The sequence below is a fragment of the Rhinopithecus roxellana genome, chromosome 12 (assembly GCF_007565055.1).
Source record: "Rhinopithecus roxellana isolate Shanxi Qingling chromosome 12, ASM756505v1, whole genome shotgun sequence".
Classification (NCBI taxonomy): Eukaryota; Metazoa; Chordata; class Mammalia; order Primates; family Cercopithecidae; genus Rhinopithecus; species Rhinopithecus roxellana.
Window position 1 is genome coordinate 23,626,582 of NC_044560.1, and position 279,636 is coordinate 23,906,217.

The 279,636-nt window shown below is 52.5% G+C and overlaps 8 protein-coding genes, 1 long non-coding RNA gene and 1 pseudogene across 51 annotated transcripts; 3 read left to right on the plus strand and 7 right to left on the minus strand.

Moving 5' to 3' along the window:
* Positions 1 to 1,465: 1,465 nt before the first annotated feature.
* Positions 1,466 to 3,605, minus strand: FNDC10 (fibronectin type III domain containing 10). The gene has a single exon (XM_030941652.1). It carries the CDS (start codon positions 3,474 to 3,476, stop codon positions 2,796 to 2,798), a length of 681 nt encoding a protein of 226 aa, XP_030797512.1. The 5' UTR covers positions 3,477 to 3,605; the 3' UTR covers positions 1,466 to 2,795.
* A 17,186-nt stretch (positions 3,606 to 20,791) lies between these two features.
* Positions 20,792 to 35,359, plus strand: MIB2 (mindbomb E3 ubiquitin protein ligase 2). Of its 19 annotated transcripts, none has more exons than XM_010352560.2 (20): positions 20,795 to 20,933; positions 21,805 to 21,911; positions 28,433 to 28,526; positions 28,816 to 28,987; positions 29,768 to 29,874; positions 29,986 to 30,180; positions 30,277 to 30,419; positions 30,537 to 30,644; positions 31,651 to 31,755; positions 31,838 to 32,000; positions 32,076 to 32,209; positions 32,298 to 32,446; positions 32,548 to 32,704; positions 32,887 to 33,047; positions 33,142 to 33,268; positions 33,358 to 33,591; positions 33,922 to 34,100; positions 34,174 to 34,355; positions 34,424 to 34,489; positions 35,050 to 35,359. In XM_010352560.2, exons 4-20 carry the CDS (start codon positions 28,872 to 28,874, stop codon positions 35,286 to 35,288), a joined length of 2,565 nt encoding a protein of 854 aa, XP_010350862.2. In that variant the 5' UTR covers positions 20,795 to 20,933; positions 21,805 to 21,911; positions 28,433 to 28,526; positions 28,816 to 28,871; the 3' UTR covers positions 35,289 to 35,359. The 19 variants fall into 19 exon arrangements, with proteins under 19 accessions (XP_030798615.1, XP_010350862.2, XP_030798608.1 ...); XM_030942748.1 differs by adding an exon at positions 22,862 to 23,013 and having other exon boundaries at positions 20,797 to 20,933; positions 28,433 to 28,743; positions 31,838 to 32,209; XM_030942759.1 differs by adding an exon at positions 22,862 to 23,013 and having other exon boundaries at positions 20,797 to 20,933; positions 31,838 to 32,209.
* On the minus strand, positions 29,198 to 35,160 carry LOC115900800. 3 transcript variants are annotated; one of them, XR_004060450.1, is made up of 5 exons: positions 32,279 to 32,399; positions 31,491 to 31,720; positions 30,641 to 31,204; positions 29,671 to 30,368; positions 29,198 to 29,384 (listed from the first exon to the last, which is right to left on the minus strand). It is a non-coding gene; the product is annotated as an uncharacterized LOC115900800 (long non-coding RNA). The 3 variants fall into 3 exon arrangements; XR_004060453.1 differs by lacking the exon at positions 29,198 to 29,384 and adding an exon at positions 35,043 to 35,160 and having other exon boundaries at positions 29,730 to 30,368; XR_004060451.1 differs by lacking the exon at positions 29,198 to 29,384 and adding an exon at positions 34,247 to 34,382 and having other exon boundaries at positions 29,730 to 30,368.
* Positions 35,360 to 36,376: 1,017 nt separating the features above from the next.
* MMP23B (matrix metallopeptidase 23B) lies at positions 36,377 to 39,355 on the plus strand. Of its 4 annotated transcripts, XM_010352562.2 has the most exons (8): positions 36,382 to 37,089; positions 37,500 to 37,630; positions 37,697 to 37,836; positions 37,903 to 38,070; positions 38,457 to 38,621; positions 38,698 to 38,808; positions 38,909 to 39,035; positions 39,152 to 39,355. In XM_010352562.2, exons 1-8 carry the CDS (start codon positions 36,934 to 36,936, stop codon positions 39,324 to 39,326), a joined length of 1,173 nt encoding a protein of 390 aa, XP_010350864.1. In that variant the 5' UTR covers positions 36,382 to 36,933; the 3' UTR covers positions 39,327 to 39,355. The 4 variants fall into 4 exon arrangements, with proteins under 4 accessions (XP_030797621.1, XP_030797622.1, XP_030797623.1 ...); XM_030941761.1 differs by having other exon boundaries at positions 36,377 to 37,089; positions 37,428 to 37,630; positions 37,697 to 38,070; XM_030941762.1 differs by having other exon boundaries at positions 36,377 to 37,089; positions 37,428 to 37,630; positions 37,697 to 38,070; positions 38,909 to 39,032; positions 39,152 to 39,342.
* Positions 39,356 to 39,910: 555 nt separating this feature from the next.
* Positions 39,911 to 66,672, minus strand: LOC104653547 (cyclin-dependent kinase 11B). 4 transcript variants are annotated; one of them, XM_010352566.2, is made up of 21 exons: positions 66,403 to 66,597; positions 64,862 to 64,985; positions 64,747 to 64,789; positions 61,835 to 61,950; positions 60,481 to 60,608; positions 58,143 to 58,281; positions 50,682 to 50,818; positions 47,031 to 47,153; positions 46,548 to 46,643; positions 46,308 to 46,463; positions 45,698 to 45,763; positions 44,931 to 45,106; positions 43,180 to 43,270; positions 42,439 to 42,560; positions 42,082 to 42,187; positions 41,754 to 41,875; positions 41,568 to 41,675; positions 41,353 to 41,469; positions 41,002 to 41,150; positions 40,615 to 40,804; positions 39,911 to 40,534 (listed from the first exon to the last, which is right to left on the minus strand). In XM_010352566.2, exons 3-21 carry the CDS (start codon positions 64,753 to 64,755, stop codon positions 40,442 to 40,444), a joined length of 2,244 nt encoding a protein of 747 aa, XP_010350868.1. In that variant the 5' UTR covers positions 64,756 to 64,789; positions 64,862 to 64,985; positions 66,403 to 66,597; the 3' UTR covers positions 39,911 to 40,441. The 4 variants fall into 4 exon arrangements, with proteins under 4 accessions (XP_010350868.1, XP_010350867.1, XP_010350865.1 ...); XM_010352565.2 differs by lacking the exon at positions 64,747 to 64,789 and having other exon boundaries at positions 60,511 to 60,608; positions 66,403 to 66,672; XM_010352563.2 differs by lacking the exon at positions 64,747 to 64,789 and having other exon boundaries at positions 66,403 to 66,672.
* Positions 66,673 to 69,290: 2,618 nt separating this feature from the next.
* On the minus strand, positions 69,291 to 70,801 carry LOC104653550 (annotated as a pseudogene). Its single transcript, XR_746702.2, has one exon. The product of XR_746702.2 is annotated as an uncharacterized LOC104653550 (transcript).
* LOC104653549 (solute carrier family 35 member E2B) lies at positions 69,291 to 104,159 on the minus strand. Of its 5 annotated transcripts, XM_030941642.1 has the most exons (10): positions 103,708 to 104,159; positions 102,290 to 102,699; positions 88,967 to 89,435; positions 88,653 to 88,788; positions 88,050 to 88,177; positions 83,806 to 83,926; positions 83,025 to 83,078; positions 82,589 to 82,661; positions 78,050 to 78,195; positions 69,291 to 72,794 (listed from the first exon to the last, which is right to left on the minus strand). In XM_030941642.1, the coding sequence occupies exons 3-10, from the start codon at positions 89,286 to 89,288 to the stop codon at positions 72,557 to 72,559; spliced, it is 1,218 nt and encodes a 405-aa protein (XP_030797502.1). In that variant the 5' UTR covers positions 89,289 to 89,435; positions 102,290 to 102,699; positions 103,708 to 104,159; the 3' UTR covers positions 69,291 to 72,556. The 5 variants fall into 5 exon arrangements, with proteins under 5 accessions (XP_030797502.1, XP_030797501.1, XP_030797503.1 ...); XM_030941641.1 differs by lacking the exon at positions 102,290 to 102,699; XM_030941643.1 differs by lacking the exons at positions 102,290 to 102,699; positions 103,708 to 104,159 and adding an exon at positions 103,654 to 103,684.
* A 7,375-nt stretch (positions 104,160 to 111,534) lies between these two features.
* Positions 111,535 to 141,729, minus strand: NADK (NAD kinase). Of its 6 annotated transcripts, none has more exons than XM_010352572.2 (12): positions 141,492 to 141,729; positions 125,272 to 125,490; positions 122,888 to 122,971; positions 118,088 to 118,217; positions 117,399 to 117,507; positions 117,155 to 117,240; positions 116,243 to 116,345; positions 114,854 to 115,008; positions 114,594 to 114,693; positions 114,361 to 114,518; positions 113,882 to 113,964; positions 111,535 to 113,373 (listed from the first exon to the last, which is right to left on the minus strand). In XM_010352572.2, the coding sequence occupies exons 2-12, from the start codon at positions 125,448 to 125,450 to the stop codon at positions 113,223 to 113,225; spliced, it is 1,338 nt and encodes a 445-aa protein (XP_010350874.1). In that variant the 5' UTR covers positions 125,451 to 125,490; positions 141,492 to 141,729; the 3' UTR covers positions 111,535 to 113,222. The 6 variants fall into 6 exon arrangements, with proteins under 6 accessions (XP_010350874.1, XP_010350878.1, XP_030798061.1 ...); XM_010352576.2 differs by having other exon boundaries at positions 125,272 to 125,466; positions 141,492 to 141,632; XM_010352573.2 differs by lacking the exon at positions 141,492 to 141,729 and adding an exon at positions 140,348 to 140,487 and having other exon boundaries at positions 111,540 to 113,373.
* A 5,889-nt stretch (positions 141,730 to 147,618) lies between these two features.
* Positions 147,619 to 259,933, minus strand: GNB1 (G protein subunit beta 1). Of its 3 annotated transcripts, none has more exons than XM_030913800.1 (12): positions 259,630 to 259,895; positions 205,111 to 205,159; positions 190,602 to 190,704; positions 182,756 to 182,794; positions 179,742 to 179,848; positions 170,069 to 170,132; positions 167,717 to 167,879; positions 155,586 to 155,652; positions 152,751 to 152,952; positions 151,395 to 151,611; positions 149,650 to 149,761; positions 147,619 to 149,377 (listed from the first exon to the last, which is right to left on the minus strand). In XM_030913800.1, exons 3-11 carry the CDS (start codon positions 190,656 to 190,658, stop codon positions 149,655 to 149,657), a joined length of 1,023 nt encoding a protein of 340 aa, XP_030769660.1. In that variant the 5' UTR covers positions 190,659 to 190,704; positions 205,111 to 205,159; positions 259,630 to 259,895; the 3' UTR covers positions 147,619 to 149,377; positions 149,650 to 149,654. The 3 variants fall into 3 exon arrangements, with proteins under 3 accessions (XP_030769660.1, XP_030769658.1, XP_030769659.1); XM_030913798.1 differs by having other exon boundaries at positions 147,623 to 149,377; positions 149,646 to 149,761; positions 259,630 to 259,928; XM_030913799.1 differs by lacking the exon at positions 205,111 to 205,159 and having other exon boundaries at positions 147,623 to 149,377; positions 149,646 to 149,761; positions 259,630 to 259,933.
* An 89-nt stretch (positions 259,934 to 260,022) lies between these two features.
* Positions 260,023 to 262,402, plus strand: LOC115892399. 5 transcript variants are annotated; one of them, XM_030913802.1, is made up of 3 exons: positions 260,023 to 260,202; positions 260,563 to 260,643; positions 262,027 to 262,402. In XM_030913802.1, the coding sequence occupies exons 1-3, from the start codon at positions 260,126 to 260,128 to the stop codon at positions 262,121 to 262,123; spliced, it is 255 nt and encodes an 84-aa protein (XP_030769662.1). In that variant the 5' UTR covers positions 260,023 to 260,125; the 3' UTR covers positions 262,124 to 262,402. The 5 variants fall into 5 exon arrangements, 2 of the variants coding, with proteins under 2 accessions (XP_030769662.1, XP_030769661.1); XR_004052290.1 differs by lacking the exon at positions 262,027 to 262,402 and having other exon boundaries at positions 260,023 to 260,207; positions 260,563 to 261,504; XR_004052292.1 differs by lacking the exons at positions 260,563 to 260,643; positions 262,027 to 262,402 and adding an exon at positions 260,707 to 261,504 and having other exon boundaries at positions 260,023 to 260,207.
* Positions 262,403 to 279,636: the final 17,234 nt, after the last annotated feature.

Genomic DNA, 279,636 nt, shown 5'->3' on the forward strand with positions numbered 1-279,636 from the left:
GAGAGAGAGATGGAGAGAGGCAGAGAGGGACAGAGAGAGATGGAGAGAGACAAGAGACACAGAGAGAGGCAGAGAGAAAGAGAGAGAGATGGAGAAGAAAGGCAGAGAGAGACAAAGACAGAGAGAGATGGAGGGAGATGGAGACAGAGACACAGAAATAGGGACAGAGAGAGATGGAGAGAGACAGAGAGCCAGAGACAGAGAAACAGAGAGAGAGCCAGAGATAGAGAGATACACAGGAAGGAGAGGGAGAGGAAGGAGAGAGAGAAAGAGAGAGAGAGAATGGAAAGAGAGAGAGAGGGAGGAGAGGCTCCTCCAGGTGGAGCAGAAGGAAAGAACCTTCTGGGTGGGACTGGAAGGTGCGCCACAGATCTTTCAGGTGCATCAGGTCAGAGGGAGGGGTTGGGGGGTCCCCATGCCTCTGGGAGGATAATGGGGCCAGCTGGAAAGGTGGCCAGCTAGGGAACGAGCAGTCAGTGCAAGTGACCACGAGCTCAGATGCAGATACCCCCCCACCTCAGCAGGAACACCTGCTCCCAGGCCAAGGCTTGTCCCCTGGGGCCCACAGGCTGCTCAAGCCCACCTCTGCAAACCCTCAGCTGGACTCCAGGCCTCTGAGAAACTCCCAGAACTGACAGGACAGGCCTGTGGCTGTAGCCGGTGTGAGCCTAAGCTCACAAACAAGCCGGAATCCTGCCGCAGGCCAGGGAGCCTCCGAAACTTCCCGATCGATCCCCAAGGAGCCACGCTGCCCCACCTCCCTGGACTCTGCCTTTGCTGGTAGAAGACATGGCAACACCCTTGCCAGTGGCCAGGGCAGAAGGTGGCTGGAACGGGAAGCCCCCACTCCCGCCAGACTGTCCAGACACATCGCTGCACACCCCCTCTGGGGATGAGTCACTCCTCAGAGCTGGGCTCCCCCCCGTCCCCGCCTGTTTTTGCTCCCTCAGGGTCACCGCTGGCTGCAGGTGCCTCAAGGACAGCCTGGAAGAGGCTGTGGGGGAGGGAGGGTGGCATTCAGCACAGGATACACACAGGAGCCCCAGACTGTCCTGTCCACCGTTCCCACCCCAGCTCTAGCTCTGCACAGGGAGGTCCAGACAGGGTGGGGAGCCCCTCCGGAGCAGCCTAACTGTGGCCGTCACAGCTCAAGTGGGTAGCTGTGGGAATGGTTTATTTCTAAGCGCGGCAGGTACTGCCTCCCCCATCCCCCACCAACACAGCTGGCCCACGACAAGAAGGCGCAGAGACAAGCACTGGGCACCCTGCCTGTCCTGGCAGGAAATGTAAGGCAGTGTGCCGCACACGCTGCCAGTGCCAACACCACCCGGGGCCAATGCCACCCAGGCCAGGAGAGGGTTCGGGGCCAGCCACCGGCCAATACCCAAGGGTCCTAGGGCAGCTGGGGAGAAGGGGAATCCACCTTTTTCTTCCCTCCCACCTCCCAAATAACACACAGACAGCACTGTTGATCTGAGGATGGACATTTAGACATTGGCACCAGGTTTGCGCCTGACCAGCGCCACGCAGGGGTGGGTGGAGCAAAGACACAGAGGTGGGCTGCAGGTGTCATGGGGCACCAGCCAGGGCCTGGGGTGGCTGGGGTGAAGGTGGGTGTTTGGCCAGTGACCAGGAGTCAGGTCAATTCCAGGAGGTCAGTGCCAGGGGCTCCAGGAGGGGAGAGCAGTGCCATACCCCTCCTAGTGTCCAATGTCACCAGGCAGCCATCACAGAAAGCAACCTTAGCCCGGGGCCCAGGTCTGCAGCAGGTGGGCAGGGTCAGCTTTTCTTCCATGGCGGGTGGCACTGCCGGGCCAGATCCTGGCTCTGGACCCCTGGGCATGCAAACGCTAGGGGTGGTGCTGTCAGTCACACCGTCGCTGTTGAGGTCCCCTGGGTTGGCTGAGGCTTGGGATTCAGGCCACAGTGGAAAGTCGGACTGCTCAAGGCTGGTATCTAAGCTTCTGCCCTGGGAGCCAGCAGTGATGGCCACCATCTGCCCCCATTTCCACAGGAAGTCCTAGTCAGAGGCCGCACACACAAAAGGGGTACCTGGCCCTGGAGAACCACCAGCCGCCCCGGGTCTGAGAACACTCACCCTGGCCGCTCGGCCAGGCCTGCCATGTTATGGCTCCCAGCTGGTCCAACACCCTAAACGGTACAGAGCACTGCAGGCCCTCACCTCATGCTTCTGCAGCTCTTGAAGGTGGGGGTGTCTCCAAGGGGACGCTGGCCAGATACATGGAGGGGCCGGCCAATCTTAGGGCCACAGACCCCCCTGGACAGCAGGGGGTGTTGGCTCCTGCAGTGGGCCCGAGATACTAAGGCACGAAGCTAACCTAAGCCCAGTGGGGTGGGGCGGGGGAGGACAGGCTTGGAGAGCTGCGTCCCAGGCCTGCAAAGCACAGTGACCTAGCAAGGGCGACGGTCTATCTGGGACAATTTGGCACAGGATGGAGGTGCGGGGTGATCCGGAGTGCCCATGGCTCTTACTGGAAGGGGCTCCATGCCCTGGCCGCCTCTATGAAGGCCTGTGGTGAGCGGGGAGAGCCCTAGATGCTGCCAGCACAGCAGCGCAGGCCCAGGGGTCAATCCGGAGCCAGAGTCTGGGAGTCTGACGCCCGGCTGGGAAGGGCGTGTGACGATGCCAAGGTACCGGAGCCGTCGCCGGCAGGTCCTCCTCTGCGGGGATCTTAAGGAAGCAGCAGGAATGAGGAGAGGAGAGCGGGCGGAGGACCTGGGAGCTCAGGCGCCCTCGGGCAGGCGGCGCCCAGGTGGGCGGGCGGCCTCGCGCTTCAGGGGTGTCTGCGCAGGCCGGGGCGCGCGAGGGCTGGGCGCATGAGGTTCTCGGTGATGTAGGCCACCAGCAGGCAGATGACCACCAGCATGACGCAGATGGAGCCGCCCACCGCCGTCATGGCCACCACGATGTCCTGCATGCCGGCCGGCTCGGCGGTGAACTCCACGCACTCGGCGGGCTCGGGGGGCTCTGGCGCGGCGGCGGCGGGCCCAGCGCGCAGCGGCAGCGGCTGCAGGCACAGGCGGTAGAGGACGCCGTCGTGCACGTCGGGCAGCAGGTAGTCGCGGCAGGAGGCCCCGAGGAGCACGCGCTCGCACGGGAAGCGCGTGTAGGCGCCGCGCCACGAGCAGTTGAGCGCGAAGGCGCGCACGCGGCGCGCGGCGGCCGGGGCCAGGCGCCACTGCAGGAGGACGCTGCGGTTGCGCAGGACGCTGGCGCGCAGGGAGCGGCCGGCCGGGGCGTGCAGCGCGCAGCCCGGAGCCTGGCAGCGGAAGCCGCGCGCGGGGCTGCGGAAGCACAGGCGCCCGCCGCCCGCCTCGGGGCCCTCGGGCAGCACCTTGTAGGGGCACCAAGGCGCGTCGGGGGCCGGCTCCCAGCCCGGCGGCGTCGGGGCGGCCGCGGCGCAGGGCGGCGGCGCGCAGGCGGCCAGCAGCAGCAGCAGCGGCGGGGCGCGCATCCTGCGGCTGGGCCGGGCGCGGCGGGGCCACGGGGCGCGGCGCTGGGTCACGCGGGCCGCGCCGCCGCCGTCCCCGCTGCCCGCTCCCCGCGATCCCCGGCGCGCCGCGCCCTCCGCCGCCGCCCGCTCCGACCCGCCCCCGCGCCCCGTGCGCGCTCGGACCCGGCGCGGCGGCGGAGGCGGGGCCGCCCCTCGCCCCGCCCCACTTAACCCTCGCCGGGCCGCGGCCTGCGGGTGCGGGGGATCCGGGGCGGGCGCGGGGAGTAGGGGGGCGCAGTAAGGCGGCCGAAGTGCAGGTGGGGCTGGGGTGCGGACAGGGGCGCGGGGTGCAGGCAGGGGCCGGGATGCGGGCAGGGGCCGGGATGCGGGCAGGGGCCGGGATGCGGGCAGGGCCGCCGCTCCCCCGGCTTCCCGCCTAATGAGCGCACCTTGGACCCCTGCGGCTTTTCCGAGCCGAAACTCACGGGCTGTGGCCGGCTTCGTTTCGTGTCCTGCAGCTCCGCGACCGCCCGTGGCCACACCATTCGGGGACTTCGTGCTTTACGATGGGGGCGCAGTGGCCTGGCACACGCAGGACCCCGGGCCTCGCACCCTCGCACTGGCCGTCCTGGACCCGCGGCGGGGACCCGCACAGTCAGGGTACCTGCCCATACCGATGGGGTGAGGACCAGCATGGAGCCTTTCCTTGGCCCCGTGGCTTCTGTTCCTTATGGACGGACAGCGCCCACCCGGAGGAAAGCCTGACAGAGGAGACTTCGCAAGGTGAGAACTCCCTTCGCTCCGCACGCAGCTGGGGCAGCTGCAGGGCGCCGACCTTCTCAGCCTCATCGCCCCCCCTCTTCCGCAGATGCGCTCTGGGGGGCCCTCCCGATGGTTGCAGGGAGGTCAGGGCTGGACAAAGGGAATTCAGAAAGCCCACCCAGTGCAGTGGGTAGGTGGCACTGACGGGGAGGGGAAGGCGAGACGCACCCCAACACCCCGGCCCCTTAATCCCGTCCCTGCATAGATCACCCAGCAACCAGGACACCCCTCCAGGGTCAGGGCTATAGCCGGGGACTATATGCAGACATGGCTGGGTCTGGCCGGCCTGCCCTAACTGGAAAGGAGGCCAAGCCGTGCACCTAAGGCTGGGCTGGCACCTCCGCTGAGCCAGCTCTGGGTCTGCAGGGGTGGGGAGGAGTCTCTGGCAACTGGACCCTGAGCTCCTGCAACCCCTTTCTGTGCTCCCCTTGCCTGGGGGGAGAGCGAGGAGAGACTGGCTATTCTGCTCCCGACCTCTGGATGGCCATGTCCCTGCCCCCCACGGAGTCCCCACCCAGCCTCACGAACTCCTGGTCATCTTGAAAAACCCAGGGTAGTGGTCAGGCCCCCACAGGATCTCAGAGGCTCAGCCAGAGCCCAGGCCCAGCGGTCAGGCCTCCACCAACTGCGGTCACGGTGCACCTCTGTCCCTGGCATGGAGGGCCCTGACCGCCTACGCCACTTCTCCAACCTGTTGGCCCCCTGGCAGGATCTGCTGAGGCCTCTGCACCTGGCACAGAGAGGTTGGGGGCAGAAACCTTGGGAGAGGCGCTTCCTGCCCCCTGCCCCCAGCTCCCACCTCTGCTTAGGAAGGGCAGACCCTAGGCTCTGACTCTTGCCCCAGCATTGTGAGGCGACTCAGGGGCTGCGCCAGCAAAGCAGAGAGTGATGGTGACTCAGGGGACCCCCATGTCCTTGCCCAGAACTCCTCAGGGGTTCAGCCGGCCTACTGCACCAGTTTTCAGTGGAAGCCCCTTGTGAGGGCATGGGCAGTGGGGCAGGGCAGGAGCCTGGATGACGGTGTATGGGGTGGGGGGCCCGTAACTACCTTGGTATGTTGGCCTGAGGACAGCTGGGGCCTTCACCCTGTGCTGTGACCATTCCAGCTTCGTGTTGCAGCACCTCCATTTCCCTCTGGGCAGCCCTCTTTATCCATCCTCAGGTCATGGGGAGCTTGGGTGGGGCTGACACTCCCCTGCCTAGGAGTTGGCAGGTGACCTGGGCCCGGCCAGCCAGACTGGATCCCTTAGCCTCAAGGCCTTTGCTGAAGCTCTTGTGAAAGGGGTGACTGCCCCTGACAGGTGTTGGATTCCAGCTGCTGTGGCCCTGAAGGTGGGTGGTGGGAAGAACGGGAGAATGAAGCCAGCCTTGGGAGAGGCAGGACGCCAGCCTGGCCCAGCTGCTTCCAGCATCTGGATCCAGCCTCACCTGAAGCCAGCCACCTCCTGGACTGCAAAGTCATTGTCAACACCAAAACACAGGGTTTCTGACCATTGCAACCGAGGGTTCCAGGATGTCGTGGCTGCAGACCCTGCAGACCCCTATGAAGCTAGTCCTGCCCGCCTTGCATCAGACCTCTAGCCAGGGACTATGGTTGCAGACTTAGTCCTGGGACTGAGCTCCTAGTGAGAGGCCAGCAGCGAGGGAAGAGGGACCATCAGAGAAAAGGGTGGAGCCTCGGGTGGCCAGCAGAGCAGCAGAAACCGAGTCTGTGAGAGGAAAACATTGCTTCCCGCAGCCTCCTGCTGAGCTATGGGGACCTGGGTATTGCGAAGTCCAGCTGGGGCCAACCCTAAGGAAGGAAGGAGGGAAGGGGACAGGGAGGGGCGAGGAGGAGGGAGAGGGAGTGGCCTCTGCTTAGCGCCTGCACTGGGGCAGCGGTGGTCTTTCACACGCACAGGCTTCCCTGCCTGCAGCACCGTCTCCAATGCTGTTTGTATACACACTAGCATCCTGACAGTCACTAAATGTTTTCTTTAAGTGAGTTCACTTTTTCACCTAGAGTGCTTTCTGAAAGCAGATCATGATCGCGAATAGTAAGTATCACTTCCATAAATAGAAGGTGTCAGAAAAATAACTATCAGACGTTCTTGGTTTCTTGTCGTGCGTGGAAGCATCAGACGGTCTCTGAAAGGCTGTCCCTCTGCTCCCCAGGTTGGCCCATCCTCTGCCGCAGCTTGAGCCCCACCCAGGGGGTCCCTGCTTGAGGAAGTGCTTCCCCTGTTCTCTCAGACCCTACTTCTGCCCCCAGAGGGGTGTCTGTCCAGGGGACCCCTCAGAGGTCCCACCCAGCCACTCCTGATCTCCTCCCCACACAGGTGACTGGGCCACGGGGGCTTGTGGGCAGCCCTGGCCAGGGCTCAGTGCTCACTGTAGCAGGGAAGCCGCTGGCCCTCTCGGCAGGCCGCCCTCTGGGAACCCCTCTTCTTTCCAACGGCCCCAGCTCCAGGATGGGCTGAACATGCTTTTGCCTGGCAGGGGAAGGCTGGACCAGTAACAGTGGAAGTCTCCAGCAACAGTGGAGACATGGGGGCAGGGGAGCTTCCGGACGAGGTGTCCTCCTGGCCATGGCCTTGAGGGAGCCTTGTGGCTGGCACGGGGCCAGCTGGGACTTGAGCATGTGGGTCCCTGGGGACCTGGGGAATGGCTCCGATGCTTAGGAGCTGTGAGAACGAGAGCTCCAGGGCAGCAGCCACCCGCTTCTCATGGCCCCCATGACCCTCAGCCCCTTTACGCTGGGAGCTAAGTGCCATTTTCAGCATCCTGGCACACACTTCTCCTTTAAGGCTCCCGGGAGCCACGCTTTTCTGCCCCTGTGGGTCTCCTGTTTCTCCAGCAGCAGTGACTGCTTTCTCTTCCAGAAACGTGTGCTCCTGTGAGCCCTTCACAACCTCTGGTCATGCCTCCAAAATTCCAGGGAGGGGACAGAGCCCCTGGTGGAGAGGCGGGTGCCCCCCAGGGAGGGGACAGAGCCCCTGGTGGAGAGGCGGGTGCCCCCCCAGGGAGCGGACAGAGCCCCTGGTGGAGAGGTGGGTGACCCCCCAGGGAGGGGACAGAGCCCCTGGTGGAGAGGCGGGTGCCCCCCCCAACACTGCTCTGCTGCTGCCAGGGAGGAGTGACCTTTAGTGGATGCCCCATTCTCACCAGATCCTGGGCTCGGAGCCTGGGCCAAATGCTGACCTCAGTGGGATCCAAACCTGAGAGTCCCTCTCTGGGGTGACTTTCTCAAATGCTGTCCTCAGTCTCCCTGGGCTCTCGCAGGATGGCGGGCCCAGTCCCTGCAGGTGCCTCAGCCCAACCACTGAAGCAGATGGCACCGTGGCCCGGGCATCTCTGTGGCCTGAGCTGGGGGAGGAGGTGGCCTCTTGGGTCCCATCCCAAGAGCATCCACAGTGGCGTTGCCAGTGAAGGGGTGGAGCTGAGGGACCCCACAGACCCCAGGGCTCGGTGGCTGCAAGAGCTGGGAGGAGCCTCATCCTCCAGGGGCTTCAGGGAGGGTGGACAGGACTCTGTCCCAGCAGCTGTCCGTTTCCTGCAGTGCTGGCTGCTTGTTGCAGTGAGACTGACAGGTAACCCACAGCTGAGCTTGTGCTTGCCAGAGCCTTCGTCCAAGTAACCCCCCATCCTTTGGGCCTTTTTTTTTTTTTTTTTTTTTTTTTTGGAGAGACAGAGTCTCCTGTATTGCCCAGGCTGGTCGCACACTCCTGGCCTCAAGTGATTTTCCTGCCTTGGCATTCCAAAGTGCTGGGATTACAGGCATGAACCTGGCCTGCAGCATTTTGAAGCATGTCTCTAGGGCAGGTGGTCAGCAGACCGGAAGCCACGGCCCCACCACCCGGGCCTCTGTTTTCTCCCTGGTAGAGCAGAGATGGAGCAGCCCCGGCTTCCAGGGTCCCCCTGAGGAGGCCCAGCCCACTCAGTTCTGAGCAATGGGGGTTGGGCAGTTTCTCCAGGTCCAATGGTTCCATTAGACCCAAGTGGGCTGGAGCACAGTGGACCCTCGGGACTCACAGCAGACCCTCAGCACTCATGGTGGACCCTTGGGGCTCACGGCGGACCCTCAGGCTCAGATGCTTTCCTCTTAGGAAAGGAGCTATGCCTTGTGGCGACCAGGTCACATAGGAAGGTGAGCCTAACCGGAACCCGCCCCTTGACTCCCTGACCCCTAGTACAGATGGGCGACGAGTCAGCAGGTAAGGGGCAGCAGCCAAGCCCAAAGGGCCACTGACCACTGGCTGTCCTCTGGTACAGAGAGGACAACTGAGGCTTAGAGGGCCCATGAGGCCAGGAAGTAGAGTCAGGTCCCTCCAAGGGGCTTCTGCTGCCCCAAGACCCTGTGGAGGGCACCTGGAAGTGGAGGGACCTGCAGGTGCCCCGTATCCCCCAAGGGGCTTGCCATCTTCCAGCCCTCCCATCGCCCAGGAGGCTGAGCCTTGGCAAGATGGCAGCTTTTGCCTACAGTGCATCAAACTGAGCAGAAAGAGTGGTGAAGAGAGTAGAATCTGCTTGTTTCCAAGGATCAGTGAGAAGGCACACGTGAAGCTCACCCAGGTTCTGTCTGTTTCTGCTCTTCGTACACAGACCCCATATGGAGCCAGTGACAACGAGGCCCATGGGGAAGGCAGGGTGAGGATTGGGCCACGCTGCTCAGCACAGGGTCAGCTGGTGACCTAGATAGGGCTGGCCAGGTGCAGGGTGGGCTGGTCAGGCGCGGGGGTGGGCTGGCCAGGGGTGGGGTGGGCTGGTCATGTGTGGGCTGGGCTGGTCAGGTGTGGGGTGGCTGGTCAGGTATGGAGTGGGCTGGTCAGGTGAGGGGTCGGCTGGTCAGTGTGGGGGTCGGCTGGTCAGTGTGGGAGTCGGCTGGTCAGGTGAGGGCTGGGCTGGTCAGGTGTAGAGTGGACTGGTCAGGTGTGGGCTGGGCTGGTGGGGGGGGGTGGGCTGGTCAGGTGAGGGGTGGGCTGGTCAGGTGTGGAGTGGGCTGGTCAGGTGTGGGGTGGGCTGGTCAGGAGTGGGCTGGGCTGGTCAGGTGCAGGGTCGGCTGGTCAGGTGTGGAGTGGGCTGGTCAGGTGTGGGCTGGGCTGGGCTGGTCAGGAGTGGGCTGGGCTGGTCAGGTGCAGGGTCGGCTGGTCAGGTGTGGAGTGGGCTGGTCAGGTGTGGGCTGGGCTGGGCTGGTCAGGAGTGGGCTGGGCTGGTCAGGTGCAGGGTCGGCTGGTCAGGTGTGGAGTGGGCTGGTCAGGTGTGGGCTGGGCTGGGCTGGGCTGGTCAGGAGTGGGCTGGGCTGGTCAGGTGCAGGGTCAGCTGGTCAGGTGTGGAGTGGGCTGGTCAGGTGCGGGGTCGGCTGGTCAGGTGTGGAGTGGGCTGGTCAGGTGTGGGGTGGGCTGGTCAGGCGTGGAGTGGGCTGGTCAGGTGTGGGTTCGGCTGGTCAGGTGTGGAGTGGGCTGGTCAGGTGCGGGGTCAGCTGGTCAGGTGCGGGGTCAGCTGGTCAGGTGTGGAATGGGCTGGTCAGGTGTGGGGTGGGCTGGTCAGGTGTGGGGTCGGCTGGTCAGGTGTGGAATGGGCTGGTCAGGTGTGGGGTGGGCTGGTCAGGTGTGGGTTCGGCTGGTCAGGTGTGGAGTGGGCTGGGCTGCTCAGGCGCAGGGTCGGCTGATCAGGTGTGGGGTCAGAACATCCGTGGTGCTCCTGTTCCCGTTCCCGCTGTACGTGTCATTACGTCCTCTTTTCCGCCACAGGTACCATATCCTGTTCCCCTTTGGAAAAGCTCTATTCCACCTGTTACCTAATCTTTGGTGTGCTTGAGCTCTGTAGGCCCATCTATTTTTATTTTCTTTTTCTTAAAACATTTTCTTGGCCAGGCGCGGTGGCTCAAGCCTGTAATCCCAGCACTTTGGGAGGCCGAGATGGGCGGATCACGAGGTCAGGAGATCGAGACCATCCTGGCTAACATGGTGAAACCCCGTCTCTACTAAAAAATACAAAAAACTAGCCGGGCGAGGTGGCGGGCGCCTGTAGTCCCAGCTACTCGGGAGGCTGAGGCAGGAGAATGGCGTAAACCCAGGAGGCGGAGCTTGGAGTGAGCTGAGATCCGGCCACTGCACTCCAGCCCGGGCAACAGAGCAAGACTCCGTCTCAAAAAAAAAAAAAAAAAAAATTTTCTTTTCAGGAACCTGCCAGTTCAGGGAGGCCCATCTTTCTAGAAGGTTAACAGGAACTTCCAGCCTCCAGCCTACTTAGTGACCAGCTGCTGGAGGACGGTGAGCGGCCCCTGCTGTCCACGTCTCCACGGGGGTCACCAAGCACACTCACAGGGTCCCCCTCTCCACCCGGAGCAGAGAATTCGGAGGAGCCTGTCTTGCTGTCTTTTCTGATGTTGTTAAACTGTGCTTGGGCCTGCCCTTTGCTCAGAGGAGCTTTCTACACAGCTGGACTTCTGAGGTGGGACCTGCCACGTGCTAACTCCAGCACTCGGAACAGTCTCTGCCACTGGCAACGTCCTGTCCTGAACATCTCCAATGTGACCTCTCTCCTGAAAGGCCTGTGTGCGACTTATCTGTGAAGCCTGAAGAAAGTTCTGGAACTTCCCCTTCTCCTTTGGTGCAAAGTTACGCTGACTGTCATGATGTTGTTGATTTCCTTTTTTGTTGTTGTTGTTGAGACGGAGTCTCACTCTGTTGCCCGGGCTGGAGTGCAGTGGCGCGATCTTGGCTCACTACAGCCTCTGCCTCCTGGGTTCAAGTGATTCTCCTGCCTCAGCCTCCCAAGTAGCTGGGATTACAGGCACCTGCCACCACACCTGGCTAATTTTGTATTTGTAGTAGAGACGGGGTTTCACCATGTTGGCCAGGCTGGTCTTAAATTCCTGACCTCAGGTGATCTGCCCACCTCAGCCTCCCAAAGTGCTGGGATTACAGGCGTGAGCCACCGCGCCCGGCCAATTTCCTTCTTAAGCAGAGTTGAGTCTCTGTCCACACCTGTGCCACCTGGGCCTTCCTGAGCACGTGTGGCTGGCATCCCTTCCCATCTCTCCTCCCTGTGGCAGGCAGCAGTCTTGCTCTGTCCCCGGTACCTCTGCAAAGCTGCCTTCAGAGCTGCATTCGGGAAGCCACTGCATAGCCACAATGCATGCTGAATGCATCACTATGCAGAATTCACTCACATGTCATACAGTTAGTCAAAAATGTCGAGGCCCTGCCAGGTGGAGAGATGGGAGAGAATCCGGATCCCTCCATGAGTCCAAGCCTGGCGTGCGCTCCCCTCGGGCCCCTCCTCCTCCTGTGCTCCAAGTTTTCTATTTCAAGGCTGCGATTTACTTCCTTACTGTGTGTCAGCTCAGTCACGGATTTTAAACGATACATATATATATATATATATTTTTTTTTTGAGATGGAATCTTGCTGTGTCACCCAGGGTGGAGTGCAGTGGTGCGATCTCAGCTCACTGCAGCCTCTGTCTCCTGGGTTCAAGCAGTTCTCCTGCCTCAGCCTCCCGTGCTTTCGATATTTTATACAGATTGTTTGCCAGGCACAGTGGCTCACACTTGTAGTCCCAACTACTTGGGAGGCTGAGGGGGGAGGATCCCTTAAGCCTAGGAGTTTGAGGCTGCAGTTAGCTATGATCACACCACTGCACTCCAGCCTGGGGAACAGAGCAAGACCCCCATCTCTTAAAAATAATTAAAAAATAGGCCAGGTTGCTGGGCGCGGTGGCTCACGTCTGTAATCCCAGCACTTTGGGAGGCCGAGGCAGGCGGATCACGAGGTCAGGAGATCGAGACCATCCTGGCGAACACGGTGAAACCCCGTCTCTACTAAAAATACAAAAAAATTAGCTGGGCATGGTGGCGGGCGCCTGTAGTCCCAGCTACTCGGGAGGCTGAGGCAGGAGAATGGCGTGAACCCAGGAGGCGGCGGAGCTTGCAGTGAGCAGAGATCGCGCCACTGCACTCCAGCCTGGGCGACAGAGCGAGACTCCGTCTCAAAAAAAAAAAAAAAAAAAAAAAAAAAAAAAAAAAAAAGGCGGGTGCGGCAGCTTATGCCTGTAATTCCTGCACTTTGGGAGGCTGAGACAGGCAGATCACTTGAGGTCAGAAGTTGGAGACTAGTCTGGGCAGCACAGTGAGACCCCTGTCTCTACAAAATGTACCAAAAAAAAAAAATTAGCTGGGTGTGGTGGCACGAGCCTGTAATCCCAGCTACTCAGGAGGCTGAGAAAGGAGAATCACTTGAGCCCAGGAGGCCAAGGTTGCAGTGAGCCGTGATTGCGCCACTGTACTCCAGCCTGGGCGACAGAGTGAGACCCTGTCTCAAAAATAATAATAATAATACCAATGAAACATGTTATACAGATCTTTTATTATTTCATTGAGAGGATCTTTCAGGTGACCTGATTTACCATATTGCTGAAAATAGTCATTGATTTACTTAATTATTTGATTTTCATGCAGGGGCCAAACCTGGTCCACAAATATGTTACAAAAGTAGGTAACTGCGGCCGGGCGTGGTGGCTCACGCCTGTAATCCCAGCACTTTGGGCAGCCGAGGTGGGTGGATCACGAGGTCAGGAGATCAAGACCAGCCTGGCTAACATGGTGAAGCACCATCTCTAAAAAAAATACAAAAAAGGGCCGGGCGCAGTGGCTCAAGCCTGTAATCCCAGCACTTTGGGAGGCCGAGACGGGCGGATCACGAGGTCAGGAGATCGAGACCATCCTGGCGAACACGGTGAAACCCCGTCTCTACTGAAAAAATACAAAAAACTAGATGGGCGAGGTGGCGGGCGCCTGTAGTTCCAGCTACTCGGGAGGCTGAGGCAGGAGAATGGCGTAAACCCGGGAGGCGGAGCTTGCAGTGAGCTGAGATCCGGCCACTGCACTCCAGCCCGGGCAACAGAGCAAGACTCCATCTCCAAAAAAAAAAAAAAAAAAAAATACACACACAAAAAAATTAGCCGAGCATGGTGGCAGGCACCTGTAGTCCCAGCTACTTGGGAGGCTAAGGCAGGAGAATGGCATGAACCTGGGAGGCGGAACTTGCAGCAAGCCGAGATCGTGCCCCTGCATTCCAGCCTGGGCAACAGAGCAAGACTCTGTCTCAAAAAAAAAAAAGAAAAAAGAAAAAAGAAAGTAGGTACTGGCCGGACACAGTGGCTCACACCTGTAATCCCAGCACGTTGGAAGGCTGAGGCAGGTGGATCAGTTGAGGTAAGGAGTTCAATACCAGCCTGGCCAACATGGTGAAACCCCGTCTCTACTACAAAAATACAAAAAATTAGCCAGGCGTGCTGGCACACATCTGTAGTCCCAGCTACTCTGGAGGCCGAAGCAGAAGAATCGCTTGAACCTGGGAGGTGGAGGTTGCAGTGAGCTGAGATTGTGCCATTGCACTCCAGCCTGGGCGACAGAGCAAGACTGTCTCAAAAAAAAAAAAAAAAAAAAAAAAGGAAAGGAAAGAAAAAAGTAGGTACTGGCCAGGCACAGTGGCTCACGTCTGTAATCCCAGCACTTAGGGAGGCCGAGGTAGGTGGCTCACTTGAGGTCAGGAGTTCAAGACCAGCCTGACCAATATAGTGAAACCCCCATCTCTACTAAAATTAAAAAATTAGCTGGTTGTGGTGGTGCACACCTGTAGTCCCAGCTACTTGGGAGGCTGAGGCAGGAGAATCGCTGAAACCCAGGAGGTGGAGGTTGTAGTGAGCCAAGATTATGCTACTGCAATCCAGCCTGGGCAACAAGAAGGAAACTCTGTCTCAAAAGAAAAAAGAAAAGAGAAAATTAGCTGGATGTGGTGGCACATGCCTATAATCCCAGCTACTAGGAAGGTGAAGGCAGGAGAATTGTTTGAACCCAGGAGGCAGAGATTGCAGTGAGCTGAGATCTCTCTACTGCACTGCAGCCTGGGTGACAGAACGTGACCATTGTCAGCCGAGTGCGGTGCCTCAAGCCTGTAATCCCAGCACTTTGAGAGGCCAAGGCAGGCAGATCACTTGAGCCAGGAGTTCAAGACCAGCCTCAGCAACGGGGCAAAACCCCATCACTATTAAAAAAATACAAAAATTAACTGGGTGTGGTGGCACACAGCTGTAGTCCCAGCTACTCAGGAAGCAGAGGTAGGAGGATGGCTTGGGCCCAGGAGGTCGCAACTGCAGTGAGCTGTGATCACTGTACCGCACTCCAACCTGGGCAACAGAGACCCTGTCTCAAAAAAGAAAGGAGGGCCGGGCATGGTGGCTCAAGCCTGTAATCCCAGCACTTTGGGAGGCCGAGGCGGGTGGATCACGAGGTCAGGAGATCGAGACCCTCCTGGCTAACACGGTGAAACCCCGTCTCTACTAAAAATACAAAAAACTAGCCGGGCGAGGTGGCGGGCGCCTGTAGTCCCAGCTACTCGGAGGCTGAGGCGGGAGAATGGCGGGAACCCGGGAGGCGGAGCTTGCAGTGAGCCGAGATCCTGCCACTGCACTCTAGCCTGGGTGACACAGCGAGACTCCGTCTCAAAAAAAAAAAAAAAAAAAAAAAAAAAGAAAGGAGGATGGGTGTGGTGACTCATGCCTGTAATTCCATCACTTTGGGGGGCCGAGGTAGGTGGATCACCTGAAGTCAGGAGTTTGAGACCAGCCTGGCCAACCTGTCTCTACTAAAAAAATATAAAAATTAGCCGGGCGTGGTGGTCCGTGCCTGTAATCTCAGCTCCTCAGGAGGCTGAGGCAGGAGAATCGCTTGAACCCAGGAGACGGAGCTTGCAGTGAGCTGAGATCGCGCCATAGTACCCCAGCCCGGGCGACAGAATGAGACTCTGTCTCAAAAAAAAAAAAAAAAAGAGAAAAAAACATGTTGTCCCGGCTGCCAAGGGGCCTAAGGCCACACAGGTGGCAGTTAGCTCAGCCTTGCACATGCAGGGGTGACAGACCTGAGCCTGGAAGACATTATCTGTGGATATCCAGTGCGAACGTGGCCAGTACCAAAATGGAGTCACTTATGTCAAACCCTGAAAAATGGAGCCAGGAGGCCACGAAGGAAGGGCTCTCCCAGGTGTTCCAGGAAAGAAACTAAGGAATTTCTCAAAACCACAGTACTGCAGCTAAACTGCTTGCATAAGGACGCTTGCCTAACAAGGGCCGTCTTCACCTCCAAACGAATGCCAACTCCTGCAGCAAGCCTGATATGGTTTGGCTGTGTCCCCACCCAAATCTCCTCTTGCAGTTCCCATAATCCCCATGTGTTGTGGGCGGGACCTGGTGGGAGGTAATTGAATCATGGGGGCAGTTACCCCCACGCTGTTCTCGTGACAGTGAGTTCTCAGGACATCTGGTAGTTGTATAAGGGGCTTTTCTCCTTTGCTCAGCACATCTCTCTCCTACAGCCATGTGAAGGACGTGTTTACTAACCCTTCTGCCGTGATTGTTTCTTGAGGCCTCCCCAGCCATGTGGAACTGTGGGTCAGTTAAACCTCTTTCCTTTATAAATTACCCAGTCTCAGGCAGTTCTTCGTAACACCGTGAGAATGGACTAACACAAAGTCCGTGTCACCTGTGCTCTTTGTTTCAAAGCAGCTTAGGTGGGCTTCTCCTTTCTGTGTTTTAGAAGCTTCCCGTCCCAGCCTCTCTGGATGTGCCTGTGGTCTGCCGTAGCATGCATATCCCAAACTGCAATTCCCCATCATTCCTGGTGAAACCCTTTGGAGAGTCATCTCTCTGTTGTGGCCATAGCGGGTCCGTTTCCTGATGCATGGAACATCACTACACCGACACCACAGGTTGCAGCAGAAAAAGAGTTTTAATCCTCAGGCTGCTGTACAAGGAGACAGTGTGAAGCAAGCAGGCTACAGGGATCCTGTGGCCATCCGGGGGTCTCCCCATTGCTTCTGGTTCCCCCAGCCCATTTCTTTGGAATCCTGCCGACTCTGCTATTTCATCCCTCCAGCCCATGGCTAAAGTCACTCCAAAAGTGGTAGCAGGCAAATTCCAGCAAGGGACTGCCCCAAACCATCCCGAGGTGGGGCTGGTTGGTCCCAAAGAAGCAAAGCACCAAATGCCAGGGTGATAAGCCCAAAGCATTTGTTGGGGGAACTTATGTACAGAGGGAGGAAGCACATCCTCGGGCCGACAGCAAGAGATGGAGAGGCTCCACCTAAGAACGCCTGCACCCAGGGGCTAGAGTGGAGAGTTTTACAAGAGGATTTAATTCGTGTGGCTCTCGTTTCCACATATTTAGCAACATGTTTGATTTTTCAGTGTCTCAGGCAACAACCTAGTTCATCAGTAACTGAGAATACTCAAGGTCCTGGCCGAGCTTCAAGCCTGCAGGGAAAATATGCAGTGGCCCAGGCTCTGTGCTTCTCAGGCAGGACACAGAGAGGAAGCAGGGGTTCTGGGGAACCTTCCAGTAGAACAGGCAACTGTCTAGACATGGGTCCTTCCCAGGAAGTTACTAAGGAGTCTTACTGCAGCAAAGAAAGGGAGTAAAGCCAGAAGGAGGAGGATGCAGATTCCAGGAAACAGCTGTTAACAGAAAAGCCAAACTCTGAAGAAGACATTTTTTCCTTCTTCTTCTTCTTCTTTTTTTTTTTTTGAGACAGTCTTGCTCTGTTGCCCAGGCTGGAGTGCAATGGCACGATCTCAGCTCACTGCAACCTCCGCCTCCCGGATTCAAGTGATTCTCCTGCCTCAGCCTCCTGAATAGCTGGGATTATAGGCATGTACCACCATGCCCGGCTAATTTTTGTGTTTTTAGTAAGAGATGGTTTCACCATGTTGGTCAGGCTGATCTCAAACCCCTGACCTCATGATCTGCCCACCTCGGCCTCCCAAAGTGCTGGGATTACAGGCATGAGCCACCGTGCCCGGGCTCTTCTTTTTTTAAAGAGGGCTTCATTCTGTTGCTCAGTTTAAGAGTGCAGTGGTGCGATCTCAGCTCACTGCAGCCTCTGCCTCCCAGGCTCAAGCGATCCTTGCAGAGTAGCTGGAACCGCAGGCGTGTGTCACCACACCCAGTTAATTTTTGTGTATTTTGTAGAGATGGGATTTCAACATGTGGCCCAGGATGGTCTCTAAGTCCTGGGCTCAAGTTATCCAATCACCTCAGCCTCCCGGAGGGCTGGGATTACAGGCGTAAGCCACCATGCCCAGCTTCACAAAATACTTTCAAGAGGTTTACTTTGAGCCAATATGAATGACTGTGGTCCCCAGGAAAACACACATCCAAGAAGCCTTGAGTAAGTGGTTCTGAAGTGGTCGGTTTACAGTTTGGTTTTGTACACTTTAGAAAGGCAGGAGTTTTTTTTTTTTTTTTTTTTTTTTTGAGACGGAGTCTTGCTTTGTCGCCTGGGCTGGAGTGCAGTGGCCGGATCTCAGCTCACTGCAAGCTCCGCCTCCCAGGTTCACGCCATTCTCCTGCCTCAGCCTCCCGAGTAGCTGGGACCACAGGGGCCCGCCACCTCGCCCGGCTAATTTTTTGTATTTTTAGTAGAGATGGGGTTTCAACGTGTTAGCCAGGATGGTCTCGATCTCCTGACCTCGTGATCCGCCCGTCTCGGCCTCCCAAAGTGCTGGGATTACAGGCTTGAGCCACCGTGCCCGGCCAGGCAGGAGTTTTTAAGCAAAGACATAAATACATACATGGAGGGTATATGTTGGTTTGACCTAAAAAGGTGGGATATCTTGAAGTGGGGGCTTATAGGTTATAGGCGGATCCACCCGGCCGGAAACTGTTGTAAAAATTTCTCTGGGGTCCCCTTGGCCAAGAGGGAATCTGTTCAATTGGTGGAGGGCTGGCTGGGCGCAGTGGCTCACACCTGTCATCCCAGCACTTTGCTTTTACTTTTCTTTTTTTTTTGTTTTTTGTTTTTGAGACAGAGTCTCACTCTGTCACCCAGGCTGGAGTGCAGTGGCCAGATCTTGGCTCACTGTAGCATTCGCCTCCCGGGTTCAACCGATTCCCCCGCCTCAGCCTCCCAAGTAGCTGGGACTACAGGCGAGTACCACCACACCCGGCTAATTTTTGTATTTTTAGTAGAGATGGGGTTTCGCCATGCTGGCCAGGCTGGTCTCCAGCTCCTGGTCTCAGGTGATCCTCCCGCCTCGGCCTCACAAAGTGCTGGGATTCCAGGTGTGGGCCACTGTACCTAGCCGGCTTTTCCTTTTTTTTCTCTTTTTTGAGGCAGATTCTTGCTCTGTTCCCCAGGCTGGAGTGCAGTGTCACGATCTCAGCTCACTGCAACCTCCACCTCCTGGGTTCAAGCAATTCTCCTGGCTCAGCCTCCCAAGTAGCTGGGAGTACAGGCGTGCACCACCATGCCTAGCTAATATATATATATATATATATATATATATATATATACACACACACACACACGTATATATAGACACACACACAGACACACACACACACTGTATTTTTGTATTTTTAGTAGAGATGGAGTTTCACCATGTTGGTCAGACTGGTCATGAACTCCTGACCTCAAGTGATCCGCCCTCCTCAGCCTCCCAAAGTGCTGAAATTACAGGTGTGAGCCACTATGCCCAGCCAATTCCGGCACTTCAGAAGGCAGAGGTGAGCAAATAGCTTCGCCCAGGAGTTTGAGACCAGCCTGGGCAACATGGTGACACCCTGTCTCTACTAAAAATTTAAAAATAACCAGCATGGTGGTGCATGCCTGTGGTCCTAGCTACTCAAGAGGCTGAGATGGGAGGATCACTTGAATCCAGGAAGCAGAGGCTGCAGTGAACCAAGACACTGCCACTGCACTCCAGTCTGGGCAACAGAGCAAGACCCTGTCTCAAATACAAAACAAAACATAAAACAGTTGGTAGAGGGCTCAGGACTTTATTTTTCGTTTACATAGGGAATCCAAGAAAGGAGACGGGCAAAGTGAGTCTCAAGGATGAGAGCAGAGAAAAGCTCGAGATAAGAGCTGTGCAGCACGGTCAGGAGGCGATCGGTCTAGGTCCGAACAGGAGGATCAGACACAGCGGATGTGTTTGAGCCTTTGGAAAATGTTATTATTAGGCATGTGGCAAAAACGCTGGGGCACTTGAAAAAAAAAACTGGCCATGGGTTAGTAAAAAGCTAGGTATGTGAAAATATTAGGTAACTATTAAAAGAAAAAAAAGATTGTACAGGAATTGTGGCATGGTTTTATACAGTAGCAGTGAACAGCAGGTACTCAATCGTGAAGAGATAAGCCTGGTTTCATTATGACAGCTGTGACAGTTGCAGCTACCAAAATGGAAACTACTTCTACCAGTCCCTAAACAAATGGAGTGGAGAGGCCACGAAGGGGGAGCTGTCATGCAGGGATACCTGCAGCAGGCCTCCTCAGAAGACGCTCCCGCACGTCCTGCACATTTGCCTGTAACCAGACTTACTGCAGGGAAATTCCTCGGGACTGCGGTATTCCAGATAAGCAGCTTGCACAAGGACTTGGGCCTGGTAAGGCTCTCTCTCCAACAACGAGCTAACACCCACTCCTGCAGCAAGCGCCCACGGCCAGTGGTTTTTGTTACAAAACGACTTTTGTGAGTTCATCTATATTTTCCTCTTCTCCCGGCCCCCTCGGATAGGCCTATGATGTGTCATGGCACTAACACCCTAGGCTGCAACCCCCTGCGATTCCCTAATTAACTCACTTGTCCTGGAGAGCCTGCCTCTGGGTTTCCTTTCAGGTTGACAGTTTGGGAGCTAACAGGACCACGTGAGGGGTGCAGCGGGGAAGATCAGCCAGGTTCTCAGGGACCTTCTCCGGAAATACGCAATGTCTACAATTAAGAAATGAGAGGCCGGGCGCTGTGGCTCACGTCTATAATCCCAGCACGTTGGGAGCCCTAGGCGGGCAGATCACGAGGTCAGAAGTTCGAGACCAGCCTGGCCAACATGGTGAAACCCCGTCTCGACTAAAAATACAAAAATTAGGTGTGCGTGGTGGCGCAAGCCTGTAGTCCCTGCTGCTCGGGAGGCTAAAGCAGAAGAATCATTTAAACCCGGGAGGCGGACGTTGCAGTGAGCCGAGATCGCGACATTGCACTCCAGCCTGGGAGATAGGCCGAGGTTCCGCCTCAAAAAAAAAAAAAAAAAAAGAAATGAGAAAGTAGCAGTGCATTGTTTGGAAAGGCGGAGACTTCTCTGAGGAGAAAGCGAGAAACAAGCGTCCGCCTCTAGGGTGCTGAACCGGGGCGGGAGGACGGGCCCGGACTGCCGTTTTTCGCTGTGTGCAGGTCTGCGTGACTCAAAAGCCCGGACCTGGTCCACTCTGGTGGAGTCAGAAAGAGGTGGCTGCTGCACGGCAAGTCCCGCCAGTGCCCGCGAGCGCGATGTCGGTCCCGAGCCCCCGTCTCTATGGCAACCGAGTGCGTCTCCGGGACGGCCACTGCGCAGGCGCCCAGAGGCTAAGCCGTTCGGCCCCCAGCTGCGCCACGCGCAGGCGAAGCCAACCGTCCCGCGCTGACGCACTTCCGATGCCTGCCCCGCCCATCCCTGCGGCGGGGGCGTGGCCGTGGCCGCGGCGCTCCGGCGGGGGCGGGCCCTGGGCTCCCGCCGTCGGGGTCCCACAGTTTCTAGCCGCCCCTCTCCTCAGTGCCCGGAGGCCCGGGGAGGGCCTGGGAGCCCAAGGCCGTCCCCGAGTCGGTCCTGGGTCACTGGCACGATGCAGGCCGTTCTCTCGGCTGATGGTGCGTGCGGGCGCGTATCTCCTCCCCTGGCCCTCCGCACCGTCCCCGAGTCGTGCTCCGCTCTGGCAGAACGCGAGCGCCGTCCAGGTCCCGCTTCCGCTGGCCCAGCCACACCGGGCCGGCAGGGTCCGCAAGCGATGGGCTGGGGCTGCGCGCGCAGCGCCGCCGCGGGGCCTTCTGGGAGTTGTGGTCTGGCCGCCCGCGCGGGACTCCAGCTCCCGGCAGGCCTCGCGCGGCCCGGGGCCCACGGCGCTGGGGTCGGCGCTGGGGTCGTCGTCTGGGCCGGGTGGGGTGCGGCGCGCGGCGGGCGCTCTGGCCTGGCCTGGCCGCCTCTGAGCAGTCGGGGCCGGTAGGCGACCTCGCACGCCGGGACAGACTGACAGACGGAGTGGCCGGCAGCCCCGCGCCCCCGAGCGGAGCAGGCGGGACGGAAACGTCCGGGCAAGTTGGGGTCGGCGGGTACTGCGCGGCCCTGGCAAGGTCTGGCAGCGGACGGGGCCGGGCGGCCTCCGCGAGCCATCGGCCCGAATGACAGGGGGCGGGGCGCGCTCCGGGGTGGGGTGCCCGCCGTGCCCGCCCCCGGCCCGCCCGTTCCCCTGCGCCGGCGCCCGTGCGCGTCCCTCCCGGAGCCTCCTGACGTCTGCGAGCCGCGGCCGCCAGACCCGGAGCGCACGGAATTACGGGCCCGGCGCTGGCGGCTCCTGCGCGCCCCAGACCCCAGGGAGCCCATCCGGGCAGGCGGCGGCCCTGGGTGTCGCGGCCGTGGGCCCGAGTGGACCTGGAGCCGGCGGGCAGCCCCGGGGGCAGAAAGGCGACCGAGCCACAGGCCGAAGTGCTAACTGTGCATGTTGGCATCTCCCCTCGGCCACAGGGTTGGAAGCCCAGCGAGGCTAGAGGCCAGTCCCAAAGTCTCCAGGCATCAGGGCTGCAGCCCAAGAGCCTCAAGGCGGCCGGACGGGCAACTGGACGGCCGGACAGGTGAGCTCTTGACCGTCCGCAGCCTGGTAGTTTGCACTTGGCGCTCCCACCTTGGGGCTCCGTGGAAGCCACGTCAGAGGGGCTGTGTTTGTGTCTGAACATGCATGCGAGTGGAGGGAAGTGGTGAGTAATCCCGCGTCTCCGCTCTAGGTTCGGAACCCATGGAGGAAATAAGCAGAGGTGCCAGACAGGCCCCTGATAGGCACCTACAGGATTGGGGCAGAGTGGCCGTAGCGCCGGAGCGCCGGCAAGCCTAGCCCTTTCCGGAAGGCCCCCTCTGTCCGGTTCCACCCTGGCCTGTTGCTTCACATGCAACAAGTGTCTGAATGTGGCTCTCTCCTGGCCGAGGGCAGCCCTGGGCAGTGAGTGGGATGACACCCCAGCCTGCAGGGTGCCTGTGGGTCTCCACCCAGATGGGCAGGATTGGAGGTGGCCACAGCGCTCGTGGGCTTTCCCCTAGCAGGTGTCTCCGCGCTGGCCCGGCTCAGGGCTTCATCGCACTCAGTGGGCCTGATCTCCCTGGGGCACCTGGGATGTCCATCTGCATTAGCTGGAGCTACTCCATGACCTGTGGCGTGCCACACACAGCGGCATTTCAGTGTCATTAGGCACAGCTGGAGGTGCAAGGAGGAGGGCAGCCTCATGTCCAGTCCCAGTTCTATGTAACTTGCTTCTTCTGAATAAAGGCAATTTGCTAACTTCCTCGCTAAATAGGATTTGGTTTCTATGGCTTTCAAAGCTTCCCCAATAAAATACTTGCAATAAGGGAAATCTCTCCCCCTGCACTCTCCTGATTGATGGTTCGGAAATCCTCCTGCCCTCTGAGAGCTGGCAGTTTCTTGTGAAAAAGAGAAACTAAGAAGCAGTAGAACAGACCCGGTGGCTGCTTGCGTGGTTAAGATGGTAAATGCTAAATGTGTGAAACTGCCTTTATAAACCGTTTTCTCCAGCCTGGCTTGCTGGCTGCCCGTCTGGTTTGCTGTGTTGTGTCTCCAGTGGCTTTAGCTTCCAACAGGAAAGCCTGGTAGCCGAGCGAACCTGTGGCCCAGGAAGTAGCACTTAAACGCCTGGATGCTGCCTCGAGGCTGCTGTGTGCTCTGAGGTAAGTTCCGATTTGCCAAAGCACATCTGTCGCCCGGGTCTTCACGCCCTGACTGCCTCCATCATTTTAAACGTCGGGAGCAGTTGCCTGCGGTGAGGTTCAGATGCCAGCCAGGGTCACAGCCTGTGAACTCTGGGTAGATGGGAAAGTCTAGCATTTCTAGCAAAGAAAAAACATTTGGTAACTCTCTGGGTAAATTTCTGACTGAGATGAAGATACCCATTGTGAGGCAGCATCCTGAAGCAGAAGCCTGGGCTGTATGTTTACAAGAGGAGGAGCAGGAGTGGCCACAGCCATGGACACCGGGGCTGCATGGCCGCAGCTCTGGTCTGCTCCCTGGAGCCCCCACCAGTGCTGGGCTGTGGCTATGGCTGTCTCTGGTTTGTCTTTCTGGGAAACCTTGGCCAGGGTGGCATGAGGGCAGGGCCGGCCTTGGACATTTGCACTTTCCATAGCAGCCTCTGGCCCAGAGCCCACCCGCTGTGGGCAGGTGATCAGGGTGATCAGGGCTCATTGGTCCCTCCTCTGCACCTGGAGCCTTGTGGGTTCAGAACAGAAAAATAGGAGGGGGCAACCCAGAGGCCTCCTGCTCTCCAGGAAGGGATGGGTGCTGGGCAGGTCCAGGGTGGAGGCAGAGGGAGTGAGGGGCCCTTGGGGGAATATCTGTCCTAGAGGGCTTGATCTCCAGGACTGCCCACCCAACTCCTACCCTAATCTGGCGTTCCTCACCCGCACGACTCCGGGAAGTCCTCACCTGCGGTCTGCAGCGGGTGTGCCAAGCGCCGGCCCCACATCACCTGCTCCCACCCCTGCCCGTGGGGCCTGCAGCTAGTGCCCTTGGGGTCGGCTTGACCCAGCCCCAGCCCAGAGCCTGTCCCATGGCCTCAGGAGGACAGGATGGTCAGGGAAGCCCAGGGGATGAGGCCTTTTGTCCACAAGCTTCCCGCTGAGATGGCCAGGCTGTTTGTGCGACCCCACAGCCCCCAACTCTCATGAACAGTGGGGATGGGGCAGGCTCCTCGCTGGTGGCCCCTAAGCAGGTACACTCTGTCCCCTTTGAGGAGAGACCTCCCAGATGGAGGGATACAAGTGCTGGGTCCTGGCTGGGGTGCTCCTCCTCCCTGCCTGTGGGGGTCTCACTCTTGCCTCCTGCCCCCACCACAAACACCCCCTAGAGAGGCCTTCGGAGGCAGGTACTGAGCCCTGGGGCCGGGGGCCGGAAGGCCAGTGGCAGGTGGTCTTGGGTGACTGCTGGCCCTGGGCAATGGTGAGGAAGACAGGCAGGCGGCTGCAGGAAGGAGCTGAGGAGAAAGGCGGCAGAGCCTAAAAAGCTGCTGGCCCTTTCAGAGGGTCCCGGATGTTGAGCTCCTGAGCCTGGGAGCCGCCTGCATGTGGTGTGTCTGCACACTGGCGCCACAGAAGGGTCGGCGGGAGGCAGGCATGGCTGGAGACCCCGCTCAGATGAGGCGGCCATGCCGGGGCAGTGCCACGCTGGACAGAAGGGACTGCCTTGGCAGCGGGACAGACCCCAGACCCTTGGGGTGGGGGCCCTGCAGGGGAGGCCATGAGGAGGTGCCAGGGCTATAGGCCCCTGTATGCTCACATCCCAGCGCCTGGGGAGAGGCATGGAGTGGGCGGGTGCACCCAACTACCCTGTCTGGACTCCTCTCCCTTGTTGGGGCAACCCTCAGCAAGTGGGAGGCTGGTTCCAGGCACAAGAAGTGAGGCCGGGGAGGAAGCCCTGCCCGTGTTCAGCCCAATTGTGCCCCAACTCTGGTGGGCTTCCATGAGGGACAGCCTCTGGGAGGGTGGGGGTTTGTGGGCCAGAGCTGGAGAACTGCCTGGCTGTGCTAAAAATACCGGGCATGCTGCAGACAGGTGCCAGTCTGGGGCACAGGCTACCCTGTCTCAGGCTGATGGCCTTGGCACCCCACCCTGCTGCCCCTGTGAGGCGGGGGCCACTGAGGCTTGGTCTTGATTCCCAGAGGCCCTGCTGGTGACCTCCCTGACATCTCTGCCCTTTGCCCATCCCCCCAAGGGCAAAGCTGGGCACAGGACACTCTGGTTCACGCATGGGGCACCCTGCCCCTGTCTTGTTGGAAGGGTCCAATGGCATATGGCTGGGGTCCATGCCCACGGGTTGGGCAGGTGTGGCCGCTGGCCTGGGCTAAGCTGGCTCTGACTGAGTCTGGGCGCAGAGACAGGGCATCTCTGCTGCAGAAGGATCACTGTGGTCTAGGCTGGCTCTGGCTGAGAGTCTGGGTGCAGAGACAGAGGGTACCCCCCATGCTGCAGAAGGATCACAGTGTGGGCTCATGGCATTGACTTTTTCGCGGTCCCAAGTCTTTCATCTCGGTTGCCAGGCCCATCTCAGGGCTCAGCAGATGTGTGTCTCCTGCTAGCAAAGACCTCCAGTCGGTTCTGCGGCTGCCTGTGATGAGTCCCGCTCGGGCTCAGTGACGGTGTCTGGCAGGGAGGAGGCCCCGGCTTAGCGTGACGCCAGCTGTGGCCAATTCTGGGGGGATCCTGGCAAGGAGGAGGTTGCATGTGGATCTGGTGGAGGTGGATGGCCTGGCAGGGGTGGGGCCCACACTCCTAAGGAGCCGTGCCCCCTCACTCATCCCCCCACCAACAGACTGCTGCGTCGGCCTCCCCGGCCTGTGCCATTCTGCGAGGAAGGTCCCTGTATAGAGGAGGCTGGAGTGGGGGAGCTCAGCCCAGGCCAGGCCTCACCCTTCTTGGGCGCTCCATGGGCAAAAGCTGAGGACAGTGTGTGGATCCTGGGAGCGGGAAGCCTGCAGAGCCTGCCCCTAGCTGGTGGCAGAGCAGGCAGTGGGGAGCTGCTGGGGCAGGAGGGGTGACCTCCCTCCAAGACAGCCCTCAGTGGGGATGGCAGGGTCTGCAGAGATCTGGAGAGTCAAGGGTCATGACCAGGGTGGGGCCGTGGAGCTGGGCTGGCCGGTGGAACTGTGTCCCCCTGGACATGCTCTGGGTGAGGCGTAGTCAGTGCTGGGATGGCTGGGAGTGGCCTCTGCTGGGCGGGTCCTCGGGATACGGGGGCTGCCGCTATCACAGAAGCCTGGCACACATTCTCTCTGGTTCTTACATTTCGTTCACTCACACAGCCATTCAGTCAAAGCTGCAGCTGGTGGGGTCCTGGCCAAACATAGGCCGCGGCAGTGCACCACCTGGGGGCTGCCCTCAGAGGCCCCGCCCAGGGGAACAGTGCCACAGAGGCCCATGGGGAGGGCCTGTGGGTCACCCTGGGTGGTGGCTGGGCTCCTGGCTCCGCGGGGCCTCTGAGGGCAAGTTGGGGCCGCTCCAGCTGCCACCTGTGGAAGCTGACCGTGCAGAGGCCCAGCCAGGAGGCTGCAGAAGGCCGTGGGGAGGGCAGAGCCAGCCGCCTTCCCTGATGGCTGTGGAGCTGCCCACGGGACCCCTCTCCTTGTCTGGGGCTCACTGGTGCCACAGGAAAAAGAAGCCCCTGGTGCTGGAGCCTGCCCTGGCCCAGGCCTTGGTGTACATCTTGGCAGGATCTTGCCCCAGGTGAGGGGGGCAGTGTCACCCAACAGGTGAGGCCTCTGGACAGATGAGGCCATGTGGGGTTTCCCTGAAGAAGCAGAGCCTGGCTGCTGGGTGGGGGCTCCTCTTCATCACTGACAGGGAGAGCTGTGCTTTTAAAACATCCCCCTGTCCTGTGGAAGCCCTGGCGGTTCTGGGCAGGTTGAGGAGGGAGAACTGGAGAGGCCAAGCTGGCCAGGTTTGTGCTCCTGAGAATTAGAGGGTGTCCTGTGCTCACACTCGCAGCTGGGGCACGAGTTGGGAGCCCAGCCCTGCAGGCGAGCCCTTGCGTTGGACTCAGTCTCTGGAGTGGGGCTGGGCTCCTCACCAGGCCTTGCTCAGGGGACAACCTGTGGGGCTCAGGCCCCTGAGCCAGAGCAGGAGTCGGGGGCTTTGCTGTGGCCCCTCCTCACTGCCCACCTGCAGCCTCCCCTGGCCCAGGGTGTCTCCTGAACTGGCCTGAGATGCAAAGTGCTGGGCTGCGGTGCAGCCCAGGTGGAAGGCTGGCATGTGAGGCCCAGGCTGGCCTGTGTCCTGGAGTTGGCAGGGCCCCCTCCCATCCTCCGCCACATCCACCCAGCCTCAGGGGTCCCTCCAGCCTCCTGGGACTGCCGTGTCCCCCACCTCTGCTTCAGGCAGTGCTCCTGGGCTGCCTCCTTCCCCGGCCATGGGGTCCTAGTGGTTTAATGAGAAATGACCAGTGGCCCTCCCTTTCCCCAGACAGGGTCTTGCTTTGCCCGCCAGGCTGGAGTGCAGCGATGCGATCACAGCCAGCTGTAGCCTCTACCTTCTGATTTGCCCTCTTAACGTTCACATCCATTCTTCTTGTTAACGAGACTGTGCTGAAGCCCAGCATGGTGGAGAGGGCAGCCCACGGTGACTCATGTCTGCAGAGTGAGCTCTCGGGGGTCAGCACCCAGATTCGGGATTAGCAGTCCTGGGCCTCGAGCCCTGTGGCTGGCTCCATCCCTGCTTCCAGCAGCCTGGAATTTGCACCTCTGTGTAAACGGAGCCGCCTGGCATGGCGTTTGCACTTGGCTACTTCCCTCCATCTGCTGGTGACCTCTGGCCTGTGCTCCTTGTGGTGAGTGGGTCCCTGCTTGGTTGGGACTCAACCCCGCTTCAGGACCCCGTGGCCACTGAGGACCCAGGGACCTGCCTGTGCTCAAGTGTCTAGCCCCTGTTGTGAGTGCGTGGCGTGGCCAGGGCCACTTTTCCAGAGAAGGCTCCGTGGTGCTGTCTGGCCTCGCTGCTCTGTCCCTGACGTACAGGGTCCAAAGCTGGCATCCTCCAGAAGCAGTGTCTGGGGACAGAGATGCCTCCTAGTCCTCGCTGGCCGATGCCTGCTGGTCTTGTATGGCGCCTGCATCGTGTTCGCCATTTTTCTGTTGCGTTGTCTGACGTTTTCATGTGGATCGCAGGAGTTCCCTGCCCTGTGTGTGTGTGGACACAAGTCCTCTGAGGGATGCGTGTCACGGTGTCTGCTCACACGCTGCCGCCTGTCCAACCATGTGAGTGTCTCAGGGGACGGCAGCTCCTTCTCTAGTGAAGTCCAGCGTCCAGCTCATTAATTGGCTGCCGGAGGAGATGGCAGTTTTCTTCCTAGAACTTTATTTGTGAACCTTTCACAAAGCCCCCTGGACCCAGACCACCCTGCCGGTACCGCGCCAGGCTGGCATGGCACCCACCTTCCCCACCAGCCTCGCTGGTGCCAGACTCTGGGCCTCCTTGCTGCCTCCTCGGGCCCTAGGGCTTGAACCAGCCCACCTGCCCCTTTGGGCCTCTCCTCTGCTCTCCCGTGGAGCCTGCTCTGACCGGGAGTGTCCTGTGGTGGCCTGAGAATACCCTCTGCCCACAGGTCCCGAGCAGCCCGGCCCACCATGGACCCCTCTGCCCACAGGTCCTGAGCAGCCCCGCCCAACATGGACCCAGACCCCCAGGCGGGCGTGCAGGTGGGCATGCGGGTGGTGCGCGGCGTGGACTGGAAGTGGGGCCAGCAGGACGGCGGCGAGGGCGGCGTGGGCACGGTGGTGGAGCTTGGCCGCCACGGCAGCCCCTCGACACCCGACCGCACGGTGGTTGTGCAGTGGGACCAGGGCACACGCACCAACTACCGCGCCGGCTACCAGGGCGCGCACGACCTGCTGCTCTACGACAACGCCCAGATCGGTGCGCCAAGGGCAGGCGGGACGGGCAGGACCCGGGGGCGGGAACGCCCCTCTGACCCCACCCCACCCCTAGGCGTCCGGCACCCCAACATCATCTGTGACTGCTGCAAGAAGCACGGGCTGCGGGGGATGCGCTGGAAGTGCCGCGTGTGCCTGGACTACGACCTCTGCACGCAGTGCTACATGCACAACAAGCACGAGCTTGCCCACGCCTTCGACCGCTACGAGACGGCCCACTCACGCCCGTGAGTCCCGGGCCGCACCAGCTTCTGTGCGGCGGACCCCCAGGCCTTGCCATGGGGGCCTCGGCCTTCGGGGAGGGCTCCTAACCACTCCCAGGGAGATGGAGCAAGCCTCTCCAGGGCAATGGCCTTAAGCAGTGTTGCCGTGGGCGGGGCACAGCAGGTGGCCTCTGGGTGGCTCTACAGGCAGCAGTGGCCATCAGGCAGCCAGCATCCCCCAGGGAGGCATGAGACCTCCGGGAGGACTGTCCATACCTGGAGCCAGCCCCTGGGCTGCCGTGGAGGCTGCTGCGCTCTGGTCCGAGGGCATCAGCTGGGGGAGAATCTAGCCTGCTTGGGGCAAAGGCAGCCAGAGATGCCACTGCGTCTCCTGCATTGTCACCCTTGTCTCTGGCCCTCCCTGCATGTGGAGGGAGGTGTGGTCGACTGGGGAGTGCTGTTGGCCAGGCCTGCTTTCCTCATTCCTCCCTTACCACATGCTGAGCCCACCTCTGGACCTGGCTGTGCCCCAGCTCACTGGGAGGCAGCAGGCATAAAGCGACCGCACCCAGAGGTCTTGCCAAGGGTGGGCCCGGGTGCCTTCCCAGCCTGGCATCAGGGAAGTCCCTGGAGGAACGTGGTCCACAGGTTCGCTCCAGGCCCCTGAGCCCAGGGGCATTTCCTCGCAGTGTGTGGAGGGTGCTGACCTGCTGGGCCGGCCATTCCCAGGCTCTCCCGAGTGGCTCAGGATGGGAAGAGACGGCAGTTTTCTTCCGAGAGCTTTATTTGTGAACCCTCTTGCAGTGTCACGCTGAGTCCCCGCCAGGGCCTCCTGAGGATCCCACTAAGGGGCATCTTCCAGGGAGCAAAGGTGGTGCGAGGCCCCGACTGGGAGTGGGGCTCACAGGATGGTGAGTGGAGGCAGAGGGGCAGAGGGGCAGAGGGCAGGGCCTGGCTGTGGCTGGCTCATGGCTCAGCCTCAAGGCACAGCCTTAGCCTGCTGGTGGGGACTCTTTCCCCAGGAGGGGAAGGGAAACCAGGCCGTGTGGTGGACATCCGTGGCTGGGATGTGGAGACAGGCCGGAGTGTGGCCAGCGTGACGTGGGCTGATGGTACCACGAACGTGTACCGTGTGGGCCACAAGGGCAAGGTGGACCTCAAGTGTGTGGGCGAGGCAGCGGGCGGCTTCTACTACAAGGACCACCTCCCAAGGCTTGGTATGAGGCTGTCCTACTGACCCCATCAGCCCTCCTACTCTGGCTGAAGTCCCAGAGGGGAGGGACTGCTGCCTGAGGCCTGCCACCCTCCCCCAGGCAAGCCGGCCGAGCTGCAGCGCAGGGTGAGTGCTGACGGTCAGCCCTTCCAGCACGGGGACAAGGTCAAATGTCTACTGGACACTGACGTCCTGCGGGAGATGCAGGAAGGTCACGGCGGCTGGAACCCCAGGATGGCGGAGGTGAGCCGCCCCACCATGGAGCCCTGTGTGCCCTGCCCTCCCAGCCCTGCAGACCCCCAGCCCCTTCCTCCCCAAGCGTCCAGCCCGACCCAGCCACAGCTCCATGACCCGCCACAGTTTATCGGACAGACGGGCACCGTGCATCGCATCACGGACCGCGGGGACGTGCGCGTGCAGTTCAACCACGAGACACGCTGGACCTTCCACCCCGGGGCGCTCACCAAGGTGCCTGGGGGGCTGGGCTGCACCCCATCTGTTTGCTTCTGTAACCCCTTCCATGTATCCACTCGGCCTCGGGGGGTCAGGCAGGACTAGGGTGCCAGCTGTACCCACGAGTCCCCAGCCCTGAAGGAAGGGTAGGGACTGGTGGGTGGGGTCAAGGAGAAGAGGGGGTTGGATGTGAAGGAACCCAGAGGAGGGTATGTCTCTGGGAGCTGGCGTGGCTGGTATGGGCAGGTTAGGGCCTCTCTCGGTTCCAGGACACCAGGAAGGCAGGACAGCTTCGTGGGCGGGAGGGAGGCAGCTGGGCTAAGATGCTCCTGGTTAGTGCTGTATGGGGGCCGATGGGGGTGGCTGGTTAGGACTGGGAGGTGCACGTTTGGCCTAGGGTGGCGGTCCCTACCACCCTAGTGGTATGGGAGGTAGTGAGGGCTGCCTGGGAAGCAGGATGGCAGGGAAGGGGCGGGAGGCGGTGGCGGTGGCAGCTTGGATGGCCCTGGGAGGGGCAGGTCCAGGGCAAAGCGTCAGAGCTCAAATCTGGATCTGGGGTCCTGGATACCAGGCACCTGTGAGGACGCGCCAAGGGGAGTCATGAGATGGGCTTGTAGAGTGAGTTCCCTGCATAGGAGGGCTCAGGTGGGACAGAGTGGGCCCGCCCTGCACCCCAATGTCCTGGGGCCCCACCCCCACACTGGCTCATGGGGCCCTGGCCATGCTGCCTGCTGCCGGTCAGCGTACAGCTCCCCACGGCCGGCCACCTCGGCCTCACACATGCCCAGCGCTGGCTTCTATCTGCCTGGACACTCCTCCCACGGCTCTGGGGCTGGGGACACCCAGGGCTGCCTCGGACACCTGGGGCTCTCGTCCAGCCAGAGCCTCTGGCAGTGCTTGGGGCCGGGGCCGGGTCAGGCCTGCCTGTCTTGTGGAGCTCAGCGGGTTCCCTCCTGTGCTCCATGAGCCTGGGCAGCCACACACAGCTGGGGGGCCCCTCACGCCCCTCTCTGTCGCTCAGCACCACTCCTTCTGGGTGGGCGATGTGGTCCGGGTCATCGGCGACCTTGACACGGTGAAGCGGCTGCAGGCTGGGCATGGCGAGTGGACGGACGACATGGCCCCTGTGAGTCCCCTTGCCGCCCCCACTGCTAGGGCCGCTGCCCCCTACACCTGCAGCCTGCTGTGACCCCCTCCCCTCCCCGCAGGCCCTGGGCCGCGTCGGGAAAGTGGTGAAAGTGTTTGGAGACGGGAACCTGCGTGTAGCAGTCGCTGGTCAGCGGTGGACCTTCAGCCCCTCCTGCCTGGTGGCCTACCGGCCCGAGGAGGATGCCAACCTGGACATGGCTGAGCGCGCCCGGGAGAACAAAAGTGCAGCACAGCTCAGGCGGCCGTGGGCGGTGGGGCTGCCCCTGGCCACTGCTAACCTCAGCCCTGCCCCCCCAGGCTCTCTGAGCGTGGCCCTGGACAAGCTTCGGGCCCAGAAGAGTGACCCGGAGCACCCGGGAAGGCTGGTGGTGGAGGTGGCGCTGGGTAACGCGGCCCGGGCTCTGGACCTGCTGCGGAGGCGTCCAGAGCAGGCGAGCTCCTGCCCCCGTCCTCCCACACCGGCCAGTCTGAGGGTGAGGGGCAGAAAGCCAGGGACTCACCTGCTGGCTCTCCTGGCAGGTGGACATCAAGAACCAAGGCAGGACCGCTCTGCAAGTGGCTGCCTACCTGGGTCAGGTGGAGTTGGTACGGCTGCTGCTACAAGCCAGGGCGGGCGTGGACCTGCCAGACGATGAGGGCAACACAGCGCTGCACTACGCGGCCCTGGGGTGAGGTCTGGGAGGGGCCCGGGAGGGGTCTGGCAGGGCTGAGCCTGTGTGTCCAGCCAGTGGGCACGGCGCCCTCCCTCTCCCACATCCTCTCCCGTCAGGAACCAGCCTGAGGTCGCCAGGGTGCTCCTGAATGCTGGGTGCCGGGCAGATGCCATCAACAGCACCCAGAGTACAGCACTGCACGTGGCCGTGCAGAGGGGCTTCCTGGAGGTGGTGCGGGCCCTGTGTGAGCATGGCTGTGACGTCAACCTGCCTGTGAGTTCTGCTTCCACCTGGCTTGGGTGCCGCCTGCCCGTGAGCGCTGCTCCCTGGGTGCCGCCTGCCCGTGAGCGCTGCTCCCTGGGTACCCCCTGCCCATGAGTGCTGCTCCCTGGATGCCCTGGCTCTTGACCTAAGCAGAAGTCACCCCCAAGTGACCACTGACTCTGCCCCAGCAGGATGCCCACTCGGACACGCCCCTGCACTCCGCCATCTCAGCGGGCACTGGCGCCAGTGGCATCGTCGAGGTCCTCACGGAGGTGCCAAACATCGATGTCACCGCCACCAACAGCCAGGGTTTCACCTTGCTGCACCATGCCTCCCTCAAAGGCCACGCGCTGTGAGTGTGGAGTGGGCACACAGCTGCAGCCAGCCTCTTGCTGTGCTGCCCAGGGACAGTCCCAGGTCCCAGACCAACCTCCCTCCTCCCACAGAGCTGTGAGAAAGATTCTGGCTCGGGCAAGGCAGCTGGTGGACGCTAAGAAGGAGGACGGCTTCACGGCACTCCACCTGGCCGCCCTCAACAACCACCGCGAGGTGGCCCAGATCCTCATCCGGGAGGTGAGGGCGCGGCCCAGGCCTGCCCAAGGACCACGGAGCGGGAGGCCCACTGGGGTCCCTGGTCTGAGCCCCTGCCCACCCCTCCCCAGGGCCGCTGTGACGTGAATGTGCGCAACCGGAAGCTGCAGTCCCCGCTGCATCTAGCCGTGCAGCAGGCCCACGTGGGGCTGGTGCCACTGCTGGTGGACGCTGGGTGCAGTGTCAACGCCGAGGACGAGGAGGGGGACACGGCCCTGCACGTGGCGCTGCAGCGTCATCAGCTGCTGCCCCTGGTGGCTGATGGGGCCGGGGGGGACCCAGGGCCCTTGCAGCTGATGTCCAGGGTGAGGAAGTGTCCAGTGATGGCCCCGGGAGCCAGGCGTTCTGGGGGTGGAGCAGACGGAACCAAGTTCTATGTGATCCTTCAGCCTGCACCCCTAGGCAGCCTGGGAGAGGGGTGGTGCCCATGGGGTGGGGAGAGGTGGGGCTTAGGGTCTCAGAGTTCACCCAGCAGGGTGCCCCTCCTGCCTGTCCCACCTGGGTTCCGGAAGAGGTGCCCCTGCCTTCTATTTTAGACCTGGGGCGCCGGCTGCTGGGGCTGCCGGGTGCCAGGACACGCCTCCTTCGGGCCTGCCCCGGCGCCCGCCCTCACCGGCGTCTGTCCTGCCGCCCAGCTACAGGCCTCGGGCCTCCCCGGCAGCGCGGAGCTGACGGTGGGCGCGGCGGTCGCCTGCTTCCTGGCGCTGGAGGGCGCCGACGTGAGCTACACCAACCACCGCGGCCGGAGCCCGCTGGACCTGGCCGCCGAGGGCCGCGTGCTCAAGGCCCTTCAGGGCTGCGCCCAGCGCTTCCGGTGAGCCCGCGGGCGGCGGGGAGGGGGTCCTGCGGCCTCCAGGCCCCTCTCAAGCCGCCTCCTCCCCCTGCAGGGAGCGGCAGGCGGGCGGGGGCGCGGCCCCAGGCCCCAGGCACGCGCTCGGGACCCCCAACACCGTGACGAACCTGCACGTGGGCGCCGCGCCGGGGCCCGAGGCCGCTGAGTGCCTGGTGTGCTCCGACCTGGCGCTGCTGGTGCTGTTCTCGCCGTGCCAGCACCGCACTGTGTGCGAGGGTGAGTGGGGGGCCCCGGGGGGTGCGCCCGGGTAGTCCGGCCCCAGCCAACCGCGCTCCTCTCTGCAGAGTGCGCGCGCAGGATGAAGAAGTGCATCAGGTGCCAGGTGGCCGTCAGCAAGAAGCTACGCGCAGGTGGGTGAGGCTCGGCGCCCCCGACACGCCTCCTGCTCAGCTGGTGGCCCGCGGGTCCCCGTCCCCCACCCCCGCCCCTCCCACACTTCCGCCCATGGCCCTTCCCCGGGTCGCGCCCCGCCCTCCCAAGGCTCACACCCTGGCCCCAGCCCCGCCAGAGGTCACGGCCTGCTGCAGACCACACCCTCCTCTCCAGGTCACACCCTAGTCCCGCTGGATTTCACGGTCCCTTTCAGGTCACACTCCCTCCATAGCCCCAGCCCAGATCGCAGCCCACCCAGAGCACCGCCTCCCCATCACACCCCGCCCCAGGTCACACCCCCCCCCACCTGCGGCCCTGACTCCAGTCCCCACACCACCTTAAGCCTGATCTCCACGGTTCACATCCTGCCCGCAGCCGGGCCCCAGCTCTGCCTCCAAGTCACACCCACTCCACCAACTCCCCTTCCAGGTCACAACCCGCCCCCAGCCTCGCCCCCGCCCCGTGGCCCGCCTGCAGCTCCCCGCTCCCCCATTCCCCCACTCGGCCTCCCAGCTCACACCCGTCCCTCACCCCGCAGACGGCTCTGAGGTGGCGAGCGCCGCCCCCGCCCCCGGCCCGCCGCGCCAGCTGGTGGAGGAGCTGCAGAGCCGCTACCGGCAGATGGAGGAACGTATCACCTGCCCCATCTGCATCGACAGCCACATCCGCCTCGTGTTCCAGTGCGGCCACGGCGCATGCGCCCCCTGCGGCTCCGCGCTCAGCGCCTGCCCGATCTGCCGCCAGCCCATCCGCGACCGCATCCAGATCTTCGTGTGAGCCGCGCCGCCCGCCACGCCCGAGCTGCCTTCGCGAGCCCCCGCCCTGTGTTTTATAAAAAGATTCTCGGACGTTGCCTCCGCTGTCTGCCTGGGGGACCGGGCGCCTCTGGGGTCCGCCCCTCGGGACAAGCCGGCGAGCCTGGGGGACCCCTCCTTCCCTGGGGTGCGCCCCGCCCGCCCCAGGCTCTTGCGTCTAGACTCCCGCCCAGACTGCGGCCTCCGGGCCGGGACACCCTCCCGGCGTGAGCACGGCCGCCTCCCGCCACGCAGGCCCGGGTCCGACGGGGCGGGGGCGCCTGTGTTCGCCCCCGGGCCCCCCTCGCTCCTCCGTCCTAGGGGCGGCCGTGGGGGCTCGCGCTCTGACCCAAGGGGCCCGACGCTCCCCAGGGCTGTGGGGTCCCGTCCCAGCAGGGAGTTGGGGGGCGTGCAAGGCAGGGTCTGGGACCTGGGGAAGGGACCGGGCGCACGCAGGTGGGGGAGGTGTCGAAGCAAATAGGCGGGCGGGTCCAGCGGCTCGCGCTTTCCAAGAACCGCCCGCGGCCGCCGCCAGCTGCTTGGCGCTGACCCCGTTGGCCGGGCTGCCGTCACCCTGGGCCCGAGGCCGGCGCGGAAAACGGGGAGGGACGGGACACAGGCCGGTCTGGCTCGAATCTCCTGCTCCTCTGCCCAATCCCCCACCCCCGCCCCACAGGACGCCGGTGCTGGGTCTCGGTCCCAGCCGCGAGCTGGACGCAGGCCGCCCCGTCGGGCCTTTGGGCCTCCGAGCTCCCCGCCCCTGCCCCCAATCAGGACCGGTCCAGACCTCTCTGCCCGGCGCCTGGCTCCGCTTCCCGTTCCCCCTCCCGTTTCCCTCTCGCCTTTGCTGGGGCCTAGCCGGGGATTCAGGAGCCACACACCCTCCACCGCCCGCGTCGCCGCCCACGGGGTTCCCCCGAGCCAGGGCCCGCCCCTTCCCGGCTCCCTGGGAGACCCCGACAAGTTCCCTCCCTCCGCCCCGCAACCTGGCACCCTCCGTGGCCCTTCCCTACCCACGCACCCCCTCCCCGCCTCCCCCTCCGCCGCCCCGTACTCACTGCCACGTCCCCATCCTGCCGTCCCGTCCCCTCCCAGCTCTCGGGGACACTGTCAGGCGGGCGGCGCGTCCCCTGCGGCCCAGCTCAGCCGCCTGGGCCAGGATGGAGACTCCGCTCCTGTGGGGCTCAGGGATTGTTGGGGATTCCATGTGGGAAAAAAGCCACCAGGTCATTCACTGCCCAGCCGGCTCGGGGACCCCACTGGCTGCCCTTTCCTAAGCGGGAGCCCTGGCGCTGCCCTGCCCGGTTTCCCTGGGGCCCTCTTCGCTCCCCCCTTCCGAGGACCCCGCCCAGCAGGCCATGCCCAGGCCTCTGCCCCTGGCCCACAGGACGCGGGTCCCCATGCCCCCGGCTGGAGGCAGCAGGCAGCTCGGCCAACAGTCGGGCCAGCTGGTTCCCTTCAGGGGCAGCTTTGCCCCCTCTCCCGCCCCGTCTCCCCCCCCACCCACGGGGCTGTAACCCGAGCCGCCCAGCCACTGCCTCCCCTCCAGATCCTCCCCGGCGGCTCTGCGGCCCGGGTCCCCGCGCCGTGCTGCCCCATGCGGCCCTGAGCCCCACAGCAAGTCCGCCATGGGCCGCGGGGCCCGTGTCCCCTCGGAGGCCCCGGGGGCCGGCGTCGAGCGCCGCTGGCTTGGAGCCGCGCTGGTCGCCCTGTGCCTCCTCCCCGTGCTGGTGCTGCTGGCCCGGCTGGGGGCCCCGGCGGTGCCGGCCTGGAGCGCAGCGCAGGTGAGCGGCGGGCGGGGAGGCCAGGTGTCGGGGTGGGTGGGGGTTCTCACGTCTGTGGGTCTGGTCTGTCTGGGGGCCCGCAGGACGTGTGCGGGGTGTGTGGGGTGTTTGAGGGTCCGGATGTGCGTCCCGAGGTCGGAGGGTCCGAGGCCCCTGTGTCCAGTTGCTGGGAGGGGTGGGAGGCCGCGCCCTGCTGTTCAGCCCCTTCGCCTCCACTGCGCCGCGTTCCCAGGGACGTGCAACGGGACGCTCAGGTTAGGAGACCCGACACCGCAGACAGGCAGGACCCGCCACGCCCGCTCCCAGCCCTGGGCACCCCCACCCCCGTTTCCTTCCAGTCCATTTTCCGCGGCAGTTTTTGGCCTGGGGACCGTCACCGATGCCTCCCACGCACGCTTTCTTCCCTGAAGGGAGACGCCGCTGCGCTGGGCCTCTCAGGGGTCCCCCCAACCCGGGTCCCGGGCCCACTGGCCCCCCGCAGACGCCGCTACACGCTGACTCCAGCCAGGCTGCGCTGGGACCACTTCAACCTCACCTACAGGTGCGCCCCGGCTTGGCCCTGGGGAGGGGGCGCGGCCGGCCCCCGCTGAGCTCACACTCCCTGCAGGATCCTCTCCTTCCCTCGGAACCTGCTGAGCCCGCGGGAGACGCGGCGGGCCCTGGCTGCCGCCTTCCGCATGTGGAGCGACGTGTCCCCCTTCAGCTTCCGCGAGGTGGCCCCCGAGCAGCCCAGCGACCTCCGGATAGGTGGGCGCCCGCCCCCGCCCCGGCCCGGCGTGCGCGCCTGGCCTCTCAGCCCTGTGCTCCCCTCAGGCTTCTACCCGATCAACCACACGGACTGCCTGGTCTCCGCGCTGCACCACTGCTTCGACGGCCCCACGGGGGAGCTGGCCCACGCCTTCTTCCCCCCGCACGGCGGCATCCACTTCGACGACAGCGAGTACTGGGTGCTGGGCCCCACGCGCTACAGCTGGAAGAAAGGTGACCGTCCAGGCTGGCCTCCTGGAGGCCTCCGCAGCGCAGTGGGCTGCCGCGGTCGGGCTTTGGGGCAGACGCAGGAGGGACCTTCCGGGGTGGTGGCTGCTACTGGAGTTGAGCAGGCGAGGAGGGGAGCCCGTGGGAGCCCCCAGTCCCGGCAGCCCTGAACTCCCTTTCCCATCCCCCTGCGACTCTGGAGCGGGAGCAGGAGCTGCATTCCTGGGGGCCGAGCTCACCGCCTGGGCCCAGAACGTTCTTATCTTTCCGTGGCTGCGGCGGAGGGCGGCTCCGCGGCTGCGCTCCAGCAGATGTGCCGGGCCTCGGGGAGCTGGCCCACGGGCGGCGGGGCTGGGACGGGGCTCCCAGGCGCTGACCCCCAGGGCCCGCAGGCGTGTGGCTCACGGACCTGGTGCACGTGGCGGCCCACGAGATCGGCCACGCGCTGGGCCTGATGCACTCACAGCACGGCCGGGCGCTCATGCACCTGAACGCCACGCTGCGCGGCTGGAAGGCGTTGTCCCAGGACGAGCTGTGGGGGCTGCACCGGCTCTACGGTGAGTCCCTTTGTCGGGCGGGAGGGCGGCGATCGGGCGGTCCTGAGCCAGGCCGTGCTCCCCACGCTCCCGGCAGGATGCCTGGACAGGCTTTTCGTGTGCGCGTCCTGGGCACGGAGGGGCTTCTGCGACGCTCGCCGGCGCCTCATGAAGAGGCTCTGCCCCAGCAGCTGCGACTTCTGCTACGGTGATGCCCACGGGCCGGGACGGGGCTGCGTGGGGGCTGGGTCTTGGCTATGGTCTGGGCTGAGGGGACGCTGATGGGGCTCTTCCCCCACCCGGAGCAGAATTCCCCTTCCCGACGGTGGCCACCACCCCACCGCCCCCCAGGACCAAAACCAGGCTGGTGCCTGAGGGCAGGAACGTGACCTTCCGGTGCGGCCAGAAGATTCTCCACAAGAAAGGAAAAGTGTAGTAAGTGGGCGCCCTGGCGGGTCTTCAGGGTGGGCAGCCTGGGGCCCTGGGGCAGGGGTGCAGGGCAGACAGTGGGTGGGGGCTGTGCCTGCAGGAGACACCCCGCCCCCCTGCAGCTGGTACAAGGACCAGGAGCCCCTGGAGTTCTCCTACCCCGGCTACCTGGCCCTGGGTGAGGCACACCTGAGCATCATTGCCAACGCCGTCAATGAAGGCACCTACACCTGCGTGGTGCGCCGCCAGCAGCGCGTGCTGACCACCTACTCCTGGCGAGTCCGTGTGCGGGGCTGAGCCCGGCTGATAAAGCACTTTCTCTCTGATGTCTTCTCGTTCATTCCTGGGAGGGCAGCAGGCAGTCTGGGAAGGTGGACACCCCAGCCCCTGGTCCACCAAGAGGTGGGCGTCCTTGGGGCCAGGCAACCCCTGCTTTCCTGCACAGCAGACGACAGATACAGCACAGGACAGGACAGGCTATGCCAAGGTGGCCCCTGGAAAAGGGGGATAGTGGAGGCCCCAGTGCCGGGGACAGCACGTGGGGTAGCCCCGGAAGCCTGGGTTCTGTCTAGGGCTTGCTCAGAGATGGGGGAGGGAGGCGAGGGGAGCTTCCCGAAGGAGGTGGCTGGGATGGGTCTCCAGTATCTTCTGCAAGGGGATGTGGGTGGGGGCTGGGAGGATTGGCACAGGGTGGGGGACCACCTTGCCAGAGTGGAGGCCCCCCCGGAGATAGGAGCACCCCTCCTGCCTGGGGAAGAGACTGGCCCACGTGGGGTCAGAGGCCACAGCCACCCACCCCACCCTCTTCCCCTAGAGCCTGGTGGTCTGCGACTCTCCTCCCACACATGGTCCCGGGCTACTGAAAGGAGGACACAGGGAGCTTTCCTCCAAGAATATTTTAATACATTTTAAAACTCATAACAACCTTGTATAAAAACCGGCTGAGGCTGCCAGAATACCTGGGGTTGGGGGCCGGGGGCCTGTATGGACAGCGCTGGTCTGGACGAGCGAGTTGGGGCAGGAAAGCATCACTCATCCCAACACAGAAACAGGTCTCCAGCTCCAAAGATCATATCGACCCGACCCCCACCCGCTCCTTTCCAAATCACGGCCCAGCCAGCCCGGTGTGTCGAGTGGGAGAGGGTGTGTGGGGGTTTGTGCTGCCCCAAGTAGGTGCCCGCAGATGCCCACCCTCTTCTCCCTGGGCAAGTCAGGGAGACCTGAAAACACAGCTCTTTCCTCCACAACAAGGAAAATGATTTAATTCTACAAATTTACAAACCAAAATACAAAAACAAAACATGGAACACGAAATAAGATGAGGAGTTCTGAGTCTCATGGCAGCTCCAACCGCAGGAGCCGCGCCTGCGGTCCCGGCTGAGTTCTCCCCATGACGGGGTCCACTATGACCTTCAGAACTTGAGGCTGAAGCCGGGGCCCGCAGCTGAGGCCCCCTGGTTCGTGGTGGTAAGGTGGAAGCCCGTCTCCTTCAGGTCGTCGTCGCCCTAGGACGAGTCGGCTACCGTGAGGACCCTGCCCGAGCCAGCCCCACCTGTGGGCATGCCCCACCAGCCAGGCCCCTCACCAGCTGGCTGTAGCCCAGGCCTCCCTCAGGGGGCCTGGGGCTGGTGCCCCGCTTCACACGCTGCTGCTCACTCTTGGCGGGCCACGTGGGGAACATGGAAGGATCGATGGGGAGGGGAGTCTCGCGGAAATACTCGTGCTTGAGGCCATCCTCAGCGCTGATCCTCCTCCCGGGAAAGTAGGTCAGGAACCTGGGGGGAGAGGCCCAGAGGCGCTTGAGTGCTCCACTGGGTCCCCCAGAGATGGGCTGTGTTGGGGCAGGGCTCAGGGCATGGGGCACCAGGCACCAGAACAGTTCTGGAAAGTGGTGAGCTAGCAGGTGGGCCTGGGACCGGGAAGCCACCACTATGGCTCGGGACCTCCCGCCACCCGGCTGCACTGGGCTCACTTGTTCATAAGGTCGAAGCCCTGGTCTGAGAGCAGGGCCCCGAAGCGCTTGCGGAGGTTGTTGTAGGGGTACTCGCTGAAGGTCATCTTCTTCACTGCTGGGAGCTCGTTGTAGCCGGGCCAGATTTTTTCACTGGGGGTCCCCAGGTCCTGAAAGACAGAGGTGTTTCAACAGCCACGCCACGTGGCCCATGGTGTTGGCACCTGTGTCCCAGCAGAAAGGACAAGCCACCGCCAGGAGGGCTCTCGGTGGCCCCGGTCCCCATCAACCCGGCACCTGTGTGCTCCCCAGCCCAATTCCTGCAGCTCCTGCACAACCCCACAGCACACCTGCAGCGGGGCCCAGACCCACCTTGAACACTTTGTTGATCTGATCAATGTCCGACTTCCCGGGGAACAGAGGCTTCTGAGTCAGCAGCTCCCCGAAGATGCAGCCCACCGACCACATGTCGACGGCCGTGGAGTATTCCTAAGAGGACAGGAGAGGCGCTCAGGAGGGCCAGGGCCCACGGAGCTGTGGGAGACTGCGTGGGGGGCAGGGGAGGCTCTCAGATGCCCAGGACTCACCTTGGCACCAAGCAGCAGCTCTGGGGCGCGGTACCACAGGGTCACCACAACCGGGGTGTAGGCCTTCAGAGGAGACCCGTACTCCCGCGCCAGCCCGAAGTCACCCACCTGCAAGCACAGACGGACGCTGTGGGCGGCCCGGGCAGGTCTCCCTGGGATGGGCCGCTCAGTGGGGGGGGGGCTCACCTTGAGGATGCCAGCGTGGCTCAGCAGCAAGTTGGACGTCTTGAGGTCACGGTGCAGGATCCAGTTGTCGTGCAGGTGCTTCACCCCCCGTAGCAGCTGGATCATCAGGGTCTTCACCTCCCCTGGGAGGGAGGGAGACAGGCTCCCATGTGGACCCGACCGCCCTCTGCCCAGGGCATCTAGGGTGGCCCACTCGCCTCAGCAGCAGCACAGGCTTCTCAGGGCTTTCCCTGTGGATGCAGCTGGCCCTCCCTGCAGCAGTGTCACCGTGGGGGCGACCAGGACACTGCTCCCGCTTGTGTGCTAAGAGGCCTGGGGTGCGCTGTACCTGGCAGGAAGGGCTGCTTCATGGTCTCCATCAGGCTCTTGAGGTCGTGCTCCACGTAGTTCATCACGATGTAGATCTTGTCCATGTTGCTGCCCACCACGATCTCCTGCAGGGCATGGCTCTGTGGGTGCTGGGCACCTCAGGGCCCCCCAACCCCTGCCACCCCCCGAACCCGGGTGCAGATGCGGAGGGACAGTAAGGGCCTCCAGTGCCACCCGGGGGACGAATGCTTGCTTCTGTGTGGTCTGTGAAGGGCTTCGCTAAGCACGGGGACTGTAGGAAGCACCTGCCCCAGGACCACAGGGGGCCGTCAGAAAAGCCTTCCACCCAGGCTGTGCACGGTGGGGCCAGGCTCACTCTGACGGTGACGATGTTGGGATGCTGGGCCTTGAGGATGGTGTTGATCTCCCTCAGCGACGTGATCGGGAAGCCCTCCTTCTCCTTCTCCATCTTCAGCCGCTTCAGAGCCACAATTTCATCTGTGAAGAAAACAGACGGCACTGAGAGGCATTCTCAAAATCACGGCACCGACAGTGGACTTGCTCAGGGAGGATCACAGGCAGTGCCCAAAGTGCATTTCACGGAGGGGGATCTCGTTCTAGGTGGAGGCACGTGGGCACCAGGAGAACGGCCCAGCCGAGGTCATGGCAACACCCACGGACCAACGGCTTCCCCACTCTCAATGCACCACGGACACCCACAGCCACCTATAGCCACATACAGCCACCTGGGATCCCAGCGGCCACGCTGACTCCATGTCAACTTCCCCAACAGAGCTGGTCTTACCTGGGATCCCAGTGGCTGACTCCCCAACAGAGTCCCTGGCTCACACGCCCGCTGGGCGGGACGCTGGGAATGCAAACCTGCAGACCAGCCCTGGCGCAGACCACTCCACGTGCTGGGTCTTGGCCCTGCGGGGCAGGCCGCCTGCTACTGCAAGGGAGTGGCAAAGCCCCAGGGCCAGGCTGACCTCTGGCTTCTAGAGACGCTGAGAGGTCCAACCTCCAGTAGCTGCTCAGGTGAGGCAGGACCTCTCGGGCGGCCAGGCCCTGCCCCACTTCCCCTTGTCTTTGTGGGGTGAGCTGGGACTCCACCCACCTGTTTTCTTATCTTTTGCTCTGTAGACCACTCCATAGGTGCCCTCCTCAATCCTGTTCAGGCACTGGAACTCCTCGACGCTCCGGCAGCCCTGGGGAGGGAGCGGCTATGTGAGGTCTCAGTGGCCATGCCAGCTGGAAGGAGGGCGGCTGCGTCCACGGGCACGGTGCAGGGCGGGTGCAGGGCAGAGCTGTGGGACTGGCAGGGGGTAGGGCCGGGAGCAGCTCAGTTCTCAAAGTCTGTTTCCTTGCAAGACCATGTGACACTTTATTATGAAACAAAACCAGTGTGAACAAAAGGCCATCCCAGCCGGGTGTGAGGGCTCAGGCCTGTAACTCTAGCAGTTCGGGAGGGCAAGGCAGGAGGACTGCTTGAGCCCTGGAGTTCAAGACCAGCCTCGCCAACACAGCAAGACTCTGTTTTCTTTTTTTTTTTTTTCTTTTTTGAGATGGAGTCTCACTCTGTCACCCAGGCTGGAGTACAATGGCGAGATCTCGGCTCACTGCAACCTCCACCTCCTGGGTTCAAGCGATTCTCCTGCCTCAGCCTCCTGAGTAGGTGGGATTACAGGCATGCACCACCACGCCCAGCTAATTTTTGTATTTTTAGTAGAGATGGGGGTTTCACCATGTTGGTCAGGCTGGTCTCAAACTCCTGACCTCGTGATCCACCCACCACCTCGGCCTCCCAAAGTGTTGGGATTATAGGCGTGAGCCACTGTGCCCGGCCAAAACTGTTTTCTACAAAATTAAAAATTTAGCCAGGCATGGTGGCTTGCGCCTGTAGTTCTAGCTACTCAGGAGGCTGAGATGGGAGGACTGTCTGAGCCTGGGAGGTGTAGGCTGCAGTGAGCTATGATTAAGCCACTCCACTCCAGCCTGGGCGACACAGCCAGACCCAGTCTCAAAAAAAAAGGCCATCCAGACAGTGTCCCTGTCAAACTGGGTGTGCCCCCTGCTTGTACAAGGATGACACTGAGGACGGGCACTACCTGCCAGGTGCAGCATGGCGCCCCATGCCAGGGCACCTCCCCCGGGTGTACCTTGGGGCTGGTGCCCAGGCTGGATGTCACGTACTCGGGGTGGCCTGTGGCCCAACGCCTATGCTCAGGAACACTAAGGGGCAGAGGCGCTCACAATGCATAGAGCAGTCGACAGAGGCCTGCCGCATGTGCCAGAGAGAACGTCTCCACCCACAGGCACCAAGGAGGGGGCCCAGTGCCGGTCTCCCAGGCCCCCGAGGCCACTGGCACCTTCTCAGGCCTGTCCCTTCCAAACCGCTCCAAGCAATATCCTGCCTCATTGATAGCTGCCTGAACAAAAGGATTCTGGACACACACATCTACACTGACTCCCGCAGCTACCATCCAAGCCCTGCACAGATGCTGGTAACAAGGCCTTGGTGCCTACATAACCCACCCACGCAGGGGTCAACTGGAGGGCACTGTTCTCCAGTGCGGAGGAGGACACAGCTCAGGTGGCAGTGACAGCAGGGCAGCCGCACGCCCAGGCTGCCTGCCTTCTAAGCTGTGGGCACCTCCCTGTCCACCCAGTTCCGTCCAGCACGAGAAAGAGGCAGGACCCAGAAGCATGAGGGGCCAGCGGCTGTGCCTGCCCCTCACTGCCCCTGTGGGCCCAGCAGCCCTATGAGGAGACAGACTTGGCCAACATGGGGGCCAGGCTTCGCTCAGCCCCTGTGGTAACTCCAACTGCCAATGCAGACAGCGGCCTGGGGCGAGGGGAGGGCCTGACCTGCAGGGCCGGCAGGTACTTGGGCAGCTCCTGCTTGAGCTCGATGGGTGACAGGGCGGGGGAGTCGGGCACGTAGTCACCCTCTGTCAGGGCGCTGCTCTGCGGCGTCCCCTCACCCACTTCTTCCTCTGCTTCTTCACTTTCCCCGGAATCTCGGTCAAACCGTGACTCTGGAACTGGAAAAGTTGAACCTAATTATGAAGCTAGGACAAGCAAGGATCACGAACCTCCTCCTGCCCCGGGGACATGAAGCGCATGGCGGGGCTGCCCTGTGTCCTGCTGGGAGGTGCTGGTGCTGGGCTCTCGCCCCCTGGACCCAGGGCACTGAGGCCTAGGAGCGCTGGCAGGCTCGGCTGAGAAAGAGCCCAGATGCTGAGCTGGGAGGAGGTACGTGGTGTCCTGCAGGGGACACGCCTGGATCCATGTCCCCCAGGCGGAAGACACAGCCTCACTGCCGGCCGGAGGCCAGGCCAGGCCTCCACTCTGCAGGGACAGGCCGAGCCACCATCTGACTGGCCTCCCCTGTGGGGAACTGGGCCTGGGCTTCCCAGCTCCTCGGCCCTGCTAGGTACACAGGACGTCCTTGGTTAGCACTGTGCCTCACTGAGGAACGCGGGCCCCACCGGCACAGACTGGAGCGGCCAATGAATCAGGCAGCCTCCCAGCCCCTGGCGTGCCCCATGCCTCGCAGGACCGGCTGTCTTAAGAGAGGGCCGCTGCACTTGGAGACAGACAAGGAGGGTGCTGTCTCCAAGGAGGCCTCTTACCAACCAAGAGGTGATTTTCGTTTTCTCGTTCTTCATCTTCACTCATTTCTTCCTCACTTACTTCTTCTGCAAGAGAAAGGAGGCATCTGCTCAGACCGGCACTGGGGTGAGTGCTGCCACAGGCAGGATGCGGGCTCCGCTTCAGCTAAGCAACAAGTGTTCCCAAGAATCGACACGGAGGCCAGGTGCGGTGGCTCACGCCTGTAATCCCAGCACTTTGGGAGGCTGAGGCGGGTGGATCACCTGAGGTCAGGAGTTCGAGACCAGCCTGGCCAACATGGTGAAACCCTGACTCGACTAAAAATACAAAAATTAGCCGGGTGTGGTGGCCCACGCCTGTAGTCCCAGCTACTTGGGAGGCTGAGGCAGAAGGATCACTCGAACCCGAGAGGCGGAGGTTGCAGTGAGCCGAGATCATGCCATTGCGCTCCAGCCTGGGCAACAGAGCAAGATTCCGTCTCAAAAAACAAACAAAAGAATAGATGTGGAGGTGTCCTGAGAAAGTCCTAGATAGAAGGGAGTTTCAACTCCCCCGCCCACCAGCTATTTCTCTGCAGTTTCTAACACTACAGTGAAGTCACAACACCTCACAGTCATCGCAGTGACTCACCAGCAGACTGCTCTGACGCCTCCTCAGAGTTGCTGCCGGTCTCCTCCTCCTCCTCTTCCTCCTCCTCCTCCTCCTCTGATTCTTCACTGGTGCTTCCTTCCTCCTCCTCCTCTTCCTCCTCCTCCTCTTCCTCCTCAGAACCTGAGCCTGATTCCGCTGTAGAAAGACAGCAGAGCGGAGGGTGAACTTGGGCCTTCCTGGCAGCAGTGGTCAAGGCCTTGGCCAGGCGGTTTCAGGTACCTGATGAGGACTCGGCTGAGCTGGTCTTCCTCTCGCTGTCGCTGATGTCCTGTAAGTCGGACAGCAGGTCTCTTTCTTCCATTTTCTCTTCTTTTACTTATGAAATAAACCATTAAAGGTGAATTTGGGGAAATGCTTTTTAAACAAACAAGGTACCACCACCCCAAAACTAGTGCCTTTCGCATGATTAACTCCGCTTGGTAAGAAACCAGCTTATCCACAGACGCTGGAAGCCACTTCTCTAATGGGGCCAGTGGCAAAGGTCCCAGCGGATAAACACACGTCGTGTGTCCTGGCCGCACACAGACACCCACGGTCTCTCTCACAACACGAGAGGACTTCAGCCAGCACATCTAGCATTTTCTTCTGAAAACATTACTTAGCTGGGCTTTCATTACGTGAATCTTACAAATTCATGCCAAACATTCCCCAGAAAAGACTCTCACTGTGCTGGCTTCTGCGCAGGTGCCGGCCTGGCCTCACCTGGCTTCCGGCTGTCTCCCAGCTCGAACCGCTCCCGTGGCGGCCGCGGCGGGCTTCGACTCCAGTGGCTGGCTTTCACTTTGTCGCTGTAGTCCTCTCTCATCGTTCGGTGATGTGCGGACACTGGCGTGCAGGGCAGAGAGGGAGATAGCACTAGCAACACTGCCTTCCTCAAAAGGCCCCACCTGGGCACAGCTGCCTCGTCTCCCACACCCACACCTGGCAGACACACCCACAGTGCACACACGGAGCTGACGGCATCGGGGTCAGAGGCTAAGAAGCCCAGGGAGAAAAAGCTCCAACCTGGAGGCAGCAGCCTGCATGCAGTTCGCCAGATCCAGGAGGGCAGACGGACACACGCACCCGAGGTCAGTGTGATGACTGCGCGTCCCACCCCAGAGGCATGAAGAGGCAGCAGCCACGGCTGCCCCCCAGGCTGAAGGTACTTCCAGGGCATGAGCGCCACGTCCCCCTTTGCCCCCTTCATTTCTCTCTTTTCCCCCTTTAGGAGGCAGACACATCAGGACAAGAACATGAGAAATAGCTGTATTGGCGGGAACGTTAAAGAGCATCTGCACATGGCCAGGGAGAGGCACAGGCTTGGAAAAGACCCCCGAAGAGCCCGAGTTTCCACAACAGGCCGACCCCAGACACAGCCCAGCACGACCAAACCAGCACGTGCACACCCTTGAGTGGCGACCAGGAAGAAACGCATCATGAGATTCAAATGTCCATTTTTTTGACTAAGAAAAACACAAGAGAAACAAAGAAACAGGAGAGTATGTCCCATTCAGAGGGAAAAAAATAAGCCAACAGACACCGTTCCTGAAAATCACCTGGTGGTCGATGTCCCCGACAAAGACTTAAGGAACTGTCTTAACCTTCAGTTCCTCAGAGAACAAAAGGAAGATGTGGAGAAAGTCAAGAAAATGACACGTGAACACGCCGGAAATATCAACAGAGACAGAAGATCCAATGAGAAACCAGAGAGAAATTCCAGAGCTAATAAGTACATATTCACAATAAACACTAAAAAGTAAATATTCACATAGAAACTCACAGGCAGATGGAGCAGGCAGAGGAAATAATCGGTGGGCCTGAAGACACAACAATAAAATCACGTCGTCTGAGGAAAAAGCAAAAGAGACTGAAGAAAAGTGAGCAGTGCTCAGGGGCCTCGGGGACCCCAAGAGATCCGTGGGAGTCTAGGAAGGAGGAGAGGAACAGAGAGGGTATCTGAAGAATTACTTAACCCCCCCCCATTTGATGAAAAACATGAATATAAACATTAGAGAGGCTCAGTGAACTCCAGGTAGAATGAAATCAAGAGACCCACACGAAAACCCAAAGCCAAAGAGAATCTTAAAAGCATCCAAGGGATCCTCAATAAGATCATCAGAGTTCTCACCAGAAACTCTGGAGGCCAGAAGACAATGGGCTGAAATATTGTAAGTGAAAAGGAAAAACTGTCCGCTAGGCATGAGGGTTCCTTGAGCCCAGGAATTCAAGAGCAGCCTGGGCAATACAGGCAGACCTTGTTTCTACTGAAAAATGAGCCGAGTGTGGTGCCACACGCCTGTCGTCCCAGCCACGTGGGAGGCTGAGGTGGGAAGATTACTTGTGCCCAGGAGTTCGAGGTTGCAGTGAGCTATGATTGCTCTACTGCACTCCATCCTGGACAACAGAACAAGACTCTGTCCCAAAACAACAAAAAAATTATCAACCAAGAACCACGTATCCAGCAACTTTCCTTCAAAGGTGAGACAGAAATGAGGATATTCCCAGATAAACAAAAGCAGAGGGAGTTCATTACTGCTAGACCTAGACCTGCCCTGAAGAATAAGCTAAAGGGAGTTGTGTGGGGTGTAATGAAAGGATGCGAGACAGAAACCGGAAGCTGGGTGAAGAAATAAAGATCTCCATTAAGGTGAGGACGTGGGGTAACTATAAAAGCTCGTATTACTGTAACAGTGTTTTAGAACTCTACTTTTTATCTTCTATATAACTTAAAAGATTAACACATTTAAAAAGCACCAATTATTAGTCAAAAAGCATTGTTGTGACAATGATTTTTAACTCCACTTTTTGTTTTCTACATAGTTTAACAGGCTAATGCATTTAAAAAGTGATTATTAAGTTTATGGACAATGCATAAAGATGTCATCATTTATGGACAATGTATAAATGTGATCTAGTGATGTCGACAGCAAGTGGGAGTGGAACTGCTAAAGAAGCAGTTTGTTTTTTGTTTTCTTCATTGTGTTTTTATTTCAAAGGGCTGCAGCCTGGGAGCATAGATTTAAGTTGCCCTGAATATACACTCCCCGAGTCAAGTTTTTGTATTTTACTGCAGTTAACTTGGCATTCAATTCAAACTAGTGCATTATAACTGCAGGATGTTCAGTGTAATCGTCACTGTAATCAGAAAGTCGAGAAATATAAAACATAAATGAGAGAGGAATTTAAACATTTCTCTACCAAAAACTCAACTGAACACAAGACAATTACGTGGAAAATGAGGGGGAGGCAGTAAGGCCAAGAGGTAACAAAGCCCGGTGGGTGAGGCGGTTGGCCGCCGCCTCCTCCTCCTCCAACGGCTGCAGAAGGAAGGGCCCTCCGACCCCCACCACAGCACGACGCCCCCGAGGACTTTGCTGAGTGAGTAAGCCGGTCACAAAAGGACAATGACTGCGATTCCACTCACAAGCGGCATCCTGAGCAGCCAAATTGAAAGAAAGTGGGATGGTGTGTGCCAGGGCTGGGGACAGGAAGTTGCTGTTTTGATGGGGATGGTGTTAATTCTACAAGAAGAGAGTTCTGTGGATGGATGGTTGCACAACACTGTGAATGCATTAATACCACTGAATTCTACACTTGAAATAGTGAAGATGGTACATTTTACAATATACATGTTTTATCACAGTTTCTAAAAACTGGGGAAATAAAAAAGGAAGGGGTGGCCAGGTGCAGTGGCTCATGCCTGTAATCCTAGCACTTGGAGAGGTAGAGGCAGGCGGATCACTTGATGTCAGGAGTCTGCGACCAGCCTGGCCAATATGGTGAAACCCTGTCTCCACTAAAAATACAAAAATTAGCTGGGCGTGCTGGCGGGCATCTGTAAACCCAGCTACTCCAAAGGCTGAGGCAGGAGAATTGCTTGAACCCAGGAGGCGGAGGTTGCAGTGAGCTGAGATAGCACCACTGCGCTCCAGCCTGGGTGGCAGAGCGAGACTCCGTCTTAAAAAAAAATAAAAAGGCAGGGGCAGGCCTGTAATCCCAACACTTTGGGCGGCCGAGGCAGGTGGATCACTTGAGGTCAAGAGTTCGAGACAGGCCTGGTCAACATGGTGAAACCCTGTCTCTACTAAAAATACAAAAAGTTAGCTGAACATGGTGGCGGGTGCCTGTCATCCCTGCTACTCGGGAGGCTGAGGCAGGAGAATCACTTGAACCCGGGAGGGAAAGGTTGCAGGGAGCCGAGATCACGCCACTGCACTTCCATTTGGGTGACAACAGCAAAACTCTCTCCAAAACAAAAGCAGGGGCAAAACCCAGCACAGGAACCAAGCACCCGCCTGTGACAGCAAGTGCCCGACACCAGGGGGCAGCAGACACGCGTCCGCCGAGCACAGCCGCCGCCGCGCCGCCTACCTTCCCTGCGGGCCTCCCGCTCCTTGCGCCGCTCCTCCGCCCGCCGCTCGCGCTCCTTCTGCTCCCGCTGCTCCTTCTGCTGCTCCCGCATCTTGCGCTCCCGCTCCCGCTTCCTTTCTAACTGCTCCAGGCGGTCCCTGGAAGAGGCACACGCCATCATCCCCCCTAAACAGAAAGCTTGCTATCGCGTTTTGGCCCAAATTTGTAAACTGGCTTTCTATGTAGTTCGATACATGCAGAGTTTTTCTTTTACTTTCCTTTTTTTGGGACGGAGTCTCGCTCTGTCCCCCAGGCTGGAGTGCAGTGGCGCAATCTCGGCAACCTCCGCCTTCCGGGTTCAAGCGATTCTCCTGCCTCAGCCTCCGGAGTAGCTGGGACTACAGGTGCCACCACTCCCAGCTAATTTTTGTCTTTTTAGTAGAGACGGGGTTTTACCATGTTGGCCAGGATGGTCGCCATCTCCTGACCACGTGATCCACCCGCCTCAGCCTTTCAAAGCGCTGGGATTACAGGCGTGAGCCACCCGCCCGGCCGCTTTTCTTTTTTGAGACAGCGTCTTGCTCAGTTGCCCAGGCTGGAGTGCGGTGGCACGATCTCGGCTCACTGCAGCCTCCGCCTCCTGGGTTCAAGCGATTCTCCTGTCTCATCCACCCGAGTTGCTGGAATTATAGGCGTGTGTTACCACACAAGGCTAATTTTTGCATTTTTAGTAGAGACAGGGTCTTGAACTCCTGGCCTCAAGTGATCCTCCTGCCTCTGCTTCCCACAGTGCTGCGATTACGGGCATGAGCCACTTTGCCGGCCAGTATACACATTCTGAGAGCTCTGTCCCCAGTGAGTCACACGAGTAGTCTGGGAGACGTAGTGAAACCCCGTCTCTACAAAAATCAGAAAACTAGCTGGGCATGGTGGTGTGCACCGCTGATCCCAACTACTCAGGAGGCAGAGGTGAGAGGACTGCTTGACCGGGAGTGAGACCTTGTCTCGAGAAACAAACAAAAAGGCACCCCACTGGTTCTAGCATATTTCTGTTTAGTAGCTCTAAACACGAGAATTTCCTTACGTATGTATGACAACCAAATTTAAACCCAAATTAACTATGAGATAAATCTGCACGGGCTTTAAAAGAAAAAAAAAAAAAAAAAAAAAAAAAAACAGGCAGAAAAGCCTGTTAGGAAAAGTGGAGATGAGGCCACAGACTCAGGCCGAGGCCCCAGTGCTAACTGTGATTCAATGGATTGTCTGGGCACATGGACCCCAGACCAATTCCCACCTACATGGGCACGAACGTGATAAGGGAAGGGCAGGGGAAGCTCCCTAAAAAGGTGTCATTGGGAATGTAGGAGCTATGAGTGACCGAATATCTGCAGTTGGCTGCATCATAAAGCAGCCAAATAACTAACATTGATCCATGAGAGTCAATTTTTCGTGTTCCTCTAGAGTTAAGCCCAGATACAATATGAAAAATATGCTTTAAAAAAAAAGTATCACTATACACACAGAGAAACGAACACACCTAAGAAATGGGAACAATGGAAAAAGGCCTACAGTCTAGCAGTGCACAGTACTGTGGCCTACAGTCTAGCAGTGCACAGTACTGTGGCCTACAGTCTAGCAGTGCACAGTACTGTGGCCTACAGTCTAGCAGTGCACAGTACTGTGGCCTACAGTCTAGCAGTGCACAGTACTGTGGCCTACAGTCTAGCAGTGCACAGTACTGTGGCCTACAGTCTAGCAGTGCACAGTACTGTGGCCTACAGTCTAGCAGTGCACAGTACTGTGGCCTACAGTCTAGCAGTGCACAGTACTGTGCCAATGCTGGTCTACATCGGATGTCACCGCTGGAGGAGGCTGGATAGAGGCTTTCAGGATTCCAGGTGCTACTTTCAAATTCTCGCGAATCCTAAACTACTTCAAAATAAAAGCTGACACATAAAATTCAACCACTGAATCCAATGATTTCTAGCAAATTGATGAAGTTCTGCAACCATCAGTCACCACGAGCCAGTTTTCAGCATTTCCATCACCAACCCCGTTCCTCATGGGCACCTGTAGTCAAGGACCCAGCACTCCGGGCGACTGTTCTGCCGTCTCCACAGCTTCTGCACGGCAGGGTCTGCTGCTTTCCTGCCTTCTCATCTCTTCAGGTGAAGAAAGCCTTGGTTAATGACCTAACAACCTCATAAGTGCCTTCTCTAAGCATTGCTGTAGCTGCATCTGTAAATTTTGACACTTTCTTTTCTTTTTTTTCTTGACGGAGTCTTGCTCTGTCACCCAGGCTGGAGTGCAGTGGCCTGATCTCCACTCACTGCAAGCTCCGCCTCCTGGGTTCCTGCCTCAGCCTCCCGAGTGGCTGGGACTACAGGTGCCCGCCACCACACCCAGCTAATTTTTTGTATTTTTAGTAGAGACGGAGTTTCACTGTGCTAGCCAGGATGGTCTCGATCTGACCTCATGATCTGCCCACCTCAGCCTCCCTAAGTGTTGGGATTACAGGCGTGAGCCACCGCGCCAGGCCACATTGTTTTCATTTTTATTTACTCCAAAATATTTTCTGTTTTCCTTATAATTATTTCTATGAGCCATGGGTTATTCAGAATTGTGTTGTTAGATTTCCTAACGTTTGAAGATTTCCCCAGGTTTCTTCCTGTTGTTAATTTCTAATTTAATTCTTTTGTAGTGCAATGGCACAATCTCGGCTCACTGCAACCTCCCCCTCCCAGGTTCAAGCAATTCTCCTGCCTCAGCCTCCCCAGTAGCTGGTGTTACAGGCGCCCACCAGCACGCTTGGCTAATTTTTGCACTTTTAGTAGAGACAGGGTTTTACCATGTTGGCCAGGCTGGTCTCGAACTCCTGACCTCAGATGATCTGCCCACCTTGGCCTCCCAAAGTGCTGGGTTTGCAGGCACAAGCCACCGTGCCCGGCTGACATTTCCAACTCTAATTAATAAATGATGGATTTCTTTCCATTCGATCAGCGTTTGCTTCACGGATTTTGGGCTCTGTGGTTAGATGCATTCACATGTGTCACTGCTGTTTCTTCCTGCTGCATTGGCCTTTTTGTGGCTGTGAAGTCCTTGCTCCTTGTTGTTTCTATAGCCTTTTTTTTTTTTTTTTTTTTTTTTTTTTTGAGACGGAGTCTCGCTCTGTCGCCCAGGCTGGAGTGCAGTGGCTGGATCTCAGCTCACTGCAAGCTCCGCCTCCCGGGTTTACGCCATTCTCCTGCCTCGGCCTCCCGAGTAGCTGGGACTACAGGCGCCTGCCACCTCGCCCAGCTAGTTTTTTGTATTTTTTAGTAGAGACGGGGTTTCACCGTGTTCGCCAGAATGGTCTCGATCTCTTGACCTCGTGATCCGCCCGTCTCGGCCTCCCAAAGTGCTGGGATTACAGGCTTGAGCCACCACGCCCCGCCTACAGCCTTTTTTTTTTTGAGACAGGGTCTTGCTCTGTCGCCCAGACTGGAGTGCAGTGGCGCAATCTCAGCTCACTGCAACCTCCATCTCACTAGTTCAAGTGATTCTCCTAACTGAGCCTCCCAAGGAGCTGGGACTACAGGCGCCCGCCACCACACCCCGTTGATTTTTGTATTTTTAGTAGAGACGGGGTTTCACCATGTTGGCCAGGCTGGTTTCTAATATTTCTTAACATATGTTTTATCTGATATGAGTACAGCCATTCAAGCTCTCCTAGGAGCGCTGATGTTTGTACGCCGCACCTTTTCCCGTTCTCTAGCAGACAGCAGACAGTTAGATCTTGCTTTTCCATCTGATAATCGGCCCCGTCTGTTTGGGGCACAGACCTTTCACATGTCATATAATTACACACACGCTTGGATTTACTTTTTTTGCTTTGCTCCGTGTCTCTTTTATTCTTCCCTTTTTGATTTTAAATTACATATGTTTAGCATACCATACCATTTTAATTTGTTATTTGTACTTTTTAAAAAGTTGTTTTCTTAGTGGCTGCTCTAGGGATCCCAGTATGCCTCACAATACTAGCTGAATTCCAGTAAAACATAAAGCTGTTGTAACACAGCTTCATTCCCTCTTCTTTGTGCAGTCCATTTGTGTTATATACCATGACAACACCGTGTCACTATTCTTTTTTTTTTTTTTTTTTTTTTTTTTTTTTTTGAGACGGAGTCTCGCTCTGTCGCCCAGGCTGGAGTGCAGTGGCGCGATCTCGGCTCACTGCAAGCTCCGCCTCTCGGACTCCCGCCATTCTCCTGCCTCAGCCTCCCGAGTAGCTGGGACTACAGGCGCCCGCCATCTTGCCCGGCTAGTTTTTTGTATTTTTTTTAGTAGAGACGGGGTTTTACCATGTAGACCAGGATGGTCTCGATCTCCTGACCTCGTGATCCACCCGTCTCGGCCTCCCAAAGTGCTGGGATTACAGGCTTGAGCCACCGCGCCCGGCCCCGTGTCATTATTCTATACAACCGTAGTTCCAGTAAAACCTAAGATATGAGGAGAGATATTTATAGGATATTGATGTCAAGCTACACTTGCTATCTGCAGTGCCTGTCCTTCCTTCCTGAGGATTCAGGTTACCGCCTGGTCTCATTTCCATTCAACTTGAAGGTCTTCCTTTAGTGTTTCCTTTAAGGCAGGTCTCGCCAACAATGAACCTCACCAGTCTTTGCTTCTCAGGGAATGCTGTCTTTCATTCCCTTTCACTTGGGTAGAACCGTTTTGACTCCTGGCTGACGGTTCTTCTCTTTGAGTAGTTTGAGTGCGCCACTCCACTGCCTTCTGGCCTCCACTGTTTCTAAGTAGTCAGCGGCAGGCGGTATTGAAGCTCCGCTTTCATGGGATTGGTCATTCTTCTCTGAGGCCTTTCAACATTTTGTCTTTGGCTTTCGCCAGTTTGACTATGATGTGACTTTGTATTTATTCTAGTTCAAACTTCCTGCGCTCTTCAATGTGCAGATTTTTTTTTTAATTCAAATTTGGGAAGCTTTTAACCATTATTGTAAAAAATATATTTCCTCTCTCCTGGAACCCCCATGGGACGTGTTTTGGTACCGCAGATGTTGTACCATAGGTTTCTGAGGCTCTTCATTTTTCTTGTTTTTTCTCTCTGTTCTTCAGAATGGATTTCTTTTTTTTTTTTTTTTTTTTTTGAGACGGAGTCTCGCTGTGTCGCCCAGGCTGGAGTGCAGTGGCGCGATCTCGGCTCACTGCAAGCTCCGCCTCCTGGGTTCCCGCCATTCTCCCGACTCAGCCTCCGAGTAGCTGGGACTACAGGCGCCAGCCACCGCGCCCGGCTAGTTTTTTTTCGTATTTTTAGTAGAGACGGGGGTTTCACCGTGTTAGCCAGGAGGGTCTCGATCTCCTGACCTCGTGATCCACCTGCCTCGGCCTCCCAAAGTGCTGGGATTACAGGCTTGAGCCACCGCGCCCGGCCAAGAATGGATAATTTCTACTGCTCCATCGACAAGTTGTTTCCAAGCCTTTACTAAATTCAACATCTGGACACTCAGACAGTTTCTACTGCTGATGTTCTTCCTCAATACGGGTCACACTGTCATACTTCTTTGTATTTTAGATAATACATTTGTAGCAATTCCGGATTCTAAGTTTTCCCTTTAGTTGTTACCATTGAGGCCTGTCTGGTTGTCTGTGAAATCCATCTCCCTCATGGCTCATGGCCACCCCTATTCTTTCCCATAAGCCTATTTTAATTTTCAGCCTTGGCTTCCTAGGGGTCACCACCGTGTCTGCACAGCTTAGCAATTAGCCAGCACTGGAAAGAAGCTGGGCTGAAATACCTCAAGCCACAGTAAGGCTTCCTTGGTCCACGGATGTGTGTGGACAGGAAGCACACTGAAAGTTCAGGCTTGATTCGCATCTGCGGCGGCTTCTATTTTCTGCGAGGCCCTTTCACACAGCTGCATGCTCAGGGCTGGTCAGAACTGGGAGGGTCAGAACTGGGCGGCGGCTGGAGCGCTCTCCAGTCTCTGCCGCACGTCTTTGGCTAGATCACAGTTGCTCCCGACCTGTGCTTCATTCTAGCCAACCTCTTGGCCTTTTTCCTTCCCTCCACTGAGGATGCTGGTGGGCAAGGCCACTGCCCACCGCTCTAAATGGAGTAACCCCTTCCAAGGCAGCAAGGAAACTGCAGGTCCTGCGGCTGCCCTGTCCCAGTGGAACCCCGTGCTTCCCAAGTGCAGAGTGGAGGCAGTAAAGGGAGCAGCTCTCAGGCCAGAAGGTCAGATTCTTACTGCTTTCACCCACAGCTCAGCAGTTTTTCAAGCATCAGTGCTTCTCAGATTATCCTTATCAGTTTGTTTTTTGTCAGAGACAAGGTTTCCCTACGTTGCCCAGGGTGGCCTCATGCAGTCCTCTGGCCTTGGCCTCCCAAGTAGCATATGCTACCACACCCAGTTCTGGATTGGCTGATCTCAATTGGCCCTACCCACAAGTCTGCCCCCAACACTTTTCACTCCTTCACTCTCCTGTCTATCCCTTCTGGGAAATCAATGACAGCCCAAATTTCATCTACCAACCTCCACACTTCTATCCCAAGCTCCACTCTCATGGGACAAGGCACACTTGGTGTCTGGCACAGGGCTTGGCATACATGAATGTTTCATACACTAACAGGAACTTGGCCAACTGAAACCTTGCCCACCCCCAAGTGGTCCTGGACCTTGACCTCTGGGCCTCAGTGTCTCCCACACTCTTTGGCATCAACAAGAACCAGTGCCCTTTCATCATCTTTACATGCTGTGCACCCTGCCCTGGCTGCTGGCAACCAGTCTGAAGTGGAAGGGCCACCCACGCCCTTCCACTTCAGACTCCTCCCTTCCTGAAGCAGCCTGCAAGCTTTCTCTGGACTCACTCTCAAGGCAGAGATGGGCCTGCTTGCACCTGGCCTGTAGCCTTTTTCCTGGTTCATAAAACAGATGTGGGGCTACCCCGATGTTCTTTCTTATGAATCTGAGCTTATAAAGGGGAACGAACAGACAGACTAATGCCCAGGAGTCCTAGGAGTCCAGTGTCCCGACTTCCAGACTGTTTCAAGGTTTTTGGGATCCCCCTTCTTCTTTCTTTTTGAGACAGAGTCTCACTCTGTCAACCAGGCTGGAGTGCAGTAGCGCAATCACGGCTTACTGCAGCCTTGACCATCTAGGCTCGAGGGATCCTCCCACCTCAGCCTCCTAAAGTGCTGGGATTACAGGCGTGAGCCACCGCACCCGGCCGTACGTGCAGATTTCTGATCCCTTCATTGTCTTCCCTCAGTCAAATTACCCCCGCTCTTGACTTCCAGATGCAGTAAAAACTCACTCCCTCAGGACAGTTCTCTTGGTCAGCCTCGTCCAGTGTTCACTGTGCTGTTTCTATCTACCACTTCTGCACCAAATGTGACTTCTATTGCCAAATTCTTCTTCATTGCTGTGATGGGACACACGACCACAACCCTTTCATTAAAGTCCTCAACTGACCCAGCCCGCTCACCTCTCTCTCCTGGAATGCTCCCTTGCCATTTCCCTTCTCTTCTGTCTTTCCCATTCCCGGCGAGCTTTATCCTGTTCTTCTCGATGGCGTTTCCGACGTTCGTGCTCTCTTTCTTTTTCTTTCACTCTAGCGTGCTTCCCTAATGAGAAATAATGAGTCATGCAAAGAAACCTCACTTCAAAAATTTCACGAGGCCGGGCATGGTGGCTCATGCGTGTAATCCCAGCCCTTTGGGAGGCTGAGGCGGGTGGATCACCGGAGGTCAGGAGTTCAAGACCAGCCTGGGGCCAGGCGCGGTGGCTCAAGTCTGTAATCCCAGCACTTTGGGAGGCTGAGACGGGCGGATCACGAGGTCAGGAGATCGAGACCATCCTGGCTAACCCGGTGAAACCCCGTCTCTACTAAAAAATACAAAAAACTAGCTGGGCGAGGTGGCGGGCGCCTGTAGTCCCAGCTACTCGGGAGGCCGAGGCAGGAGAATGGCGTAAACCTGGGAGGCGGAGCTTGCAGTGAGCTGAGATCCGGCCACTGCACTCCAGCCTGGGCGACAGGGCGAAACTCCGTCTCAAAAAAAAAAAAAAAAAAAAAAAAAAAGACCAGCCTGACCAACATGGTGAAACCCTGTCTGTATTAAAAATACAAAAATTAGCCAGGCGTGGTGGTGGGCGCCTATAATCCCAGCTACTAAAGGAGGCTGAGGCAGGAGAATCGCTTGAATCTGGGAGGCGGAGGTTGCGGTGAGCCAAAATCACACCACTGCACTGCAGCCTGGAGGAAAGAGTGAGACTCCGTCTCAAAAACAACAACAACAAAAAACATGACGATGAAATTGAATCAAGAATATTAAATATTTAAATGATGATGCTAACGTTAAGTAACTATCATCTTTTTTTTTTTAAAAAAAAGACAGGGTCTCACTGTATCAGCCAGGCTGGTCTTGAACTCCTGGGCTCAAATGATCCTCCGTCCTTGTCCTCCCAAAGTGCTGGGATTACAGGCCTGGGCCACTGCACCCAGCCGAATAATCATGATTTTATGTTAAATAAAAAACTTTGAAAATAGAAAACTATCTGCAACAAGCATGTAATTACAAAGAAAGAATAAAAACGAAAAACAATTCTGCTATCACAGAAGAGCAGAATTGTAATATTCATCTTTTTTTTTTTTTTTTTTGAGAAGGAGTCTTGCTCTGTCGCCCAGGCTGGAGTGCATTGGTGTAATATCTGCTCACTGCAAGCTCCGCCTCCCAGGTTCACGCCATTCTCCTGCCTCACCTCCCAAGTAGCTGGGACTACAAGCGCCCGCCACCACACCTAGCTAATTTTTTGTATTTTTTAGTAGAGACGAGGTTTCACCGTGTTCGCCAGGATGGTCTCAATCTCCTGACCTCTTGATCTGCCCGCCTCGGCCTCCCAAAGTGCTGGGATTACAGGCGGGAGCCACCGCGCGTGGTCGTGTTATTCATCTTTTCAAAATTTTCTATGCTGAATAAACTATAATTATTAGTTTTATAATAAAAAAAATCACTAGGCCGGGGGCGGTGGCTCAAGCCTGTAATCCCAGCACTTTGGGAGGCCGAGATGGGCGGATCACGAGGTCAGGAGATCGAGACCATCCTGGCTAACACGGTGAAACCCCGTCTCTACTAAAAAATACAAAAAAAAACTAGCCGGGCGAGGTGGCGGCGCCTGTAGTCCCAGCTACTCAGGAGGCTGAGACAGGAGAATGGCGGGAACCCGGGAGGCGGAGCTTGCAGTGAGCTGAGATCCGGCCACTGCACTCCAGCCTGGGCGGCAGAGCAAGACTCCGTCTCAAAAAAAAAAAAAAAAAAAAAAAAAAAAAAAAAAATCAAAAAATCACTACTCATAAAGACTACAGAAAAAAGCTTTGCTATCAGCAGGCTTCTATACCATGCAATGAAGCCACATTAATTTATCAAGTATATTTATAATAATGAGATTTAAATCAGGCTCCAGGTCCAATTTTCCTAACACCTGTAAGAACCTCCTGATGTTGGTATGAGGTCAAACAACTGCTCAAGCCAAACCCATTCTCTGGACTTGACCAAATACCCATTTTGGGGGGTGTTGTTCTCCTACACTTGTTGAATTAAGGGCATTTTAAATGTAAACAAACTGCTCCCGAACAATCTAATGGGGGAGAGAAAACCCCAGAGGAAAAGGACTAGCCCTCCCGAATGTTCTGTGACACACGCGTGCTGTCAGCTAGAGGCTGCTCTCTCTAGGTTTTCAGTGGTGCTCTGGGGAAGGCAGAAGAGTAAGAACAGGAAAGAAACCGCACTTGAACATGATGTCATAGAAAGTAAATGCTTCTGTACCCCCTTCTGCTGAATGGCTACGATGCCTACGTTTCTCTTTTCTCTTTTCATCTTTTCTGTGATGAGCTTTTTCTTTCCGCGACATTTGCTGGGGTGGTTTGATGGCCAAAGAATCATCTTCTTCTCCTCTGAAATAAAACACAACAGCACTGTGTCACGCTTGAGAAAGTGCAAAGAAACATGAGGCTATTATGAGATTTCTTCAACCCAGAAAAATGCAGGATTCAGATAGGAACGAAGCTGAAACATCATTTAAAAAATTACAGTATCTCTCCAACTTTAGGCGTCTTTTTTTTTTTGAGATGGAGTCTCGCTCTGTCGCCCAGGCTGGAGTGCAGTAGCGCCATCTCGGCTCACTGCAAGCTCCGCCTCCTGGGATCACGCCATTCTCCTGCCTCAGCCTCCAGAGTAGCTACAGGACTACAGGCACCGCCACCACACTCGGCTAATTTTTTGTATTTTTAGTAGAGACAGGGCTTCACTGTGTTAGCCAGGATGGTCTCGATCTCCTGACCTCCAGATCTGCCTTCCTCGGCCTCCCAAAGTGATGGGATTATAGGCATGAGCCACCGTGTCCGGCCTTTTTTTCCTTTTAAGACGGGGTTTCACCATGTTGGTCAGACTGGTCTTGAACTCCTGACCTCAGGTGATCAGCCCGCCTTGGCCTCCAAAGGTGCTGAGATTACAGGCATGAGCCACCGCACCTGGCCTGCGCAAAATCCTATATAGTAAATTTTATTCATCATTGTAACACATGGCAAAGTTCTTTACAGGAAGAAGGGGCAAGGGTGTGGAGGGCCACAGTCAACACATGAGAATCAGTCACAACTGTGACATAGAAATCTCACTAGTTACGCTGTGTCACAGTAACCCTAGGAAAGAGCAAACCTCAACAGTTACAACAGCATGCCCATCACAGTAACTCTAGAAAAGAGTACACCTCAGCCGGGCTCGGTGGCTCAAGCCTGGAATCCCAGCATTTTGGGAGGTTGAGTCTGGTGATCACAAGGTCAGGAGATTGAGACCATCCTGCCTAACACGGTGAAACCCCGTCTCTACTAAAAATACAGAAAATTAGCCGGGTGTGGTGATGGTCACCTGTAGTCCCAGCTACTCGGGAGGGTGAGGCGGGAGAATGGTGTGAACCCAGAAGGCGGAGCTTGCAGTGAGGGGAGATCGCACCACTGCCTCCAGCCCAGGCGGGCGACACAGTGAGACTCCGAGACTCTGTCTCAAAAAAACAAGAGTACCCCTCAGTAGTTACAACAGCAGGCAGTTGTCACAGTAACCCTAGGAAGGACCTGCAAGGCCATGCTGTGTACAGCTTGCTCTTGCACCTCGTACATCCACTCACCTGTCTTCCATAGAGTCTTCTCTTCTGTATGGGGAGTTCCTTATTGTGATCTCCATGCGGTGATCTCTCAGCTCCCCCTCCTCAAGGGAATCCCGCTTGGAATCCCGGTCATCAGACTAAGAAGCAAAGATAAAGCTAATCATTTTCTTTATACCTTTTTTTTCTTCATAGATAGAATTATTTTTAATAATAATCAAACCTGGACAACATCCAAAACCAAACTTTCACATATACTCTGAATGAGCCAGTGTTATAAAATATAAACAACTGGCCGGGCGCGGTGGCTCAAGCCTGTAATCCCAGCACTTTGGGAGGCCGAGACGGGCGGATCACGACGTCAGGAGATCAAGACCATCCTGGCGAACATGGTGAAACCTCGTCTCTACTAAAAAATACAAAAAACTAGCCAGGCGAGGTGGCGGGTGCCTGTAGTCTCAGCTACTCGGGAGGCTGAGGCGGGAGAATGGCATAAACCCGGGAGGCGGAGCTTGCAGTGAGGTGAGATCCGGCCACTGCACTCCAGCCTGGGCGACAGAGCGAGACTCCGTCCCAAAAAAAAAAAAAAAAAAAAAAAAAAAAATATATATATATATATATATATATATAAACAACTTGTGGCCAGGCACGGTGGCTCACACTTGTAATCTGAGCACTTTGGGAGGCCGAGGCAGGCGGATCACGAGGTCAGGAGCTCGAGACCAGCCTGGATAACACAGTGAAACCTTGTCTCTACTAAAAATACAAAAATTAGCTGGGCGTGGTGGTGGCGCCAGTAAGTCCAGCTACTCGGAGGCTGAGGCAGGAGAATGGCTTCAACCCGGGAGGCGAACGTTGCAGTGAGCCGAGATCACACCACTGCACTCCAGCCTGGGAGACAGAGCTAGACTCTGTCTCGGGAAAAAACAAACAAACAAACTTTCACTCAAATCGCATCACATTAAAATTACAACTCTCGGCCAGGCACGGTGGCTCACGCCTATAATCCCAGCACTTTGGGAGGCCGAGACGGGCGGATCACGAGGTCAGGAGATTGAGACCATCCTGGCTAACACGGTGAAACCCCGTCTCTACTAAAAAATACAAAAAACTAGCTGGGCGTGGTGGTGGGCGTCTGTAGTCCCAGCTACTTGGGAGGCTGAGGCAGGAGAATGGCATAAACCCGGGAGGCGGAGCTTGCAGTGAGCTGAGATCCCGCCACTGCACTCCAGCCTGGGCGACAGAGTGAGACTCCGTCTCAAAAAACAAAACAAAACAAACAAACAAAAAAAATTACAACTCTCTGTACTCTGAAACTTGAGAAATTAAAAAATAGCATATATGACAAGAGACATTAGACTCTATGCCAAGTATGTTAGTTGCTTATATGAGCCAAAAATGAGTCTTAAGACGTATCCTACAAACCAAATACTTTGTGATACCTCATATAGTACAGGCATACCTTGGAGATATGCTGGGTTTGGCTCCAGAACACCACAATAAAGTGAGTCACACAAATTTTTGGTTTCCTAATGCATATAAAAGTTTGGTTTAGGCCGGGCATAGTGGCTCACGCCTGTAATCCCAGCACTTTGGGACGCTGAGGCAGGAGGATCACCTGAGGTCAGGAGTTCAAGACCAGCCTGATCAACAAGGTAAAAGCCCAACTCTACTAAAAACACAAAAATTAGCCGAGCATGGTGGCAGGTGCCTGTAGTCCCAACTACATGGGAGGCTGAGACAGGAGAATCGTTTGAACCCAGGAGGCGGAGGTGGCAATGAGCCAAGATCACGCCACTGCACTCCAGCCTGCGCAGTGGAGCAAGACTCTTGTCTCAAAACAAAAAAAAAAAGGCTGGGCGTGATGGCTCATGTCTGTAATCCTAGCACTTTGGGAGGCCGAGGCAGGTGGATCACAAGGTCAGGAGATTGAGACCATCCTGGCTAACACGGTGAGACCCCATCTCTAGTAAAAAATACAAAAAATCAGCTAGGTATATTGGTGGGCGCCTGTAGTCCCAGCTACTTAGGAGGCTGAGGCAGAAGAATGGCATGAACCCGGGAGGCGGAGCTTACAGTGAGCCGAGATTGCGCCACTGCACTCCAGCCTGGGCAACAGAGCGAGACTCCGTCTCAAAATAAATAAATAAATAAAAAAACTTGGCTGGGCATAGTGGCTCATGCCTGTAATCCCAGCACTTTGGGAGGCCGAGGCAGGCGGGTCACAAGGTCAGGAGATTGAGACCATGGAGAAACCCCATATCTACTAAAAATACAAAAAATTTGGCGGGTGCCTGTAGTCCCAGCTACTCAGGAGGCTGAGGCAGGAGAATGGCGTGAACCCGGGAGGTGGAGCTTGCAGCGAGCCGAGATTGTGCCACCGCACTTCAGCCAGGGCAACAGCCTGGGCGTCTCCAAAAAAAAAAAAAAAATTAAAAACTCTAACAAAGTGAGCACATGCTATTGCAAAAACGCGCAATGCAGAGTTTGCTACAAACCTTTAATCTGGAAAAATTACAAAATCTGTGAAGCACAATAAAGTGAAGTCTAACACAACAAGGTATGCCTGTACTCACAAACATCTCAAATGATGCTACAAATCTTGGCAAAAGAGGTACTTTGCCAGCGCCTCTAACCAAATTCCTGAAAAGGTTTCCTGAGTACAGTACTATGCAAACCAAGAAAGATGTAAAGTATTTCTATTAATTTCAAGGCAAGTTCCCACTATATTAAAAATACTCAGAGATAGTATTATGAATGTACTAATGATGAAATGAGAAAAATTAGTCCAGTTTTGCTAATGACTTAACATTCAAAGTATTTTATTCTCCATGTATGCTCAATCTAGATACAGCTTTAGTGTGTTAAATCCGCCTTTAATGCCAACTGAATATTTAAATGTTTTTGTTAATTTTTGTAATAGATTTTGGGCTCACCTGTGACATTTGGACAAAAGAACTTCACGGAAGAAGCGTTGCTCTAATGGAAAAATGAGGGCAAAGAAATTAAATTTCCTTTCAGAAAACCACTTACTTAAAAAATATGGCTTACATTTTTTAAGCGTTTTATCTCTGCTTTCTCCTCTTGTTCCTTCCTTCGTTTCTTTTCCTGAAGAATTTCATCTAAAGTTTTCACTTTCCAAGAGTCCTTTTCATCACCCATTTGAGTTAAAACACTGCAAAAAGAAAAATAATTCAGCCTCCATCAGGACACAGCAAGCTATGGTGCTCTGTTGTTTCTGAACACTTGAACCTGGTCACTTTTGAGGCATTCAGAATAAATCCTCATTAAGAATAAGAAGTTGTGGCCCAGCGCAGTGGCTCAAGACAGTAACCCTAGCACTTTGGGAGGCCAAGGCAGATGGATCACTTGAGCTCAGCAGTTCAAGACCAGCCTGGGCAACATGGCAAAACCTCATCTCTACAGAAAACACAAAAATTAGTCGAGTGTGGTGGCGCGTGCCTGTATTCTTAGCTACTTAGGGAGCAGAAGCAGGAGGATCACTTGAATCAGAGAGGTCAAGGCTGCGGTGAGCCAACACTGCGCCACTGCACTCCAGCCTGGATGACAAAGTAAGACTTGGTTAAAAAAAAAAAAAAGTAGGCTGAGGCAGGTGGATCACAAAGTCAGGAGTTCAAGACCAGCCTGGCCAACACGGCGAAACCCCTGTCTCTACTAAAAACACAAAACTTAGCTGGGCGTGGTGGCAGATGCCTGTAATCCCAGCTACTCGGGAGGCTGAGGCAGAAGAATCGCTTGAATCCGAAAGGCGGAGGTCCCAGTGAGCCAAGGCCCCGTCACTGCACAAGACCCTGTCTAAAAAAAAAAAAAAAAAAAAAAAGAGGAAGAAAAAAGAAGGATAAGTTGTGAGCCAGGGGCAAGGTGGCGCGGGCCCGAGGGCCTGTAGTTCTAGGTACTCTGCAAGCTTGAGATAGGAGGACCAATTGAGCCCAGGAGTTCCAGGCTGAAGTGCGCTTGTGAACAGTCACTATAGCATGGGCAACAAAAAAGAGTGATGAGTTCTGAAAAATGACCGCTTGAAATCAAATCTCGTTTCTGTCATTCTTGTACGGTCTTAGGTAACGTAATTCACCTCAGTTTAGTCTTCTGTACAACCAGAATAACACGACCTACGTGACAGTATCGATCGCGGATTAAAGATCGTCCACTGAAAGGCTCTTAACTCATGACCTGCCACTCATCAAACACTGCTTTTACTGTCAGAATCTGCTAGAAGGACCACATGGACTACGTGAGGCCACGAGCACACTGGACAGCTGCACCTTGAGACCGGGGAGACGCTCCGAGATGTGCTCGCGAACAAGGCCACCTGACCCGGGCAGTGGGCTATCTCCTTGGGTGCAGTCACGCACACTTGAGGTTCAGCCTGGCAGACGCTGGCTCCAGAGAGCGTTTGGGCCCGCCGCCTCCACCACCCGAAGTTCGGTGCGGGATGAGACTGTCCGCGGAAGCGAGGGTATCGCTCGCCCCTGGGCCCAGGTCCGCCCCGCTCCGAGGCCTGCTCGGAAGAAAGACCTCGGTGCGCAGTTCTCGCCGCGCTCCCACACCTGGTCCGCCCAATCGGAACTCACCCCTACGCCGCCGCCGCCGCCGCCGCCGCCGCCGGTCCCGGAGCCAGAGAAGAAACAGCTACCGGCGCGCGCCAGGAGTATCGTCACTTTCTGTGTTGGCGCGTAATCATGACACAATAGCCGGCCTCCGGCCCAGAATTCGAGACAACGACAGCGGTTCCCTCTGTGTGGCACTTCCTGTGCCTGCGCGGGATGATGACGCATAAGACAGCGCTTGCTCAGATCCAGGACTCCGGAAGAAACAGCGCCGTGAGCTGCACCTCCGATTTCGGCGCGGGCTGATGACGCAACATTGGGGCGACGAGCGGACGCTTACTTTGGGAGCAGTTTGCGCCTGCGCGGAACGCGTAGCCGGCTTCCGGGATCCGACCCGGACTTCCCCGGTAGCGAAGCCCGCGCCTGTGGCAAGGCTTGCAATCGGAGTGCCTTCGCGTTGGACGCCCGTATTCCATCCCCTTGACCGCTGGGACCGCTAGTGGCGGGTGGGTGGAGCGCGCTCCATTTACCTGCTAGTTACCTCCTGAGGCGCCTCAGGTCTGTGCGTCTTGTAAAGGCTCATCTCGGAGTTTAACTCTGAACCTTACCCAAAAACAGGGCAGGGAGAGCTCTTACGATGTGATTTTATTTATTTATGTATTTGCTTGTGAGTCGAAGTCTCGCTCTGCCACGCAGGCTGGGGTGCAGTGGCGTAGACTTGGCTCACTGCAGCCCCCTCCCGGCTTCAAGGGATTCTCCCGAGTAGCTGGAACCACAGGCGCCCGCCACCACGCCTGGCTAATTTTTGGTATTTTTAGTTGAGACAGGTTTTCACCATGTTAGCCAGGATGGTCTCGGTCTCGTGACCTCGTCATCTGCCCGCCTTGGCCTCCCAAAATGCTGGGATTACAGGCGTGAGCTACTGCACCTGGGTTTTTATTTTTGTTTGTTTTGTTTCTTTTTTTTTTTTTTTGAGAAGTCCTCTTGCTCTGTCACCCAGGCTGGAGGGCAGTGGCACAATTTTGGGTAACTAGCCTCCGCCTCCCGGGTTCAAGTGATTCTCCTGCCTCAGCCTCCCAAGTAGCTGGGATTACAGGTGTGCACCACCACACCTGGCAGACTTTTGTATTTTTAGTAGTGACAGGGTTTTGCCATGTTGGCCAGGCTGCTCTTGAACTCCTGACCTAAAGTAATCTACCCACCAGCCTCCCAAAGTGCTGGAATTATAGGCATGAGCCACCACACCTGGCCAAAAATCTCCATTTTACCCTTCATGAAATCTGTGAGTACCCAAATGCTGCCACTTATGTCAAACCCGAATAAAATCGACACCGGAGGCAATGAGGAGGAAGCGGCCTCGCACTTGTGTTTGTAGTAGGACCTGCCACAAAGGCCTTTCCCAACTAGAAGTTGGGGTTAAGCCACTTCTGTGAAGACCCTCTGCTAGCAACAGCCAGCCCCATCAGTGAACAAAGGCCACCACCGCAACAAGCTCCTGTAGCCACTGACCTTTGTGTCAGAATAGCTTACATGGACTTCTTTCCACCTGCAGAAGCTCGCCCTTGCCCCAGCCTCTCAGATGAGCCTGTGGACGGACCCTGGATTGCAATCCTTGGCCGTATGCAAATAGCCTCTTGTTTTGGAGAATTGGTTTCTCTTGCTCATTTTAGGTTGCTAGAAACTGGTGTAGGCAGTAAGATGCCAACCTTGATCATTTCAGCAGCATAAACATCAGAGCTACACAAGGAAGAAAACAAAGTAGTCCATATTTAACATTTATTTTACTTGCTGAGCAAGAATCATAGCTGCTACCATGGCTGCTTAGTTTAGTCAAAAATAAGCAGGAAGTGTCCACAGGATTAGTTACACAGTATCAGCTTATTTCGGTGGCAGAATTAACAGCGACTGGTTACATTATTTAACAGAATAGAAAGCACTGATCTAGTAATATAAATACTGAAATAGGTCACATACAAAACACTAGAAACATTTTGTACAATGTACTTTTAGTTCTCATAGTTTTGTTTGGTATAAAGGAAATGTAATTTGGCTCTGACATCCATTGTTGATGTAATTTTCAAGTTTTCACATGTGGGAAAGTCTGTGGCCCTCTTACAAGATGGAGCCTCCAATACCACGTTGGCAGTTCAGACTCTGTGAACAGTTTAAATGAGCAAGTCAGCTGAATGCCGCTTTCAGCTGTAAGTGAAATGAAATGGAAAACAACAAAAAAGGACTGCAAGTTGGAAGTTTCCAACTGAGTTTTCCTTAAGGATCTAGCAGCCATCACACTCAAACATCAGAGGCCCACAGGGAAACTGGAAGAATTACTTGAGACAGCCAAGCTGAAGGTTTCTGTGCCCTGAGGGATCTGAGGGTGGATGTCCCACTCCTGGATCCTCAGCCGGGACAGAGAACTAGTCAGATTCATTAGGGGAGCTAGGACACTCTCAGTCTATCAAGTAAGGCCCCCAGCAGGGCACGCACATACGTTGGGAAAGAAGAAACCGCTTAGTACTGTGTTGGTTGAAGGCGAGAGAGAGAGAGAGAAGTCCGTTTCTATCGATCGAGGGCAAGAGAGAGAAGTCCGTTTCTATCTGGAATGACATTCTTGTTTCCTTCTTCCAGCAATGAAATACTTCCAGGCCTTAGGAGGACATCATTTGGACAGATGTCAAGAACTGTCTTGTTCGCCTGTTATTCCCACTGACCCATCTAAGTGATCATCCAGGAGCGTGGCAGCAGCAAGCAGAGCTCACTGGTTTTGTGGACAGGAGTTTAAAGGCACCCTACAAAGCAATGCTCTATTTGGCTGATGATATTCTTTGCTCAGCTCTTTAAAATGACTGTTTGACTCACCATGTTAATTTTTCACAAATTAAAGACACATTTTGGGTTGTGCAAGAGTGTTTTCATCTTTCCACGCAGACAGATTATTTTAACACTGTTACAGAAGGAATTGGGACTCTTGGATTTTATTTAAACCTTTTCATGCCATTTAGTGGGGAAGTTTCCTTGAAAGTTAGAGATGCACATCTCTTAAGTGTCAATTTCAGGAAGCAGATGACCCAATTCGGGAGGTGGTTCAAGTGTTCTGTTTACAAAGGCACAGACCACGACCATGGACACACTCAATGGAAGTAACAACACCCGGTACGTTTCTAGAAGCACATCTGTGACAGTTAACAAGAACTTACTATTCTAGAAAAGTATTACATAAAAGTTATTTAAAAATATATGTCTATACAATCGTTAACATGGCCAAGCCAGGCGTTGGGTATTGCCTCTTGGTGCCTGGCTGTACTGGGAATGCCGTAAAGACCATCGGCTGGAAACCGACTTGGGCGTGGAGAGGAGACTGAGGGAGAAGGAAGGGACGGCACACCTGAGCAAGGGCACAGTGTCGGCCGCCGCATGGTATCCAGGCTGCTTCTGCCAGGATGAGGAAGAGGCCCCAGGGCAGCATTACAAAGGACATCACTCTATTTGCTCATCATTTGGAAAAATGTGTTTCTGGTCCACAAACAGGAAATCAAAACAGGCTGGAAGCTCCTTGTCGGGTGGAAGGGAGGGCACCAAAGGATGTGCAGCCAGAAATTCCAAGGTGCTCAGAACCAGGCACCTGCACTTCTCCTTACACCAGACCGTCATCTTCAGAGGCTAGTGGGAAGCCTGGCAGCCATTCTCAATGGAGAGGTGGACAGGGCCACCCTGGGGGTTGGCCTCACATATCTACAACCCTCTGCCACCTCCAGGGCATTTTCTAATAGTGTTTTTGAGATAGAGTCTTGCCATTGCCCACGCTGGAGTGCAATGGCACGATCTCGGCTCACCGCAACCTCAACCTCCAGCGTTCAAACAATTCTCCTGCCTGTCTCTTGAGTAGCTGGGATTACAGGCACCCACCATCACACCCAGCTAATTTTTGTATTTTTAGTGGAGACGGGGTTTCATCATGTTGGCCAGGCTGGTCTCAAACTCCTGACCTTGTGATCCGCCAGCTGCAGCCTCCCAAAGTGCTGGGATTACAGGTGTGAGCCACCGCACCCAGTCTTCTATTGGTTTTTGAGAAAAGCAGAAAAAGAGAAATGGAAAATGGGAAAGTCACATGATGACATATCTTCCCAGTGCAGTGAGCACACACCTGGCCTGTCCTCCACACACAGGTCAGTGGTTTTATACAAGTGGCTGGAGCAGGTGCAGTGGTGCACGCCTGTTATTCCCAAAACTACGGGAGGCTGAGTGGGAAGGATTGCTTGAGCTGAGGAGTTCAAGACCAGCCTGGGCAACAAAGTGAGAGCCCAGCTCAACAAAAAAATAGCCAGGCATGGTGGTACATACCTGTGGTTAGACTGACACAGGAGGCTGAGATGGGAGGATCACTTGAGCCCAAGAAGTCGAGGCTGCAGTGAGCCAAGATCATGCCACTGTACTCCAACCTGGGTGACAGACAGGGCAAGACAGTCTCAAAAAAAATAAAAAGGTTGCTTGTGGGTTAAAAAGCCTCATTTCAGTCCACCATCAAGGCAGACTTTTTTGAGTAAGTAGCTAATGAGTCATAATTATTGCTGTTTCTGAATGATTTTATCTTCAGGAGGGGCTTTTTTTGTATTTCCCAGGTGAGAAGCCAAATGGAAAACCAGTGAAGTGATCTGAGACGCCAATGGCCTAAAGAGCATGCAGGGAAAATGAGACTCGGGATGGAGCAGGCAGGGACATGAGACTCGGGGCCACTGGAGCCCCATGCTGCCTCTGACAAGCCCTGGAGCTCTGGGTCTCAAAGGCTCGCCGGCAACAGACTGCACCAGGCACAGGAATTCGCTGGCTGCGAGATGGGGGGTGAAGAGCTCAGGCATGGTCAGAAGCCTGTACCTAACACACAGCTCCAGCAGCCACTCCTCAGGCCTCCTGTACCTTCGGAGATGCGTGATGCTGAGGAGGATGAGTTGAGCTGACCCTTGGCCCCACCGTGCACGACGGCTGTCCCTCAGGGAGAGTGGGACGGGGTGGGCGCCTGACACACACCACGCACCTCAGAACATTCAGTGTGGGTGCTTCCTTTTTCAGCAAGGATGGCACCCAAGTAAACACCATGTAACCCAAGCCATCGCCATCAACACTGCAATGTCCTGCTCAAGGCTCAGGTGGGGAATCCGGACAGGTGCTGGATGATGAGATTAGGAACAGTGGGCTCCAAGGGAGAACAGATAGGGTCACCCCACAGGGACCTCAGAGTAGCGTGCCTGATACTCGGAGTCCAAAAAAGAAAAGGAATGTACACATCTCCTTCCAAGTTAAACACAAGAGCTTTGTCCTCAACCTCATGGCTAGAAACCACCACAGGTAGGAGGGCAGGGTGCCCTGGGGTGGGGGGGCTCATGCAGCCCAGGGTGTGGAAGTGACAGGCATGACGCCCCAGAGCGGGCACTCACGCATTCCAGGGTGTGGAAGGTGATGGACAGGGCACCCTGGAGTGGGGGGCTCATGCAGCCCAGGATGTGGAAGGGGTACGGGGGCCTTCCTCTTCACAGAAGGGACGGAATGGCCTCCGTGGTCATAGCCCTTAATTTCCATGCAATGCTGTAGCTTGAGGCTCGCGATGACTCTGGGATAATCTGAGGATGCCCACAGCCCTGGTGGGTCAGGTGAGGAGAAGTTCTGATTGCCCACTGTGGCAGCAGGAGACCCTTCCTTCCAGGGCCCTCTGTCCCTGCCTGTCGGCCCTGCTCTGTGGCCTCATGCCCAGGGCCAATCTGCAGCCAGTCCAGGGCCTCAGGGCCTTCGATGGCTGGTGTGGGAAGCTGAGTGCTCTCTTGGCTGTAGCAGGGAGCAGCTCTCGTTGGCACTGGACCCAGCTCTGGCTCCCCGTGGACCCTGGGGTGCTGCCCAGAGAGGAAGTGGGCACCCCCAGCATGGGAGCCGCAGAGGCTGTTTTCACATTACACGGGGATGGGCTCAGCTGACATGGGGCTCTGGTCTCCACTCTAGGAAGCTGATACCTGGAGTCCTCAGTTTGAGTTTCCACTGGTCTTCATCGGCAAACCAAGAAAACCTCAGGGAATGGCCGCCTTAGCTCCCCGTGTCCTGCACCCCAGCAGGGCCATGGAGGAGGGCGTCCCTGTCCGTTTCCAGGAGATGCAGTGTCACGAGAACATCAGCAGCTGGCAGCTTCCTGCTCTCAGGGATGCTGCCTGGGGTCCTGTGGAAGCAGCGGCTCCACCGTGTCCTCTGGGGCCCGGCCGGTGGCTACAGCCAGGCTCTGCAGCGCCTCCTGCTGGTGCTGCCTGGCCTTGTTGTAGAGCAGGACCCCAACTGTCACTAGGGCTGTGCCGACTGCCGACAAGCTGGTGATCTTGTTGCCAAAAACGATTACGCTGAGCCAGATGGACAAGGCATGCTTCACGGTGCTGGCGACACTGCAGAGACAAGGGAGGGAGCAGGGGCGCTCAGGGTCATGGTCACCTCGGCCCGTGGCCAGCAGCTTGGCTGAGCCTGGGTCTGGAGGCTGGGGTGGGGTGGAGGCACTCAGGGTCACGGTGACATCAAGCCTGCAGCCAGCAGCTCGGCTGACCCCGGGTCTGGAGACCAGGATGGGGCGGGGGTGCTCGACGGGACCGGGTGGTGAGCTCAGCCCAGGGGTTTGGGAGCTTTGAGTGGGGCTTGCCTGCTCCCTCGTCCCTTCTTTTTTAAGGGGTACTTTTCATTATTACAAAAGGCAGAGAAGGAGAAACCTAAGGAATGGCCACATCCTGTGATCTAGACGCAGGAATTCATGACATCGCCTCATCAGCTTCAACCCATTGAGGTGGGTCTCACTGTGTAGCCCAGGCTGGTCTTTTTTTTTTTTTTTTTTTTTTTTTTTGAGATGGAGTCTCGCTTTGTCGCCCGGGCTGGAGTGCAGTGGCCGGCGGATCTCAGCTCACTGCAAGCTCCGCCTCTCGGGTTCACGCCATTCTCCTGGCTCAGCCTCCCGAGTAGCTGGGACTACAGGCGCCCGCCACCTCACCCGGCTAGATTTTTGTATTTTTTAGTAGAGACAGGGTTTCACTGGGTTAGCCAGGATGGTCTTGATCTCCTGACCTCATGATCCGCCCGTCTCGGCCTCCCAAAGTGCTGGGATTACAGGGTTGAGCCACCGCGCCTGGCCTCCAGGCTGGTCTTTAAATCCTGGGCTCAAGTGATCTTCCCACCTGGGTCTCCCACACCGCTGGGATCACAGGCGTGAGCTACCACACCCGGATGGAATATTTTAAGTAAATTACAGATATTGAGGACGGGCGCGGTGGCTCACGCATATAATCCCAGCACTTTGGGATGCCGAGGCAGGCGGATCACGAGGTCAGGAGATAGAGACCATCCTGGCTAACACGGTGAAACCCTGTCTCTACTAAAAATATGAAAAATTAGCCGGGCATGGTGGCGGGTGCCTGTAGTCCCAGCTGCTCAGGAAGCTGAGGCAGGAGAATGGTGTGAACCCGGGAGGCGGAGCTTGCAGTGAGCTGAGATTGTGCCACTGCCCTCCAGCCTGGGCAAGAGACTCTGTCTCAAAAAAACAAACAAAAAAAAATTACAGAAATCGTGACATTTCACCCCTTGAGTACTTCAGCCTGCTCTCTAAAGAACAAAAACATCAGCCCAGGCGCGGCAGCTCACACCTATAATCCCAGCCTTTTGGGAGGCTGAGGCGGGCGGATCACGAGGTCAGATCAAGATCATCTTAGCTAACACGGTGAAACTCCGTCTCTACTAAAAATACAAAAAATTAGCTGGATGTGGTGGCGGACTGGGTAGTAGCCTGTAATCCTAGCTACTCAGGAAGCTGAGGCAGGAGAATAGCTTGAACCTGGGAGGAGGAGGCTGCAGTGAGCTGAGATTGTGCACTCCAGCCTGGGCGACAGAGCAAGACTGTCTCAAAAAAAAAGAAGAACATTACCCACACACTCGCAGCGCCTCTGCAGCCCCAGGGGAAACAATCCCTTGAGGTCGTTTGTTGGGTGCAAAAGGACGCCAAATACACAACGCTAGGACTGTGCAAAAAAAGGGTGACGGGAAATACCCTGTGCAAACTTTTCATAATGAGTACTTAATTCACTGCTCTTGCAACATGAAAATGAAACAAGAAAATACTATTGAAAAATAATCAGGCAGGCCGGGCGCGGTGGCTCACGAATGTAATCCCAGCACTTTGGGAGGCCAAGGCAGGCGGATCACAAGGTCAGGAGATCGAGATCATTCTGGCTAACACAGTGAAACTCCGTCTCTACTAAACATACAAAAAAATTAGCCAGGTGTGGTGGCGGCGCCTGTGGTCCCAGCTACTCGGGAGGCTGAGGCAGGAGAATTGTTTGAACCCAGGAGGCAGAGCTTGCAGTGAGCCGAGATGGCGCCACCGCACTCCAGCCTGGGCGACAGAGCAAGACTCCATCTCAAAAATAAAGAAAGAAAGAAAGAGAAAAATAATTGGGTAACACGTGGTGGCTTACGCCTGTAATCCCAGCACTTTGCAAGGCCGAGGCAGGCGGATCACCTGAGGTCAGAAGCTCAAGACCAGCCTGGCCAAGATGATGAAACCCTGTCTCCACTAAAAATATAAAAATTAGCTGGGTGTGGTGGCGGGCGCCTGTAATCCCAGCTACTCGGGAGGCTGAGGCAGGAGAATTTCCTGAACCTGGGAGGAGGGGTCGCAGTGAGCTAAGATCGCGTCACTGCACTCCAGCCTGGGCGACAGAGCGAGACTCTGGTTAAAAAAACACAAATTAGCCCAGCGTGGTGGTGGACACCTATAGTCCCAGCCACTCAGGAGGCTGAGGCGGGAGGATCACTTGAGTCAGGGAGGCAGAGGTTGTAGTGAGCTGAGACGGCACAACCACACTCCAGCCTGGGTCACAGAGCAAGACTCTGTCTCAAAAAAAAAAAAAAAAAAGTTGGCCGGGTGCGGTGGCTCAAGCCTGTAATCCCAGCACTTTGGGAGGCTGAGACGGGCGGATCACAAGGTCAGGAGATCGAGACCATCCTGGCTAACACGGTGAAACCCCGTCTCTACTAAAAATACAAAAAAACTAGCCGGGTGAGGTGGCGAACGCCTGCAGTCCCAGCTACTCGGGAGGCTGAGGCAGGAGAATGGCGTGAACCCGGGAGGTGGAGCTTGCAGTGAGCTGAGATCCGGCCACTGCACTCCAGCCCGGGTGACAGAGCAAGACTCCGTCTCAAAAAAAAAAAAAAAAAAAAAAAAAAAGCTTTATTTTTTTTTTAAACCACTGCTAACAATCACTAATGTTCACTAAAACACTAGGCTTCAGGAGCATTTGGAAATAATTCCTGACCCCAGAAAGAAACATGCTGGTGAGAGACAGTGACCAAGCCCAGGAGACCACTGTGAACTCCAGAAAAACTCAGAAAGCGCAGCCATTTTTCCTGTCTCGGAGACACCTCCTGCTCAGGATGCAGGAAGCGTGGGGCAGGGCAGCACCATGGAAGAGGCGGCTCTGTGTGGGGCCTGCGGGGCCTGCTGGTGAGAGGAGGCGCGAGCTCCAGTTTCTCAGCTGGGGAACGCTGCGTGCGCGGTGCGCGGCTACCAGCTCCGACGGGTATTTGAGAATTTACCGCACTGACTTGGACCAGATGGAAAGCAGAGAAGAGGGAGAGCTACACTTGACTGTCCCCCACCCCCGCCAGCCCCAACATCTGCTTTTCACTTCATGTTTGGGGACCATTCTGCCTCCTCATGACAGATTAGAAGGTTCAGAAAAAAGGGCCGCTGACTTCCACAACAGGATATGAGGCGGCCACAGCTGCTGCTGCCAGTCGTGGGGACTATGAGGCGGCTGCCGATGCCAATTGCGGGGACTTCTACCCCTGCTGGTGACATAACCTCGTTCTTTGTATTTGCCACTAAAAAGTCTCCAGTCTTTTTTTTTTTTTGAGACGGAGTCTCACTCTGTAGCCCAAGCTGGAGTGCAGTGGCGCGATCTCGGTTCACTCCACATCCGCCTCCTTGGCTGAAGTGATTCTGATGCCTCAGCCTCCCAAGTAGCTGGGACTACAGGTGCATTTCACCAGGCCTGGCTAATTTTTTGTGTTTTAGTAAAGATGGGGTTTCACCACGTTGCCCAGGGTGGTCTTGAACTCCTGTGCTCAGGCGATCCGCCCGCCTCGACCTCCAGTCCTCCCGGCTAGTTTCCAGTCTTCAAATTGCACCTTTGGCTGGGTGTGGTGGCTCCTGCCTATAATCCCAGCACTATGGGAGGCCGACAGAGGTCAGGAGTTTGAGAACAGCCTGGCTAACATGGTGAAACCCTGTCTCTACTAAAAATACAAAAACCAGCTGGGCATAGTGGCATTGGCCTGTAATCCCAGCTACTCAGGAGGCTGAGGCAGAAGAATCGCTTGAACCTGGAGGCGGAGTTTGCAGTGAGCCGAGATCACACCACGGCACTCAAGCTCTGGGTGACAGAGCAAGATTCCGTTTTGGGGGAAATAAAATAAATAAATAAATAAATTGCAACTTCAATCTGTTCAGTTACAGAAGTGGAAAGAAGCTGAAGGAGCCTCACCCCCGTTTCTAGAGCTGCACTGCGTGGCACAGGAACCAGTGACCACCGGTGTCTGTTCAAGTTCAAACTGACGACAATCAGCTTGAATTTAGAATCTGGTCCTTGTTATATTCTCCACATTTCAAGTGCTCAGAAGCTGTATGTGGCCAGTGGCTGCTGCACTGGACAGCCCAGAATCTCGAGACCATTCCATTCCTGCAGACAAGACTAGTTGAGGCACCGTTATTCTAGATGGAAAAGCACTCAATTTCAAAAACCTTCAAATGCAAAGACTTCTAGTGGACATTTCCCTAAAAACCTATTTCACACAGTTTACAGTTTATTTTACGGTTTATCATTTCTTTTTTTTTTTTTTTTTTTGAGACGGAGTCTCGCTCTGCCGCCCAGGCTGGAGTGCAGTGGCCGGATCTCAGCTCACTGCAAGCTCCGCCTCCTGGGTTTACGCCATTCTCCTGCCTCGGCCTCCCGAGTAGCTGGGACTACAGGCACCCGCCACCTCACCCGGCTAGTTTTTTGTATTTTTTTTAGTAGAGACGGGGTTTCACCGTGTTAGCCAGGATGGCCTCGATCTCCTGACCTCGTGATCCACCCGTCTCGGCCTCCCAAAGTGCTGGGATTACAGGCTTGCGCCGCCGCGCCCAGCCTCTTCGCTTTTTTTTTTTTGAGATGGAGTCTCGCTCTCATCACGCAGGCTGGGGCGCAGTGGCATGCCCTCACCTCACTGTAACCTCCGGCTCCCTGGTTCAAGTGATTCTCTTGCCTCAGCCTCCTGAGCAGCTGGGATTACAGGCGCACCACCACACCTGGCTAATTTTTTGTATTTTTAGTAGAGACAGGGTTTCACCATGTTGACCAGGCTGGTCTGAACTCCCGACCTCAAATGATCCACTTGCCTTGTCCTCCCAAGTGCTGGGATTACAGGCGTGAGCCCCTGGGCCCAGCCTATCATTTGCATTTCAAACGTCATGGGTATAAAATGGCCTAGTAATTACAGTGCATAGCCACAGTCATCCCCGTGGAAGAGAATCACATGTGTCTCTTATAACAATACCTAGATTTTTAGTCTCCTCTTGAAACAACGTGGACACCCTCAGCTCCTGGAAAGTTCCTCCACTCACCTGAATGTCACAGGGGAGATCTTCCCCATGAGGGCGTAGGCCGTGACGCTCTGAAGGTGGAACAGGACTCCATCTGTCAGAAGCAGCAACACCACGTCCTGGTTGTAGCTGAAGCTCTTCCCGCTCCTCCCGATCACTGGGACGTCCTATGTGGCAGAAACAAAACGATACTCTATTGGTTTGCATTTTCCATTTACTAACCATCCACCAAAAATGCCCAGCGCCACTCCTGCCCAGACACGGGGTAAAACTGCTGACATTGAGGACAGCTATGACAATGCCTCTAGGGCGGAGAGCTGAACTGTGCACTCATCCATTTTATTTTTTTCCCATTATTTTTTGCACTAATTAGTTTTCACCATGCAGATGCAAACGGACAACAAGCACGTGAAAGCAGCCGAACATCACCATCAGCAGGAAAATGCAACAGACACCCCAAGGAGGGGCCGGGCATGGCCAGTCTGGCCAACACGGTGAAACCCCGTCTCTACTAAAAATCAAAAATTAGCCAGGCGTGGTGGTGCGTGCCTGTAATCCCAGCTACTCAGGAGGGAGGCAGGACAATCACTTAAACCCGGGAGGCGGAGGCTGCAGTGAGATGAGATTGCACCACTGCACCCCAGCCTGGGCAACAGAGTGAGATTCCATCTCCAAAAAAAAAAATTAAACACAGAATTATTATATAATCCAGCAGTTCCACTGCTGAGTATACACCGACAAGAACTGATGGCCCCGGCCGGCAACCACAACTTCCTCACAGGGAGAACGGCCAAGCCAGCCAGCCTTGACAGCTAATGGGTTAAAATCCAGAAAACTACAGTAAGATAAGAACTCGAAACTGCACCTCGCACAGAGAACCCTCTGTGTGGTGGACTCTAGGGAAGTCTACAAATTGCATTTAGAAGGTCCATGAACTCAACTGGGAAAAAACTGCATCTTTATCTTTTTTTTTTTTTTGAGACGGAGTCTGGCTCTGTCGCCCAGGGTGGAGTGCAGTGGCCGGATCTCAGCTCACTGCAAGCTCCGCCTCCCAGGTTTACGCCATTCTCCTGCCTCCGCCTCCCAAGTAGCTGGGACTACAGGCGCCTGCCTCGTCGCCCGGCTAGGTTTTGGATTTTTAGTAGAGACGGGGTTTCACCATATTAGCCAGGATGGTCTCGATCTCCTGACCTCGTGATCCACCCGTCTCGGCCTCCCAAAGTGCTGGGATTACAGGCTTGCGCCGCCGCGCCCGGCAGCATCTTTATCTTTACTAACCTTTACTTGAAGCTCAGCATTTCATTCAATTATGAATGTTGGGAATAAACTATAATACTACAGATAGGCCAGGCGCAGCGGCTCACGCCTGTGATGCCAGTACTTTGGGAGGCCGAGACAGGTGAATCACCTGAGGTCAGGAGTTTGAGACCAGCCTGACCAACATGGTGAAACCCCATCTCTACTAAAAATACAAAAATTAGCCAGGTGTGGTGGTGCATGCCTATAATCCCAGCTACTCAGGAGACTGAGGCAGGAGAATCGCTTGAACCCGGGAGGTGGAGGTTTGCAGTGAGCTGAGATTGCGCCACTGCACTCCAGCCTGGGTAATGAAGAGTGAAACTCTGTCTCAAAAAAAAAAAAAAACTACAGATACTTTCATATCCTGTTAGCAGTTGTTGCTGATACCCTGAAATACTGTTTACCCTCATCACTACATCAAACTACCATAGATAATATGCTTACTGCTAGATCTTGTTATTTAATGAGTTAATAAAGAGGTACCTATTATTAAAAATGATACTAAAAAACAGAATTGAAAGCAGGGTCTCTAAGGGATATTTGCATCCCCACATTCACTACAGAATTATTTGCAACAGCCAAAGGCAGAAATAACCCACAATGGATGGATGAATAAACAGAATGTGGTCTTACCCACACAGTGGAGTATTATTCAACCTTAAAAAAGAAAAAAGGGGCCGGACGCGGTGGCTCACGCCTGTAATCCCAGTACTTTGGGAGGCTGATGCGGGCAGACCACAAGGTCAGGAGATCGAGACCATCCTGGCTAACATGGTGAAACCCCATCTCTACTAAAAACACAAAAAGTTAGCCAGGCGAGGTGGCGGGTGCCTGTAGCCCCAGCTACTCAGGAGGCTGAGGCAGGAGAATGGTTTGAACCCAGGAGGAGGAGCTTGCAGTGAGCCGAGATTGTGCCACTGCACTCCAGCCTGGGTGGGGCGACACAGCAAGACAACATCTCATAAAAAAAAAAAAAAAAAAAGGCGGAGCGCTGGGGCTCACGCCTGTCATCCCAGGTGGGAGCCACCTTTGAGAAGCTGAGGTTTGAGCCCAGGAGTCAGACCAGTCTGGGCAGTACAGTAGGACCCTGTTAATACAAAAAATAAAAAACTGGCTGCACACGGTGACTCACACCTGTAATCCCAGCACTTTGTGAGGCCGAGATGGGCAGATAACTTGAGGTCAGGAGTTCAAGACCAGCCCGCAGTGAGCACAGATTGTGCCACTGCAACATGGGCAACATGGTGAAACCCCATCTCTACTAAAAATACAAAAATTAGCCAGAGTGGTGGCGCACACCTGTAATCCCAACTACTCGGGAGGCTGAGGCAGGAGAATCACTTGAATCCAGGAGGTGGAGGCTGTAGTGAGCCAAGATCGCCCCACTGCACTCCAGCCTGGGTGACAGAGCAAGACTCCATTTCAAAAAATCAAAATAAATAAATAAATTAGCCAGGTGTGGCACATGCCTGCCATCCCAGCTGTTTGGGAGGCTGAGGCAGGAGAATCGCTTGAGCCTGGGAGGCCGTGGCTGCAGTGAGCTATGAGGCTGCAGTGCTTTGCAGCCTGGGTGACACAGCAAGACCCAGTCTCAAAAAATACGAAGGGAAGAAACTGATTCATGCAACAACACATGTAAACCTCGAAACACCAAAACACCATGCTACATGAGCTAAGCCAGACACAGAAGGACAGACTGATATCGTTCCACTTGTATGAGGTCTTTAGGGGCACCAAATTCAGAGACAGAAAGTGGAATGGGGGTGCCAGGGTTGGGGGATGAGAATGGGGAGTACTGAGTGAGGGCAAAGGTTTAGTTTCGCAAAACGAAGAGAGTTCTGGAGATGGGTGATGGTGATGGTCACTCAGCTTTACACTGAAAAACAGTTAACACGGGCCGGGCACGGTGGTTCACGCCTGTAATCCCAGCACTTTGGGAGGTTGAGGCAGATGGATCACGAGGTCAGGAGATCAAGACCATCCTGGCTAACATCATGAAACCCCATCTCTACTAAAAATACAAAAAAATTAGCCAGGTGTTGTGGCGGGTGCCTGTAGTCCCAGCTACTCAGGAGGCTGAGGCAGGAGAATGGTGTGAACCTGGGAGGCGGAGCTTGCAGTGAGCCGAGATGGTGCCACTGCACTCCAGCCTGGGCGACAGAGCGAGACTCTGTCTAAAAAAAAAAGAAAAAGATATTTAGGCCAGATGCAGTGGCTCACGCCTGTCCAGCACTGGGAGGCCGAGGCGGGTGGATTATTTAAGATCAAGAGTTGGAGACCAGCCTGGTCAACACGGTGAAACTCCCTCTCTACTAAATATACAAAAATTAGCCAGGCGTTGTGGTGTGCACCTGTAATCCCAGCTACTCGGGAGGCTGAGGCAGGAGAATCGCTTGAACCCGGAGGCGGAGGTTGCAGTGAACCCAGATTGTGCCACTGCACTCCAGCCTGGGCAACGAGACTTCATCTCAAAAAAAAAAAAAAAAAAAAAAAAAAAAAAAAATTGCCTGGGCGTGGTGGCATGTAACTGTAGTCCCAGCTACTTGGGAGGCTGAGGCAGGAGAACGGCGTGAACCCAGGAAGCAGACTTTGCAGTGAGCAGAGATCACGCCATTGCACTCCAGCCTGGGATATAGAGCGAGTCTCCGTCTCAAAAAAAAAAAAAAAAAAAGGTTTTGTGATTAAAAAAAAGAAATTAGGCCGGGCGCGGTGGCTCAAGCCTGTAATCCCAGCACTTTGGGAGGCCGAGGCGGGCGGATCATGAGGTCAGGAGATCGAGACCATCCTGGCTAACACGGTGAAACCCCGTCTCTACTAAAAAATAAAAAAACTAGCCGGGCGAGGTGGCGGGCGCCTGTAGTCCCAGCTACTCGGGAGGCTGAGGCAGGAGAATGGCGTAAACCCGGGAGGCGGAGCTTGCAGTGAGCCGAGATCCGGCCACTGCACTCCAGCCCGGGCGACAGAGCGAGACTCTGTCTCAAAAAAAAAAAAAAAAGAAATTAAGCTAGCCTAAAAGCCCCGTCAAGTTGAATGATGAAGAATCAAAACAGAACAAACAATAAACAGAATAAAAGTCTTCACACAAAAATCTGAGCTGCAAACCCCGAGTGGCTCCCAGAGCAACTCAGCTGAGCAGGGCCCGTGGCGGAGCTGGGCACGAACAGCCAGCACACGGCCTGGAAAGGGAAGTCATTCTGCCCCTGAATCACCAGATAAGGCAGCCGGGCGAGTAAGGACGGGACACCTGTGTCTGAAACCCACCGTGAAGAAGACCCGGGCCGGGACGAGCATGGCCACCGCGGCGGCACTGGTGTAGAACTGCAGCTCCGGGGCCCTGTGGGCAACAGAACATGCTGGGCCCCCGCGTGTCGGGAGAGGCCGGGTCCACACGCAGCTCCTCACAGCACGGACACCCAGGCACCCCAGCCCACAAGACGTTCATTCTCTCTAGGCAGGACGAGGGCTGCTGCAGCTTCCCAGAAATGAAAACGCAAACGCACACCAGGCTGGCTGAGGGGCTCAAGGGAGCGGCTGAGAAACAGGCGGGTCCCTCCCGAGCTTAGACAAGGTACTTGTAAAGACCACCCAAGCCAGACAGGAAGGGAGTCAGGTCTGTGGGGGTGTTCTGACTCTTAAAGCGGGCAGGAAGTCCTCTTCGTCTTATGACCTGGAGATTTCACTGACGAGTAATACTTACGAGAACCTGTATTTGTCCCCGCTGAGAAGCTTTTTCGAAAAAACATTTTGCAAACTAGAATAAAGAAAAGAAGAGGTTATGCATCAATACTAGTCCTCAGCACGGAACATCGGGGGACAAGATGTCTGCGCTCACACGGAGCGACGGCGACAATGACCAGACCTCAGTGGTGCCACCATCATGCCTGGCTGATTTTTGTATTTTTAGTAGAGATGGGGTTTCACTATGTTGACCAGGCTGGTCTCCAACTCCAACTTGGTGGACCTCAAGTGATCCACTGGCCCCAGCCTCTCAAAGTGCTGGGATTACAGTTGTGAGCCACCACGCCCAACAGATTTTGTTTGTTTTTTGAGACAGAGTCTTGCTCTGTTACCCAGGCTGGAGTGGGGTGGCGAGATCTCGGCTCACTGCAAGCTCCACCTCCTGGGTTCATGCCATTCTCCTGCCTCAGCCTCCCAAGCAGCTGGGACTACAGGCGCCGCCACCACGCCCGGCTAGTTTTTTGCATTTTTTAGTAGAGACGGGGTTTCACCGTGTTCGCCAGGATGGTCTTGATCTCCTGACCTCATGATCCGCCCACCTCGGCCTCCCAAAGTGCTGGGATTACAGGCGTGAGCCACCGCGCCCGGCCTGTTTTGCTTTTTAGGAAAGCGCAGCATAGGACGCACCTGCTTTGGCTCACAGGAGGAATTCTCAGCTCATCTGAGAATCCACACACCCAGATGCAGGCAAGGGAGCACCAGGTCTCGTCCCCCTCACACCCACCTTCTCTGTGACTCACCAGTCCATGATGTTGGTGGACAGTGCGGCCGAGAACCCCAGGACGTTGAAGCTGATCTCAGTGGCTGTGCACAGCGCCAGCCCACCCATGACTGGGATGAGGGAGAGGTTGACCAGCAGCCCTGGCGAGAGGACAGCCCCTGTGAGTGGTTGACCCGCCGGGCGGAAGCTCCCTCCCGAGGGCCAGGCTGTTTCCATTCCCTCTTATGAAAGGAACGGACGCTTCCTTCAATTCAAAAACAATACTTGTCAGTTCCTTCACATTGTAAGACACATCAAAGTCCATGTCTGCGAACAAGTCCCGTCCCCACGGCAAAAGTGGCGCCTTTCACTCTGCATGAGATGCGCCTCCCAGAGGCTGAGCCCCAGCCACGGGCGGGCGAGCTCCAGAAACCTTCCTGGTTCTGTGAATGCGCATGTGAAACCGTGAGTGTGAAGATGGTCCCCTGGGAACTGCAGAGAAAGAGAGTCTGGGGGCCGGGAGGGGTGCGCCCACATTGAGCTGATGCTTTTCTGCTCCTTTTGAAACATAACAAAACACTTTTACGTGAAGGATTTTTAAAAAATCCACGGAGGCCGGGCGCGGTGGCTCAAGCCTGTAATCCCAGCACTTTGGGAGGCCGAGATGGGCGGATCACGAGGTCAGGAGATCGAGACCATCCTGGCTAACACGGTGAAACCCCGTCTCTACTAAAAAATACAAAAAACTAGCCGGGCGAGGTGGCGGGCGCCTGTAGTCCCAGCTACTTGGGAGGCTGAGGCAGGAGAATGGCGTAAACCCGGGAGGCGGAGCTTGCAGTGAGCTGAGATCCGGCCACTGCACTCCAGCCCGGGCGACAGAGCGAGACTCCGTCTCAAAAAAAAAAAAAAAAAAAAAAAAAATCCACGGAACACGGCTCACACCTGTAATCCTAGCACTTTGGTAAGCCGAGGCAGGAGGATCATTTGAGCCCAGGGCTGAGCAACAAGGAGACCCCACCTCTACAAACAATACAAAAATTAGCTGGGTGTGGTGGCACACGCCTGTGGTCCCAGCTACTGGGGAGGCTGCAGTGGGAGGATCACCTGCGCGGGGGAGGCCGAGGCTGCAGTGAGCTGTGATCACGCCACTGCACTCCAGCCTGGGTGACAGAATGAGACCTTGTCTCAAAAGAAGAAAAAGAAATGAGTCAAGTTAATGTGGGAAACCCGCAGATGTGGCCTGGCTGAGACCCTGGCATAGCAGAGGGACCTGAGTCCGTGTTGGCAGGCTCCAGCCACAGGGGCGTCCTCTCATTTGCCATCACCTGGTCTCGTCTTCTGCTGGAAACTGGTTGAATCACAGACAACATTTATGAAATTTGTCGAGAAAACTGGCGACTGAATGGCGTTTCACCCTTCAGGGAGGACTTGCTGCTGCTGGTGACATGCAGCTGGGGCGTCATAGGCGCCTTTATCCAGCACCTGATTCCCATCCCAGCTGAAGGTCTGAAGTCTGGGGGTCCCCAAGGTGGGGCGCCCATTCCAGCTTGTGCCCCTTCAGCCCCAGGAGACTGCTCTGCTCAGAAACCATTAGCAAATGCACTGGGCAGGGTGGTGCCTTAAGACAGGGCCACCTCTCTGGGCTGCCCAAGGCTCCGGAAGCTGGGTGCCTCAGGCCCTTGCACCTCCGTCACTCTCCAGCGCCTCCCCCACAGACTTCTTTTTGCTAAATGGTATCAAGATTTTCTCACTGTTGTCAGCAAGAGAGTTGGTTTTCTAATATCTACCATGGCTGGAGGTAAAATCGACGTTTTAAATTTGCTGGAAATAAACAGGTCCTTTCCGCATGGCTTGATGGGCAACAAGGTTGCTCTGTGTCATTTCGTTGATGATTTTCAGGATTGCTTTTTAAAGTCGGACAGCAGCAGCTGATGCCTATAATCCCAGCACTTTAGGAGGCCGAGGCAGGAGGATCACGTGGGGCAAGGAGTTCAAGACCAGCTTGGGCAACATAGCGAGACCCCATCTCTATAAAACACGCATATGAGGCCGGGGGTGCTCAGACATGCACTGAGGGTTGGCCCTGCTGTTCTCGGCTTCTCAGGTTCTTCTGGAGCTGGAGATAAACTCGGACGTCAAGGCTCAGCTCAGGGAGCTGATTATCACAGCAACGAGGGAAACGGAGGTCGCTGGTGGTCAGAAAGTTATCATAGGCCAGGCGCAGCGGCTGATGCCTGGAATCCCAGCACTGTGGGAGATCAGATCACGAGGTCAGGAGTTCGAGACCAGCGTGGCCAACATGGTGAAACATGGTGAAACCCCGTATCTATTAAATATACGAAAATTAGCTGGGTGTGGTGGCAGTCTCCTGAATCCCAGCTACTCAGGAGGCTGAAGCAGGAGAATCGCTTGAACCCAGGAGGCAGAGGGTGCAGTGAGCTGAGATCGTGCCACTGAACTCCAGCCTGGATGACAGAGCAAGCCTCCATCTCAAAAAAAGAAAAAAAAAAAAGGGCCGGGCACAGTGGCTAACATCTGTAATCCCAGCACTTTGGGAGGCCGAGGCGGGCGGATCACGGGGTCAGGAGATGGAGACCATCCTGGCTAACACAGTGAAACCCCGTCTCTACTAAAAATACAAAAAATTAGCCAGGCGTGGCGGCGGCGCCTGTAGTCCCAGCTACTCAGGAGGCTGAGGCAGGAGAATGGCGAGAACCTGGGAGGCGGAGTTTGCAGTGAGCCGAGATCGTGCCACTACACTCCAGCCTGGGCGGCAGAGCCAGACTCCGTCTCAAAAAAAAAAAAAAAAAAAAAAAAGGAAGTTATCATAGTTTTTGTTTCTGTTCTGCCACTGAAATCATTCCAGAAAATCCAGGTCTGGCTAGTACATGAATTGAAGAAAAAGTTCACTGGGAAATATGCTGTCTATTGCTTAGAGGAGAATTCTGCCTAAACCAACTCAAAAAAGGTGTACAAAAAATAAGCAAAAGTGTCCCAGGATCCACGGTCTGATAGCCACGTACGTCACAATCCTTGAGGACTTAGTCTTCCCAGGTGAAATTGTGGACAGGAGAATCCACATGAAAATGACAGCAGCAGCTCACAAGGGTTCATTCGGACAAAGCCCAGCAGAACAATGTGAAACCCAAGGTCGGAACTTTTTCTGGTGTCGGTAAGAAGCTCACAGGCAAGCCTGTTAATTCTGAATCCCCAGAGTTTCAAGTTTCAATTGTAAGAAAAATGACTAACGTATATTCACAGTTTAAAAAACACACACACACAAAATACAGAACTTAGCTGGGCATGGTGGCACACGTGTGAGGTCCCAGCTACCCAACAGGCTGAGGTGGGAGGATCGCCTAAGCGGGAGGCAGAGGTTGCAGTGAGTCATGATCTCATCACTGCACTCCAGCTTGGCGACAGAGCAAGACCGTGCCTCAAAACAACAACAACAAAAAAACAAAAACAAAAAAGGGGTTGACTTTTAAGCTTTGATTTTGTTATAATCACCTAAACGTGTGTGCGGGTCTCAAGTGCACGTGGGGCAAGCCCAACCCCGCCTTGGACCCTCGGCCGCGGTCCTCCCGTCCCCCAAGGCAGGCAGACATTTGCCTTGGTCTTAAGATCTCGTCGTTTCTTAAACAGGCGAACACGTGTGCACACACCACCCCCCACTCCGTGCAAGACGCCATGCTCTGTGGGTGCCTCTGTCCCTCGCTTGTCTTCATGCAGCCACACTGGGTATGCGACGTGGAGCCTACATGTCGCTGGAAATCACCTGTGAGTCATTAAGAGGTGCGAGAGGCAAGAGCCTGGGTTGCAGCTGAGGTCAGGGGCTGGGGCCCAGGAGAGGCCTATGGTGGCAGGTGCTGGGGAGGCTGTGAGGTGCTGGAACAGGCTCGCCCATACACCAGGAGCCACAGCCACCTGTGTGATGCTGGCCGAAGGCGGCCCCGCCCATCCTCTTCCGGTCAGTGATTGGCACCTGCGGTCATCTTGCTTGCCAGGAATCTGCCCAGTCCCCAACTGTCTCCCCATCCAGTTGGGGCCATGAGGTACAACTCTGCCCTGACCTCCGCATGCCAGTGTGAGAAGACCTGGCAGACACCAGGCTCCAAGACACCCCCGCACATGTGACCGTGGGGAAAATGTTTCCGGAGAGAAGTGAAGGCACTGCCAGTGTGGGCCCCGCTCTGAGTGGTCCTCTCGGCAGAGCCCCATGGGAGGTGGCAAAGCCGGACACCGCGGATGGAGGCCTGGGATGGCGGGGCCCAGGAGTCTCACCTGTGTACTCCCCTAGAATCATCCGAGACATGATCACTGTGAAGATGGGGGCGGAGCTCTTCACCGTCTCAGCAAACGAAACCGCCACATTTTTCAGGCTGACCAAACCCAAAACCACAGTTGCAAACCTAAAAATTAGCAAAAAGTACCATTACCTTAGAACAAGTCTGTCTACCTGCAACCACTGGGCACGCTCTCTCTCCAAGGGGCTTGCTCGGTCAATGGGCACGTCGGCCCCTCTCCGCCCACCTCCTCACCACCAACGTGGTGCCTGGACCCACCTCTGCGACGCTTTACGTCGAGCCCCCAGGAAATGGCACTGCGCCCAACGTGAAGTGACAACCGCCACCCTGTGAAAATGCCCCAGAGACAAGGAGGCACCCTGTCCCGCGACCACCAGCCTGGAAAGAAGCTGACTGCGCAAGAGGCAGTGAGAGCCACGAATTCACATTCACCTGGTGTCCTGAAATCTGGACAGCCCTGACGCTTCTAAAAATCTGCACTGAAAACTCACCAGCCAGCAGAGTCTCTGCTCTAGGAACAAGACAGGGACTTTACATTTAAAGAAAAAGAGATACTCAACCAAAGCGTGAGATTCTTTACCTCATCAGACCCACAAACAGCATCGTCATAAGGAAGTTGGGTGGGTAGGAAAGCCGGGCCTTGTGCTGATATAAACAGCAAGGAACGAGGGTTTTCACACACCCGATAACCGTGGTGGACAGCATCTGCACCGCGCCTGCGGGAGGGAGGGGGCCAAAGCCAAGAGGGAGAATCACCCCTCTCGCACCTGCAGCGGGCTCCACCCCCGGGTTCCCATCCTGACCTGGGCTCCCCACGCCCTCCCAGGGCATTGCTGGCTGCTCCCTGTGGGGTCGCAGGCAGCTGGTTTCCACCCTGCGCAAGCCACCGCCTACCTAGCATGCTGGGCTCGCCTCCCAGCAGGGACAGGATGTACTTGTTGAGGAAGAGTGTGCAGAAGCTGAAGAAGAACCACAGCGTGAGGTAGAGCAGTGCCCGTGAGCTCCACACACCCAAGTCTGACTCGATGACCGTGGTCTCCGTGATGGTGACAGTCAGTACGCTCTCATCCACGCCGCTGTCGCTCTTGGCAAAAACAATCTTCTCGCTTCGGTGACCAAATAGAGAGCCCCAGCTGAGAGGAGACTTGCCTTTAGGCTTCTCCTCAGAGCCAGGAACGAGCTCTTCCAGCACCGGGGTTTTTACCGAGGACGACATGCTGAAGCCACCGCCAGGAGCGATTTTACCTCCAGGCTGGGCAGCATGGGCCACCGGGACCGCCTGGGGGTGGGGCCGCAGCAGGGACTCCGGGCGCCAGGAATGAGGCCACCAGGGCCTCTCCCAGGCAAAGCGCAGAAGCAGACACTAAAACGGTAAGAAAGGGAAACATATTACCCGTTTTGAACATTCAATGTCCTCAAAGGTTTCAACCACCAATTTAAAATTACTCTGAAAATGCAACTGGGCCAGGCGCGGTGGCTCACACCTGTAATCCCAGCTCTTTGGGAGGCCGAAGCAGGTGGATCACCTGAGGTCAGGAGTTCGAGACCAGCCTGGCCAACACAGCGAAACCCCATCTCTACTAAAAATATAAAAACTAGCCAGGCGGGGCCGGGTGCGGTGGCTCACCCCTGTAATCCCAGCACTTTGGGAGGCCGAGGCGGGCAGATCACAAGGTCAGGAGATCATAGCCATCCTGGCTAACATAGTGAAACCCCGTCTCTACTAAAAATACAAAAAGAAATTAGCCAGGCATGGTAGCGAGTACCTGTAGTCCCAGCTACTTGAGAGGCTGAGGCAGGAGACTAGCTTGGACCCCGGAAGTAGAGGTTTCAGTGAGCTGAGATGGCACCATTATACTCCAGCCTGGGTGACAAGAGCAAGACTGTCTCAAAAAAAAAAAAAAATTAGCCGGGCGTGGTGGCGGGCGCCTGTAATCCCAGCCACTCGGGAGGCTGAGGCAGGAGAACTGCTTGAACCCAGGAGACAGAGGTTGCAGTGAGCCGACATGGTGCCACTGCATGCCAGCCTCAGCAACAGAGTGAGACTGTCTTAAGAAAAAAAAAGAAAATGCAATCGTTCACTGTCCAGAGAGTTTTAGCAATTGAATCTCATTTTTCTCTGTACATGTTGGCAGGTCCTTGCTCTTGGGAGACAGTTTCCAGGCACATTTGACCTTCCTGGCAGACCTGGGGCTGTGGGTCCTTCACACGCTGGCTGGCAGCTGCACCTTCTTGATGGGCTTTGTGGCTGCCGCTGCCAGGTGCCCCAGGACTAATTCCATGCCACTCTCTAGACAGACCCCGTGGTACAAAACCACACTTACACCCACCTCACGCTCAGGTGACTGTGGCTTTTCAGGCGAGACACCCCCTCCCTTCCCACAAGCTCCGGGAAGGTCAGAACAGCCTGTTTCCTTCCAAGGGCCGGTGGGAATCCTCTCCCCAGCTCGGGCTTTGCGCAGGTGCCACAGTGACTCCGCAGCACCGAGACCCCACCTCCCTCAGGTCTCAACCCCAGCGCTCAGGCAGCCCTGATTTCCTGTTTCTCACACCTGGGTTTCTCTTCCTACTTCGGGGGTGGCTGTGCATCTGAAGGGGCACCCATCCTGTCTCACCAACGCAGCGCTCTGGGAGCATGTGGTGCCGGCCATGCTGCCCGACCCAGGATCCCTCCTCCTCTCACTTCTCCCCCTGGGAAACTGGGGTTCCCGCCTCACCACGATCTCCTTCTAGGTTTATGTTTACGCACTTGCGTGCGTGCTATCTGTATATATATTCTGTGTTCACACTGAGGGATGTACTCCGCCCCCTCCCCCACCGAGACTTCCCCCAGGTGCTCAGGCCGGCCTTTCCCCAGCTCACCTGCCCAGCAGTGCTCAGAGGTGCCTGAAACTCGGCCTCTCCACACCCGGGAACAGGTGCTCCTGCCCTCTCCCCAGTGGGGGCAACGCCAGGGCCTCTGCCGCCGTCCCCTCTCTCCTCCCCTCCCCCTGGTCTGTGTGTCTGTGCACCCAGGGCTCCCCATCTGCCCACCACACCGCTAGCTCAGTGCCACCTGGATGCTCCCAGGCCACCCATGTGTGCCCTGACCCCTCGGTGCACCAGGACAGCTGCCTCCAAGGGCACCCCAGGCCTCAGTGGGGACGAGGCCAGCCCCTCCACCAGTTCCCACAGCCTCAGAATAACAGAAGGCGACTGCATCCACTCCTCAGGCCACTGACAGTGCCAGATCTCCACAGAGACACCATTCCCTTATTCCTGTTCAGCAGCACGGTCCCACGGCTCAGCTTGGGGTGACAATGAGCTGGGAGCTAAATCTCCGTGGGCTGCAGCCTCCGTGGAGCTAGCACTGGCTGGACCCTGAGCCAGGGAGCTAGGAGACTTTGTGCCCTTTACCCGGACGGATGGGCCGTGGCTGGGGGTGGAGCAGCTACCTGGCTTTCCAACAACAAAGGGTGCGGCAGAAACACAAGGACAGAGCAGCGGGGACAGGGCTCTGCACCGCAGGCCGGGATCTCACTCCCCACCTCACTGGGCCTCATGGCTCCTGCCCTGTCCCTCCCACCTTGACTGGTCTGCTATGCAGACTCTGCGACCAGCAGCGAGTTTCTAAAACCAAATTCATTTACATGGCAAGGAGGCAACGCTCAAGAACCCACCCCAGGAGCCACGAACAGGACACCGGGCTCCGGGCGGGGGCAGACGATGCCAGTCACGTCCCACCTGACATCGAGGCAAACCTGGAATTCCAAAGGCACGCGTTTCCCGCATGCGGCCGCGCACCTCGCTCCCGCCAGAACAGTCTGTCCGCCTAGTTTCCATCTGAGAAACTCAGCGTTCCAGGCAAAACTGCTCCCCACAATGAGGCCCGACCCCCTCTCTGCTCCCCACAATGAGGCCTGTCCCCCTCTCTGCTCCCCACAATGAGGCCCGTCCCCCTCTCTGCTCCCCATAATGAGGCCCGTCCCCCTCTCTGCTGACACTGTGCTCCCAAGAAGCCCGTGGGACCGGCACAAGCACCCCAGTCCCCACCCTAATGTTTGCTCACAATTAGTGGAGACAAAAAAACAGAAATCATACTTCCATGATGCTGCTGTTCTCTGTACATCAAGAACTTAAGGTTCTGGGCCAGAAGCAGTGGCTCATACCTGGAACCCCAGCACTTTGGGCAGCCAAGGCGGGCGGATCGCCTGAGCTCAGGAGTTCGTGACCAGCCTGGCCAACACAGCAAAACCCTGTCTCTACTAAAAATACAAAAAAAATTAGCCAGATCTGGTGGCTGGCACCTGTAATCCCAGCTACTCGGGAGGCTGGGACAGGAGAATTGCTTGAACCTGGGAGGCAGAGCTTGCAGTGAGCCGAGATTCCACCATTGCACTCCAGTCTGGGTGACAGAGCGAGACTCCATCTCCAAAAAAAAAAAAAAAAAAAATGCTGGGTACAGGGGCTCATGAGTGTAATCCCAGCACTTTGGGAGGCCGCAGCGGATCACAAGGTCAGGAGTTCAAGACCACCTTGACCAATGTGGAGAAACCCCGTTTCTACTAAAAATACAAAATTAGCCGGGCATGGTGGCAGGCGCCTGTAATCCCAGCTACTCGGGAGGCTGAGGCAGGAGAATCACTTGAACTCGGGAGGCAGAGGTTGGCGGTGAGCCGAGATCACGCCATTGCACTCCAGCCTGGGCAACAAGAGCAAAATTCCATCTCAAAAAAATAAAAAGAATTTTTTTTAATGTAGCCGGGCATGGTGGTGCCTTCAGTCCTAACTACTTGGGAGGCTGGGGTGGGAGGACTGTTTGAGCAGGAGAAGTCAAGGCTGCAGTGATTGTGCCGCTGAACTCCAGGCTGGGCAACAGAGCAAGACCCTGCCTCTAACTAAAAAAAAGTTTAAAAAAATTAAAAGAGCTTAAAGAAGAAGCCGACTGCAAACAAAGGCCTCTCTGTGCAGCCGCGCCAGGACGAGGTTCTGCGTCTCATCACTGCACAGCAGCCCACTGGACAAACGGACCCATTCTGGCAAGAAGCACTTGGGTAGGGCTACTAGGAGCATCCTTGTCTGTGTCTACGTGCCCGAGTGGAAGTGCCCAGCCCTGGGTCACGCATGCTGAGCCCCAGCCAACATCACACTGACCTGTGCTCCCACAGCCCTGCTCGGTCTGGGTGACTGTCCCGTCCCTGCTGTTGCACCCACATGGTCCTGGGGCCTCCATTCCCCTCCCACTCTCACAGGACTTTACTACCATGAACCGTCCTCACCCCCAGCGCCCCTGTCTCCATAGCTCCAAGGCCGCAGGAAGAGGCGATATCTAATATCTAATCTTCCTCCCACATAAACACCTGTTCCTGCGTAAACGGCTGAGGCTGGTTGCCTTTTTTTTCTGTTTTTTTGAGACGGAATCTCGATCTGTTGCCCCGGCTGGAGTGCAGTGGCACAATCTTGGCTCACTGCACCTCCACCTCCCAGGTTCAAGCGATTCTCCTGCCTCAGCCTCCCGAGTAGCTGGGATTACAGACGCCTGCCACCAAGCCTGGCTAATTTTTGTACTTTTAGTAGAGACAGGGTTTCGCCATGTTGCCAGGCTGGTCTTGAACTCGTGACCTCAAGTGATCCACCTGCCTCGGCCTCCCAAAGTGCTGGGATTACAGGCGTGAGCCACCGCGCCCAGCCACTTCTTATTCAAACACGGGGAGCTCCACGTCAGACCAGTGAAGTCAGAGATCTTGAAGTCCAAGTTCTCAGCTCCTCAGCCAACTCAGGGCACCAGGCGGGAGCTGCTGGGAGCCACCCTCTGCTTAGGGAGCCACCCCCGCAGAGGCACCCACGGTTCGTTCCTGTCACTGACTATTCCCAAGCTGGAAATACCTGATGGTACAAATGCAAACAGATTCCAGCCTGAAACTGTCTAGTAAGACCTTTCTTTTCTTTTCTTTTTTTTTTTTTTGAGAGAGTCTTACTCTGTCACCCAGGCTGGAGTGCAGTGGCACAGTCTCAGCTCACTGCAGTCACCACCTCTTGGATTCAAGGGATTCTCATGCCTCAGCCTCTCGAGCAGCTGGAATTACAGGCACGGGCCACCAAGCCTGGCTAATTGTTGTACTTTTAGAAGAGACAGGGTTTCACCACGTTGCCCAGGCTGGTCTCAAACTCCTGACCTCACGTGATCCGCCCGCCTCAGCCTCCCATAGAACTGGGATTACAGGCATGAGCCACCGTGCCTGGCTGGGTGCAACCTTTCAAAGGTCATGCAGGTGAGAGGGAGCAACGAAAAACGAGAAAATTAATAAAGCACTTCACCGACGCTGACTTGGGTCACAGAGGGCCAAGCGGTCCCGGGAAAATGGGTGGGCTCTTCACACTTTCTTACAGAAGTCTTGGAGGTGGGTGTTTAATGCAACATTTTTTGTTAGCAGCAAAACAAGACAGAGCAAACACCAAAAGAATTCCAACCTAAGCGCCCGTCAGCAGTAGAAACAAACACCACATTGACGGAGCTGAAGCTACGATGGAAATGAGGGGCTCGGCCGGGCGCGGTGGCTCACGCCTGTAATCCCAGCACTTTGGGAGGCCGAGACGGGCGGATCGCGAGGTCAGGAGATTGAGACCATCCTGGCTAACACGGTGAAACCCCGTCTCTACTAAAAAAAAATACAAAAAACTAGCCGGGCGAGGTGGCGGGCGCCTGCAGTCCCAGCTATTCGGGAGGCTGAGGCAGGAGAATGGCGTAAACCCGGGAGGCGGAGCTTGCAGTGAGCTGAGATCCGGCCACTGCACTCCAGCCTGGGCGACAGAGCGAGACTCCGTCTCAAAAAAAAAAAAAAAAAAAAAAAAAAAGGAAATGAGGGGCTCAGTCCCAGCGTCAAAGGGGCGGACCCCAAACCCAAACCCACCGGAGCAGCGGGGAGCCTGAGGGACAAATCACAGACAGAAACGCACGACTCAGCTCCACCACACACTGCCGGCTGTGCAGGAAGCACCACGTGTCGAAGTAAAAACATGAAAGTGCCTGAGAGTGAAAGACACTTGGTTCTCTCATCTTGGGGATGGGCCCCAGGGGAAAGCAACAGTATCTTCGGGTACTGGAACCCAGCTGAGCAGCCACGGGTCCGGGGTCCTTCTTAAGTAGTTGTGAGAGTTCACAGCCCAGGGTCCTTCCTAAGCAGTTCTGAGTTCAAGGTTTACACGGGGAAGGCCGGGCCGGTGGCTTTTCACCTATAATCCCAGCACTTTGGGAGGCCAAGGCAGGCAAATCATGATGCCAGGAGTTCGAGACCAGTCTGGCCAACAGTGAAAGCCCATCTCTACTAAAATTACAACAATTAGCTAGGCGTGGTGGCAGGCACCTGTAATCCTAGTTACTTAGGAGGCTGAGGCAGGAGAATCGTGTGAACCTGGGAGGCGGAGGTTGCAGTGAGCTCGGATTGCGCCACTGCACTCTAGCCTGGGTGACAGAGCTAGACTCCGTCTCAAAAAAAAAAAAAAAAAAAAAGATTTACATGGAGGAAAAGAATTCCGTTTAAACTGCTGTGAATGGCCGACCGCAGTGGCTCACGCCTGTCACCCCGGCACTTTGGAGGCAGGTGATCACTTGAGGTCAGGAGTTTGAGACCAGCCTGGCCAACATGGTGAAACCCTGTCTCTACTAAAAATACAGAAATTAGCCGGGTGTGGTTGTGGGTGCCCGTAATCCCAGCTACTCAAGAGGTTGAGGCAGGAGAATTGCGTGAACCCGGGAGGCGGAGATTGCAGTGAGCACACATCGAGACACTGCACTCCAGCCTGGGGGACAGAGTGAGACTCTGTGTCCAAAAACAAACAAATAAACAAACAAATAAATAAAGTCCTGTGAGGCACGCGGTTTCTCTGCACTCCCACAGGAGATGTGGGATTTTCCCACACTGAACAATTCTCCAGACACCAGCTGTGTGTCCTCTGGTTCAATTCCTTCCCGAAGCCGTCCACCTGGAGGGAGCGCCAGGTCCCCCGCGGCGAGGGCGGGATCCCACAAGACTGCCCCCTCCTCAGATGCCAGTCAGGCTGTGGGCCGTGCTTCTGACCCACGGCTATAAATCAGGGTTCCCTGGCCGGGCGCGGTGGCTCATGCCTGTAATCCCAGCACTTTGGGAGGCCGAGGTGGGCGGATCACGAGGTCAGGAGATCGAGACCATCCTGGCTAACACAGTGAAACCCCGTCTCTACTAGAAATATAAAAAATTAGCCGGGCGTGGTGGCGGGTGCCTGTAGTCCCAGCTACTTGGAGCCTGAGGCAGGAGAATGGTGTGAACCCAGGAGGCGTAGCTTGCAGTGAGCCGAGATTGCGCCACTGCACTCCAGCCTGGGCGACAAAGCGAGACTCCGTCTCAAAAAAATAATAAATCAATCAATAAATCAGGGTTCCCAGGACACCCTCCTCGAGATCAATTAGTTTGACAGGACTGCCCATAACTCCAGAAAGCACTTATGTTACTGCAAAGAAAACAGAGGAGCAGCTGGATGCAGAGACACGAAGGCAAGGCCTGGGCAGGCGCTGGGTTTCAGGCCCTCTCTGGGCACCACCCGCTTCCCCCAGGGCCGCCTTGCATACTGCAATCCAAAGACAATCCCACTCTTTCATCTCTCATTCACGGGTTTTTACAGCGTTTCACCCTCACTCGCTGCGTCCCTGAGGTTGGCAGGTGGGGCTGAAAGCTCCCAGCCTCCAATCCTGGGGTCACTTGGTCTTCTGGCGACCAGTCCCCCCAAACCCCGTTCTCTCAGGGCCAACCCCCGCCTCATCAGCATAAGCTCAGGTGTGATCTGAAACACTCCTGTCACTCAGGAAATTCCGAGGCTTCAAGGAGCTTCTCTGCCAGGAACCAGGAACAAAGACCAAACACATTTCGTATCAGAGCACAAGTGCAAAACATCGTGGTCGGAAACCGGGTCTCGGAGTCCTCCAGGTGCAGGTGCCTGTTCAGACCAGAGACCACAAAGTTTTAAGTCAAACCTTCACGTTTGGCCAGGGGCGGTGGCCCACACCTAGAATCCCAGCACTTTGGGAGGGTGAGGAGGGAGGATTGCTTGCTGTCCACTCACGTCATGGAGCACAGTCCAGGAGACCCATGGCCGCAGGGCACACACTCGGCTGTCGTGACACGCCTGCCCCGCCGCACCATCTTTTCAAGGCCACTGACGTCTCCACACACAGACCCCAGCCCGTCCTTTGGCACTGAACGTGCCTCACTCACCTCCGTGTGCTGACACCCACATCAGTGACACCTGGGCAAAGCCGCCTAACGCGGAGTCTGGCTATAAGCGTGCTGAGCAGCTGATGAAATTCAGACAACCCCACCGGAAGTGAGAGAGAGGATGGCTGTGAGCTCAGGGCAGCGTTTCTGCTGAAGGCATTTGGCTTTTCCACTGTCACAAAGTCAGAAACTCACAACTCAGACCACAGTAAGTGGGGACTGGCTGCAACCCAAGTGGGCCTTGTAAATTAAGAACAGGATGGCCAGCCGGGTGCAGTGGCTTCCGCCTGTAATCCCAGCACTTTGGGAGCCCAATGCAGGGGGATCACCTGAGGTCAGGAGTTCGAGACCAGCCTGACCAACATGAAGAAACCCTGTCTCTACTAAAAAAATACAAAATTAGCCTGTAATCCCAGCTACTCGGGAGACTGAGGCAAGAAGAGAATTGCTTAAACCCGGGAGGCAGAGGTTGCAGTGAACAGAGATCACACCACTGCACTCCAGCCTGGGTGACAAGAGCAAAACTCCATCTCAAAAAAAAAAAAAAAAACAGAAAAACAGGACAGCGGAAGCGAAACCTCACCAGGGCCTCCTGCCTCACGGAGGGGGGCAGGCGAGCGGCTCCACAGAAGCCCCAACTCAACAACTGGACCCTGGACGGCAGCGGCTGCAAAGGGGTCTTGGCACTCTTGAGACGGAGGGGGGCTCCCAGGACCACCCCCACAACAGGAAGAGAGGGGAGCCTGGGGTGGCCAGGCTGATCTGGGGGCCTGCAGGGGACCCAGCTGTGGGCAGAGAAACAAGTCCTCTCTGGACAAAAACTTCTACAAGTCAGGCCTGAGAATGTTTACAGATGAAGATCAATGATGAAGGTCGAAGGTCAAAGGTCGCCATGCTGAGGTGGCAGTGGGTCAAAGGTCGCCAGGCTGAGGTGGCAGTGGGTCAGAGGTCGCCAGGCTGAGGTGGCAGTGGGTCAGAGGTCGCCAGGCTGAGGTGGCAGTGGGTCAGAGGTCGCCAGGCTGAGGTGGCCGTGGGTCAGAGGTCGCCAGGCTGAGGTGGCAGTGGGTCAGAGGTCGCCAGGCTGAGGTGGCAGTGGGTCAGAGGTCGCCAGGCTGAGGTGGCAGTGGCAGAGGGCAGTGGCCTGGAAGCTCCCAGGAGGCCACCAGCCCCAGGCCAGAGGCTCTCAGACAGAAGGAACACATCAGGTAGACAAGTCCCAAAACGGGCAGGAAGAGCCCCGCAGGCACGGATGAGACCAAACAGGATCAGCCCTGGGGTATGGATGAAACCAAAGGATGTCGAAAGAGGAAACAGGACCTGCCAGGACACTCAGGGAGGGACACGTGTCCTCTCCAGTGATTTCCCCACAAGACGTTTGCTGATTACAAAGGGGGAAGGCATAACTTCACTCTGGAGAAACTGGACGCTGCCTTCGCCAAGGGGCCAGAGTCACCAAGTCACCAGACAGGAGACACAGCAACTTCCTGTCCTCCCTGACCTGACGCCGGGAGAAGGCTCCGTCACCACCAAGGTCTTCTTGCTCCAAATATGTAACCGCACATCTAACCGTGAGAAGACGTCAAGCAAACCCAAAAATCTGCAAGCCACGAAAGACAAGGACTTGTGGAGCCCAAGGCCCAGGACAGCAGGATGCCACGTGGGATCCTGGGCGGCTCATGCCACAGAGAGGCGACGGGTGCAGGAGATTGGCCCAAACTGAACACACAGCCCGTGGATGAGTCGCCAGGGCCATGTGACGCCAGCGAGTGGAACTGAGGTTCCCGAGGGTCTTACCGTCAGGGCAAGCGGACAGAAGGACACATGGGTGAACTTCTGCAGCTCTTCCGTAAGTCTAAAAAGTTTCTCAAAATAAAAAGTTGGAAAATTTTGGCCGGGCACTGTGGCTCATGCCTGTAATCCCAGCACTTTGGGAGGCCGAGGAGGGCAGATCACCTGAGGTCATGAGTTCAAGACCAGCCTGACCAACATGGCGAAGCCCATCTCCTACTAAAAATACAAAATTAGCCAGGCGTGGAGGCGCATGCCTGTAGTCCCAGTTACTCAGGAGGCTGAGGCAGGAGAATCGCTTGAACCTGGGAGGTGGAGGTTGCAGTGAGCCGAGATCGCGCCAGTTGCACTCCAGCCTGGGCAACAAGAGCAAAAACTCCACATCTCAAAAAAAAACAAGTTGGAACATTTTTTGTCCGGGTGTGTTGTTTCATGACTGTAATCCCAGCACTTTGGGAGACTGAGGGGGGAGGATCGCTTGAGCCCAGGAGTTCAATACCAGCCTGGGTAATATGACGAAACCTCATCTCTACCACAAAAGTACAAAAATTAGGCCTGGGCCTGGTGTGCACCTATGGTCCCAGCTGAGGTGGGGGGACCACTTGAGTCTGGGAGGATGAGCCTGCAGTGACGGTGATCTCACCACTGCACTCCAGCATGGGCAACACAGCGAGACCTGGTCTCAGGAAAAAAAAAAAAAAGAAAAAATACAGGACAGATACACCCAAGAATAAGGAGACTCTTCAGTGACGGGGCAGGCGGGAGTGGAGTGGAGTGAGGCGGGCGGCTCCAGGTCTGACTTCTGGAACCATGAAAATATGTCGCTTGCATAAAAAGCAAACATCATTAAATCAACAAGGGTAGGGGGAAAGGGTCTCTGAAATGGAATACGAACTCCAACGCATGAACCACACCACAGATCAAATGAACGACACAAGCACCGAGGGGAGAAGCAGAACAAACCACAGGAACGCGGGTGCACATACGCTGGATGCGGGTGCACAGGTGACGGACACAAGCGCTCCAGACACACACTGAGATCCAGACACACACTGAGATCCAGACACACACGGAGCTCCAGACACACAAAGAGCTCCAGACACACAAGGAGCTCCAGACACACACTGAGATCCAGACACACACTGAGATCCAGACACACAAGGAGCTCCAGACACACACTGAGATCCAGACACACAAGGAGCTCCAGACACACACTGAGATCCAGACACACAAGGAGCTCCAGACACACACTGAGATCCAGACACACAAGGAGCTCCAGACACACAAGGAGCTCCAAACAAATACTAAGCTTTAAGCATGATTTTCCCTTTTCTTTTTTTTGAGATGGAGTCTTGCTCTGTCGCCCAGGCTGGAGTGCAGCGGCACCATCTCAGCTCACTGCAACCTCCACCTCCCGGGTTCAAGCGATTCTCCTGCCTCAGCCTCCTGAGTAGCTGGGATTATAGGCACGCGCCACTACACCCAGCTAATTATTGTATTTTTATTTTACCTTTTAGATGGAGTTTCACTCTTGTTGCCCAGGCTGGAATGCAATGGCACGATCTTGGCTCACCACAACCTTCGCCTGCCAGGTTCAAGCGATTCTCTTGCCTCAGCCTCCCGGGTAGCTGGGATTACAGGCGTGGGCACATACCCCACTGATTTTGTATTTTTAGTAGAGACGGGTTTTCTCAATGTTGGCCAGGGTGGTCTCAAACTCCCAACCTCAGGTGATCCGCCCGCCTTGGTCTCCCCAAGTGCTGGGATTATAGGTGTGAGCCACCATGCCCAGCTAATTTTTGTATTTTTTTTTTTTTTTTTTTTTTTTTTGAGGCGGAGTCTCGCTCTGTCGCCCGGACTGGAGTGCAGTGGCCAGATCTCAGCTCACTGCAAGCTCCGCCTCCCGAGTTTACGCCATTCTCCTGCCTCAGCCTCCCGAGTAGCTGGGACTACAGGCGCCCGCCACTTCGCCCGGCTAGTTTTTGTATTTTTAGTAGAGACGGGGTTTCACCGTGTTAGCCAGGATGGTCTCGATCTCCTGACCTGGTGATCCGCCCGTCTCGGCCTCCCAAAGTGCTGGGATTACAGGCTTGAGCCACCGCGCCCGGCCTAATTTTTGTATTTTTAGTAGAGATGTGGGTTTCACCATATTGGTCAGGCTGGTCTCGAACTCCTGACCTCGTGATCTGCCCGCCTCAGCCTCCCAAAGTGCTGGGATTTACAGGCGTGAGCCACCGCGCCCAGCCTCCCTTTTCCTTTCTTTTTTTTTGCTGAGTCATGGTTAGAATTCTGGATTGGGCAAACACATAAATATTTTGTAGATGACGGAAGACAGACTTCATACTGTAAGTGAAGAGAGATGCAAATAGGAAAGAAAGTCCCTCTTGTAGTGAAAAAATTAAAATAAAAATGAAAAGAAGAGGCTGGGCACAGTGACTCATGCCTGTAATCCCAGCACTTTGGGAGGCCAAGGCGGGTGGATCACCTGAGGTCAGGAGTTCGTGGCAAAACCCCATCGCTACTAAAAATATAAAAATTAGCTGGGTGCAGTGGCATGCACCTGTATTCCCAGCTACTCGGGAGGCTGAGGCAAAAGAATCACTTGAACCCAGGAGATGGAGGTTGCAGTGAGCCGAGATAATGCTACCACACTGCAACCTGGGCAACAAGAGACTGTGTCTCAAAAAAATAAAAAGGCCAGGCACTCACGCCTGTAATCCCAGCACTTTGGGAGGCCGAGACGGGCGGATCACGAGGTCAGGAGATGGAGACCATCCTGGCTAAAACGGTGAAACCCCGTCTCTACTAAAAATAAAAAAAATTAGCCGGGCGAGGTGGCGGCGCCTGTAGTCCCAGCTACTCGGGAGGCTGAGGCAGGAGGATGGTGTGAACCCGGGAGGCGGAGCTTGCAGTGAGCCGAGATCGCGTCCCTGCACTCCAGCCTGGGGGCAGAGCGAGACTCTGTCTCAAAAAAAAAAAAAGAAAAAAAACATATTTCACAGATAATTTATTTTTTTTTTGAGAATGAGTTTCGCTCTTGTTGCCCAGGCTGGAGTGCAGTGGCGCCATCTCAGCTCACTGCAAGCTCCATCTCCCAAGTTCAAGCGATTCACAGAGAACAACAACGTCTAAAAGGCCAACAAAAAGGACAAAGGGCGCGTGTTCCTTCTCTACTGCCCTGTAACAGCCACTCCACACTTACCAGCTCAAAACAACAAATGCTTTTGATGTCGGCTCCTGCGGTGCAGGAGTCTGTGGGAAGCTTAGCCAGGTGCCTCTAGCTTAAGGCCCCTCCTGAAACTGCAATCAACCAGGGCTGTGGCCTCATCCGAAGGCTCAGCTGGGGCTGGGGTCCACCTCTGAGCTCACTGACGTGGATGCTGGCTGGGTTCAGTTCCTTGCTGGCTATAGGTGGAAAGGTCCCAGACCAGTTTCTGGCCAGTTTCTCCACAGGACACCCCACAGCCTGACAGGAGCTTTCGTCCAGTAAGCTCGTCAGGGAGGGGGAGAGAGCAGCCAGGACAGGAGCCCTGGCCTTTCTGAACCTCATCTCAGAAGTGACATCCTTCCCTTCCGCTGTCTGGGCGCAAGTCCCCGGGTGGAGCCCGAGGACTAGAAGGAAAAGAAAACCTGGATTTAAAATGGGATAAAGCCGGAGGAGCTGCTCGTCCCACCACAGGAATCTGAGCACCGGATTACTGACAAAGCGTCACTTTGCACCCTGTCCAACTGTGCAGACCTCTCCTAGCCAGGCCCCTGCCCCAGAGGTTAACGATCCGTGCCCCTGGTCAGGAAGTCCAGGTGGGTTCAAACAGCCAGAAGCGCATTTCAGGCAAAACGTGAACCAAATCTTCAAACCATGCCCCGGAACTCAGACCTCCCCCGGGGAGTTCCTCCCAAGGAACCATCTGGCAGAGGCTCAGGCTGCAGGAGGACACTCCCTTCCAACACCCGGAAACTGGAGACCACACAAGTGCCCAACGCCAAAGGCACCCCGAGGAGGGTGCCCTGTGCCCCCACCCGCCCCGGTGACCCGCTGCGCCCTACACATCTTCACCAGGAAACATCTGTTACAGATGTGGGCGAACCGCAGCCTGGACTCCCAGATCCGCTCATTTTCGTTCTGCCCTCCGTTTTCTGATTCGCCTACACTGAAAATGCGTGAGTGGAGTGGAAAACCTTCCTACTCCTGCCTCAGCGACCCTTCTTAAAACACGGGCTCGTTTGGCCTGAAAATGTGGCGTGCAGGCTTCCTGAGTAAAGTAGGTTGCACTCCATTAAAAAAACAAACAACTAAAAAGCCACCGAACGGGAGCTCGGCTGTCGGGAGATGTTTGCTTTTTTTTTTGCGGCCGCGCACACCGCGTTCCCGGGTTTCAGGGTGTGGGGGTCTCCGTGGACTCCCGAAGGAGAAAACACTTAAAGCCAGCTCGCAAAACGCCAGCAGCGTTTTCCGCGCACAGCGCCCGCCGTAGGAAAGGACCCCCCAGGAGCCAATCCGGACAGGGGAACCCCGGGCGCCCGCGCACTCAGCATCAGTACCAGCACCCAGCACCCAGCACCGACCTCGCAGCACCCAGCACCCAGCACCGAGCACAGCACCCAGCACGCAGAACCCACCAACAGCCTGATGCAGTCTCCGCCGCAGGCATAGCGCTAGGCCCCGGCGCCTTCACAACAAAAGGACGCCGGCGGGCGGGGCCTGAGAGGCGCGCGCCGGAGGGGCCGGATGCGAGGCCGCGGAGGGAGCTCGGAGCTCGGCTATGGGGAGTGTCACAGGGCTGGCGGACCCGGGTGGGCTTCACGGGGCGCCCGCGGGGCCGAAAATGACGCGCAGAACCCGGCATCGGGCTCCTGGCTGCCCCGCGGGCACCGCTCCTCAGTGTCCCGGAGCCGGGCAGCGGGGAATCGCGCCGCGGCCCACAACGCCCCCGCGGCTGCCCGTTGGTTCCTCCCGGGCCGTTCTACTCCAGGCAGACGGGGGGTAAAACACGGCGCGCTCAGCGCCCCTCCCCGTTGGTTCCGCTCGGGCCGTTCCACTGCAGGCAGATGGGGGGAATGGAAACACGGGAGTTTTCAGTGCCCTTCCGCGGCCGCCCGTTGGTTCCGCCCGGGCCGTTCCACTGCAGGCACACGGTGGGGACACGGCGCGCTTACTCCCCGAGGCCGCCCGTTGGTTCCACTGTAGGCGCAAGGGGGGGGGACACGGCGCGCTGAGTTCTCCCTGCGGCCGTCCGTTGGTTCTGCCCGGGCCGTTCCACTGCAGGCAGACGGAGGGGGAAGACGGCGAGCTCAGCACACTCCCCGCGGCCCGTTGGTTCCTCCCGGGCCGTTCCACTGCAGGCACACGGGAGGGGGAAACAGCGGCCCCACCTCCGCGGCCGCCCGTTGGTTCTGCCCGGGCTGTTCCACCGCCGGCACTTCAGGGCGGGATCGGCCAGTCTGTGGAGGCCGCGGCCTCTAAACCCCAGAGGGTTTACCGCCCAGGTTTGGGTTCAAGGAATAAGAAATCCACTGAATACGCTTAACTTAGAAAACACAAAGGCGCCTCTTGGCGGAAGTGGCTCCGCCCAGCCTGACGGAAAGCTGCTGGGGCAGCTGGGCCCGGAGCTGGGGGGCGGGGCCGCCGCGCGGGGTGAGGACTCGCCTCAGGGCGCTGATTGGCCTGTGGCGCGCTCCGGGGCGGGGCCTCCGCATGAGGCTGGTGCCGCGCTGCTGGGGATGTCCGGGGCAGACACACCTGCGGGCGCAGCCCGCGGCCCCGCGCACTCCCGGCTCTGGAACTTTGTGGAGCGTTTTCCTAGCGTTACTTTCTCAAATAATTTTCGGGAATGAAGTTGCGGCTAAAGGGCTCTTTAGAGATTACTCTTGGGCCGGGCACGGTGGCTCACGCCTGTAATCCCAACCCTTTGGGAGGCCGAGGCGGGCGCATCACAAGGTGAAACCTCGTCTCTACTAAAAATACAAAAAAAAAAATTAGCCGGGCGCTGGTGGGGGCGCCTGTAGTCCCGGCTCTGGAGGCTGAGGAAGGAGGATCGCCTGAACCCGGAGGCGGAGGTTGCCGTGAGCCGAGATCGCGCCCCTGCACTCCAGCCTGGGCGACAGAGCGAGCCTCCCTCTCAAAAGAAAAAAGAAAAGTTTACTTTTGGCCGGGCGAGGTGGCTCACGCCGGTAATCCTGGCATTTTGAGAGGCTGAGGCAGGCGGATCGCCTGAGGTCAGGAGTTCGAGACCAGCCTGGCCAACATGGTAAAACCGCTCCCATCTGTACTAAAAATACAAAAAGAATTACCCGGGCCTCGTGGCGCGCGCCTGTAGCCCCAGCTACTCCAGAGGCTGAGGCAGGAGATCGCTTGAACCCAGGAGGCGGAGGCTGCAGTGAGCCGAGATCGCGCCCCTGCACTCCAGCCTGGGGGACAGAGCGAGACTCCATCTCATAAATAAATAAATACTACTTTTACGTTTTGTTAAACTTTCTTTCTTTTTTTTTTTTTTTTTGAGGCCGAATCTCGCTCTGTTGCCGGGACTGGAGCGCAGTGGCCGGATCTCAGCTCACTGCAAGCTCCGCCTCCCGGGTTCACGCCATTCTCCTGCCTCAGCCTCTGAGTAGCTGGGACCACAGGCGCCCGCCACCTCGCCCGGCTAGTTTTTGTATTTTTTAGTAGAGACGGGGTTTCACCGTGTTAGCCAGGATGGTCTCGATCTCCTGACCTCGTGATCCGCCCGTCTCGGCCTCCCAAAGTGCTGGGATTACAGGCTTGAGCCACCGCGCCCGGCCGTTAAACTTTCACTTCTTGTTTACGTTGTACGGACCTTCGTAAAGCTTCAGATCCTGGCCAGGGCGTCCGCTGATGGCAGCCTCCTTCCGCAGGCTTCCCCGTGGGGCCCGCAACACGGTTGAGCCAGAGACTGGGACTGTTTCCTCCCGCGGGGTCTTTGGTGGGGATGTCCCAGAGGAGTGGGGCAGGAGGAGGGGCGCGGAGCGCCCCCGGGAGCCGGTCAGGGCGCCGTGATGGTGCCTGTGGTCCCAGCTACTCGGGAGGCTGAGGTGGGAGGGTGGCTTGAACCTGGGAGGTCGAGGCTGCAGTGAGCTAGGATCACACTCCAGCCTGGGCGACAGAGTGAGAACCTTGTCTTAAAAAAAAAAGACCGGGCGCGGTGTCTCACACCTGTAATCCCAGCACTTTAGGAGGCCGAGGCCGGCGGCTCACGAGGTGAGAACATCTGGAGGTCCTGGGTAACACGGTGAAACCTCGTCTTTACAAAAAATTACGAAAAAAAAAAAAAATAGCTGGGCATGGTGGCAGCTGCCTGTGATCCCAGCTACTTGGGAGGCTGAGGCAGGAAAATCGCTTGAACTCAGGAGGTGGAGGTTGCAGTGAGCCGAGATTGCGCCACTGCACTCCAGCCTGGCGACAGAGTGAGACTCCGTCTCAAAAAAAAAAAAGAAATAAAATAAATTATAAAAGACTCAGAAGTGAAATTAACGCAGTGGGGTGCAATCTGCCTGGTGCCTGAGTTCACTATCCACACGGAGTTCATAAATTTGAGAGCAGTTTACAAAGTAGATTTTCCTACTTTGCAGGAAACCCAGAAATGTCTGGTGATTTGCCCACTAGTCTCGGCTGTTGTGGTCAGCAGGGTCGCTGTAGTATCCAAATGATTTCAAAAGCAGATTTATAAAAAGTACTCTCTTTTTTTGGTATGGAGGTTCATCGCCCAGGCTGGAGTGCAGTGGCGTGATCTCGGCTCACTGCAACATCTGCCTCCCAGGTTCAAGTGATTCTCCTGCCTCAGCCTCCCGAGTAGCTGGGACTACAGGCGCCGCCACCTCGCCCGGCTAGTTTTTTGTATTTTTTAGTAGAGCCAGGGTTTCACCGTGTTAGCCAGGATGGTCTCGATCTCCTGACCTCGTGATCCACGGGTCTCGGCCTCCCAAAGTGATGGGATTACAGGCTTGAGCCACCGTGCCCGGCCTTTTATTTTTTATTTTTGAGACGGAATCTCACTCTGTCGCCCAGGCTGGAGTGCAGTGGTGTGATCTGAGCTCACCGCAAGCTCCAGCTCCTGAGTTCAAGCGATTCTCTGCCTTAGCCTCCCGAGTAGTTGGGATTACACGTGCCCGCCACCACACCCGGCTAATTGTTTTGTATTTTTAGTAGAGATGGAGTTTCACCTGGTTAGCCAGGATGGTCTCGATCTCCTGACCTCGTGATCCACCTACCTTGGCCTCCCAAAGTGTTGGGATTACAGGTGTGAGCCACTGCACCTGGCCTCTCAAAATTTTTATAGCAAATCCTTACATTTCATGAGGGACCTTGGATTTTATTTTATTTTTGAGATGGCGGATCTCACTACTTTGCCCAGGCTAGGCTCAAACTCAGGACTCTCTGGTCTCAGCCTCTGGAGGAGCTGGGTCTGCAGGTGGCCGTCACTGTGCTGGGCTTGGGATGTGCATTTTAATGATTTTGGAATAGTGTCTGGGAAGCCTGGGTGCCTTCCTCTCTTCCTCTCCCCAGAAGGACCTCCCACCTGGGTTTCCCAAAGTGTTGGGATTACAGGCGTGAGCCACCATGCCCCACTTCTCTTTGCTATATTGCCTGGGAAGGGTGTATTAATAATTTTTGTTTTAAATTTCTTTTTTTTTTTTTTTTTTTGAGACAGAGTCTTGCTCTGTCGCCCAGGCTGGAGTGCAGTGGCGGGATCTCGGCTCACTGCAAGCTCCGCCTGCCGGGGTCACACCATTCTCCTGCCTCAGCCTCCCGAGTAGCTGGGACTACAGGCACCCGCCACCACGCCCAGCTAATTTTTTTTTTTTTTTTGTATTTTTGGTAGAGATGGAGTTTCACCGTGTTAGCCAGGATGGTCTCAATCTCCTGACCTCGTGATCCACCCACCTTGGCTTCCCAAAGTGCTGGGATTACAGGTGTGAGCCACCGCGCCCGGCACTTCTTAGCTATTTATATTCTTCCTTGAGTCATCGGTTTCTGCCCTTTGACAATTTTTCTATTAGTGTTTTGTGTCAATTATATGAGCTTTGTATTGAGAACATCGAGCTGTTGTGTTACTGCAAATGTTTTCCCGCCTGCATGCCGTGGTCTGTCATGTATTTCAGTGAATTTCTATCCACACGATGTGGAGTCAGTTAGGAATCAGGAAGCCCTCGCTGTGCTGTGTGGGAGACTGATGGGTCCAGGCGCTATTCAAACCCTACCTCCAAAGTGCATCCCTGGCTCCCGGGGACCTTCTGGGTTGTGCTGCCCTGCGACATGGCTGGGTAGAGTCCTCCACACAGCCTCCCTGGCCTCCCCACTACCTGCTGACCTCAGGGCAGGGTCTACCCAGGCTGAGGGGCCCATGGGCTGTGGGATTCCTCTCCTCTGCCTTCAGGGCCTGGATGATCTTCTAGAAGGCAGGAAGGAAAGTGGTCATGGCTAGCTCTGTTCTGCCCGCTTCTGGGTCCCCCCGGCCCACAGGCTCCTCCATGTCCCCCAGCCAGCCTCAGTCTGGGTCTGGGCTCCCACTCAGCAGGGAGGGTGAGACCTGCCAGCCCAGAGGAGCTGAAGTTTCCCAAGGGGCGTTGAGGACAGCAGGGAGGTGTGGGGTGTGAACAGAGGCCCCAGAGAATGGGGTCTGTGCCAAGGCCCCACGGATGGGGAGGAAGAGGGGAGGGTCCCCACCTGGAGACCCAGCCTGCAGGCCACTCGGCCACCTGTCCAGCGGTGGGGGAGCAGGCAGCCGCTCATGCCCCTGCAATTTGTCCTCATCAGCAGGTGGGGAAAGAGGCCGGGGAGTTCTCCAGGCCAAGGTCACTCATGGGCAAGTTCCTGCAGCCTTCAGATCCTCCATACTCAGGGCCACTCATGCTTTCCTGGGCCCTTTGCTGGTTTGGAGGAACCGTCCTGTTTCCCAGAGTGCACTGCGTGTCTCTGAGTGTGTGAGTGTGTGCGCCTCAGTGTGAGTGCACTGCGTGTCTCTGAGTGTGTGAGTGTGTGGCCTCAGTGTGTGAGTGCACTGCGTGTCTCTGAGTGTGTGAGTGTGTGCGCCTCAGTGTGTGAGTGCACTGCGTGTCTCTGAGTGTGTGAGTGTGTGCGCCTCAGTGTGTGAGTGCACTGCGTGTCTCTGAGTGAGTGTGTGAGTGTGTGCGTCTCAGTGTCTGAGTGTGTGTGTGCGTGTGTGCGTCTCAGTGTCTGAGTGTGTGAGTGCACTGCGTGTCTCTGAGTGTGTGCGTCTCAGTGTCTGTGTGTGTGCGTGTGTGCGTCTCAGTGTCTGAGTGTGTGAGTGCACTGCGTGTCTCTGAGTGTGTGAGTGTGTGCGTCTGTGTCTGAGTGTGTGTGTGCGTGTGTGCGTCTCAGTGTCTGAGTGTGTGAGTGTGTGCGTCTCAGTGTCTGAGTGTGTGAGTGTGTGCGTCTCAGTGTCTGAGTGTGTGTGTGCGTCTCAGTGTCTGAGTGTGTGAGTGTGTGCGTCTCAGTGTCTGAGTGTGTGTGTGCGTCTCAGTGTCTGAGTGTGTGAGTGTGTGCGTCTCAGTGTCTGTGTGTGTGCGTCTCAGTGTCTGAGTGTGTGAGTGTGTGCGTCTCAGTGGTGTCCATGTGTATTTTTCTTTGTGTGTGAGTCTGTGTGTAGTATGTTTGTGTCTGAGTGTGTGTGTCTCAGTGTCTGAGTGTGTGCGTCTCAGTCTCTGAGTGTCTGAGTGCGTCTCAGTGACTCAGTCTCTGAGTGTGTGCGTCTCAGTGGCGTCCATGTGTATTTTTCTGTGTGTGTCTGTGTGTGGTGTGTTGGTGTCTGTGTGTGGTGCCCGTGTGTCTCAGTGGTGTTCACGCATGTTTTTCTGTGTGGTGTGTGTGTGTGTCAGTCTGTGTGTGTGAGTGTGTGTCCATCTTTTTGTCTGGCCTCCTGTCCCCTCTGCACGGAGCAGCTGGGTGGGGATCCTGGTCCTGGGGCTTATCAGCAGGATATGGGCATGGGGCAGCCCTGAGTGAGGCCCGAGCACAGGCCCCAAGTGCCTCCTGCACAGGGTGGCTGAGCCAGCTCCTCTGTGGCTCCCAGGTCCCCACCACCCCTGATTGGGTACTGCCTGTCCTGGCCACCCACTCCTGCCCACCCTGCTCTCTGCAGGGGCCTCCTTCCTCTTTCCTGTGCGAGTCCTGGTGGTGGAGGCTCCTAAGGAGGTTGTGGCCTCAGTTTACTGCCTGCCTGGGCTCCTTGGTGTTACCAGACCCTGAAGGCAGCCTATGCCCTGGTCAAGATCCTTCTGGGGCGGGATGTGCTGGAAACGGCTGAACCATGCGGTGACGTACCAGCTCCTGCCGTCCCTGACATCCCCAGCACTGCCAACCTTCCCTGGGCTCCTCCGGCCAGCTCCTCTACCATACCCTCCCCACCTTGCTCTCCCCCAACCGGAATTCCAGCTCCAGGGTCGCAGCCTCCTGGGCTCCCAGCAGAACAGGCCTCACCCAGACCCCGCAGGAGCTGCAGGAATTGGGCTGGGTCTTTGGGCCTGGCTGCAGCCCCTTCTGACCTGACCTGAGGAGACACCATGGCTGTGGGAGGCAGGGTGAGGGTGCCAGGCCCAGCACAGAGGTGCCCAGGGCGCAGGCTGGCACTGGCCTGGCAGAGACCCTGGATGCCGCCGCTTCAGGATCGAAAAGGTTTCCAAGCCCCAGAGCCTGAGCTCGGCAGCCCCCGAAGATGTCTTGGGGCCTTGTGCTCCCCAAAGCTGGGAAGCTTAAGGCTTGATCCACAGCCTCTTCCAGGCCGGGGAGGCAGAGGTGCTCCAGGTCAGTAGGAAGGGGCCCACAGCCCAGGCTTTCACGTCCCCAAAACGGTGCAGGGTGCTGGTGGTGCAGGTGCCCATGGGGTGGTCATTTTGGTCTCTCCTGGCCTTGCACACATGTAGCACAGATTGGCTCCGGGCAAAGCCTTGAACCACATTCATCTGGGCCTTGTTAGGACAACAGGGATGGTGTGGGGTCGCGGGGGTGGGGGGTTGGGGGGAGGACCACATCGCTGGAGGGAGGGAGGCCGATGTCGGTGCCCAGGCTGGGCCCAGGGGACAGCGGGTCCTCACCTGGCTTGTGGCTGCCCGAGTTAGGCAGCCCGGATGGAGGGGCCCTTCCAGCCCTGCTGGCCCCGGGGATGCAGGGACTCAACGCCCCCTGGTCTCAGTGGCTCTTCCAGGAGAAACACAGCCTGCCCGAGGCAACATCACCCCACGATTTTGAGTCCCTCTGTCTACCCCTCCCCCCGCCAGGGCAGTGCCCCCTTGCCCAGAAGAGGCAGCAGCACTCCCAGCCCCTGGGGCACCACACAGCCCCTTGGGGAGGACGCCCTGCCGGCCCTACACTCAGGGATGGGCATTTCGGGGCCAGGATTTAATGGGGGTGACCCTGCCCGACCCCTCTATGTTGGTTACAAGGCGTCAGAAGAAAGGTGTTATTAACCCAGCTTCTTTTTTACAAGTCTTGTTTATTGAAAGGATCTGAAAATCGTAATAAGGCTTTCAATGACATTTAATAAATTTTCAAGAAATTAATATGAAACATTAAAATTTACGTCAAAAATCCAAAGTTTTCTAGATCATTTCCGTCTCGTGCTGCTTTAGAGCTCAGTTCATACGTTTTTTCTTCAGATGAGCGGCTGGAATTCTGAACACTGCTGTCTTCCGGCCCTGACGCTGGGTGCTGGTCCCTCTCTCCTCCTAAGCCCACGGCTGGGCCTCCCCTGTGCCCAGGGTCACAGCGGACTTAATGCCAGGCCCGCTGCCCAGAATCACACTCGGGGTTTTTGGACGCTCAAGTCTGCTGATGTTGAGGTGCCCAGAAGAGGGTGAGCAGGGAGACACATGCCTCGGAGAACGTGCCCAGGCTGGGCCGCGTGGCTGCGGGAAGCTCACCGGCGGCGGCGAATGTTTTGTGCCTTCTTTTTCTTATCAGTCTCCAGCAGATGAGGACAACTTCATGTGCAAAACTCAGAGCAGTTACTCAAAAAACAGACGCCCGGGCAGCAGTAACCAGGACACCAGGCTCTGACCACGGCCTCCACACACTTGTGCCCATGGAAGAGGCGTGTGCCAGGGTAGCAGCACCCATAGGCACCACAGCTGCCGGTGCTTTGCAGGCTGGAGACTCATGGCAGAGGCAGGAGGAGAATTAGTGTGTTGAGTCCCTCGCTATGTTCATGTCAAAAATTCTCATTACAGTTGCAAGATAAAAGGGATCACGATCACTAGCCCCGGAAATCCCCATCTCCTGGACCATCAGGATCGCACTGAACAGAATGGTCCCCGAATGGTCCCTGAAGACAGCATGGTGCAGAACACAAATGTAAACACTTAATGGCAGACAACTCCCTGCCCTGGAAATCTTCACAAAAGCGTGTACAAGAAAAGATGCACATAAGCACTTCAGAAACTCTAAAAGAATCTCTAAAAAGTATATACAGGATTTAAACCCCTTCCTGGGAGCGGAAGCTACGTGAGGAATGTGTGGGTCGCCAGTGATGCCAGCCCCATTCCCACTGAGGGTCCCAGACTCAGTGCTGGCCTCGAGCGGGGAGGGCCGGACAGCAGGGGACGCATCCAACCCTCCCCAGAAACTGAGCAGAACAAAACAACCTTGCCAGCCACCAGCAAGACCAGACTTTTCAACAGCGTCTCCGCCGGGGGTTTCCCTGCAGAAGTTTTAAGGAGAGGTGCAGGCCAAGGGGAAAAGCATCGCAGCTCAAGGAAGGTTTTTGGCTGAGACATTTATTTTTAACGTTGAAGGACAGGCCGAGTCATTCCGACCCCTCTGAATTCCAATCGACTGATTTGTGGAAAAATATCCTGGCATGGAATTACGGCAGCTGGAGGCTGTGCTCCAGGGACCCCCCATGGGGTCAGTGGGACAGAAGCACTCCCAGCCCATTGCTCACTGCTGCTTTAGAAAAGCAAAAAAAGTCAGATTTAAAATATTAAAAAAAACAGCTGATCTGGACAGAAGGGCAGACCCAGGCTCTGACCCAGGCTACAGGAAGGAAGTGGCCGTGCCATTGAGACAGAGGCGGTCACAGACACACACAGATTGGTCTGTCCCCAGAGGGCGCTTGGAGGGCAGAGAAGAAGACAGCGGAAGGATTCCGGCCTGGACAGGGCTCGACCTAGCCCTCCTCCTCCTCCTCCTCCTCGAAGTGGGTTTGCTTCTTCCGGACGTTCCAGTGCAGGCACTGCGCGAGGCTCTCAAACCAGTCGCTCACGGGGTCCCGCACGCAGATGGAGGGGAGCGGGTAGCATGAGGTAGTGATGCTGATGCTGGGGCGGGAGAGCAGCCGCCTGAGCCAGGGCTTCCAGAAAGGCCCGCCCCAGCCAAGAACCCTCCCTCCCTCCCCGGGAATGGCTGGGACTCTTTTCCTGAGGGGCCAGGCAGCCCCTCCCTGAGGCAGGCTTGAGGGGTGCCCCATGGGTGCTGGGACAGAGCCGCCCCAGGTCCTGGAGGGAACGGTGCAGGGAACTGACAAGCTCTGCCCGGGGGCCCTCAGGGGTGAGGTCCCAGGGGATGGGGGAGGGCAGCCCTCATGCAAGGGTGGGCAGCTGTGCGGGGGGGGCACCCTCAGGCCTCTGCTGGGGTCACACTTGCATGTGCCACCGTATGTGACCTGCTGCCGCCGGCACGCGTGCCCTGTGACACTCTAAGACCCAGGGACTCAGGCCCTGTGGTGCTCTAGGGGACAAGCTGTGTCTACAGACCAACCCCAAGAGCGCAGGCACCGCCCAGGGAGGAGGTTGGCAGGCAGTGCCCAGCCCGGCCTGCAGCCCACACCTGTCTCCGTGGCGGATCTCTTGTCTCTTCCGTCCGTCGAAGGACACCCATGCTGTGTTCCTTGCTTCAGGTGACAGCATGATCTGAGGGTCAAGCAGGGAGAGGGGTGGGCCCCCCGCTGTGGGGAGGACACTTCTAGGCACCCACCCCCGAGTGCTCGCCAGAGGCCAAAGGTTGGGCAGCTCTGACCCTGCCTTGCGGACGGTGGAGTGTGCATCTTACAGGCACTGGCCCAGCTCAGCACCGCCAGAGACCAACAATGGCGGGAAGCCCCTCAGACCCGGGCCCCGGGCACCTGGTGGACAGATCTCGGGCACCAGCAAGGCAGGCTTGCATCTGAGGGCACGGACGGCCCTAGGATGGTGAGGCCATGTCTGAGGCTGAAGCCAGCACGGCAGAGCCGAGCGCTAGGTCCGGGCTTTGTGCTGCATGGGGTCAAATGACTCACAAACCGGAAAAGGAGCGTCGTTGGCTCTGACCTTCAGCTCGACCCCTGCGGGGACCACGATGGGCCGGAAGGACAGCGAGTGGGGGCAGATGGGCGTGATCATGATGGCCGGCACGTTGGGGTGGATCATGGAGGCCCCGGCCGCGGCCGCATACGCCGTGCTGCCCGTCGGGGTGGACACGATCACTCCTGACAGGGACAGGCGCAGGCGTCACTCCCGCCCGAGGGACGCTCAGGGCCCCAGGACAGCGCTGCGGGCCTTACCGTCGCCCTGCACCGTGGTGATGAGGTGTCCATCCAGGTAGACGTCCACGTTGGACAGGTAGGAGGAGGGGCCTCTGTCAATCACCACCTCATTCAGGACCTGGAGGGGATGACAGCATTGCACACTCAGGGTGGGTGGGGCCGCACAGCTCACAGACACCGCTGTCCCACCCAGCTGGGCTCTGCGGAAGGCCCTCACCCCTGGGACCCAAGTCCCCCCACCCCGGGCCCCTCACCGAGGCCGAGGTGCCTCCACTCACCTGGTACTGCATGGCCTGCTTCCCAACATCCATGTCCAGGCCTGCAGCCCGTGAGCCATTCTCACCCAGCCCGTTGTGCACCGTGGTCTTCTTCCCCCGGAGCTCCTTCACCACCCTGACCTTCAGCCGGCTCCGAAGAACAACAGCTGCGTTCCCTGAGGTCCGGCAGGAGTCAGAGGGCATCAGAGGGCACGTGTCAGAGGGTGTCAGCGGGCATCAGTGGGAGTCGGAGGGTGTCAGAGGGCGTCAGTGGGAGTCAGAGGGCGTCGGAGGGAGACCGAGGGCGTCGGAGGGCGTCAAAGGGCATCGGAGGGTGTCAGAGGGCGTCAGAGGATGTCAGAGGGCGTCAGCGGGAGTCGGAGGGCATCAGAGGGCGTCGGAGGGAGACAGAGGGCAGCGGAGGGCGTCAGAGGATGTCAGAAGGTATCAGCGGGAGTCAGAGGGAGTCGGAGGGCGCACGTCAGCAAGGCCGGCAGGGTCGGAGCCCAGCCCAGGGAGGCCGGAGGGGTCAGGGTCCCTTTCTGCTCCCAAGTTGACACTTCTGTGCCTTTTTTTTTTTTTTTTTTTTTTGAGACGGAGTCTCGCTCTGTCGCCCAGGCTAGAGTGCAGTGGCGCGATCTCGGCTCACTGCAAGCTCCGCCACCCGGGTTCCCGCCATTCTCCTGCCTCAGCCTCCTGAGTAGCTGGGACTACAGGCGCCCGCCACCGCGCCCGGCTAATTTTTTGTATTTTTAGTAGAGACGGGGTTTCACCATGGTCTCGATCTCCTGACCTTGTGATCCGCCCGTCTCGGCCTCCCAAAGTGCTGGGATTACAGGCGTGAGCCACCGCGCCCGGCCTTTTTTTTTTTTTTGAGACAGAGTCTCACTCCAGTCACCCGGACTAGAGTGCAGTGGTGCGATTTCGGCTCACTGCAACCTCTGCCTCCTGGGTTCAAGTGATTCTCCCACCTCAGCCTCCCAAGTAGCTGGAACTACAGGCGCGCATCACCACGCCCGGCTAATTTTTGTATTTTTAGTACAGATCGGGTTTCACCGTGTTGGCCAGGATGGTCTCATCTCTTGACCTCGTGATCTGCCCGCCTCGGCCACCCACAGGGCTGGGATTACAGGTGTGAGCCACCATGCCCGGCCGACACTTCTGTGCCTTCTGAGTGAGAATCAGCTCACTTCTGCCCAACAGGCAGGGCAGCTTCAACCTGTGATCTGCTGAAGCTTCTCAGTATTAGTAAAAAAGGTTTGAACCACTCAAGATTTAGAAATCCCTGAATCTAGAAACCTTTCAATGTTTGCTCCATGCATCATTAAATAAAACAAACCCTCCACAACCAAGCGAGATGACAGCCCCAGGATCAGAGCTGCTTGTGGGCTCCAGAACGTTCCAACTCACCCTCTATCACCTGAGTAACTTGGGACTGAAAGTTCTCAAAGCTGAACGGGGTCAGGAAGCCCAGGGAGCCCAGGTGGAAGGCCATGACCGGAGGGACGCTGCCCTGTGAGCCGACGGAGAGGTCATTCAGCGCCCAGGCCGTGCACTCCCGCACCACCCAGCTTTCCACCGGACCTCAGGAGGGACCCAGCTCTGTGGGGACAGCACCTCTGACCCTCTGCAAGAGGGACTGGCCATGTGGACGAGCAGAGGGGGACGTCCCAGGCCAGGGTGGGCTGGGCCACCAGGGCCAAGGTTGGTGTGGGGAGCTGGTGAGAAACAAAGGCAGCAGAGCTGACCAGCCCCCTGGGCATGGAGGGCAGGGGAGCCAGCGGGGGCGGGTGGGAGGCAGCCTCAGGGTCAGAGCTCTACTGGGCATGGAGGGCAGGGGAGCCGGCAGGGCTGGGTGGGAGGCAGCCTTGGGGTCAGAGCCTCGCGCCCCACAGGTGCTAATGGGGAGATGAGGAGGAGAGCAGGGTGGGCTGCGGGCATTTCCGGGTGTCACCAACATGCAGCAGGCCAAGGGCAGAGCCAGGGTCCCCCACACAGTGTGGCCCTACAGCCCAGGGGGAGAGCCATGCTGCCGAGAAACCAGGAAGAAGAGCTCAAGGGAGGCCCGGAGGGGATGGGCCAGTAGGCAAGGTCGTTTCCCAGGACCTGCTGCCCTGCACCACTCTCTCCTGTCCCAGGCGGGCTCTGGCCACCCCCAGCTGTAGCACTGTGTCCACATGGGACTCGGTGCTGGCCCCTCTAGATGACTGCTCTCACATACAGCTATAGGGTGAAAAGTAACGGAAGCCGTGGTCGCGAGCCCCTCGTCACGCGGCACCTAGACTAGAACCTGGTGCGCGTCCGGAAACGTCAGCGCTTCACCTGGAAGAGCGAGGAAGCGTACAGCAGCGTCCCGTCTCCCCCCAGGCAGATGATGAAGTCTATCTGATTGGAAATGTCATCATAATCTAGGAAACACAAAGCAAAACCAAGAAGAGGCTGTCACACGGTGGCCCCTCCGTAGTCCAGTGCGCAGACACCAATGGTGAGGGCAACAGTGCCAGAAGCTTCTGCTGGGGCAGGGAACTGTGCTGGAGAACCAAGGACAGAGCTGCCAACAGCCCACCTTCTCGAAAGGTACAGAATTTCTTCTTCACGGCCCCAAAGCTTTCATCGCTGGCGATGGCCGGGTCTTCCAGCACTTTCTTTTCCACATACACGATCATGTTGTTCTCCTGGAAGCAAAGTGCCAACCTGCTCATTCCACCTGCAGACCCCACCCTCCTGCAGGGAGGTTCCTGACTCATGGGTGTTGGAATCAGAGACCTGGCGCCGTGGCCTGCATGCCCACCCCTCCCAAGCTGACGCTGAAGCTTCATCACCGATGCACCAGGATTAAGCAGCAGCACCTTTAAGAGATGATTGGGCGGAGGGGCTCCCTTCTCAGGAACTAAGGCTGTTGTTATTTCGGTTTCCCAGCTCTTTCGTGCCACGCCCCCCACGCCTGCTCTTCTGCAGAAGAAGACATGGCAGGAAGGCCCACGCCAGATGCAGCCCCTTGATCTTGGACTTCCCGGCCTCCAGGGCCATGAGCCCATCCGGCTCACTGTTGATCACCCAGTCTGGTGCTTGTCATGGCAGCACACACAAACCCAGACACGTGGGCAGATTCCTGCTCGGTCCCCAGTTCCAGACAAGTAGTCGTTTCCCAGCACTTGAGGTGGTTCCCGTGGTCTCACGGGGCAGCGATACGGACGGAGGCCCCCCCACAACTGCATGTGCACCCCAGGCCCTGTTCCCCCCCGCCCCACGTGCCTCCATGAGGTGCGTGCAGAGCTCCTTGAATGGCTGCAGTAGGCTGGCATCTCTCATCTTCTTGATGACAAGGACACTCTTCGGAGACTTGTTCCACGTCAGCCGCTGGCTTGCAGGGTCCTGAATGTGCCTTTAGGGGAGGAGAAAAGAGTTCACACCAGCAGTGATCTCCACCTTGTGGAAAAGGTGTATGACTTAGAAAATAAAAAAAAACTTTAAAAAGGTGTTTTCACCTCCCAGGGAAATGCGCTCAGTGGCCACGGGCAGGGCTGAGGGTCGCACCGGTACCCCCAGCCACCTGGTGCCAGGGGCCTGGCCACAGAGACAGGGTCAGGGGTCAGTAGGGTCCTGAATGACCACCTCACAGCTTCTTGGCCCATCACACGCAGGCTCAGGCCCACACTCCCCACCCGGGCACCGCACTGACCCAAGCGCACGCACCGCTGCCCTTCAGAGCCCCCAGCCGCTTGCCTGCCTGGCTCCTCAGTGATGCTGGCGGGGCAGAAATGACCACGGAAGCCCATGGCCGGGCCACTCTTTGCTTGGTGCCCTCCTCAGGCCCCCACAAAAACCCAAACCAGCTGATGTGGGGATTCCGTCCCTAGGATCCCCTGCACACGGTTTCTGGCCCCACGTGAGTCCAGGACCCCTCAAGGACCCGCTTCCTGCCCTGCACACAGCTCACTGCATCCCGCATGAACGGACTTGAACCTCACTCACTCTCACAGTAAAAATCACAGGTTTAAAAGTCCGTGGCGGCCCTGACACAGCTGCCTGTGCTTTGCTGGCTCCGACCCTGACGCTGTGCCCGGTGTTTCTCCATAGGCAGGGCCCGCCCCGGTGGGATTCCCATTACCACGTCAGTCACAGAAAGCATCCCAGCCCAGAACCAGGAACACCCACCACGGAGCCTGCTCCTGTTTCCAGAAGCCAAGGGAGGGCGCAGTGGGGCTAGACACCATGGTCAGCGCTTACCACCTGTCCTCAGCCCCACGGGGCGAGTTCTTAAACCACCACGCTGGCCAGCTAGTTCCAAGTTGCCCAATCGAGAAAGCTGCTGCCTGCCATGCCTCTTCCCAGCAGTGACCTCCCCGGGAGTGTGACCGTCCCACGAACAACCCCCAGAACCACAACACAGACGCCAATGGCAGCCACAGGGCCACGGACCTCAGCCCATCGCTCGTCAGCACTCACCCTGCACAGGCATTACTGGGAGGCGTGGGGTCACTCATACCATCCCCTATAAGTTCAGCACCTGTCCCGGGTCACACATGTGGCTTGCGAGGCGGCCCCTGCCTGCTGGGAGCCAGCCGGCGTGTCCACAGTATCCAGGCCATGCTTGGCGAACACACGGCTGCCGCATCGGCATGGTCCTGACTGTGCGCCCACACTAGAAGCCTAAGCTCTGTATACTCAAAACTCAAAGCAAAACGCAATTATGATGCGACTTGGTAAAGCTGTTGTAAAAGCACCTAAGTCAAGAGCTTCCTACACTTACAAAAATCAAACAAAACCAAACCCAGTTTCCTCATTGGTCACATGGTCTTCCTGCTTAATCCCTACTGAAAAAAAGTCCTCAGTTCAGCAGCAAAGAGGCCACACTTCAGCTCCCTGCTCCTACCTGAGCCGGGCAGGACCAAGCCCTCTGTTCCCATGGCCTCAGACCTGGCCAAGTACCCAGCCTCCAGCCTTGCCCAGCGCTGCGCCAGCCACTCAGGCCTGCAGAACCTGCTGGGCCAAAGGGAAGGTGCCCTCAGGTCACAGTCAGGTGGAAGGGCGTTCCCTCCCAGCCCCCTCCCAGCCCGCTGCATCACTCTGCTTGGCTCTGGCCCAAGGGCGTGCAGGTGGCTCACAGTCCTCTGGCCTAGTCAGCCAGCAAAGCCCATGCCCTGCACATGACTCCCCTGCTCTCCTTCCCATGGTCACCACTGACCCAGTGGCCCGGCCTACACCCCTTCCAGCCCTGAGGCTCAGCTGAGCCCAGTCAGAGCCACTGGCAGCAGCGTCGTGCACGGGCCTAGGCACCCACCGCTCTGCGTGACCACAAACCAGCGCCTCGACCTCTTCCTGGATCACCTGCAAAGCAGGACACCAGCCCTTGCAGGCACACAGGGCTGTGGGTGTTGCAGAGGGCAGGGGGTGGCGTGAAGCCAGCACGGCCACAGCCTGGCCCACCTGGCCAGTTCTGAGTGTCTCACACATGGGTGGCTACACACACTGTGACACATGGACACTCACGCACCTCCACAACACATGCCAACCAGTTCCCTGGACAACAGAACAGGAAGCGGGTGCCCTCCTCACCAGCCCCCCACAGGGTCTTGCTCTGGGCTATCAGGGAAGACGTGAGGTCAGATGCATGGGAAGCCCCGCCCTCCACAGCGGGGATGGGAAGCAGGGAGGTTAGGATTCCAGAGACACAGAGGCGTGCTCCCATGGGGGGACCGAGAAAGCTGCGTGCCCCTCAAGGCTGCCCCACAGCCCCACTGCCTCCTCCTCCTGCTGGGCTGTCTGACCTCGGGCAGCTCGGGGACCACCAAGCGCACCCTGGTCTGAGGGCTAAGGCAGAACACGCACCCTTCCAGTGACCCCGGCCCGGCCCCAGTGACTGATGGCTGCTGAAGGCAGTGGCTGAGATGCGAGTGATGAAGGAGCGGCTCTCCCAGGACCAGGAAGTGCAGGGAGGGCACCAGGCAGCTGGGGGGGGAGGGGTAGAGGCCCAGGGGGGGGTGCCAGGGACAGCAACCACAGGACGGCAGGACGGGGCTACGGTGGGGCCGGGAGGGCAGTGGAGCACTCTGGGTCACACACGTGGCTGCTGTGCAGGGAAGGGATGGTGAGGCCGTGGCGAGCGGTCAGCAGTCCACACAGCGGAGGGCAGCTGGGCAATAGTGCAGGGGAGCTGTTTGTATATTTTGGGGTCAAAGTGACAGAATCAGAAGATGGACTGGATGGGGGAATGCAAACAGGGGTCAGGTCCCCTGCCTCAGGCATTTGGCAGCAGTGACAGGTCACAGACACTCCAGGAACCAGCGGCACTGAGAGGGCTGGGCCTCAAAAGCACGAGTGCGAGTACTTCCATCCTAAGGGGCTGCCCTCAGCGTCTGGAGGTGGCAAGGCCGACCCCCATCCTGCCTGGGACGCGTGCTGCCACGGTGCCCCCAGTTTGCAGAGCAGCTCCTCGGATGGCCCCCCCATGGCTCGCCTGGACCTGACCTTCAGTGACAGCCCAGGGCTGGCTGGGGCCTCTGTCCCTACTGTACGCCCCCAGCCTCCACTGCACTGGTGCCTGTCAGCAAAGGGCCGTGCAGCGGCCGCCGCCAGTAGCCCAGAAAGTGCAATGACATGGCCGTGTTGCGCTTTCTGGTCATCAGTCCCCCAGCAGCCCTCGCACCGGAGCACTAGGCCCTCCCGCATGGTTCTCCCTTGGAGAAAGTGAAGTGTGCACGACTCCGTGGAGGAGGAGGCCCTGAAGAGAGCTCGTTCTGCACAGAGGCCGGAGAGCTGAGGCACCAGTCCCAGAAGCAAAGGGTTCTCTGGGGAAGAGGCGATGATGACATCTACCAGGTGCAGAATACAACTCTCAGAGCTGGCTGGGTGCTCACTTTTTTTCTTTGGAGACGGTCTTGCTCTGTTGTCCAGGCTGGAACGCACTTTGCATAATCCCTGCAACCTCAACCTCCCAGGCTCAGGTGATCCTCCCACCCCAGCCTCCTCAGCAACTGGACTACAGGTGTGTGCAACCATGCCTGCTACTTTTTGTATTTTTCTTTTTTGAGTCTGAGTCTTGCTCTGTTGCCCAGGCTGGAGTGCAACGGTGCGATCTTCAGCTCACTGCAACCTCTGCCTCCCAGGTTCAAGCAGTTATCTGTCTCAGCCTCCCAAGTAGCTGGAATTATAGGCGCCCACCACCACGCTTGGCTAATTTTTGTATTTTTAGTAGAGACAGGGTTTCACCATATTGGTCAGGCTGGTCTTGAACTCCTGACCTCGTGATCCGCCCGCCTTGGGCCCCCAAAGTGCTGGGATTACAGGTGTGAGCCGCCGCGCCCGGCCGAGTTTTGTATTTTTTGTAGGGATGAGCTTTCACCATGTTGCCCGGGCTGGTCTCAAACTCCTGGGCCCAAGATCTGCCTGCTTTGGGCTCCCACAGTACTGGAACTGCAGATGTGAGCCACCGCGCCCAGCCCGGATTATAATTCTTTACACATAAAGCCCAGATATCAGATCTATCACTGTTGCATGTTTCCCATAAGACACTGTGATGGGCCTCCAGGCAGAATATGTTGACAGACTGAACCATCAAACAGCAAACGCAACCCACCCCAGAACTCTCACTCTTAGAAACAAAAAAAGCAGCCCTGAGGATCTCACACGGACGCCGCACCCACGGGCTGTGACCCGGTCTCCAGGCTGCCCTGAGGATCTCACACGGACGCCGCACCCACGGGCTGTGACCCGGTCTCCAGGCTGCCCTGAGGATCTCACACGGACGCCGCACCCACGGGCTGTGACCCGGTCTCCAGGCTGCCTGGTGTCTGCCGCCCATGACCCCGGCTTGCTTGCCATCCACCTTCTCAAAGCCACTGGAGAAGCCACAGCTGGGGAGCCCCTGCTCGGATGCCTGCACTCAGGGGGTTCAGGCAAGACATCCATGTGGCTTTTTTCTTTTTGTTTAAATGACCTAAACTAAAACATGTATTTCTCACGTGAAGTGCTAGAATCTTCCTCCACACAGCGATCCCACAACTCCACCCACATCCCAAGGACTCCCCCCGACCCATGGCCCCCGGCACTCACATGATGGTCTGAGGGTTCTGCAGCACGCAAGCCTTTGGTCCAAAAGTGGTCACCGGGCATGGCCCATGGAGAGAGCGTGTCCTCCTGCGGGGAGAGGGCAGTGTCAGAGCCACCAGAGCCTGAAACCAGACACGCAGTGACAGACACAGATACAGAGGAGGTTACACGCTAAGGCATACATGCAATTTGAAAGATGTCACCTCCATCTGCCCAGCAGCCACGCAACAGCCCTTGGAAGGTTCTGCCCAAGTCCATGGCTGCACTGGAGCGGCACCTGTGAGGAGCACGCATGGCCACGCATCCCTCAGATCATGACCCAAGCCAGGGAGAGCTGCAGCCCAAACAAGGAAAATGCCAGGGCCAGGGCCAGCCTGAGATCAGAATTCTTCAGTGCCTCCCTAGGACCCCTCTCTAGATCTGCATTTGGGACTCAAAACCTTAGACAACATCTCTAAATCGTCTAGATTAAAATTCTAGCAAAAATGTTCATTCTGGATTCATGTCAACAGCCAGGCACGGTGGCTCACACCTGTAATCTTAGCACTTTGGGAGGCCAAGGCGGGCGGATCGCGAGGTCAGGAGATCGAGACCATCCTGGCTAACACGGTGAAACCCCGTCTCTACTAAAATACAAAAAACCCGGGCGAGGTGGCGGCGCCTGTAGTCCCAGCTACTCGGGAGGCTGAGGCAGGAGAATGGTGTAAACCCAGGAGGCGGAGCTTGCAGTGAGCTGAGATCCGGCCACTGCACTCCAGCCTGGGTGACAGAGCGAGACTCCGTCTCAAAAAAAAAAAAAAAAAAAAGAAAAAAAAAAAAGAAGTACATTACAAAATAAGAACTTCACTTACTTAGGAAATTAAAAGATTATTGCGGAAAACAATGTTTCTCAAAGTGGGTGTTGGGATTTAATGTTTGCTTCCCAAGGACGGGCTGTGCTTGGGCGTATTCGCCATCTCCTCCCCCACCTCGCCCTAAAGGTGCCTGTCACCCACGACGGAGGCGACCCCTGACCCAGGGCTGCTGTCATCAGGTTCAGAATGAAACAGAAATGGTGCGTTATGCCAAAGAACCCACAGAAAAAAAAGACCAAAGCAATTCTGTTCACGCAGTCACTGCGCTGGGTGGCCTGGAGGTACAGGGTAACAACCCCGCTGACAAGCGGCATCCGAGAAAAGCTGAGTGGTGACGCGGTGCCTGCGGGGCGAAGGCAGCCACCAGCCCTCGCAGCCTCCTGGCTCAGGCAGTGACTCTGGAGACAGAAAACGTGGGAGCAGCCTGTTTCCCCGTTGCTGCCACCAAGTGAGAGACGCTGCGGGCTCTCCCATCTCACTGAGGGAGGCAGCATGCTCTCTAAGACTCTCTTTCACCAAAAAGCCCCCCTCGCATTTGATAGGCGTGATCCTTCTGTTAGGCAGCGCTGGCTCTGGCAAGCTTCCACCTGAAACTCACCACATTTACTGTCACCAGAACCCAGAGCAACGTCCCCAGGCACCATCACAGCTGCACTTGCGCAGCCACCGTCATGTGAAGCCCGGGGCACTGTTGCTCAAGCAGCATTGTGCAAGGGTGAGCACTGTGGGCACTCTGGGCACAGGAGGGAGACACTTGCCCAACATGTGAGAGGGTTGGGCCCGCCCAAGGCCACACTCACGACTCTGCCTCCACCAGCCCTGCGTCACCATGCAGAGTCCCCCAGCCTTCGCCTCTCAAAACGAGCAGAGCCAAGAGGGATGTCCCCTCACACCCCAGTGACTTATGTGGAGCAAATGTTTCCAGGTTGGGCGCGGTGGCTCACATCTGTAATCCCAACACTTTGGGAGGCCGAGGCGGGAAGATCACCTGAGGTCAGGAGTTCAAGACCAGCCCGGCCAACATGGTGAAAGCCTGTCTCTACAAAAATACAAAAATTAGCCAGGCATGGTGGCGGGTACCTGTAATCCCAGCTACCCAGGAGGATGAGGCAGGAGAATCACTTGAACCCCGGAGGTGGAGGTTGCAGTGAGCCAAGATCGCACCACTGCACTGCAGCCTGGGGGACAGAGCGAGACTCCATCTCAAAAAGAAAAGTTTCCTCTCCAAGTTTGCTTCAGTCTAACATCAAGGGTCAGCATGGGAGCCAGTTAGATGGCTCTGTGCTGATACAGACAGACAAAGAAACATGGTGGCGCCCTGTGCCTGCGCTGGCATCTGTGAACATGGGCCAGGCAGGTGTCCACGGGCCAGGCTCCCCCATCAAGGGCACAGCTTCACCTGGGCAAGGACCCAGCCCCACCTTCTGGATGCATCGACACAGACTACTCAGGAGAATTCTTTGTAATCGTTTTAAGAAGAATATTATGAAATCAGACGAGAAAAAAAAGAGGAACCATCCTTCCTGGTTGTACCTGAACTCCTTGGTGCTCCCCAGGGCAGGCGAGGCAGACAGGCTGCGAGACTTGGCCCGGCCCCGGATGGGGTGGTTGTAACTCCAGGTCTCGTCGCCGTGGCAGGCCGAGCAGCAGTACGCAGCCGCGTCTGAGCTCAATTCCTTATTCATGGTCATTTTTTCTTGTTCCATTTCCATCGTCAGGAAATGAGAACTTCGGTCAGAAAAACAATGATGCCTTAATTTAATAAAATAAATAATGTAAATAAAGTAAATAAATATGTATGAAACAATAATAACTTACACATACATATGTTCCATTTCATCAAGGGGAAAAAATGGCTGAAGTCCAATTTACCAAAGTACTTTGAAAATAGACTGTTTCCATCCCAAAGATATTTAAGAACTACTCCAGGTTTTTGGCTGGGCGCCATGGCTCATGCCGGTAATCCCAGCACTTTGGGAGATGGAGGCGGGCAGATCACCTGAGGCCAGGAGTTCAAAACCAGCATAGCCTGACTGATATGGTGAAAACCCATCTCTACTAAAAATACAAAAATTAGCTGAGCGCCTATAGTCCCAGCTACTCGGGAGGCTGAGGCAGGACAATTGCTTGAACTCAGGAGGTGGAGGCTGCAGTGAGCCGAGATCAATCCAGCCTGGGTGACTACAGCGAAACTTCGTCGCAAACATTTTTTTGTAAAATAATATTAACAAAAACAATTGTTTCTACAAAGAACAAAATAGAAAGTCACACTGTGTGGCCAGGTGTGGTGGCTCCTGCCTGTAAGCCCAGCACTTTGGGAGGCTGGGGAGAGAGGGTCAGTTGAGGCCAGGGCTTGAAGACCACTCTGGGCAACAGAACTCTTCTCTACCAAAAAAACATGAGCCAGGCACAGCGACCCACGAGAGAGACCCTGTCTCTAGAAAAGAAAGATGCCGGCCGGGCGCGGTGGCTCAAGCCTGTAATCTCAGCACTTTGGGAGGCTGAGGCGGGCGGATCACCTGAGGTCGGGAGTTCGAGACCAGCCTGATCAACATGGAAACTCTGTCTCTACTAAAATTACAAAATTAGCCGGGCGTGGTTGCACATGCCTGTAATCCCAGCTACTTGGGAGGTTGAGGCAGGAGAACTGCTTGAACTCGGGAGGTAGAGGTTGTGGTGAGCTGAGATTGTGCCATTACACTCCAGCCTGGGCAACAAGAGTGAAAGAAACTCCGCCTTGGCCGGGCGCGGTGGCTCAAGCCTGTAATCCCAGCACTTTGGGAGGCCGAGACGGGCGGATCACGGGGTCAGGAGATCGAGACCATCCTGGCTAACACGGTGAAACCCCGTCTGTCTCTACTAAAAAATACAGGAAAAAAACTAGCCAGGCGAGGTGGCGGGCGCCTGTAGTCCCAGCTACTCGGGAGGCTGAGGCAGGAGAATGGCGTAAACCCGGGAGGCGGAGCTTGCAGTGAGCTGAGATCCGGCCACTGCACTCCAGCCTGGGCGACAGAGCAAAACTCCGTCTCAAAAAAAAAAAAAAAAAAAAAAAAAAAAAAAAGAAACTCCGCCTCAAAAAAAAAAAAAAAAAAAAAACCTTTCTCGGAAACAATACAGCACATTAATAAGAGAGAGGAAGTGTACAATTTCAAATACCCTAGTCCAGAAAAGCTGACAAAATGGAAACAGCAGATATACTGTGAACTCCATGCCCTGCATTGTACATTCAACACCAATGAAATATTTACCAAACTGACCAATATTAAGCCTCAAAGAAAACTAGTGAGGACAGAAAACCTCATCTTTTTCCTTCTTTCTTTCTTTTTTTGAGACAGGATCCCACCTCAGCCTCCCAAGTAGCTGGGGCTACAAGAGTACGGTACCACGTCCACTAATTTTTCTTCCTTTGGTAGAGACAGGGTCTTGCTAATGTTGCCCAGGCTGGTCTTCAACTCCTGGCCTCAAGTGATCCTCCCACCTCAGCCTCCCAACACAGTGCTAGGATTATAGGCATGAGCCACCATGCCTGGCCTAGAACCTCATCTTTTTTTTTGAGACAGAGTCTCACTCTGTCACCCACGCTGGAGTGCAATGGCATGATCACAGCTCACTGCAAGCTCTGCTTCCCGGGTTCAAGTGATTTTCCTATTGCAGCCTCCCCAGCAGCTGGGACTACAGGCATGTGCCACCACATCCAGCCAGTTTTTTTCTATTTTTAGTAGAGACGGGGTTTCACCATGTTGGCCAGGCTGGTCTAGAACTCTCGACCTCAAATGCTCTGCCTGCCTCGGACTCCCGTACAGGCGTAAGCAATCACGCCCAGCCTAGAACCTCATCTTCTGACCACAATACAATAAAACCAGGAAGAGATAAAAGTAGAAACAAAGAAAAGCCCTCAACCACTTGGAAGTTTCTGAACTTTCTCTTAAGCAGCTCAGGGATCCAAGTGAAGATCGGACCCAACACCTGGAACATCCAGAAGGTCAGAGCGACATAAACAGCAGCCAGGGTCGGTTCAGTCCCATCAAAGCTGGGTCACAACCCCTGGGAACATGAACTGAGCACTCAATTCAATAAAGCCAGAAATAGAATAAAACAAGCTTCAGAAGAACAGAAGAGGGGCCATGCATGGAAACAACAGAAAATCACTCAATAGAGGCTAAACACATAAAATAAAGCCAAACACACCTTCTCATTAAAGAAGATAAATCTTAATAAACTCAGGACAAGGTAGATTCTGGCATTAAAAAGGATAAATGTGGCATTATGGACTGAATGTATCCTCCCCTAATTTATTTGTTATTTTTATTTTGTAGAGACAGGGTCTCTCTGTGTTGCTCAGGCTGCTCTCAAACTCCTGGGCTCAGGTGATCCTCCTGCCTTGGCCTCCCAAAGTGCTTGGATTACAGGTGTGAACCACTGCACCCGGCAATCCCCCCAAATTCCTACATTGAAGCCCTAACTTCCAGTGTGGCTGAATATGGAGGTAGGCCTCTAAGAAAGGAGTTAAATGAGGTCAGCTGGGCGCGGTGGCTCACACCTGTAATCCTAACACTGTGGGAGACTGAGGCGGGCAGATCATATGAGGTCAGTAGTTCGAGACCAGCCTGACCAACATGGTGAAACTCCGTCTCTAAAAAATACAAAAATTAGCTGGGAGTGGTAGCAGACGCCATAATCCCAGCTACTTGGGAGGCTGAGGCAGGAGAAATGCTTGAACCCAGGAGGCAGAGGTTGCAGTGAGCGGAGATTGTGCCACTGCACTCCAACCTGTGCCACAAGAGTGAAACTCCATCTCAAAAAAAAAAAAAAGAAAAAATGAGGTCGTAAGTGTGGGGTCTGATCAGATAGAAACAGCATCATTGTAAGAAGAGACACCAGGCTAGGCATGGTGGCTCACTCCTGTAATCCCAGGGCTTTGGGAGGCTGAGGTAAGAGGATCACTTGAGGCCAGGAGTTCAGGAACAGCCTGGGCAACACAGCAAGATTCTGCTTCTACAAAAGAAAAAAAAACAACAAAAAGAGTTGGACAGAGTGGTGCATGCCTGTAGTCCCAGGTACTTGGAGGCCGAGGCAAGAGGATCACTTGAGACCAGGAGTTTGAGGTTGCAGTGAACTGTGATTGTGCTGCTGCACTCCAGCCGAGGCAGTAGAGACCCTGTCTCAAATACAAAACAAAACAAAAAGAAAACAAAACATCGGAAGAGTTCTCTCCGCACCTCTGTTCCCACCCGCACTGGACACAAAAGTAAAGCCAGAGAAGATGGCCATTACAGTGAGAAAGAGAGTCCTCACGATGAACCAAATTATCTGGGACCCTGACCTTGGACACTCAGCCTCCAAAGCTGTGAGAACAAACATTTCTTTGTTTCTGCACCCCCTGCCCCATGCCTGTGGCACTTTGTTACAGTAGCCTAAATAAAACAACTAAAATATGTGAGATGATGGCAAGGTGAGCAGAAGGAAAGTTCCGGAACTATGGACAAGACCGTGGGCCCTATGCTAAGGTCAAAGTCAAGGGGTTCTCTGAATACCCAAAAAGCTGGTTATCACTCTGGCTGCATTTTACAATCACCTTAGAGTTTCCGACAAAACCAATTCCTATGTGCCCTCTAGGCTGAATGATGACAACCTGAAGGCACAGCCCAGGCACTGGCACTTTAAAGAGCTCCCTGGAGGATTCCAACGTTTAGCGAGAATTGACAGCACTGCTCCAGTGGGTCAGTATCTTCCCAGCTTAAGATATACCAGGCTTAGCCGGGTGATGAGGCGGGCGCCTGTAGTCCCAGATACTCAGGAGGCTGAGGCAGGAGAATGGCAGAAACCCGGGAGGCGGAGCTTGCAGTGAGCTGAGATCCGGCCACTGCACTCCAGCCTGGGCGACAGAGCGAACTCCGTCTCAAAAAAAAAAAAGACATACCAGTGTTTCATCCAAATACTTGAAAAATTCGGCCAGACATGGTGGTTCACACCTGTAATCCCAGCACTTTGGGAGGCCGAGGTGGGTGGATCATTTGAGGTCAGGAGATTGAGACCAGAAATACAAAATCATGGCTGGGAATGGTGGCTCTTGCTGTAATCCCAGCACTCAAAAAAACAAAAACAAAAACAGAAACAAAAAATAGGCCGGAGTGGTGGTAAGCACCTTACTTCCAGCTGTGCAGGAGGCTGAGGTAAGAGAAGAGGAGAATTGCTTGAACCCGCAAGGCAGAGGGTGCAGTGAGCTGAGATTGCACCACTCACTCCAGCCTGGGTGACAGAGTGAGACTCTGCCTCAATTAAAAAAAAAAAAAAACTATGAAAAATTCAATGAAAACCAGAACCTACAAAAACACGTCTGGTATAATACTCCTATTCAGGACTATACTAGAGGCCACAGCCAGTGCAATAACATAAGAAAAAAATAAAAGGTACAGTGACAGAAAAGTTTGGCATAGAATGTAGGTCTGTTAAACAAAGTAAGAAAAGGAACAAGTGAAGTTGTACTTGCAGATGACATGACATTTCTATGTAGAAAAACATAAATGAGTGAGTTTATTAGCAAGGTTTCAGGAGGCAATTTCAATACACAAAAATCAATTGTATTTCTATATACTAGCAACAGACAACAGGAAATTGAGACCATCCTGGCTAACACGGTGAAACTCTGTGTCTACTAAAAATACAAAAATTTAGCCAGGCTTGGTGGTGGGTGCCTGTAGTCCCAGTTACTTGGGAGACTGAGGCAGGAGAATGGCGTGAACCTGAGAGGCGGAGCTTGCAGCGAACAGAGAACCCACAACTGCACCTCAGCCTGGACGACAGAGCAAGACTCTCTCTCAAAAAAAAAAAAAAAAAAAAAAAAAAAACACTATAATTTATGGCCAGGTGCGGTGACTCACGCCTGTAATCCCAACAATTTGGGAGGCCAAGGTGGGTGGATCATCTGAGGTCAGGAGTTTGTGATTACCCTGACCAACATGGTGAAACCTCATCTCTATTAAATATAAAAAATTAGGCCAGGTGCAGTGGCTCACGCCTGTAATCCCAGCACTTTGGGAGGCTGAGGCAGGCAGATCACGAGGTCAGGAGATCAAGACCATCCTGGCTAACACAGTGAAACCCCATCTCTACTAAAACCACAAAAAATTAGCCAGGCGTGGTGGCGGGCACCTGTGGTCCCAGCTACTCGGGAGGCTGAGGCAGGAGAATGGTGTGAACCCAGGAGGCAGAGCTTGCACCGAGCTGAGATCGCACTACTGCACTCCAGCCTGGGTGAGAGCGAGACTCCGTCTCAAAAAAAAAAAAAAAAAAAAAAATTAGGTAGGCATGGTGGCACACACCTGTAATCCCAGCTATTTGGGAGGCTGAGGCAGGAGAATCACTTGAACCTGAGAGGTGGAGGTTGCAGTGAGCTGCGATTTCACTGCAGCCTTGGTAACAAGAGTGAAATTTCGTCTTTAAAAAATTAAGTGATTTATAATATCATTAAAAATATAAAATATGTAGGGATATATTTGGCAAAAGACATGTAAGAACTGCATACTGAAAACTACAATATATTGCTGACAGAGATCAAAGGAAATCTAAATAAATGGAGAGACATACCATGTTCATGGATTGTAGGACTCAATATTAAGATCTTAGTTCTCATCAAATTGATCTGCAAATGTTAACCAAACAGAACCATCAAAATCCAAGCAGGCTTTTCTTTTTTTTTTTTTTTTTTGAGACGGAGTCTCACTCTGTCGCCCAGGCTGGAGTGCAGTGGCCGGATCTCAGCTCACTGCAAGCTCCGCCTCCTGGGTTTTACGCCATTCTCCTGCCTCAGCCTCCCGAGTAGCTGGGACTACAGGCGCCGCCACCTCGCCCGGCTAGTTTTTTATATTTTTTAGTAGAGACGGGGTTTCACCGTGTTAGCCAGGATGGTCTCGATCTCCTGACCTCGTGATCTGCCCGTCTCGGCCTCCCAAAGTGCTGGGATTACAGGCTTGAGCCACCGCGCCCAGCCCCAAGCAGGCTTTTCTAAAGGAAAGGACAAGCTGATCAAATTCACATAAAAATGTAAAGTATCTAGACCAGCTAAAAAAACTGAAGAACAAACATGGATGGCTAACTTCATGACTTGCTGAAAAACTATGGGAACCCGACAGCGTGGCAGCATCAAAACAGACACACACGCCCAGGAAACAGGACAGCCAGCCCAGAGGCAGATGCCACAGACCCCCACACACACGCAGTCAATGGATTTTTGACAGGTGCTGAGGTGATTCAACATGGGAGAGGATCATCTTTTCACCCAATAGTTCTCAGCAACTGGACAGCCATGTCTAAAAGAATGAAGCCCAATCATTTCCTCATACTAAATACAAATATTAACTCAAAATGGATTATAGACCTAAATGTGAGGACTAAAACTACAAAACTTTTTAGGAGAAAGCATTGGAATTTTTTTCTTTTTCTTTTTTTTTGGAGACAGAGTCTCACACTATTGCCCAGGCTGGAGTGCAAAGGCATAATCTCGGCTCAATGCAACCTGTGCCTCCTGGGTTCAGGTGATTCTCCAGCCTCAGCCTCCCAAGTAGCTGGGATCACAGGCATCCGCCACCATGCCTGGCTTATGCTTTATATTTTTCAGTAGAGACGGGGTTAACTCCTGACCCTGTGATCTGCCCACCTCGGCCTTCCAAAGTTCTGGGATTATAGGCGTGAGCCACCATGCCTGGTCTTTTTCTTTCTTTTTTTGTGAGACAGGATCTCCCACTGTTGCCCAGGCTGGAGTACAGTGGTGTGATCTCAGCCCACGGCAGCCTCAACCTCCCAGGCTCAAGCAATCCTCTCACTTCAGGCTCCCAAGTAGCTAGGATTACAGGCATGCACCACCACACCTAGCTAATTTTTTTTGGGTGGAGATAGGGTCTAATTTTTTTTGTTTTGTTTTTTGGGTGGAGATGGGGTCTCCTTATGTTGTACAGGCTGGTTTCGAACTCCTGGGCTCAAGTGATCCTCCCACCTTGGCCTTCCAAAGTGTTGGGATTACAGGCGTGAGCGACCGCACCCAGCTGGAAAAAGTCTTAGTGGTGTTTAAAATCTTTTATACTTAATGGAACACTGATCTTTGTTTTTTTTTCTGTTTCAGGCAGGGTCTTACTCTGTCTCCAGGTTGGAGAACAGTGGTGCAATCATGGCTCACTGGAGCCTCTACCTACTGTGCTCAGACAATCCTCCCACCTCAGCCTCCTGAGTACCTGGGACTACAAGCATATGCCACCACGCCTGACTAATTTTTTTTTTTTTGTAGAGATTAAGTTTTGCCATGCTGCCCAGGCAGACCTCGAACTCCTGGGTTCAAGCAATCTCTCTGCCTCAGCATCCTAAAGTGCTTGGATTACAGGCGTGAGCCACTGTGCCTAGCCAAAACACTGTTAAGAAAATGAAAATACAGCTGGGTGTGGTGGCTCATGCCTGTGATCCCAGCACTTTGGGAGGCCGAGGCAGGAGGATCGCTTGAGTTCCGGAGTTCAAGACCAGTTCTGGGTCTTGCTAGTGGTGATAGTTATGTAATTAATTTATGAGGTAACACTGCATAGAGCCACACACATACACACACATGTAAAACTGGTGAAACCTGAATAAGGTCGATAGTTCAGTTAGCAGCATTTCAATTCCCTGGTTTTAACATTGTACTACGGAGGTGTATGGAGGTGTACGATGTTAACACAAGCGCCAGCGCGGTGGCTCATGCCTGTAATCCCAGCACTTTGGGAGGCTGAGGCGGGCGGATCACCTGAGGGTGTGAGTTTGAGACCATCCTGACCAACATGCAGAAACCCTATCTCTACTAAAAATACAAAATTAGCCTGGCTTGGTGGCTGGCCCCTGTAATCCCAGCTACTTGGGAGGCCGAGGCAGGAGAATTGCTTGAACTTAGGAGGTGGAGGCTGCGGTGAGCCGAGATCATACCATTGTACTCCAGCCTGGGCAACAAGAGCCAAACTCCGTCTCAAAAACAAAAACAAAAACAAAAAAAGATGTTAACAGAGAAGGAGCTGGTGAAGGGCACAGGAGTCTCTCTGTACTATTTTTACAACTTCCTATGAATTAGTCTCTGATTATTTCTTTTTTTTTTCTTTTTTTCCCCCAGACGAAATCTCGCTCTGTCCCCCAGGTTGGAGTGCGGTGGCGCGATCTCGGCTCACTGCAACCTCCGCCTCCAGGGTTGAAGCACTTCTCCTGCCTCAGCCTCCCGTGTAGCTGGGATTACAGGCACCTGCCACCACACCTGGCTAATTTTTGTATTTTAAGTAGAGATGGGGTTTCATCACATTGGCCAGGCTGGTCTCCAACTCCCGACCTCAGGTGGTTTGCCCGCCTCGGCCTCCCAAAGTGCTGGGATTACAGATGTAAGCCACTGCACCCAGCAGATTTCAAAATAAACAGTTAATAAAGGTCAGGCACGGTGGCTCACATCTGTAATCCCAGCACTTTCAGAGGCCAAAGCAGGGGAATCACTTGAAGTCAGGAGTTGGAGACCAGCCTGGGCAACACAGCAAGACCCCGTAGCTACAAAAACATTAATAAAAAATAAACCATTCAAAATTACAAAATGTTAAAAAAAAACATGTATTATTATTACTGCTACATTACCTAGAAGCGCTACTTTGTGTGTGTTTGTGTGTGTGTGTGTGTGAGAGAGAGAGAGAGAGAGAGACTGAGAGGCAGGGTCTTGCTCTGTCACCTAAGCTGGAGTGTAGTGGTGCAATTACAGCTTACTGCAGCCTCAATTTCCCAGGCTCAAGGGATCCTCCCACGTAGCGAAGACTACAGGCATGTGCCACTACGTCTGGCTAATTTTTAAAATTTTTGTAGAGACAGGGTCTCGTTACATTGAACGGGCTGATCTTGAACTCCTGGGCTCTGGTGACCCTCCTGCACTGACCTCCCAAAGCATTGGGATCACAGGCATAAGCCACTGCACCCAGCTGAGAAGCTCTCTTCATATTTATTTGCGAAGATCAATTTGATGACTAAGCAGTAAGATAATTTATAAAACAATATTAAAACCAACTTTAAACAATTATCTTCACTTATGTATATGTGTGTGTGTATATACACACACACACACATATATATTTAATAGGCATCTCCAATACCATAACCAGTGTATTTTTTTTTTTTTTGAGATGGGGCTTCACTGATGTTGTCCAGGCTGGAGTGCAGCGGTGTGATCTCGGCTCACTGCAAACTCTGCTTCCCAGGTTCTCCTGCCTCAGCCTCCCGAGTAGCTGGGACTACAGGCAGTGCGCCACCACTCCCAGCTAATTTTGTATTTTTTAGTGGAGACCTGCCTCTTAATTCTTCAACATGGAGGGGTTTCTCCATGTTTGTCAGGCTGGTCTCAAACTCCCGACCTCAGATGATCCACCTACCTTGGCCTCCCAAAGTGCTGGGATTACAGGCGTGAGCCACTGGGCCCAGCCACCAGTGTATTTTTTGTATTTTTTGACAACAGCGAATCAGGACTGACATTTAATTCGTTTGTTTGAGATGTTAAATATTTTAAAAGGACACATGATGCTAGCTGCACCACCAAAGTGCATTCAAATTCCTCACAGCATGAATCTAATTTTAAAAAACCTTTGTAGGGTGGGCACAGTGACTCACGACTGTGATCCCAGTACTTCGGGAGGCTGAGGAGGGCAGATCATGAGGTCAGGAGTTCAACAACAGCCTGGCCAAGATGGTGAAACCCCGTCTCTACTAAAAATACAAAAAAATTAGCTGGGCGCGGTGGCAGGCACCTATAATCCCAGCTACTCAGGAGGCTGAGGCAGGAGAATCGCTTGAACTCAGGTGGCAGAGGTTGCATGATCAGCCTGGGTGACAGAGTGAGACCCCACCTCAGAAAAGAAAAAACAAAAAACAAAACAAAAAACCTCTGTATTAGGAAGTTTTATTAGAAAACAGTACTAGAGCACAATAACAAAATATTCATAACGAACTTATACAAAGTGGCAAGGAAAACATTAAGATGCCAATAAATAAATGTGCAAAGAACATGAACAAAAGTCACACACACACACAAATACAAACATAATATACATGAGTTCGTTCCCATGTAAGAACTCAATCAATATTTGTTGAAACACTAAATGAAAAAGGAAAATTTATTTAGTAACAGAAATGCGGAAACAACCTCAGTTAACCCTGAGTTGGAAAAAACTTACTGCCCACTAAATTACCCATCTCATCCCCCCCCAGTAAACAATGCCCAGTGCTGGCATGCACACTGGCAGTATATAAATTGAGAAACACCTTCTGGAAAGTGCTACAGCCATGTGACCACAGGGCTTGACCCTGTGACCTCATTAAACCTAAGCAGATTACAGGTCTGAAGGGGGCTTTCTTTAGATGTGGCTCCACCTACTTAGGAGCTGAAGGAAACAGGGGTCTGTGCAGTTCTGAATGGTGAGGCCAGGCACCACCTCACCTCTCCAGTTGCACAAAGTTTGCGTGGCATCCTCACATCCCACCTGGCTCTATTTCGCCTTTTCTCTGAACACTTTTCACCATCTGTCTGAAGAACACACATTTTATTCACTTCCCCATTCCCATGCCTGAACCTTTCCAATTGTGGGCCAGGAAAGACTGCAAATGATAAGCCCCCAGCACAGAGAGCAGAAATGAAATCCTGGGGTTACGAGCTAAAGCATTACTGACACCCACTTGTCCAGAACAGCTGAAGCCAGGTGGTGACTGTCAACAGGTATATATGGACTAGAAAGTGGAGCTGCTGGAGAAAGCCCTGCACCTTCCTGCCAGGACACGGCCTCCCCACAGGTGCTGGGCTTGTGTGCTCAACGCTCCCTCTTGCTGTCATCCTAACACACCTGAAGACTGCAGGTAATCCAGATGCAGGGCCGTCAACTCCCACAAACACCCACCTGCCTCTTAATTCTCCAAGTGAGACCTACATCTCCTCAAGTGGGAAGCTCAATGAAATGAACTATTGTTTTCCGTTTTCATCACAAGCGCCACTTTCCCCCTATTTGTTCACCGCCTCCACTCCACAAGAACTGCTCTTGACTTGGCCAACTTTCTGGGCCACCCTATGAGCATTTATGAATCAAACAGGATTCTGTGCTAGCCTGGAAATCTAACTGCTTACAGCAGTTGTTTCAGGAAGAAAATGCTGTTTTGGAACCACACAGCAGGCTGCCAACTGACTCAGGGAACATAAACCCAACTCTGAATTCAAAGAAAACAAACAAAACGGCTGGTCAAAGTGAGGCCGGGCGCGGCGGCTCACACCTGCAATCCCGGCACTCTGGGAGGCCGAGAAAGTGAGGCCGGGCGCGGGGCTCACACCTGCAATCCCGGCACTCTGGGAGGCCGAGAAAGTGAGGCCGGGCGCGGGGCTCACACCTGCAATCCCGGCACTCTGGGAGGCCGAGAAAGTGAGGCCGGGCGCGGCGGCTCACACCTGCAATCCCGGCACTCTGGGAGGCCGAGAAAGTGAGGCCGGGCGCGGCGGCTCACACCTGCAATCCCCGCACTCTGGGAGGCCGAGAAAGTGAGGCCGGGCGCGGGGCTCACACCTGCAATCCCGGCACTCTGGGAGGCCGAGAAAGTGAGGCCGGCGCGGCGGCTCACACCTGCAATCCCGGCACTCTGGGAGGCCGAGAAAGTGAGGCCGGGCGCGGGGCTCACACCTGCAATCCCGGCACTCTGGGAGGCCGAGAAAGTGAGGCCGGGCGCGGCGGCTCACACCTGCAATCCCGGCACTCTGGGAGGCCGAGAAAGTGAGGCCGGGCGCGGCGGCTCACACCTGCAATCCCGGCACTCTGGGAGGCCGAGAAAGTGAGGCCGGGCGCGGCGGCTCACACCTGCAATCCCGGCACTCTGGGAGGCCGAGAAAGTGAGGCCGGGCGCGGCGGCTCACACCTGCAATCCCGGCACTCTGGGAGGCCGAGAAAGTGAGGCCGGGCGCGGCGGCTCACACCTGCAATCCCGGCACTCTGGGAGGCCGAGAAAGTGAGGCCGGGCGCGGCGGCTCACACCTGCAATCCCCGCACTCTGGGAGGCCGAGAAAGTGAGGCCGGGCGCGGGGCTCACACCTGCAATCCCGGCACTCTGGGAGGCCGAGAAAGTGAGGCCGGGCGCGGCGGCTCACACCTGCAATCCCGGCACTCTGGGAGGCCGAGAAAGTGAGGCCGGGCGCGGCGGCTCACACCTGCAATCCCGGCACTCTGGGAGGCCGAGAAAGTGAGGCCGGGCGCGGCGGCTCACACCTGCAATCCCGGCACTCTGGGAGGCCGAGAAAGTGAGGCCGGGCGCGGCGGCTCACACCTGCAATCCCGGCACTCTGGGAGGCCGAGAAAGTGAGGCCGGGCGCGGGGCTCACACCTGTAATCCCGGCACTTTGGGAGGCCGAGGTGGGCGGATCGTAAGGTCAGGAATTCCAGACCAGCCTGGCCAACACAGTGAAACCCCGTTTCTACTAAAAATACAAAAATCAGCTGGGTGTGGTGGTGGGCGCCTATAATCCCAGCTACTTGGGAGGCTGAGGCAGCAGAATCGCTTGAACCCGGGAGGTGGAGGCTGCAGTGAGCCGAGATTGTGCCACTGCACTCCAGCCTGGGTGACAGAGCTAGACTCCACCTAAAAAAAAAAAAAAAAAAATACACACAACTACTGGTCAAAGTGGCTCACCTCTGTAAGATCAGCACTTTGGGAAGTGGAGGCAGGAGGATATTTTGAGGGCAGGAGTTTGAGACCAGCCTGGACAACACAGTGAGACTCTCTCTCTACAAAAATTTTATAAATCAGCTAGGTGTGGTGGTGCAGGCCTGTAATCCCAGCTACTCAGGAGGCTGAGGTGGGAGGATCAATTGAGCCCAGGAATTTGAGGTTACAGTGAGCTATAATCATGCCACTATAAACACGCCTGGGGGACACAGTGAGGCCAGTTTCTAACACACACACACACATATACACACAGAAACACCTCGAGGGGACACCTCCAAATGATGAAGCTATTTTGTTGGGTACAGCGGTGGCACCTGTGATTCCTCAAGTAGCTGGGAACCAGCGTGCTAACGCCATGAAGTGGCTGCAAAAGTCCCAGTGAAGCTACTGCTGAGAAGAAACAGGCCATACACAGAAGTTCCAAGCGGGCAAGAAAGTCCCAGAGGCTTGGGAGGACAGTGTTCAGGGGAATTTCAGTACTTGAAGGGAATTATCTAGCAAGATGTTAAAGTAACTTACTTGTTAGACCAGATGACATAAGAAGGGGGAAAATAAAACTTATTAAGGCAAACATGTCAGTTTCAGGCCAACTAAGGCAGTCAGAGAGACACGGAACACAGGAAGAGTTTTGAAATGTTTTCCCATCAAGAGCCAAGAATAATGAACTTTTGAATGTAAAACTTAGTGTGTTCCAAAACAAGAAAGGAAAAATAACTTGTTACTCAGAATTGCTTCGGGAGGAGGAATGGGAGGGCTGGGGTGGTCCTTGGCCTGGGAAGGAAAACTCCACCAGGCCTTGGGAGCTGGGCACGCCCTGTTCCCACAATTAAGAAAGAAAACGATGACCGAGAGCTCAAGGCCGGTGCTGACACCTGGGCTACTGGACGGCAGCCGCCTGTAGGAACATCACCATAGACTACTGGAATTTTCTGGCAAGTACTGGGCACTAAATCAAAGATGTGTTTATTTAGAGAACCCCATGCCAATACTGCTGTCTAGAACCCTTTATTCTACTTTCCCACTAGGTTTGGGCCCCTCTAAGCTTTCACGAGTCAAAGACCCCTCCTGCTTGCTGAAACCACTCACGGAAGGCCGGACACCGATGGCCTGGCCGCCCACGCAGCGGCGACCGACGAGCGCGGTCCGGGCTGGACGGCCCCACCTTCTCCGCCCGGGAGAGCCAGGCCGGACAGCGGCCTCTCTCAGACCCGTCCCCAAGGCCGAGCCTCGCCCTGGGCCGTGCTGGCGCCCCGTTCGGGACGGAGCGGCGGCCCGGCAGCGCTTCCACGGCGTCCTCCGCAGGCCAGATGGGCAGGGCCGGCCCGGTGTCTCCCCGCCCGGCCGCGCGCTCCCGGGCAGCGATGACCCCAGGCGGCGGGCGACCCCAGGCGGACGGCGGGCCGGGGCTACTCACTCACCGTTCGCTGCCGCGGGCGCCTGCGGGGGCGTCTACATGCCGGACCGAACCCGCAGGCCCTGCCGCCCCGCCGCCGCCAGCCGTGGCTACCTGGCCCTCGGCGGCCCGGCCGCCCGTTGCCCCATGGCCGCCCGGACCCCGGCGCCGGCGCCGCCGAGCAGCAACGCGCCGCGCCCGCCCAGTGCGCAGGCGCCCCCTCCACGCACGCGCCCTGCCGCGCCGCCGCTCACGTGGGCCGTCCGGCGGGTCCGCCCGGTCCCACTCGCGCCGGGATACCCCGCGCGGGCGGGAGGCGGCGGACGTGGCGGGGAAGGGGCGGGCGGTGGGGACGAGGGCGAACCGCGGTGGAGAGCGGTGGGCCGGGAGTGGAGGCGGGCAGCGGGGACAGAGGCGGGCGTCCGCGACTCGGGTTGGCAGGGGTCGCCGCCCCGAGGGGGGCGTCCCCCGGCTCCCGTCCCCACTCACCTGCCGCGTCCGGAGGGCGCCTCCCGGTTCGCCCGCCACGTCTACGCCTAGGCTCCCCCGACCTTCTGACCCCAGCCCTTGGCCGGCGTCCCGCCCCCCTCACCGCCGCCGCGGGCGGGACTTCCCGGACCACGTGGGCCGGCTCAGGGGAGCGCAGGTGCCCCGCGAGAGCCGGCCCCGCCCGCCGCTGATTCCCTAATGACCGGGCTGTGACACGGTGTGGACCGAGCCGGATTCGGGAACCGAATCTTGGAGCAGCTGCGGCGGCGCTGCGCTCCCTCGGGGCTGTCCGTCGAGGCAGGAAGGGCGGCCCTGCGCCTGGGGGAATCGCGCTTGGCCTCACGCCCACCTCTAGCGGCCAGGTGCGCCTTGCACGCCCACCAACGGCCTCGGGTCTACGCCTGGGATCCCAGGGTTGGCCGTGGAGGGAGGCCCTGGTGGCCCGGGGCTCCTCGAGGGGGACCGGGAAGTGGTGGTTTTCGCACCCCACAGGCTGGAGGACCCGGGGAGTTGGGGGAGGCGGCCGAAGCCACAGGATTGGACTTTGTAGTGTTTGTTGGAACTGCGGGCCCCACCCAGCCCGCACTTGCTGACCTGGTGGCTGCTCATCAGCGCCTTCAGGCCTCAGATATCCCAACAATGTGCCGTGTGCCCAGTTCTCAGCTCTCGAGTCACTGTCAGGTAAACTGGCAATACACGACCAGCTGCTCTAACCTGCTGGCCCCCCAAGTGCCAGACATTGTTTTGTTTTTCTGAGATAGGGTCTCATTCCGTCCCCCAGGCCGGAGTCCAGTGGGGCTCACGGCTCACTGCAGCCTTGACCTCCCAGGTGCAAGCGATCCTCCCACCTCAGCTTCCCTAGTAGTTGGGACTACAGGTAGGTCCCGCCACACTTGGCCTTTTTTTTTTTTTTTTTTTTTTTTTTTTTTTGTAGATGGGAGGTTTTGCCATTTTGCCCAGGCTGGGTCTCAAACTTCGCCTGCCTCCGCCTCCCAAAGTACTAGGATTATGGGCCTAAGCCACTGCACCTGGCCCAGCCATTGTTTTCTGAGGGTCAGTCCCTGTTTATATTACTATGCGGATCACCTGACCCAGGGTCCGTGTGGACCTGAGTCCTCTGCAGCCCTTCCCCACACCCGCATACCTGCTCTCTGGTCAGGACTCCTGGGATCTGAATCCAGAGACCCGAAACACGGCCTGGCCGAGTCTTCCTGGAAAACACAGTTCTTCTGTCCAGTACCACAGTGCAGTACAGGGCACCAAGGGCGACTGGAAAGGGAAGCAAGGATCATGGGAACTTGGGGGATTTCTTAAGCTCTGTAACTTCTCCTCGGGTTATTTTGCAAACCCAACTGTTTTGAAGTGACCACCAGCCACACCCACAGAAGCGGCCTTGAGCTGCCCAGTTCTTTTTCTTTAGGGGGGAGAGAGGGGCGGATAAGATCATTAACATAATAATGCTTGAGCTGAGTTTTTGGATATGATCATTAGCATAATAATGCTTGATCTAGATGGCACACACACAAGCCAGGCACTGAGCCAAGCCTCAGTAGAATCTTCTAGAGTAGAGGCAGTCACCGTTTCTGCAGAGGCATCCAGTGACTGTCGTGGGCCCCAGGTCACACAGCAGGCGCCGTTCACGTGTCCCACTGTGTAGGAGCTCCAGCAGCTGCCCCGTCTGTGGCATGGAAACCCTTTGTCTACCCTGGGCCTAGGCACTGCCTGCAGGAGAGCTTCCCCATTTCAGAGATGAGAAAACAAAACCAGGCCTGTGGTTTCCTTCAGCTGACAGGTTGTGTAATTTCTCAGGGCAGGCCCCAGATATGACCCTGAAGATTCAGGGGCCAAGACCTCACACCCACACCTGCCCCCAGGCCTGACCGGCAATAAGTAAGGCCAAAGCTGGGAAGGGCTGCTTAGGAAACCCGGAATGGTGCTAGAGGCAGTTTTGCTTGGGCTGAGATCAAAGGGAAGGGATGTCCCAGCAGCAGGAACAGAAGGGTCCAAGGCTGTCATGGGGGCTGGGGCAGGAGTAGAGGGTCCATACCAGATGGTGCTCAGGAGGAGGGTCTGCCTCCAAGGGATTCAGGGTCAGGAAAGGCCCCCTCCTGCCTGATCAGGCCCCGGGGATGGGGCAGCAGTGGGTGGCATCCCCTGCCCTGACCTTCCTCAGCCCCAGAGCTGCCATTGCTCAAGGTGGCGGTGGACGCTTCACATCAGTTTGCGTTGCTTTTTGTATTCTTTTAGGATCAGGCCGGGCGCGGTGGCTCAAGCCTGTAATCCCAGCACTTTGGGAGGCCGAGATGGGCGGATCACGAGGTCAGGAGATCAAGACCATCCTGGCTAACATGGTGAAACCCCGTCTCTACTAAAAAATACAAAAAACTAGCTGGGTGAGGTGGCGGGCACCTGTAGTCCCAGCTACTCGGGAGGCTGAGGCAGGAGAATGGCGTAAACCTGGGAGGTGGAGCTTGCAGTGAGCTGAGATCCGGCCACTGCACTCCAGCCTGGGTGACAGAGCGAGACTCCGTCTCAGAAAAAAAAAAAAAAAAAAAAAGGATGGCGCCCATGTTGTTTACTTCAGAACCCCCAAAACCTGGACCCATCCTCTTCTGGGGGCCAGCAGGAATGGGATGGGTAGAGGGAGAAGGGGGAATGGAGGCCATGAGGGGTGGAGCAGGATGGGGTGCACTGGGGTACAGGTCACTCCTGGGGAGGCTGAGGAGGGAGGGAAGTTGACTTCAGGTGGCCTGGCTCCAGTGAACCGGGTGAACGAAGTCTGCCCAGAATCCACAAGGGGAAGTGGCCGGGAGCCTGGGGAAAGGGTGGCTGGGAGGGACTGAGGCTCCCAGTGAAGGACATTGGTGTCGCAGGCTATCTGGTCATCTCGTCCAGCCTCCAGCCAGCACCTCGCACAGGCCCTGCCCAGGCTGAGTGCCAGGACAGGGGCATCTGTAGGGGCCAGTGTCTGGATTTGCTCACATGATAGTCTCCTGTTTGACCTGGTTTGGGGCGAGGGGCGACCTCTCTCCCAGGACGCCAGCCATGTACCAGGCACACTGAGGACTCAACAGTGGAAACAGAAGTCCATCAGGTGTTCACCTTCTAGTGGGGCAGACGGACTAGAAGCAGAATTGGTGGGGGGAGGCAGGGGTTGGGGTACAGCAGGGACAAGTGTTTCTCAGGAAGAGGCAGCAGCAAGACCCAGGGCCCTGAGGTGGTGAGAGCCCAGGGTGGGTGGGGATCATCAACAGTAACCACCTGGCATGACTAGGACTCTGACCTCACAAGATCCTTACCAAGCAGCTTGGTACTTTTTTATTTTTATTTTTATTTTATTTATTTATTTATTATTTATTTATTTATTTATTTATTTATTTATTTTTGAGATGAGGTCTCACTCTGTAGCTCAGGCTGAAGTGCAGTGGTGTGATCTCAGCTCACTGCAAGTTCCGCCTCCCGGGTTCAAGCGATTCTCCTGCCACAGGCTCCAGAGTAGCTGGAGTTAACAGGCGCACGCCACTGAACCCAGCTCATTTTTTGTATTTTTAGTAGACAGGGTTTCACCATGTTGGCCAGGCTGGTCTTGAACTCCTGATCTCAGGTAATCTGCCCACCTTGGCCTCCCAAAGTGCTGGGATTACAGGCGTGAGCCACCGCACCCAGCCACAGCCTGGTACGTTTATTGTCCACATTTTTCATGCGGGAGCTAGAGGCACAGAGAGGCCAAGTAATTTGCTCAAGGTCACCCAGCGAGGAAAGGGGGGGAGGGGACAGGGCGAGGCCAGAGAGTAATGGGGGGGCAGGGGCGGTCTTTCCCGGGTGCCCTCGGTCCGGGGCCCGCCCTTCTATTGGCCCCAGTCACTCAGGCTCCCAGGACCGGCTGGGGGCGGGCGCCGCGCCAGGACGCTTTAGTGTCTCCGTTTTGCGTGGGCAGAGCGCGCCCCCGCGCATCCTGCTGGAGGACCAGCCTCTGCTAGGTGCGTGACACGCAGGGGACAGAACGGAAACCTTGTCTTGCTCAAGTGTGGACGTGCATGCCACGTGCTAGAGTAAAATTGAGGTGGGGGACCTCCATCCCTGGGACATGGAGCACAGGGGCGGCCCCGCGCCGTGTGGTCAAAGGAGGGCCGAGGCCCTGCAGGAACAGTCCACGACCAGAGCGAGCTGCAGTCACTCCACTGCCTGTGTCCACCTGCGACAGGTGCGCCCGCGCACGCGGGGCGGAGCCAGGTGACCCGGACACGGGAAGTTTGAAAATGCAGTTCGCTCAGCCAGTGTGGAATTCTTCTCCGCTTTCCACAGTGCCTTAGCCAGTGCCGCCGTCCAAGTGCACGTTGTTGGCGCCCGTTTTCATTTCCTGTTTTGCTAAGAAAGTGGGGCAGTGGCCTCCATGCCTGCCGAGGGACAGGCAGGCTGCCCCAGGGAGGAGTCTCCCCTCAGCTCTGGCTCTTCCAGGTCAAACCCAAGGGGAAGAGGGCACCAGAGGGTCCCAGGTCCCACATGCCAGCTCTGTCAGTCAGCTGGACGCCAGGCTAGGACACAGAAGCCAACAGGAATTCCCAAAGGGAAGCAGTGCAGTCGGGGGTGTGGCAGCCCTGCTGAGATGCTCGGCCTTTATTTATTCTGTGCAGGGACCAAGATAGGCCACTGCAGGCCGGCGCCCTGCCTCCCAGCTGCTGGAGCCCCTCCCTGCCAGGAACTGCCCGCTGGGGAAGAGCCTCAGGTACTCTCTGGCATTTAATTTTTAATTCTTTTTTTCTTTTCACGCCTCCAAGACAAGTTCAACTCTCTAGCATTTTAAATGGGGCTTCTGTAAGACAGCTGGCAGGGTTAGGGCTTGTGAAGAACTTGCTTGTCTATGAAGAACTGATTTATTTCAGGGAGAAGTGGGGGATGAGGATGTAGCCAGGCAAACCTACCCCGTTCAGCCTGCCAATCACACCCACTTCAGCAGCCTAAAACAGCACCAGGTCACCCCACCAGGGAGACAGTGCCATATTGTCACTTGCAGCGGTGGCAGATGGGTACCCTTGGTTGCATCAGAAACACACCAGCACCCTGCCTGGAGCAACAAAGGCAGCTAGGCCCTGCTCCGTGAATCCCAAGTGCCCTCTGGGAGCCTCTCCACCCAGGGACTGCCAGCCTAGAGGACGGGCTGCTGGGCTCTCTGGTGCCCAGCAGAGGGGCCTGCAGGTACTTTCCGCTGAGAGCCTTCTTCACTTACTAGGAAAGAGTTCGGCCGGGTGTGGTGGCGGCGCCTGTAGTCCCAGCTACTTGGGAGGCTGAGGCAGGAGAATGGAGTGAACCCTGGAGGCGGAGCTTGCAGTGAGCTGAGATCGCGCCACTGCACTCCAGCCTGGACCACAGAGCAAGACTCCACCTCAAAAAAAAAAAAAAAAAAAAAAAAGTTCCAGTTGCTGGAGCCACAGGAATTACAACATTACCTTTTTTTTTTTTTTTTTTTGAGGCGGAGTCTCGCTCTGTCACCCAGGCTGGAGTGCAGTGGCCGGATCTCAGCTCACTGCAAGCTCCGCCTCCCGGGTTTACGCCATTCTCCTGCCTCAGCCTCCCGAGTAGCTGGGACTACAGGCGCCCGCCACCTCGCCCGGCTAGTTTTTTTGTATTTTTAGTAGAGACGGGGTTTCACCGTGTTAGCCAGGATGGTCTCGATCTCCTGACCTCGTGATCCGCCCGTCTCGGCCTCCCAAAGTGCTGGGATTACAGGCTTGAGCCACCGCGCCCAGCCTTTAACATTACCTTTTAAAAATTATTTTTGAGATGGAGTCTTGCTCTGTTACCTGCCCAGGCTGGAGTGCAGTGGCGCTATCTTGGCTCACCGCAAACTCCGCCTTCCCGGGTTCATGCCATTCTCCTGCCTCAGCCTCTGGAGTAGCTGGGACTACAAGCGCTCGCCACCACGCTTGGCTAAATTTTTGTATTTTTAGTAGAGACTGGGTTTCACCGTGTTAGCCAGGATGGTCTCGATCTCCTGACCTCATGATCCTGCCGCCTCTGCCTCCCAAAGTGCTGGGATTACAGGAGTGAGCCACCGCGCCTGGCCCAAAGTTACCTTTTTATAACCTTACCAATTATTTAAGATTTTATCTTTTTTTTTCCTTTGAGACGCATTCTCCCTCTGTCACCCAGGCTGGAGCACAGTGGTGTGATCTCGGCTCACTGCAACCTCCACCTCCCAAGTTCAAGCGATTTTCCTGCGTCAGCCTCCCGAGGTAGCTGGGACTACAGGTGCATGACACCACGCCCGGCTAATTTTTTGTATTTTCAGTAGACGGGGGTTTCACTGTTTGGTCAGGCTGGTCTCGAACTCCCAACCTTGTGATCTGCCTACCTCAGTCTCCCAAAGTGCTGGGATTACAGGCATGAGCAACCACGTCCAGCTTCTTCTTTTTTTTTTTTTAAATAAAATAAAATAGTGATGAGGTTTTGCCACATTGCCCAGGCTGGTCCTGAACTGCTGACCTCAAGTGATCTGCCCGCCTCAGCCTCCCAAAGTGCTGTTACAGGCGAGAGCCACCACACACGCCTATTTAAGATTTTTTTTTTTTTCAAACGTAATTTTGCTTTTGTTGCCCAGGCTGGCGGTCAATGGTGTGATCTCGGCTCACCGCAACCTCTGCCTCCTGGGTTCAAGTGATTCTCCTGCCTCAGCCTCCCAAGGAGCTGGGATTATAGGCGTGTGCTACCAAGCCCAGCTAATTTTGTATTGCCTATTTAAGATTTTAAAAAATCACGTTTGGAAAGCAAGGAAGTGGATGGTTCCGGAGCCTAGGAGCGGCTATTTGGGACACGCGCAGCCATGGTTTTCCACTCTACCATGGTCAGTGCTCATATGTTTTCTTACAAGATGCAGTTTTTATTCAGACCAAGAGGAACACTTGGTTCAGTCCCAACGAAAGCTAGTCTCTGGAGTAACATCCTCAGACATTCTAAGGGAGGGAAACGGCAGAGGAGAAAGGCAACGCAGCCACCTGTGAAGATTCCCACAGTGCTGTGGGCAAGGCCTATGAATGGGGAGGGGTCTGGGGGATGGCAGGTGGACCTCCCTGCTCTGCTGGCCTGTGAGGTGGAGCTTCCCAGGAACCCCTCCGAGGAGCCAATGCGCCACTCATGGATTCTGTGACGTGCTGGTGGCCAAGGCACTGCCTGGCATGACCACATCCGTCAGACCTCACAGCAGCAGGGGCAGCCTAGGGAGGTAGGCGTGTCGTAAACTGAAAATGGACCCGTAAATAATCACCACACCAAAGTCCCTCATGTCAAACTGCTTTATTACATCTTAAATAACAGTACAGTTTAATATAGTATCTATCTTGCATCCAGCTTCCTTGCAGTACACTGACTTTAAAATTAAATACAAAAGGTGGAAAGGGGTAAGGGTGCAGAGAGCTCTACAGAGTTGTTGGACGGAAAGAGAAAGAAGGGGTTTCATTTGTATTCTCTTTGCCAGATCCAGGCCTACCGCAAGGTCACAGCACAGTTTTGTATAGAATGTTGCAGAAAACAGGATGGAGAAGCCACTACTGCTGCTATGAAGGAGTGCGGGGGGCGGGGTGGGGGGGGGTCCCACAGAACCTGCTTTCCAAACGCTGCTGCTGAACACTGGCCTTGAAATGAACACCAGGACAATCTGTGTGATGGGAATGAGCCGCCTCAGAGGCGGAGGGCCTGGAGAATCCATAAAGGAGGGCAGGCTCTTCACTCCCCTCCCTCCCTCCCTCCCCACCCTCAGAATCCAACAGCAGTCGTTTGCAACAGAACTTTTTTTTCAAAGAAATAAAGAAAACAGTGACTTATCCCGCTACCCAAGCGTGTAGAGCCGCGCGCTGTACTGCTTCCGATATGTGCCACAGAGCAGCAACGAGAAGTGGACAGAGCCGCAATGGTTACAACTCTAAGAGGTTATTTCTTAAAAGAAAAAGAACACCTAAGGACTGAGTCCTCTATGCACTTTGGAGCATTTCTACAGCATGCGATTCTAAGAGTAAACCCACCCAATATGGCAAACAATCAAAATTTTTAAAATTTAACTTAGAAAGTCTGAGATCATTATTTTCAAAACATTGATTTGTACATTGTTTCATACACAAATAATTGACTGACTATCCAAGCACAGGACAGGCATCTCTCTTGAAAGCAGAGGTTCCTCCTAGTTGGGGGTGGGGTAGTGTTAGGCTATTATCAACTTCCCTCCAACTTCACAAGGAAACCCAAAGTGAGATTAAAAACTCAACTGAGAAGATAGACAGGATGGGTCAGGAGGAACATGGTGCTGGATCTGAGCTCACTTTTCAGCAAAGGTGAAGGATTCTCTGATCACGCATTCGAGACCGTCCCCGCATGTGCTTGGCCCCATGGCTTCTGAACATGTTCTTTTCTATGCCACGTTTGTGTGCAACAATGATCTGTGACACTAAACAGAAAATTAAAAACCAGGGACTGAATTTACATCACTGACAACGTCAGAGAGGCTGCCCTAGACTCTCTGGTTTTGATTAACTGTTGAACACAAAGGAATATATTTTAAAAAGGAAATATGAATGCTTCCAAAATCTTGCTACAAACATGACTGAAATTTGGACACGATGACCAGATGAACAAAGCCCTCAGCGTGTTTTGCGTGAATGCCACAAAACAGGGTCACTGGTCTAAAATTCAAATAAACTAGTGGAAAGGTGTGTCTGTCTCACAATTACACTCAAGTTTACCTTCTGGTTAACATTTTTATTATATATTTCCTTTTAAAATTCATTCAAGACAAAAAAGAAAACAAAGACGATGGCCCCGGAAGGAATGCACAATTTGTTTTAGTTTTACAGCACAGAGATCCTTCTCTTACTGGGAATTGTGCTCTTGGTTTCAGCAATAAGTGAAGGAAAAAAGATCTTGCCCTTTTGAAGTTCTGAGGGGAGGTGTAGGGTGTCCACGTTAGTACGGTTGGATAGGATATGCTCTCATGGTAACGCGTCCAAGTTGGAATGGTCTTCCAGTCTCCATGGCATCCACATGCTGTTTTAAACAGAGTTTAAAGAAATGTGAAAAGAGGCAGAGAATCTAAGTGCAGATGCACAGTCAGGTCACTGCTCTTCCCACCACTGCATGAGTGTCTGTGGCTGAGGGCACGTGACTTCAGATTTCTGTAAACGTTTCCCACAACACAATTCCAAATCAGTGCTACATCAACATTTATCTAGAAATCGTTAATGACAACTTCACACGTTCTATGAGAAACACGCACAGTTCTCCTCAGAGAAGGACATTTGGGCTGCTGCATTACCTACTGGCATTAGTTCCAGATCTTGAGGAAGCTATCCCAGGACCCTGTCGCCACAGCCATGCCATCATCAGTCACGCCCAGGCAGCTGACGCGGTTGTCATGCCCAGCCAAGACACCTGGAAGCAAACAACAGCAGAATCACACCAAAGCCCAGAGGTATCGATCTCACCTGTGACCTGTGTGCCATATTGTGACGAGGGCGGATGGTGAGCCCCTCGTGGGACAAGACCCAGAGTCTCCCACGGCCAGGAAGGGAGGGAAAGTTGCGTCCACGTGGGAATTAAACTGCAGCATATGGCCTGCCTTATTAAAATGCAAAGGCACGCACACACACACAATCAATAAATCCAGAGCCCCCGGCACTGACTTCTCAGCACTCACTTATAAAACTCAAAAAATAAGCAAAGGCCACAATCAAAAAAATGAAAACCATCATCACGTGCGGTGGCTCAGGCCTGCAATCCCAGCACCTTGGAAGGCCAAGGCGGGCAGATCACGAGGTCAGGAGTTTGAGACCAGCCTGGCCAATATGGTGAAACCCATTTGTACTAAAAATACAAAAATTAGTAGGATGTGGTGATGCGGGTCTCTAGTCCCAGCTACTCGGGAGGCTGGGGTAGGAGAATCATTTGAACCCGGGAGGCAGACGTTGCAGTGAGTCGAGATCGTGCCAGTGCTCTCCAGCCTGGGCAACAGAGCGAGACGCCATCTCAAAAAAAAGAAAAAAGAAAAATCAAAACCACCCCAATCTCAAAGCAATCTGTAACACAGGAGCTTAGAGGCATGAGCTGTTTTTCCTTCGTCTGTGATACCTAGAGCCCAGCACAAGGCACAGAACACAAGAGTAGCGATGGTGGCTGAGACCACTGTCACTGTCACATGGTGAGGAGGGCCTTCTGTCAACACTCCCAATAACCTTGGCTTGGATCATCACCAGCCAGAAGCTCCACTTCCTCCCAGGGGGATCTGAAGGCCCATTTCAGCCACCTTCCTCCACCTCCTGCAGCCACCACACAGCTGAGCACAGGGGCCGGTGTGTGCTCTGCCAAGGCCTGGGCTGGCTTCCACCTCCCTTCAACAGCACTATGACTGTGGGACTTGCCCGGAAATGGCTCCACTTTGGTACCCCCAGGCTGGGGAGAAAAAGAAGGGTGTTTAACCAGGACATGAGAATGGCACCCATCCGGTAGCAGGAAGCCCCGGTAAGGGCCAAGACCTGGAGCCATGCTCCCTTCTTCCGTCCTCCCAGGTACTGAGATGAATGAATCTAAGAGTCTGTAAGTGTCAACAGTTCTCAAATTGAAATGCCCAAATGTCCACTTTTAGTAAGGAAGCCTCATTTTTTGTATATCTAGTGTTTTAATACACGGGGCAATAACATGCTTGCCTTTGATGTGTTAACTGTAACAGCACCCAGAGGTGTCCCTGCATGGCACTCCGCCCCCTGATGCAGAGTTCAGAAGGGAAAGCATGGGACTGGGCCCTGGAGCCTGCACAGCTGACCCTCTCCTGCCCACTGACCCTCCCCAGAGCCCTCCCCCACACATGTGGGAAGATCTGCTGGTGCTCCTCAGAGTCCACTTGCCTGGAGGGCCAGAGCTGGGCCATCAGTTTGTGACTATCACTCCTGCTATACCATGCCACAGTCCTACTGATACTAAACACTGCAGCTTATCAACCACTCTGTGTCTGCCCTAAAGATACCACATAAATGTCCAGGAGACACAGAAAAGCCCCCCGGTCACGTACCTGCCCGGTCGGCTTTGAGCGCGTCCCAGACGTTGCAGTTAAAGTCATCGTACCCAGCAAGGAGGAGGCGCCCACTCTTGGAGAAGGAGACAGAGGTGATCCCACAGATGATGTTGTCGTGGGAGTAAGTCATGAGCTCCTGGTCGGCACGAAGGTCAAACAGCCTGCAGGTGGCGTCGTCTGAGCCAGTGGCAAATGCATTGCCATTTGGAAAGAACTGGAAAGAGAAAGCAAATCAAGACATCATGTAAACACTCAGAAAGAAATATTGGGCATATGGACTGCTCAATGGTAGGGCTGCAGAGAACACAGCAAAGACCAGCAAGTCTTGCTCTGGTAAGAACAGAGGGATGGGCTGGGCGCGGTGGTGGCTCACGCCTGTAATCCCAGCACTTTGGGAGGCTGAGGCGGGTGGATCACCTGAGTTTGGGAGTTTGAGACCAGCCTGACCAACATGGAGAAACCTCACTCTACTAAAAATACAAAATTGGCTGGGCCTAGTGGCATGTGCCTGTAATCCCAGCTACTTGAGAGGCTGAGGCAGGAGAATCGCTTGAAACCAGGAGGTGGTGGAGGTTGCAGTGAGCTGAGACTGCGCCATCGCACTCCAGCCTGGGCAACAACAGCAAAACTCCGTCACCAAAAAAAAAAAAAAAAAAAAAAAGGCAGGGGAGATTTCCCAGGAACTACAGGGGAATGGGATGGAAGGGGATTTGCACTGGGGAAGCACATAAACACTGCGATCTTGGATACTGTGATTCCTGTCCCCAAAGGGTAGAATTTATTTCAAAGGAATAGTGAGAAAGGAGTCATCACTGACAGGTGTGAATGTTGCTGTAGCTGCCAGACATCAGGGCTAATCTCATGGAGGAAGGAGGGAAGCGGGCTGACCAGGGCAGTGGTCAGGACTGCAGCAGAGCTCTATCCAACCAACAGATAAATCCTTCCAAGTCTCCTCACAAGGCCAGGGGCTGGAAACACTGCCTAGCCATCTGCGTGCTAAAGAGGAGAGCAGGTTTCCTGGTTAGCTGTGCCCCTGACCAGTAAGGCTCTGTAACCAGTAACTGGTGGCCTGAGTTATCTTACTGTCTCTCCCCTCCAGGATCCCAACCACTGCTCAGCTGTACAGGTGGGAACGGGGACTGGCACATAACAGACACCCTGTGAATATCTGTAAGACAAGCGGTCAACATAGAGACGCTTCCCTTAGGGAGTTTTCCGTATCCCCATCTGTAGATGAGGTTGTATAAGGATCAGAAAGGAGAACATCTAATCCAGAAAAGTTTAAAATTTAGCAATCTGAATGGCTAGCAGAGACAGCAGAGGCCCCGACCCCACACCTTCACCCAGACTCACGCAAATGGCATTGATGTCCGACTCGTGGCCGGTGAAGGTCTGCCGGCACATGCCTTCTCGCACATCCCAGAGTTTGGCTGAAGCATCACAAGCACCAGAGACAAACAGTCTGGTGTCAGGAGCAAGAGAAAGGCTCATGACATCTCCAGTGTGTCCGGTAAACGTGGTCGTCTGCTGGCCGGTCTCGATGTCCCACAGGGCACTGGAGCAGGAGCGAATGACAAGGGGACATCAGCCTCAACTTCTCGGGTGGCTAGTCATGTGACAGTCTGTCCTTCAAACCACCCAGGGCCACAGTGAGCCTCTGCACTGTTACTTTAAAAACGTAAATTGTTTAAAGACAAATTTAAATGTAATACAACTTTGGAAGGGAAACAAAGCAAAGTAAGCAAAATTATACAGAGATGAGCACACGGCCTGGGTTTCAGAATGACGGGGTCACTACCTCAACTCAAACGCCAGCAAACAGGGAGCTAGGGGCACTTTTCAAGCAGCAACACTGAGGCTGTGTCCCACTCTTCGGTCATGGATGGGCACGGAGTGCGTGGCAGGAAGCTATGGGGAGGCCCTGGATGGCGGAGGGGGATGCGACTCTACCTGTGGCTGCTCCCTCTGTGCCCACCCCTGGCCTCCCCTTCACAGGGTCTTAGAAAAGGCAGGCAGGAGAAGGCCAATGCCAGGTAAACAAATGGCTCGCAGCAAGTCTGAGGTCCCCTTGCCCTTTCCTGGAATCACAAACAGGAGAGCAGCTGAGTTCTCAGTGATCACACCTGGTATTCTTTTTTTTGACACCGAGTTTCACTCTTGTTGCCCAGGCTGGAGTGCAATGGCGCGATCTTGGCTCACTGCAACCTCCGCTTCCCAGGTTCAAGCGATTCTCCTGCCTCAGCCTCCCAAGTAGCTGGGATTACAGGCATGCGCCACCCATGCCTGGCTAATTTTTTTTTTGTATTTTTAATAGAGACAGGGTTTCTCCATGTTGGTCAGGTTGGTCTCGAATTCCTGACCTCAGGTGATTCACCCACCTCGGCCTCCCAAAGTGCTGGGATTACAGAGGTGAGCCACCGCGCCCGGCCATACCTGGTATTCTATTGTGTTTCTGCTTAACGAACTGTCAAAAGGTGAGACGCTGACAGAGCCCTGCACAGAGCAGAAGCCTGGCTTAGGTGTAAGGACAGCTCTGAGGGCCACACGCCTAAAACCGTGCTATTCTCCTGTGCCTTGACGCACGGAAGGCAACACCAGAGAGCACTGTCCGTTCCTGTCAGCCTCAGAGGAAAGCCTGGCTGGGCCTGGCAATGCAAATCCAACCAGCTGATCTCAACAGACACCGCACAGGGAGTCTCCCCTCTAGGGCCTGAGGGACTGACTGCAGAAGGGAAGCAAGATACGTAAAAGAGTCTGAAAAAAATGATTAATGAACAGAAGCGCTTTAAAAATATCTTCTAATAAATAAAGTCTTCTCAAGATTGACAATCTAGGTGACAAATCTTTTGTAAATCTATGAAATTTATACAACGAGACACCTTATAATACCACAGATGCTTTGCTGACAAGTTGGTTAAGGGCGCATGTCTCGGTGAACCCCACCAACTGCGTGACTACAGGTCTGTGCCCTGGCCTGGGCACAGCTCCTGCCACCAAATCATGCCTCAGAAGATCAGAAAAACCCACATGGCCAGCTGAAGTCTAAAATGACTCATAAAATAACTATCTGGACATTTAATTTAGTACTTTGATGCCACAAATGAAAAACTTCCAGCGTTTTAAGTGGGTTTCCGTTCACCTGTAAGGTGAAAACGCCAAAAATGAAGTCCGATGGAATCGCTTGAATTGTGATGTCTGTTATTTTTAGTATGTGCTCATTGTTCACAGTGACACACTGCTATCAGAAAGGGACAATCAAAACCCACCCTGCTCCCACCTAACATCACCTAAGGAGGTACAGACATACAGAGGGGAAAAAACAGAAGAGCAGGTACTTTGAGCCTGATTGTAGTTAAAATATCTATATTGGCCAGGCCCAGTGGCTCACGACTGTAATCCCAGCACTTTGGGAGGCTGAGGTGGGCAGATCATGAGGTCAAGAGATCGAGACCATCCTGGCCAACATGGTGAAATCCTGTCTCTACTGAAAATACAAAAATTAACCGGACGTGGTGGCAGGCGCCTGTAGTCCCAGCTACTTGGAAGGCTGAGGCAGGAGAATGGCGTGAACCTGGGAGGCAGAGGATGCAATGAGCCGAGATCATGCCACTGCACTCCAGCCTGGAGACAGAGCAAGATTCTGTCTCAAAAAAAAAAAAAAAAAAAAAAAAAAAAAAATTGTATTTTAGATCTTAGCTGCTGAAAATTAAACTTTGTAAATTTATTAAAAGTATAATGAGGCTGGGCATGGTGGCTCACACCTGTAATGGGAGGCCGAGGTGGGCAGGTCACCTGAGGTCAGGAGTTCAGGACCAGCCTGGCCAACGTGGTAAAACCTGGTCTCTACTAAAAATACAAAAATTAGTCAGGCGTGATGGCGGGCACCTGTAATCCCAGCTACTTGGGAGGATGAGGCAGGAGAATGATTTGAACCTGGCAGGTGGAGGTCGCAGAGCCAAGACTGCACCATTGTACTCCAGCCTGGGTGACAAGAGCAGAACTCCATCTCAAAAAAACAAAAGTCTAATGAATTCACACATTGCTACTATGTGTTTAAAATGTTAAGGCCACTTAAATTAAAGATGGCCTAATATTATGTCAAGAACCTTATTTCCTCCATGTTCACAGAGGAATGTGCCAGGGGTGTGGGGTTCTCAACGCACTGCCTGCCGCGGGTCAGGTACTTACCATGTGGTGTCTCCAGAGCTGGTGACGATCTGATTGTCATCCAGGAATCGGCAGCAGGACAGGTAACCTGGCAAAGAACAGGCCTAAGTGATGAGCTGAATCCAGCAGGCCTTGCATCCAGTCTCATACACAGAGAAACACACTGGCCAGGTAGAAGCTCTATGTCTAAGGTAAGACCAGCACTGTGCTGGTCTTTTGTTCCCATCTGTGCATACAGCAGGTCCATACGCACAGCTGGTGGGGGTGAGAGCCTAGCCGGGCAGGGCAGCATGTCCCACAGAGACCCACAGCTCCGTGATGGGGGCAGGAGCAGAAACCACCCCCATGAAACACACACGTTTCATCTGCTTTACTGTTTGACACATTAAAGGCTGGGGATCCCTCGTCTATTTACTCATGCAGGGGAAGCTGACTCCAGTGCCCAGGAGGGCAACCATCCAGACACCTGGAACACAGCCTTAACAAAACAGACACCTCCTGCTCTCCTACAGCCCACGCTCCAGCAGGGACAGAGAATGAGAATCACTGAAATAGCACATGGGAAAGGGAGTGCTAAGGGAAGGAAGAGGGCAAGGTAGGGGCCTCACAAGATGGGAGCCAGGAGAGGAGGGAGGACGTCCTGAAAGTAGACTCAGGGAAGAAGGATCCAAACAGAGGGCCCAGACAGGGCAGGAGGCGGTGAGGCCACAGGGTCAGGATGGCAAGGGTAAGTGAGTCAGGGAAGGGATAACGAGGGCAACAGGAAAGCGGCATGGCAGCAACACCGCAGACACGGGGGTACTCGTGAATATGTGTGGGTGCGTTTGTTTTCTTGTGGACAGTGGCTGTGACACCCACATCAGCGTGGGCACAATTCTGTGTATTCCCACCCACTCCCACTGGGAAGGAAGCGTCAGAGGCTAGACACAGCAGACATGGTGGGGACACATCATGATGCCCCGTCCTAAACAAACTTTCAAACTAAGGAAAGGCAACATCAAAAAATCAGTCTGCAGTATCCACACATGATGACTGGTCTCTACTAAAAATACAAAAATTAATCAGGCATGATGGCGGGCACCTGTAATCCCAGCTACTTGCAAGGATGAGGCAGGAGAATCATTTGAACCCCGCAGTTCAAATTGTTAATGACTTCTGTTGACCATTATTTCTTTTGTACACTAATCATAGTTCTGGTATTTACTGTGGAACTAAAAGCATAGGGTCAACAAACCAGTTAGTGTGTGCCCAGGGTTGCTGACGGACTGGCCCTAATCTGAAGATTCAGGGGTTCCAGTGGCACTGGTGATTTTCAAGAGACCTGTTTAGATCTGAGTGTTTACTGAAATGCTTTCCCCCCAACTACACCCCAGGGAGTCATATGACACTGCATGAATCAGCAAACAACAAAAATAAAATGCACAAAAAGAATAAACCAAAAAAAAAAAAAAAAAGGAATAAACCCACTGAGGGTTTTAATGGAGAACGTGTAAGATTACAGAGAAAACAAAGCATTTATTTAACAAACATTATTGTCACTATTTTTTTGAGACGGAGTCTTGTGCCGTTGCCAGGCTGGAGTGCAGTGGTGTGATCTCGGCTCACTGCAACCTCCGCCTCCTAGGTCAAGCGATTCTCCTGCCTCAGCCTCCCGAGTAACTGGGACTACAGGTGCACGCTACCACACACAGCTAATTTTTGTATTTTACGTAGAGATGGGGTTTCACCATGTTGGCTACGATGGTCTTGATCTCTTGACCTCGTGATCCACCTGCCTCGGCCTCCTAAAGTGCTGGGATTACAGGCGTGAGCCACCACACCTGGCCAACAAACATTATTAAACTGGCTCTGACAGAAAAAAAAAATATGCATAGATGACAGAGCTCAAAATATCAACTACGTGCCTACAAAAGCACACATGGTCAAATACTTCCTGGAGGCCACACCACAGGGACACTAGGGACCATAACGGTGAACCCAGCTCAGAGGAGGACAGCCCTGCATACCTGGCGCCCCCTGCAGTGCCCTGCAGCTCGCCGTCTTGCTCCGGGGTCTCCACCCGAACCCCCTCCACTGGCTTCCTGGTTCATGCTCACCCTTGCTTCAGGGAAGCACCCCTACCCCATCAGATGCCCATCCAGACCATGCCACTGAGCCTTGGAGCACTTAGTCTGTTTGAATGTGAGCACAGAAGGGCAGGAAAGAAGAGTCATGGAGACCTCAGCACAGCCTGCATCTCACACAGGGGACTAGGCGGAGGCCCTCCCAAATTTACTGCATGAAAGAATCATGACCTTGGCCGGGCGCGGTGGCTCACGACTGTCATCCCAGCACTTTGGGAGGCTGAGGCGGGCAGATCACCTGAGGTCAGGAGTTTGAGACCAGCCTGGCCAACACGGTGAAACCACATCTGTACTAAAAACATAAAAATTACCCAGGTGTGGTGGTGGGCGCTGGATGTGTAATCCCAGCTACTTGAGAGACTGAGGCAGGAGAATCACTTGAACCCAGGCGGCAGAGGTTGTAGTGAGCGGAGTTCACACCAGGGCACTCCAGCCTGGGCAACAGAGCGAGACTCTGCCTCAAAAAAATAAATAAATAAATAAAATAAATAAAATAAAATCATGACCTCATAGATCTCAAAGATGACCTCTCGGTCCCACCCTGTGCAGGCTGTAGTGAAGCTACACAGAAGACATGAGCTTCTTACTCCAAGAACCAGAGACTGAACCCTAAAATCACAGCTCTCATGCGCTGATAAAATGACATGGACAAGCATCAGCTGACAGGAACTATGAAGGACAAGGGAAATGACCAAATGTATAAGCCACACGTGGCTGCGACTTACAATTTTGTGACTTTAGGACGGTTTGAAAGACACACACCTTTAGGAGGAAAACCGTGTTCCACATACCCATACAACTATGTTTCCATTTTCAGGGGTGTCCAATAATTTACATGAGATGTTCAACTTTTTATTATAAGATATGCATTATGTTAGATGGTTCTGCCCAACCAGAGGCCACCCTTCGTGTCTGTGCATGTTCAGGTTGAGGGGCTAGGCAAGACATGATGCTTGGGGGTGCGTCCAATGAGGCCTGGAGAGCAGGACTGGTATGCAGTGCCCAGGGTGCCAAGCACACTCCATGAGGCCCAGTCTGTGCACAGACCAGGCCTAACCCCTTCTTCCAGGAAAGTCTCGCAGGGCTTTCTGGCCAAGAGGCCATGAGTGGTGAAGATTGCAGACTCTGAAGTCAGAAATACCTGGGCTCCACTGTCAGCATGGCAGCTAAGTAGCAGTGAAAGTTTCTGTAAGTTCTTTCAGAGTCTCAGCCTCCCCGTGTAACTGGGGAGCTGATGGGAGGCGCAGAGCTGTCTGCGCACGTAAGAAGTTCTCAGTAAATGGAGGCAGTTACTATTTCTGTTATTACTGAATTTGAACAAATTCCCTAGGTATGTGTGGGGGGACACTTCAGGTGAAAACACGCCCCTCCTCCCCTGTTGCGGGGGCCTGTGCTGCCACCCTCTGGAAGCCTGCAGAGGGGCAGAGAAAACAGACCCTGAACAAAAGTGTGCACCCAGTGCGGAGGTGCAAGGGCACAAAGGTGGCACCAGGTGCCTCAAGGAGAGGCTGAAATGCGGCTGGGGGACCTCGCAGTGCTCTGGTCATATAGGCAAGTGGGTGTGAAGGGCTGTCCTGTGTCTCACAGGGACCACTGGCTGTAGGGACAAGGCCATGAAAGCCCAGGAGAGAGGGGGTAGCTTGAAGACAGGCAGGGCAGACAGTGGAAGCGTAGGAGAAAGACGGGCTCCTGGGCGTGTGGTGTCAGCAGAGGTGCCTCAAGGATAGAGTGAGTCTAGAGTCTAGAAAGGAGCACATCAGCAGGCTCCGGGAAGAGCACAGCATGGGTGCACACACTGCTCTACCCAGCATGGCTGCCGACCCAAAGACAGCAAAGCCAAGGACACACAAGCGTGGCCAGACGCAGCCCTGTGAGGAAACTTACCCAAGAACAGGACGATGGGCTTGAGAAACCATCCATCTACAAGGATGGTGCTTACTGCAGCAATGTTTATAATAAATTGTGGGAAACTGGGAACTGCCTAAATGTCCGACAATAGGAACAAATTAGTGCACCACACCATGAAACTCTCTACAGCTACTGAGTCACAGAATGACAGTGTACTACTACAGTTGTATAATACTGTGTAACACTACTGCATAACGACTGCATAATACTGTAATTCTGGATGGAATTATAGGTCACCCGACATAAAAGAAGATGATTCAAAGTTCCTTTCCAAAATTCCTTTTTTTTTTTTGAGACGGAGTCTCGCTCTGTCGCCCAGGCTGGAGTGCAGTGGTGGTGCGATTTCTGCTAACTGCAACCTCCGCCTCCCCGGTTCAGCACTTCTGCTGCCTCAGCCTCCCAAGCAGCTGGGATTACAGGCACCTGCCACCATATCCGGCTAATTTTTGTATTTTTAGTAGAGATGGGGTTTTGCCATGTTGGCAGGCTGGTGTTGCACTCCTAACCTCACGTGATCCACCTGCCTCAGCCTCCCGAAGTGCTGGGATTACAGGCATGAGCCACTGCGCCCGGATCCCTTTCCAAAATTTCTACAATGAACACACTTTGAAAGGTTTAGTTCTCCTGCCTGCACCCTGGAGAACATCCCCTGTCGGGAGCAGGGGCAAGAAGGAGACCCCCCCCCCCCACAGGGGAGGAGCACAGGACACACTGAAAGGCAGGCGGGCAAATGCCAAGAAGTCAGCCATGACCACGCCCAGTCCCTCACTAGTCCTTCTCAGACAGGTAGTTTCAGGAGCACCTGTGCCGCCCCAGGATCGGCTTCAAGGAGCAAAAACAAGACCGTGCTGGTGAGGGACAGGCTCAGCCTAGACCTGGAGAGACAGGTGCCCAGCCCTGCGCTGAGGCGTGCACAGGAGATGGAGAGCAGAGGTCTTTTCTTCAAGGAGTTCAGTAAGAAGGAAAATGAAAGAGATGAGGAAGTAACTTGAAGATGTGAAAGTGAGGCTCAGAGGGGTGCAGAGAGGAGTGTCCAGGCACCACGAGTGCCTCCATGATGGTGTCAGGCTATGAGGCCAACCAGTGCAGCCGAGATGCCGGGGCTGATGACAGTGAGCCTCAAGCAGGCACCCCAGTCACCAGCTGCCCTGTTGTAGCTCCTGAAGCAGGGTTTACAGGGAGACAACATATATCCCCTTCTCTGTCCAAGCTTGTGAGGCCTATCAGAAAAAAATCCACTACTTTCATGAATATAGAAAATGTTCTGCTTCTCACTCTATGAAGATACTGTGTCTAAAAATCCCCAGTTCTGGCTACCACCGTGGGCTCTACCACTGACACCTGTGCACGCTGTTACCACCAAGGCCTTGGGCTGGACTTCTGGTCAAGGCTCATGTATCTGCAGCCATCTTGATCAGAATGATCCAGGCAAGGGCAGCCGTGTCTCCACTGCCCAAGAGGTTTGCAAAGAACAAAGTTCTAAGAGCAAGCGTTGAGTCTCCCTGCATTGGCCCTTAGGGATCTGCTTTGATAAAAATCTGAGGCCGGGCGCGGTGGCTCAAGCCTGTAATCCCAGCACTTTGGGAGGCCGAGACGGGCGGATCACGAGGCCAGGAGATTGAGACCATCCTGACTAACACAGTGAAACCCCGTCTCTACTAAAAAATACAAAAAAACTAGCCGGGCAAGGTGGTGGTCGCCTGTAGTCCCAGCTACTCGGGAGGCTGAGGCAGGAGAATGGCGTAAACCCGGGAGGCGGAGCTTGCAGTGAGCCGAGATTGCGCCACTGCACTCCAGCCTGGGCGACAGAGTGAGACTCCGTCTCAAAAAAAAAAAAAAAAAAAAAAGATAAAAATCTGAGACTAGGTCAGAGGGCTGGAAAATACCTTTTCTTTTTTTTTTTTTTTTTTTGAGACGGAGTTTTACTCTTGCTGCCCAGGCTGGAGTGCAGTGGTGCAATCTCAGCTCACTGCAACCTCGCCTCCTGGGTTCAAGTGATTCTCCTGCCTCAGGCTCCCGACTGGCTGGGACTGCAAGTGCATGCCACCACACCCAGCTAATTTTTGTATTTTTAGTAGAGACAGGGTTTCACCATGTTGGCCAGGCTGGTCTCGAACACCTGACCTCATGTGATCCACCTGCCTTGGCCTCCCAAAGTGTTGGGATTATAGGTGTGAATCACGATGCCCAGCCTCAAACTTCAACTTTTATTGATTTGAAGCTGTAAAATATGAATCATGACTGAAGAAAGTTACAAATACCTTTTTTCTTTCTTTTTTGGAAACAGGCACTCACTCTGTCTCCCAGGCTGGAATGCAGTGGCACGATCACGGCTCACTGCAGTCTTGACCTCCCAAGCGCAAAGGAACCTCCCGCCTCAGCCTCTTGAGTAGCTGGGACCACAGGCTTGAGTCACACCTGGCTAATTTTTGTATTTTTTGTAGAGACGGGGTCTCCTTATGTCACCCAAGCTCACAAACACTCTTAAGAGGCCAAATGTGTGTGGTTTTTTTTTTTTTTTAAATAACACAACTCCTTAGAAGTAAAATTTCATGAACTACGAAGGAAATAAAATCTCCAAAATATTCCTACTAATACCAGTTTTTTATTTTCTTGGGTATTTTTGGCTTTTCTTTCTTTGGTTTCAACAGACAAATACAGTCAGTGTTAAATCCAGCAACCTCTGATTACCAATGTAAACAGAGGCACTGACTCTAACGGTCATGGGAAGGGGCTGCTGAACACAGAGAACAGCTTTCCAAAAAGGGCGCTGCATCAGAAAGAGCTGTGTGGTTTACAGGGTCGGTGTGAGCTGCCTGGCTGGACTGCCAGTGACGGCCAGCGGCTCCCATCCGTAGGCATTACCTTCTCACAAAAACAACTATAAGCACTGCATGAAATACAAAACCAAACACCTGAAAGCATGCAAACAAGAGCAGGCAGAAACTGGAGGAGTCTCCCCTGGGAGAAAAGAAAGGCAGGGCATGGTTTGTTCTTCAGGAGCTTTCCCTGAGGAGGGGACTGTCTGTGATAACCCCAGGCCTACAGCCTCACACACAAGACCTGTGGCCAAGGTCTTCAAGAGCCAGCAGACAGATTACTGGGCGACCACAGCCAGAAAGCAAAAGGGTAACAATACAAAGCAGAAAGCCACAGAAAGGGAGTCCCAACCACACACAGCTGGCCAGGTGTCCGACCCCTAAGGTGCAAAGGCGTGCAGCCCGCCAGCGCAGAAAGCCACAGAAAGGGAGTCCCAACCACACACAGCTGGCCAGGTGTCCGACCCCTAAGGTGCAAAGGCGTGCAGCCCGCCAGCGCAGAAAAGCCGAACAGAGGGCTCTGCTGCTGCCACACAAGAAAGAAAGAGACAGACTGCCTGATAAAACGAAGCTAAACATCAGTTAATTCTGGAGAACGTAACCGGACACAAAGTCTCTATGACACAATATTTACAATGTCCAGAATACAATTTGAAATTACTACATGTACTAAAAAACAGCAAAATGTCACTCAGATTCCAGAGGAGAGATCCGCAAGGACCAACCTCAGGAAAATGAGATGCTGAGATCAGCAGACAAGAACTCTAAAGGCAGCTCTTAAACTCTCCCTGTGGATGCAAAATAAAACATGCTATTATACAAGGACAGGGAATCTCAGCAGGAAAATAAAACATTTCTACATAAAAGCAATAAAAATTCTAGAACTGCAGAAGGACTATCTGACATAAAGAATCTGCTGCAGAGCCTTAGTTTATCAGAGGTAACAAGTACATGGACTTGAATGGAAATAAAAAGGTTTAAGCAAGTGAGCAGTGCTAACAACAACAACAACAAAAAGGAACACATCTGACGTAGGAAAGTGATGAACAAGCCGCAGCCCCCAGAGCCTCGGGGACAGCACAGATGCATGTGTTATTGCAGCACAGAGGGGCAGGGACTAAGGACAGAGGATGCATTTGAAGACATGGTCTAAAACTTCCCAAATGTGGTGAAAGACAAATTTATAGATTCAAGATGCCAAAGCACAATAAATGCAAAGAAAATCACATCAAGGCACCTACATGCAAACTGCTAAAACCCAAAACAAATCTTTAGATTGCTAAAAAAAGAAAAACACTCCGTCTCAATTAAAAAAAAAAAAAAAAGAAAAACAAATGAAAAAAAGAGTCAGCCCATAATTCTAGGTATCTAGCAAAAATACCCTTCAAGAATAAAGGCAAAATAGAAATCTTAGGGAAATGAACACTAAGTGCTTTTGCCAGCAGCAGACCTGAGACCTGCACTAACCATGACTTGTTCTGGGTAGGGCTCTCGGCCGACAGACGCCCGCAGAAGGCGCCTCTGCAGGAGAGCGGGAAGGGCACTGGACACGGAAGCTCTCTCCGGAGGGCAGAGTAGATTTATTTCATTCTTTTCTCTTTGAGACGGAGTCTCACTCTGTCACCCAGGCTGGAGTACAGTGGCGAGATCTCAGCTCACTGCAACCTCCGCCTCCCAGGTTCAAGCGATTCTCTTGCTTCAGCCTACCGAGCAGCTGGGACTACAAGTGCGTGCCACCATGCTCGGCTAATTTTTGTATTTTTAGTAGACACAGGGTTTTGCCATGTTGGCCAGGCTGATCTCAAACTCCTGGCCTCAGGTGATCTGCCTGCCTCGGCCTCGCAAAGTGCTGGGATTACAGGCGTGAGCCACCGCGCCCGACCTACTTTTCATATTTATTCACATTATAAGACCCCTAATTTCTTTTTTTTTTCTTTTTTTTTTTTTTTTTGAGACGGAGTCTGGCTCTGTTGCCCAGGCTGGAGTGCAGTGGCGCAATCTCGGCTCACTGCAAGCTCCATCTCCCGGGTTCCCGCCATTCTCCTGCCTCAGCCTCCCGAGTAGCTGGGACTACAGGCGCCCGCCACCACGCCCGGCTAGTTTTTTGTATTTTTAGTAGAGACGGGGTTTCACCGTGTTAGCCAGGATGGTCTCGATCTCCTGACCTCGTGATCCGCCCGTCTCGGCCTCCCAAAGTGCTGGGATTACAGGCTTGAGCCACCGCGCCCGGCCAAGACCCCTAATTTCTTAAGAATGTTTCAAGTAAAGAATACAACAATGCATCATGGGGCTAGTAACACACACAGGTGTGATGCATATGAAAACCACACGAAGAGTGAGGAAGGGCAGACAGGAGGCCCATATGTGGCTGCGAGCTCCTTACGTTTCCTATCAACTAGGGCCACAGTTAACTAGAGGACCGCGAGACACTGTGAATGTACACTATAATCCCTGAAGACACCACTAAGACATCAGGCAAAATGGTTTACCTACAGAGCCCACAAAGTAAAATAGATTTCTTAAAAAAATCAAGTAACCCAGGCCAGGCGTGGTGGCTCACGCCTGTAATCAAGTAACTCAAAGGAAGGGAGGAAAGGAACAGCCAAAACACAAAACGAAGGGGACAAAAAGGCGACAAAGTAGCAGAAGCTACAATAGGAAACACAAATGCGCAAGAGCGTATTCCAAAGGCAGGCAGGAAAACCAAGACCCAACGATTATGTGAAGCCTATAACCGACTACTTTCTTTTTCTTTTTGTTGAGACGGAGTCTGGCTCTGTTGCCCAGGCTGGAGTGCAGTGGCCGGATCTCAGCTCCCTGCAAGCTCCGCCTCCCGGGTTCCCGCCATTCTCCTGCCTCAGCCTCCCGAGTAGCTGGGACTACAGGTGCCCGCCACCTCGCCCGGCTAGTTTTTTGTATTTTTTTTAGTAGAGACGGGGTTTCACCGTGTTCGCCAGGATGGTCTCGATCTCCTGACCTCGTGATCCGCCCGTCTCGGCCTCCCAAAGTGCTGGGATTACAGGCGTGAGCCACCGCGCCCAGCCAATAACCGACTATTTTCAAAGACACAGTTAAGCTGAAAGGACCCTCAGGAAGGCAGGGCTGGCTACATTAGTATCAGAAAAAGTAGCGGTTCCCAAGAAAGAGCATTATGAGTGAGAAAGAACAGTTCATCATGATAGCAGGGTCACAGGGTCAATTAGTCACAAAGAGACGACAAACGTAAAGGCATCTACTAAAAGAGTTCAAGGTATCTGAAGCACGTATTGACAGAATTAACAGGAGAATTAGAAAATCCATAATCATTTTAACAGCCCTGCATGAACATTTCATAGAAAGATACAGAAGATTTGAACATGCCAAAAATCTTGCTCTAATTAACATGTATGTAGAAAATCAGGCCCAGATACAACAAACACACACATCATTCCCATGTGCACACAGCGCGGACACCATCACAGACCATCAGCTCCATTAAAAACAAGCCTCAAATGTCAAAGGACTGAAATGATACAGAGTGTGTCTTAAAGCACAATGGCATCTAATTAGAAATCAACGATAACTAAGAAAACTTCAGATATGTAAAAATTATACATTTAAATAGCCCATAAGTCAAATAAGCACTCACAAGGATATTAAAAATTTCACATCGAATGATAATTAAAAGACAATATAGGCTGGCAGTGGTGGCTCAAGCCTGTAATCTCAGCACTTTGGGAGGCCGAGGCGGGCGGATCACTTGAGGTCAGGAGTTCAAGACCAGCCTGACCAACATGGCAAAACCCTGTCTCTACTAAAAATACAAAAATTGGCCGGGCATTGTGGTGCACGTCTGTAATCTACTTGGGAAGCTGAGGCAGGAGAATCGCTTGAACCCAGGGGGTGGAGGTTGCAGTGAGCTGAGATCACACCACTGCACTCCAGCCTGGGCGACAGAGCAGGACTCCATCTTAAAAAAAAAAAAGACAATATTAAAAATATGTGTGTGATGCGGCTAAAGCCATGCTTAGAGGGAAATTTAACAATTTAAGTGATTACAACTGAAAAGGAAGCAAACCAGTGGCCTACAAATCTACTGTAGGCAGCTGGGAAATTAAGAAGGCAGCTCCAAAGTAAGCAGAAGGCAAGAAAGAATCAAGAACAGAAATCAACAGTAGCAGCGTGTCTTTCAAAGAACAAGGTTACACTTGAAATCTGGCCAAAGCCAACTTGTTTAACAGACTCTGCCTAATGGGCGTCCAAAGCCGTACTCGTGACTCCGTGAACTGACTTCTTTGGCTGCATGTGAAGTGGGCGGAGTGTTACCAAAAAGTACTGGGCATAACATTTCTGAGAACAGATAATACAGCCAGAGAGGTAAAATATATTAGAGTAGGACATCCTCTTTCAGCAAATGTATGCCTTTCATGATTAATTAGTGTCACGAGTAACAAAATCTTGGTGAGATAATAGACTACCTAGCACTTACAGCCACAGGGCTCTATTCTGCCTCATTTGCAGAGACAGGGTCTCGCTTTCCCCCAGCCTGGAGTGCAGTGGTGCAATCATAGCTCCCTGAAGCCTCAACCACCCAGGCTTGAGCCATCCTCCCGAGAAGCTGGGACCACAGGTGTGCGCCACTGTGCGTGTCTAAGTTTTTCATTTTTTGTAGAGAAGGGGTCTAAGCTTTGTTGCCCCAGCTGGTCTCGAACTCCTGGCTCCAAACTATTCTCCTACCTTGGACTCCCAGAATGTTGTAATTACAGGCATGAGCCACCATGTGCAGCGCAAATCCACAGGTTTCTTACTGGTAAAGGCATATCAGGCCTGTTTTTAGTTTCATTTTCAGAAGACTTCTGGCCATTACTGTGACTTTTATTTGAACCAGTCTCATTAATAATGATTGATAATGCCAGGCACAGTGGCTCAGGCCTATAATCCCAGCACTTTGGAAGGCTAAGGCAGGCAGATCATGAGGTCAGGAGTTCAAGACCAGCCTGGCTAACACGGTGAAATCCCATCTCTAATAAAAATGCAAAAAGAAATTAGACGGGTGTGGTGGCGGGCGCCTGTAGTCCCAGCTACTCAGGAGGCTGAGGCAGGAGAATGGCGTGAACCCAGGAGGCACAGCTTGCAGTGAGCCAAGATCGTGCCAATACACTCTAGCCTGGGCGAGAGAGCAAGACTCCACCTCAAAAAAATAATAATAATAATAATGAATTAATTAAAAAATAATGACTGATAAAAGGTGAATATCCAAAGCATATAATGTACTCCGGCTAAACAGCTGTGTCACTTGAAGGTTATGAACAAGGATGGGTACCTGTGTGTCCTGCCAGCTCACGACTCACGCGCACGTTCCCCTCACGAGTTTTCAGATTGTAAATGGAGCAAATGTTATCCAGGCCACCGCAGGCCACATAGTTCCCAGAAGGGGCATATGCACAGGTCATGACCCAGGAGGAGCGCAGAGGGATGGCGTGGACCTAATGACAGAAACACAGATGATGCAAACACCTTTATGTTCAAAAACAACACTGACACTAGGATTTTCTCATCTCCAACTTTCACTGCATAGGAGGTAACAGAACAAAATAAGAGCCAAAATTATCTAGAGAGTAATTCCCATGAGTGGCCACTCAGGTGAAGCCTATTAATGAGAAGTCCAGTGCTGCACATGGGATTCAAATTCAATCCACACAATCCAGTTTTACTAAAGTCACGACTTACGATTAGGTGGGGACTTAACAGTAGAGCTGCCTACTCATCAAAACTACATTATTAGGTGGGGTGCGGTCACTCACGCCAGTAATCCCAGCACTTTGGGAGGCTAAACTGGGCAGATCACCTGAAGTCAGGAGTTCAAAACCAGCCTAGACAACATGATGAAACCCCGTCTCTACTAAATATACCAAAATTAGCCAGGCATGATGGCACATGCCTGTAGTCCCAGCTACTCGGGTGGCTGAGGCAGGAGAATCACTTGAACCTAGGAGGCAGAGGTTGCAGTGAGCTGAGATCACATCACTGCACTCCAGCCTGGGCAATAGAGCGAGACTCCGTCTCACAAGAAAACAAACAGGCTGGGCGCGGTGACTCACACCTGTAATTCCAGCACTTTGGGAGGCTGAGGCGGGTGGATCACCTGAGGTCAGGAATTTGAGACCAGCCTGGCCTCAAATTGGTGAAACCCCATCTGTGCTAAAATACAAAAATTAGCTGGGTGTGGTGGTGGGCACCTGCAATCCCAACTACTCAAGGAGGCTGAAGCAGAAGGGTTGCTTGAACCAGGGAGGTGGAGGCTGCAGTGAGCAGAGATAATGCCATTGCACTCCAGCCAGGGCGGTAAGAGCAGCACTCCGTCTCGAAAAAATAAACAAAAAACCCATACATATTAGAAGGAAAACACTGCATTACCCTGTCAAATGGCTATGAACTTATTTTAAAACAAAACTTTTTTTTTTTCTTTTGAGATGGAGTTTCGCTCTTGTTGCCCAGGTTTGAGTGCAGTGGCGCGATGTAGGCTCACTTGCAACCTCTGCCTCCTGGGTTCAAGTGATTCTCCTGCTTCAGCTCCCTGAGTAGCTGGGATTACAGGTGCCTGCCACCACACCTGGCTAATTTTTTGTATTTTTAGTAGAGAATGAGGTTTCACTATGTTGGCTAGGCTGGTCTCAAACTCCTGACCTCAGGTGATCCACCTGCTTCAGCCTCCCAAGTGCTGGAATTACAGGTGTGAGCCACTGCACCCAGCCGAAAACAAAGTATTTTTACGGAATAACCAAAATGGACAATCCTATAATCTATCCTGCCACATCTCTCCCAGTGTGTTAGATCTGCTGTAATGAATGCAACCATTTATACACATTTAGTATTCTTTATAAACTGAATTAACATCTTTTACGTATATGTTTGGACCAATGACAATACTTTTTTTTTTGAGAGTCTCGCTCTGTCGCCCAGGCTGGAAGAGTGCAGTGGCGCCATCTCAGTTCACTGCAAGCTCCGCCTCCCGGGTTCACGCCATTCTCCTGCCTCAGCCTCCCTAGTAGCTGGGACTACAGGCACCCGCCACCGCGCCCGGCTAATTTGTTGTATTTTTGGTAAAGACAGGGTTTCACTTTGTTAGCCAGGATGGTCTCGATCTACTGACCTTGTGATCTGCCCACCTCAGCCTCCCAAAGTGCTGGGATTACAGGCATAAGCCACCATGCCCAGCCAACAATACTTTTTATTCAAAACAGTACAATTTGGATTAAGTCTTGAAAATAACATACATTACACTTTAAAGTATGATGATCTCTCCTAAAAAACTAATAATTAAATGAAAAACGATACTTCTGCACTCTATAAATAAAACATGGAACTTCCCAGACTCTGCTCAAACTGGAATTGAGGTCTCCCAGAAACACAGAAGGTCCTCAGCTCCCACCGGCTCGGTAAGGAGATAACGGAAAATAGCACAACAGCACCTGGTTCAGAGGAAGAGACCGTCACAGGTGCTGGCATGTGACTCAGCTCCTGTCTCACCTGCACAACCTCACTACTAACAAACAGAGCTTGCCACTCCTGCCTTCCCTATCTTGTATTTTGTGATTTAACAAAAAAGACTCCAGAGCTTAAAATACTGTTTCCTGGGTGGGTTTTCCAAGGAAGGGAATTTTCCAGTCCCTACCTTGTTGGTGGTGTAGCTGTCCCAGATGATAAGTTTACCATCCTGCGAGGCACTGACGAGAAGCCTGGAGGGACAGACAAAAGCATACCTATCAGTACCACATAACACAGAAAGTGTACAAGGGCAACAGACCAAAACCCAGACTCTGGTGACTTATGTGCTTCCATATTACATGTGCTTCAGACAAAGCCACTTATTTATAAGAAAAAAAATCTCTGGTCGGGCACAGTGGCTCATGCCTGTAATCCCAACACTTTGGGAGGCCGAGGTGGGCAGATCACATGAAGTCAGGAGCTCAAGACCAGCCTCGCCAACATGGCGAAACCCTGTCTCTACTAAAAATACAAAAATTAGCTGGGTATGGTAGTGCGCGCCTGTAATCCCAGCTACTCGGGAGGCTGAGGCAGAAGAATTGCTTGAACCTAGGAGGTGGAGGTTACAATGAGACAAAATCATGCCACTGGACTCCAGCCTGGGCAATAGAGCAAGGCTCTGTTTCAAAAAAGAAAGAAAGAAAGACAAGACAGAAAGAAAGACAGGAGGAAGGGATGAAGAGGAAGAGGAAGAGGAGAGGAGAGGAGGAAGGAAAGGAAGGCTCTAAATGTCAGACCAACTTTAAAAGCATGAACAAAAACACTGTTACAGACTACAGTTGAGAGTGGAGAGTGCATGGCCCCAACCGAATGCAGGCCACATCACCCCTGGCACCCATTCCCTTTGTCAGCCGAGACAGGCTGACATCATTTCATAAGTGCTTCTGTTTGGTTTCATTACAACTCAAATTAGAGGCTCAAGTCTTTAACCCCAACACTGGGAGGCCAAGGTAGGTGGATCACAGGAGTTTGAGACTAGCATGGCTGGCATGGTAAAATCCCATCTCCACTACAAAAATACAAAAACATAGCTGGGTACGGTAGTGCATGCCTGTAATCCCAGCTACTCAGGAGGGTGAGGTGGCAGAACTGCTTGAACCCAGGAGGCAGAGGTTGCAGTAAGCCAAGATGGCACCACTGCACACTAGCCTGGGCAACAGAGCGAGACCCTGACTGGAAAAAACAAAAACAAAACAAAACAAAACAAAAAAAAACCGAAAAAACAAACCACTTTTAAGACATTCCAAATTCATGAAACATTTCTCACCCAAAATACCCCATGAAATTGCCCCGACTGAGCTAAAATTGGAATCAGGGTCTCCTAGAAACCAAAGGAGGCACTCCCTCTTCACCTGCTTGGTAAACAACAGCACCACTGCGCCTGGTCCGGCAGCAGAGACCAGTAACTATCACAAATTTTTCTTTTTTTTCTGAGATGGAGTCTTGCTCTGTTGCCCAGGCTGGAGTGCAGTGGCACCATCTCAGCTCACTGCAAGCTCTGCCTCCTGGGTTCCCACCATTCTCCTGCCTCAGCCTCCGGAGTAGCTGGGACTATAGGCACCCGCCACCTTGCACAGCTAATTTTTTTTGTATTTTTAGTAGAGACGGGATCTCACCGTGTTAGCCAGGATGGTATTGATCTCCTGACCTCATGATCCGCTCACCTCGGCTTCCCAAAGTGCTGGGATTATAGGCATGAGCCACCGCACCTGGCCTTTTTTGTTTTTGTTTTTGAGACGGAGTTTTGTTCTTGTTGCCCAGACTGGAGTGCAATGGCGTGTCGGCTAACCACAATCTCTGCTTCCTGGGTTCAAGAAATTCTCCTGCCTCAGTCTCCAAAGTAGCTGGAATTATAGGCATGTGCCACCACGGCCAGCTAATTTTGTATTTTTAGTAGAGACGGGGATTCTCCATGTTGGTCAGGCTGGTCTCTAACTCCTGACCTCAGGCAACCTGCCCACCTCAGCCTCCCAAAGTGCTGGTATTACAAGTATTGAGCCACTGCGCCCAACCATCAATTTTTTCTTTTTTTTTTTTGAGACGGAGTCTGGCTCTGTCTCCCAGGCTGGAGTGCAGTGGCTGGATCTCAGCTCACTGCAAGCTCCGCCTCCCAGGTTTACACCATTCTCCTGCCTCAGCCTCTGGAGTAGCTGGGACTACAGGCGCCCGCCACCTCGCCCGGCTAGCTTTTTGTATTTTTCGTAGAGATGGGGTTTCACCGTGTTAGCCAGGATAGTCTCGATCTCCTGACCTCGTGATCCACCCGTCTCGGCCTCCCCAAGTGCTGGGATTACAGGCTTGAGCCACCGCGCCCGGCCAATTTTTTCATAATTATTTCCTTGCTCTGGCAACTGTGCTCAGTTTGGAATCCACGTGTTGAAAAGGAGCTCCATACTACAAAGGAAAATATGAATAAGGAGCAAAAGAATTTCACCTTAGCAGGCGAGTAAGGTGGGTGAAAATAACTCCTGGGAACCACAGTTGCTCATGAGAGGCCCTAAGGAACTCTGTAACACAGAATGCTGTTTCCAATGAAGAGCAAGAAGGTGCTACTGTTGGATGCAGAGATATCTGTCAGTGCGGTAAATGATGGCATAAGGATTTTTACTTTTAAGGATTTTATCAAATGAGGGTTTTGTTTTTGTTTTTCTGAGACAGAGTCTCCCTCTGTCACTCAAGCTGGAGTGCACTGGCATGATCTCGGCTCACTGCAAACTCTATCTCCTGGGTTCAAGTGATTCTCATGCCTCAGTCTCCCAAGTAGCTGGGATCACAGGCATGTGCCACCACGCCTGGCTAATTTTTGTATTTTCAGTAGAGATGGGGATTCCCCATGTTAGCCAGGCTGGTCTCCAACTCCTGGCCTCAAGTGATCCGCCTGCCTTGGCCTCCCAAAATGTTGCGATTACAGGCGTAAGCCACGGTGCCTCAAAATGCAGGTTTTAACTATTTCAGCTGTGAACATATGTGACTTCTTAAAGCTGACCCAAAGCTGGAGTAACACTCTCTCAAGTTTTGTTGATAACTGACACTTTTAATATCAAACTAGATGTTTTGATACACTAAGTACTAACTTTCTTTACAAAGGTGTCAATGAGTTTAACAAATAAAAGCCTTTTCACCTGCAATTTATTACAAAATTTATCACAGAACTAAAAACTAAGTGTAGGCTCCCATCCTATTATTTTTCAGATGCTATTATTATTATTATTATTATTATTATTATTATTTTGAGACAGAGTCTCACTCTGTCATTCAGGCTGGGGCAACATGGCACAATCTCAGCTCACTCCAACCTCTGCCTCCCAGGTTGAAGCAATTCTCATGCGTCAGCCTTCCCAGTAGCTGGAATTACAGGTGTGCACCACCATGCCTGGCTAACTTTTTGTATTTTTAGTAGAGACAGGGTTTTGCCATGCTGGTCTCGAACTCCTGAGCTCAGGCAATCTGCCCACCTCGGCCAGGATTACAGGCGTGAGCCACTGCACCCAGCCTTCAGATGCAATTCTTAAAGCAAACTTCTCAATCCAGGTTGTCATCAACATATTAAACACTGAAAATTATTTCTATGTAATGGTATAAGGTTCCCTCTCTAGCTCTATTTCTGCCCAGCCCTTCTGAGACTTTCTGTTGAGTATCAGAGCTGATCTAAAGCAGCTCATCCTCCTAGATTAGGAGGATCACCTTTACAGATGTCTCCCGGTCAGAGAGCTTAATAACTGCTGACTCCCAGAGAGATTAGGGACATGTAAGCTGTCGACTGATCCTCCAGAAGGTGAGAGAAGACATGCCTCCTAGTCCCAGATCAGAGAGCTGTTAAAGAGCTGGGTTCACGTTGCCTGCTAGTGCCTTTACCTACTCAACAATCAATTATCTGAGGTGCCACTCACCTAGAACATAGAGGCAAGAGCCAGGAAGCAAGCTAAATGGCTCCAGGACCCTGAAAGTAGCTGTCAAAAGTCAAAACACCTAACGCCCTTCATTTTACTCAAAGGAGAGAGGGTGGTGGCTCATGTCTGTAACCCCAGCACTTTGGGAGGCTGAGATAAGAGATCGGTTAAGTCCAGGAGTTTGAGACCAACATGGGCAACATAGGGAGACCCGGTCTCTACAAAAAATATTTTTTTTTTTTTTTTTTTTTTTTTTTTTTTGAGACGGAGTCTTGCTCTGTCGCCCAGGCTGGAGTGCAGTGGCCGGATCTCAGCTCACTGCAAGCACCGCCTCCAGGGTTCCCGCCATTCTCCTGCCTCAGCCTCCTGAGTAGCTGGGACTACAGGCGCCCGCCACCACGCCCGGCTAGTTTTTTGTACTTTTTAGTAGAGACGGGGTTTCACCGTGTTAGCCAGGATGGTCTCGATCTCCTGACCTCATGATCCGCCCGTCTCGGCCTCCCAAAGTGCTGGGATTACAGGCTTGAGCCACCGCGCCCAGCCCAAAAAATATTTTTAAAAAATCAGCTGGGCACGGTAATGTGCACCTGTGGTACCAGCTACTCAGGAGGCTGAGGCAGGAGGATTGCTTGAGCACCACAGTTCAAGACTGCAGTGAGCTAGGATCGCACCACTGCATTCTAGCATGGACAACAGAGTGAGATCCAGTCTCCAAAAAAAAAAAAAAAGTCACCTTTTAGTACAAACAAATATATTGATAAACATATTACAAATGTACATCTGATACGTTAATACATACATACATAACAAGTAGTCATTGTGGGCCTCGCGTGTAGTTTTTTTTTTGTTTGTTTTTGTTTTTTGAGACAGAGTCTCACTCTGTCACCCAGGCTGGAGTGCAGTGGTGCAATCTTGGCTCACTGCAACCTCTGCCTCCTGGATTCAAGCAATTCTCTGCCTCAGCCTCCTGAGTACCTGGGATTACAGGTGCCCACGACCAACCCGGTTAACTTTTGTATTTTTGGTAGGGACGGGGTTTCACCACGTTGGCCAGGCTGGTCTCAAACTCCTGACCTCCGGTGATCCACCCGCCTCAGTCTCCCAAAGTGCTGGGATTACAGGCGTGAACCACGGTGCCTGGCCTTTCATGTAGCTTTGTGTTTTGTTTTGCTTTTTGAGACAGAGTCTCGATCCGTCACCCAGGCGGGAGTGCAATGTGTGCGCGCATGCGTGCATGTGTGTATATATATCTATACCTGTATCTATGTATTTTGAGACAGAGTCTCACTCTGTTGCCCAGGCTGGAGTGTAATGGTGCAATCTTGGTTCACTGCAACCTCCACCTCCTGGGTTCAAGCGATTCTCCCACCTCAGCCTCTTGAGTCGCTGAAACTACAGCGTTCGCCAACACACCTGGCTAATTTTTGTATTTTCAGAAGAGATGGGGTTTCACCACGTTGGCCAGGCTGGTCTCAAACTTCTGAACTCAAGGGATCCACCTGCCTCGGCCTCCCAAAGTGCTGGGATGACAGGTGTGAGCCACCGCGTCTAGCCTCATGTAGTTTTGAAAGACAAACTAGGCCGGGTGCAGTGGCTCACGCCTGTACTCCCAGCACTTTGGGAGGCTGAGGCAGACAGATCACGAGGTCAGGAGATCGAGACCATCCTGGCTAACGGTGAAACCCCTTCTCTACTAAAAATACAACAAAAAAAATGAGCTGGGCATGGTGGGGGGAGTCTGTAGTCCCAGCTACTCAGGAGGCTGAGGCAGGAGAATGGCATGAACCCAGGAGGCGGAGCTTGCAATAAGTCCAGCTTGCAGTGAGCTGCCACTGCACTCCAGTCTGGGCAACAAGACTTCATCTCAAAAAAAAAAAAAAAAAGAAGGAAGGAAGGAAGGAAGGAGGAGGGAGGGAGGGAGGGAGGGAGGGAGGGAGGGAGGGAGGGAGGGAAGGAAGGAAGGAAGGAAGGACAAATTAGAAGTCATTTCTACTGTTTCATAGTGTCCATAAATCAAACACACACAGTGAAAGAACTGGTATTCATAGGCTGGACGCGGTGGCTCACGACTGTAATCCCAGTACTTTCGGAGGCCGAGGCAGGCAGATCACGAGGTCAGGAGATTGAGACCATCCTGGCTAACATGGTGAAACCCCATCTCTACTAAAATTACAAAAAAATTAGCCAGGCATGGTAGCAGGCGCCTGTAGTCCCAGCTACTCAGGAGGCTGAGCTTGCAGTGAGCCAAGATCACACCACTGCACTCCAGCCTGGGTGACAGAGTGAGACTCTATCTCAAAAAAAAAAAAAAGAACTGGTATTCATAAATTATACCTTTAAGTCGTGAAAAAAGTCTTAAGCAGTAACATTTGTTTATGAAGGCAGGAAATATGAAGATTAAAGAAAATATATACCCTCCCCCCTCTGTCATGGGGTGGGCGGCAGGGGGAGGGATAGCATTAGGAGAAATATCTAATGTAAATGACGCGTTAATGGGTGCAGCAAACCAACATAGCACAGGTACACCTACGTAATAAATCTGGACATTGTGCACAAAAAAAGAAAAAGAGAGCTTATGGAACAAGGATAGATATACACACACACACACACCCTCCCCCCAAAAAACCTCTTTTGGACCTTAAAGAGGCAAACACTAGCCTATCCAGAAACAAATGACTATTTAGAACAAGCACTCTCTAGAAGGCTCTGGAAAGCAGAGGTTCTCCATAATATTATTTTGGTTTTCTCATGACTGTGCAATTATACAACAAATGCCATGCACCTAGCACCCTGTCCAAGAACAAGGACCAATGTGGCACCCCAGCCTCCCACAGGCCTCACTGAACACCACCTTGCTCACAGAGTGGCCATGACTCTGAACTTGGTCCTGCTTTGTCAGCCCTTGCTTTTCTTCCTTCTAATCCTGGGGCTTTCAAGACACAAAGTGTGTTTGAGACAGAGGGATCATAAAGTCTCCCATCCAGTGATCTGGTGGGGCCTGAGCCCCACCTCCACTGCTCAGGTCACACACCCATCTCTTAGGTTCCTGAACAACCTGCCAGCAGGTCACTCTCATCCCTTCCAGACTACCCAGTCCAGAGCCCGGCTGGTGAAGGAGACACATTACTTGGCAGTGCAGTGCTCTGAGTACCCGAACACTACCCAGCAACAGCACTGTCCACTCCAATAACCTGCCTGATCTGGACACCAATGTTCCCACACATGGACGAAAGGCCCCAGAGGTAGCATATTATTTTGTTTCGCAACTACTTTTGACAGTAAGTTCTAACATAGATAGACTAGTAACAACATTTTCTTTTTTTTTTTTTTTTTTTTGAGTCAGATGTCACTCTGTCACCCAGTGGCGCAATTTCGGCTCACTGTAACCTCTGCGTATCTCAGCCTTCCAAGTAGCTGGGACTACAGTCAGCATGCCCAGCTAATTTTTAAATTTTTAGTAGAGATGGGGTTTTGCCATGTTGGCCAGGAGGCTGGTCTCGAACTCTTGACCTCAAGTGATCCACCCACTTCAGCCTCCCAAAGTGCTGGGATTACAAGGGTGAGCCACTGCACTCGGCCAGAACATATTTTTTTTTATTGCTTTTAATTTTTTTAAAGGAATAACTTTGAATTCACAAAGTATATACTTATTTACTTAGAGACAGGGTCTCACTCTGCCATGCAGGCTGAAACACAGTGGGGTGATCTCGGCTCACTGCAAGCTCTGCTTCCCTGCCTCCTGGGTTCAAGTGATCCTCCCACCTCAGCCTCCTGAGTAGCTGGGACTCCAGGTGCACACAACAACAGCTAACTCATTTTTGTACTTTTTGTAGAGAAGGGGTCTCGCCATGTGGCCTAGGCTGGTCTTGAAGTCCTGGGCTCAAGCCATTGCCTGCCTTGGCCTCCCAAAGTGCTGGGATGAGAGGCATGAGCCAATGTGCCTGGTTATTTATTTATTTTGAATATTTAAAACAATTTTTGACAAATAATTATATATACATTTATGGAGTACAATGGGATATTTTCATATATATCCACCTTGCGAAATAAATAAGCTAATCAACATACCCATCACTTCCCATTTTCTCGGTGGTAGCAACACTTAAAGTCTACTTTACTAACAATTTTGAAACACACATTATGATGAACTACAGTCTCCATGCTGTGCAGCAGATTTCTAAAATTTATTCCTAACCAAAACTCTGTACCCTCCGAACATCATTTCCCCACTTCCCCACCCTCCCCTTCCCACTTTTATTCTTTCTGACTCCTGCCGTCACTGGAACCATCATGTGAGCTCTCATTTGCATATGGAATTGTATGGGATACTATATAGAACAAACTAAAGATAGAATCTTTTGTTCTCTAGCTGTTTGTGCTCTAAAGCAGACAATTTCACCAACAAAGAAAAAGCCAAGCAGAAAATTCCACGCTAACAACGGAATACAAAGAAATACTACTCAAAGAAGGGTGTGTTAAAAATTGTTATGTCAGGTGCTTGAACGAGCATGTCATAGTTACACAAATCAAATAGTATTTTATTAAATTATTTGGATAGAACAGGCAGCAAGTAAGACTTTGTAATAGCCTCTAAATCAGAGTGTGGGGTCACAGAAGTGAGATGCCTGGTGGAGAAGCAAGGCATATAAAGTACAAAAAATAGGCTGGAAGTGGTGGTGGCTCACACCTATAATCTCAGCACTCCGGGAGGCCGAAGTGGAAGGATCACTTAGGGGCCAGGAGTTTGAGACCAGTGTCAGCAACAAAGGGAGACCCTGTCTCTATAAAAAAAACCAAAAATATTAGCCAGGCATGGTGGCACATGCCTATGGTCTCAGCCACTTGGGAGGCTGAGTATGAAGGGTTGCTGGAGCCTAGGAGGTCGAGGCTGCAGTGAGATATGATCACACCACTGCACTCCAGTATGACTGACAGAGTGAGACCCTGTCTCCAACAACAAAAAAAAAGAGGCCGGGCGCGGTGGCTCATGCCTATAATCCCAGCACTTTGGGAGGCCCGGGGGGTGGATCACGAGGTCAGGAGATCAAAACTATCCTGGCCAACACGGTGAAACCCCGTCTCTACTAAAAATACAAAAAAATTAGCCAGGCGTGGTGGCAGGCACCTGTAGTTCCAGCCAGCCACTCGGGAGGCTGAGGCAGGAGAATGGCGTGAACCAGGAGGCAGAGCTTGCAGTGAGCCGAGATCGCGCCACAGCACTCCAGCCTGGGTGACAGAGCGAGACTCCGTCTTTAAAAAAAAAAAAAAAAAAAAAAAAAACAGAAAGGAAAAGAAAAGAAGAAATAGGAGCCCATGAAGGGAATTATCTCTGGGGATGGTAAACCAAAGGAACGCAGGGCAGACAGGCCAGGTGAGAGAACGGTGAAAACAGCTCATGGCGCGTTCCCGTGTGTCTGCTACAGTAAAGCACACACAGCACGATGCTGTTCTAAGGCTCAATACACTTAATCTCTCAGGATCCTCGGGGAAGGTTCGGTGATTTCCTGAGCCAGGGCACTGAAATCACAAGAGGGCGAGGGCCAACCAGCCCTGAGAAACAGGCACAGAGAGGTAACTTCCCCAAGTTCCCATAAGTAGGATACAGTAGAACTGGGAGGACAGAGGTCTAGAAACTGAAAGAGATGTAAGAAGGGAGAAAGAAAAGTCAGAACTTCTATTAATGTGACTCAGTGAAGAAATGGCAGTGTCCTTTCAGCCCAAGTAAGTGGAAACTGGACAGGGAATATGGATCTGTGAGTGCTGCATGTGGCATACCCAGAGTTCTGATCCAACTTCCTAATGTTTTCACTGCACAACACAGCAAATGGGTTTGTTTAGGTTATTTACCCCTAGGAAAACAGAGCAGCCCCTGAACATATCAAGCAGCATCCTGCTCATGCCCACGCCTACCTGGAGTCTGTGCCCCAGTGCATGGCGTATATCTTGGCCAGGTGCCCCCGCAGTGTCCTCCTCGTGCGCATTTGGATTCTTCCCACTGGGTCAATGTTGTTTGTGATCTTGAAAATAAAAACATTTCTGTAACTTTAACATCTGTGATTAAACGACTCTCCTCATCTCCCATCCCTGTCAAGGCTGTTGGCTCGCCCACTGTGCCTACCTCTTGCCAGCCCTTCCCAGAGTTCCCCAGTGGCTTCCACTGTGGCATTCTGCACTGAACCCCTTCTGCACCTCTTACCGAGTCTTAGTCTGGCTGGTCATCAGGAACCTGTGTGCCCTGCCCTCCAATGCACGCACACGAACACGGCCAGCCTTGAAGCCCTTGCTGTGCTCTTCCTGCCTCCTTCCTCCTCTCCCTGTCCATCCAGGACCAGCTCCTCCTAGGTCTCTGAATTCTTTGAGAACTCACAACTCTTCTTCCTGACACCACACAGATGTCCCACACCACAATTTAATAGCTGGTTCCTACATCAGGCTATGTGTGGGCCAGGATGACACGTGCTTCTGCATGACCATCACTTGTAGCACTAGCTGTACACACACCAGCTGAGCCCACCCTACATACAGACACTGATGTTAATGGGTTCAGGATGGCAAATGGAGTAAGTGGATCACAATAGCGGGGTTTTAAAAATGGACAGTCCAAAGTGCTTCTCAGAATTGAAATTCAGGTAATTCTATGTAGCCTAATTTTTTTTTTAACTTGCAATTTAACCTCAATAAAGTGCATCCCCTAAAACATCTGGACAATGTAAAAAACTTAATCATCGGCTCAAGCCTGTAATCCCAGCACTTTGGGAGGCCGAGACGGGCGGATCACGAGGTCAGGAGATCGAGACCATCCTGGCTAACACGGTGAAACCTCGTCTCTACTAAAAAAAATATGAAAAACTAGCCGGGCGAGGTGGCGGGCGCCTGTAGTCCCAGCTAGTCGGGAGGCTGAGGCAGGAGAATGGCGTGAACCCGGGAGGCGGAGCTTGCAGTGAGCCGAGTTTGTGCCACTGCACTCCAGCCTTGGCGACAGAACAAGACTTCGTCTCAAAAAAAAAAACAAAAAAAAAAAACAAAAACTTAATCATCTTCAGAAGTATGAATATAGTTTTTCTTTCACATTTCTGTCCAATTCTTTGGACTTTATTTTTATTATCTTCTTTTTTTTTTGAGATGGAGTCTCACTCTGTCGCCCAGGTTGGAGTGCGGTGGCGCGATCTCGGCTCACTGCAAGCTCCGCCTCCCAGGTTCACGCCATTCTCCTGCCTCAGCCTCCCGAGTAGCTGGGACTACACTGCCACTACCACGCCTGGCTAATTTTTTGTATTTTTTTCAGTAGCTTCACCATGTTAGCCAGGATGGTCTCGATCTCCTGACCTCGTGATCTGCCCGTCTCGGCCTCCCAAAGTGCTGGGATTACAGGCTTGAGCCACCACACCCGGCCTTTTTTTCATTTTTGAGATGGAGTTTAGCTCTGTCTCCCAGGCTGGAGTGCAGTGGTGCAATCTTCGCTCACTGCGACCTCCGCCTCCCAGGTCCAAGTATATTCTCCTGCCTCAGCCTCCTGAGTAGCTGGGATTACAGGTGTGCAGCACCACGCCTGGCTAATTTTTGTATTTTAGTAGAGATGGGATTTCACCATGTTGGTCAGGCTAGTCTTGAACTCCTGACCTCAAGTGATCCACCTGCCTCAGCCTCCCAAAGTGCTGGGATGGACTTCATTCTTTTAATAAGGTAAAGTTCACATAACATCAAATTAACCATTTTTAAGTATACAGCTCAGTGGCATTTAGTACACTCACAGTGTTGTGCAACCACTGCCACCATCTGTTTCCAAAACATCTTCATCATTCAAAAGGAGACCCGACATTGATTTAGCAGTCACTCCCTGTTCTTCACTTCCTCTCCCTCTCTTCCCTAGCACCCCTGCTGGCCACTAGTCCACTCTGATTCAATGAATTTCACTGTTCTAGATATTTCATATAAATAGAACCACACAATACACAGTCATTTCTATTTGGCTTCTTTCACATATCATAGTATTTGGGGGTTTATCCATGTGGTAGCCTTTGACTGTACTGAGGTCCATTTAATGGCTGATAATACTCCAGGGGGCAGACACACCACAATTTGTTTCTCCACTCATTCATTTATGCACATTTTGGTTGTTTCTACATTTTGGCTATTGTGAATGGTGCTGCTACAAACATCTATGCACGTGTGTTTGTTTGAAAACCAGTGTTCAATTCTGTTGCGCATATATTTACAGGTAGAACTGCTTAGTCATGCAATAATTCTATGTTTAACTTTTTGAGGTATTACCAAATTGGATATTAGAAATCAAAGTTCTGAGGCAGATTCTGTTAAGGAGAAGAGCTTCAAAATACCTTATTTTAAGACAGTAACAATATTTTACAACTATTACCCTCTGTAACAGGTAAATAATTATTTAAGGCTTGAGATATCTCCTTTTTATCTCAAAAAGCCGCTCCATTTCCTATGCCTACCATCAGAACGACTTCTTTTTTTTTTTTTTGAGACGGAGTCTCGCTCTGTCGCCCAGGCTGGAGTGCAATGGCCGGATCTCAGCTCACTGCAAACTCCGCACCCCCGGGTTTACACCATTCTCCTGCCTCAGCCTCCCAAGTAGCTGGGACTACAGGCACCCGCCACCTCGCCCGGCTAGTTTTTTTGTATTTTTTAGTAGAGACGGGGTTTCACCGTATTAGCCAGGATGGTCTCAATCTCCTGACCTCGTGATCCGCCCGTCTCGGCCTCCCAAAGTGCTGGGATTACAGGCTTGAGCCACCGCGCCCGGCCAGAACGACTTCTTAATAAAAGCACTCCACACAGAGGCTTGGCATCCTCACTGTGCAGGAGAGAATCCGAGCAGAGCCCTCCCGAGGCTCCAGGTGTGGGTGCTGTGCCAGCCTCCTCACAGGCAGATGGCTCTGCGTGACTCAGTGGGCTCTTACCTGAGAGAGAGTTGCATCTGCACATGCTTTCCTGGCGTCCTGGGAAGCAAGGACAGTGAGAAATTAGCAACATTTCAGATACATTCAATCTTAGGTCCACACATACCAAAGTTTCAAAGAGAGCTTTCCTAAGCTGTCAGGAGTGAAAGCAGAATGTGAAAGAATGCCAGAGTCTCCTCGCATCTCAACACCCCATGATCTACTGCCATCTGTGGACTGTTCAGGCCACGCTGAACAGAGAATCAGTAACACCCAAATCTGTCTAAGGCCTGCAGCACAATATTCCTGGGGCCCCACAGCTGTGGTCAGCACTGAGGAGACCAAACTGCAAGCTGGGGTAGCACCCAAACACCCTAGGACCTGGTGCTGCCTGTGCCCTCACTGTTGCACAGGTTGGCACACATGTCTTGCTGTTTTTACAAAGCCCATCTAGGGTCAGGAAGGTTGTGGCCCAAAGAAAAAGTATAAAAAGGACCAGATATCCAGCCCAAAAACCTTTTCTTCAGATTGCATTAACTAAGTACTTTGTTGTCAAGAGAAACAATCATTAATTCTAAATTCTATGGAGGGCGCGGTCTCACGTCTGTAATCCCAGCACTTTGGGAAGCTGAGGCAGGAGGATCGCTTGAGCCCAGGAATTCAAGACCGGCCTGGGCAACAAAGTGAGACCTTGTCTCTACTAAAAATAACATTTAAAAATTTAAGGAAAACAGGCTGGACGCGGTGACTCACACCTGTAATCCCAGCACTTTGGGAGGCCGAGATGGGTGGATCACCTGAGGTCAGGAGTTCGAGACCAGCCTGGCCAACATGGTGAAACCCCGTCTCTTCTAAAAATACAAAAATTAGCCAGGTGTGGTGGTGCGTGCCTGTAATCCCAGCTACTCAGGAGGCTGAGGCAGGAGAATCGCTTGAACCCGGGAGGCGGAGGTTGCAGGGAGCCGAGACCATACCACAGCACTCCAGTCTAGGCAATAGAGCAAGACTCCATCTCAAAAAATAATAATAATAATAATAAATAAACAAATAAATAAAGGAAAACGAAGAAAAATAAGTAAATTCCATGGAAAAAGAGCAAGGGACCTGAAGCCAGACAATCAGATGCACATGAGCCTCTCTGCTGCTCTCGTTTCTCCTCTATCCATGGCCTGTGGAAGCAGTAAGCACTGTGAAGGGACCCACCAATGCCAAAGCAAATGTCTTCATTACTAAGGGATCAATGTTACTAGAAAACAGACCTGGAAATCTCAAAAGAGAACGTATGTTTATAATAGGAAGATACCATAACGGAAAATAAAACAATGGCTTTAACGAAAAAAGGTTTAAAATTTGAGTGTGGGTATACTTTTTTTTTTAATCACAATAATTTTTTTTTTTTTTTTTTTTTTTTTGAGACAGTCTTGCTCTGTCTTGCCCAGGCTGGAGTGCAGTGTTGCGACCTCAGCTTACCGCAGCCTCCACCTCCCAGGTTCAAGTGATTCTCCTGTCTCAGCCTCTTGAGAAGCTGGGACCACAGGCGTGTGCCACCACACCCAGCTAATTTTGTATTTTTAGTAGAGATGAGGTTTCACCATGTTGGCCAGGCTAGTCTAGAACTCCTGACCTCAGGTGATCCGCTCACCTTGGCCTCCCAAAGTGCTGGCATTACAGGCGTGAGCCATCCCGCCTGGCCTTTTTTTTTTTTTTTTTTAAACTATGTATTTGTTTATTTTTATGACAGGATCTGGCTCTGTTGCCCAGCCTGGAGTGCAGTGATGTCATCACAACTCACTGCAGCCTCGACCTCCTGGGCTCAAGTGACCCTCCCACCTCAGCCTCCTGAATAGCTGGGACTACAAGCATGCATCACTATGCCCAGCTAATTTTTATTTAGTTAGTTAGTTTTTTTTTTTTTTTTTTTTGAGACGGAGTCTCGCTCTGTCGCCCAGGCTGGGGTGCAGTGGCCGGATCTCAGCTCACTGCAAGCTCCGCCTCCCGGGTTCACGCCATTCTCCTGCCTCAGCCTCCCGAGTAGCTGGGACTACAGGCGCCCACGACCTCGCCCGGCTAGTTTTTTGTATTTTTTTTTTAGTAGAGACGGGGTCACTGTGTTAGCCAGGATGGTCTCGATCTCCTGACCTCGTGATCCGCCCGTCTCGGCCTCCCAAAGTGCTGGGATTACAGGCTTGAGCCACCGCGCCCGGCCTTAGTTAAGCTCTTATTGGTCATTCTGCTTATAATTAAGACACACACAAAAACCGAGTATTTCTATGCAAGCAGTAACATTTGGAGTAACGGGGATGAAGAACACTTAGAGTAGCAAAAGCCTTTTTGTCAATGACTGTTACCTGGCAAGTACCGAGTTTAATATTTGTTTGTGAATACTATTCTTGTTGATGTTATAGCCTTTGATTTTAAAACATCATAAGAAAATTTAAAACGGAGAAAATAAAACAAGAGATTTAAGCAACTTCCCCCTGGTTAGTATTCAAAGACTAAAATGAGTTTCTTAAGGTACAGTGTAACAGACTGTGCTGATACTACTGTTCAACAGAAGGAAAAACTACTGTAAAAACAAAATACAGATAACTTCAATTCAATCTTTATTTTAGCCAATAACCAGCTTATGTAACTGAGTGCAGCACTCTGGAGAACAGACATCTTCAACTTTTAAAACTGTAGGAAGAAGTCTTTCAAGGGAAACAAGCTCTATAACTGTTTAACAAATAATAAAATCTTCAAGTTCCTTCAGATTAATTTCTAGTTTAATGGACTCCTGCAGATACATATTATGATGTCCACTTAAACCAGAGATGAACATATCCAAGCCATTTATCAGTTGATTTCTCATCCTTTTTGGATTTATGTCAAATGACACAGTAACACACTTACTTTGGGGTTTCATCCCAAATTAAAGCCTGGGCCCTGCTCAGCGTGGAGTTGCTGAATGTTTTGGACCAGGCATCCAGTGCAGCTGCCTCTCACATGAATGGACCCTGCTCCCTCGCACTGGCTGGCATGCCGCTCCAGAACACATCTACACCTGTGCATCCTGCGGAACTTTTCTTACTCTATCAGCTACTCTGTGTATTTTAAGGCACATCATGTTTTACTCAGCATCCCTTTGAGAGCCTGTGTTTCCTCAATAATAATCAAAAGAAGCATGCAAGATCCTTTAAGGGTCTCTTGGCTGAAAAACGAATCTAAGAAAGAAAACAACCCCTTTTAGAATCATCTACAATTTCTTGTTTGACTCACTATGCTCTGCATTCTTCAACAAGCATGTATTCCTTGGGCAATCAGGAAAAAATGTTCTACATTTTAAAAATAAGTCTTCCTTTACCATTTGGGGTAAAAGGACTTCAACAGCTGTTGCTGTCCCTGTCTCGTGCAAAGGAACTAACACAGCGCGGTTCCTGGCACTTCAGAGACAAAGCAGCTAGGCGCCTCTTCTAGTGAACGTCCCGCTACGGGGGCCATGAGCTGCATGTGACTGCTGAGCACAGGAAATGGAACCAGGAGAACTGGGAGAAAAACTCTGTCAAATATTTCAATTAAAATGTATTAATTACATATTGAATAATAATATTTTAGATATATTGCCTTAGATAAAATTTGTTGGGCCAGGCGTGGTGGTTCACACCTGCCAGCACTTTGGGACGCCGAGGCAGGAAGATCCCTTGAGCCCAGGAGTTCGAGACCAGCCTGAGCAACATGGCGGACTCTGTCTCTACAAAAATAAAAAAAAATCAGCCAGGTGTGGCAGCATGCTCCTGTAGTCCCAGCCACTCGGGAGACTGCAGTGAGCTGTGATCGCACCACTGCTCTCCAGCCTGGATGACTGACAGAGACCCTGTCTCAAAACACACAAACAAAAAACTGAAAAAACCTTGTTAGGGTTAATTCCACCTGTTTCTGTTTCCTTTCTTTTTATTCTTTTTAAAGAGACAGGGTCTTCCTACCTTACACAGGATCGTCCTCAAACTTTTGGGCTCATGCAATCCTCTTGCCTTGGCCTCCCAAAGTACTGGGATTAAAGGCATGAGCCACGGTGCCCAGCCATATCTCCTTTTACTTTTTTTTTTTTTTGAGACAGAGTCTCGCTCTGTCTCCCAGACTGCAGTGTGCAGTGGCGCAATCTTGGCTCACTGCAAGCTCCGCCTCCCGGGTTCACACCATTCTCCTGCCTCAGCCTCCTGAGTAGCTGGGACTACAGGCGCCCACCACCACCAACCACGCCTGGCTAATTTTTCTTTTAGTAGAGACGGGGTTTCACCGTGTTAGCCAGGATGGTCTTGATCTCCTGACCTCGTGATCCCCCTGCTTCAGCCTCCCAAAGTGCTGGGATTACAGGCGTGAGCCACCGTGCCCGGCCTCTTTTTACATTTTTTATGTAGCAACAAGAGCATGTGGGGAATGTCACGTGACATTCGTGCCAGCCCAAGAGGGAGCCCCCTGTGCAAGAAGGCCCTGGGGAATTCACAATGTGACAGGGCCCAAACCTCGGGAGGAGGTGCAACAGCTCCTTTTGGCCTTAATTTTTAAAATTTGGTTGTCTTGCACCTGTGCCATACAAGCTCTTTCCATCTGCTATGAATAGATTCAAGTCTACTATTTGTGAACAATTTACAGCTGTCAGAAAAATGAAATTTCTTCAAATAGGCCAAATCACACTACTATTTAAGACATTTTCAGGATAAACTTTAAAATTCTGATTTCTAGGCCCTGCATGGTGGCTCACGCCTGTAATCCCAGCACTTTGGGAGGCTGAGGAGGGCGGATCGCAAGGTAAGGAGATCGAGACCATCCTGGCTAATGTGGTGAAACCACATCTCTACTAAAAGTACAAAAAATTAGCCGGGTGTGGTGGCAGGCACCTATAGTCCCAGCTCCTCAGGAGGCCAAGGCAGGATGAACCCAGAAGGAGCTTGCAGTGAGTTGAAATCGCGCCACTGCACTCCAGCCTGGGTAAGAGAGTGAGACTCTCAAAAAGAAAAAAAAAAAAAAAAAAAAAAAAAAAGCTGATTTCTTTTTTTTTTTTTTTTTTTTGAGGCGGAGTCTCGCTCTGTGGCCCGGACTGGAGTGCAGTGGCCGGATCTCAGCTCACTGCAAGCTCTGCCTCACGGGTTTATGCCATTCTCCTGCCTCAGCCTCCCGAGTAGCTGGGACTACAGGCGCCAGCCACCTCGCCTGGCTAGTTTTTGTATTTTTAGTAGAGACGGGGTTTCACTGTGTTAGCCAGGATGGTCTTGATCTCCTGACCTCGTGATCCGCCCGTCTCGGCCTCCCAAAGTGCTGGGATTACAGGCTTGAGCCACCGCGCCCGGCCTGCTGATTTCTGTAAGAAGAAATATAGTCTCAAAAGCAGGTGGTAAACAGCTGAGTGTGTTTTGAACCCTTCAAAAGAAAACCCAATTAGATTATTATTAAACAACAACATAACAGTTTGCTTTTCTTTTTTACATGCCAAAAACCATGCTGACTTAAACTGCAGAAGCTTAGAAGCTTCAGTAAGTCAGGCAAAATTTGAATATCTTTTGATTTTATTTAAATAGGTATTTCAGAGAATAATTTTATATCAAACTATATATTTCAGAACACATTTATTAATTCTGGGGGAGGGGACATGTTAAACAAGTCTGATCGGAGCAAACTTAAAAAAATCTAAGTCTTCCCTATTAAGATCTTTTCCTTATATAAGATCTTTTAATTGTTAAAATTTGAAATCCTTACAATAGAGAATATTTTGTTTTCTCTTTGGCTGTAAATCTCAGAGAATTCCATTATTTTTTCTCAAGTTCAGGAACAAAGTTGCCTAAAATGATATTGGTGTTTCTTTCTCCAAATCCTGGTGGGCTTTCTAAACATGTAATTGGCTGTTTAAAAGGAAATATTAGGCTTCATCCTTGCACTGGAGTCAGAAAAATAAACTGTATTTTATTTTATTTTATTTTATTTTTATTTTATTTTACTGTATTTTGAGAAGGCGTCTCACTTTGTCACCCAGGCTGCAGTGCAGTGGTGCGATCACAGCTCACTATACCGTCTCGACCTCCTGGGCTCAAGTGATCCTCCCAAGTAGCTCGGACTGCAGGTGTGCACCACCATGCCCAGCTTATAAACTGTTATTTAGATACGTACTGAATGTCGTCAGCTTCCCGTACAGTGACACTCTGAAGAACAGCTAAAGCTTGACAGAGCAAACAAGAATAAGACAAAGCTCGGCCGGGCGCGGTGGCTCATGACTGTAATCCCAGCACTTTGGGAGGCCGAGACGGGCGGATCACAAGGTCAGGAGATGGAGACCATCCTGGTAACATGGTGAAACCCCCTCTCTACTAAAAATACAAAAAATTAGCTGGGCATGGTGGCGGGCACCTGTAGTCCCAGCTACTCGGGAGGCTGAGGCAGGAGAATGGCGTGAACCCGGGAGGCGGAGCTTGCAGTGAGATCGCGCCACCGCACTCCAGCCTGAGCGACAGAGCAAAACTCTGTCTCAAAAAATAAATAAATAAAAAGAATAAGAGAAAGCTCTTACATCAAATGGACAAAACCTAAAAACATACTGAAGACCTGGTTTTTCCTGAGAAGTCTGCCTCTTTTTCTCTTACTCTTCACATCAGTGGTTTCAGAAAGGAAATATACTTGCATTAATTGTTTCTCTATAAAATATTTACTATAAGTACTGCTTCACAAAAGTAGGAGGAGCAGAAGGAATTCCATTTAGACCTACTGTTCCTCACTTTTCAGAAAGTTATGAGGCAAGAGAATTGTTTGAACCCAGGAGGCAGAGGTTGCAGTGAGAAGAGATAGCGCCACTGCACTCCAGCCTGGGCACAACAGAGCGAAACTCTCTCAAAAAAAAGTTTATGAACTCTGCAATTTAACATCCTGTATCAGTCACAGACTGAAATTTAATGTTTCAGAATTCTGTGAAAGGTATTCTTTTCACAGTGCAGTTTATTTACACACGGTTGTTTTTATCTTCAATTTTTGTTATTTTTCAGGGTCTTGCTCTGTCGCCCAGGCTGGAGGGCAGTGGCGCCATTGACTCACTGGCACCTCCGCCTCCCGGGTTCAAGTGGTTCTCTGACCTCGGCCTCCCAAGTAGCTGGGACCACAGGCCACACCGCCACACCCAGCTAATGTCCTCCCGAGGAGCTGGGACCACAGGCCACACTGCCACACCTGGCTAATGTTTACATTTCTTGTAGAGATGGGGTTTCACTATGTTGCCCCAGCTGGTCTCAAACTCCCGACCTCAAGTGATCTGCCCGCCTAAGCCTCCCAAACTGCTGGGATTCGAGGCGTGAGCCCCTGTACCCAGCCGCTATCTTGGATTTAGATATATCTGCTCCACCTAGGAGTCTATCAGAAGCTGTAGATTCCAATCATCACTGCTAGGGAAGATCTCCTTTCAAAATTAGGAAAAAAAATACATCAGATATACCTGAAATACTTTTTTTTTTATTGTTGTTAATACTCTTATTTTTAAGCAAGATTTCTGCTGTCAATAGTCTCAATATTCAGGAGAAGGAGGCAGATACCACAGTTTGATCAGTGGCCCAGAGTATAACAAACAAATTTTCAAGGTTATGATAAAAAATGCAAAAGACACTTATAAATTCTATAGAGACATCTGGTGTATATTCAAATAACAAATTGTATACAGAAAGCAAAATCCCGAAAACAATGTACTAGGCCAAGTATCTAGATCTATAATTAGTACACCCTGGGCCAACTAAGATTCAATTTCAATATAAAACACAGAACAAGTCATCCTGTAAATCATTTTTCCTAAAACAAATTCCAACAGCTAACCTAAAACTCAAATGATTAATAAAACCAAGCACACACAACTACATACTCGAATCTGGTTTTTAAGTTGCTCGGCCTCCTGCCGTAACTGGTCAAGCTCACTCATCTTCTGATCTTAGTGCTCTTCGATGCCACCTCCAAGAATGTGAGATCTGAAACAGAAAGACAAGCACAAACAATAAACAACTGTTGAATAATTTAAGGAAGCAGGTTAGAAAAGTAAATTGAAAGTTTAAGGTGGGCACGGTGGCTCAAGCCTATAATTCCAGCACTTTGAGAGGCCGAGGCGGGCAGATCATGAGGTCAGGAGTTCGAGACCATCCTGGCTAGCACGGTGAAACCCCTTCTCTACTAAAAATACAAAATAAATTAGCCAGGCACGGTGGCGGGCGCCGCTAGTCCCATGCTACTCTGGAGGCTGAGGCAGGAGAATGGTGTGAACCCAGGAGGCAGAGCTTGCAGTAAGCCAAGATTGCGCCACTGCACTCCAGCCTGGGCGACAGAGCATGACTCCATCTCAAAAAAAAAAAAAGGAAAATTTGAGAACTATGGTCTCATTACAAATCAGAGAACTTCAGCATTCATCAGAACTTATAAAATGCCTAAGTAGGGCCAGGTAAATAAAATATAATTATGATTATTTACTGGCTTTGCATAATATTACAATGTCTAAAATACTAGTCAACATAAAAAGAAAAATCTGTTAAGCATTTGACATTTAGACCAGGTGTGGTGGCTTACACCTGTAATCCCAACATTTTGGGAGGCCAAGGCAGGTGGACCACTTGAGGTCAGGAGTTCAAAACCAGCCTGGCCAACATGGTGAAACCCCGTCTCCACTAAAAATACGAAAATTAGCTGGGCATGGTGGTGCACGCCTGTAATCCCAGCTACTTGGGAGGCTGAGGTAGAAGACTCGTTTGAACATGGGAGGCAGAGGTTGCAGTGAGCCAAGATCACACCACTGCATTCCGGTCTGGGTGACAGAGTGAGACTCCATCTCAAAATAAAAAAAATAAAACCTGACATTTAGGATAGCTATCACATGCAGACCTAGAGGAAGTTACTGCAGGGAATGGGGGTCAGTGGCAACCTGGCAACCAAGAATCTCAAAGCCACCTCATCTCAGTAATCTTTTTTTTTTTTTTTTTGAGACGGAGTCTCGCTCTGTCACCCAGGCTGGAGTGCTGTGTTCAGCTCACTGTAAGCTCCGCCTCCCAGGTTCCCGCCATTCTCCTGCCTCAGCCTCCGGAGTAGCTGGGACTACAGGCGCCCGCCACCGCGCCCGGCTAGTTTTTTGTATTTTTGGTAGAGACGGGGTTTCACCGTGTTAGTCAGGATGGTCTCGATCTCCTGACCTCGTGATCCGCCCGTCTCGGCCTCCCAAAGTGCTGGGATTACAGGCTTGAGCCACCGCGCCCGGCCCATCTCAGTAATCATGAACCGCTACTGGTCAAAAGCTGTCAGGATGCTCGCATGGCAATCCTAAGAGCACACAGGGTGGTGTCCAGCAGTTTTTTGGCTCAGGGACAACCCACTCTCCCACCCAGGTGAGCCGCGGGGTCCCAGCAGGCTCAGAAACAACACCTTAATCCTTACAGGTACAGGCTAAATCAGGCTCAGTGCAAGCCGCCCTGCCTGTTCACCCTACTCATGTTAGACAATATTCCTGAAATCAGAGTAAAAACTAACTCACCTTGTTAAACAACAGACTTATTTTCCCAAGAGAATGTCATAAATGGAGGCTGTGTTTCTGACCAAGATCTTGGCTGTTAATCGTTAAATATGACTGAAGTATAACAAAGCTGAGGATACAGTTGCTAATGTCTTTAATCCCTTACAATTAGCTCTCATATGCAAGTACGGCTTATGCAAGCACTTCAATTTCCTATATAAATTACACAGAGGATCAATTTTACCATTATAACTTTCGTGTAAAAGTCAAAAGGTTAATATAATATACATCAAAATCTAATTGACAGCAGTTATTTTCTTGAGATCAAAACCCACCTGTGGGAAATTATCCGATGACCTAAGCAGCTCAGCTGTCACAGTTTCCAGTCTAAACTTTCCTAGTGTGCATAGAGGAATTCGAATGACCTACAGAATAGATACTTGATGTCTACAATCCACGAACAAGAAAGGCCTGCAAGGCATGCGCCATGACATGAGCGTGCAGACCAGGCATCCTGTTGCCACCGCTCTCTGGAGAGGCAGGGTGCACGGCAACACAGTGTCAGAAATAGGTGTTTCTAAAGGCATTATTTTAAACGGATGTTTTAATCACGAGGAAAACTTCACTAAGGGAAAATACCTTAGTCCTCCCTACACACATGGAGCATCACTGGAATTAGGTATGGACAAGGTCACACCTCAAGGGCAGTTTATTCTTAAAGGATAAGACTGGTTAATTCTCTCCCTGGTTTTCACATATAAATTCTAAGGACTACAACTTATGAATGTTAATGTGTGGAACAGTAAGAGTGCCAGGACAATATGAGTAGTGTCTCAAATGGATTCTGTTCGGATGCCTTCTGCCTTGCATTCTTTCTGCATGCCCTGACACTACTCACTTGTATTTCACACATGATTATGTTATATTATGTACACAATTTTACAGAGTTGGGGGTAGTTTTGTTTTACCAGCACCCCCCATGCATAATAGAGAATTGTTCTTAGTCTGTAAAGCTACTTTAATCCTTCCAAAATCAACATGAAGAAAACAAGTTAATGTTATGAAGTACCCTGAATTAAACTGCTTTAGAGTTTCTGATCCTAATTTAAACACTATAAAGTAAAGCTAATTTTTATATATGGGACTAAAAACAACAAACTCCTGGGATCTGGGGAAAGAGAAAAGCATGTTCTGAGATGCCTCAAAAATGATGTTCCAGCTGGGGACGGTAGCTCACGCCTGTAATCCCAGCACTTTGGGAGGCTGCAGAGGGTGGATCATCCGAGGTCAGGAGTTTGAGACCAGCATGGTTAACATGGCAAAATCCCATCTTTACTAAAAATACAAAAATTAGCCGGGCGTAGTGGTGCATGCCTGTAATCCCAGCTACTCGAGATGCTGAGGCAGGAGAATCGCTTGAACCTGGGAGGTGGAGGTTGCAGTGAGCCAAGATCTCACCATTGCACTCCAGCCTGGGCAACAACAATGAAACTCTGTCGCAAAAAAAAAAAAAAGAGATGTTCCTTGTGGCTGGAGGGTGGTGGGTGGGGGTTTAAAGGCTGAAATTCCATCATTAGGTGGGATAACTCCTGAAATCTTATATACTGCTTTTAATTAGGTGTTCTTTTTACGTATTATACAAGAACATGTACACAACAATCACCCAGCTATATGTCGAGACTAGAGAAACAAATTTACCAAAAATCTAAGTATCTTCAAAATGAGCTCAACATAACTTTGTGAACTCACAAAATTTCAGAAGTAGTAACACCAAAACTTGCTAACTTTCATCTTTAGTCCCATGAAAAGAGAACACAACCAGATGGACTTCTTTTTCATAGTTAATAGCAGAAATTATTATAGCTCTCTCCTGTGCCGACATTTGAGTTTCAATTAAGAGACTCAAAACCTATGTTTGTCAAATTTTTTAAAAAAGCATATTCCTGGCTGGGCATGGTGACCTGTAATCCCAACACTTTAGGAGGTCAAGTCGGGAGGACTGCTTGAACCCAGCAGTTTGCGACCAGCCTGGGCAATATGGCAAAACGCTGTATACACAGACACACACACACTCACACACACACTCTCCTATTTTTGTTAGCAATAAAAATAAATTTCCTCGTAAGACTCTCTTCAATCCACATACAGAAGTGATAAGAGAAATGTATTGTCAGGCATTTCACTTTTTCTTTTAAATTACATTCTCTAGTCTCCAGGATAAAGATATATATTTTCTTTTCTTTTTTGAGACGGAGTTTCGCTCTTATCACCCAGGCTGGAGTGCAGTGACGTAATCTCGGCCCACTGCAACCTCTGCCTCCCAGGTTCAAGTGATTCTTTTGCCTCAGCCTCCCTAGTAGCTGGAATTACGGGCGCATGCTACCACGCTCGCCTAATTTTTGTATTTTTAGTAGAGCCGGGGTTTCACCACGTTGGCCAGGCTGGTAAGGAACTCCTGACCTCAGGCGATCCGCCCGCCTCGGCCTCCCAAATGCTGGGATTACAGGTATGAGTCACCATGCCCAGCCTAAAAATGTATTTTCTAAAATCAAATTTAAAAAAAAAACTTTTGGAGATAAACCCAATGATCAGTACCATCTTTTTGTAATGTGGACACGCCCCACGAACACCCTGTGCAGCAGTCCAGGCACAGTGAATGGCTGATGGGATAAGGCAGGAGAGATGAGAAAGCGTGGCCACCACATTCCCCATGGGCTGCAAGAGCACCAGGTGCCAGGAAGAGAGAACTTAAGGGAAGCAAACAACCTTCTGATTCCCATAAAAGAACAGCCTTCCCAGTGGCTCTTAGTTCATCTTTACCATGAAGACAGTGAACGAAACAAAAATGGAACAAGAGTACAAAGCATGATGCTTTTGTGTGTACAAAAAGGACAAACACCAATGCCAGAGCAAGCCATCTTTTTTTTTTTGAGATGGAATTTCACTCTTGTTGCTCAGGCTAGAGTACAGTGGCACAGTGCTGGCTCACTGTAACCTCTGCCTCCTGAGTTCAAGCGATTCATCTCCTGCCTCAACCTCCCGAGTAGCTGGGATTACAGGCACGTGCCACCACGCCTGGCTAATTTTTTTGTATTTTTAGTAGAGACGGGGTTTCATCATATTGGCCAGGCTGGTCTCGAACTCCTGACCTCAGGTGATGCACCCGCCTTGGCCTCCCAAAGTGCTGGGATTACAGGCGTGAGCTACCACACCCGGCCCGCCATCTTTTTTCTAGACACATCAGATGTTAATGGTGTTGTTTTTGGAGACAGAGAAACAGGTGAGCAGCTTTTATTCTTCTCATTATTCTTCAAATATAGTTTGCTTACTAACCCCCCTACACACCAACACACAAAGTTAACAGAGGCTAATCTGGGGTCCTAGAATCAAGAAAGATTAAAAAAAAATTTTCTTTATACTCTTCAGTTTAAATAAAATAAGTTAAAGTTACATCTTTAAAAAAATGCCTGGCCGGGCGCGGTGGCTCAAGCCTGTAATCCCAGCACTTTGGGAGGCCGAGACGGGCGGATCACGAGGTCAGGAGATCGAGACCATCCTGGCTAATACGGTGAAACCCCGTCTCTACTAAAAAAATACAAAAAACTAGCCGGGCGCGGTGGCGGGCGCCTATAGTCCCAGCTACTCGGGAGGCTGAGGCAGGAGAATGGCGGGAACCCGGGAGGCGGAGCTTGCAGTGAGCTGAGATCCGGCCACTGCACTCCAGACTCCAGCCTGGGCGACAGAGCGAGACTCCGTCTCAAAAAAAAAAAAAAAAATGCCTGTGAGGGTCTCACACTGTTGCCCAGGCTGGAGTGAGTGGCATGATCATAGCTCACTGAAGTTCAAGCCATCCTTCTACCTTAGCCTCCAGAGTAGCCAGGACTACAAGCAGACACCACCTATCACACCCAGCTATTTTTGAAATTTTTGGTAGAGATGAGGCCTTGCTATCTTGCCTGGGCTGGTCTCAAACTCTTGGCTTCAAGGCATCCTCCTGCCTAGGCCTCCCAAAGTGCTAGACTCTAATCTAATGCTTGAGCTACCACACCCAGCCTAAAGTTAACTTTTTAAAGTTACTTGATGCAGCCAGGTGCAACGGCTCACGCCTGTAATCCCAGCACTTTGAGAGGCTGAGGCAGGTGGATCACCTGAGGTTAGGAGTTCGAGACCAGCCTGGCCAACATGGCAAAACCCCGTTTCTACTAAAAATACAAAAATTAGCCAGGTGTGGTGATGTGTGCCTGTAATCCCAGCTACTCGGGAGGCTGAGGTGGGAGAATGACTTGAACCTGGGAGGCAGAGGCTGCAGTGAGTGGAGATCATGCTACTGCACTCCAGCCTGGGTGACAGAATGAGACTTCATCTCAAACAAAAAGTTACTTGATGCAATTAGCTGGGTATGGTGGAATGTGCCTGTAGTCCTACCTAGTTGGGAGGCTGAGGTGGGAAGATCTCTTGATCCCAGGAGTTCAAGGCTGCAATGAGCTATGATAGCACCACTGCACTCCAATCTGGGCAACACAGCAAGATCCTGTCTCTATATAGTTACTGGAAGAACTGTAACATATCACTAAGAACAATAATGGAGAGAGTAATTAATTTGGAAAAACGCTTACTATATATACTAAGTGAAAAACAATATAGATTTGCATATAGTTATTTTATTTGAGACTGAGTCTAGCTCTGCGGCCCAGGCTGGAGTGAAATGGCAGCAATCTCAGCTCACTGCAACCTCCGCCTCCTGGGTTCAAGCGATCCTCCTACCTCAGTTTCCCAAGTAGCTGGGATTACAGGCATGCACCACCACACCTGCCTAATTTTTGTATTTTTAGTAGAGACAGGGTTTCGCCATGTTGGCCAGGCTGGTCTTGAATTCCTGACCTCAAGTGATCTGCCTGCCTCGGCCTCCCAAAGTGCTGGGATTACAGGCGTGAGCCACTGCACCCAGTCGCAGGTAGTAATTTTAGCTGCTTTATTAGAATTAAAATAGGTCTGGGTGCGGTGGCTCATGCCTATAGTCCCAGCACTTTGGGAGGCTGAGGCTGGCCGATAGCTTGAGCCCAGGAGTTCAAGACCAGGGTAGGCAACAACATGGCGAAAACCTGGCCTCTACTAAAAATGCAAAAAATTAGCTGGCGTAGTGGCACACGCCTATAGTCCCAGCTACTTGGGAGGCTGAAGTGGGAGAACCCACTCGAGTCCAGGAAACTGAGGCTACAAGCGAGCTATGACTGCGCCACTATGCTCCAGTCTGGGCAAATGGAGTGAGACCTTGCCTAAAAAAAAAACAAGAAAAGAAAAATATACTTACTTTAAAGAAAGATAAGTTAAAAAGACTAACAGCATTTTTATTATAATTATTAGTCACGTTTTTCTACTAAACTTTCTAATGTTGACGCAGCTTCCTTTGAAAATTAAAAAATAAATGTAAATTTTAAAAGTCGTACTTACATTTAATTGCTTTTGCTTTTCTCTTCACTATCCTTAGTCCCCCCAAACCTTCTAGAACACCCACCATCAGGTTTACCTGGCTTGGGCTCCTCTCCTCCAGTGCCAGTGTCACGGCTAAGCTCTGGCTGTGCTGACTCCAAGAATTTGCCCGTCTAATCCACTAAGACAGGGTCTGCTGAGGTCTCATGTCTATCCTTCCCAATGACCCATATCTGCCATTGGCTTTTATTTAGAACTTCAGTTTTGGAAATCCTTTTCAGAGAGATTTAAATAACTTAAAAGCAAGTAGGTGAAGGGATCTGCCCCAACTTTAGAACAACATCTTTGTGAGTCAAGTGTTAGTTAGCATGATTTTTAAAGTCAGAATATTTCATATTTGCATTGCAATGTGCTCCGTGTAGTGCCTCTACTTTCAAGGCAATGCAGCAGCCCAGGCCTCTCATCCAGTCCCCTGAGAGTCCAGGAGGGGCACTTCAGCGGTGCCCTCAGGACCCCAAATTACACAGTCAGCAATAACGACATTCAGGCTGCAAGTTTGCCAATGACAAAATAGGGTACAGATATTGAAAAATAATTTCGATTTCTGGTTCTGCAACATACAAAGAATAATGCTTTAAATTGTTTTTTACTCTGATCTGCTTAATTCAAAATAGGAATGGTGTTATCTACATGACAGGGCTAAAATGAAGATTAAATCAGACAACCAATCTGAAAGTGCTCTGTCAGCCTTACAGTGATTAAACTTCTGAAGTCCAAACCGGCCCCAGTGAGGCCCCAGTGTCTTACACAGGGTCAGGAAATTTGCTAATTTGACCAGCCACACAAGCATCACAGCTCACCTCCAAGATGAAGCAGTATTTTGAGAGAGGAGTCTGCATGAGGAATTTAAACCAATTTCACTCACTTTTCCATTTTTCTTTCATTCCCAAGTCCAGTTCAATCTCCAAAATTAAGACCGTGGCAATTCGAAGGGCAACAGGAAGTCCTCAGGCCCTGCTCCCTTTATGCACCACTCCGAACAGTACTGTGAAGAGTAAGGCGAGCAGAGCACCACCGCAACCGATGAAAGGCCACGCCACGACCACGACCACAGCTGCAGAGCAACGCATGTGCAGACCCTCCCTTCACCACGACAGGCACTGGAGAGCCTCAGCACAGCGCTGAGCAGCATGAACCAGCCTGGATTCTGGTTTCAGGGAGACAGATGACTAACAGGTAAGCCACGTGGAGCATACACAGGCACCAAACGGGTGAAGTGTGCCAGAGAGGGCAGGGAGGATGCTGCTTTGCATGGTTGTTAGACATGACCTTGCTAATAAGGGCCAAGAATTGAGCGGAAGGCAGATGGGTAAAAATAACACAACTGTTCTTCTTTGAGGTGCTATTTTTTGCAATGGTAACAATTTTTTAAATCATACATTCAGGATTTTGCCTGTGCCTATAAAGTAATCTTACCAAAAAACTGAACGTGACCAAAACTCCAGAACTAGAAGACAGGGGAGCATGTTCAATGACCCCACACGGAGGCAACAGTGCTAAACAACGGCCTGGGAAACACTCCAGGACAGACAACCAGGCAGGTTGGTTCGTCTGTCTTTAACAAATAAACTTCAAGGGAAAAAAGAGACAAAGCAAGCAATGGACGGAGGATTTCTGGACTAAGTTAAGAGACTCCCTAGGATCATCTCCATGTCCCAGTCACAAGTGAGCTCACTCACCCACCAGACACTGGCGACTGGGGGAAGAGCAGGAACTATGGTGTGCGGTCACAAAGTCCTCAGAAGGCGATTTTCCGGGGAGGGGGTCTAACAGCCAGGGATGAGCCAGTGAGGCACAGCTGCTAAGAGCTTACCTCCAACCCCTGGAACTCTGAAATCCCAGGAGGTGGCTACTGACACTCCCTAAGACTTATTATTTCTCATGCATCACAAAAAACATTTGGTCTCCCATTTTGCTCTCCCTTTTCTAACCCTGTTAGCCTATGGCCTCTTTTTGCTTTTAGGGCAGAGCACAAAATCTAGCACATACGAGGACAACTGGAGATCATTCAATAGATACACATCTTCAAACATCTTGAGGCCAAACAGGAAGTACCACTGTGATTGTTTCAAAGTCAGACTTTCTATGTAACGGATGGAGTCTCATGAAATGAATGGCATCCATCCACCAGGCAGACCTAACAGGGAAAGGTGGTGGGAAACTGACAATCATGCAGCGCACACAACAGAGGAGGCTAAACTCCAAGCACCTTTTTTTTTTGGGGGATGGAGTCTCGTTCTGTCCCCCAGGCTGGAGTGCAGTGGCGTGATCTCGGCTCACCGCAACCTCCGCCTCCTGGGTTCACGCCATTCTCCTGCCTCAGCCTCCTGAGTAGCTGGGACTACAGGCGCCCGCCACTATGCCCTGCTAATTTTTTGTATTTTTATTAGAAAGGGGTCTCATTGTGTTAGCCAGGATGGTCTCAACCTCCTGACCTCATGATCAGCCCACCTCAGCCTCCCAAAGTGCTGGGATTACAGGCGTGAGCCACCATGCCCGGCCTCCAAGCACCTTTCATAAGGGGCCTGGAAATCCTCAGGTTTGGGGAAAGACTGCTGTGTGCCATGCCATTTGCACTCCAGTATATAAAAATAATATTTGTTTTTACATTTACTACTGCAAGCTACAATGAATACTATTTGCTTTCCCAACAGCAAATGGGGGGTGGGGGTTAGAATTCTGTTCCTAGAAAAACTTCCATGTTTTTATTGGCATTTGAATGTCCAGCCCACTTAAGCAGGACCAATAATGTCTGACAGCCCTGCTGGCTGGAAGCAGAGTGATGTTTCGTGGTGGGAAAGTTGGAAGCCCCAGGTTCTAACCCAGACTCTATCTCTTCTCACCAGGTGGCCTCCAGTAGGTTCCCTAACTTCTCTCTGCCTACATTTTTTTGTATGAAAGTGGGGACAGTAATAGTCCCCACAGCTCATGCTATGACAATTCCATTAGAATCCATGCAAGGCCCTTAGAACCATGACTGACACAGTAAATACTTACTAAATACATGACTTGCTATGAAAGCAGGTATAAAAGTGTTGCCCTGAAAAAATGTAAGTAATGGCCAGAAGACTACCTCCTGCCTCACCTGCTACACTTTCTATTCAGTCAGTGAAATAGGCCCTTTTGCAGAAATCAAAAATATGGGTAGCAGTGGCAACCAGTGTAACAGAAGAGTTAATTAGATAGATGTGATACTTTGAAATCTGTGCATGTTGCTGCATGTACAAGTCTTTATGAGAACATCTGCTTTCATTTCTCTTGGACAGACTCCTAGGAGTGGAATGGCTGGATCGTACTACAGGTGTGTGCTGAACATTTCAAGAAAAAAATGCCACTGCAGTGGCTCATGACTATAAGCTGAGCACTTTCAGGGGCAAGGCAGGACGATCACCTGAACCCAGGAATTGAAGACCAGCCTAAGCAACATAGTGAGACCCTGTCTCTCCAACAATAAAAACAAACAAACAAAAAAAAATTAGCCAGGCGTGGTAGTGCATGCCTATAGTCCCAACTACTTAGGAAGCTGAGGCCAGAGGATCACTTGAGCCCAGGAGGTCATGGATGCAGTGAGCTATGATCACACCACTGTACTCCAGCCTAAGAGACAGAGTGAGATCCTATTTCGAAAAAACAAAAAACAAACTCAAAAAAAAAAAAAAAAAAAAAAAAAAACTCTTTTCAAAATGGTATGCTGGGTCACATTCCCAACATCCTGTCAGAAATGTGGAGAGTCCCAGCTCCTCAAACCCCCACAACGTTAGGTATCACAGCCATTCGAATGGGGGCTTTGGCTGTGGTTTTAATCTGCATCTCGCTGATGGCTAAACTTTTCAGGTACTTAATTGCTGTCTATACATTTTTCTGGTAAAGTGTCTGTTCAAGTCACTTGCCTCTTTTTTATTGGGTTACCTGTTTTCTTAATATTGTTTTTTGGTTCTTGGTTTTTTTTTTTCTGACACAGGGTCTCGCTCTGTTGTCCAGGCTGGAGTACGGTGGTGTGATCGTGACTCACTATAGCCTCAACATCCCGGGCTCAAGTGATCCTCCCACCTCAGCCTCCCAAGTAGCTGGTACTACAGACACACACCACCATACCTGGCTAAATTTTTTTTTTTGGAGACAGTCTCACTCAGCTGCCCAGGCTGGAGTGCAGTGGTGCAATTTGGGCTCACTGCAACCTCCACCTCCCGGGTTCAAGTGATTCTCATGCCTCAGTCTCCCAAGTGGCCGGGATTACAGGCATAAGCCACTACAGCTGGCTCATTTTTGTATTTTTAGTAGAGATGAGGTTTCGCCATGTTGGCCAGGTTGGTCTCGAACTCCTGACCTCAGGTGATCCGCCTGCCTGGGCCTCCCAAAGTGCTGGGATTACAGATGTGAGCCACTGGCCTGGACACTAAGCTTTTTTTTTTTTTTTTGAAGAGACAGGGGTCTCACTTTATTGCCCAGGATTACTGAACGACTGGCTTCAAGCAATTCTCCTCCCAAAGTGCTGGGATTACAGGTGTGAGCCATAGTACCCAGCCAAAACTGAGTTTTGAGAGTTCTTTACCTATTGCGGATACATGTCACCTAAAAGACATTTGCTAATATTTTCTGCCAGACTATGGTTTGTCTTTCATTCTCTGTGTTTTCTAAGGAGCATAAGTTTTAAATTTTGATCAAATTCAATTTATAAATATTTTCTTTTATGCATTTTATCTTTGATCTCGTATCTAAAAGTTGTTTGCTTAATTCAAAATCTCAACAATTTTTCTAATTTTTGGAGTCTCGCTCTTGTCGCCTTGCTCGAGTGCAATGGCGCAATCTCAGCTCACTGCAACCTCCATCTCCTGGGTTCAAGCAATTCCCCTGCCTCAGCCTCCTGAGTAGCTGGGCTACAAGGGCGTGCCATCACACCTGGCTAAATTTTTTTTTTTTTTTTTTGTATTTTAGTAGAGATGGAGTTTCACCATGTTGCCCAGGATGGTCTTGATCTCCAGACCTGGTGATCTGCCCACCTCAGCCTCCCAAAATCCTGGGATTACAGGCATAAGCCACCTCGCCTGGCCTGAGTTAATTTCTGTACATGATGTCAAGTTCTCCTTTTGCATAAGAATATTCGATTGACTAGCCAGGCGCGGGGCCTCACACCTGTAATCCCACAACTTTGGGAGGCCAAGGCGAGTGGATCACCTGAGGTCAGGAGTTCGAGACCAGCCTGACCAACATGGTGAAACCCCAACTCTATTAAAAATACAAAAATTAGGGCCGGGTGCGGTGGCTCAAGCCTGTAATCCCAGCACTTTGGGAGGCCGAGACGGGCAGATCACAAGGTCAAGAGATCGAGAACATCCTGGCTAACACGGTGAAACCCCGTCTCTACTAAAAAATACAAAAAAACTAGCCGGGCGAGGTGGCGGGCACCTGTAGTCCCAGCTACTCGGGAGGCTGAGGCAGGAGAATGGCATAAACCCGGGAGGCGGAGCTTGCAGTGAGCTGAGATCCGGCCACTGCACTCCAGCCTGGGCGACAGAGCGTGACTCCGTCTCAAAAAAAAAAAAAAAAACAAAACAAAAATCAGCCAGGCGTGGTGGTGAGCGCCTGTAATCCCAGCTACTTGGGAGGCTGAGATAGGAGAATCGCTTGAACCTGGGAGGAGGAGGCTGCAGACAGCCGAGACTGCGCCACTGCACTCCAGCCTGGGCAACAGAGCAAGAGTCCGTTTCAAAAGAAAACAAAGAATATCCAATTGTTCCAGCCCCTAATTGTTTTTCAATTTAATACTGCTTTTTAATTTAAAATTATTTCAAACTTCAAAGAGTTGCAAGAAAAATACAAAGAAACTGTGTACCCTCACCCAGACTCACTAACTACAAACATGGCTTCATTATCCCCACTTTATACAAATAAAAAGGTTTTTTTGTTTGTTTTTTTCCTGAATCATGTTCGCCCTACTTTTTTCTCTTTCTTTTTTCTTTTTTGAGATAGAGTCTCCCTCCATCACCAGGCTGGAGGGCAGTGGCGTAATCTTGGCTAACTGTAACCTCCACCTCCTGGGTTCAAGTGATTCTCCTGCCTCAGCCTCCCAAGTAGCTGAGACTACAGGTGCATGCCACCACGCCTGGCTAGCTTTTGTATTTTTAGTTAGTGACAGGGTTTCCCCATGTTGGCCAGGATGGTCTCAATCTCTTGACTTCGTGATCCGCCTGCCTCGACCTCCCTAAGTGCTGGGATTACAGGCGTGAGCCACTGTGCCTGGCCCCCTTACTTTTTTCTATATTGTATACTGGTATTTCTTCCTTTTTTTTTTTTTTTGAGACGGAGTCTAGCTCTGTCTCCCCCAGGCTAGAGTGCAGTGGCGCGATCTCGGCTCACTGCAAGCTCCGCCTCCCAGGTTCACGTCATTTTCCTGCCTCAGCCTCCCGAGAAGCTGGGACTACAGGAGCCTGCCACCACGCCCAGCTAATTTTTCGTATTTTTAGTAGAGACAGGGTTTCACCGTGTTAGCCACGATGGTCTCGATCTCCTGACCTCGTGATCCACCTGACTTGGCGTCCCAAAGGGCTGGGATTACAAATGTGAGCCACCACACCCAGCCATATATTGGTATTTCAACTAAGATTTGATTTGAAAAAAGGGCTCTCCTGCTTTCTTATTTTTTTAAATTTTTATTTATTTATTTATTTATTTATTTTTTTTTATTTATTTTTTTTTTTTGAGATGGAGTCTTGCTCTGTCACCCGGGCTGGAGTGCAGTGGCCGGATCTCAGCTCACTGCAAGCTCCGCCTCCCGGGTTTACGCCATTCTCCTACCTCGGCCTCCCGAGTAGCTGGGACTACAGGCGCCCGCCACCTCGCCCGGCTAGTTTTTTGTATTTTTAGTAGAGACGGGGTTTCACCGTGTTAGCCAGGATGGTCTCGATCTCCTGACCTCGTGATCCGCCCGTCTCGGCCTCTCAAAGTGCTGGGATTACAGGCTTGAGCCACCGCGCCCGGCCTCTCCTGCTTTCTAATGAAAACAGCTAGAGAAGTACCGCTCTCATTCGGAATATAAATCCTCATCACTGGGACCCTAAACCTTCTTGCTCAACACTAAATGGAAGGTTTTTTTGAGGATCAAATTGTTTTGAAAACCATCTTTGGCTTAACAGAGATAGAAAAAAACTGTAACAAAAACCAGGGTACTGGCCAGGCATGCTGGCAGATGTCTATAGCCTCAGCTACTCAGGAGGCCGAGGTTAAGAGAACCCCTTGACCCCTGGAGTTAGAATCCAGTCTGAGCAACATGGCAACACCCTGCCTCTTTAAAAACAAACAAACAAAACTACCAGCTATTTAAAAAAAACAAACTCTGAAAAAATTTATATATTGTCTTTCTAAAACTGAAGAGGACCAAATGTATCAAAATTACCTTAATTCAGAAGGGCTTCTGGTCTGGTCTTCAATACATGTACACTTGTCTGAAACAAACAGAAAAGGTTGTGTTTGTATTGCATTAAGGTTGTGAATAAAATATTCTATTTTGCTAGTAGTTACATTTGTGCAACAACACGTAATTTCGACCCTTCCCTATTACTATTTCTCCCCCAAAATTGCTTTATTTAGCACTACTGTCATATTTTGTTTTTCAGCGTCGGAACAAAATAAGAAATCAGATCTGTTTCTTTAAGAATCCTTAGAGGCCGGGCGCGGTGGCTCACGCCTGTAATCCCAGCACTTTGGGAGGCCGAGACGGGCGGATCACGAGGTCAGGAGATCGAGACCATCCTGGCTAACACGGTGAAACCCCGGTTCTACTAAAAAATACAAAAAACTAGCCGGGCGAGGTGGCGGGCGCCTGTAGTCCCAGCTACTCGGGAGGCCGAGGCAGGAGAATGGCGGGAACCCGGGAGGCGGGGCTTGCAGTGAGCTGAGAACTGGCCACTGCACTCCAGCCCCTGCGACAGAGCGAGACTCCGTCTCAAAAAAAAAAAAAAAAAAAAAAAAAAGAATCCTTAGAAATGCCCCAGAGAAAGTATCTTGAATTAAACTGAATCCTATCACTAGAAAAATTACAGTAACGATTTAAAAACTAATGCAGGCCAGGCCCAGTGGCTAACCCCTGTAATCCCAGCACTCTGGGAAGCTGAGGCAGGCAAATCACCTGAGGTCAGGAATTGGAGACCAGCATGGCCAACATGGTGAAATCCCATCTCCACTAAAAATACCAAAAAACAAAAAAAAAAAAAAAAAAAAAACAAAAAAAAACTAGCCAAGCGTGGTGTCACAAGCCTGTAATCCCAGTTCCTCAGGAGGCTGAGACAGGAGAATCGCTTGAACCTGGGAAGTGGAGGTTGCAGTGAGCTGAGATCACACCACTGCACTCCAGCCTGGCTGACAGAGCAAGACTGTCTCAAAACAAAAACACAAAACAGGCTGGGCATGGGGGCTCACACTTGTAATCCCAGCACGTTGGGAGGCTGAGGTGGGTGCATCACCTGAGGCCAAGAGTTTGAGACCAGTCTGGCCAACATGGCGAAACCCATTTCTACTAAAAATTCAAAAAAAGCTAGGCATGATGGCAGGCGCCTGTAATCCCAGCTACTTGGGAGGCAGAGGCAGAAGAATCACTTGAACTCGGGAGGCAGAGGTCGTAGTGAGCAGAGACCACGCCACTATACTCCAGCCTGGGTTAGAGCAAGACCACGTCTCAAAAAAAAAAAAAAAAAGCTGGGTACGGTGGCTCCCGACTGTGTAATCCCAGCACTTTGGGAGGCCGAGGTGGGTGGATCACAAGGTCAAGAGTTCGAGACCAGCCTGGCCGATATGGTAAAACCCTGTCTCTACTAAAAATACAAAAAAATTTGCTGAGCGTGGTGGCGGGTGCCTGTAGTCCCAGCTACTCAGGAGGTTGAGGCAGGAGAATTGCTTGAACTTGGGAGGCGGAGATTGCAGTGAGTCGAGATCATGCTACTGCACTACAGTCTGGGCCACAGAGCGAGATTCCATCTTAAAACAACAACAACCACAACACAACACACACACACACAGAAAACACTAATACAATTCAACAAATTCTGAAGATTAATTTAATCCAGACTTTGCCTGTTGGGCATGACAGTGGAAAACATTTCATCTGAATCTCAAGGAAGCCACTAAATAACTACTTCCTGAGTCCTGGCAAGTCTATGTTGGGACACTTCCAATCCCTCCCTCTGTCCCTCTCCTGCTGACACGGTCCCATCCAGTGCCTGGCCCTGGTGCCCAGGAAGGTGGCTTGAATGGTGACAGAGATCACAAGAGAGGTTTCTGACTCCTCTTGACACACTTCTGGTGGAATGAAAATATGTCCAATTCTAGATGTCTTCTGATTTCAGAACATTTATTTTATTATTTTTGAGACAGCAGTCTCGCTCTGTCACCAGGCTCAAGTGCAGTGGCATGGTCTCAGTTCACTGCAACCTCCGACTCACTGGTTCGAGCGATTCTCCTGCCTCAGCCTCCTGAATAGCTGCGATTATACGCACACGCCACCACACCCAGCCAATTTTTGTATTTTTAGTAGAGACGGGGCTTCACCGTGTTGGTCAGTATGGTCTCGATCTCCTGACCTTGTGATCCGCCCGCCTCGGCCTCCCGAAGTACTGGGATTACAGGCCTAAGCCACTGCGCCCGGCCTCGTTTCAGAACATTTAAAGATGCTTTTGTAATCGCTCCCTCAAATTAAACTATGTGAAAAGACCACTTGCGGAGGCTTCACAGGTCACCACCTGCCTATTAATTCAGTGTCTTGTGAGGCTGCAAACTAACATGCACACATCTAGTCTGGAGTCAGGAGATGAATCAACAAACTGAAATGTCTCCCAGTTGAACTGTGAATTCTAATTCATGTGCTTAAAGTAGTTTCGTTTTGCAATTATGCTGCTTATGTACAAGCAAGCACATACTTTTCTGGCAGTAAAAGTGAGTGTGGAAGGAAAACAGTTTGGCAGTTCCTCAAAAAATTAAACACAGAATTACCCCATAACCCAGGAATTCTACTTCTAGGTATATTCCCAAAAGAACTGAAAGCAGGGACTCAATGCATGTACACATTATGTTCTTAGCAGCAGTACTCAGTAGCCAGAAGAAGGCGGAGACAGCCCAAATACCCACTGAGCATGAATGGATAAATAAAATGTGGTCTATCCAAACAATGGAATATTATTCAGCTATAAAGATAGAACAGGCCAGGCGTGGTGGCTCACGCCTGTAATCCCAGCACTTTTGGAAGGTAAGGCGGGTGGATCACCTGAGGTCAGGAGTTCGAGACCAATCTGGCCACCCCGTCTCTATTAAAAATACAAAAATTGCCGGGCGCGGTGGCTCACGCCTGTAATCCCAGAACTTCCGGAGGCTGAGGCAGGTGGATCACGAGGTCAGCAGATTGAAAACATCCTGGCTAACGCAGTGAAACCCATTTCTACTACATATACAAAAAATTAGCCGGGTATGGTGGCGGGCGCCTGTAGTCCCGGGAGGCTGAGGCAGGAGAATGGCATGGCGTGAACCCAGGAGGCGGAGCTTGCAGTGAGCCAAGGTCGTGTCACTGGACTCCAGGATGGGCGATAGAGCAAGACTCCATCTTAAAAAAAAAAAAAAAAAAAAAAAAAAGAAGTCCTGGTCCTGTCTCTGTTAGAACACGGACAAACCTCAGAAATATGCTAAGTGACAGGTGCCATATACAAAAGGCCACATATACGACCCCATTTATGTGAAATATCCAGAACACACAAATCCAAAGAGACAGAATGCAGTGGCTGCCACGGGCTGCACGTGTGTGTGTGTGTGTGTGTGCGTGCACATGTGTGTGCAGTAGACAATTGCAGGGTTTCCTTTTGAGGTGATGAAAATGTCGTGGAATTAGGTAGAAACGGTGGTTGCAATACATTGTAAATGTACTAAATGGCACCGAATCATTCACTTTAAAATAGTTTAATTTTATGTTATGTGAATTCCACCTCAGAAAAAAAACTTGGGTGTGAAAGTTGGGGCACACAGGTAAACAATGAATGATGCAAACTACCCCAGACTTCATGAAGCGAAGCCTCGCTCCAGGGCAAGGTCCTATAAGCACACTCGAAAGGTGCCATCAAATCATCAAGTTTCAAAGCATGGGTCTCAACCTCAGCAAAACGAACATTTTAGGCAGGGGTGTGTGTGTCCCCGTAGGATATGTGGCAGCATGCCAGTAGCGCTCCTTTCCCCAGCTGTAACAGCCACCTGGCGTCCAAGGGGCAATACTGACCCCAGTTGAGAACTCTTTAACTGTCACAATTATCTCAATCACTAAATATAAATATTTTCAAAGTACTTTCCAGATCAAGGGACAGGTAGGAAAAGAAACGCTACTCAAAAAAAATACACATAATCTGCTCTATTTTATCATTACTAATTATTTTTTTGAGACAGGATCATCCACTGTCATCCAGGCTGGAGTGCAGTGGCACAATCACGGCTCACTGCAGCTTTGACTTCCTGGGCTAAGGCGATCCTCCTGCCTCAGCCTCCTGAGTAGCTGGGACCACAGGCATGCGCCACCATGCCCAGCTAATTTAAAAAAAAAAAAAAAATTATTTGTAGACATGGGGTCTCGCCATACTGTGCAGGCTGTCTTGAACTCCTGGGCTCAGACGATCCTTGCAGGTCAGTCTTCCAAGGCGCTGGGATCGCCGGCATGAAGCACCGCACCCAGCTGCTCTATTTTAATGCCTAGATCGCCCTGTGGCTCAGATCATGACTCAAGATTGGAGTAAGGGTGCTAAAAGTGCCATCCAATCACCTTAGCCTGGATTCACATGGAGAGCTGTCTGGACCCATTTCTGGCTAAAAACAAGATGACCCAAATGTACGCTCTTTTTCTGACTATCCAGCTCACAGAACCCCACACTAAGGACAGGACTACTGGTCCCACAATAATGTAACCCTAAACCAGTAGCACCACCCTTAAACAAAATCAGGAGCTGGGCCCACATCTGTAATCCCAGCATTTTGGGAGGCCGAGGTGGGTGGATCACCTGAGGTCAGGAGTTCGAGACCAGCCTGGCCAACATGATGAAACCCCGTCTCTACTAAAAATACAAAAATTAGCCGGGCACAGTGGCATGCGCCTGTAGTCCCAGCTACTCAGGAGGCTGAGGCAGGAGAATCACTTGATCCTGAGAGGGGGAGGCTGTAGTGAGCCAAGATAGCATCTCTGCACTCCAGCCTGGGTGACAGAGCAAGACTCCATCTCCAAAAAAAAAAAAAAAAGATTGGGCACTTTTTCAAGGCTCTTGATAAAATCAACTGACTCTATAAAGCTAATTTAGCAGTATTAAATATTAATATGACTTCTTTGCACATATATCCTAGTATTCCTACTTTTATTTCAACATTTTTCAAAATCTAGAAGCTGAATCCTTGAGACATACCTAGAGATTTCTCTACAGGCTGCATTCATATTTCAAATCAAGTCAGGGTATACTCGTGGGGGGTGATTTCTTCTCTATCAACACAACCTACGATGGGAAGCACACACAAGTGCACCACTGGTTATCTACAATTCTGAGATGCCCAAACCAGAATAGGACACAGACTTTCTCACATTCAGTGTGAGCAGTCTTATGTTTACTACAGGCTTTGGGGTATCTGATAAAAGCCTTGCTCTAACACATTGAACAACTAGAATGTGAAATAATACTGAACTTCATGACAACTCTGTATCATAATCTTCAACTATCTATGATTAAACTAATAAACAGGATAAAAACAAACTAGAAATGCCTTCTTTCAAACAAAAATTAGAGTTCAGTACCAATAAAAAGATGACAATACCTGTGAAACACAACCAACCAACCAAAAAAAGGTCTAAATACATCACGTTAATTTAGGGTACTCTAGCTGTACAAACATGGGGGCATATTCTAAGGGCAAAGAGAGTAACAAAAAGTTCTGAAATTTAGGTACCACATTGGTGGCATAATAATGCTTAAAATATTAATATGGATATGTATGCCAGAGCAAAATGAGCGAAAATATGGTTGTTATTTGGGGAGCAAGGTTTACACCGGAGGAGGGAGGCACAACATGGACTATCTGAAAGCAAGGAAGGGCCCCCTGGTGTTCAATCTGAATTTGGAGACAACGGTACAAATTCTCTACACATTTATTCCTCTGTAGAGTCGTTTGTGTGTGTTAAGTCCATATATACATATATATACACACACACGTATATGTCCTATCTCTTGTCAACTGAAAGGTCTAGAAGCAACGACCTCTCCACACACAAAGCCCAAATCCTGGTTTTACAAAAATGATTCCCTTTAAAAGGAGCTTCAGTGTTCCTTTGAGAAATCACTCCCTCAAGGTCTGGCACAGGGAACTGTCTTGCTATGGCAGAAAGGAAGAGCCCCAAAACTAAAAAGAACATGTCAAAACACACCAGCTTGAAGGAAGTCCACTGGCCAAATTTAGGACAATCTGAGGGTCAACATGACTAACAATGGTAACGGAATATAATTACTGGAGCTACAAAAAGAACACACAAGCACACGATAACATATAAATAAAACAGAAAACAAACAAAAACAGAGGAAAAGCGAAGCTCTTCTTAATGCCAATACATATAGAAGGAGTAAGATTTAGCCGGGTGCAGTGGCTCATGCCTGTAATCCCAGCACTTTGGGAGGCCAAGACGGGTGGATCACCTAAGCTCAGGAGTTGGAAACCAGCCAGGTCAACATGGTGAAACCCCATCTCTGCTAAAAAAAAAAAACACACACACAAATTAGTCAGGCGTGGTGGCTGGCGCCTGTAATCCCAGCTACTCGGGAGGCTAACGCAGGAGAATCGCTTGAACCCAGGAGACGGAGGTTGCAGTGAGCAGAGATCACGCCACTGCACTCCAGGCTGGGAGACAAAGTGAGACTTAATTCATCAATCAACCAGAGTCTCACTGTCACCCAAGTGGGTGACAGCTTTGAACAGCTCACTGCAGCCTCGAACTCCTGGGCACAAGTCATCCTCTTGCCTTAGCCCCCTAAGGAGCAAGGACTCAGGCATGTGCCACACTGCACCTAAATTTTTTGTTTCTTTGTTTATGGAGAGAGGGTCTCGCTATGTGGCCCAGGCTGGTCTTGAACTCCTGGTCTCAAGCAATCCTCTTCTCTTGGCCTCCCAAAGTGCTCGGCTTATAGGCATGAGCCAACAGTGCAGCTGAAAGTGAAGGACTTAAAGCCAGAGAATTTAATGCCAGCAAAGGGTGGCTGGATCGGTTTAGAAAGAGGGTTGCCTTAAAAAATGTTCAGGTAACAGGAGAAGCTGTTTCTGCCAACCAACAGGCATCAGGGTTACCAGATGCCATGAAGAAAATCATTGAGGAAAAGAAAATCTGCCTGAACAGGTTTTTAATGCAGACAAAAGTGCCCTATTCTGGAAAAAACTGCCACAAAGGACACTTATTAGTAAGGAAGAAAAGTGAGCCCCAGCACTGAAGGCGGGCAGGGAGAGGCCAACTCTACTGCTTTGTGCAAATGCAGCCGGGTGTATGAACAGGGCTGCTCTTATCTACAAAGCTGCTAACCCCTGAGCCTTGAAGGGGAAGAGATAAACACCAGTTGCCAGTCTCTTGGTTGTGGAACAAGACTGGGACAACAAAATCCCTTTTTCTGGATTGGTTCCATCAATGTTCTTTGTAGTCAGGAAGTACCCTGCCAGTAAGGGATTGCCTTTTAAAGTTCTTTAGATATTGGACAATGCCCCTGGCCACTCAGAACCCCATGAGTTCAATACTGAAGGCACTGAGGTGGTCTACTTGCCCCCAAACACAGTATCTCTCCTTCAGCCTCTAGATTAGGGGGTCCTAAGGACCTTTAAGGCTCATGACACACAGTACTCTATGGAAAGAACTGTCAATGCTATGGAAGAGAATCCCAATAGACAGAACACATCGTGTCAGCCTGGAAGGATTATCCCACTGAAGATGCCAAGATTGTTACAGAAAAGGCTGTGAAGGCCATGAAGCCTGAAACAACTAATTCCTGCTGGAGAGGATGATGTCCAGATGCTGCGCCTGACCTCACAGGACTTATGAGAGCCAATCAAGGAAATCATGAAAAGACTGTGGATATGCTTTTAAAAGGGTAGGGGTGGGTAAGGACTTCAACATATGGATCTTAGAGATATTCAAGAGCTATTAGACACCACACCAGAGGAAGTAACAGACGACACCTCGACAGATGTCAGTGCTTCCAAGGTGGAGACAGACCATGAGGAAGCAGCAGTGCCGAAAACACGTGGACACTGGGCAATCTGGCAAAAGGTCTCCACTACCCAAGACTGCACTTGACTTCTTTAAGACACAGACCTTTTATGGCACAGAAACTAAAACTAAAGCACACAATAGAAGGTTGGTATTATACAGAAACTTCTTCAGAGCAATCAAACAGCAGGCCGGGTGCGGTGGCTCAAGCCTGTACTCCCAGCACTTTGGGAGGCCGAAGCGGGTGGATCACAAGGTCAGATGTTCCAGACCAGCCTGGCCAACATAGTGAAACCCTGTCTCTACTAAAAATACAAAACATTAGCCAGGTGTGGTGGCGGGTGCCTGTAATCCTAGCTAATTGGAAGGCTGAAGCAGGAAAACTGCTTAAATCCAGGAGGTGGAGGCTGCAGTGGGCTGAGACTGCACCATTGCACTCCAGCCCAGGTGACAGTGCAAAACTCCGTCTCAAAAAAAAAAAAAAAAAAAAAGAAAGAAAGAAAAAGAAAAAAGTCAGAAATTATGTATTTCAGTAAAGTTCCACCAAGTATGCCTATCTCTCCTACCTCCCCTTTCACCTCCTCCACCTAAGTGAGCAAGACCAAGCCCACCTCTTCCTCCTCGTCAGCCTCAACCTGAAGATAAGGAAGATCTTCCACTTCCACTCATTAAATAGTAAATATATTTTTTTCTCCCTTATGATTTTCTTAGTGTTTTCTCCAGCTTGCTTTATCGCAAAAATATATAATATATAAAACATACAAAATATCTGTTGACTGCTAGTGGTAAGGCTTCCAGTCAACAGCAGGCTATTAGTAGTTAAGGTTTTGGGAGTCGGCCGGGCGCAGTGGCTCACACCTGTAATCCCAGCACTTTGGGAGGCCAAGGCGGGCGGATCACGAGGTCAGGAGATCGAGACCATCCTGGCTAACATGGTGAAACCCCTTCTCTAATAAAAATACAAAAAAAATTAGCCAGGCGTGGAGGTGGCACCTGTAGTCCCAGCTACTAGGGAGGCTGAGAAAGGAGAAGGGTGTGAACCTGGGAGGCGGAGCTTGCAGTGAGCCAAGATCACGCCATGGCACTCCAGCCTGGGCGACAGAGTCTCCAAGGAAAAAAAAAAAAAAGGTTTTAGGAGTCAAGTGATACAAGAATTTTGACTGCACAGCAGGTGAGCACCCCTAACCCCTGTGTTAAGGGTCATGATATTTCTTCCCCTTCACTCTTTGTAACACAATTGTCTAGCATTTTACTTCTACATGTTTTTTGAAGATTCTATCTGGTCTTTGTTCCCAGTTCCTCAGAAGGAGCTTCAACAACTATTGGATGTCCTTTGTTATTCATGAGCCTCCACGTTTGTGCTAAGAGATGAGCTGACTCAAGATAGAGGTTAGTCACTAGAAAGACCAACCATGGATTAGACAGTTGGGGTCTTAAACCATTCTGATGGGGTGGGAGAGGGGCTAGAGATTGTGCTCAATCAACTGTGCCCAAGTAACAAAGTCCCAGTAAAAACTCTCAACACCAAGGCTCAAGGGAGCTTCCTGGTTAGAAGCTCGTTGACCCTGATTTGTCAGGAGAGACCCCATGGGAAAGGGCTTGGAGAATATGTTTGAGACTCTCCTAGGCCTTGCTGTATGTCTCTTCATTTGCCCGGTCTGATTTGTATTAAACTATTTACAGCACCAGAAGAGAACTGCAGCGTGAAGAGACACACTTCTGCCTGAAGAACTTTCTCCATCTCAATGGGCAGATCTACTGGCAACAAACCCCACAACTTTTGTCTGAGGAAGTCTTGTGTGGGACTAGGTCACACTCTGTCACCCAGGCTACCGTGCAGTGGCACAATCTTGGCTCACTGCAGCCTCAACCACCCAGACTCAGGTGATCCTCCGACTTCAGTCTCCTGAGTAGCTGAGACCACAGGTGCCGCCAGAACACCTGGATAATTTTTTTTTTTTTTTTTTTTTTTGTAGAGATGAAGTCTCGCTATGTTGCCCAGGCTGCTCTTAAACTCCTGGGCTCAAGTGAGTCTCCCACTCAGTCTCCCAAAGTGCTGGGATTTACAGGCATGACCCACCATGTCCAACTTGTATGAAATATTTTTTTTCTGGCTACATTCAAAACTCTCTTTGACTTTCAGCAGTTTGACTATAATATCCCTAGGTGTTGAGGGCTTTTTGTTTATATTTATGGTGCTTGGAGTTCTCTGAACTTCACAGACCTCTCGTTTGCTGTCTTTTACTAATGAAAAAATTCTCAACCATTAGCTCTTTGAATATTTCTTCTGCCCCATTTTCTTCCAGGGCTCCAATTATATGTATATTAGACAGTCTGTTATTGTCCCACAACTACTAAACACTGTTTTTTGAAATGAAGTCTCTCCATCTCACCCAGGCTGAAGTACAATGGCACAATCTCAGCTCACTGCAATCTCTGCCTTCCAGGTTCAAGTGATTCTCCTGCCTCAGCCTGAGTAGCTGGGATTACAGGCCCCTGCCACCACACCCAGCTAATTTTTTTTTTTTTTTTTTTTCTGACGGAGTTTCTCTCTTGTTGCCCAGGCTGGAGTGCAATGGTGGGATCTTGGCTCACCACAACCTCCACCTCCTGGGTTCAAGCAATTCTCCTGCCTCAGCCTCTCGAAGTAGCTGGGATTTCAGGAATGCACCACCACACCCCGCTAATTTTTTGTTTTTAGTAGAGATGGGGTTTCTCCATTTTAGTCAGGCTGGTCTCGAACTCCCCACCTCAGGTGATCCACCTGCCTAGGCCTCCACAAAGTGCTGGGATTACAGGCTTGAGCCACCACGCCCGGCCCCCACCTGTGATGTTTTTAAAGAATCTCTAGGCCGGGCGTGGTGGCTCAAGCCTGTAATCCCAGCACTTTGGGAGGCCAAGACGGGCGGATTGCGAGGTCAGGAGACCGAGACCTTCCTGGCTAACACGGTGAAACCCCGTCTCTACTAAAAATACAAAAACTAGCCGGGCGAGATGGCGGGCGCCTGTAGTCCCAGCTACTCGGGAGGCTGAGGCAGGAGAATGGCGTGAACCCGGGAAGCGCAGCTTGCAGTGAGCTGAGATCCGGCCACTGCACTCCAGTCCCGGCAACAGAGCGAGATTCCGCCTCAAAAAAAAAAAAAAAGAATCTCTAACATTTCAATTTAACTTTTTCTAGAGTTTCTGCATCCTGAAATTCTCGATCTTTTCACAAACAATGCATGCTGTACACCTTTCTCCCCCAAACTTTTACCACTTCCATAACAGTCATTTGAAGTCTCTGGCAGTTCCAGTATCTGGGTCATCTCTGAGTTGGCTTCCATTTATTTCCCTCTCAATCAGAAATCACTTTTTAGTGTATCTCATAATTTTTTATTGAATATCAGACGATAACAGAAAACTCAAACAGTACCTGCAACCAGAATTGGGTACACCTCTTTTTCTGAGTCACTAGTGTGTGGGGATGGATGAGGGGTTAATTCAATCTAGTCTTTAGTTGGGTTTGGATTTTATAATCCTCAGGAGGGGGCCGCCTTAAACTTTGTGGCACCATATTTTTCTCAAAAAATATTGGCCGGCCAGGTGCAGTGGCTCATGCCTCTAATCCCAGCACTTTGGGAGGCCAAGGTGGGCAGATCACAAGGTCAGGAGTTTGAGACCAGCCTGACCAAGATGGTAAAACCCCGTCTCTACTAAAAATACAAAAATTAGCAGGGCGTGGTGGTGCACGCCTGTAATCCCAGCAACTCAGGAGGCTGAGACAGGAGAATCTCTTGAACCCGGAGGCAGAAGTTGCAGTGAGTCGATATCGCGCCACCACTCCAGCCTTGGTGACAGAGCAAGACTCTGTCTCAAAAATGAATAAATTAATTAAATTTAATTTTAAAAAAAATTGGCCAAAGAGGAAACCTCACTACTCACACCTAGTGGAGGACAGAACAAAGGCAGAAAAGCAAGCCATACAACTTCTTCTGAAAGTTCAGATTCACAGGAAGATGTGAACAGTCTTGCAGGCTGCCATGAGGACAAGCCTTCACTTTATTTTGGCAGTAGTGAGTGCCTGTTAAAGAGACATTCAGCCAGGCACAGTGGCTCACGCCTGTAATCCCAGCACTTTGGAAGGCTGAGGCAGGCAGATCACTTGAGGTCAGGAGTTTGAGACCAGCCTGACCAACATGGAGAAACCCTGTCTCTACTAAAAATATGAAATTAGCCAGGCGTGGTGGTGCATGCCTGTCATCCCAGCTACTCAGGAGGCTGACACAGGAGAATTGCTTGAACTCAGGAGGCGGAGATTGTGGTGAGCCGAGATTGCGCCATTGCACTCCAGCCTGGGCAACAAGAGCGAAACTCCGTCTCAAAAATAAATAAAGAGACATTCACTTTACTGGGGAAAACAACAACAACAACAACATATTGTGATTGAATATATAAAAAGAGATGCCAAACGTTAGGAGCCAGGCATGTTGGCTCATGCCTGTAATACCAGGGGAGGATTACTTGAGGCCAGGAGTTTGAGACCAGCCTGGGCAACACAGCAAGATCCCGCCTCTCAAAAAATTTTTTTGAGACAGAGTCTTGCTCTGTCTCTCAGGCTGGAGTGCAGTGACACCATCTCGGCTCACTGCAAACTCTGCCTCGCGGGTTCACACCATTCTCCTGCCTCAGCCTCCTGAGTAGCTGGGACTACAGGTGCCCACCACCATGCCTGGTTTAGTAGAGACGGGGTTACCATGTTAGCCAGGATGGTCTTGATCTCCTGACCTTGTGATCCACCCGCCTCGGCCTCCCAAAGTGCTGGGATTACAGGCTTGAGCCACCACACCTGGCCTCAAAATACATACATATATTTTTTAATTGGCATGGTGGTGCGGCCGGGCGCAGGTGGCTCACGCCTGTAATCCCAGCACTTTGGGAGGCCCAGGGAGGCAGATCACAAGGTCAGGAGATCAAGACCATCCTGGCTAACACGGTGAAATCCCGTCTCTACTAAAAGATACAAAAAAAATTAGCCGGGCGTGGTGGCGGCGCCTGTAGTCCCAGCCACTTGGGAGGCTGAGGCAGGAGAATGGTGTGAACCCGGGAGGCGAAGCTTGTAGTGAGTCAAGATCACGCCACTGCACTCCAGCCTGGGCGACAGAGTGAGACTCCGTCTCTTAAGGAAAAATATATATATAATGAATGTCTTGTGTGCCTTGCTATGTACACAGGTTCTCAGCCCGAGTGGAGTGCAACTTACGGGCCTACCCTACACTCATGGGGCCAGCAACAGCCCCTCATCCTGCTCTCACCAACCCAGGTCCACATCTGCCACACCCAGTCACGCCCAGTTCCGAACCCTCGACTGGTTCTTTTGTGGTTCTTCTTCCAAGTCGAGGATCCACTCCTTATTCCCTTTCCCTGAATGTACCCCAGTTCCTAGAAAGCTCTATGCACTGCAGAGCTCTGAGGGTTCAATCCTTTCAGATTCCACCAGTGTAAAGCAAGCCTCAGCACCCCTTTCCTTTCCAAACCGGCTGGCAGTCCCTCCCAGCTCTCCTGTGGCACAGATTCCAGCCTCTGTTCCATCCCTTTCCCCTCCTGACCCTGTGCTCCACTCCCACCGCTTCAGCCTCCTGACAGCTCACCATCTTTGCCTGGCCCATTACTAATCTGCTTCTCTATCCCACCTCTTTTCCACTTCAATCCATCCTAAACAGCACTGCCTGATTTATCTTTCTGAAGGACAGCTCTGACATGCAACTCCTCCGCTCAAAAGTCTTCAAATACTCCTCCTACGGAAAAAATCAAACTTTTCAGCCTGGCCTAATTTAAAGCTCTTACCGACTGTATTCCCAGGTACTCCTCCCCAGGGAGTCAAGTAAGCCTAGAGAAGGTCAAACACATGGGCACAAACACCCCAGACGACTTTGGTGGTCTCTGCCGAACTCTGACCACTGGTCTCTTAAAGAGAAATCCTAGAAACATGAACATATTTTTGCCTTAAAGAATGAGAGCCGGCCGGGCGCGGTGGCTCAAGCCTGTAATCCCAGCACTTTGGGAGGCCGAGGCAGGTGGATCACGAGGTCAGGAGATCGAGACCCTCCTGGCTAACACGGTGAAACCCCGTCTCTACTAAAAATACAAAAACTAGCCGGGCGAGGTGGCGGGCGCCTGTAGTCCCAGCTACTCGGGAGGCTGAGGCAGGAGAATGGCGTAAACCCAGGAGGCGGAGCTTGCAGTGAGCTGAGATCTGGCCACTGCACTCCAGTCCGGGCGACAGAGCGAGACTCCGCCTCAAAACAAAAAAAAAAAAAAAAAAAAAAGAATGAGAGCCAATTTTTAAAGGTAAAATATCTCCCCACCAGGCAAGAAAAAAGACATGCTTCCAAAACTTAGCTTATTTCCTGCAAAAACTACAAAACACAGAAAGAACTCTGAGTTGGAAATGTTTTTATAACCCATATTCTAAATCATCTGTGATTCAGAAAGAGAACTGGAAGGAAACAGGAATAATAGAAACTATGTCTTCAGGCTATTTAGAATGACACAGTGCTCTGTAAAGCTCAGCTAATGTCTAGGTTTGTTATGTGGTCACTGTGAGAAAAGCATTTTGTGAGCCTACTCTGGTGCCAGGCACCAGTTTAGGTCAGAGTAAAATAAGCACAAATATTTACTTGGAGTCTGAGTACATACATAACCATATTATATAACAACATGAAAATAGGATAAAAGTTTCAATTGTTGATAAAACATTTAACAATAAAGTGGCCTCAATATCTGGGTTCGTATTTGTATGGCTTCATTCATTCACTCAACAACGACCTGCCCATCTCCAATCATGTGCCAGGCACCACAGCTCAGGGGAGTCTGTAGGAAACAAGACACAGCACTTGCTGTGCCAGAACTTGCTTGCTGGTTGAGGAAGGCATTAAGTGAACAGTGCAAGTCTTTATTTTGATACATCAACTGCTATCCACTGCTAAGGAAACATAAAACTGCATAAGAAGGGGAGACAGGTGAGATGGGGAGATCTCTCTCAGAAGGTGGCCAGAGAAGGCCACTCTGGTGTGGAGAAATCTGAGCAGGGTCCCAAGGAGAGGGTGAGCAGGTATAAAGAGTCCCCGAGATTCCGACTTATTCCTACTAGTCAAGATTTCTTACCTGCTGAAACACTGACAAAGCCTGCCATTTCTACCTCTGAATGTCAGAGGCAAATTAACTTTATTGTCTCTCTCCTGGAATGTTCAGTCCAACTGCTATCCTTCTCTTAAATTAAACTCTGACAGTACAAAAAAGCTCAGTCATAAAAGGTAGAGGAAGGGGACCACAATGAGGCAGCAAAACACAGCAAGAGGGACTCACTATAAAACCTGTTTTTGTTTGTTTGTGTGTTTGTTTTTTTGAGACTAAATATCGCTCTGTTGCCCAGGCTGGAATGTGTGGCGAGATCTCGGCTCACTGCAAGCTCCGCCTCCTGGGTTCATGCCATTCTCCTGCCTCAGCCTCCCAAGTAGCTGGAACCACAGTCGCCCGCCACCACGCCCAGCTAATTTTTTGTATTTTTTTTTAGTAGAGACGGGGTTTCATCATGTTAACCAGGATGGTCTTGACCTCCTGACCCCTCGTGATCCGCCCGCCTCGGCCTCCCAAAGTGCTAGGATTACAGGCGTGAGCCACTTTGCCCAGCCTATAAAACCTGTTTTAAGGAAGACAGATACATCTCCTATTAGTCCCAGACCTTCCGTCCTAAGTAAGCTTTTAAGTTGGGCGCATTTGGCTCATGCCTGTAATTCCAACTACTTGGGAGGCTGAGGATGGAGGATTGCTTAAGCCCAGGAGTTGGAGGCCAGCCTGGATAATATAGTAAGACATCATGTCTTTAAAAAATTAAAAAGTGCGGTGGCTCACGCCTGTAATCCTAGCACTTTGGGAGGCTGAGGCAGGCGGATCACCTGAAGCCAGGAGTTCAAGACCAGCCTGGCCAACGTGGTGAAACCCCATCTCTACTAAAAATACAGCCAGGCGTGGTGACTCACACCTGTAATCCCAGCACTTTGGGAGGCCAAGGCGGGTGGATCACAAGGTCAGGAGCTCAAGACCAGCCTGGCCAAGATGGTGAAACCCCGTCTCTACTAAAAATATAAAACTTACCCGGCCGCGGTGGCAGGCACCTGTACTCCCAGCTACCTGGGAGGCTGAGGCAGGAGAATTGCCTGAACCCCAGAGGCAAAGGTTACAGTGAGCCAAGATTGCTCCACTGCACTCCAGCCTGGGCGACAGAGCAAGACCCCATCTCAAAAAAAAAATAATAATAACAATTAGCTGGCCGGGCGCGGTGGCTCAAGCCTGTAATCCCAGCACTTTGGGAGGCCGAGACGGGTGGATCACGAGGTCAGGAGATCGAGACCATCCTGGTCTACACGGTGAAACCCCGTCTCTACTAAAAAATACAAAAAACTAGCCGGGCGAGATGGCGGGCGCCTGTAGTCCCAGCTACTCAGGAGGCTGAGGCAGGAGAATGGCGTAAACCCAGGAGGCGGAGCTTGCAGTGAGCTGAGATCGCGCCACTGCACTCCAGCCTGGGCGACAGAGCTAGACTCCATCTCAAAAAAACAATTAGCTGAGTGTGGTGGTGGGCACCTGTAATCCCAGTCACTTGAACCCAGGAGGTGGAGGCTGCAGTGAGCTGAGATCGCCCCCACTGCACTCAAGCCTGGGTGACACAGCAAGACTCTGTCAACAAAAAAAGAAAAAAGAACCCAAATTCCATCCAAGTTAACCAGCAATGACTAAAAAGCAAGCAAAACAATAACTCCCAAAAGAATAAAAAACACTACGTCACTGTTTTCCAGTAAGGAAAGTACATCACAGTAACCTGGGGCAATAGAGACAGCTGGTGTTTGCTTCCTTGGCTATTTCAAGGAGAAGGAGGCAATACAGTGCCTACAGAACTAGATGTTATGACCTTCTTACTGTAAGAATGAAGTAACAGCACTGATTTGGGGAAGGTGATAAGTGGGGAGCTCAGGGCAGGGCCCTCTACCTTTTCACCACTGTGTTCTCAGGACTCATGGCGTAAAGCAGCCTCCCCAATTTTTTTTAATCAGTGGACTTTCTTCTTCTTCTCCTTTTTTAAGAGATGGGGGTCTTGCTCTGTGACCCAGGCTAGAGTGCAGTGGCACCATCATAGCTCACTGCAGCCTCAAATTCCTGGGCTCAAGCATCCTCCCATCTCAGTCTCCTGAGTAGCCAGGACTAAATGCATGTGCCATCACGCCTGGCTAATTTTTATATTTTCAGAGATGGGTCTTGCTATGTTGCCCAGGCTGTTTTCAAACTCTCAGCTTCAAGTGATCCTCCTGCCACAACCTCCTGAATAGGGCTTTTTTAAAATTAGAGATGGGGTCTTGCTATATTGCCCAGGCAGATCTCCAACTCCTGGGCTCAAGCTCCCGCCCTGGTCTCCCAAAGTGCTGGAATTACAGGCATGAGCCTCTCCACTGGGCCAGAATTTATTTATTTCTTTTTTTGAGACAGAGTCTTGCTCTGTCACCAGGCTGGAGCGCAGTGGCGTGATCTCAGCTCACTGCAACCTCCACCTCCTGAGTTCAGCTGATTCTCCTGGGCCTCAGCCTCTTGAGTAGCTGGGACTACAGGCACATACCACCACGCCCAGACAACTTTTGTATTTTCAGTATAGATGGGTGTTGGCCAGGATAGTCTTGATCTCTTTACCTTGTGATCCGCCCGCCCCGGCCTCCCAAAGTGCTGGGATTATAGGCGTGAACCACTGCACCCAGCCTAGAATTTCTTAATGTTCCTCCCCCTCCACAATCCCACCTAATGTAGCAATTAACAGTTGGGACAACCAAGAATGTAATTTCTGAAAACAGTTGATATTTCATTTAAAACCAAAAATATTATTAATTCAGAAGGCCCAAGAAAAAGGCTCTTGTACTACTGTTCACTCTTCTGAGGGAAGTATCCTAGAAAACAGTAACACAGTAAAGACATTCAGGAGAGCCCGGGTACATAGAGAGCATACTCTGATTTTAATCACTTCAGATATTTTCACCAGGTAATTAAATTTGCTGTCCAATCATCTGTCTCAAAATCCTGCTTTATTAATGAGAACCCTTAATGGGAAAAGAAATTTGGTATTAACTACATCGTTTGGGAAATTGTTAATTCTAGAAATGGAAAATTAAAACTACTCCTGACTTCCCTTTAACCCCACTTCAAAAGTCTACCTGGTCTAGCCAAGGTTCTCACTGGGAAGTGGAGAGAGGAGGAATGTGAGAGGTGCCAGGGAAAATAAACTGGAAACGAGAAAGTGGAAAAAGGAACCAAGAACCCAGTCTGGGGTGGCTCTTGGGGCTGGCTGGCTCCTCTCTCTCTCCTTCCGCTGTGCTTTCTCTGCTCCTCTGCGAATCTCTCTTAACCAACCACCGCCATCTCGTACAGGGTCCAACACAGCCTAGGATTCTACATCACAGCAATCATCAAATGTCAGTCATGTCTTTGTCTCCAGAGAGTCTCCTCTGCACCAACTCCCTCTCTCACTGTCTGCAGGCCAGGTGGCTGGTGCACCGTGAAACTGGGGAGGATACAGCAAGTCCTGTGGGCAGCTGCCCTTGACACAGGGACAATGGGTGAGGTGCCTGAGAAGGGAACATGGGTAGGCCAAGCAATGACGATGTCTTTAACATGGGAACAAATTTCTCTACATGTGCGCTTAGAGCACTACCCCCATATCTGAGAAGGACATGCTCCAAGACCCCCAAGGGATGCCTGAAACACTGGATAGTACCACACTTTATATAGACTACATTTTTTCCTTTATGCTGTATTTTTTCCTATACAAATGGTAGGAACTTAATCCTATAACAAAGTTTTACTTATAAATTAGGCGCAGTAATAAATTAACAATAACTAATAATCAAGCAGAACCACCACAGCAACATACCGTAATAAAAGTCATGAGAATGTGGTCTCTCTCATACTGTCCCGTGATTATTTCACAGTGCCATACCTCAAAAGACAAGGCCACAGGTACAGGGGCTACTGCAATTCTTCGCTCTGGCACTGCACTAGCTGAGGACATGCCACAAAGCAGCACACATGGATTCATAATGGAGAATCCAGAACAATTCCAGTCCCCAAAACACACAAAATAAAAACACAACAGAACAGTCTCTGGTGTTTTTTCTTTCCTTTAAAAGCATTCATGAATATCCCCACTGTCTTATCTGCCCACTGTGTCAAAAACAGGAGAGAAGGCCATGGCCAGAATCATGGAACATCTAACAAAGGCAGTCACTTGTTATTCTGACAAGTCATTTGCTTTCAGTTCACCTGTCGCATCTGTCAAGAAAAACATAGGCTGTCTCCTATATGTTTGTTTTTAATTTTTTTTTTTTTAAATGACAAATTCCACTTGTACCACAGAAGCCATATTATGCATGCTGGAGAGGCCCCTTTGTGGTCCTCCATCCCTGGGTTCTTCCTGGGCATCCTACGGCCTCCTCTCTGGTGACAGGTAGCATCCCAAAGACTTATTTTGATTCTTAAAAAGGGACAGATCCCTCCTTCCAGGTACTACCAGAGGGTGGGTCCCCTTCTCATGGGAACATACTACTCCCACTCACCAGACCACAGTGGTGAGTCCAGCCCAGACTGTGAGTCATGAAAGCCTCAGCTCCCAAAACAAATGACAAGATGCCAGGGACACTGCAGTCATCTCAGAGGACACCGAAAGACATTCGAGGGAAGCAGAGCAAAACAGCAGCTGCTGGACACCAAGGGAGCCACAGCTCAAGGGGGTTCATGCTCTAACAGCAGATGGCACTACACCCTTCCCGATGACGTCACATCCTAATAAAGCCTGGTTTGCAGTGGCTGCTGTGATAAAGAAGCAAGCGCTGCATGAAATCAACATGGAACAGGAAACAAGGGGTGGGGCGGGGCGGAGTCCAATCTGATTCTGAAGTTTGAGAAGCTGTATAACCCATTAGTAATTGTGGCTATTTAAAAATAAAATATAGTTTCCTTCAATTTATGGGTATTCATTTTCTTTTCTTTTTTTCTTTTGGAGGCAGAGTTTCACTCGCTGCCCAGGCTAGAATGCAACAGTGTGATCTAGGCTCACTGCAACCTCCACCTCCCAGGTTCAAGCCTCCTGTGTCAGCCTCCCAAGTAGCCAGGATTAGAGGTGTGCACCACTACGCCCGGCTAATTTTTGTATTACTAGAGACGGGGTTTCACAAGTTTGGCCAGCCTGGTCTTGAACTCCTGATCTCAAGTGATCCACCCGCCTGGGCCTCCCCAAAGTGCTGCGATTATGGGCATGAGCCACCACGCCCCCAATGACAGGTATTAGTTTTCAAATGGCTACCCTAACTTCCTAGGACATAAAGAGTTAAGCTGTTCAGATGGAAAGATTCAACAAAGGGCCGGGCGTGGTGGATCACTGGAGCCTATAATCCCAGCACTTTGAGACCAGCCTGGGCAACATAGGGAGATCCTGTCTCTTAAAACAAAAAAATTCAATAAAGGGAATGTCACATATGTATCGGGGCCTAAGGGCATTGTGAATACCCTGAGACATAAAGATGCCATGAATCTGCCCTCAGGGATGAGACGCCAACAGAGACTGACTGGCAGAGGTGGGGGAGGAAAGAAAATGGAAAGGAAGGGGGAGCAGGGCAAACTAAAGGAGAGAGGAAGGAGAAGTGAGGTGGGGGAGAGGGATGGGAAAGAAGGAGACAGGCCAGGTGCGGTGGCTCACGCCTGTAATCCCAGCACTTTGGGAGGCCAAGGTGGGTGGATCACGAGGTCAGGAGATCAAGATCATCCTGGCCAACACGGTGAAACCCCATCTCTACTAAAACTACAAAAAAAAAAAAAAAATTAGCCAGTTGTGGTGGCAGGCGCTTGTAGTCCCGGCTACTCGGGAGGCTGAAGCAGGAGAATCCCTTGAACCTGGGAGGCAGAGGTTGCAGTAAGCTGAGATGCTGCCACTGCACTCCAGCCTGGGCCACAGAGTGAGACTCCATCTCACACACAAAAAAATAAAAAATAAAAAGGGAACTGACTTCCTAATCTTTGTGTTTCAGAACAAAATCCAGCACAGCTGGGCACAGTGGCTCATGCCTGTAATCCCAACATTGTGGGAGGCTGAGGCAGGGAGACTGCTGGAAGCCAGGACTTGGAGTCCAGCCTGGGCAACATGAAGAGTCCTCATCTCCCCACACACACGCAAAAAATTTTTTTTTAAATTAACTGGGCATGGTGGTGCCCGTCTGTAGCTGAGGCAGGAGGATCATTGAGCCTCAGAGGTCAAGGCTACAGCAAGCTATGACCCCACCACTGCACTCCCGCCTGAGTGACAGAGCAAGACCCTGTGTACTGTCTTTAAAAAAAAAAAAAGCCTTAAAAAAAAAAAAAAAAGCCAGCAGGAACTCAGTAACTGCTTATTGAAAGGCATCCCCCAAGAGAAGAAGAATTGGCAAGCAGCCTTGAGGACAGAGGCATCTCAGAGATTTTATATACTCAGGGGGTTGGGGGTTGGTGGTGGGGGAGGAGTAAAGGAGTGGCAGGAAAAGATGTAAGTAAGACACAGGCCAGAGCTGGAAGCAGCCCTGAAGGAGGCTTCAATCTGTGGCTAAAGCAGAGAGCTGGTGCTGAGACTCCAGTAAGAGCTCAAACTAGACCCTCCAAGCAACACAGACAGCACTGGAAACATTCACCAGAGAAGCCCCAGGATACATCTCCGGAGTATTCAGCTCAAAATGCAAAACCTGAATCCCGCCATGAAGCAGCCACCAGACCCAAAGTGAGGGTTGTCCTACAGGATAACTGGCCTGTACTCTTTAAAACCTCAATGGAGGCCGGGCACAGTGGCTCCCGCCTGTAATCCCAGCTACTCAGGAGAAAGTATCAAGAGAATCGCTTGAGCCCCGAGGGGCGGAGGTTGCAGTGAGCCAAGATCGCGCTTCTGCACTCCAGCCTGGGTAACAGAGTAAAACCTTGTCAAATAAACAAATAAATAAAGTTTGTGTGTCAGGAGAGCAATATGGCAGTCCCATGTACAATGAATCAGAGTATGAAGAGCCAGTAACTCACTCCCGGGACCTCCTCTTCAGAGGCTTGTCAGGTCAATTAGGAGACGATTACAATAGTCTAAGTGAGAAGTAGTCCACCCATTAACTTCTCCCCACTCTGAGTGAGCCACACAATCAGTTTCCTAAGTCTGTTTCCCGGTAAAGTACTTCATTTATTTTTTATTTATTTTATTTATTTCTTTTTGAGAAAGTGTCTAGTTCAGTTGCCCAGGCTGGAGTGCAGTGGCACAATTACAGCTCATTGTAGACCTGACCTCCTGGGATCCAGCAATCCTGCCACCTCAGCATCCCAAGTAGCTGGGACTACAAGCTGTGCTCTGATGCCCCCCTAATTTTTGTATTTTTTATAGAGACAGGGTCTCCCTATGTTGCCTAGGCTGGTCTCCAGCTCCTGGGCTCAAGTAATCTGCCTGCCTTGACCTCCCAAAGTGTTGGGACTACAGGCATAATCCACTGCACCTGGCCAGTACTTCATTTGTATGGAAGCAGAACCAATACACCCAACAGAAAGGTAAGGAAGCTGAGGAGGGCTCCTCGGTAAGGTATTACACATAGGCATCACCCCTTGGAGACTCTTAGAAAACACCATGGAGGAGGCAAGGTGGCTGAATTTGAACTGTGGTGCTGAAGTCCACACAAGTAACAGCCATAAACACACAAGAGGGAAAACCAAACCTCATTCAGCCCCATGCCAGGCCACGTCCCTCTACCTAACAGCACAGTACTAGACCCCAGGCTGAATGTGTCTGACCCTCAGTGCTGTGGACACTGGGATCCTGGATGCTGCAGGGTGCTGAACAGCATCCCTGGCGTCTGTTCATCAGATGAACGAATCCTTGGTCACTGCCCCTCTTCAGCCACCAGTCTACAAATGAACTGTAGAGGTTTTCCAACCAATCAAATGAGTAACAGAGGTTCAGACGGGCAAGGTGCGAGGTGGTGCTGGCTAGAATGGAAGCAGTGAGGGCCACAGAGAAATAAAGAAAATAAGTGACAACACCCAGTCATGTGTAAGTTATACAATTTACAGCCAACCTGAGTAATATCTGAGATAATTTGACTGATTTTAGAGCTTCAACTCCCAAAGAAACCTGGCCAGTTCAGAAAAGCATGGCCGTCCCTTGCCCACCGTGGCTGCTGCCACCGGAGGGGGTTGGGAGTGGGACAAACACACCCCAGACATTGCAAAGTGTCAACAAAGCCCTTTACTGTACTGTCTACCTAGGAGACCTAACTGCCTTTCTATGGCTAAACCTACACTGTTCAGGCTCCACCACCTTCCACACGCTGTTACTCTGTTAAATATAAAAGAACGTAAAAAACAAAAACCCACAGGACTCACTCTTCACCCATGAACAGCTCATTTTGAGACCTTCTTCAGCATACCACCACAGAGGAATTCTCCTTCTAACGTCCTTTTAGTGAGCAAACACCCAAATTTCAGGTATCACACACAGTAAGAATCCAAAGGAGATTTAAGTTGGAAAAATTCAGAAAACCTACCTATGCTTAAGCACAGAATCCCCACTCTCAGTGTAGTATATGGTAGCACCTAACTGATAAAAGAAATTTTTTTAAAGAATAGGACAGAGCAATATTTCTGTGGGAGGTGATGTTGCACAGTGACTGAAAACAAGAGGGTCTGGGCCAGGTACGCTGGTTCACGCCTGTAATCCTAAAATTTTGGAAGGCCAAGGCAGGCGGATCCAGTTTGGGCAACATAGTTGGACCCTGTCTCTACAAAACAAAACAAAACAAAATTTAAAAAATTAGCCAGGCAGCAGGCGTGGTGGCTCACGCCTGTAATCCCAGCACTTTGGGAGGCCAAGGCAGGTGGATCACGAAGTCAGGAGTTCAAGATCAGCCTGGTCAAGATGGTGAAACCCCGTCTCTACTAAAATGCAAAAAAATTAGCCAGGTGTGGCGACAGGCACCTGTAATCCCAGCAACTCGGGAGGCTGAGGCAGAGAATTGCTTGGGAGGCGGAGGTTGCAGTGAGCCAAGATCGCGCCCCTGCACTCCAGCCTGGGAGACAGAGTTAAGACTCTGTCTCAAAAAACAAAAACAAAAACAAAAAAACGATTCTTAGCTTGTAAGCCATAGAAAGATACGGCAAGCTGTAGTGTGGCAACTTCTGGCTCATAGCATAGGGTCTAGCACACAGCAGGTAGTTAAAACAGCTGCAATGATACTGGCTTCTCCCACTATCATCACAAGTTATTCCTTCTGGCCTGACCCATCCTATCGATTACCACCTGGCCTATAGGTTAACTTCATGTAGCCGATTCTGTGTCATGAAAAGCATATTCCCACCTAAGAGAAACCTGACATTCCTGCACCCCAAGTACATTTTTGAGTCTTTAAATCAAACTATGTAATCTTGCCAAAGAACTCTGAAAAACCCAGTATACAAAAGGCTTTTTCCACAAGTTTGTACTCTGAGTAAAATTCTATGTTCTGCAATTTATAACTAAGAGGTTATATTTTAGTTGCTCATCTCCCAACACCTTTTCCTCACTGCATCTCAGAGTGCTCACTTACAGCTGTTCATGCACGTCTCCTCTTCCACAAGATGTGAAGGTTTCATCAGTGACAATTAGCTTAACCAATTACATTTTACTTGGCCTTTGGTTTTGCCTGATTGCCTTGTATAGAGTTATGAAGAGTATTGCTATTTAACATCTGTTATAAAAACTACCAGGCCACGCACTGTGGCTCAATGCCTGTAATCCCAGCACTCTGGGAGGCCGAGGCAGGCGGATCACAAGGTCAGGAGATCGAGACCATCCTGGCTAACACGGTGAAACCACGTCTCTACTAAAAATACAATTAATTGGCCGGGCATGGTAGCACACGCCTGTAGGCCCAGCTACTCGGGAGGCTGAGGCAGGAGAATCGCTTGAACAGAGGAGGCAGAGGTGGCAGTGAGCCAAGATTGCGCCACTGCACTCCAGCCTGGGCAAGAGAGTGAGACTCCATCTCAAAAAGAACTACCAGATTACAGTTGTTGACAATAACAGCATCCAAAAACCAGTGACAGAATACAGAAAGAAACATGACTACAAGCTCTATGAAAGAGCAGACTATAGTAACCTAAAGGCAGATTTAAACAAATCCCTGTAATGTGCTAATTTCAGTCATGCTAACTTTGAGAAAGCTTTTAAAACTTTTAAATGTAAATAATCCACTTTCACGTTCCTTCCAAAATGAAAAATACCTCCTTTTTTCTGTCACTGACTTCAGCGAATTTTCCAAAAACTAAAGACAAAACAGTATTTTTTTCTTTTTTTTTTTAGACAGAGCTTCACTCTTGTTGCCCAGGCTGGAGTGCAATGGTGCAATGTCGGCTCATTGCAACTTCCGCCTCCCAGGTTCAACTGATTCTCCTGCCTTGGCCTCCCAAGTAGCTGGGATTACAGGCATGCACCACCACAGCCAGCTAATTTTTTCTATTTAGTAGAGAGACAGGGATTCACCATCTTGGTCAGGCTGGTCTCAAACTCCTGACCTCAGGTGATCCACCTGCCTTGGTCTCTCAAAGTGCTGGGATTACAGGTGTGCACCACTGCACCTGGCCAGAAAACAGTATCTTAAAACAGTATGTTCCTTTTCCCCACTCACCCCATGAGACATGACGTTTCACAGGGATGCATATTTCTTCCAGATTTTGATACATATGTGCATAATTTTTCACAAATCAATCAAATGATACCATATTTCCAAAACTATACGTATTCAAAATGCCCGACCACTTACTGTATTGTGGTCATCTCTTCATGCCAATAAAGAAAGGCCACCTTAAATCTTTTTGACACCTGCACAGTATGCCATTCCAAGTCTGCCTTAGTTTGACCAATCTCTATTGATGGGCATTTAGATTAATCCAGGGGTGTCCAACCTTTTGGCTTCCCTGGGCCACACTGAAGGATCTGTCTTGGGCCACACATAAAATACACTAACCAGTGATAGCTGATGAGCTTTAAAAAATAATAATAATCGCTACAAAAAATCTCAATGCTAGGCTGGGTGCGGCAGCTCACGCCTGCAATCCCAGGGCTTTGGGAGGCCGAGGTGGGCAGATCGCCTGAGGTCAGGAGTTCGAGACCAGCCTGGACAACATGGCAAAACCCTGTCTCTACTAAAAATACAAAACTTAGCCAAGCGTGGTGGTGGGCGCCTATAATCCCAGGTATTCGGGAGGCTGAGGCAGGAGAATTGTTTGAACCTGGGAGGCAGAGGTTGCAGTAACCCGAGATCAGGCCACTTCATCCCAGCCTGAGCAAAAGCAAAACTCCACCAAAACAAAACAAACAAACAAACAAAAACCAAAAATCTCAACATTTTAAGAAAGTTTACAAATTTGTGTTGGGCTGCAATGCGGCCCACAGGCCTCAGGTTGGACAAGCATGACTAGGCATTCATACAGCAAATATTTATTGAGACCTACTATGTACCAGGCACTGTCAGAGGATATATCAGTAAATAAAACAAGAAGTTCTCTACCCTCATGGAGCTTATATTATAGTGACTATTGACAATTTTTTGCTTTTATACCAAAAATTCTAGCTGGGAGTTTTTGAGCCTTGACTGTCTTAAATATTCTGGCTTTTTTTTTTTTTTTTTTTTGAGGCGGAGTCTCGCTCTGTCGCCGGGGCTGGAGTGCAGTGGCCGGATCTCAGCTCACTGCAAGCTCCGCCTCCCGGGTTTACGCCATTCTCCTGCCTCAGCCTCCCGAGTAGCTGGGACTACAGGCGCCCGCCACCTCGCCCGGCTAGTTTTTGTATTTTTAGTAGAGACGGGGTTTCACCGTGTTAGCCAGGATGGTCTTGAACTCCTGACCTCGTGATCCGCCCGTCTCGGCCTCCCAAAGTGCTGGGATTACAGGCTTGAGCCACCGCGCCCGGCTATTCTGGCTTTTATAACTAATTTTACAATAAGCATTCTCTTATTTCTTCCTTTGAATAAATTTCTAAAAACAGACTTGCTGGAACAATTTATTTTAGAAATGCTACTTTTATACTCAAAATAATAATCCTTTATCATATATACTCCTAACATTTTTCTCTAATTTGCCTGCCTCTGAACTACAGTTCAAAGGTCCCCAAACAGGCATCTTTTGCTGTGGATACGTTCTGAATGCTTAAGCAGTTACCTTTTCATGGTTTATAGCCTTACTGTCTTACTAAGAAACTCTTTACCTACAGCTGGATTGCCAGTTGATCCAATACCTTCTACATGACAAACCATCCATTCCCAACTGATTATAAATGCTACATTAATAATACATTTCCATTAATTTATACACCAGTATCTAGACTGCTTTGTTCCACTTACCTGCAGTACTTATGAAAAAATCTACTTGGAAACGTTCCCCCTTTTCTTTCTTTAGAACCCCCCTCAAATATTTACTTCTCCAAATCAAGTGACATCTTGAAAATATTCAAGCACACACATATAGGAATACTGCATTCAAGCTCTGTATTTATGTCTATCTACTCAAGTTCTCTTTCACCCCTTCAATAATGAATCTAAAGGTTCCTTCACATAGTTTTTGATATGGAGTTCCGCTCTTTTTGCCCAGGTTGGAGTGCAATGGCGCGAACTCGGCTCACTGCAACCTCTGCCTCCCGGGTTCAAGCGACTCTCCTGCCTCAGCCTCCTGAGTAGCTGGGATTATAGGCATGCACCACCACACCCGGCTAATTTTGTATTTTTAGTAGAGACGGGGTTTCTCCATGTTGGTCAGGTTGGTCTTGAACTCCCGACCTCAGGTGATCCACCCGCCTTGGCATCCCAAAGTGCTGGGATTATTACAGGCATGAACCACCACTCCCGGCCATATAGTTCTTTTTTTTTTTTTTTTTTTGAAACAGTCTCGCTCTGTTGCCCAGGCTGGACTGCAGTGGCCGGATCTCAGCTCACTGCAAGCTCTGCCTCCCGGGTTCACACCATTCTCCTGCCTCAGCCTCCCGACTAGCTGGGACTACAGGCAAACCAGCCACCTCGCCCAGCTAGTTTTTTGTATTTTTTTTTTTTTTTTAGTAGAGACAGGGTTTCACCGTGTTAGCCAGGATAGTCTCGATCTCCTGACCTCGTGATCTGCCCATCTCGGCCTCCCAAAGTGCTGGGATTATAGGCTTGAGCCACTGTACCCGGCACCGGCCATATAGTTCTTATAACTAACTTAAACATGTTTTCCCTTTTATTTTATTCATTTATTTCTTTGGAGACGGAGTCTTACTCTGTCACCCAGGCTGGAGGGCAGTAGCGTGATCTCAGCTCGCTGCAGCCTCTGCCTCCCAGGTTCAAGCAATTTTTCTGCCTCAGCTTCCCGAGTAGCTGGGATCACAGGCGTGCGCCACCACATCCAACTAATTTTTGTATTTTTTAGTAGAGACAGGGTTTCACCATGTTGACCAGGCTGGTCTCAAACTCCTGGCCTCAAGTGATTGACTCGCCTCGGCCTCCCAAAGTGCTGGAATTACAAGCACGAGATACTGTGCCCAGCCATGCTTTCCCCTTTTAAAAAGTGAAAAAGTCGGCCGGGCACAGTGGCTCACGCCTGTAATTCCAGCACTTTGGGAGGCCGAGGCGGGTGAATCACGAGGCCAGAAGTTCAAGACTCTACTAAAAATACAAAAAAATTACCCAGGCGTGGTGGCGGGCACCTGTAATCCCAGCTACTCAGGAGGCTGAGGCAGAGAACTGCTTGAACCTGGGAGGCAGAGGCTGCAGTGAGCTGAGATTGTACAACTGCACTCCAGCCTGAGTGACAGAGCGAGACTCCAGCTCAAAAAAGAAAAAAGTGAAAAAGTTTTAGGCCTAACGACCATGAAACAGATGCCATTGGTCTATTTGCCTAAGAACTCAAAATCTTCTAAAGTTAAAAGAATAAATTATTTACAGCTGGTCACGGTGGCGCATGCCTGTAATCCCAGCACTTTGAGAGGCTGATGCGGGCAGATCACGAGGTCAGGAGCTCGAGACCACCTTGGCTAACACAGTGAAGCCCCGTCTCTACTAAAAAAATACAAAAAAATTAGCTGGCGTGGTGGCGGGCACCTGTAGTCCCAGCTACTCGGGAAGCTGAGGCAGGAGAATGGTGTGAACCCAGGAGACGGAGCTTGCAGTGAGTGAAGATCGCGCCACTGCACTCCAGCCTGGGCAACAGAGCAAGTATCCTTCTCAAAAAAAAAAAAAAAAAAAAAAAAAGAATAAGTTATTTACAAAAAAGAAAAGCAAACTTACAGAGACCAGAGGCTCTGGTCAGTCCACTGCTCCTTTATGTCATCTGACCATTCACTGACACTTATTACTGACTTCTGTAAGAATCTAAAAAACAGAATTTCACTCGAAGGACAGTCTGTTTCAGCTAACCATTCATGCCCAAGAGGATTATGAGGGTTAATTAATTATGGGTTAATTAATTACAGGATTAATGGTTAATTACAGGGCGGACCTCAGCCCCCACCTTAGTGTCTCTAAGGCGGGTGGGATGTAGTCAGAGAAAAGATGGTGCAGTAACAGCAACACAGGTCCATCAGGAACTGGAGCTTTTCCTACTGTCCCTGCTTCCTCCTCCAGTGAATCCCAACAATCACAGCCACAGAAATAGTAAGCAGGAAAAAACGAGGAGGTGGCAGTAGAGGAGCCTATTTGTCTTATCACAGTTATTCATCATGTAGCTGGTTCCTCTTTTCTGCCTCTTCTTCCAGATGATCCAATGACCCTCAAACGGCCCTCCCAACCCCGAAAGAAAGTCTCTGATTTTTGTAATGGGTCAATATATACAAAAACTTCAGAGCTATTTATATTCAATTTATCAAGGACTACCTACACTAACACACTTGTACAACACAACTTGTAATGCTGCTTTGTTATGTCTTCAGATTCAAAAACAAACACAATCTTTTTTTTTTTTTTGTGAGACAAGTGTCTCACTGTGTCGCCCAGGCTGGAGTGTAGTGGTACAATCTAGACTCACTGCAACCTCCACCTCCTGGGCTCAAGGGATTCTCTGGCCTCAGCCTCCCGAGTAGCTGGAATTATAGGCACCTGTCACCACACTCAGCTAATTTTTGTTTTTAGTAGAGAAGGGTTTTCACCATGTTGGCCAGGCTGGTCTCGAACTCTTGACCTCAAGTGATCTGCCCGCCTTGGCCTCCCAAAGTGCTAGGATTACAGGTATGAGTCACTGCACTGGCCCAAAGACAATCTTTTGTTTTTGTTTGTGGGGTTTTGTTTTTGCTTTTTTGAGACAAGGTCTCACTCTGGCACCCAGACTGGAGTACAGTGGCATGATCATGGTTCACTGTAACCTCAAACTCCTGCCTCAGCCATCCCAGTAGGTAGGACTACAGGCACCATGCCCAGCTAATTTTTTTTTAAAACTTTTTGCAGGGACGGGGTCTCACTACATTGTCCAGGCTGGTCTCAAATTCCTGGCTCAAGGGATCCTGGCAACTCAACCTCCCCAGATCCTGAGATTACAGGGATTACAGTTATAAGCAACTGCAACCAATCCGTTTTGTTTAAAAATCAAATTCCTCCCCTATCAAACTCAACTTTCTGAATCGCACTTTGTCTTTTCCAAAACCTAATATTCTGAGCTTAGCAAGACACTTTTTTATGCACTGTTATGCACATTAGTGTTGCTGGAATTACAGTAAGATATAATCATCCGCTAAGAGCCAGCCAGTTCAACCTATTTCTGATATAAGAAGCAATCTGAGCACTTTGGGAGGCAGAGGCAAGTGAATCACCTGAGGTCAGGAGTTCAAGACCAGCCTGGCCAACATGGTGAAACCCCGTCTCTACTACAAATACAAATATTAGCCGGGCATGGTGGCACATGCCTGTGGTCCCAGCTACTTGGGAGGCTGAGGCAGGATAATCTCTTGAACCCTGAAGGCAGAGGCTGCAGTGAGCCAAGATTACGCCACTGCACTCCAGCCTGGGTGACAGAGCGAGACTCCGTCTCAAAAAAAAAAAAAAAAAAAAAAAGGCAATTTTATGCTAATTCAAACTGCAGTCTAACCTCTTAAGAGTTAATAAAAATAGGTCTATCACGTGTTTCATGTCACAGCCAAATTGCTAACTGGACAGAGCTGCATACTGAGTAGAAGAAATTTTTAAGCCACAAAAATCGGCTGACAGAAAAGGTCACGTGACCATTTAAATTTAATCCTAATAGCTGGCAGCAACGATGAGCCAGGCCTGTGAGTAGAAAGAGAGAACCCCCAAGCCACCCACTTCCTCTGCCAGCTGATTCCCACCTACATCAAGCACGCTTGGTCTCACCCTATGGTCATGGAACAGCAACAGCAGCAGTACCTGCAAGCTCCTTAGAGCTTCTTTTTTGAGACAGAGTCTTGCTCTATTGCCCAGGCTGGAGTGCAGTGGCACACTCTTGGCTCACTGAAATCTCCACCTCCCGAGTTTAAGCGATTCTCCTGCCTCAGCCTCCCGAGTAGTTGGGATTACAGGTGTCCGCCATCACGCTCAGCTAATTTTTGTATTTTTAGTAGAGATGGGATTTCACCATGTTGGCCAGGCTGGTCTCAAACTCCTCGCCTCAAGCGATCCACCTGCCTCGGCCTCCCAAAGTGCTGGGATTACAAGCATGAGACACCGCACCCGGTCATGTTTTCCCCTTTTAAAAAGCGAAAAAGTTGGCGGGGCACGGTGGCTCATGTCTGTAATCCCAGCACTTTGGGAGGCCAAGGCAGGTGGATCACGAGGTCAGGAGTTCAAGACCAGCCTGACCAACAGAGTGAAACCCGTCTCTACTAAAAATACAAAAAAAATTACCTGGGCCTGGTGGCACGCACCTGTAATCCCAGCTACTCAGGAGGCTGAGGCAGGAGAATCGCTTGAAACTGGGAGGTGGAGGTTGCAGTGAGCCAAGATTTCACCACTGCACTCCAGCCTGGGCAACAGAGACTCCATCTCAAAAAAATAAAAAATAAAATAAAATAAAAACAGAACTCTCCACTGTTCCCCACATCACCCTCCAACTACTGAGCTCCTTCTCTGAGCCCTCTAGAGCAACCTTCTTGAAGTCGTATCTACACAGGTGGTCTCCTCTTCCATCTCCTATGTTTCAACTGACTCCAATCTGGCTTTCACTCCTTACTGTGACACCACAAAGGTTGACCATCTAGTACCTGCAGTCCTTAAATTTAATGAACCCTTGGCCAGGTGCAGTGGCTCACACCTGTAATCCCAGCATTTTCGCTACCATTAAGGCTGAGGCAGGTGGATCACTTAAGGCCAGGAGTTAGAGACCAGCCTGACCAACATGGTGAAACCTCGTGTCTATTAGAAATACAAAAAGTAGCCAGGTGTGGTGGTACACACCTATAATCTCAGCTACTCAGGAGGCTGAGGCAGGAGTATTGCTTGAACCCACGAGGCGGAGGTTGTGGTGAGCCCAGATCGCACTACTACACTCCAGCCAGGGCAACAGAGTGAGACTCTCTCTCAAAACAAAACAAAACAAAAAAAATTAAGGAACCCTTTCCCCACCCCCATTCACCTGACTCCTCAACTGCACCCTACACTGTCACATCCCACCTCTCCGTGTCTCCTCGATCTAACCTCTAATAGCTGGGCACCCCACCTGTCCTCTTAACCCCTCCACTGACCATCACAAGGACAGAAAGACCAAGACTTCCAGACGGGACTCCAGGCCAACAGGCTGTTAGCCAGCAGTTGGCACTTAGTTGCCTTATACCCGTTTTGAGCTTCAGATGTTCAAGGCATGGCTCTGCACAGCCAACAGACTTGCCTTCCCTCAGTGCTCAACATCACCACCCTCTAAATGTGCAAAGCAAACACAGAAATCATCCTGGCTTCCTTCCTTTCCCTACTCCCCTACACCCGGGTCCATCAGCAACCTGGCTGACTCTACTGCCCATTTCTTCCCATTTCCTTAGTCCCCATCCTCAGCCAAACCACGCCATTTCTCATCAACAGTCTCCTTAAAATGACCTATGTCTCAATCTGTGCCCCCGACAATCCATTTTCCATTCAGCAATCTGAACAATCTTTTTTATTTTCTTTTTTTTTTGAGACAGGGTCTCGCTCTGTTGCCCAGGCTCCAGTACAGTTGCGTGATCATAGCTCACTCACTGCAAACTCCAATTCCTGGGCTCAAGTGATGCTCCCTCCTCAACCTCGCCAGTAGCTGGAACTACAAGTACATGCCACGATACCCAGCTAATTTTTTCTTTTAAGTAGAGACAGGGTCTTGAACTCCTGGGCTCAAGCAATCCTCCTGCCTCAACCTCCCAAACTGTTAGGACTATAGGCACGAGCCACTGCACCCAGCCTTAACAAGCTTTTAAAATTCACCTTTTGTCACTTGGTGCTTAAAATCTTTCAACGGCTTCCCACTGCATCAAGGAAAACATCCAAGCTCTTCTCCAGTGTGGAAACTGTAGAAAATGCATCATCTGCACCAGGACACTCACTCACTGGGTGTAAATCAAGACTGTCCTGGGCAAACTAGGCCTCTGGCACCTGCGTGAGGCTGTATGGCCAAGGCCTGACTTCCACCCCTACCTCTGCCCTACAGATTTGCTCCTCTGAGCTGAGTTTCAGCCTGTTGTCCCTGCTGCAGGGCCTCTGCAATCACTGTTCTCCACCTGAAGCATGGAGGCTCCTTGCCTACCTGGTTCCTTCTCATCCTTCAGGCCTTCCCTAAATACCCTAAACCAAGTGCCCTCTCCATCCAACAGCTCCCAGCACCTATCATAGGCCTAATCTTCGCTTCCTCAAGTTCGCCATCTCCCCACAGAGAATGAACTATCAATTGCAGCTTCTCAGTACTCAATCATCACCAAGCACAGTGTCTTGCTCGAAGTAAGTACTCGGTAAATATTTGTTAAAGAGTTCACTCCATCCCACAGATACCATATTATTAACTGGGCATCCTAAAGCAGGCAGTTCTCGAGGTCACACAGTATAGGAAGAGCTGTGATGAAAAATGACCATGGTTTCTACAGGTCCCACCATCAAGGACCAGAGTCTATCTCCTACTCTCCAAGCCTGTGCTAAGCTTTGCTTTTTTTTGTTTTCCTCCTTTATTTTTTGTAGAGATGGGGTCTCACTAATGTTGTCCAGGCTGGTTTCAAACTCCTGGCCTCAAGCCATTCTCTCACCTTGGCCTCCCAAAGTGCTGGGATTACAGGCATGAGCCAGTGCTCCTGGCCTGTGCTAGGCCTTATAACTTGCATTAAGCAAGGGAATACAGCAGAGGTGACACCGTGACTTCTAAACATGTCCTCAAGTAGCCTGTCAAACTTTGCTCCTGCCCTCATGGAATTCAGCCACTATGGGAGGAAGCCTGAGCTAGACTGTTGGAGGGGCAGGCTGAAGAGATCAGAGGCACCCTGGCTGAAAGCCCATGTGGGTGAGGCTAATGGGAAGCACAACCCAGCTTACCTGCCAACCAACTGTAAACTGCCCTTGCTAGCGTGGCCAGCACAGTGAACAGAGACGAGCCCAGCCCACATCCATATACCCCCACATGATGACGAACAAGAAGTTACTGTTTTAAGTCGCTTCATTTTGGGGTAGTTTGTTAACCAGCAATATGTAACTGATATAAGGCCGTGGCAATATGCTCTTTTTAAACTTGGCACCGAGACGGGGCGCGGTGGCTCACACCTGTAATCCCAGCACTTTGGGAGGCCGAGGTGGGCGGATCACCTGAGGTCAGGAGTTTGAGACCAGCCTGGCCAACATGGTGAAACCCCATCTCTACTAAAAATACAAAAATCAGCCAGGCGTGGTGGCTCACACCTGTAATCCCAGCTACTCAGGAGGCTGAGGCAGAACTGCTTGAACCCGGGAGGCGGAGGTTGCAGTGAGCCAAGATGGTGCCACCGCACTCCAGCCTGGGCGACAGAGCAAGACTCCGTCTTAAATAAATAAAGTTGGCACTGAGAGTGCTGGACTGGACAATCCTCTATGGTGGAGCAGGATCCCTGTGGCACACCCCAGCTGTGACAACCACCAATGTATCCAGGCAGGCAGTGTGGGGACGAAATACAAGAGGGAACACAAACCTGCCTCTAGGGGACTCAGCGCCTTCACAGGGAAGGAAAGAGTCCCTGCTTTGGAGGCATTCTTTATGTCTTCTCACTGACTTCTGATCTAGGTTACTGGTCCCCAAGAACAGTCAGTGGGACAAATGCTGGCAGCAGCCTCAATCCATCCCTGTGGAAGCCACCAAGGACAACACTCTTCAGTTCCCACAAAAGAAAGGCGACTAGCAAAGCACAGACACAACGCGCCCCGTCCAGGGGCAGTGGCTCACGCCTGTAACCCCAGCACTCTGGGAGGTCAAGACGGGCAGATCATATGAGGTCAGGAATTCAAGAGCAGCCTGGTCAACACGGCAAAACTCTGTCTCTACCAAAAATACAAAAATGAGGCCGGGGTTGGTGGCTCATGTCTGTCTGTAATCATAGCACTTTGGGAGGCTGAGGCGGGCGGACTGCCTGAGCTGAGGAGTCGGAGACCAGCCTGGGCAACACAGTGAAACCGTGTCTCTACTAAAGCACCGGGAAAGCCAGGCGTGGTGGCATGCACCTGTAGTCCCAGTTACTTGGGAGGCTGAGGGAAGAGAACTGCTTGAACCTGGGAGGCAGAGGTTGCAGTGAGATGAGATTGCACCACTGCACTCCAGCCTAGGCAACAGAGCAAGACTCTATCTCTAAAAAAACAAAACAAAACAAAACAAAAATTAGCTGGACGTGCTGGCACATGCCTGTAGTCCTAGCTACTTGGGAGGCTGAGACAGGAGAATTGCTTGAGCCTGTGTGGCGGACGTTGCAGTGAGCTGAGATGGTGCCACTGCAGTCCAGCCTGGGGGACAAAGAGTGAGACCCTGTCTCAAAATAAAAAAGTGCCTCCTGCACTTCGTTCTGTGAAGCATTCAGAATCCTTATAGCAGCAGTGCCCAACCTTTTTGACGCCAGGGACTGTTTTTGTGAAGGACAATTTTTCCACAGAGGGGATGGTTTCAGGATGAAACTGTTCCATCTCAGATCATCAAACATTAGATTCTCCTAAGGAGCACACAGCCTACATCCCTCGCGTGTGCAGCTCACAACGGGGTTCACGCTCCTATGAGAGTCTAACACTGCCACTGATCTGATAGGAGGTGGAGGTCAGGCGGGAATGCTCGCATGCCCACCTCTCACCTGCTGTGCAGCCCGGCTCCTAACAGACCAAGTTGGGGGCCCATGCTTATAAGATATTTTATCTTTTTCTGTTTTTTTGAGACAAAGTCTCGCTCTGCCTCCCAGTCTGGAGTGTAGTGGTGTGATCTCAGCTCACTGCAACCTCAACCTCTCCAGTTCAAGTGATTCTCATACCTCAGTCTTCTGAGTAGCTGGGTCCACAGGTGTGCGCCACCACACCCTATTAATCTTTTGTATTTTTAGCAGGACAGAATTTTGGCATGTTGGCCAGGCTGGTCTCAAACTTCTGGCCTCAAGCAATCCACTCGCCTTGGCCTCCCAAAGTGCTGGGATTACAGGCATGAGCCATCACACCTGGCCAAGGACACTTTACCTTTTTCTATTTTGTTTTGTTTTAGAGGCAGGGTCTTGCTATGTCACCAAGGTTGGAGTAGAGTGGCACAATCATAGCTTAATGCAGCTATGAACTCCTGGGCTCAAGTGATCCTCTCATCTTGGCCTCCCAAAGTGCTGAGATGACAGGCGTGAGCCACTGCATCCGGCCCCTTTTTCTATTTAAATTCTCTTATAAGTTTCTTCAACCTCCAACGGAGACTTCATTTCACAAGCCTGGCCACAGGGGGAATGGGAAGACATGGGAGACAGCTAGAAACACAAGGGGCGAAGGATGAAGCTCCAGGAACTGTAGCAGGTTCAACAGTGTCTCCCCTAAAATTCACGTCTACGTGGAACGTGGGAATGTGACTTTATTTGGAGCGTCTTTCCAGGTATGATTAGTTAAGTTAAAACCAGGTCATACTGAATTAGGGTGGCCCTAATCTAATAACTATGTCCTTATAAGGAGAATAGCGACACCGAGAAAAGCCCACAGAAAACAGAGGTAGACTGAGTGGCTCCTCTACAAGCCACACTGCTGGCACGCACCAGAAGCCAGAAAGAGGAAAGGAAGGGTCTTCCCTTGGAGCCTTCAGAAGCACTGGGGCCCTGCTAACACCCTGATTTCAGATTTCTGTCCTCCACAACTGAGGGAATCAATCCATTCTGAGCCATCCAACTTGTGATGATTTGCTACAGCAGCCACAGGAAACTAACACTGTGTAATTTCTGAAGACCTTTACTAAGCCAGAACCACAAGGGTAGAAATCACAGATCAGCTTGGAGAAGGACTTTTTTCCTTTTTCTTTGAATAGAGACAGGGTTGGAGTGCAGTTGAACAATCAGATCACTGCAGCCTCGAACTCCTGGGTTCAAACCATCTTCCCACCTTAGCCTCCTAGACAGCTAGCTGGGACTACAGGTGTATGCCAACAGGCCCAGTTAAGAAAAAGAGAGCGCAGGCCAGGCGCGGTGGCTCAAGCCTGTAATCCCAGCACTTTGGGAGGCCAAAACGGGTGGATCACGAGGTCAGGAGATCGAGACCATCCTGGCTAACACGGTGAAACCTCGCCTCTACTAAAAAAAAAAAAAAAAAAAATACAAAAAACTAGCCGGGCGAGGAGACGGACGCCTGTAGTCCCAGCTACTCGGGAGGCTGAGGCAGGAGAATGGCGTAAACCCAGGAGGCGGAGCTTGCAGTGAGTTGAGATCCGGCCACTGCACTCCAGCCCGGGCGACAGAGCGAGACTCCATCTCAAAAAAAAAAAAAAGAAAAAGAAAAAGAAAAAGAGAGCGCAAGAGAGAAGACGCGCATGCGCACACAAGAGACACAGAGAGAAGAGAAAGAGCGAGAGCGAGCGTGCACATGCACGAACCAGTGGGCAAGTGCGCACATGTGCAAAAATGGGGTCTCACTATGTTGCCTAGGTTGGTCTCAATCTTCCCTCCTCAGTCTTTCAAAGTGATAAGGGTCATAGGCATGAGCCAACACACCCGGTCAATGGAGAAGCATTTCAGGAATGAAGGCAAGGAGTCAAACACCATCAGTAGTAGCGGTACTGGAAGCTAACACTTTGAGGTCCTGCTTGGCTTGAAGCTAAGAATTTTATGTGTAGCATGTCATTCAGTCCTCACAACAATCCTGTAAGACAAGAAAACTGAGGTAGAGATGTTCAACAGCTTGCTCCAGACTTCAAATCTGAGATGGCAGAACCAGGATGTCCAGCATATGGATAAAGGTACAAGAAATACCACTGATATCTACATAATTACTAGTCACATTTTCCAAGATGAATGACATTTGGAAACAATTACAAAGTAGAAAAATCATAATTTTAAAAATCTATATATATACAGGCTGGGCATGGTGGCTCATGCCTGTAATCTCAGCACTTCAGGAGGCCAACATGGGCGGCTCACTTGAGGTCAGGAGTTTGAGACCAGCCTGGCCAACATGGTGAAATCCCGTCTCTAATAAAAATACAAAATTAGCCAGGCATGGTGGCGTATGCCTGTAATCCCAGCTACTCAGGAGGCTGAGGCTGGAGAATCGCCTGAGCTGGGGAGGTGGAGGTTTCAGTGAGCCGAGATTGTGCCTCTGCACTCCAGCCTGGGCAATAAAGTGAGCCTCTGTCTCAAAAAAAAAATACACAAACACAGAGTGGGACCCCCAATCCGAGGAAAAATATCTCCACACACATGCACGAGAAATACAGAACACTAGAAGAAATATAATAATCTTATGTGGTTATTTCCTGATCGAGAGATTACAGATTTTTGCTGTATGTTCCTAATTTCCCTTTTTTATAAAATTTTATTTATTTAAAAAAAAAAATAGAGACAGGGACTAGCTGTGTTGCCCAGGCTGGTCTCAAACTCCTGGCCTCAAGTGATTCTGCCTCAGCCTCCCAAAGTGTTAAGATTACAGGCATGAGCAACTATGCCCAACCCCCAACTTACTACAATGAACATCTTAAACATTTTTATTAGCAAAATGAAAAAGTTGAAAATAAAAATGAGACAACAGGAACAAGATCTCCAGAGAAAGAGGACAGGATAGATGGTGGAGGCAATGGAAACAGATTGGGGAGTTTAAAAAGAGAAAAACAATAAGAGTGGCTAGAACAGACACCAAGATTAACTGGGTGTTGAGTTATATAAGATTTAGGTATGTTTTAAAGTATAATAGAAGGAGCCCTGACAAGATAAAACTGTTGGTAACTGTTTTCCAGTGGAAGAATGTTCCTTTTGCTAACATAGGAAGAGGCAAATGCAGACACAGAAGTCTTCTCAGACGAATGGGAAGAAAGAGCTCATGCCGGCAGGTCTATACTGCACAGGCTCCAGGAGCAATGAACCAAGAACCGAGTTCATGCATGGGTTCCACGGTCACCACGGCCAGCTGCCTGGTCTCCCTGTACATCCAGTCATCTGTAAGATGGAGCTATTAACAGCACCTATCAGAGCTGATGTGAGGACCATGCAGTAATAGCATAGTTCTCAGCATGGTGCCTGATCCAAGGAAGGTACCCAACAAATGCAAGCTAATGGCACAGGCATCTTCAACAGGGCAAAACGCAAGTGCGCCAACTGCCATGGGAGTGTCAGGCAGAGGGACTGGAAGGCCAAGGTTGTAGGGAATTTATTTCAACAGGAAAACCTTCAAGTACCTCTCCCAACACATAATTACATAATATGTATGCCAAGCGGGGATTAACCAATTTTCCAGGACTTATTTCAATTCCAAGTCCAAGCACAGCCCTGACTTGGGGCTTCTCCTGCCTGGAACCCTCTTTTCCCAGATGTCTGTCTGGTTTGTCTTCTCACCTCCTCCTACTCTCTCCTCAAATGTTTTGACCATCCTTTTCAACATGGAAGCACCAGCAATGCCTAGAGCCCTACAACAGACTTATCCGCCATCTTTTTCAGCACACAGCCTTTCCCACTGTCTCATAGGTGACGTGTCTCTCACCAAAGCAAGTTGGCGTATCTTATTCACTGCCCATCACCTGCCCCTCCTTGACACATCTTCGGCCCTGAATATGCATTTTACCAAAGATCTCTCCCCTTTTCCTTTACGGGCGCTGCCCTGTCAGTATTCCCATCCAAAATCCGTGCAGACAGAGCCTCCCCTAGCCCCACACTTGTCTCTCCGACTACTTTCCTACAAGACTCTCCTCACCCCACTGGAACTCACTGGCCCTCAGCAATCTCTACCACTGATGAATCCAGCTCCAACTTCAGACCATTCCCTCTGCTCTCAGAACACCCTCTGTAGGCTCCATGACACTAGTGCTGGGTCTCCCAATGTCTGGTCACTCCTTTATGTGTTTCTCTTCCTCTGCACATCCCTAATACAAGGGCCTCTTCTCTTTTCTTTTTTTTTTTTTTGAGACGGAGTCTCGCTCTGCCACCCGGGCTGGAGTGCAGTGGCCGGATCTCAGCTCACTGCAAGCTCCGCCTCCCGGGTTTACGCCATTCTCCTGCCTCCGCCTCCCGAGTAGCTGGGACTACAGGCGCCTGCCTCATCGCCCGGCTAGTTTTTTGTCTTTTTAAGTAGAGACGGGGTTTCACCGTATTAGCCAGGATGGTCTCGATCTCCTGACCTCGTGATCCGCCCGTCTCGGCCTCCCAAAGTGCTGGGATTACAGGCTTGAGCCACCGCGCCCGGCTGGGCCTCTTCTCAAGCTACACCAATGGGTCTTCACCGCTGACAAATCTCGGTTCTCCTCCCCAGGAAAAGGCACAATCCTATAGTACTGCACACGGGGGCAGGGACAGGGTGCCTGCCTCCAGCTGACAACTTCTCTGGTCCCCACAGGTGCCCTGGGCCTGGCCCACTCTCTAAACCAGCGCTGCTCAGATATTTCAGCTCAGGCCCCCTCTACATCCTCAACTATTAAGGACCCCAGGGGCTTTTGTTTATGAGGGTTTGATTTATCAATATTTACTATGCTATAAATTAAAACTGAGATGTTCTAAAATTGTTTATTAAATGATTTGAAAACAAGCCCACTGCATGTGACCATACATAACGTTTTTATAAAGAATAACTATTTTCTTGGCTGGGCACAGTGGCTCGCCTATAATCCCAGCACTTTGGGAAGTGGGCAGATCATGAGGTCAGGAGATCAAGACCATCCTGGCTAACACGGTGAAACCCCATCTCTACTGAAAATACAAAAAATTAGCCAGGCGCCTGTAGTCCCAGCTACTTGAGAGGCTGAGGCAGGAGAATGGTGTGAACCCAGGAGGCAGACCTTGCAGTGAGCCAAGATCATGCCACTGCACTCCAGCCCAGGCGACAGAGCGAGATTCCGTCTCTTTTTTAAGAAAAATAGGCCGGGTGCGGTGGCTCAAGCCTGTAATCCCAGCACTTTGGGAGGCCGAGACGGGTGGATCACGAGGTCAGGAGATCGAGACCATCCTGGCTAACACGGTGAAACCCCGTCTCTACTAAAAAATACAAAAAAAAAACTAGCCGGGCGAGGTGGCGGGCGCCTGTAGTCCCAGCTACTCCGGAGGCTGAGGCAGGAGAATGGCATAAACCCGGGAGGCAGAGCTTGCAGTGAGCTGAGATCCAGCCACTGCACTCCAGCCTGGGCAACAGAGCGAGATTCCATCTCAAAAAAAAAAAAGGAAGAAAAATAATCTGGTGAGAAGCTGTATTTTATATTTGTATTGTCTGCCTCAATGGAAGCAATGGATCTTCACATCTGTGTCTGCTCTCAGCCTGCTGCAACACACAGTTTTAGCTGAAGTCTATGAGGAAAATTCAGTCTCACATAGATATGCAGTTAAAAGAAAAAGAAGAGGTTTCTTTTGTTTTTTTTTCTTAAAGAAGTAGGGTCTCAGCTGGCCCGGCGCAGTGGCTCACGCCTGTAATCCCAGCACTTTGGGAGGCCAAGGCGTGTGGATCACAAGGTCAGGAGATCGAGACCATCCTGGTTAACATGGTGAAACCTCGTCTCTACTAAAAATACAAAAAATCAGCCGGGCGTGGTGGTGGGCGCCTGTGGTCCCGGCTACTCAGGAGGCTGAGGCAGGATAATGGCGTGAACCCGGGAGACGGAGCTTGCAGTGAGCCAAGATCACGCCACTGTACTCCAGCCTGGGTGACAGAGTGAGACTCTGTCTCCAAAAAAAAAAAAGAAAAAAAAAAAAAGAAATAGGGTCTCAGTCTGTCACCCAGGCTGGAGTGCCATGGTACAACCACAGCTCGCTGCAACCTCAACCTGCCAGGCTCAATCAATCCTCCTGCCTCAGCCTCCCCAGAATACCTGGCTAATTTTCAAATCTTTTGTACAAATGGGGGTCTATGTTGCCCAGGCTGGTCTCAAACTCTTGGCCTCAAGCGATCCTCCTGCCTCAGCCTCCCAAAGCACTGGGATTACAGGTGTGAGGTGTAATCAAGAACAAAAATTCATTTTATATTTTATTTTATTTTATTTTATTTTATTATTTTATTTTATTTTATTTTTTGAGATGCAGTCTCGCTCTATCCCCCAGGCTGGAGTGCAGTGTCGCAATCTCGGCTCACTGCAACCTCTGCCTCCCAAGTTCAAGTGATTCTCCCGCCTCAGCTTCCCGAGTAGCTGGGATTACAGGCATATGCCACAACGCCCAGCTAATTTTTTTGTATTTTTAGTAGAGATGGGGTTTCACCACGTTGACCAGACTGGTTTTGAACTCCCGACCTCCAGTCACCCGCCTGCCTCAGCCTCCCAAAGTGCTGGGATTACAGGCAATGTAGGAAAATGTAGGTTCACTGAATTAAGCAGATCTTTCAAATACTGACACATTTCATTACATATTTTTTAAATTTCATTAGTATAATCACCTAGCTTATAAGAAAAGTCTATCAATACTGGGAAGATGTCAAGCTCATGGTAGCAGAACCAAGTTTTCCAAAATGTTCCTTTGAAAGCTCAAATTTTATTACTGGCAACAATAGTGTTAGTTATTTTCCTTGAAGTATCTCTTTCACTTCATTCATTTTCAAGATAGTATCTGCCAAATATCCACATCTAATCTAAACAGCCGTTGTTTCCTGTCTGCCATTCTTTCAACTCAATTACACAACTCCTCCTGAGACAGCTAGTGTATTTCACTGTGCTTTATACCTACTTCCATTTTATCACACAAAATACTACAAAGATAGATTTTCAAATGATAAGATTTAATACAGTCAATTTTTATTGCTTCACCAAGGACATTAGATTAACAGGGTTTTCTTTCACTGTGGGTTCATGGCGGTGAAGAGCACTGTGAGTGCCTTGACAGTGGCTGCTGAGACTAGTTTGGAACCAAAGCCTTGAGCTGTGCTAAGGAGACAGGAGTTTTACCCTCCACTGCTTCTGCAGCATCAATGAAATGTCAACACAATGAAAAGTTAAATAACATCTTAATATGATTATGAAAATAGTTCTGACCAAGTGAATTCCTGAAACGGTCTCAGGAGCCCCTAGGGGTCCACGATCACACTTTAAGAACCACTGCTCTAAGTGACCACTGCTCCTAAGACTTCAATCATCATCGAAATGTTGCTAACTCCCAAAGGCCTGCCTCCATCCAGACCTATCCTCCAGAGCACCCCGTTCACAGGTACAGGAGTCACTATGTCAACATTTACTGCGTACTGTTTTAGGGGCTGGTCTGCAGTGAACCAGAGTGCCTGTGTCCACGGAGCTTAGAACAAGTGGGAAGAGCAGTATCAGGCTATGAAGACAGAGTGGGGTAAAGCGACAGAGATCAATGAGATCAGAGCACACCCTCGGAGGAAGGGATACATGAACAAAGGCCTGAATGGAGAGAGGGAGTGAACTGTGCAAACACACAGCCAGGAGGAGAGTTTTCCAAGGACCGGGAGGAGAAAGTCTAAGTCCCGCTGTACCCTTGATGCAAAACATGAGAATGCCTCAGAAAGTCCTCAAACCCAACACGCACAAACTAAACTCATCATACCCCACAGCTAACCAGAGGGCAGATGGAAACCTGTGGTCATTTACATCTTTCTCGCCACTCTCACCTTCCCTTCGGTCACCGGGTCTTATCAATCATCACCCTGCTCCAGACCCCTTTCCTTTTCTACACCAGCTTTGCCAACTGACTAGAGGCCCCTCCCTCCCCTGGGCACTCTACGTTCAACTACCAAGTAATGATCCCCATCAGATCAATCTCCTTACAACTCTTCCAAGGCTTCCTGAAGCTCTCAAGGTAAAAGTTCATTTTTTTCTTCTTTTTTGAGTCTCACTCTGTCACCCAGGCTGGGGTGATCTTGGGTCACTGCAACCTCCGCCTCCCGGATTCAAGCCATCCTTGTGCCTCAGCCTAATGAGTAGCTGAGAATACAGGTGTGCACCACCATGCCTGGCTAATTTTTATATGTTTAGTAGAGACGAGGTTTCACCATGTTGGCCAGGCTGGTCTCAAACTCCTGACCTCAAATGATCCGCCCGCCTTGGCCTCCCAAAGTGGTGGGATTACAGGCGTGAGCCACTGTAACTGGCCTCAAGGTAAAAGCTCTTTATCCAGGCTCTAAACCTTTTGGCTTCCACTTCTCACCACTCTGCTAGCTCTTTGGAACTTCCGTCCCTGGATGTGCTGTGCTCTTACCCGCTGGATAATTACTGAGCACCTGGCACACATTGTGCTGGGTGCTAGAGACAGTAAAGGAGACCAGTTGGTTGCCGGATAAAAAACACACCATCTCATCAGCCTAGGATACACTCCTCCCCTCCATCCCCACCTGGCTGCCAGACAGACTCCAGTTCAGGTCTCAACTTGAAGCTTTTTTATGAGAAGCTGCCACTAAACTCTGGACAGGGTGGTCTCCCTGGGAGCCACAGCCAATGCCCTCTGCTCTGTGCACGCGTGTCAGGCTCCCTATCAGACCATGAATTCAGCAAGGCCCTGGATCACGTGCCTTCTACTACGGCTCACAGCCTCAGGACCCAGTAAGGTGCTAAATTGGGGCCGGGCACAGTGGCTCACGCCTATAATCCTAGCACTTTGGGAGGCCAAGGCAGGAGGATTGCCTGAGCTCAGGAGTTCGAGACCGGCATGGGCAACACAGTGAAACACCATCTCTACAAAGATTTAAAAAAAAAATTAGCCAGGCGGGGCAGCATGTGCCTGTAATCCCAACTATCTGGGACGCTGAGGAAAGAGAAGCGCCTGAACTCGGGAGGCAGAGGTTGCAGTAAGCCGAGATCACGCCACTGCACTCCAGCCTGGGTGACAGAGCAAGACTCCATCTCAAAAAAAAAAAAAAAAAAAAAAAGAGAGAGAGAAGGTGCTAAGTCAACATTTGTTAAATAAATAAACAAATCAGTATTACAGTTTATAAAAATAAGTGGAAAATATTTAATTATTGTCCCTAGTCAGCAAAAATCAAGGAATGTCAACAAATTTTGGTGAAATTCAAAGAACTCTAGCTTCATAAATGGGGGGAGGAGAATTCTCTAAAAAATGAACATAAACGGGCAGGGCATGGTGGCTCATGCCTGTAATCCCAGCACTTTGGGTGGCCGAGGCGGGTGAGGTCAGGAGTTCGAGACCAGACTGGCCAATACAGTGAAACCCCGTCTCTACTAAAAATACAAAAATCAGCTGGGTGTGGTGTCGGGCGCCTGTAATCCCAGCTACTCTGGAGGCTGAGGCAGGAGAATTGTTTGAACCCAGAATGTAGAGGTTGCAGTGACCCGAGATCGCGCCATTGCACTCCAGCCTGGGCGACAGGGCAAAACTCCGTCTCAAAAAAAAAAAAAGGACAAAAACTTACCAGTTTTCAAAATGAGGCATAGTTCAAGATTATTCTGCAAAGGTAAAGGAAAGCCTTTAAGACCAGGGTGCTGTGGCTCACATCTATAATCCCAACACTTTGGGAGGCTAAGGCAGGAGAACCACTTGAACTCAGGAGCTGGAGACCAGCCTGTCCCTGTCTCTACAAACAATTTAAAAAAATTAGCTGGGCAAGGTGGTATGTGCCTGTGGTCCCAGTTACTTGTAAAACTGAGGCAGGAAGATTGTATGAGCCCCAGAGGTCCAGGTTGCAGTGAGCCATGATCATACCATCACATTCCACACTCCAGCCTGGGTGACACAGCAAAACCCTGTCTCAAAAAAAAAAAAGAAATAAAAAGAAAAACCTTTCAAGAAAAGACAAGGATGTGAGAGAAGATTTAGTAGAAAGTGAGGTAGTAAAGGCCGGGCACAGTGGCTCACGCCTGTAATCCCAGTACTTTGGGAGGCCAAGATGGGCGAATCACAATGTCAGGAGATCGAGACCATCCTGGCTAACATGGTGAAACCCCATCTCTACTAAAAATACAAAAAATTAGCCAGGCGTGGTGGCGGATGCCTGTAGTCCCAGCTACTCGGGAGGCTGAGGCAGGAGAATGGCGTGAACCCGGGAAGCGGAGCTTGCAGTGAGCTGAGATCCGGCCATTGCACTCCTGGCCGGGCCACAGAGCAAGACTCTGTCTCAAAAAAAAAAAAAAAAAAAAAAGAAAGTGAGGCAGTAAATAAGTGATAGGGATTTGCAAAGATAGCTAATATGTATGTTCCACACCCTGAACTAATATTCTTCTGGAACCATGGAAAAATAAAGAAAAATCTCAGTACACTCTCATCTTACAATAACATTTTTTAACCTTGCCATAAAAGAAATCTTTACAAACCAAGGCCATCAGCAACAGAAATGGCTAACCCTTGCACAGCTCCGTTATCAGTGCCCGCATCTGGACTCACTCAATCCTTACAATGACCCCATGAAGGCGGCTCTAGGATGCCTGTGTCACAGATAAGGACAGACACAGAAGTCCTAACACTGCAGGTGACCTAAATTAAGGCAGGCTCAGGGAGGACAGAAAGCTCCTGTGGAAAGGCAGAAGTTGGCTTGATCTTGATTTTCAGTGCGAATAAAATTCCTAACACTGCAAATCAGCCAGTGAGGTGACAGAGCTGAGCTGGGCTCTAACTTAGTGCCAATCCTTTTTGGAAACTACTGAATTTCTCTCCCTCCCTAGAATTTAGGAACTATTTTATTTATTTATTTATTTATTTATTTATTTTTTTGAGACGGTGTCTTGCTCTGTTGCCCGGGCTGGAATGCAGTGGCCGGTTCTCAGCTCACTGCAAGCTCCGCCTCCCGGGTTTATGCCATTCTCCTGCCTCAGCCTCTAAGTAGCTGGGACTACAGGCGCCCGCCACCTCGCCCGGCTAGTTTTTTGTAGTTTTTAGTAGAGACGGGGTTTCACCGTGTTAGCCAGGATGGTCTCGATCTCCTGACCTCGTGATCCGTCCGTCTCGGCCTCCCAAAATGCTGGGATTACAGGCTTGAGCCACCGCGCCTGGCCAGGAACTATTTTAAAATTCCTATGACAAACTTCTGAAATCTACTGTAGACTCTTTGACATGCTCATCTAATTAGAAAGTGTCCAGAATATTTTTTTTTTTTTTGATGGAGTTTCACTCTTGTTGCCCAGGCTGGAGTACAATGGCACGATCTCACCTCACCACAACCTCCACCTCCCAGGTTCAAGCAATTCTCTTGCCTTGGCCTCCCGAGTAGATGACATTACAGGCATGTGCCACCATGCCCGACTAATTCTGTATTTTTAGTAGAGACGGGGTTTCTCCATGTTGGTCAGGCTGGTCTCGAACTCCCCACCTCAGGTGATCCGCTCACCTTGGCCTCCAAAAGTGCTGGGATTACAGGCGTAAGCCACCACACCCAGCCCAGAATTGTTTAAAGTTTTATTAATTACAACACTCGGCGGGAAGTCTGTAATCAACATAGGGAATATATTTTCTAAGTGCCACAGGACTGCACACAGACATGCATGGAGACACGATTACCCACCAGTAAACAAGAATACATTCCATTGATGCCCTTAGTATTCCAATTCTTTTTTTTTTTTTTTTGAGATGAAGTCTTGCTCTGTCCTCCAGGCTGGAGGAGTGCAGCGGGGAGATCTCCACTCACTGCAAGCTCCGCCCCTCTGGGTTCACACCATTCTCCTGCCTCAGCCTCCCAAGTAGCTGGGCCTACAGGCCCCCGCCGCCACACCCGGCTAATTTTTTGTATTTTTAGTAGAGACAGGGTTTCACCGTGTTAGCCAGGATGGTCTCGTTCTCCTGACCTCATGATCCACCCGTCTCAGCCTCCCAAAGTGCTGGGATTACAGGCGTGAGCCACCGTGCCCAGCCAGTATTCCAATTTTAACAGGTGAATGAATTAATACATAAAGTCCTCTCTTGATAAAATGCATTAGTGAGCTTGCAGCAACTAATGATCAAATCATTATTTTATCTGCCTCAGCCTCTAAGTTCTGCTGGGACTACAGGCGCCCACCACCTCGCCCGGCTAGTTTTTTGTATTTTTTAGTAGAGACGGGGTTTCACCGTGTTAGCCAGGATGGTCTCGATCTCCTGACCTCGTGATCCGCCCGTCTCGGCCTCCCATTTTGCCATTCTGTTGAACGGCAAAATACGTTCAACAGAATAAACTTAAGAATTATCTTAGATAAACTGGGCGCGGTGGCTCACAACTGTAATTCCAGCACTTTGGGAAGCAGAGGCAGACAGATCACTTGAGATCAGGAGTTGGAGACCAGCCTGGCCAACATGGTGAAACCCCATCTCTACTACAAACACAAAAATCAGCTGGGTGTGGTGGCAGGCGCCTATAATCCCAGCTACTTGGGAGACTGCTAGGCAGAAGAATCGCTTGAACCCGGGAGGCATAAGTTGCAGTGAGCCAAGACCGCCCCATTGCACTCCAGCAATGGCAATAAGAACGAAACTCCATCTCAAAAAAAAAAAAAGATTTGCCTTAGATAATCTTAATTTGGTCTTTTTAATCAGTTAACTTTTAAAAAATGGGTCTTTTTCAGAATTCTAATTTAAGAAGACATAAAAAAAGAAATACTTTCACTTAATCTTAAAAAAAAGAAAACAGGCCGGGCGCGGTGGCTCAAGCCTGTAATCCCAGCACTTTGGGAGGCCGAGACGGGCGAATCACGAGGTCAGGAGTTCGAGACCATCCTGGCTAACACGGTGAAACCCCGTCTCTACTAAAAAATACAAAAACTAGCCGGGCGAGGTGGCGGGTGCCTGTAGTCCCAGCTACTCGGGAGGCTGAGGCAGGAGAATGGCGTAAACCCGGGAGGCGGAGCTTGCAGTGAGCTGAGATCCGGCCACTGCACTCCAGGCCGGGCGACAGAGCGAGACTCCGTCTCAGAAAAAAAAAAAAAAGAAAGAAAACAAGCAACATTGCTCTATAAAACAGAAAGCTTTTCTACCACTGAAAGCCAGGAGTAATTTCCACTGATTACCATGGCACCCAATGGTAGGCACTGCCACAAAAACAAGAGGCTAAAAGATTTAAAAAAAACTTTCAGCATCCCAGCAGAACGCAGTGGTTCACGCCTGTAATCCTAGCACTTTGGGAGGCTGAGATGGGCGGATCACCTGAGGTCAGGAGTTCAAGACCAGCCTGGTCAACATAGTGAAAGTCTGTCTCTACTAAAATAAAACTTTAAAAAATTATCTGGGCATGACAGTGGGTGCCTGTAATCCCAGCTACTCGGGAGGCTGAGACTGGAGAATCACTTGAACCTGGGAGACGGTGGTTGCAGTGAGCCGAGACTGCGCCACTACACTCCAGCCTGGGCGGCTGAGTGAGACTGTCTCAAAACAAAAAAAGCTTTCAGCATTCCACTAATCCACTAGCAAACTCAAATGTCTATAGATTGTCTATATTTCTTCAATCAAAATTCTGGAACAAAATACACAGCTTTGAAAGAGGTAGTGCTCCATCCCTCTCCCAGAGCAGCTGATGTGATGTTATATTTCTTTCTCTTCATACACACTCCCGTGTATGTTTGCCCTACTTTTTCTTTCAGTAACGTTGAACACTGCAGTTTCATAAACTATTTCTGATAGTTTCCATTTTAAATGTATGTTATCTCCTTATTCTATGTTCCTAAACCAAACACTTAACTGAATTGCCTACTTCATAATCTCTCCAACCACTCTTAACAAATGCAAACCTGAAATCAGAATTTAAACACCGGTTTAAATTTTTTTTTTTTTTTTTTTGAGACGGAGTCACACTGTGTCACCCAGGCTGGAGTGCACTGGCGCGATCTTGGCTCACTGCAACCTCCGCCTCCCGGGTCACGCCATTCTCCTGCCTCAGCCTCCCAAGTAGCTGGGATTACACGTGCCTGCCACCACACTAGGCTAATTTTTTGTATTTTCAGTAGAGACGGGGTTTCACCATGTTAGCCAGGGTAGTCTCAATTTCCTGACCTCATGATCCACCTGCCTCGGCCTCCCAAAGTGCTGGGATTACAGGCATGAGCCACTACGCCCAGCCAAACCAGTTTAAAATTTTCTAAAAATTTGTGTTCCATGTCTTATGAGACTTACGCTAAATAGGGGTTTCAAAATAACATGGCCTGCCATATGGTCAAGCCAGATTTAAAAATTGAGAGTATCTATTACCAATCCACTAATGCTAAAGCCAAAGTCACAGACAGTAAGAATGTAATCCAATTTAGAGACCGACATGAGCCAAATCTTTTGGGCAGAGACAAACAATCCAATGACAAAACTACAATAAATGCCAACACTGCACTTCTAAAATAAAATCAATGTTATTCATTAAAGTATTAGCTACAAAAAGTCAACTGATGGTAGATGAGTCTACAGATGCCCTGAAGACCTTTCTCATCCTTTAATCAAAGCTGTATTTAGCTACAAAGCTACAACTTTTCCAGTGGACCAACACACACAGAAAATGAACCAGAAGACACAGAAAATTTTTAACAAAGCAAAGGGAAGAGAACAAAGCTCTGGTACTTTTGCGGGATAGTACAACACCTCCTTTGAGAAATAAATTGACTCCTCAAATTCTACTTCTCAAGTGATCAATATAAATCTACCTACATGATACAAGTTTGAAAGCGAAGTCATTGGGCATTAAAAAGATTTACAGGGGTTTAACTCTTTTGAGACAGTCTCGCTCTGTCACCCAGGCTGGAGTGCAGTGGTGCAATCTCGGCTCACCGCAATCCCTGCCTCCTGGGTTCAAGCGATTCCCCTGCCTAAGCCTCCTGAGTAGCTGGGATTACAGGCGCCCACCACCACGCCCGGCTTTTTGTTTGTTTGAGACGAGTCTCACTTGTCGTCCATGCTGGAGTGCAGTGGCGCGATCTTGGATCACTGCAAGCTCCACCTCCTGGGTTCACACCATTCTCCTGCCTCAGCCTCCCGAGTAACTGGGACCACAGACACCTGCCACCGCGCCTGGCTAATTTTTTCTATTTTTAGTAGAGACGGGGTTTCACTGTGTTAGCCAGGATGGTCTCCATCTCCTGACCTCGTGATCCACCCGCCTCAGCCGCCCAAAGTGCTGGGATTACAGGAACGAGCCACCGCGTCTGGCCAATTTTTATATTTTTAGTAGATACAAGGTCTCACCATGTTGGCCAGACTGGCCTCAAACTCCTGGCCTCATGTGATCCGCCCCACCTCCCAAAGTGCTGGGATTACAGGCGTGAGTCACCACACCCAGTGGGTTTTACACTTAAAAACAAACGACAACAAAAAACACTATTCTGCAGCCTCTTGAATCTTCTAAGATCAAAATTAAATCTGAGAAAATTTACTTCAACTCTCCCACCCCCCCAAAAACAGAGTTAACTGAAGATATCAAAGAAAAATAAAAACATTTTAAAGGTATCACCGAAGAGCACTGTCAGTACTTATCTCATGAGATAACTATGACTGTGTCATAAATTCAGATTATGCGAGAGAAATAGCTTTTGTCCAGTGGATATGCTCTTTTGACAAAGTCAATTCTGAGCTGAAATTTAATGTTGGAACAGTTTCCTCTATAAGACTCATCTTGAAAGGTTCCAGCAGAAGATGAAATGTCATCCTCACACTGGGCCTGGACAGTGCGTGCTTAACTGGGAGGGGGCACAGGCACCTCAGAACTTAACTGATTTTCCAACTCTCAACGTCTAAAAGAAAAAAAAAAAAAAGGGACTTTCAGTGTTGACAAAACCAAACGCTCCTAACCTGGGACCACCGCCCAACACCTGCAGTCCAGCCTTTCCCCAGGGTTGACAGGATGAGCCTGTAGACCTTGCAGTTGCAGTTCATTTCTGCGCAGCTCTCTACTTGTTAGAAAGTTCCGCCTTACCGCGGGGCGCGGTGGCTCCCACCTGTAATCCCAGCACTTGGGGAGACCAACGTGAGTGAATCACCTGAGGTCTGGAGTTCAAGACCAGCTTGGCCAACATAGTGAAACCCCTTCTCTACTAAAAATACAAAAAATTAGCTGGGTGTGGTGGCGGTAGCTGTAATCCCAGCTACTCGGGAGGCTGAGGCAGGAGAATCACTTGAACCTGGGGGGCAGAGGTTACAATGACCTGAGATCGCACCATTACACTCCAGCCTGGGCAACAAGAGCGAAACTCCATCTCAAAAAATAATAAAGTTCTGCCTTACCATAAACCAAGCCAAAATCCACCACTCAGTCCTACCCCGGGGGGGCTCTCAGACCTGTCTCCATGTCAGTGGCACCAGCTTCATCCCCAGCCACGCGCCCAGCGTTAGCAAAGAAAGAAGGACCTGCCTATTCACTTTCTTGATATATATACTTTCCCAAAGAATCCAGAATAAACTATATATCTCAATAGCATGAAAATTAAAACCTTACATTCAATAAAGAGCTCCTCCCTCTCCGAAAAGACTATCACTTCAGATTAGAAAATAATTTATGCAGAAACCTTATCGGTAACAATGCTTGCTCCAAAGGCCTTATTCAGTATGCATGGTTCACTGGGACTTTTCACAAACTAATACGTCCATTTGCTAATCATGAAAAATAATCTTCACATTTTCTTAATAATCTCACCAGCAACGGCTTAATCAGCTAATACTATTTGAGACTACTGTTATCAGATAGATAGCAACCTGAAAATACAATGAACCAATGCTCCCCAAACGAAAACCGTAGGTTAAGATTTTTACACTATTTATCCACAAGTCGAGTACTGAATACCCTAACTGTAAATGCACACCAACTCCCTTTTCAAAACACAAATTTTAACATCGGCATTTTCCTTCAATAAATGCATTTCACAATCCTAACAAAAACCTTCCATGAAGACAGGATGGACACGGTGGCTCAGGCCTCTAATTCCAGCACTTTGGGAGGCTGAAGCGGGAGGATCACTTGAGACCCAAAGTTCGAGACCAGCCTGGTTAACAGGTTCTCTTTTACACAGAGATCCCATCTCTATTATTTTTTTTTTTTTAAAAAAGGCTTCCATGAAGATGAATTAAGCAAACAAAGCTGATACTGCTTCTGCATGCTAACCATGTAATTTAAAGGACACAAGAAATGTTAAAATACCATTCGAACCAACTATCGATTGACAGGGAAAAATATAGGAGGTTCTTAAAAGTCAAAAGCCTCAGCCAGCAGCCGTGTGGGATTTTCAGCTCCCCACTCCCACCCCCACCCAGCTTTCAGCCGAAAAGCCGATCCAGGCAGGAGGAAGACACCCAGCCTTTGCGCTATTTCCTGTCCTCTCCCCCACCTTCGGGCCTTCGGAATATCGCAAACCGGGCCCCGAAACTCGGAGCGGCGGCGGCCGCCCCACAAAGGCACCGCCGGGAGCGCCATCTTGGCGCGGCCACCGGGCCCATTCATTCGCGGGCCCGGGCCGGGGTCCGCGCAACCCCCCGGCCGACACGCGCGGGGCGCCGGCGCCAGACAGACCCCAGCCTCGGCAGGAGAAGGGCGAGGCCACAGCGCGGCCGTCTCCGCGACTTGGCACAGCGAAAGGGCCGAAACCGTTATTTTCCCATTTCCCGACACCGCGCCCGGCTTCCGCTTTAAATCCCCACTCCGCCCGCGGCGCGCGGCCCGGCTTCCCCATTTCATTGTTCCCCTTCCCCGCGCTCGCCCCCTGCGGCCTCCCGGCCCTCAAAGTCACCCCGATAGGCGGCCCGCGCGGGGGTCCGGCCGCCGACACCGCCCCGCCTGCACGCCCGCCCGGCCTTTGTTCTCGCGCCAAGGGCCCGAGCGCCACGTCCGGCTCCCCACGCAGGGCCCAGCCCCGCCCGACCCGCGCCCCCGAGGCCCCGGCCGCCGCCACGGGAAGCTCCCGCGGCGCGCACAGCCCTGCACCCCGGGGCCGAAACTCAGACCCCAGCCCTGGGCCTCGGACCCCGGCTCCTCGCCCGAGATCCCGCCCTCGACCCCGACCCTGCACCCCGAACCTCGGACCCCAGCTCCCGGCCCCCGCCTTCGGACGCCGCCCGCCGCACCCGGGCGGGGCAGGAAGACGCGGCCCCGGCCGGCGGGTGCGGTGGGGGCGGGGCGGGCGCCCCCTGGGCGGGCCGGTGGACGAACCGAGGCCGGGTCCGGGGCTGGGGGCTGCCGCGCTCACCTCAGCGCCCTCGTCGCGGCCTGACGCGCCCACACCGCCGCCTCGGCCGCTGCTCGGGAGGTCGTCGCGCTCGGGCCGCGCTGCGCGCTCCGCAGGCGCTGCGGGCAGGTGCGCACCGGCAAGGCTCGGTCCACTCCCGCCGCGGCGGCTGCTCCACTCCCGACCCCGCTCCCCACTCGCCGCCCGCGCCCGCTCCCGCTCCCGCCGCCGCCGCCGCCGCCTCCGTCCGCCCCTCAGACGCCTCCAGCCATCGGGATGGGCGCGGCGGGCCCCTGCCCGCAGTCTCGGGAAACCCCACGCGTTCGCGTCACCACGCACGCCGCGCGTCGCGCGCGCTCGCTAGGCCCGACGGGCACGCGCACGCCAGCGCGCTTGCAACTCGCAACGGGCCCGAGCGCGTGTCCGAGCGGCTTAAAGAGGCCGTGTTGCTGTCTTCCCGGACCGCTGCTTCAGGAGACCCCCCCCCGGCGGCCCGGCCCTACGGGGACCGAGCGGGATGGGGACCGGGGCAGTGGGCCCTCGGAGACGGGACGGGGCGGGGGGAACACTGGCGCGGAGTCCTCCGGGGACAGCGTAAGGTTGGGTAACCGCGGGCGGGGGCTCCTCCGGGGGCGGTGGTTGGGTAACGGCGGGCGGGGGGCACTCGAGGGACGGGACAGGGGCGGGGAAGGCCGCGGGCGGGGGCGGTCCCTCTGGGGACGGAGCGAGTGGGGGCACCGCGGGCGAGGTCGTTGCCTGCAGAGGAGGCGCCGGGCCCCGCGAGCAGGTCGGGGTCCCGGGCAGGCGCAGGTGCCCCCCGGCATCTCAAGCAGGGACTGCGGCGAGCGCGGACGGGGCTGGCGGGCAGAGACCCGCGCGTGGGCTCAGTGCGTGTGAGGTGGGCCTCGGGCTGCGGAGGAGGGCAGCGCCCCGTGGCGCCTCTCGCTGCTGCAGGCAGGGCCGCCTGGCAGGAGCGGAGGCCGCGGACCCCTCCCAAGCCGCTGAGCAGTGGACAGCGGGGACCGGAGACCCCAGGTGAGGAAGGGGAACGAAGTCAAGAAGGCCACATGTCCTGACTTCCAGGCTTGGTGTCCTCAGAAGCCTCCAGGACGTCCATGGAACCCGCCCCTGCGCCCACCGCCTCCTGCTGTCTTTCCAGCTGAGCTCCGGCCGCCCCTCACCCCCCGGCTTCTTCACTCTGCTCCTCCCCAGCCAGCGCCCTGCTCTTCCACCCGCCTGGGCCTTCGTCCCCTCCGAGCTCCCCTTCCACACCAAACCTGGCGTCCGTTTTCCTCCAGGCCTGCACCAGCACAGCTGAAAGGGAGAAAGACCCAGCCTCATCCACTGGGCCTCCCCTCAACCAGGGCCACAACCTCAAGGGGCCACGCCACCCCACCCCCAACGCCTATGTCCCACCTTCTACTCTCTCTTCACCCTGGGATACCACCCGCCTCTCTCAGCTGGCGTTTTTCTTCTCATTTTGTGTGCATGGCGCTTGTGTGAGAAAGTGGACACACAGTAAGTGCGGCTTCTGGATGCGTCTGCCGCCTGCCCTCCCTGCCACGCGCTTCCCCCTCCCTGGGGAGCCTCCAGCAGACAGGGAACCCGTGCCTTCCCACCCTTCTGTCTCCCTCCCACTTCACTTGTCCGCGTCATTCCCGGAGGCCTTTATTTCTGGCACGAGATGCTCCAGGGTCCTGTTGTATTCTGCCTGCCCCAACCTGAACCCAGCTATTTCTGCTGGCAACCTGGTTCATTGTGGGAGAATGTCATGCAGAGCCCGGAGTCGGGCCCCGGTTGTGGTCATTGCTACTGGGGTGTCCTTGCAGCTGGTGGAGCAAGGGAGCACATCTGTGTACATGCTCCCACGCATATGTATACACACAGTTTCATGGGTGTTTTTGTCTATAATTTTCTTGAGCGCCACACGTTTACTCTGATGCCAGGCCAACACTACAGGGCTCAACCTGTTCCGAATGAGGGGCATCCTGCTTTGGGAGTGAGGAACCCGGCTCTGATTATCTCCTGTGTAACCAGTCTCTCATCCTCGCTTCCGCCCCACTGTATGCTACCCTCTCCTCACCCTGTGTGGCCTCTGACCTCCACGGGGCCACCGAGGCGCCATCCCCACAGGGGCACCTGCCTACCTAGCACAGTTGAGCAAGGACTGAACTCCCAGTGAAATTTTTTGAATTTTTATTTTATTTATTTATTTTTGGGTTTTTTTTTTTTTTTTTTTGAGATGAGGGTCTTCCTGTGTTGCTCAGGCTGGTCTCAAACTCCTGGGCTCAAGCAGTCCTCCCACCTCAGCCTTCCATAGGGCTGGGATCACAGGCAGGAGCCACTGCACACACGGGCTGAATTGTCAATCATATCACTGAAAGCATTGACAGTTCCCATCACCCACTCTCTCCCCAGGGTCCAGGCCCCTCCTCTCCTCCCCACTCTCCAGACACTGGCTCCTCGATGCTCCCTGACACCACCGAATTCCATGCTCCAGCCTTTGGCCCAGTGACTCCATCTACCTGGGACAGTCTCCCCATAACCTCATGTAGTTTAGGCCTTTGCGGGTGTCACCTCCATGGAGATGTCTCCCCAGCCCTGAGCATCCCTCCCAGGTACCTTGCTGGTTTCTTTTCTCCTGTGGTTTCTTCCTGGCTGCCTTCTGTGGGCCCTCCCCCTGTTGCCGTGTGAGCCCTGTGAAGCCCACTCTTACCCGCTGCTCCACCAGCCCAGCGTGGTGCCAGGCACACGGGGTCATCAGAGAACAGCTGGTGTGGCTGATGCTCTGAGTTCTGAGTGAGGAAGATGCAAGCCAGCACAGGGACCAGAGCCCAGAGCGAGAGATCAGGAGGGGCAGAACCATCAGCTGGGCCAGAACAAGGGCAGGGCGGGAGGAACCTGAGTGCTTGGATGTCAGGAGAGCCGGGCCCCTGCAGGCTTCTCTGCTTGGACACTCGGGGTGGAGCATGGGGCACATCAAGGGCCGAGGGAGGATGCAGAGTCGGGGGACGGTGTTCTGCACATTGGCAGGTGGACACTCCAGAGGCGGGGTGGAGCATGGGGCACATCAGGGGCTGAGGGACGATGCAAAGTCGGGGGACGGTGTTCTGCACATTGGCAGGTGAGGGGTTAGAGGCGGCCCTCAGAATCTGGCAGGCCTAATGCCAGCCTTCAATGCCCACCTGAGTTAAAAGTGGAACTAGGCTGGGCGCGGTGGCTCACACCTGTAATCCCAACACTTTGGGAGGCCGAGGCGGGTGGATCACAAGGTCAGGAGATCGAGACCACGGTGAAACCTCGTCTCTACTAAAAATACAAAAAATTAGCCGGGCGCGGTGGCTGGCGCCTGTAGTCCCACCTACTCAGGAGGCTGAGGCAGGAGAATGGCAGGAACCCGGGAGGCAGAGCTTGCAATGAGCCGAGATCCGGCCACTGCACTCCAGCCAGGGGGACAGAGCGAGACTCCGTCTCAAAAAAAAAAAAAAAAAGTGGAACTGAGGAGCAGGGAGAGGAGGCTGAGGCAGCAGCAGGGAAGCCCAAAGTGGGCAGCTGCCGTTTGTCACCAGAGACCTTCCAGCAGCTGTGGGATGGTAGGGGCCCCGGAAGGTCCCTGCAAGCCTGGCTCAGGGCCATGGAGGAGCCTCAGGAGGAGTGGCCACCACACTGCAGGCCAGACTGGACAGTGGCAGGGCTGTGTCCTGGGGCTCCCTTGTCCTACAGGCCACCATCAGCCTGGTCAGCCCATCTTGTTACAGCCAGGGCCTCGGAGGAAGGCCACACAGGAGGACACCAGGCCAGTGCCTGCCTTAGCCACATCCAAGGGGCAGGGTGCAGCCCCAGCACCTCCAGCTTATCTGTAGGTCCTCATGGTGAGGCAGGGCTGTCCCTGGAACTTGCCGCATAGTCCAGGCAGAAATCCTATTTGATGGTTTATGGAAGGCAAAGTTGAGAGGAAGGAGGGAGGGAAGGAGCAGGGGCCCCAGGTGCTTACTCCCAGGTCCTTACTGCAGCCTGGGGCTGCCCTCTGCAGTACACAGTCCCTGGGAGGTAGGGGCGTCTGCCCTGAGTGTGGTGTGACCGCAAAGATGCTTCTCGCCTCCAGCCAGAGCACATCCCTAGAGATAAGAAACTCCCGAGCCCTTGGTGGCCACGGGGGTCTAGAGCTGGGCTCAGACCTGCCCTCCCTGCCCCACCTCCATTCCTTTCAGCCCAGGCCTCTTGTGTCTTTTGTCCCTCACCTACTGCCCCACCCTCTCCCTGGCAGAGCAAACGCTTCCCAGAAACACTCCCTTCTCTGCAAGGATCTCAGAGATCAGCCTGGGTTCCTGAGTCCAGAGCCACACCCAGTCAGCTCTGGGTCCCGGAGTCCAGAGCCACACCCGGTCAGCTGTGCCCAACCCAGGGCAGGACTGAGCTGGGCCCCAGGGCGGAGGTGGCTGCCCTGATACCAGCTCCACACCAGGCCTACTCTAAAACCCCTGGGAGCGGGAGACACAATTCAGATGCCCCACCCCCACCTGCTCCTCAGCAGGAAATGGTCTAACGGGAAAGTAGGTCTTTTAAATCTGAATTATTCAATCTGTGCACGTGACAGGACCCACAGCTCCATCTCTGTGTGCGCCCCGGGCGCTGCGCTCCAGCCAGGCTTTGAAGGGTCTTGGAGCTGCAGGAGACGTTTCTAGATTTCCAGCTTTGGCAGGAGAGGTCCCTTTGTCTTGCCCTGGGCTCTGGGCTCCTGCAGGGCATCTATCCTCCTCCTACCAGCACTGTGAGGTTCTCCACCACACAGCCCTCTGCCATCGTCTTCACTTCCAGTGAGATCCAGGCCCCAAAGGACAGAATAGGGAGGGAGGGAGGGAGAGGGGGGAGCATCGTGACGGTGCCCAGGGGGTGCAGAATGTAGGTGATCAAGAAGAAAGCCCTAATTAGCTCCTGTAGCTTTCAAAGGCAGGGGCTGGTGGAGGAATGGGGCCACGGCACCTCTCCAACCCTCAGCACACACCTGCCGAGGCCCACTGGGTGCCAGGGTGGGTTTAGCACCAGACCCTGGCCCTGAGACCAGAGCAGGGCAGCTCTGCTTGAGGGGTTGAGTAGGGCCCTGGTGCCCAGCTTCATGGGGAGTGGCCAGTGAGGAGGTGTCACCGCAGCAGAGCCAGGCACAAAGTGAGGACAGGCTGCTGTGGCTAGTGAATGAGTGGCTGGCAGAGCTGGGAGGGTCACTGCCCTGCAAAGTCACAGACGTCATGGCCCAGGAGGCTAGTATGGCAGGCAGAGCGAATGCCAGGCCTTGGGGGTCTCTGGGAGGAGGCTGGCTGTAGCCCCCTGGACCCTGTCCTGCAGGTGCAGGGAGTTGGCCTCTGTACCCGACCAGGACCCGTCCCTTGTTCCGAAGCTCCCCACCATGCCTCTCACCCTCGAGCCTCCTGGCCACCAGCCTGTGGTCATGAATCATGAATTGCACATCCTTCTTGGGCACACGTGCATGCGCACCCAAGCTGAGTATACATGCATGTGCACAAACACATGAGCTGGGTATACACACGTGCACACACGGGGGGAATCGGTGTCTGCTGGGGGGTGGAGGAGGTGATGGTGTAAGTGAGCAGATGCAAGAGGGGCATGTTTCCCCTTCCTGCTAGCCTTGGACTAGAATCCCCAGGGAAAACTCAGGTGGCCTCCTGTCACTCTGGTGAGCGGCCCCAGGTGGGCTGACACTCGCAGAGGTAGATGCGTAGCTTAGCCCACCAGTTGCAGTAAAGGCCTGGCAAGACCCAGCCCCTGCCTCCCCTGCAGGCAATGGAACAATTCACCTTTCTCCTTAGAGGCCTTTATCATGGGCCCATCTGACCTCACTGCAGAATCCCGGAACTGCACACACAGAGATAGAAATCCTGGCTCTGTCCAGTGGCCCTGAGTGCCACAGATGAACCTAAATGAGGGACTTTTTTGTTTGTGAGACGGAGTCTCGCTCTGCTGCCCAGGCTGGAGTGCAGTGGCACAATCTCGGCTCACTGCAATTTCCGCCTCCCGGGTTCAAGCAATTCTCCTGCCTCAGCCTCCCAAGGAGCTGGGACTACAGGGGCACACGCACCACCATGGCCCGGCTAATTTTTGTATTTTTAGTAGAGACGGGGTTTGATGCCCAGCTTGTGTGTGCATACATGCATGTATACCCAGCTTGAGTGTGTCTGTACACATGCACATATACCATTTGGTGTGCATGTACACGTGAGTATACCGTTTGGGTGTGCATGTACATGTGTGTATATTCAACTCGTGTGTGTGCATGCACATTTACCAGCTCCAGTGTGTTTGCACACATGCATATGTACCATCTACTGTGCATGTACATGCATGTATACCCAGTTTGGATGTTTGCACATGCTCAATTCATGTGTGCATGTACATGTGAGTATACCCTTGTGGGTATACCATGTATACTGGCCAGGCTGGTCTCAAACTCCTGACCTCGTGATCTGCCCACCTCAGCCTCCCAAAGTGCTAGGATTATAGGTGTGAGCCACCACGCCCAGTCAACGAGGGGCTTTTTCTTTTCTTTCCTTCTTTTTTTTTTTTTGATGGAGTCTCGCTGCATTACCCAGGCTGGAGTGCAGTGGCGCAATCTCAGCTCACTGCAATCTCTGCCTCCCGGGTTCAAGCGATTCTCCTGCCTCAGCCTCCTGAGTAGCTGGAATTACAGGCACCTGCCACCATACTCAGCTACTTTTCGTTTTTTGTTTTGTTTTGTTTTTTGTTTATTTTTAGTAGAGATGGAGTTTCACCATGTTGGTCAGTCTGTTCTCGAACTCCTGACCTCGTGATCCACCCCCCCCCCGGCCTCCCAAAGTCCTGGGATTACAGGTGTGAGCCACCACGCCTGGCCAAGGGACTTTTCAATGTCCTCCCCATTCAAGGAGTAACAGACCTTTGGTTTAAAATACAAACCTCGGCCATGCGCGGTGACTCACGCCTGCAGTCTCAGCACTTTGGGAGGCCGAGGCAGGCGGATCACCTGAGGTCGGGAGTTTGAGACCAGCCTGACCAACATGGAGAAACCCCATCTCTACTAAAAATACAAAATTAGCTGGGTGTGGTGGTGCATGCCTGTAATCCCAGCTACTTGGAAGACTGAGGCAGGAGAATCGCTCGAACCCGGGAGGCGAAGGTTGTAGTGAGCCGACATTGCACCATTGCACTCCAGCCTGGGCAACAAGAGCAAAACTCCGTCTCAAAAAAAAAAAAAAAAAAAAGCAAACCTCTTGGCTGGATGCCATGGTTCATGCCTATAATCCCAGCTCTGAGGCCGGAGGATTGCTTCAGACTAGGAGTTTGAGACCAACATTGTGAGAATCCATCTCTGCTAAAAATAAAAAAATTCGCCAGGCATGATATCTCATGCCTGTGGTACCACCCACTCAGGAGGCTGAGGTGGGAGGATGGCTTGGGCCAGGGAGGTTGAGGCTGCAGTGAGCCATCATCGCGCCACAGCACTCAAACCTGGGTGATAGAATGAGACCTTGTCTCAAAAACAAAGAAAAACTCCACAAACCTCCCTAACAGTAAAAGATGCAACCATGAATGGAAACAGCATCGTCCCCTGCCTGTAGAGCCAGAAGCTATGCACAGACGGGTATGTGTGCATGTGCACATACATTCACAATCTGAGTATATATGCATGTGTGCACACATGGGAGCTAGGTATATGCACATGTGTGTGCACACCCAAGCTGGGTATATGTGCATGTGAACAAACACACATGAGCTGTGTATATACACGTGCACACACAAGCTGGATATGCACACATGTACATACATGAGCTGGGTGTATACACACACCCAAGCTAGGTATACATGCATGTGGACAAACACGAGCTGGGTATACATGCATGTACATGTACACCCAGCGTGGGTATATACACATGTGCATGCACCCATGAGCTGGGTATATATGCATGTACATGCTCATCAGCTGGTGTACATGCACGTGCACACACAAGAGCTGGGTATACCCACATGTACATGCACACATGAACTGAGCATGTGCAAACACCCAAACTGGGTATACATGCATGTACATGCACAGTAGATGGTATACATGCATGTGTGCAAACACACTGGAGCTGGTAAATGTGCATGCACACACACGAGTTGGATATACACACATGTACATGCACACCCAAATGGTATACTCACATGTACATGCACACCAGATGGTATATGTGCATGTGTACAGACACACTCGAGCTGGGTATACATGCATGTATGCACACACATGAGCTGGGTATGCATGTACAACCAAGCTGGGTATACACATGTGAACACACTCAAACTAGGTATACACACATATGTGCAAACACACATGAGCTGGGTATGCACACGTTTGCATGCACACCAGTTAGTATACATGCATGTGCACACACATGAGCTTGGTATACACACATATGCACACACATGTGAGCTGGGTCAGTCAGGAGTCACTGTAGCAAGCGGTAGAAGCTTAAGCCAGCTTGCATGAAAAGAGGCAATTGACTAGCTCAGTGAATAGGAGTCATGAGTAGACAGCTGAGCCTCAGGTCTAGCTGGATCCAGGTGAGGCTGTCGGGCTCTCCCCCTGCCCACCCACCCATGGCTCTGTGTCCCCATGTGGCACCTCCTCCTTTCTCTGCTGGGTAGGGCCCCACTGCCCCGTCAACCCCACCTCAGCAGTCGGGCTGCTCAGAAGACTTGGCTATCCGGATGTTGACCCCAGGAAGACTCTGAAAGGCTTCACTCAGATTTTGTGTGGCTCCAACGGTAGTTAGTGGCTCTCAACACAAAGGCAGGGTTGTCACCAGGGGGAGCGGAGGTTGCTGGACATGGGGAAAATGCATAGGTGTCCCTACCTACCTCGTGGCTAAAAACCAGCAGCTGAGCAACAGCTGGGCTACTTATACCCAAAGCTTCTGTTGGTTGGTGACGTCAAGGACATTTAGATGGTTGCTTTCACCCATGGCGAGGTCAAGGACGGTGGACAGCTGGTTTGACCCACGGTGAGGTCAAGGATATGGGACAGTTGGTTGGACCCATGCTGTAGCTCTGGCTGCAGTTTCAGGGAGCCCTGGGCCTGACCCTAGTGAGAGTGAGGGTGTGACCTGGGCAGGGTCAGCCTGGGGAGCTCTGAGACAGTGGCTCCTCAAAGTGCCCAGTCTGCCCTGGGAAGGGACAGGTGACAGAAACTCAAGCCCAGGGGCCTGGCCACCCCTCACTGAGGTCAGGCAGCCCCACCCTTGGCCTGACGCAGCCTGAACCCGGAGGCTGCGGGCAGAGCCCACGAGGGTGGAGCAGGCTCGGGCCTCCACTCTCCCACTGGCCCCACAGCGTGCTCTAGGGCATCTTCTGCAGTGGGGTCATCGTGGGAGCACAACGCCACCATCTGCAAGTCCTCTGCGACTCGGAGGGACAGTCAGAGCTCCCAACCACCCAGCCCCTAGCCCCGTTTCCTGCCAGGGCTGGGCGACCCCCTTGGCAGGAAGGCTGCAGCTGTTCTCTGGGGTCTCCTCAGCCTCCCACAGGCCACCAGCATCCTCAGGCTGAGAGTGTGGCGGGCACAATGCCCTGCACACATCCTGGTGAGATGAAGGGAGAAGCTGGTGCAGTGACCTAGAGAGACGGACAGTCAGAGCAGCCCACACCCACCCCCAACACCTACACACAGACAAGAGAGCAAGGTGGCCTACGTAGGCATCTGAGACATGAGCAGACAGAAACGGGGACGCAAGACCCTCAGTGCCCAGAAAGTGGGGGTCTGAAAGAGGGAACCCAGTGGGCAGGGCCTGGAGGGTGAGGAGGGCCATGTTGGAGGCAGCCACCCCAGCTGGGCCTTGGGGCTCTGAACCCTCAAGACCCCTTCTGGGGGCGCGGTGGCTCATGCCTGTAATCCCAGTACCTTGGGAGGCAGAGGCAGGCAGATTGCTTGAGCCCGGGAGTTTGAAACCAGCCTGGGCAATATAGTGAAACTCCATCTCTACAAAAAATGAAAACAATTTTTTTCTTTTTTTTGAGACTGAGTTTCATTCTTGTTGCCCAGGCTGGAGTGCAGTGGCGCAATCTCAGCTCATTGCAACCTTCACCTCCCAGGTTCAAGCAATTCTCCTGCCTCAGCCTCCTAAGTAGCTGGGATTACAGGCACGTGCCACTACACCTGGCTAATTTTTGTATTTTTAGTAGAGACAGGGTTTCACCGCGTTGGCCAGGCTGGTCTCGAACTCCTGACCTCAAGTAATCCACCCACCTCAGCCTCCCAAAGTGCTGGGATTACAGGTGTGAGCCAGCATGTCCCGCAAAAAATATAAAAATTAGCTGGGCATGGTGGCGTGTGCCTGTTGTCCTAGCTACTCAGGAGGCTGAGGTGGGAGGATTGCTTGAGCCTGAGAAGTTGAGGAGTCTGCAGTGAGCTGTGGTTGAGCCACTGCACTCCAGCCTGGATGACAGAGCCAGATCCTGTCTCAAAAAAAAAAAAAAAGGACTCTTTCTTGGTCCCTCAACGTCCTCCCTGGCCTGGCCAAGCTTCCTGGCCTGATGTGTCACCCACCTGCCTAGACGTGCTTGGGGTGGGGTCCCTGGGGCTGGGGAGTGGGTGACAGCACAGGTGAGCCACACTGGCCAGTGCAGGATGACGGATGACAGAGGCTCCCACCCCATTCCAGTGCCCAGAGTGGGAGCAGAGGTGAGTGGGTGGGAACCTAGGGATCCAGGAAATTCGGGGGTTGCTGGACCAGCCCTGGCCTCCAGCTCCCTTCGCCTCCCCTGCCAGGGCCCTGCTTGAGGGAGAAGCTTAGGCTGCTCAGGGGATTCATCTTCCCAGGGCGGCACCCGGGACTGGGCTCCTCCTACACCGGCCGCAGTTCGCACCTGTGGCCTCAGCCGGTGGGTGGCTGGTCCAGCCACCAAGGTTTTCCTGAGAGCAAGGCCCCTAGAGGTGCCCGGCTGGGGGGCTGCAGGGGGGCTGAGGAGGGCAGAGCCTTCCCAAGCCCCCTGCCCACTGCCCTCTTTGGCCCTGCCAGGTAAGGGGCAGCCCAGAGATGGACCCAGAGTCTAACCTGTGTGCGCTGGAGCTGCCCTTCTGTCCCAAGCACGCAACTGGAAGTCACTGACAGGCAGACGCCCGTAGGGCCCTATCCAGCAGTGGGTGGCCATGAGTAGCCTTCCCTGGAAGCAGGGGACCTGGTCAAGGCTCTCTCAGGATACAGAGGCATACAGAGGGGAAGGGCCAGGAGTCCTCCCAGGCTGGAGCTGCCCTCCCACGGTGCAGCCGCTGGCAGGGTGGAGCTCTTCCCACGCCACACGGGGCTGCACCGGGTCACCACAGTGCCTCGGGGGCCGTCCTCTCCAACAGAAGACCCCACCACACTGACCCGCCCTGTGAAGAGGTCAGGGGCTCGGTCTTTCTGAGTGCCAGGGTCCCACATGCTACCCCCACCCCCACCCAGCTCAGGGCCCAGAGGTCTCCACAAGGGACTTCCTCCACAAGCCTCATGCCCTTGGCAGGGACCTGAACCTGCTGACTGGCCCATTCACCAGAAGGCGGAGGCCCCAGCGGGGACTCCCGATGACCCTGGCAAGGACTCCTCGCCACGACTTGCTGGCTCCCCTATGTTGGGTTCTACCTCATGAGCTACTTTAAAAAAAAAAAAAAAAAAAAAAAAAAAAGTGGTAAAGGCCGGGCACGGCGGCTCACGCCTGTAATCCCAGCACTTTGGGAGGCCGAGGCAGGCGGATCACGAGGTCAGGAGTTCAAGACCAGTCTGGCCAACATAGTGAAATCCCGTTTCCACTAAAAATACAAAAACAAAAACAAAAAAAATAGCTGGGTGTGGTGGTGTGTGCCTATAATCTCAGCTACTTGGGAGGCTAAGGCAGGACAACTGCATGAACCCAGGAGGCAGAGGTTGCAGTGAGCACTGCACTCCCGCCTGGGCGACAGTGAGACACTTCATCTCAAAAAAAAAAAAAAAAAAAAAAAGCCAGATGCAGTGGCTCAAGCCTATAATCCCAGCACTTTGGGAGGCCGAGGAGGGAGGATGACGAGGTCAGGAGATGGAGACCATCCTGGCTAACACGGTGAAACCCTGTCTCTACTAAAAATACAAAAAAATTAGCCGGGTGTGGTGGCAGGTGCCTGTAGTCCCAGCTACTCGGGAGGCTGAGGCAGGAGAATGGCGTGAACCTGGGAGGCAGAGCTTGCAGTGAGCCGAGATCGCGCCACTGCACTCCAGCCTGGGAGACAGAGCAAGACTCTGTCTCAAAAAAAAAAAAAAAAGTGATAAAATACACATAAAATTTATCATTTTAACAACTTTTTTTCTTTTCTTTGGTTTGGGGGTCTCACTGCATTGCCCATGCTGGACTCAAACTCCTGGGCCTCCCTAGTAGCCCCAACTGCAGGAGCACGCCACCATGCTGGGTGCACTGTAACCATTTTCGAGTGTACAATGTGTGGCATTGAGCACATTCACAGTGCTGTGCAGCCATCAGCACCCCCTATGTGAGAACGTTTCACTGCCCCCAAGAAAACCCCATACCCATTAAACAGCCACTCCCCCCCTCCTCCCTCCCCCTGGCCCTGGTAATCTTGGTTCCACCTTCTTTTGTGAATCGGTCTGTTGTAGGTGCCTTCTGCCAGTGGAACACACAGCCTGTGACCCTTGGAAATGTCTGGCTTCTCTCACTAGTTCTCCAGGTTCATCTGCATTATAGCATGTATCAGTATTTCATTCCTCTTTGTGGCTGAATAATATTCCATTTTATGGTTATATCACGTTTTACTCATACATTCACAAATGGATATTTGGGTTATTTCCACCTTTTGGCTTTTTTTTTTTTTTTTTTTTTGAGACAGAGTCTCACTCTGACCCCAGGCTGGAGTGCAGTGATGCGATCTCGGCTCACTGCAAGCTCCGCCTCCCAGGTTCATGCCATTCTCCTGGCTCAGCCTCCCGAGTAGCTGGGACTACAGGCGCCTGTCACCATGGCCGGCTAATATTTTTGTATTTCTTAGTAGAGATGGGGTTTCACTGTGTTAGCCAGGATGGTCTTGATCTCCTGACCTCCTGATCTGCCCACCTTGGCCTCCCAAAGTGCTGAGATTACAGGTATGAGCCACCGCGCCTGGCCGGCTTTTTTTTTTTTTTTCCCAATTGAGACAGGGGACAGGCACAGTGGCTCAACACCTGTAATCCCAGCACTTTGGGAGGCCGAGGTGGGCAGATCACCTGAGGTCAGGAGTTTGAGACCAGCCTGGCCAACATGGTGAAACCCCACCTGTCCTAAAAATACAAAAATGGGGGCCAGGCACAGTGACTCACGCCTGTAATCCCAGAACTTTGGGAAGTCAAGGCGGGCAGATCACCTGAGGTCAGGAATTCAAGGCCAGCCTGGCCAACATGGCAAAACCCTGCCTCTACTGAAAATATAAAAATTAGCCGGGCATGATGGCACACACCTGTAGTCCCAGCTACTCGGGAGGCTGAGGCAGGAGAATCACTTGAACCCGGGAGGCAGAGGTTACAGTGAGCCGAGACCACACCATTGCACTCCAGCCTGGGTAACAAGAACGAAACTCCGTCTCAAAATAAATAAATAAATAAATAAATAAATAAATAAATAAATACATACATACATACATACATACATACATACATAAATAAAATAAAATAAATAAACAGAGACAGGGTCTCGCACTGTGGTCGGATTGGAGTGCAGTGATGCAATCATGGCTTGCTGTAGCCTCAACCTCCTTGGCTCAAGTGATCCTCCTGCCTCAGCCTCCCAAGTAGCTGGGAATAGAGGTGCCTGCCACCATGCCTGGCTAATTAAAACAAATTTTTTTTTTGTAGAGATGGGGTCCCATCCTATTACCCAGGCTGCTCTTTTAGCTATTATAAACAATGCTGTTATACACATTCTTTTTTTTTTCCGAGACAGAGTCTCACTCTATTGCCCAGGCTGGAGTGCAGTGGTGTGATCTCGGCTCACTACAACCTCTGCCTTCTGGATTTAAGCTATTCAGCCTCCTGATTAGCCTCAGCCTCCTGAGTAGTTGGGGTTACAGGCACCCACCACCATGCCTAGCTAATTTTTGTATTTTTAGTAGAGACGGGGTTTCACCATGTTGGCCAGAGTGGTCTTGAACTCCTGACCTCAGGTGATCCGCCCACCTTGGCCTGCCAAAGTGCTGGGGTTGCAGGCGTGAGAACTGCAGGCATGAGACACTGCACTTGGCCATACACATTCTTTCGTTTGAACATCTGTTTTATTTGGGGTATATACCTAGGAGCAGAGTTGATGGATAACATGGTAACTTTTTTTGATTTTTTTGAGATGGAGTCTTGCTCTCTTGCCCAGGTTGGAGTGCAGAGACGCGATCTTGGCTCACTGCAACCTCCACCTCCTGGGTTCAAGCGATTCTCCTGTCTCAGCCTCCCGAGTAGTTGGGATTACAGGTGTGCACCACCACATGCAGACAATTTTTATTTTTCGTTGAGACGGGGTTTCGCCATGTTGGCCAGGCTGGTCTTGAACTCCTGACCTCAGATGATCTGCCCACCTCGACCTCCCAAAGTGCTGAGATTACAGGCGTGAGCCCCCGTGCCTGGCTTGGTAGTTTTATGGTTAAGTTACTGAAGACTGTGTCCCACAGCAGCTTTGACATTTTACATTCCCCCCTGCAGTGCATGAGGTTTCCAATTTCCCCACATGCTGATCAACATTTATTTTCCTTTTAAAAAAAAATCTATTCTTGGCCGGGCACTGTGGCTCACGCCTGTAATCCTAGCACTTTGGGAGGCTGAGGCAGGCGGATTGCCTGAGCTCAGGAGTTCGAGACCAGCCTGGGCAACATGGTAAAACCCCAACTCTACTAAAATATAAAAAATCAGTCGGGCGTGGCGGTGTGTGCCTGTAGTCGCAGCTACTCGGGAGGCCGAGGCAGGAGAATGGCGTGAACCCAGGAGAAGGTGGCAGTTGCAGTGAGCCAAGATGGCACCACTGCACTCCAGCAAGGGTGACAGAGTGAGTCCAAAAATAAATAAATAAAATCTCTTCCAAGTGAGTGTGAAGTGCTATCTCCTTGTGGTTTTCATCACACTTCCCTAATGTTTAATGACCTTGAGGATCTTTTCATGTGCTTATTTGCCATCCGCACATCACCTTCAGAGAAATGCCTATTTGAGGATTTGCCCATTTTTTGAATAGTGTTGATCGTTGTTGTTTTAAGAAGCTATCTGGACTGGGCGCGGTGGCTCACGCCTGTAATCCCAGCACTTTGGGAGGCCGAGACGGGCGGATCATGAGGTCAGGAGATCGAGACCATCCTGGCTAACACGGTGAAACCCCGTCTCTACTAAAAAAATACAAAAAACTAGCCAGGCGAGGTGGCGGCGCCTGTAGTCCCAGCTACTTGGGAGGCTGAGACAGGAGAATGGCGTGAACCTGGGAGGTGGAGCTTGCAGTGAGCCGAGATCGCGCCACTGCACTCCAGCCTGGGTGACAGAGTGAGACTTTGTCTCAAAAAAACAAATAAAAAATAAATAAAAATTTTAAAAGGACACTATCAAGAGAGTGAAAAGACAGCTTATGGGAATCTTTGCAAATCATGTATCTGGTGAGAGCCTAATATCCTGAATATACAAACAGCTTCTTTTTTTTTTTGAAACTGAGTCTTGCTCTGTTGCCCAGGCTGGAGTGCAATGGCGTGATCTCAGCTCACTGCAACCTCCATGTCCTGGGTGCAAGCAATTATCCTGCCTCAGCTTCCCAAGTAGCTGGGATTACAGGTGCTTGCCATCATGCCTGGCTAATTTTTTAATTTTTTTAATTTTTAAAATTTTTTTTTTTTGAGACAGAGTCTCTCTCTGTCGCCTGGGCTGGAGTGCAGTGGCCGGATCTCACTGCAAGCTCCGCCTCCCAGGTTTACGCCATTCTCCTGCCTCAGCCTCCTGAGTAGCTGGGACTACAGGCACCCGCCACCTCGCCTGGCTAGTTTTTTGTATTTTTTTAGTAGAGACGGGGTTTCACCGTGTTAGCCAGGATGGTCTCGATCTCCTGACCTTGTGATCTGCCCGTCTCGGCCTCTCAAAGTGCTGGGATTACAGGCTTGAGCCACCGCGTCCAGCCAATTTTTTAGTTTTTTAGTCGAGACAGGTTTTCACTGTGTTGGCCAGACTGGTCTCAGATTGCTGACCTCAAGTGATCCACCTGCCTTGTGACACAGTTTTTTTTTTTTTTTAATGAGACGGAGTCTCACTCTGTCGCCCGGGCTGGAGTGCAGTGGCTGGATCTCAGCTCACTGCTAGCTCCGCCTCCCGGGTTCATGCCATTCTCCTGCCTCAGCCTCCCAAGTAGCTGGGACTACAGGCACCTGCCACCTCTCCCGGCTAGTTTTTTGTATTTTTTAGTAGAGACGGGGTTTCACCGTGTTAGCCAGGATGGTCTCGATCTCCTGACCTCGTGATCTGCCCATCTCGGCCTCCCAAAGCGCTGGGATTACAGGCTTGAGCCACTGTGCCCTGCCATACCCGGCTAATTTTTTTTTAACATTTTGTTTGTAGACACAGCGTATCCCTGTGGTGCCCAGGCTGGTCTCGAACTCCTGGGCTCAAGAGATCCTCCCACTGCGACCTCTCACCGTGATGGGATGACAAGAGTGAGCCACTGTGCCTGGCTTTGTTCTTTGTTTGCAAGATTGTTCTGATTATTCAGGACCCTTGCAATTCCACATGAATTTGAGGATCAGCTTTTCCATTCCTGCCAAAAAGGCCATTAGCATTCATCATCTGCTTTTTGAAAAAAGATAAATTCCTAGGGGAGGCCACATGTGGTGCCTGGATGCCAGGGTGGTGTCTTAGTCCTTCCGGCCTAACACGCTGACCAGTGGGGTCAGCTCACCGAGGGCAGGCAACAGCGTGATGGGAAGCAGCAGGGCTCTGAGCAGGGACATGACCCCCTCTGGTGGCTGAGAGGAGACCGTCCCGTAGGGCCAGGGTGACCAGAGAGGAGTGCAGATGGGCTGTGAAGGGTGGGCAGGGCCAGGTATTCCTGAGTAACAGATTTGCTAGTGATACAGGGACGAGGACAGTGGGGGAGTCGAGGCTGACACCTGGGTTTTAAGCAACTGGGGATCAGAGCTGGGGTTGGCTGTTATGGTCAGAGGAGGGAGAGAATGTGCTGGTGTTTGGACCTTTTTAGCCTGAGATGCTTCTAAATGTTTGGCTAGAGAGGCAGGCATGGAGAGGGTGTTTCAGGGGCCTGCAGAGCCACAGGCTAGCAGGGCACACAGGGAGGACATGCTTAGCTGAGGACCGTCCTGGGGCTGCCAATATCCTTGCAGGAGGGGCTCCTGGGAGTGGGGAAGATGGCAATGTCCACCCAGGCCAGCTTGGCCAGCCCTTGGGAGTGGCTAAAGCTCTCTGGGGGTGGGCGTGAGAGGCAGGGCTGCTGGTCTCAGACTGGGTGTTGCCCCCAGGCTTGGGCTCCACTAGTCCCCATCTCCAAGGCCTGGAGATAACAGGCCTTGGCCTCGGGGAATCCAGAATGTTCAGCGTCAGCCCAGCCCATCAGGGTAGTGGAGTCTCCCTGGGACTCATGCCTGGGACTCAAGTGCAGCCTTGACACCTTCTGAAGTGGAGGCCAGCACCACAGCATGTGCCCTGGGGCAGGAGGGGGCAGCTGTGGGCAGGGCCATCCACCCAAACATTTAGAAGCATCTCAGGCCCAGGGCTCCATGCAGAACCCCCAGGGTCTCAGCCCCTTGACTCCTAGGCAGGACTCACCCCAAAGGCACGGCCTTCTCCTGGGACTGCCCCTGGGGCCTGAGGCTGTTTGTCTAGAATGTTGTCATGAGGCTCCAGCGTGTGTCCCCTGGGAGCTGATGCAAGGTTTGCTTGAAGGAGGCAATAAGGGGTGGGGTGTGGCGTGGGGATCAGTGAGGTCCTGGAGGGGGCACAGACCAAGGCGGTGGTCTGGGAGGTCTGAGGGCATGGGCGCTGCCCACGGGTGGAAGAGGACCCTAAGCAGCAGGAATTTGGGTGGAACCAGGAGTCCTCGAGCAGGGGTGCTGCCCCTCCTGGGGCGGCTGGGCCTGCAGGTGCTGGGTGTTTTGGAAATCAGCAGGTGTGGCCAGGCACATGGCCCCTGGAGCCTGTGGCTGACGCCTGTCTGAGACAGGCTGGGCGCTGCTGCATGCCTCCTGGAGCTCTGCCCAGGCCTGCAGGCCTGCCCTGCAGTCCCCTGGAGGTGGGCCCAGCCTGCCCATCAGATTTTCTTTCTTTCTTTCTTTCTTTTTTTTTTTTTTTAATGGAGTCTCCCTGTGTTGCTCGGGCTAGAGTGCAGTGGCCGGTGCGACATGGCCTCACTGCAACCTTGCCTCTCAATCACCCCAAGCAATTCTCCTTCCTCAGCCTCCCAAGTTACTGGGATTACAGGCAAGTGCCACCACCCCCGGCTAATTTCCGTATTTTTTTGTAGAGTTAGGGGTGGGGGGGTTCGCCATGTTGGCCAGGCTGGTCTTAAACTCCTGACCTCAAGTGATCCGCCTGCCTCCCCGCCTCCCAAAGTATTGGGATTACAGGAGTGAGCTACCGGGCCCGGCCCCTGTCAGACTTCTAAGGGTCTGTCTGTCCTGCCCTGCGGCCTCTCCAGCAGCCCCTGGGGACCAGGGGGTCAGGCCTTGGCCCGGCACTGAGCTGGGACCTCTGGGAGTGACTATGGGGAGGAAGTGCCCATCCCTGCAGAGGGTGGAGGGAGAGAGGGGCTGAGTCAACCTGACCCCTGGGGCCCTGCTGAGGCCAGATCCATGCCCACCCGCGCCCAGGGCCTGCCTGCCTCAGCCTGGGTGTTGCCCCCAGGCCCGCACGTCCCCATTTGCGGTTCCCTCCGGGAGCTGGAAGGAGGCGGGACAGGGCGGCTGCGGGGGTGCAGGGGCTCCTGGGCCACCGGGCGCGCTGGGGCCCGGGCTGCCTGGAGGATCTGGGGCTCCCGGTACGTTTGGACAACGTGACCCAGCTGTCACATTCGAACGAGGCTGAAGAGGACGCGGACGGAGGAGCCCCGGAACCTGGCTGCCACTGCGCCCCGAGGTGGAGCAGGAAGCCGGGCCGGGCCCTCCGCGGCGAGGGCGGCTGCTGGCGAGAGACCTCTCGGGAGTCGCGGTTAGGGCGCCCCGCGGGGCCGCAGCCGGCGTCTCCGTTCATCCCCGGAGACTGTGGGAGCCCGGAAGGGAAACGCACAGGGCCGGGTGTGAACGAGAACGGAGGGCGGCGCCAGGTTCGCAGAACTCGAAATCCCCACGACCGGCCTCGGACGGCGACCCCGGCCGGCCCAGCTCCCACTCCAAGCCGGGTGACCCCAGACGCCCAGGCCCCGGGACCGCCCCGACTCCGCGCGGCCTCCGAGCGCCGTCTGGTGGGAGAGCGCGGAGCTAACGACCGGGGGCGGAGTTTCCAGGTGGGGCGGGGCGGAGACAGAGCGGGGCGGGCGACAAGGCGGGCCGTGGGGAGGGGCCAACTGACGGGGCGGGGCCGGGTGACCGGGGCTCCGCCCACTTTTCCCCGCCGCCGTCAGGACGCAAGGCGCTGGCGAGCACAGGCTCCCACGGGCTGTGCCACGTAAACGTCAAGCAAGAAGCAAGAAACGGCTGCGCGCGGTGGCTCCTGCCTGTAATCCCAGCACTTTGGGAGGCCGAGGCGGGCGGATGACCAGAGGTCAGGAGTTCGAGACCAGCCTGGCCAACATGGTGAAACCCCGTCTCTACTGAAAATACAAAAATTAGCCGGGCGTGGTGGTGGACGCCTGTAATCCCAGCTACTCGGGAGGCTGAGACAGGAGAATCGCTTGAACCCGAGAGGCGGAGCTTGCCGTGAGCTGAGATCACGCCACTGCACTCCAGCCTGGCTGGGCGACACGGCAAGACTCTGTCTCAAAAAAAAAAAAAAAAAAAAAAACCAGCGGGAAGCCTCTAGTGCAGCGCTAGGCCCCACCTCAGGGCGCGCT

Excerpts from the sequence above, each read along its gene's own strand:
- FNDC10 (XM_030941652.1), bottom strand. The coding sequence starts at position 3,476 with ATGCGCGCCCCGCCGCTGCTGCTGCTGCTGGCCGCCTGCGCGCCGCCG.
- MIB2 (XM_030942755.1), top strand. The coding sequence starts at position 28,497 with ATGGACCCAGACCCCCAGGCGGGCGTGCAGGTGGGCATGCGGGTGGTG. Across the intron at positions 28,744-28,815 it reads CTACGACAACGCCCAGATCG|GCGTCCGGCACCCCAACATC; the intron begins GTGCGCCAAGGG and ends CCCCACCCCTAG. Across the intron at positions 31,756-31,837 it reads GGACGGACGACATGGCCCCT|GCCCTGGGCCGCGTCGGGAA; the intron begins GTGAGTCCCCTT and ends CCCTCCCCGCAG.
- MMP23B (XM_030941761.1), top strand. The coding sequence starts at position 36,934 with ATGGGCCGCGGGGCCCGTGTCCCCTCGGAGGCCCCGGGGGCCGGCGTC. Across the intron at positions 38,071-38,456 it reads GCGCTACAGCTGGAAGAAAG|GCGTGTGGCTCACGGACCTG; the intron begins GTGACCGTCCAG and ends CAGGGCCCGCAG. Across the intron at positions 38,622-38,697 it reads GGGGCTGCACCGGCTCTACG|GATGCCTGGACAGGCTTTTC; the intron begins GTGAGTCCCTTT and ends CGCTCCCGGCAG.
- LOC104653547 (XM_010352563.2), bottom strand. The coding sequence starts at position 64,972 with ATGGGTGATGAAAAGGACTCTTGGAAAGTGAAAACTTTAGATGAAATT. Across the intron at positions 42,561-43,179 it reads AGCAAAAGATAAGAAAACAG|ATGAAATTGTGGCTCTGAAG; the intron begins GTGGGTGGAGTC and ends TTTTCTTCACAG. Across the intron at positions 40,535-40,614 it reads GCCTGGGCTACAGCCAGCTG|GGCGACGACGACCTGAAGGA; the intron begins GTGAGGGGCCTG and ends GACTCGTCCTAG.
- LOC104653549 (XM_030941641.1), bottom strand. The coding sequence starts at position 89,288 with ATGTCGTCCTCGGTAAAAACCCCGGTGCTGGAAGAGCTCGTTCCTGGC. Across the intron at positions 88,789-88,966 it reads AGGCGAGCCCAGCATGCTAG|GCGCGGTGCAGATGCTGTCC; the intron begins GTAGGCGGTGGC and ends TCCCTCCCGCAG. Across the intron at positions 88,178-88,652 it reads CTGTTTGTGGGTCTGATGAG|GTTTGCAACTGTGGTTTTGG; the intron begins GTAAAGAATCTC and ends GCTAATTTTTAG.
- NADK (XM_010352572.2), bottom strand. The coding sequence starts at position 125,450 with ATGGAAATGGAACAAGAAAAAATGACCATGAATAAGGAATTGAGCTCA. Across the intron at positions 114,694-114,853 it reads AGCAGGCCATGCAGTACCAG|GTCCTGAATGAGGTGGTGAT; the intron begins GTGAGTGGAGGC and ends CATCCCCTCCAG. Across the intron at positions 113,965-114,360 it reads CCGCAGGGGTCGAGCTGAAG|ATCATGCTGTCACCTGAAGC; the intron begins GTCAGAGCCAAC and ends CTTGACCCTCAG.
- GNB1 (XM_030913800.1), bottom strand. The coding sequence starts at position 190,658 with ATGAGTGAGCTTGACCAGTTACGGCAGGAGGCCGAGCAACTTAAAAAC. Across the intron at positions 182,795-190,601 it reads AACTTAAAAACCAGATTCGA|GACGCCAGGAAAGCATGTGC; the intron begins GTATGTAGTTGT and ends CTTGCTTCCCAG. Across the intron at positions 149,762-151,394 it reads GCTCAAAGCCGACCGGGCAG|GTGTCTTGGCTGGGCATGAC; the intron begins GTACGTGACCGG and ends GTTTGCTTCCAG.
- LOC115892399 (XM_030913801.1), top strand. The coding sequence starts at position 260,126 with ATGGGGACCGGGGCAGTGGGCCCTCGGAGACGGGACGGGGCGGGGGGA. Across the intron at positions 260,203-260,706 it reads CGGAGTCCTCCGGGGACAGC|AAGCCTCCAGGACGTCCATG; the intron begins GTAAGGTTGGGT and ends TGGTGTCCTCAG.